General features: G+C 50.5%; 4 protein-coding genes and 1 long non-coding RNA gene across 14 annotated transcripts; 3 read left to right on the plus strand and 2 right to left on the minus strand.

Annotated features, from left to right (window-relative positions):
- Positions 1–879: 879 nt before the first annotated feature.
- AGRN (agrin) lies at positions 880–129,964 on the plus strand. 3 transcript variants are annotated; one of them, XM_056332233.1, is made up of 37 exons: positions 880–1,417; positions 9,575–9,836; positions 49,144–49,164; positions 62,841–62,888; positions 82,392–82,607; positions 83,819–84,043; positions 86,180–86,404; positions 86,553–86,759; positions 92,702–92,923; positions 95,229–95,423; positions 96,577–96,777; positions 98,263–98,408; positions 98,583–98,688; positions 99,048–99,161; positions 100,864–101,028; positions 102,463–102,606; positions 102,982–103,106; positions 103,503–103,608; positions 103,841–104,224; positions 104,379–104,513; positions 105,999–106,126; positions 109,528–109,642; positions 109,985–110,104; positions 110,417–110,773; positions 112,008–112,200; positions 112,864–113,079; positions 113,346–113,575; positions 114,037–114,171; positions 114,337–114,433; positions 114,865–115,029; positions 115,825–115,936; positions 118,292–118,408; positions 118,718–118,907; positions 119,687–119,774; positions 124,348–124,572; positions 125,242–125,345; positions 126,908–129,964. In XM_056332233.1, exons 1-37 carry the CDS (start codon positions 1,229–1,231, stop codon positions 127,063–127,065), a joined length of 6,186 nt encoding a protein of 2,061 aa, XP_056188208.1. In that variant the 5' UTR covers positions 880–1,228; the 3' UTR covers positions 127,066–129,964. The 3 variants fall into 3 exon arrangements, with proteins under 3 accessions (XP_056188208.1, XP_056188210.1, XP_056188211.1); XM_056332235.1 differs by lacking the exon at positions 49,144–49,164; XM_056332236.1 differs by lacking the exons at positions 880–1,417; positions 9,575–9,836; positions 49,144–49,164 and adding an exon at positions 59,319–61,056.
- Positions 129,965–134,452: 4,488 nt separating this feature from the next.
- On the plus strand, positions 134,453–192,447 carry LOC130146314 (tyrosine-protein phosphatase non-receptor type 11-like). The gene is made up of 16 exons (XM_056332347.1): positions 134,453–134,585; positions 169,481–169,603; positions 179,672–179,866; positions 182,694–182,886; positions 182,994–183,113; positions 183,427–183,540; positions 183,965–184,061; positions 184,641–184,720; positions 185,428–185,583; positions 186,582–186,713; positions 186,952–187,106; positions 187,507–187,574; positions 188,465–188,616; positions 188,826–188,926; positions 190,364–190,483; positions 191,019–192,447. Exons 1-15 carry the CDS (start codon positions 134,572–134,574, stop codon positions 190,446–190,448), a joined length of 1,785 nt encoding a protein of 594 aa, XP_056188322.1. The 5' UTR covers positions 134,453–134,571; the 3' UTR covers positions 190,449–190,483; positions 191,019–192,447.
- Positions 192,448–194,693: 2,246 nt separating this feature from the next.
- Positions 194,694–195,935, minus strand: RNF223 (ring finger protein 223). Its single transcript, XM_056333284.1, has 2 exons — positions 195,884–195,935; positions 194,694–195,541 (listed from the first exon to the last, which is right to left on the minus strand). The coding sequence occupies exons 1-2, from the start codon at positions 195,933–195,935 to the stop codon at positions 194,694–194,696; spliced, it is 900 nt and encodes a 299-aa protein (XP_056189259.1).
- A 3,503-nt stretch (positions 195,936–199,438) lies between these two features.
- On the minus strand, positions 199,439–200,912 carry LOC130146787 (uncharacterized). Its single transcript, XR_008821015.1, has 3 exons — positions 200,779–200,912; positions 199,966–200,042; positions 199,439–199,874 (listed from the first exon to the last, which is right to left on the minus strand). It is a non-coding gene; the product is annotated as an uncharacterized LOC130146787 (long non-coding RNA).
- A 10,735-nt stretch (positions 200,913–211,647) lies between these two features.
- C3H1orf159 (chromosome 3 C1orf159 homolog) lies at positions 211,648–240,576 on the plus strand. 8 transcript variants are annotated; one of them, XM_056332663.1, is made up of 13 exons: positions 211,648–211,803; positions 215,989–216,045; positions 217,571–218,237; positions 222,885–223,001; positions 227,226–227,381; positions 227,530–227,620; positions 229,123–229,198; positions 231,138–231,242; positions 232,115–232,180; positions 233,517–233,651; positions 235,716–235,741; positions 236,075–236,105; positions 237,826–240,576. In XM_056332663.1, the coding sequence occupies exons 6-13, from the start codon at positions 227,549–227,551 to the stop codon at positions 237,921–237,923; spliced, it is 609 nt and encodes a 202-aa protein (XP_056188638.1). In that variant the 5' UTR covers positions 211,648–211,803; positions 215,989–216,045; positions 217,571–218,237; positions 222,885–223,001; positions 227,226–227,381; positions 227,530–227,548; the 3' UTR covers positions 237,924–240,576. The 8 variants fall into 8 exon arrangements, with proteins under 8 accessions (XP_056188638.1, XP_056188642.1, XP_056188643.1 ...); XM_056332669.1 differs by lacking the exons at positions 211,648–211,803; positions 215,989–216,045; positions 217,571–218,237 and adding an exon at positions 221,531–221,642; XM_056332667.1 differs by lacking the exons at positions 211,648–211,803; positions 215,989–216,045; positions 227,226–227,381 and having other exon boundaries at positions 217,083–218,237.
- The last annotated feature ends 39,468 nt before the right edge of the window (positions 240,577–280,044 follow it).

A 280,044-nucleotide genomic window follows, 5' to 3' on the forward strand; every position in this document is an offset into this window, starting at 1 on the left:
ATGTCCTCTACTGGCATCGTGGCACCGGTGTGGTTCCACTTCACCCTGTGATCTGTAACTCACCTGCTTGGCCCTGGGTCACAAACATGACTTGTTTAGGGCCATCAAGTAAAACAGCCTTGTAAAATGCCTCTGGGGGATGGCTAATTTATGGAGAGGAGAAACAATATCCCTCCCCTGGTGCCACTTAACTTTTCATTTTATATTTGCAGTAATTGCACACGACATCTGGAAAAATTGACGTCCAGTCCCTGGAGAAAGCTGGGGCAAGAGGTCAGAGTGCTCCAGGGGAAGGCGCAGGCCATGCCCCGGGAGGGTGGCTTTGCCCTGGTTCGGGCAAGGCATGGGCAGCCCCCGTGCCATCTCCCCCTGGTAGCTGGGGGGACGGTGAGGGACCAGGCGCGGGTGCCTGGGGACAGAGGACTCGTGGGCTGCCCAGCCCTCAGTTTCCCCATCGGGAGAAGGGGGGCAGCGCTGGCAGCAGCCCCCCCGCGATGCCAAGGCTGAGCTGGGGGCGGCAGGGGGGGGAAGCGCGGGGGTCCGGACCCCTCCTGCAGCCGCACGACCCGGCCGCCCTGCGCACCCCCGCGGGTGCGGGCTGCGGAGCGGGGGACCCTGGGCTCCGGGGGCTCCGGGCCGCGGCCGGGGGCGGGCAGGGCGCCAGGTGCCGCGGGGGCGCGGGCGGCTGGCGGGGCCGGCAGCCGCTCGGCAGCGGCCCTACACCTTTAAAAGTCTCCTCACGTTGGCGCGCTGATTATCCATTAACCTGATGCGAGCTCCCTTTCCTGGGGGTGGCGTCCTCGGCAGCTCTGCAATAAGAGCCGGCAGCGGGGCTGGCTGCCTCCCTCCCTCCTTCCTCTACCCCCTCCCTCCTCTCCCCCCCTGCCCCCGCTCCCTCCTTATCAGCAATTCAGATTGCATGCAAATCTACGGGCTTTCTTACAGGGGCTAAGGCGGAGGACCGAGCGCTTCTCGCCGGCCGCCGCTTCGGGGAGAGCTATCTCCTCCTCCTCCTCCTCCTCCTCCTCCTCCTCTTGGGATTTTCTTCCTTCTCCCCTCCCCTGCTCTCCCCTCCCTCTTTCCCTCCCTCCCTCTCTTTCTTTCCTTCTTTTCACCTCCCCGAACAAAAGTAGTCCTTCTCTCCGCGCCAGCGCTGCCTGCGAGCGGGGGTCGCTTTGTCTGCCCGCGCCGTCGGGGTGCCCCGGGGCCGGGAGCGGCCGGGCGGGCCATGGGGGGGCGAGCGGCGGGCGGCCGGGCGCTGCTGGCGCTGCTGGCGCTGCTGGCGCTGGGCGGCGGCGGGGCGACGTGCCCCGAGCGGGAGCTGGAGCGGCGGGAGGAGGAGGCCAACGTGGTGCTGACGGGCACGGTGGAGGAGATCATGAACGTGGACCCCGTGCACCACACCTACTCCTGCAAGGTAAGGGGCGGGGGGGCGCCGGGGGGAAACTTTCGGCCCCGAGCGGGCGCCTCCCCGGCCGGGCGCATGTGGTTTTTATTGTATGTGCGCTGGAGCTTTGGTGTGTAATTATGTATTTTTAGACTGCGGAGTCTCTCCCCGCTGGAGCTCCCACAGCTGTGTCGAGGGGAATCTCTCAAGGTTGCTTTTTATGGGCATTTCCCTCCTTGCCGTGATGCGGGGCTGGCTCCCAACTTTCTCTCTGGCAGGGCTGAGGCTGACGGGGAAGGTGTTCAGGGCAGCTCCCCGTTTACTTTAGCAGCATCTTGAGTTCCTCTAGCTCTAGCTATTGTTTAACTACGAATCTAGCCTCTGGCTATGGGTTTTGGGGTTTTTTTCTCTCTCTCTCTTTTTTTTTTTTTAACCCCCCTCCCCCCCCAAGCTGAGAGAATGTAAAGTACTGAGCAACCTGAAACACCATCCGTCTGACTGTCAGAAAACGTGCTGTATGGCTTAACCCTTCCCGGGGCAGGAATCTCGCTTAGGAGGACATGCTGCCACATTGTCTTTTCCTCTTCTTCCCGTCCCCTTTTCTACCCATCCTTAAAAAGTGCTGCGGTTCCTGCCTGTGGTTAGTGCTAAGCAGGGCCCGGGGTGATGCGCAGCAGCGCGTTGGTGGGAGAGGTCTACCGGTGCAGAGGAAGGTTAACTTCATCCCACGACGCTGCCCTCTGTTTTGGAGCATCTCTCAGCCCAGTACAGTAGTCGAACAGCTTCTGCCTGTCCAGCTGGTGCCCACTGCTTCACGCTTGCTCCCACTGCTCTGCCCCTTTCGATACCACACAATCTGTACCCTTCTCTTGTAAATTAGATCACAGCCCCTCCAGGCTAGTGCAGAGACCGTATGTTTGCAAAGTGTCTGGCACATCCTGGGTGCTATGTAGAAAACTAATAAGCTGCTGCGAGCAGCCGGTGTCCTGCGGCAGCTTGGGGCACATATGGCTGTATGGATGTGGGCCACCTGATGCTGGGGCACAGGTGTCTGTGTAAGTAGGCAGGAGGTGGTCCAGTGAGGCTAGTGATGAGGCAGAAATGCTCATCTAGAAAAAAGGGTCTCTTTCCTCCCACTGCAGATGCCTGTTAAGGTGTCTGGCTAGCGTAAAATCCAGGCTTCATCTTGCTGCATTAGAGCAAGACTCTGGGCCAGGAAATCCGTGCTTCCTGTGATGGTAAACCTGCTTGCTCAGCAGCTTTGCCTTTGAAAGTGTGCCATCAAGTCCAAGTAAGAGCAGCTAAGGAGCAACATGTGGGGAGGAATGTGGTCTGCTGGGGGTGGCTTTATTTGAAACACAGTCTGCATCGCTCGGCTTGCGAAGAGAGTCTCTCGCCTGCCTTTCCCTCAGCCATCCCAAGCAATGCTGCGGAGAAGGCTTGTGTGACTTACTCCGGAGTTCAGTGTGGGATTTCGCGTCTGCCAATTACATGTGTCATAACAGCACCTGAAGTCCAGAACATGGTGCCAAGATACCTTTCCAGTCCCAGAGTCCTGTAAGAGAAAGTGAAAGGAGAAAAATGCACTCTCCTACCTTGGATGGAAGTGCCCATCCTGTCTCGCTGTGGCAGTGCCGCTGGCTCTCCCAGTCGTGCTGTGACATTAAGCAATTTTCTTGGAATGGTGGTTCTTCAGTCCCTTTACCTACACATCAGTCTTTTCTGTGTAGTTTTTAAGGGTATGTTCATGGTGCGTTTGCAGGAAAAAAAAAAAAAAAGCTTTGAAATGGGACTTGGGGTGTCTTAAGGACCTGAAAGCAGGTAAATATCTCCTAACTGTGATTTAGGAGGGTGTAACGCTAGTGACTTTGACTTGTAAATGTGTATTTTTGCAGCAGCTGTTGGCCTGTTTCACTCCAAGATCTCAAAGATTTGAAATTGCTGTGGATTCTGCTGATGCTGGGTTGCAGGGTTAGGCAGGCTTGCATATTGGTTTGGCTTGGTTTTTTTTTTTTTTACCAAGCACCTTAGATTCTGAAAGGGCAGCTAGGGCATTAAAGGTGACCGCTGGCTCCTGCTGCCCTGTGGAGCTGGAACAAGCCCAGGTGCAGAAAGGATCTTGCTGGTTACCTGGTGAGAACACTCAGTGTCCGCTTCCTCACTGTCATACTCTAAACCATTCCTTAGGCCCTGGGGTAACCTCCAAATACCACAGTTATCTCTTGTCAGGTTCTTCTTTATCTGAAGAGGAAAGGCAAGGGCCAAGTGTGCGGGAGGAGTGCCCTGGAGCCCACACCCAACACAGCGGGTGTTACTGGTGCTGGGTGGTCTGTGAGGGAGCAGGTATGTGAGTATCTGTGAGTGCTGCATTAGTGCATTGTTCTTCCTAGTTAAACTCTCAACCCTCCCTGCTGAAGCCTCTGATAGATGAAGCACATTACAACTGAGAAGAAACGTGAGGTTAATGTTGGATAAACACGCGTCAGTAGCTACCAGCCATTCGTTTGCTGCTAGAGGAGGTGAGTAGCAAGGAAGAACAGGCTGACAGAACTCCTGAAATTCACTCAGACTGGCTGATGTGCCGCTTCGCCGAGGGATTTGACGTGGGAGCTAGGCGCTGTGCTTGCTTCTAGCTGCAGCCCAGGGCTTGCTCTTCTTCCCAAGCTGGCGGTGCTGCTCTTCATCCTATTTACAGCCTGTGTGCTGGCATTGCCCCTTCCTACTTTTGAGTCCTCTGATGTACCTTATTCTGGTCTGACCTGACATTTATGAAGGGAGCTTCTATTTATAGGACAAATGCAGGTTCTATATGTGCTATAGGAAGTGTTGAAAAGGATGTGGATCCTGTTCCAGACAATAGGGCCCATATTTTGGGGGGTAACGGCGGCTACTGTTTTCCTGCCAGGGCTGGAGGTGGGTTTGGTGCTGTGCTAGCTCCTAGGGAAAGGGCATCTAGCTTCTGCCAGGGAAAGGCACAGAGAGTGGTGAGGGAGAGGGTCAGTGCATGGTCAGGAGGGAAGCGGTTGGCAGAGCTGCCTGTGAAGCTACAAGCAGAGCCTGAGCTTTGCTACCCAGAACTGCTGAGTTCTGGTGGTGACTCCTCTTACTTCTGCCCAGAGTGACAGCTGCCTTCTTGAGGAGACCGTGCTCGAACTTCTCATCTTTCTTTGCAAGACCAAGGCTGGTGTTTCTCGGAGCATCTTCCTGGCAGGAACTTGCTAGCACTGTAGGGGTGGTCCCGTTCCCTACTGTGGGATGGACCCCCATGGCGCAGTGGAAAATTCTTTTACTTTCTGGTTTTGGACTGCACTTAAAATATATCCTTGCAAGGATCTGCTTAAAGTTTTCACTGTTCTTACTCTGCCTCCCTGTAGCTGCCAGGAGTCTTGTAACAGTCTTAATCCAGTGTTTTATGTGCTCACTGGCAAGAGGGTGAGTGAATCTGCTGTAGGGAAGGGACCTCTTGGAACTAGATTCTAGCCCAATTTTTTCTCTCTCCCTCTTCTTCCCTAGTCCTTGATGTAGTCGGTGAGTCACCAGTGACAAAGTCCTAATTGTGTGTAATGATGAATGGGATGCCCTACAGGTAATTTCTTGGTCTTTGGTGTCTTCGTGTCCATTCATTATAGAGGATAAGGGTGGGGAGAGCACTGGTGGACTCTGATGTTGCTTGTGAATGCTGTGGCCTGGCTCTGAGGTGTATGACTACAACAGCCATGCTAATTAACTCCAATTACAATCTGCTTCAGAACAGGGGGTAGGCTTTAGCCTTTCTTCCCCTTTAGACCTAGCTGTGAAAGTGCCTGACCGCTACCTCTCAGCCCAAGCCTCGGGCTGTGCGCTCTGCCTGCCTGGAGTATTTTTTTCCTTTTGTCTCCTTTGTGTTCCTGGTGTTTTTTGCCCTGGCTGCTTGTGCACCTCACCTTGCAGCGAGCAGCCTGCCCTGCGGGCTGCAGGCTGCTGCTGAGGGAAGGGGAGGTGGGGCTGGTGGGGCTGCAGGAAGGTGTCTTAACTTGACTGTGGGGAGAAGCGCAACCACAGGGAGCTGTGCTGCTGCGAAACGCTGGAGAAACAGCTGGTCCCAGGTGGGGAGGCGGGCAAGGAGGCTTGCACTAATGCGGTGCTCCTTAGCACCCTGCCGCCTCTGCTCACCTGAGGTGTCGTGTCTGCACGTGGCCCCAGACTGGCTCTTTGAGGGGGGCTGCCTCGCACGGCACCACCTGCGGGCAGTGGAGCAGGTGTCCGAGTCCGTTCTGGGATTCCTGTAAGATCAGAGGGGAGGAAAGCTGCCTCTCACAGCTACCCTTCCTTGCCATCTGAAGCTCCCTCTGTTTGCCGGTTGGCTGCCAGCTCTCTCCAGAACAGAACTCCTGCTGACGGGGCTGTGTACAACTGAGCAGTCGGCTTTTCGAGCAGGCTTCTTTGCGCAAACGGCTTTGAAGGCGTTGCGTTCTCAGCCGCTCTTCTTACCCTCGCGCAGCAGCTTGGACTTGGGCTGTGTGGGGAGGGATGGGAGCCTGTGTATAAGTTATTGCTTGTCCTTTGGTTGCTGTGGCATTGCTTAGCACTGGCCCAAGGGGAGCTGACTCCCTTCGTGCTGGAAGACAAATGAGTGTGAGGGCACGTGGGTGCAATGTCTCTGGCTAACCTCTGTGTGTCTGGGAGCAGCTAAGGCATGTGCAGCTTCCAGAGAGGATCTGTCACAGTGGTGTTTAGTCCTGGGATGGTTTTTGATCTTGGGTATGCAGGAGAACAGGGCTCACCTCTCTAACATATGGGACCTGCTGGGCTGTGGGAGGAGCTGAGACCCGTCAGGTCCAGAGGCCTTCTGCAAGGCAGGCAAATATTACACCTTAAGGAGAAGGTGTGAGAAGTAGGAGGATACGAGAACAAAATACACTCCTAAACATTATTCTTAACCTTCAGTTGCACCTGTAGAGTACAAGCAACACTGAATTTGTTCCCTTTTTCAGCTCAACAGGTGAATCTCATGCTGAGCAGGGGGTGTCTCACCCCAGCCTGCTTGCTCCTGTGGCAGTGGGACGGCTCTATGCCCTTGCCCCAGCACCTGTCGCTGCCTGCTCCTGGTCATGGCAGGGACGGTGTGTGGGAGTTCTGCTCAAAATCATTGTGGACCTTGAAGCCTCTTGATCCGGACTGAGATAGCGCTGAGCTCACACCACTGAAATTCTGGAGTTAGGGCTTCAAAAAATTGCAAGATTGGTTAGAAGTCATGACTTGCATTCCCCCTAGCTCCCAATGTTTTTACCCTCTTATTTTGCACTTTGTGGTGTCAGATCTTTTGTGTGTGTGTGTGTCTTCTGTAGTCACTAAGCAATGGGATGGAGGTATTTGGCAAAGAATAAGAGTCTCTCTGTCTGAACAGTCTTGAGGAAGCCCAGAGGGGAATGTGATGGACTTGAAGGGCAGAAGCCAGTGAGCTGTAGTTGCAGATAACTATAAAAATGGATCATTCTCAAGGGGGATAGTATGTGCTCTGTGCTTTTCTCAACTGTAACAAGTCCCCCAACCCCTATGTCAAGCATAGAAGCTGTAGTGTGAACAACTGCCTGCGTCCCTGCCGCCCCTGGAGTCCCTCAAGGGCAGGAGAGACCCGTCTGCCCACCTTCCTGCGAGCATGCTTTCTCGGCCCCTGGTGTTCCCTTCGGAGTCACAGAGAGGGGATCAAGAGCCCCCTTATCTCTGAGCCACCACCTCCCTGACTGCTCTGGTCTTGGCGCGGTGTGCTGGAGTGCTCCTTGGGTGGTGAAGACGGCTGGAGAATGCAGGTGACTGTGCACTTGGGCTGCAGTAGGAGGGGATATGCTGGCAGAGCGTGATAAAGTGTGCCCTGAGCATGCCGGGCCCGGGATGCCTGTGGTCACAGTAATACCCATGCACTACAGCAGCCACTCTTGCTAGAGAAACGCCCTTGCTCCGAGCCAAAACCTCAGGCAGCTCTCTGATGAGCTGTTCCTGTTACATGCAACTCGACAACTCATCTCTGTGTCCTGTTTCCCCCTGCAGTAGAATTGCAGGAGCAGGAGGATTTCTGACCCATTGGAAGGGTCATGATGAGCATGGATGGGGACATGTCTCTGGTGTCCCGTGTGCACTAGAGCCATTTTAGGGCTGCTTCTTCTCTGCTGTGTGGGGGTTTGTTTGGGGTAGCTTGCTGGAGAGGGGCTGGCTTGCAGCTGTGTGTAGATCTTGCTGGTTTTAGGCAGGGGGATGAGCCAGCAAAGAGGTCCAAGGAGACTGCTCTAGCACTGCTGGCAGTGGGATGGAGAGAGTGGGGCTAACTCTTGTGACCAGGACTTGTTTTTCTTCCTGAAGTTTGGATAAGTAAAGGAAAATGGGCTCCTCCTGCCAAATCCTCCACGTTTTTTAGCAAATCCAGCCTGCTAAGGCAAAGGTTTTCTTTAGTCTTTGTAGTAACGTAAGTTACCTTTGACACTTCTACATGGAATATTATCTGCTCTGCCTTTTGTCTTCCCAAGGTACCAGTGGCTTTTCAGAGTCAGAAAATTCCCTTCTTCCATTCACCCAACCCGCCTGCCTTCTCCTGCCCCTGTTCTAAGGCTCCTGTTCAGAGCCTCCCCCACGGATGGACAGTGCTTGTTGTGCAGTCCTCCCCAGTTAGGACCTTCCAGCCACTTAATGTTCCCTTCAAGGTGTTTTTTTATTCAGATGTGTTTTCTTCTCCCTTGGTGCATTTCACCACTGAGATTTTTGTTGCGAGTCAGGATATCTCTGGGAGAGCTGTACCAGCTGGAGTGTCACCCTGAATGATGCTGCCTGGGAGTGGCAAGGGGGTTCCTCTGGCCAGGCTGACACTTGCATGCTGCCCTTGATAGGGCTTGAATTGTGTCCCTCACCCTGTGTCTGCAGATGATGGGGTCCCAGCTCGTCTATGTAGAAAGGGTCAGTGGTAGGCAAGCTGGATCTCGCTTCTGTCCCAGCATCTAGTCCAGAATCTCCTGCTATGAATTTGAATTCTTTATTAGTAATGGGCAGGACTGAGTCAGTTCTGAATATTTTTTTAATATAAATTACTTTCCTGGCTGAGTCTCTTCCAGCTTCCCCTGGCTAAGTGCGGTGTCGCTTGTTGGAGAGCAGCATTCCCAGCCGTAACCAGGTGGCAACTGGAATGGCTGTTGTGGGCATAAAGGTTAGAACAATATTGGAGGGAAGAAGTCGATTAGCTCATCCTCAGTCTCACTGGTTGCATACAGCAGAGGCTTCTCCTACTGCCGGGGAACTCTTGAGCAGCCTTCCTGGTCCGAGCTGAACTGCCTCGCTGAGGCTGCGGGATCTGCTCATCCCTTCTCCCACCCCTGCTCTGCTGTCCCGGGAGAGCCCCCACCTTGCTGGCCCTGCCGGGCTCCCCTGCACCATGCAGGAGGCTGGTCGCTGGGTCTCCGAGTAGCAGCCGTGCCTGCTGGTGGCTCTCCAGTGTCCGCTGAGAAGCGGCAGCTTATCTGGAGCTATTGTTCTTGCTCGAACAAAGGAAAGGGGCATTTCTGCCGCCGCCAGCCCCTTTGTGCCGGGGCTTGCTGGGTGTTTGCACTTGGGGTGGGGAAGGCGAGCCCTCCCCAGTCAGTGATGAGACGAAGGAGGTGGGCTGTTTTGGTTTGTGGGCCTCCAGGGAGGCTAGTCAAGGTGGCTGGCTGTAGGGTTTGGTGTGGGGCATCCCCACAGCAGCGACTGGGCCGGTGGCACGCTTGGTAGCAGCTCTGGGCACAGCTGAAGGCAAATCCTGGGTATCGGCACCGAGGGCAGTGTGTCCCAGTGCAAAGGGGAGAGGCATGCCCTGGGGGACAAGAGGTCTCTGTCCCTCGTTGGAGAACCTGCCTGGCCGAGGGGCCCCTTGTGACACGAGTCTTGTCCCCCTTTGCTCCCCACGAGGCTGTGTGGGGGCAGGGCCAGCAGTGCCAAGTGCCTGGGCTGGAGAGCTGGGTGCAGCTTTGGCAGAAAGAGTAGTTCATGCTTTTGCCTTGGTTGCCCACGCATTTTGTACTTTTAGAAGGGTGTCTAATGAAATTAGCTCTGCTGGAAGGCTTTGCCAGCCTGTGAACCCCTCCTGTGCATCTTGTGACAACATGATAAAATCTAGCCAGGCCAGAAAGTGCCAACTGTCTGTGGCTGTGAAGTGGTCTCACATGTTCTTTCTTCCTCTCCTTCAAGGTGAGAGTCTGGCGTTATCTGAAAGGCAAAGACATCGTCACTCACGAGATCCTCTTGGATGGTGGGAACAAAGTGGTTATCGGTGGCTTCGGGGACCCATTAATCTGTGACAATCAAGTCTCGACTGGGGACACGCGGATTTTCTTCGTCAACCCTGCCCCGCAGTACATGTGGCCAGCACACCGCAATGAGCTGATGCTGAACTCCAGCCTCATGCGGATAACGCTGCGCAACCTGGAGGAGGTGGAGCACTGCGTGGAAGGTGAGGCTGGAGTGTGGGTGCCTGGCTTTCCCTGGGGTGCTCTGGGCATGCAGATGCAGTAGCAGCCAAGCCCTGGCTCTGTTGGCCACCTTGTGCTCTTAGCTTGTAAATGATTGATTGGCAAACGATCTCGCTGGTGATGAGACTGATCAGTCCTGCTGCTACATGTGTCTAGGGCAGGGTCATACTGCTCTGTGGACTCACTTGTCATGAGGACAGTGCCTGGCGTTGACCTGGTTGTGAGAGGCAGTGGTTGCAACCAAGGTATAGCCAAGCAAAGTTGTTTTATATTATCTTTGCTCCAGGTTTGGTGCAGGTTCTCAGTCCTCTGTGCAATGAGTCCAGTGTGGTTGGGAGCATCCCCACTGCAAGTCCTGTCCTGCCACAAGTCTGTGGCAAGCACTTACCAGGGAATTTAGACTCCTCACACCAGAGTTAGATTTATTGTATCCCCCCCCTCCCATGGATTCAGAGCTAGTAAGTTAATGGGTTAATCCTGTGGTGAAGGCATGTCCCTTGTGGTGGTCACCCCTAGCTTCTTTGCTTGCCAAGTCAGCCTTGCGGAGTCCTGAGAAGCCAGCTGAGTTCTGCATGGGGGTAAAGCTTGCTTCTCCAGGGTATAACTAAGTCGGAACCAAGCTGAGCCCAAGCAGTTGGGTGATTTCTGGGGGTATGAGGCATGCTTCTGAATTGTTGTGGTGAAGCCCTGTATCCCTCGTACATTAACCTCTCTGGAACCTTTGTGTCTGCTCCCGAAAGAGCTCAGATGAGGTGAGTTGACTTGTAGCTGTCTGTGGGACAATGTGAGGAGTGCTGACGTGGCCATGGCAAAGAGGATGGCAGAGTTACTAGTGTGCTGTGGGTGTAACAACATAGCTGTTGGGAAGAGCTGAGGGGGAGACAGCCCATATGTGCTCTTTTTAATAGTGTCTTAGACCTCCAGGTGTGGAGATGTGCCTCCATGGAGAGCAGAGCTGGAGAGACTTGCTTCTACTTGTTGCCCCACCACCTTGAAAACGTTTCTGTAACAACCCATTCTTTGGCTTCTCTCTTCCCCACTTTATGCTTGTCCTGTGTTCCAGCAAGAGCTCGAAGCTCATGGGGGAATGTCGTGCCCCAAAAGCCCTTTGCTGGGATCTGAGTGTGTCCTGAGAGCAGATGAGTAAACAAGGGAAGGAATGCAGGAATTCTGTGCAGGCAACAAATAAACGTGCGGATCAGCTCCCTCCTCCCCTTGGATGTGCAGAGGGGAGGCCATAACCCCTTTTTCCAGCTGTGAATGCTGACAGAGGTGAATGACCGAGCTCTCTGTCTGGGAGGCTGGGAGAGAGCTAGTTCAGCAGAGCAGCTCACAAGAAGTGCCTGTCTCAAGTGGGTTTTGTAAGGCATTTTTTTTAGGAGGTTTTTTACCTGAATACATATGTATCTGTATATATCTCATATTGCACTTGGAATGTATCAGTCCTGCTCCTTCCTTGTACCTAGTGGAGAGGGAGGGGGGAGAAAGAATGTGTGTGTGGGTTTGTTTTTTTTTTTTTTTGTTAAACCTGAGCAAACATTAGGAAGAATTTTGACTTGATTTGCTGTGTTCTTTGGCATGCTGATTTTGCACGCAGTGGGTGTGAGCTGGGGTGGCTGAGCTGGGTGGCTCCCATTTGTGGGGAAGGATTTTGTCCCTTAAGGCCCCTGGGAGATGAGGGGAGGTCTAGTTTTCCTTCTAATACTGTAGATTCGATGTGGAATTGGGACCCTTTCATTCCTGCTTTTGCCTTTAGTGGGGGAAAATTCAAAACTGTTTGTGTCGGGGCTGGCTGCGCTGGAGCTGGGCTGGGACCTGTTGCAGCTGGGGACACATTCTAGCCGTGGACAGCTTTTTGCAGCAGGCTGGGGTGGTGATGGGACGGTCATTCCCAGCATTGCTATATCCTGCAGCAGTACTGGTGTCTTGGTCCCAGGAGGGGAGAGGTGCGAAGTGCCTGCGTGCACTGGGCTGTAGCTGGATGTGTCTGTCTATAAGCATGCCCTGTGATGTGGTATCATGGAAAGATTTGCTTGGTGTGGCTCCCATGCTGTTGTGCAAGGGAGTTGAAGGCACTAAAGCTGTGCATGTCTGAACTCTCCTTTACCAGGTACTTAACTTGCAGGTCCGTATAGCTATAGGTGGGTTTATCTTTCCTCCTTGCTGTGTTAACCTTTCCTGATGCATGCCAGGCAGCAGGTGATTCTTTCTGGGACTCCTCTCTTCTCTGAAGATTGTTTGCTGCACAGCTTGCTTCCTTTAGCGAAGCAGACCCCTCTTCCTGAAGGCTCACTGGGATGGGCTCACTGGGATGCTGTCAGCATGCGGAGTAGGGGCTGGAGCAGGGGCTGGGGAGGGCTGGAAAACAGCCCACAGGCAACTTGCCAGGTGCAGTGGACCTGATTTCTCCAAACTGGTGGAGACCCGTCCGGACTGCGTGTTGCTGAGAAATTACAAAACCAAGGCAACCTTGAGTTACCAGTGTCTCGAGGAGGTCAAAAGGTGTTGCTTGGGGGAGATGCAGTGATTCTTATTTTGGCATCCAGCTGGCTTGTCAGCTGTTTCCCTTGCCTTGATAAACCCACCTTGCTTGTCATATCCAGTGCACTTGCTTTTCTTCTTCCCACATCTCGGAAGCCTGGTTGTTATGTGAGTATCCTGTGTGCTGTGTGCTACCAGGTTTGCTGTAGATAGCATGGAACAAATTGACCGCCAAAACCTCGGTTTCCCTCGAGCCCTACCCAAAGCTCAGGCCTCTCCTGAGGTCTGTGAAAGTCCCTTTCAGCTCACCCAGGGCAGCTGCCTGCTGGCTTCTGGGAAGCCATGCAAACCCAGGCATGAGAACCTGCTTCTGCCACCCTGGGAACCATTGCTGAGCTCTGAGTCTGAGAATTTAGTTCCAGGACTTGTTACCCATCAGCTCCCCACAGGAGGGTTCAAAGCAAAGTTGCCCAGAACACTGCTCTTTGCTGCACTTAGAGTTTAAAAACAAACCTTTGAGTGCTTTTGCAGAAAGAATTGGAAGAATGGTGGCACCTGAGTGGAAAAACACTGACGTTTTGAGTATCTTCATCTCCTGTCACTCCAGCTTGGAAAAATCCTAGACATTAAAATCTTGTCTGTCTAAGAGGGAAGTTCAAACCAGGGCATCTCTGTGAAACAGCTCCGATTTAGAGTAAAAACTGTGTGTTTTGATTACACTTAATTGTGGTAAAAATGTTTTGACCAGCTGTAGTCAAAATGAAAGACTTCAGTTAAGCTCTGCAAACTGCCTTCTGCACTGAGGGTGTGTTTTGGTGCTGAAAGGCTGAGGAGCAGCTCTGGGGCTTGTGCGGGAGGCTGGGGCACAGGCTTGGACTGGGTCCCCGGGTGAAGAAGGACATTTGCTCTGGTGCCTCCGTGGCAGAATGCACAGAAGGGGAGCTGGCCCTGAGCAGCACGAGGTGCTGCACAGTGCTGGGGGTGGATTTCCTCTTGTTCTTCAAGACATCTGGATGCGGCTTTCTGGGGAAAGAATTAGCCTGATGAGCCACAGCCTTGCTGTATTTGTGCTGTGGATGCTGGTACTGCATGGGGAGGGCTGGAGTCGCTGTCCAGGTGTTAGAGCTTCCCCAGGCGCAGCACTGGCCGGCTCCGTGCTAAGGTGCAGTGCTTTCCTCCCCTTGCTCTCCCCTGACAGCACCATCAAGCGCGCTCTTCTGGAGTTCAGCACCGACTAATCCCTGAGAGATTGTTCCCCTGTTTGTGTCTCATGTTTCACTTTGATCGCAACTGTACTTGAAGAAAATAAAGATTTTTTTTGTGTGTGTGTATAGTGTGGGAGGGGCTGTGTGACTCCACACTGAGCTGTCTGGGTGGAAGGAAGTTCAGATTAAACCCTTGTTAGGGCCTTGGTTAATGAGAACCCAGAGCTCCTCTTAAATAGTGCCTTGCTTGTGGCACAATTTACATTAGCGCTGGGGCAATTGCCCCAGCCGAGACTGCTTGGCTAGCTTTGGAGATGTGTGTGGACTTTGAACCTTCGGGGGAGAAGCCATGTATGTTGGCTTCACAAGTATGGTGTGTGGTGAAACCTGTTGGCATTGGGTACAGTCAGTACACGCTGTTGCAACAGGTCCTGCTACCGGCTTGAGACCCTCATCCCAGAGCAGCGCATCCAGCACATGTTCAAGAAACTCTTGCTCTGTGCTTTAACTAATGCAGTGTCACCGCAGCTTTTCGTGTGACATGGTAAATAGGGCCTATGAACCATGTTAGGGGGGTGGTTAAGCCTTTTGGTAAGGATGGATGTGCCTGCATTAGGGGCAGAGCGCAGGCAATCTCTGCCTCCCCGATGGGAATCATCCCAGCAGTGAGAGCAAGGCTGAGGACTGACCCACTATGTGCACCTGTAGCAGCTGTCTCGAACCCTTTCTGGACTGGCTGCTGAGAGTGCTTGGGGCGAGTGCTGTGCTCGTGCTTCCACGGGGCTCCTCCGTAGCTCCCCTGCTGCCTGCTCCAGCCCTGCTGTGGGCCTGGGGCTGCTCCCTCTGGGTGGGCAGCGAGGTGGGGACGTGTTGTGCTGGGATGGTCACCTTTGGTGCTGTGTGTCACCCAGCCTAGCAGCTGGGGTGTGTGTGTGGGGGGCAACATGTTGTCTTGGGGTGCTGCTGTGAGGACAGCACAGAGGCCTTTGAAACTTTTCCATATAGATGCCTGTAATTAAGCTAGCTGCTCTGGCTTGTCTTCAACGTGCGGTGTGCTGCAGATGCTCCATATGTTTAAAAATGTCACTTAGCTCTTAGTGAAATTCTGATTCTAGCCAGTCCAGAACTCTCCTCTGACTTTTCATCTCTGGGGTGACCCTAATAATGACTCCTGTGGAAGAACTGCATCCACCCGGCAGCCTCGGTTCTCCCATGTCGTCTTGGGAGTGGGACTGCTTTGAAAGCATTTCCCTTTGAGTTCCACTGTCCATTCTGTTTTGTCTTCTGCCTGTTCACTTTTATTCTGTCCTCTTTCTTTTCAGGTCTCTGCCTCCATGGAACTGAGACGTTTTGTTCTTGTAAACCAGCCCATGCAAAATTTTCTTTTCAGACTCCTTACAGAGACTGCAAGGCATGCATAGTGGGCTCCTCTCAGCAAGGAAATTGCTGGCATGGGTTTGTGTTAGGTGATTTGGGCTGTGGTCACTTCCCATGCTCTGGTCTCTGCAGCCCTTTTCCACCCCTGCAACTATTTCTTTTTAATCCATCCCTGGCATTTCATTGTGCCTCAGAGCAGGCGAGGGAGGGGGCAGGAAGAGGGTTAGTGTGTGGGTTTCTTCTTAAAGAAGGTTTTTCTTTCCTTCCCTCCCCTTCTTGGATCTGTTTTGAATTGAAGATAATGGGAACAGCATCAACACCTCTGTCTCGGGAGGGTGAGAGAGTTAGCCAGCAGCTCTAAGATGTAGTAAACTGAGAGGAGAGAATCCACGGCTGAGCACTCCTGGGGACCCCTTCCCACCTCCCCATCCAGGCACTGGGGCAGCACAGCTGGCTGCTGGGGCTGGAGCAGTTCTCCTCACAGGGCTGCTATGTCAGGCGGGGCCGGGCACAGCAGGGGTGTGCCGATGGAGGAGGTGCTGGCACTTCGGGGCGATGGAGCCGGGTACCATGGGTGATGCTGCAGAAGCCCGCCTGCCCTGTCCGCAGCCCTGACCCTGCTGCGCTGGCTGGAGCAGTGTTTGCAGCAGGCGCTCCTGCGGCTAGCGTGGGGGGCCCTGTGCGTGGGCCAAGCCTAAGGGTCTGTTTCCTCCCTGCCTTGCATGGTAGTAATGCAAAACATCCCATGGGTTTATGGCAGTAGCTAAGAGAGTAGATTTGTTTAGCAAATTCCTATGGAATTTTAATCTGGTGTGGGAGGCTACTGGTCTGAGAAGGCTTCTTTGGCCCCACTTCCCACTCTGGCACATCCTGCTGCATTTCTCTATGGGATCGGCTAGGGCTTCTCGGTCAGCAGCACAGACGGTGTATCTCTTGGTGGTGCTGGCTGTGCAGTTATGACAAGTGCTGGGCCCCGGCCATGTGCTCTTGGTTCTGCTTTTCCTTTGTTTGCTCCACTAATAACTTGGAGGGGGACCATGGCTTGCCGTCTGCCGTGGTACGGAGGGGGAGCTGCTGCTGGGGGCTCTGGCAGTCTTTGCACGTCCTTCTGCCATGTGTTTTCCTCTTGAACTGCTGGATACTGATCAGCGCTGGTCTGGGGCTGGTATGTTACCTCTTGACTGGTGGGAATGTGCAAGGAAGCAGCATTCTCCCTGTTTCATCCTTTTTGTACAGACATGGGGTAGAAGGGTGGAAAAGGTAGTATGAGTTCCTGTTGGCCCTGGTCAGAAACATTTCCATGTCCCATGCTCAGTCCTTGCAGCCTCCTTTGGGTGCTTCCCGCTGCAGGATGTTTGTGCAGCACCAGCCGTGCTCAGGGGACTTGTCAAGAGCTGTGTTGCAGTGCTCCCAGGCAGGGGGTTGCTGCAGGGAGCTCCTCCGCAGGCATGTGAAACCTTTGGTGGTGGTGCTGGGGGTGGCAGAAGAGGAAATCCCGCTGCGGGGGTGACAGGGAGTGGGTGCCAGTGATGCTTCCTACTGGCAGGCATCACTGTTCCTGTTGACAAGGCTGGCTCTGAATCTCTCCCTCTGAGCATCTCCTAAACTGAATGCCTGCAGATCTCTGACTCTAGCATCTCCTTCATCCTCTTTGCATCTCCTGGCTTTGCAGAACTGTTTTGACCGGTTTATCAAGGAGTCCACACGTGGCAGGACTTGAGTGCAGCTTTTCTGTCCCCTTGCCTCTCTCTGACATCCCCCCACCCCATCCTGGAGCCATCATGTAAAACGGGGAGCTGCGTCCCTCCCTTCTTCCTCCAGCTGGGTGAGAGGTCAGGGGCCTGTTCTCTACACCTGGGCCCACACCGCTTTAGCTCACGTACGGAGGTCAGCACTGCTGGTGCCGCAGGCTGTGGCACCAGGCTTTGCAGGCAGCCTGTGCGGTGTGAACTGTTACATACTGGTTTTGGTCACAGTGTCACCAGGCCACAAATCTGTAACTTTAACAAGAGGTGTTGCTGTGCTGTAACTGCTTCTGTCCAAACCTTCCCTGTCACTTGCTTCCCCGTCTGCTCTGTATCTCTTTGCACAGCATCAAACATGGGAGGGAGCAGTCAGCCCTGTCACACTGTATGTGCTGGAAGTGTAAATTAAATGTACAGGTGTGGCTGCTTGCAGAGTGCAGCCAGACAGTCACATGTATGAATTTAGATTGTTTTAATGCTGTAACCAATTTGCAGCCACCTAGGACAGAGTGGCCCTGCCTTTCTGGCAGGGGCAGATCTCAACTCTGTTTCTCTGTGCTGCAAATCGCTGGCTCCTGTGGCCCGAGGTGGGCAGAGCTCTCCCTTTGGTGCAGCCAGGGTTTGTGCTGTTGGTTGTGGACTCTCTCCAGCCCAGGGCTGGGGCGTATGGGCACGCAGGTCAGCAGCAGGGATACGAGGGAAATGGCTTAGTACTCATCTGACTTCCAGATAAAGCCTGGGAGCTGGGCTCTGCTGGTGGGCAGGACAGAGCTGACCTGCCCCAGCCTTTGGGCTGTGCTGCGCCGTGGCGAGGCGATGGGCAGCACCGGACGGACCAGCCTTTGCCCGCGAGCCCAGGGGCATCTGCCTGTCAGAGCTGCCAGGCGTCTGCTGGAACTGCCGGCACCCGCCTGGGCTTGCTCTGTGCTAATTCTTACCCGAGAGTGGGGCTTGGGTCTGTTTATCTTATTAAACACTCCGCAAAGATCCTGCATTCCTTTGGGATGACTTCCAGGAGCAGGAGAGCTCTTTGATGTGCTGTGGCCAGGGTGGGGACGGAGCAGCCCTGTGCCCCTGGACAGGATGGATAGCCTCCTCTCCCCGATGGGCTGTGGGGGGGAGGTAAGCAGTGCTCTGCAGGCTGCTCCCTCCTTACAAAAGCCATTCTAGCCATGCCTTTTTCTTTTTTTTTTTTCCCCCTTTAAAAAACTGCTTCTCTTCCCACATTTTCAGCTCCTTGAAATCTTTTTCTTTGATTAGCAAAGGAAATGGGACTCTAGTGCTTTCAATAATTCATACTCAATTTGGCTAATTTCAGTCTGGCTGCAGCACAGACTACAAAGTAAGAATGTGTGAGGTTTCAAACCACTCTTTCTTATTTCCTTCTAATTTTTTACTCCCCTGGCTCTTCTGTGTCCAGCAGCCACATCAGTCTCCGTTAATCTTCCCACACTCGGCAGTGGCAAGTGGAACAGGGTGGCCGGTGGTGGAGCGGCACGGGCTGGGCTGTGTCCCTGGTGCTGCCTCAAGCCCCTGTGAATTGCTGGTCTTGCTCAGCTTGCCCTCGCCTACCTGGTATCTCATCCGCTTTCTCGTGTTGCTGGTTGCTTTATGAATGATCTCTAGCACCATCACAGCTGAGGCCTTGAGCTGACCAGTATCTCTGTGAGCTCTTGTGCCTTGGCCAGATCCCAGCGCTGTTAATTCCCCTTGCCTCCTTAGGTCCATATTGCGGCTTCACCCGACAGCCGCTTTCTCTGCTCAGTAAAATGTAGTCCCCGTTTGCCTCGCCTTGTGCTGACACACAGCTACTTTGTCCCATCCCAGAGGCAGTGTCAGGCAGCAGAGATCTTGTGGCTCACGCAGGAGCCTGCTGGTAAAATGTGTTTTGCAACAAAACCTGCTGTAGCCGGGTCTTTAAGCGGCTGGGGGAGCAGGAGCAGTGGCTGGCGTTTGCTGCAGAGGGGAGCCTGTGTATGTCATTCGTAGAGTAACTAGGCAGTGGATTTTCCTCCTCAAGTTGAGGCCACATGGATTTAGCTGGATTTCTTGGGTTTAGTGGATTTCTGCCCTGAAAGAGGACCAGCACATCTACTCACTGTTCATAAGCTAGAGATGCTCTTTCACAGCTGGGCTTTGCTTGTAGCCTGGTTCTGTAGTTTGCTTATTCCATTATCTTTTCTCAGGCTGTCTTTTTGGGAGAAGAAAAGCAGGTTAAAATGGCTCTGCAGCCCCTCTCCAGATTCAGGAGACAAACTATAACATCTTCCATGACAGGCTGCCTCTTCCTATCCTTTTTTTTTTTTTTTTTTCCCCTGAATAGCAGTGGATGTTGGAAGAGAACTGCACGCTCCCAGAGGATGTTGTGTCATCTTGATGGGCTGTAAGTGCATCTTCTGTCTAATATTAGACCACTGTGCTCTCTGTCTTGCAGGGATACTAATTAGCTTAAGTGAACTGGAGGACTGGCTGTGCCTTGGCATCTGTGATTTGTGGGTGATACTTGGTTAAAACACAGGGAACAGGGAAAGGCTGAGGGAGGTTTTGCTGATCTCTCTGCTCCCAAATGCACTGCCTCTCTTTGGGTATTTAGTCCTCACTTCCATGGTTCAGGTGAGTGGGGCTGGTCAGGCATGGAGACCAGCTTGCAACTCTCTTCAGACGTGCAGGGGTGCTTTGGGTTGGAATTGGCCTCATCTAAACTGCTGTCTCCTGGGGAGAGAGGGAAGTGCAGAGGCTCAGAATTTGTTGGAGAATGGTGTAAAGCAGTTATCTTTTCCTTAAAGGCTTTAAAGCAATTTGCCCATGTTAACAAGCCATTTAATTCCCTAAGTGCTGTCTGCATTTCTGCAGACTGAGACAGGTACAGTAAGTAAGCAGCAATACGGTCCAGTCCCAGTTTGCAGAGCAAGTCTGTGACCAAGCAGGGGATGGGACTCAGGAGTCCTAACTCGGTGGGCTGCTCATGGCTGCCAGCAGTAGAAGGGGAAAGCTCAGGATAACTGATTACCCACCTGCTAGGTTGTACCTAGGCTTGTTCTCTTCTCTGCAGTGTAAAATCCTAGCATCCTTGCTGGTCTGGAAGGGTAGGCAAATAGAAGAGGCACTGAAATTGCTCTTTAGCTGAGGAGAGCACAGCTGGAGCTAGCTCGTGTCTTCCTTCTAGCATAAATGCCACCAGTGAAATTTATCTATTCCTCTGAAATATAGCTGCAGGCTGGAAGGACACCTCCTGCTGCACAACCCAAAGGCCAGGAGGGATGATCAGAGTTGATTTGTAACAGCTTGCCCCTGGTGTGTGCGCTCCATGTGGTGTTGAACTCAACCCCCCATTCTGAGGCTAACTTCATGTTCTCAAAACTAGTCTTTAAACTTCTTCCCAGCCTGTTGTGTTGTGGCAATGTTTGGTGGAGGATTGTAGCCAAAGCCTTTCGCCTGGCTGGGCATGTGTTAGCTCCTACCCAAACAGAAACTGCCAGGTGCTTGGTGTCGGTATCCAAAGGGTTGAGTGAGTTGTGGTCTCCCAGCACTTGCAGTACTTCTGCAGTTTTGGGGTTCAGAAGAAAAAAGTCACTGGAGGGCGGAGGATGGAAAATCAACCAATACATTGCTTGCCAGCTCTGATTTGGCTGCCAAATTTTGATTGCCTTGGCTCTGAAGCTGTTCTCCTTGGCCAAGAAGCACCATGTCTCACTCTGTTTCTGGGAAAAAAAAAAAACCAACAGTGCTCTGGGGGCCTTGGGTCAGTTCAGGCCTTCAAATGCTTCTGTAAAATCAAGGAATATCTGCATTATAAAGGAAGCATCAGCCTCAAAGAAGTGGTGGTGAGGGTGTAAAAGTGATCTGGATGAATCTCTGACTGCACCGGGCGGGCTGGATCCTGGCTTCCCACCTCAGACAGGACAGCCCCAAGCAGACAGACCTTCCTGATCCCTGTGGCCTGGGAAGCAGCTGGCAGCGATGGGCACAGACACAAAAAAAGCCAGTTGACCAGCTGGAGCTGTAAGGTGTATTTTCAGCTCTGCATGCTCTCACCATACATGTTAACATAACATGGTGAGGTTCCTGCTTCCTGTGGAATGTAAAAATCATCCGAGATTGGGAAGAAAGTAGAAACTCGAAAAAGAGGTTAGAGCGTGTTCTGGGAGCTGTGCCTCCGTACGTGGGGCTCAGTTCATCCGTACTTGGGGGGGGGGGGGGCTGCTCTCTTGTCTTTTCAGCAGTGCTGGGACCCTCACCCCAGTGCCCACAGCGGTACCCACAGCGGTACCCACAGGGCTCTGCGGGTCCGAGGGCCAGGGCAGGCTGGGGCTCACCCGGCCTCATCCCCTGGGCAGTGTTTCCCATGGGTGCCAGCAGAGGCTGAGCAAGAAACCACCTGGGAAGGAGCAAAGTGACTGTGTGCTGTGTGAGGTGTGCATCTCGAACCCACGAGAGCCGAGGCAGTAGGTGGGCAGGGGTGGCTTTGGACCCTTTCCTTGGGTTTCAGTGCCCTGGAGGCCGTTTCCCTGTCCCTCCATGCAGCCAGCCCTGGCCAGTGGTGCTTCCCTGGGCTCGGCTGGGCACTGCCTGCCAGCAGTACCAGCCCTCCGCCTTGCACCTTTCTGCCGATAAACCTTAATCCATTCTTGTGCTAACGGGCAGCAGCTGGGCGGGCAGCCAGGGCAGCATTCCAGTCATAGCACAGCCAGGTAGGCTGGCAGGAGAAACCCTGCTCGTCGGGATCTGCTCGAGGTGTAGGAGGAGCAGCCTGCCTGCAGGAAAGGGCTGGTGTGGGGAGCGGGGTGATCCCAGCTGTGCTGGGGCGATGGCGCGGCACCGGTGGTGGCACTGACCACCCAGGGGTGCAGGCAGGGGTGGCATCCTTCCCCAGCACGAGTGGGGTGGTCTCTTGTTGCTGGTCATCTCCTGTCTGGGTCCCTGCGACATCAAGCGCTGCAGCCTTCTTTCTCTTGGCTGTCCTGGTAGAAGAGGACATGCATTGATTTTTAGATGCTAGTATGCGATTGCTGGGGAAAACCCAGCGGCCGGTGTTGTGCAGCAGACCAGAAAGGTCCTTGCTTTAAATTCAGAACTGATCCTGTAACTCGTGGATGGCTGCATTTGAAACAGACACCCAGCAGGAGAGGGGCTGGGGGGTGGGGTGCCTGTGTGTCACGGGGTGCTGCAGTCCAGTTACACACCAGGGCAAGCATCTGAGGAGTCTGCTCTTCCCTGGGGGCCTTCCCATTTATGTAATTGGGATCCTCTTCAGTGTTTTCAGTTGCATTTTTAACGTGGTGCAGGAGCTTTTTCTCTGCCACAGGAGGTGCAGGATCATACTGTGGCTCCACCTTGTCTACAGTGATATTTTGCCAGGGAATTCCATTTGGGCTCATCCTTTTTCTTCTACTTCTCATTCTGTTGGTACCTGAAACCTTTACAAATGAACAGATCTATCGGTGGTATGGGCTTGGAACAGAGTTCTGTTCCTCGATTATTATCCAAGCAAAATCTTTTGACTGGGCTGTGGGAGCCATTCCTGTTGGTTCAGGTTGGTGAGAGCTTGGCATGGGATAGTCTGTGGTTTCATTTGGGACAGTTGTGCTCTTGGGGAGTCAGCCTTTGAGAAAACAAGGGGGCTTTGTCTGTTTTATTTGTCAGTCTCCTGCTTACAGCCAGTTTCTCTCTCTGCTTTCCTTGTTACACTGGGCTGTCTGTTTATGTAGTGATAAAATCCCTGAGCAAATTGTTTTAACTGATGCTGTTTATCTAAGAGATAAACTAGGATCAGTAGAAGCTCCTGGCAGTTGCATGGGGAAACTGTCATGAGGAGCCACTTGAGCTCCTTCTAGGTGAGCAGTTCTGCTGCTTTCAGCGTGGTTGCCACCTTAACAAACTCGTCCCAGACTAAGCAGAGACCAAAACTTGCAAAAAGTCTCCTATTTCTTCCTGTGTTTGCCTTCTGGTTGGAATACCAGTGCAGCAGAGGCAGGCTGATTGGATGCAGGGCTTTGGGAGAGAGGTGTTTGCTCCCAGGCTGTGCTGGGGTGGACTCTGCCTGGGCTGGCACCTGGGGGATGCAGTGACCTCGTGCTGTGTCCCTCAGGTGGCCTGCTGCCCCATACCCCACCCTGCAGCCTGCTGCTCCCTCTCCCTTACCACAGCCCTGCTTCTCTGCAGAAAACAACCTGTTTCTTCATTTTTAATGGGTCATGAAAGCCTGGGGGCTGTCTTCAGTAGTGCCAAGTAAGCCATATCACAAAGGCCAGGTAGCTCTTACAGGGCATCTCTGCAGCAAGCAGAGCACCAGCTTGGTATTTGGAAGTCTTGGAGGATGTATATCTAAGTGGATTGGGTAAAAGGTAGATTTGGGTATGGGGAAGCTTCAGGCCCAGGATGTGTGCAGCTACAGCTCCTGCATCCTGAGTGTGTGGTGCTTAGGGACGTGGCTTAGTGGTGGGCTGGGCAGCGCAGGGCTAATGGTTGGACTTGACGATCTTGTAGGTCTTTTCCAACCTGAATGAGTCAGTGATTCTTTATGACCTGTGCGCACTTTAGGTGACCTGGTGTCCTGGAGCTGGCTGCTGGAGCTGCAGTTGTCTGGCAGCCTTCCTTTCCAGGGCCGACTGGTGTTCCTCAGATAAGTAGCCAGGTCACTTGTGGCTTTGTTTAATAGATGTGCTGAGGAGTGAGCTCTTCTGTGCAGGAAGCATTTCCTAACCTCAGCAGGTCTCCCAGCTCCCATGTGCCAGCTGCATTCCTGGGCAGTGAGGTTGCCTGCAAACAATGTTATGGAGATGCGGTGACAGGTGACAGGTCGTCACCCTGGTGAGAGAGAGCCCCCTTCTCCATGGGTTGCTCTTTGTCTCTGGCAGCTCTCTGGGGCGTGGTTCCCTTGCTGTTGGTTAAGTTTCCATCTTGAGTGCCAAACTTCTGGATCCCCACAAGCTTAGGATGGAGGAGGGAAATCATTGGTCACTTGGTACAGCTTCTTGCTGCTGTGGTTGGGGACACCAAGTGCATGGTGCCCTGTGCCTGCTGCTATGGGCCGGGAGGGGAGGGAGCCACTGGGCTGGAGTTGGGCCACCGCTCTGCTGTGTCACTGGCAGGCTTCAGGTGTGGTGGCTTTGGGCACAAGGGTGCATGGCAGGGAGAGGAAGGGTCCTAATAGAGGCTGCCCACTGCAGAGGGGCTTCCAGCCTTGTCTTTGAAGAGTAACGTACCCGACTCTTAAACACCATGCTTCTTTCTGGCTTTTGCGTGCTGCTGCTGGCGTGTCTCAGCAGGACCAAGCAGCCCACAGCTCTTCCCAGAGGGCTGCTGGGGCCTCTTGGCTTGGGACAGGCTTTCCCTTGGAAAGGAGGGTCCGTGTAAAGGGGCGCGATGCAGCTCCATGTATAAGAGGGGAATTTGCTGCTGTTAAAAGGTTGGAGGGGTGGAGGAGCTAGACAGCAGGCTCAAAGGGAAGGACACCCTTACACAGAGACAAGTTAAATTAAGGAATTTGTTGCCAATGTATGGTGTAAGAGCCAGAAATATTAAGGGGTTGAAAAAGGATTAGGCAAAATCATGATGGGTGGGTCAATCAGTTATTTGGCAATTGTGTAAGTTAAGCCCATTCTGACTGAGGAAGTCCCCGAAGAGCTGTTTTCCAGATCGGGGGATGGTACAGCGTATAGGCAAGCTCGCCCAGCTCTTGGCTCTGGCACTCTTCTGTTAAACATCTGCTGTCAGCAGCAGGATATGAACCAGAGGGATTGTTGGTCCTGCTGCAGTGGCCTCTCTCATTCTGCTTTCTCCTCCAGCATCATCACCATAAGGCTTGGAAGGAGAAGGTGAGCCGCAGTCTGGGAGCAGCGGCTGTCACATCCTGCCTGCTTGCTGTGCCCAGGCACAGGGAGGGGGATGCAAAGCCAGGCTCTGTATGGGAGCTGCCAGGGCTTCAGTCCCCACACTGCTCCCTCCTGGGGTGGCCTGCTGTGCCCCAGCCTGTGAGGAGCAGGGAGGCCCGCATGCCTGCCTGTGTGTGCATGCTTGGGCGCTTGCCGTTTGCAGGGCGGGCACGTGGCTTCCTCAGCGCAAGGCCGGGCAGGTGCTTGTGCTGCAAAAACTTGCCTAAGAAGCCTTGTCTCTCTCCAGTCCCCTCCTGACCTGCTTTCCCTTCAGCTGGGCCGCTGTTACCCTGCGTTCCTGGCCCAGCAGGTGATGTCATGTGGGCTACGGGAGCGCTCCATCCTCAGCCTGCCTCTTCCTGCTCTGCTCCACACAGCAGGTGGGGTGGCAGGCAGGGGGATGCAGCAGCAGCCCGGTGAGTGCTGTTCGAGCATGTGTCCCAGCTTGTGGTCGCAGTGCCCGGATGAGGGTGACAATGATGGCAGAACAGCCCTGCTGTGTGCCGTTCCCTGGGGGGACTGGGGCAAGATGAGGAGACGCGATTGAATCTCTTATTTCTCCCTCTGCAGCACGCAGAAAGGACAAATGTCTGTCATGCTGACTTGCCAGTGGTGAGCTGGAAGGATCAGAGTGCTCTGCACCCCAGCTGGAAGGATTGAGGACCTTTACACATGTAGGGAAGATACAGCTCCTTCTCCAGGCTTTTTCCCCTTTCCCTGCCCAAGACTGCTCTCCCTCACAGCACGCAGCGCGTGTGTGTGTGCTCTGTTTGCGTAACCTGTTCTGGCATGTGCCCTGGTCAGGTGGATTATGTGCTGGCAGAGGTCTGCCAGCCTGGAATGCCAGCTATGCCTCCCCTGAGCACCCCTGGATGCAGAGGCATACACCTCTTTTAACAGTGCCAGTGACTTTCCTGCAGTACTGGTGCTTCTTGGAGAGAATTTAGGCAATGCTAGAGTCTGTCAAAGGATGTAAAGGGGATGCCAGGCAGGCAGCACCTCAGATGGGCTGGGGAAGGTGCCCAGCTGAAGAGCAGCACTGGTGCAAAGCTGGGTCTGGTGGTTAGGGTGTGAGGCTGCTGGAAAGCAGCTGGGGTCCCTGCCTTACTGGGGGCTTCTTGTGTGAACTTGCTTAGATGCTGCAAGGCTGGGAGCTATTCCTCTCCTTCCACAGGAGGCTGTGGGGTGGGGAGCTGCAGTGAAGCTGGAGTTGGCGTGCCTGTGGAGCTCCAGCAAGGAAAGGTAGTGCTGCCCTGGAATGGCTGGGGAAACTTGGGGCCATCCCTGCTGCGGTGGAGGTGTGCTCTGCCCTCCTAGGCAGCTGCTGCTGGCTTAGCAGCTCATGCCTGATGAGTAGGAGCATGATGTCCAGCGTGCATGTGCTTCCCACAGAGTTCCCCTTCCCTCCCTCTTCAGTTGTTGTTCATGTAAAAAGGTCTTAATCTCTTTATGGAGAGAACTGCTGGTTATTTTCCACTGACACCCGGGCGGGACTGCACCAGGCACAGCGCTGCACTGTTCTCCGCAGGAAGTGGAGGGTGAAACTTCTAATCCTGTAGAAAAAGCAGTTTTCCATTTCAGGCAATAATGAACTAGTCTGCAAATGCATGTTCTTTCAGTCCTGCCCCAGAGCAGCGGGTTTCTGGCTTCTGCGTGGTACCAGGGGTGTAGCGGGCACGAGGGAGCTGATTCCTGTGATGTTCTCATAGGCAGCGCAGTTATTCTTAGAGGGCTGGGCAAATCCTACAATATTATCAGGGTTCCTGCAGCTCTGTTGCCAGGGTTTGTCAGTTATCCCTGGGGACTGAGGCATATATTTAGCTCTCAGAACAAGCCCTGTTTTGCTTGGTGGAATAGTATGGCTGGAGAGTTTCCTTGGAGGATGCTGAAGGATTACCCTGTGTCCCTAGAGGTACTTCTCATGAAAGCAGAATTCTGCTCTGCTTGGTCAGGTCTTCTGCTCACGGCTCTGCCTTGTTGGCTGGGGTTGTGCTCCACTGCTTCGACCAGATCTTTGGGGTTAGGTGGCCCAAGGGCTCACCTGTGCCTCTGGACTGTGCTGTCCCTCAAGGCAGAAGAACTGCAAGGTCCAAATCAGCCAGCTAGCTTAAGCTGACCTCAGGTGGTTGCTTGTTCCCAGGCTTCTCTAGGGGCCCCTGTTGGTGTGCAAAAGCTGAATTTGGGAGGTGGTTCATAAGGCGCTCGGCTTGGCCTGTGAGTGGAGAGCCGGGCTGAGAGGGGTGCCAGGGGTAGCGGTCCTGCTGCTTCTGGTAGTGCAGGTTTTTGTCTCTTCATAACACTCGCGAGAGCTGTTACTTTACCCCGGACAGGCGCTGCAAGGCTGAGCCCCCTGGTATGTCTTGCGTGGCCAGACACAATACGAGGGGACACAGGGCTTCTTGGAGCAGGACTGCGTAACGCTGGTGTCTAGGCTGAGCGCAGCCTTCTCTTGACAGGTGAACTAGAGCAGTGAATAGCAGATGTGGGGTGGAGGGATCTGCATGCTTCCTGGGCAACCCTTGATGTTCATGGTGATGTGCTGCACCAGCTGGTCCCTCTCTTGTGTCTCTGTTGAACAGAGCCCTGGGCTCACCACGGCAGGGCTGGCAGTGGTTTGCACAAAGCTCCTCCATCAAGCCTTGCCACATGACAGCCTTTCTTTCAGCTTTGTAAAAACTTCCATTTCTGCCAGTTTTGCGTGTTTAAATTATTGCGTAGATGTGGTGGCAGAGGGCTCTGGTTGCGGCTTAAATAGTAGAGGTGGCATTGCCAGACTGCAAATGAGGCTTGTGGCTCATTGTTCCTTTATTCCCTCCCTGCTCCCTGAAGCTGGGCTTTGCAGCAGCAAAGCCCCATGTGCTGGGCTCATCGGTGTCACTGTTGAGCTTTGGGGCTCCCCTCAGGGGAGGGGATGGTGAGAGGAAGTGGGGAGGGGGTGGTCATGGGCCTGCTGGAGCTGGGAAGAAAAGCAGCTTTGTGAGGCTGTCCTGCCCCGTCAACCTGTAAAATGCCTGGCTGCAGCGTGGTGTTCATGCAAGCACCTTCCTCTCTTCACTGTGCTGCCTGTGAGGGTGCCATGGTCTGGGCTGCTGGAAGATGGAGCCAGACTTGTTAAGCTTCTTGATGCTTTGGCTTACAAAGATCATGAAAGGTGGGGAAATGGCTACAGAAATATGATGGAAGCTTGCTTTCTGGGATGGCCTGCCTCAATTAAGGGTAGCAACTTGCACAGGGCATCTTACCTGTACACCCTGATACAGAGAACAGCCTGCTCCCTCTTCTGCTTAGAAGCTGCTTATGTACTTGAAAGCAGTGGATCACCTCAGGCCTCCGATGCTGTTCCTCTGGATTGAGCAGCCGTGGCTCTGTTGGTCTGTGCTAGTCATTGGTTCTGGTTTCCAGTAGAGATCCGCATTAGCAGTGGATTGCCATGGGTTTTCAGACTGTTTCCCCACCTGCTCGCTTGTGTCTGCCTGTCGCGCTGACCATGTGAACGATGAACTGAATAGTGTCCAGCTGCAGGTACCTGGGGAAGGCTCTTGCTCTCTGGGCAGGCTGAGGTAAGGCTGTGGGGAAGCTGCCTTGCCCAGAACTGGTACCTGCTGAGCATGTGCGCAGGGAGCAGTTTTGTCAGGATGGCTTCTCCCGGAGCCCTCATGCAGGTTTTGGGCAGTCTGTACCACCCAGCCTGTGCCCTGCTGGTGTGATGTCTGCAAAAGGCGGTGTGTGCTGGGAGTGGAAAACAGCCGCCCTTTGGTTATTCCATGGACCACAGGCAGTCTGCCTTCCATGGAAATGAAATTCTTTCCCACTTTATCTACCGGATATATCCTGTTGTGAAGTTTGTTTGGTGTTTTTATCTCCTGTAGTCCATCTTTGTTTTGGAGCCGCTCAGTGGAACATCAAAGGCTGGGTTTTCCCACCCACTTACTGGGGGAAGTACGCAGCTGGCTGAGCCTAGGGGCAGCGCTGCTTTGTGGTAGACCAAGAGCCTCCATCACGTGCTGAGGGATCTTGAGCAATAACCCAGGCCAGCCTTAGAAGGTACTGACAGAAAGTCCTGGGCAAGCCTTCAGACCTGGGGATGCGGGAGAGAAGTTTCTGCCTCCAGCAGTGGCCCTGCTAAATTAGGAAAAAGGATGTCTGAGCTTCGAGCTCATGTCAAAGGGATCTGATGCTTTCACAGGTTTGCAGAAGCCGTGCCCTTGGATTTCCCTGAGAAATTCTTGGCCCCCAGATCAAATCATACGTCCTGGTGGGGCAGAGGGGTGAGAGTTGCAGGTGCCTGGGCATCTCTCAGGATCTGAGGCCACTTTTACCTGCTTGCCTGAGGAATGATAGGAGCAGATTCCTCACACCTAGGGCCGGGGGGCTGGCACTGCCAAGCCTGGCAAGGGCCACTTGCCAGCATGGGGAGAAGCTGGAGCTGGCCTCGGCAGCTGTGCAACACTGGGCTGGAGAGCCTGTGTGTGGCAGTCCTGCTTCTAAGGTGCCAACTGGAATATGAGGGATGGTTGGTGAGACCTGAGAGTGTCTTACAGATCCAGGTTGGTCTGTCAGCCAGTCTCACCCTAAGCTGCAGGCGGCAGCTTTCCCATCGCTGGAGAGGAGACTGGATTCTAGGCTGAGCTGCTTGGAGCCGGGAGGCTCTGGGGTGGTGAATTGTGGCTGGCAGTGCAGGCAGGCTTGGATCCCTGCCTCTCCCACCTCACCTGCAGGGAGACATTCTTCTTGCATCTGCTCATCAAGCCCTGTGCTGGCTATGGTTCATCTGCCACCTTCTTGGTCTTTTTCCCAGGCAGAATTGAGATGTGCTCCCAATGGCAGCCCAGGCTCAGGTGATGCAGCTGCACTTGTGATGTCCTGCCTCAGTTTGCTTCCCTGCTGCAAGCTGGCTGCCCATGCCGGGCTGCTGCTGTGGGTAGGGATCAGTGGGGCTGCACCCCACTCCCAGGGGCTGTCAGCTGCAGTCCTCTGTCTGAGCTGGGGAGCAAACCACAAGGCTTTCTAGCTAGCTAATGCTGATACTGCTATTGTTATAGGCCTGCAACTCCAGTTAAAAACCAAACACCCTGCTACTAATGGCTTCCTCAGAAGCCTAGAAGGGTGCTCTGTCGGAGCCGGCTGTCTGATGTGGTGCAGGGTAAACATATACTTCCAATCTTGCACAGTGTGGTTTTTCTTTTCAGATGAACTTGATTTTTCTCTCCCCAAGTGTGCTGAATTCTCATCCCCTGGGAAAGGAGCCATCTTGCTTCCTCATCCTTCCCTGCAGGGTCCTACCACAAGTTCTGATCTTGCTGGGGCTTTGACAGCTCCCTGGTTTGCAGGGTGTTTCGCTCCCCGGCAGGGCAGTTCCAAGGCCAGCTCATGTTGCAGACTTTATTTGCTAACAAACCACAGGAGGGATTTCTGAGCTGCCTCCATGGGATGAAGGGCATAAGCGTATATCCTGAGCTAGCCTGTTACTTGCCTTTTGCTAGTCTCATTGTGAAGGGAGCTTGCCCTGGGCATGCTTGAAGAGGCAGTGCACTCCAGACAGGCACTGGTACCTGCTCTGCTTTCCCCAGGGTAACACCTTGTTTGCTCAGCAAAGCGGGGAGAGGAACAGCAGCTTGCTTGGTGCCTGGTTGTGCTGCGGTGCTTGCTGTAGGGAGCTGTGTCCGAGTGCTGGATGTGCAGATCTCAAGTGCTCTTTGGGGTAAAGTACTAGGAGTCTCTTTTCAGTGGGTTTTCGTAGCAGCATGGGCAAATTGGTATGGACAGAACACAACCCTTCCGTTTGCGGGGGAAAGCAAAGCTGACGGTAGATAGAAATAGCTTGGAAGTTTGTTAGCGGGTGAAACTTTGGTTGCCTGGGAGTATCTCTGCTTTGGATTCAAGCTGGGAGGGGGCATCTCTGCCAAATTCCTCCTAAATTCTGCCTTCGTCCCAAGCTTCCTACTGACACCAGCTGATCTACTTCATGCTCTTCTGGCTCATGAGAACCCTTGTCTGCTGATCTCAGAGCTGCTGGCTGGGACCCAGTTCCCAGGCACTGAAGCAGGAGGCAATCTAAAGAAACCCAGCCTGGAATTGTTTTTCTAGACTGGTAATTTCTCCCAGACAGCTCTCAGTTAGACTCTTAGCCAGCTGGACTTGCACTTTCTTTGCCCAAGGGAGTCTTTTCTAGACTCTGTGAAGGCCTTGTGGAAGTGCAGCCTGGCTCCCTTGAGGCTGCAAGTGATGCTTTCAGCAACATCCCGTCTTGCAGCTCTGCTTGTGACATCTGGATTTAAATGCCACAGAGCCAGAAGGGAGCTGGGCAGGACTGGTGGGAGAAGGTGGCTGGGACTTGAGGGTGTGTGGATGGTGGTGTGTAGCCTTCCAAAAGCTAGAAGCATCCTCTGCTCAGGGTACAGATCTGGGAGCAGCCTTGCTGGTGGGAGTACAGGGTGTGCAGTGTTGCCTTCTGCATTAAGTGTAGCTGCTCTGAACTCACCTTGACATCATGCTTACCCATGTGCTACTGTTGTGCAGAGTCTAGTGCAGGAACTACATACAGGTCATCCAGGTTTAGCCTGTCTTCCCCACACGCTCATTTCCCAGGGAGCTTTGCCTTTGTGCCTCAGGCTGGGCTTTTACAACCCCACCCGCAGGAGAGCGACCAGAAGAGTGGAGGAAACAAAAGGCAAGAGATGCCTCTGAAGGCAGGAGGCTGTGTTTATGCCCCTCTCCTACCCAGAGGGTTGGTGGCCGTGCCCAAGTTGGCAGAGGTCACCTTGGTGAGTGTGTGGCTCCCGCAGAGCCTGGCCCTGCTCTCTGGGAGCATCACCCTTGGCGGGGCTGGCTGGTGGGAGCGCTGGGCTCTCATGTGCCCAAGGGGAGCTGCCTGTTCCCTGTCTGCCAGCGTCTGTGTCTGCAGTGTTAGGCTGTCTCTGCAGAAAAAGAAGTGTGTGATAAGTGCTTTCTTCTTCCCCAGAGGGAGGATGTTGAATATCACACCCCCTCCACCCAGCCAAAGCGTGGGAACCCTTTGGTGAAGTGCTGCCCCTGGAAATCGGTCCCTGCGCGGGTTGGTGTCTTTCTGCCGGAGGATGAAGGGAAGTGGCAGTGTGGGCTGGAGCCCCTGCCCCGTGAACCTAGCCAGTGAGCCTCCAGCCTCTAGGGACCTTCTGGCCACGGCAGCTGTCACGATAAGAGAAAATACTGCTCTGGGACTTCTGTTTCCCTAGCAGAGTCCAGTGGCGGGCTGGCTCCTTCGCACATATTCTGTGCCTTTTGCTCCACTTTCCAGCAGAGGCTTTTCCTCCTGCACCGCAGAGGTCTGCACTCTGACACTGTGCATGCAGATTTGCAAGGACTAGGCTGCAGAGGACGGGCGCTTTGCGCGCTGCTGCGGGTTAGTCTGTTTGGCGGGCTCCTGGCTGTGGGGCGAGGCGGTGGCTCCTGTTGTGGGGAAGGGGAGTGCACCAAGGTGTTAACGGTGCTGGGGCTTTTGTGCAGGAGACCCCACTTGCCTCTCACAGCTCCAGGTGCAGGGGGAGGTTTGGGAGCTCCCTGCAGGAAGCACGCACTGCGGGAGGGGGAAGAATGCTGCAGCGGCTGTGGAGGGGCACCTGGGCTGTGCGCAGTGTTGGTGGGACCCACAGAGTTTCTGCCTGAATGGGAGGGGTGCACGGCTTGCCCTTGCTGCAGGGGGGCACCCTGCAGAGGGGCTTCAGACACATTCTGGCATGATCAGAGCTTTGCGCAGGAGCCGCTGTCTTGTCAGAGGGAGTTTCTCTTTCTCCCCCCGGCTGCCTGGCCCTGTGGCTTCTGCACCCCATTACATGGGGCGTAATGGGACCTAAGCAAGGTGGGACTACAGGGCTCTGCTCCCTGCTCTGCCAGACAGGCAGGTCTCTACGTGGCACATCGCTCGCAGAGTGGTTGTGGTTCAGACAAATGTATGGCCCAGAGTCCTTGGCAGAAGCAGCTTCACTGCACTCGGCCTGCATGCAGCTCAGGATGGCGCGTGCCTGCCTCTCCACGTGTCACGGTGCCTATAGCACGGGACGTGGGATGGCGTTACATCTGAGCGTATGGACGTGTACCCTTCTGACTCCAGCCTGTATGATCAGCAGCCCTGCAGCAGTTGGTGAGGATGGGAATCTGTGCTGCCCGTGTCTTGTAAGCATTACCGTCGCTGCCACGCTCCTCCTGAGCGACAGCCGGTCCTCCACCAGCATGGTGACGCAGCTGTGAGGATAGAGTTGAAAGGAGCTGGCGCTTGCTTGAAGCCTGCCTCGGATTAAAGGCTTTCCCTTCACAGTAGATCTTGCATGTCTTACATCTTAATGTGTTATGTTCTGTGCCCTGGAGCAGGGCTGGAAACCGGCCAGTGTAACGCTGACCTGTTAGAGGAGTCACGCTGTGAACGATGTGGGAGATCTGGGTGTTATGCGGGGTGCTGCTCCCAGCTGGGGTGGGAACCAGTTGGCCTCGCTATGTGGGAGTCTTGGTCAGTCACAACTCAGGCTGTGGAAGCTGCATGGTGAGGCTGTGGGGTCTGCGTGGCACTTAATACCCATAGGGTACAGATAATTGGCTCTGCCGGTTCATTTCGACCGCATCTTAACTTGCGTGTGTGTTTTGCGGGTTTGATGGTTGTTTCAAACTAATCCTGGTGGTAGGTCTGCATCTGCAGCTAATGGCAGTTTAACACCAGTTAACAGCCTTGTAGTTCAGACAGATGGTCTGACTACGCTATGGGGGTGTCAAAATACAGGAATAATTGTTTACAGGCAGAAAACTGCCTACGTGGCGATCAACACCCAAAATTTGTTGGAATTTGTTTAGAAGGAGCCCATGGCATCGATCAATAAAGGATGTGTACAGCGAGATGCCTCCCGCAGAGAAGGGGCTGTCAGAGCAGCTTAAGGATGGGAGATTTGTGGGGCTGGAGAGGGGAGAGCTGTCACCTGTGTCACAGGCAGGCAGTGGGACGTAGCCAGGCTGGTGGGCATTGTCCTCTGGCTGCCACGTACCATTCTCCTGGGAAACAAGTGCTTTGAGGGCAAGATGCTTTATGGTTGTAGCTTGCTCCTTCTGGCCTGCTGTGGACCACTGTCTCCAGGCACAGTGGAGTGTGGACCCCCCACTTCTGTGTACCGCGGGGATGGTTGCAGGCTAGGCTGCAGGTGAAGGGCAGAGAGGTGGCTGCAGGAGTGCAGTGTCTCCTGCCTTGCCTTGGCAGAGAGCAGCGGGGCACATTCCGCTGCCCTGACTTCAAAGGTTGTTGCTGCATATACAGAGCCCAGCAGCCTTGGCAACCCTTGCTGGCTGGAGCATTGGCAGCAGCTGTTTGCTGCTGTTCCCCAGCTCTGCTGGGCTCTTGCTGCCCTTTTGGCCTTGCTGCTTTGGGAGAGATGCGCACTCCCTTGCTACGGGAGCCAGGGTATGTGCTCTGGGTATGTGACTCCGCTTTCCTCTGGCCCGCTGATCCCAAACCCCTTCCAGGAGGCTTATGTTGGTGTCGTTTCTATCTGCTCTCTGGGTCTGTACAGTCCACCATGCTGATCTTAAGGGAATTTTAGAGCACCTCTAACCTGCATTTTGGTCTCGGCACCCTTTTGGAGGGGTATCTCCTCGTTCACCAAGGAGGGAAAGTGCAGGAGTGGCACTCTGTGTTAAAATGGAGTGAGATTGATGCAGTCCCAAGGGCATGCCCGCTGCTAGGACAGGACTCTGCTCCTGATCTAGAGCAGTTTTACGCCACACCACAGCCTGGAGGGACCAGCTGGGTGAATGGGTGGGCTGGCCCCTGGGGCTGAGCACCAGCCAGCTCCCTGGTGCAGCACAATGTTCAGGCTCCATGCTGGGGCGGTTGGAGCTGTAAGGAGAGAACAGCCAGGGCACCCTGGGGGTTGGCCCTTCAGTTAAACGTGGAGGGGCATCTCCTGGTGTCTTGATTCCTGGGCTGCTCACAGTCCCAGGTCTTGCCTTTCTCCAGAGGACAGTTAAGCCAGGTCTGCCCTGCTGCTGTGGCAAGGGCGAGCTGCCCATCTGCAGGCATCTTCTGAGCCAAGCAAAGTAGGGACATGCTGCGTTTTTATGGGAAGAGTGGACAAATAAGCGGTCAACTGAAAGAGATAGCAAGGGGACTTACCAGGGTTCGTAACTGCTTTATCAGGGCTGGGGCAGGATCAGCAAGTGCAGGCCCAAGTCCTCTTCCATGGTCACTTCGCACAGTTAATGCAAAAACTGCGTTTGTTCCTGTTGCTTTATGTGCCAGCACTGGGTGCGAGGGAGTGCTGTGTATGGACAGCAAGCCGCTCTCTTGAACCGGCAGCAAACCTTTCCAGTGCCTACCACTTACATCCTCAGGTCACCTCTGGTGAGCCCCTGTTGTCCCATGGCTTCTCCCCCCGTTTCAGCAGAGCAGTATCTCCAGGGGAGGGTGAGGGAGAGGGCTGGGTTGTCCCGAGTGCCGGTGGAGGTGTTGGGGCTTTTCTAGCCCTGGCTCTTGACCAGCTTTTTCTGAGCCATTCAGGTGACTTCAGCTGCAGAACCCTGTCCCTGCGCTGGGAGCGTCACTGCAGCCCAATCAGGAGATTAAAACCTGCCATAAGGAAATGAGGCTGGCGCAGTGTGGGCCAGCAGTAGTTTCTTGCTTTTGGCTGCTCCAGCTGACTGGGATTCATTGGCTCCTTCAGGTCTCCTGCACTTTGTCCACCTATCCCAGCCCTCAGAGGGGACTGCAGAATAAGTCTTAAGAGTTGTGTGTTCCCCCCTACGGAGCAGTTCAGGTGTATCCCTTGCAGCAGAGGAGGAAGGGGGTCTGACTGTGTTCTACAGAACAGGCATGGTGGGGAGGTTGGGGAGGAAGAGGTGGTAGTGGAGTTGCCAGCCAGCAGCCTTTGGAGGTCCTGCTAGCCTTTGCCATATAAGCTAGGAGGCGTTTGGTGCATGTGGTGACACAAGACAGATGGACCTGGGACCTCCAGGGCAGGAGAGTCTGCTTGCTTGCTCACCTCCTGTTTCTTTCTCCCCTGCCCACCCCCTACCGCCCGCCCCCCCGGCCTCTCTGCTGATATCCCATGTAATACCCTGGCTGCTGCACTGCAGAGTGCATGCCTTTGGCACAGAGAGGTCTGAGGCTTTGTGGAAATCTAGCGTGAGGGGAGCTGTGGGAAGAGATCAGCTTGGTTGCTGCTTTCTTCCTCCCCATCCTTGCTGTGTGTGCATCCTTTGAATACCCCTCTGTCTTGGCAGGGCTCCTGATAGATGCCTCTTGGCTGTTTTTTTGGCAGCTGGACCCTTTTCCCTTGAGGTGTGTCACCCATTTCACACTGCGCTAGCTGATGTTACCCAGCTGTGCTGGCCCTTACCACCCTGCCTCTTCCCTGCCACCAAGTACACAATTTGTGTGGCTTTTAGTGGGCATCTCCTTTATCTGGTTGGCTCAAGCACTGCTTGGGCATCTCCCCTGCCTGGGGAAAGGCAAGCGCTCTTCTGCTTAATCTGTCTGCTTTCCCCCGTGTTGGGTTAACTTTTGTTGTAGCACACAGAAGAGGTGTGGGTATGCTGCTGCCCCCAGGACTCAGGGTGCCTGATCCTGCAGGGGTCAGGCCTGCTCCCTGAGCTGCTTGTCAGCAGTGTGGCAGGAGCCAGGGGCGTCACTGTCCTCTGCGCCACTGATAGGGCTTATCTGCCTTCTGCCGGAGTCCCTGCAGGGGTTGTGGTTTCTCCCTTGCCTTTATCCGGGCTGTTCTTCGTGGGCCTTTGACCCACACCATTTCCGTGGCTCGGAGTCGGTGCAGGTGAGGGGTGATGCTGAGCAGGTCCACTGAGCAGCTGGTGGCTCCTGGGGGTGAGCAAGAGTGGGGTGGGGAAGCTGCAGTGCAGGGGGTGAGGGGGCAGAGCCGGAGCTGGCTGAGCACAGTGGCTGCTCCCTCGCCCCAGCTCGGGGCTGCCCTGCCCAGCGAGCAGCGGAGCAGAGCAGCTCTGCTTGGCCAGTCCGTGGGCAGTTTACTCTGGTCTGACCAACTGTTTTTTGCTCTCATTTTTTTGCATGTGCTGTCCTCTCCCATGTGGATTCTGGATTATTCATTACTAGGTAAGAACAGCATTTATCTCCTTTCTTGGACTGTAAGTGGGGCAGGGGAGGCTGGGACGCATTCGGTCCTGACACACAAGGACGCCTTGTGTGATGGGAACTTACGGCTTCAAGGGAGCAGAGTGTGTGCGTGGGAGGCTGATTACTTGGGTCAGCCAGTTCCTGGGCAGTCGCTAGCCCAGGCAGCAGTGAGCGTGCACGGCTGCCTGAAGAGCTGCTCTGCGGGAAGGGAGCTCTCCTGTGCGGGTGGCAGGGGTGAGCAGAGCACAAGGGGAAAGGGGACAGAAAAAGCTTGTCCTACTTGCCCACTGCCACAAAAGAAACCACCTCTGCCCCTTTCTCCTTGTTGTTAGAGGAGTGGGAATAAAACTTTCACTTTGCAGAAGTGGGATGGGCTGTGCCTCTGTATCAACTGCTCGATTAAGTGTCAGTGGCTGGGCAGGAATCATGAAGGTGGAGATAAGGATATCTGGAATGCTTTAAACTGGGGGCTTTTCTTCTGCATCTCTGTACGAGCAGTCAGAGTTGGTGGTGATGCTTTCCAAACCAGGAAGGGTGACAGGGCTGGCTTCTTTTGACGCTCCCACATTCACACTGGGACCCACACCAGATGTCCTTGTAGATGGATTGAACCTTTCTTCTCTGTTCAGTTTAAAATCTTCTTTTTAAAAAACAATAACAAAAAAATCTTGACCTTCTCTGCTTCCTGCTAGGACCATTAAAGCTCCGTGATCAGAGAAAAGACCCCAGCTTGTCTTCCTGGCCCTCCTGCAGGCAGATATGATGCAGAGCCTTTAGAGTTCTGCAGGAGAACATGTTAGGGGCAGGCAAGAGGAAATGCTGAGAGTTGCAACACTGAAGCAGAAGCGACCTAGTGCGGTTGGATGCTGTCAGGCTTTTGCTTTGGACCACCGACAACGTGTTGGCTTAGAGAAGTAGGGGGGAGGCAGTTTTTAATGAGGGTTATTTTGGTTTTTTCCTTGTTTTACCCCTAAGGCTTTGGAATGGGCAGCTACAAGCCCTTCACTGAACCACACTGCCAGCTTTGCTGGCCTCTATTACTGGCTGAAAACTTGTTTGCTTGGAGTGACTGGCTGCTACCTCTAATCCTGCTTCACCTGGCTGTGGGCTTTTGTGCCATGCTGTCTCCCAGCCTGTTTTCTTTTGTGCTAATGATGCCTTATAATAGCCCTGTTTGCTCTTTGCAGCTAGAAACTGTTCTGCATCCTGGCATCTGTCTCTTGATTTTGCTGTACCCTTTAGTACATAACGTACCTGGAAAGGACTTTAAATCTCTCGTGCTTTACCACTTGTGGTCCAGAAAAATCTCATGGTAGTGGGAGATATCCTGCTGGTGCTCTCCTCCTAGCTGCTTGTGTGCTGGACCTGGCCTGTCTTGATGGGTCAGGAAGGAAATGTCCTGGGAACCAGAGCACTGCATCCTTGCCTTGTGTTCTGTCTTTTCCCTGGTCTCCTGAGCATGAACTCATGCTGTAGTCCTTGGTCTTGGCACTAACTGCTGGGCATGATGGCTGTAGCTTGATCCTTGTTACATCCTGTTGGAAGAGGGTATGCATGAGCCCTGCTGTGAGAAGGGAGCCCTGAGAGTGAAGGCAGCCTCTGCCCTGGCTCCCCTTGCAGCTGGAAGGGCAGTGGTTTTCCCTCCAATCATAGAATCATTTAGGTTGAAAAAGACCTTTTGAGATCTTCAGGTCCAGGTTAACCCAGCACTGCCAAGTCCATCACTAAACCACATCTACACATTTGTTAAACACCTCCAGGGATGGTGATTCCACCACCTCCCTGGGCAGCCTGTTCCGATGCTTGGAAGGTTTACTTAGGAATGAGCGTGTGGAGAAGTGAGCACTCGGTGCTAGTATTGCTGCTGGGAGCCTTTTGGAGCATATATCTTCTGAAGTGCCAGCTTCTCCATTTACCAAGAAGAGAAAAGGGTCAGCTTGTGCTTGAAAGTGTGAGGTTAATGGTCAGTGCAAGTACCACATTCTCGCTCCGTGATAATTTCCCTTCTGGAAACAAAACCCATATGAGTTTGACTTCGGTAAAGATCAGTAGGATTTATAGAGGCTGTTCAAAATCTTCAGGGTCAGTTGGTCAAGTGGGGTAAATTGGGAAAGCTTCGCTGAAGGTTATAACACTTAATTGGTAACAGTGCCGCCAGTCTGGTGCTGTGATTTAGTAGGAAACCCGACCCTCTCGGTGCAGCCCCGGCTGCCGAGGGTGCCGCAGAGCAGCACTCACAGGGAAGCCTGGTGGGGTTTGATAGCCTCGGCACCGTTTTAAGAGCACTAACACCAGCTCGAGCCTTCAATTTTTTATTTTTCTTTCTCCTGGTCTCTGCTGTTTTCCTTGTGTGCATTAAGTTATATGATGGCCCAACCGAGGGCTGCCATTCCTGCATTGCAGCTGCTCCAGGGAAACACATTTTGGCCTTTTAAAGACAACTTGGAGCCTTGCAATTTAAAAATACATATTTCTAAAAACATTGCCATTTGTCTTGGGTTTCCTGGGCTAGGGCTGCTCTCTTCATGGGAAACCTAATTGGATGTGGCAGTTCGCTGTTAGGAAGGAGCTGGGCAGCTGCCTGCTGAGGCTAGCAGTGGGAGCAGGACAAGCTCTCCGCTGCTGCTCCAGGAATGGGATGCTTGCTGGGTTTGGGACCCCTTTGCAGTGCCCTGCGAATCCCCCTCTCTCCCAGGGCTGTGCCAGGCTATGCTTCCCTGCTGCTCCGGGGACCGCCTTTGCTCGGGTGCTCCCGCAGTGCTGCAGTCACATTTTCCCCCCTCCACCAGAGCCACTGCTTCCCACAGGGCAGCATGCTGAGAAGGACCATGGCCACCAGCACCGGGCATCCTGGAAGGGACCATGATGGTAGTGCTGCCCTTGCACAAGTGTCTGCTTACTGCCCTTTGCTAGAGGCTGGCTTACGCTAGAGGGTTTCTTCGGATCCCTGCTGCTGAGAGATGCAAGACTTCATTCATCTATGAAGGGCCGTGCCCACCAGTGAATATGTGATGCTGGGAAGGGAAGACGGCACCTAGCTAGTGCAAGGAAGGGGTGAAGGGGGCTGCCTCGCTGGCTCAGTGCAGGAGCCCGTTCTCGTGCTGTGCTCCTGCTGTGGCAGGAGGAGTGGTGGGGAAATGGTGCAGCTTAAATGGGTTGAAGGAGGTAGGGTAAATGCAGGATTTGTGCTGGAATCGGGTGGGAGTGGGATTAGTAAACTGATGATGGGGAGCAGTGACGTATGTTATTTCAGGGTCTCCATTAAACAATTAAGAGGGAATTTTCTTTAGCCGGAGAGAATGAAGTTAAATGCTGTGAATGGAGGCAGCTGCTTGTGTTGTCTGCCCTACATGGGACTCGGCAATGACAATTCTCCAAAGGGAAGGAGAATAAATTTTAATGAAATCTTGAAAGACTTTAAATTTTCATGTTAACGTCAATTATTCAGGACAGTCAAAAAGCAATTTTAAAGCTTCATAAAAAGAAAGAAGAAGAGGCCAGTTTGATTTTTTTTTCCTCCATTTTTTTTAAAACATTTTATTTTAGATTAATTGATTTGCATTTTGTTCCACAGCATTGAAACACGGACATTTTAAAGACACTGGTGTTGGTTATTGCATCTGACAGCAGTGCTGGGAGGAAGGATATCAAGAAATGACTTATGTACTGCCGGGGGCATGGTAGAGGTGGCAAAAGGCTGTGTTGTCAAGGACAGGGGCAGTATCCATACTGGGTAGCTAATGGGGTTGCAGGCTGGCTGCTGCACTTGCTGCTCAGCCCAGAAAATTCCCTGCGTGGGAAGGCCCTGTGTGCTTTTAGCCTCACCAGTTTGGTGTGATGCCTCTGTCGGCAGCAGGCAGGACGGCTGGTCTTGAGGCTGGACCCGTGTCCCTGGCTGGAGGCAGGGGATGCAGCCCTGGCCTGAGGAAGGCATTCCTGCTTTCTGACCTGGACAGGCAGCCAGCCGTAGCTTGTACTGAGTGTGGTGCCTGCCCGTGGTGTGGTCTCTGCTGACCCTGGGCTCTTCCACAAAGGGCAGCAGCCAAGGTGGGTGTCACCTCTTGTGCTGAGCTTCCCACCCTGCTGCACTTGAAGTGGCTGTGATGGCGAAGAGGACAAGCGTGTGATTTCATCGCCTCCTGGCCAGCTACACACAGGGTGCAAAAGCAGTGGAGCAGTGTTCAGGCTTTGGGGTGGGTCTGGTCTGCCGCTGCCCAGGCTTGACTGCCACTAGGACATCCGTGGCCCCTGCAGCATGGGACCCTCTGCCTCGCCAGGGACTTCTAGAGGGAGCAAAGGGCACCTCCTGTCATCTTGCCTGCAGCACAGGCGTCCAGTGCCATGCTGCGGAGGAGGAGACAGATCCCCTGGGACTGCGCGCTCAGGCTTGGCAGCAGCGAGCATGAAGAAACGACTGGCAAAACACAAGGCTGCCTGCCTGTGCCCGCTCCCTGCTGCGGGGTGGGGGGAGCTCCGCTGCAGCCAAGATCACTGTTGTTCATGCTCAGATGGACCCTGCTGACATGCAGCGTGGTCTTGGTGGGGATGGTGCCCATGTTCTACCATGGACCTGCCTCCTGCTTCGAGTGGCCCCAGTATTCGGAGCGTCCTCGGTTCCCACTGATTTCAGCAGCCTGATGTGCTGCAGCTTCAGCTCAGCTCTTGTCGGGGGGATGCTGTGCATCTGCTTGTGCCCGGGAGCCTTGCTTGCTGCCGGTTGTACAGCTTGCTTGAACAAGGCGCTCTCTTCTATTGCGGTTCTGTGGTCTTTCTCACTCCCCTCTCGCTAAGCCCAGGGCATCTGTCTGCGTTTCTGTTTCGGATCCCCAGCAGGCTGATGGCTTTGCCTCCCTTTGAGGGTGCCCCACTGGTGCAGAGGGGCTCCATAGCACAAACACGTCTTTTATTCCCTGCTGCTGAGAGCTGCCAGGCCTGGCTCTCTTCCCAGAAAGCAGCGCTAGTTTAGAACATAAGCAGCTATTGTCTTAGCCCTGGAGACTGCGATCTGAGCTCTGCTGGTGTTGGGGAGGGGGAGTGAAGAGGGGATACAGCATGCTAAAGGGACTTGAGAAAGGAGCCCAAGGAATACAGGAGATTTGCAGGCTCTTAATTATGCTCATCTCACCAAAAATAATGCGGGTGCCTGCTCCTCCTTTGACATTCGAATCGCTCTTCCACCCTGTCCCTGGGGGCTGCTGTTACAGTTAATGTCTAGCAAAGACTGGGTCCTTTGTCTTGCGCAGGCTGGAGAAGGAAATGGGGGGAAGAGTGGTCCTACAGCGAGGGTCTCCTCCTGGGAGCATGCCCCAGCTGGGACTGGGGTCCCTGGCACTACCCCAGTTGTAGGGGCTGGCACTTGGGACAGCGAGGTGGCTTGGGGCATGGACTCACCCAGCTCTAGTAAGGCGACAAAGTGCCGCACTGCTGGTGAGCGTAGTGTGGTGGGTGGCAGGTGACACCCTCTCCTGTTCCGCTTCCTATCCTAGTAGCTCCTGCCCCTCCCTGAGGGATGCCTGTGGGGGGATTCCGGTGCTGCTTCCCAGGGTTTTCTGTCTGGGGATAAGATGCCAGGGTCCCTGCAGCAGGGGCTGGCGCCAGCTCAGCAACCCCAGGAGGGGACGAGAGCGGCTGTGGAGGACAGCCATGCGGTACGGCCCAGCCGGGTGTGCTGGCTGCTTAACCACCGCGTCCCTCTGCATTTCTGAGGTGTGATCGAAGCTGGTGTGGTGTGCGGGAAGGCAGGACCATGAAGACAGTCTGCTATGAATCTGAGATTCTGCCTGCATTTGTATTTGAAGAAGTTTAAATTCAGCGCAAGAATAAAGGGATGATGTAGGTGGTAAGTTGTCATCTATTGTGGGGAACTTGTGCAGCAGGGAGAAAACAATGGTTCTCGGTGCCACAGGGACTCAGAGGAGCCAAGGGCTGAGCTGAGGGGGTCTCTGGTCTCGTCCCGTCCCCGAGGCGGCTCGTGGCTCTCCTGCCTTGCTTTGGGTCTCCCTTTTCTGGGGAACAGAAACAGCTCTGCACTTCTGTGCACAGGCCTGATTGACCTGTTCTTATTTTGTGTCTTTGGCTTTGATTTGTTCAGGGTTCAGCCCTGTAATCCAAGGAAAATAGCTCTGCAGGTAAAATTACACATGGGGATAGTTGGGTAAGGGAAGCCCTGAGTCCCTGCCAGATCCTCTAATCAGCCTTGAGTTACAGGGAAGGAGACAAGTTCTTGGAGTGTCTTGTGCTTGTTTTCCCCCTTATGAAGGCAGGGAGGGTGCAAGAGAGCTAATCACAAGGCTATTTCATGAATCATTTGGCCGTGATGAGCCACGCTCAAGAAAGAGGGTTTGAGATGCTGAGTTTTTTTAGCTTAATCTGCTGGAGTGGTGATCCTCTGCCGCTCGGCAGGCTGATGCCTGCAGCCAGCCCAGTCTTGAGTAAACTTTTCCCTGGCTTCAATAAAAATGTTAGTGTAGTAGAGACTCTGCCCTGTGGGTTTTTTTCCTTCCCGCCCCCACCAGTGCATCCTGGTACCCAACCCACGGCAGCTTCTTAAAAGTGTGTTTGGTGGTGGCACAGAGGGGAAACCTCAAATCCTTGCAAAGCAATTACTGCTAATGAGACACTTCCTACACATCTGGTTCCAATTCTGGCTGTGTTTTGAGGACTGTTCTTCGGAGCTTGGTAATGGAGGAAGGTGGGAAAATCCCTGCTGCCTCTTCTGCCTTCTGCAGCACCCTCCTCCCAAGGTGGCAGTTGGACTGCTCGTTAACTCCCATCTCGCTTGCCAAACCTAAACAATTAACACACAAAAACTGCACCTCTCTGGGGAGGCTGAATTTCAGTAGCAGCAATTATTAGATGCTGATCGCATGCCAATTGATTGATATGTTTTTGAGAGCGAGTGTAATGTGTTTAATTAGTGTGTAATTGACAAGAGCAGGGATGCTTGGATGCCCCAGACTTAAGAAAATTTTAGAATCAAGTGCTGACTGCAAAGAAAATGGAGAAATTTTCTTTTTTAGTGTGCGATTGCTTGGGTTTCGTTGCTTTGTGTGCAGATTGAATGTTTAAAGGGATTGAAATTCTCTCTGGCTGTTCTTTCTCCAGCCCCTTGTCTCGGTCACCGGGTGTGGGAGGCATGGCAGAGGTGCCCGCTGCTGCAGGGCTGAGCTGCCGCCCGCCCGGCTGCCCGCTGCGGCTGGAGGCAGGTGCCAGAGTGCCCCCAGCTTTTGGTGGGACCTTGGCATCCAGGTCCCAAGCTCTTCCAGAGATCCCGCTTTGGCTTTAGGTGAATTCAGTAAGCCCAGACCGTAGGGCTTCATCTGCAGTTTCTGACATTCAGATCAGGTCTTTGTTTGAATGCAGATTTGCGTGGGTCCTGGGCCCCTCCGGCTGCTGGTTTTGGCAGCAAGTGCCTTGTTATCTCACTACAGAGCGTGGCCTTGGAGCAGGATGCAGAGAAACAGTAGGGAGGGTCATGGAGAGAGGGATTTCAGGAAGTCTGTGTTGCTTTTGTGCACTGAGCAGCGGGAAGGTGGCGTGGGAACCCTTGGCTTGTTTCCTTGGGAATGAGACAGTCCAACCTGGATCTCACTGGCAGGCTTATCGGGGACGTTAGTGTGAGAGCAAAGAAAACACCAGTGTTGGATTCCTGGGATCCATCAGGGATCCCTCCTGGCCTCTCGGAGCCTGCCCTTCTGGCTCTGCAGGCAGTCCAGGGAGGCTGTGGAATGTCCTCTGGAGACAATCAAAACCTACCTGGATGTGACTCTCTGCAGCCTGGTGTAGGAGAGCCTGCTTTAGCAGAGGGTTGGATGAGATGATCTCCAGAGGTCCCTTCCAACCCTGACCGTGCTGTGATTCTGTAAATATCCAGCACCTGTGCCCATCCCAGTGGGCAGGCAGGAAGATTTGCAGAGGAGACCTCCCACCCTCCTGCGAACCCGGGGCTGAGCCTGTGTTTAGTTAGCAGTGTCTTTCTGCAAGGCCAGCTCCCAGGGCTGCCTCTTCAGGTTGGGACCTCCAGGCAGGGCTTGCCCAAAGGACAGCTTGCCTCGGTGAGTTCTCCTGACCCGAGCGGCAGGGAAACGGTTTTGGGGTGTGCGTTGGTCTGGGTGGCTGGAGAGATAGTTCTGGCCTTGTGACAGCTGTGTTGGGTGACTTGTCCGAGTCGTGTTTTCTCAGAAGTATGGCTTTTTACGACAGAGTGGCTCGGCCCCTGGCAGCAGTAAGCCAACAGGCACGTCCTGGGTGCTCTGGAGGGGTAGGTCCCCTTTGCTGCAGCCAGGGCTGCGCTGGCCTGCGCCCCCCGGGCATGGCACGAACACCTGCTGCTCTGCGCTGCTTCTCCGCAAAGCTCGGCCGTGCTCCCCGCTCCCAGCGCGGTTCTGTCCAGGGAGGCTTTTCTGCAGTCAAGTGCCTGACCTTGGAACAGAGCCTCCCACTCTCCTTTCTTTTTTTATTTTTTTTTTTATTTAACGTATAGTAAAATAAACTTATTTTCCCCTTCTTGATGTTAGCAGCTGCTTGACTGAGCCACAGCATGCTGAAGGGAAAATCAAAGCCCAGTGAAATATGCTGGAGTTGAAAGGCAGGTCAGGCTCTGGGGTTAACTCATCTCAATTGCACTTTTGTTCTAAAAATGAGAGGGAGAGCGTGTGCACGCTGACGGACTGGCGCGATCTCCCAAGCCTGAGGAAGAGGGGCCCGGAGCCGCGGGGTGGAAGCGCTGCAGGTCAGCATGTGTGGGAAGGGGCTGGGGTGGCTGGGACTCGGTCCAGAGGTGCCGGCGCTGGTGCAGGGCTGTGTGGGTGGGAGGCTGCTGCTGAGCGGAGCGGCCCGGGCTGCCTCCGTGAGTCACAGGCGGCTTCTGGCTCCACGGGGTCAAGTGTTCAGTCTTGCTGTGGCCACGCCAGCCTGAGAGAGTGTGTTTCGAGTCCCTTAACCCTTCTGGGATTCTGTTTCCCACCGGTAGACTAGAGCTAGCATCACTCACAGGGAAAACCAACACTTTTTTTCCACCCAGCCCTCATCCCATGTGCTCCTCCCTGTTCTGCAGCCCTGGCAGCCAGGTGGGATTTGGGCCTGGAGCAGCACTGGTGTCGTCTCTTCTAGTGCTACAAAGCTGCAATTGCCATTTCCTGAGGGCTGCGGCACTGCAGTTGGCAGCTCCGTGTGGGGTTTGGCCAGGCATCTTCATCTTCTCTTTGTCACCTTCTGGTTTTCCCTGACTCTGAAAAGCAGCTGCTGTTACAAACCCGGTGAACATCAGGTTTTGGTATCTGCATATGAAAGCTTCAGTTGGTATTGAACAGGCAGGCAGTGACACTCCATTATCCCGCACAGAGCCCCAGCTGGACCCCCACACCCCAGCTGAACCTACCTGCAGGGGTACCTTAAAGAAAAGGTGCTGCTTTGGGAATGCCGTGCTTTGGCATGTGGAAAGTGAGCTATTCTGACTTCTGTGTGTGCTGCATACCTCTGCCACAGTTTCTCACTCTGTGGCCTTGGGCATGTTACTTGTCCCATGCATGTTAGATGATGCTTGAATTCCTTGCCAGGATGCGGTGGTGTGACATGGTGCCCTGCCAGGGGGTTTCCTGGGATGCCAGGGCTGCAGTGCTTGTGCCAGCAGCTGAGGGACCTGCCTGCTGCAGGGCTGTTGGGTGAGAAGTGCTGTGTGCACGGTAAATGACGTGCGACAGCTGCTGGCATTTTGCCACCGTGCCTGAGGTGAACAGGCTGAGCTGGGTGAGCTGCCTTTACACCCACGCCGCAAGGGCAGGGAACCTCAGGCTGCCCTGTCTTAATGGGAGTGTCCCCCCAAATCCACAACACCTAAAACTGCCTGCATTCTGTTCCCCGCAGTGACTGCCTGTCTCCCACTCAGGCATTTGCATCCTTTCCCTTGGCGAGGGGCAGAGGTACAGTCAAATCCCCTGAAAACCCCGGTGGGCTTTTGTAGGAAAGCTTTGTAGAAAGCCCAGCCAAGCGTGCTTGTCCCCAGGGCTTCTGTATCTGAATGCCTCAACAAAAGCCCCTGACACCTTCCTGTACCCTGGCAAAATCAAGTCTGTTCTGCTGTCCCAAATGCATTGCTGCTGTTCTTGTGCTGCCTTTTCACCTTGACAAGAGGGCTCTGCAGAGGGGCTGCCTTGGCCAGAAAGGGCTCTGCCGCTTCCCCTGGGGTAGCGGAGTAAGAGGAGGGGGGGGCCCATTCCCTCCAGCAATCCCTGCTGTCCAGGGTCCCAGAAGAGCCACCTCTGCTGTCAGCTCACAGAAGGATGTGACTGTGGGGCGGCACAATCCACATCACTTCAATTCAGAGGCATTGGAGAGAAGAAAAGAAGGGAGCACCGCATTCCTGCAGCCAGACACTGATATTTCATCTGCACCAGGGCTGGCCATGGAGTCTTGGCTTTCATTTCTTTCTTCCTCTTTTTACAAATAAAAATCCCCAAGTAGCTGTGCTGTTCTGGGATATATTTAAGCTGGTTTTCTCCTTTTCCTTTCTTCTCTGCATCTCCCAACAGGTTATAGCTGAGAGGGCTCCTGGTTGCCAATGGAGAAGGCTGCACGTCACTTCCTTGGCATGGGGCCGTCTGCAGCCCTCAATGCTCACTTTGTTTTTCCCCTAATAGTCTCAGTGAGCTGTCAGGACTCTTCACAGTGTCACATTACCCATGTCCCACAGTCCATTGTGGGAGCTGCTGCTAACGTGGCATGCAGAGCACGTGGGAGGCCTCAGCCCGGGTGCTGGGGCAGTGGGTGAGGCTCTCTGTTCCAGCTGCTTCCTTGTCTTCCTCCTGCTCAGTTTCCTCTGCTGTGTGGCCCAGCACGCTCCCTTTCCCTGAGAAGTCGCCCACTTCCATCCCCTGCATCCCACCCATCTGGCCGTGCTTCCCCTGGGGCTCCACACCTGTCCTCTTCCAGCAGCCTCTGAGCCTCCGGCCTGAGAAGGGCACACAAGCAGCACCACTTGCTCCAAACTCCACCCTGCTCTTAAATATCTGGTAGCTGTTGTGTGGGCCTGGGAGGGGGCAGAGTGGGCTGGGTGGAGTAGAAAAGAGGGGTTAAGGGTTGCATTTCACACTAGGAGATACCCATGTCCTGGTGGGACAAGGACCTGGATGTGAGGACAGCTCCTAGTGCCGTAGGTGCCTAGAATGAATGTTGCAACGGTTACAGGACTTCAGTACTGCCGTAGATCACTTGGCAGACAAATAAGCCATGCTCAATAACAACTATTGAAACGCTCAGCTGTTTGACTGTTAACCTTTTCTTTCATCATGTGAGTTGGGAACCTCCTTTCATCTTGTGCTCTGGTTCCCTAGACTTCAAAAGTAATTCTGGCCCAGGTGATGCATTTGGATAGGAGGTATCAAGCTGTGATGGTAAAGGATGTGCCCCTTTGAGTTGGATGGGAAACATCGGATCCCTGGGAGCCTGCATTGGGAACTTGGCATGGCTGTGGATAGCTCAGCTCCGGAACGTTTCCAAATTGTGCACTTTGTTTCAGAAAATCATGTATTGGCAAGGCAACCCGTGAAGTTTAACAGTTAATGCATGTTGGCTCCCGAGCCTTTGGCTGCACTTGTTAGTTTCTCCAGGACCTCCTTTAGCCATCCTTGTAAGGCAGGAGTGCAGCCTTCTCTGTGGATCAGATCAACCGTGCTATCTAATCCAGCGTGCTTGTGCTGTGTGGCTGATAGTCAGCGGTTAGTGCTGAGGTGTTCCTGATGGGTTTTTTTATTGTCATTTGCATGTATTTAGTGTTACAGTTCTGGGGCTCTCTGTTTCTCCCTTCTTTTGCTGTGCGTGATTTTAGGCTGTTGCAGTGTGCAGTATCATCAGTAACATCAGGATCCTGCTGTTTTCTGGCTCTCTGCAGATCTGGGAGCCCATTGTCCCATGAACACGGATTTAAATCAATGGGTTTAGAAGTCGGAGATGGAAATAAACTCAGAGGGGACAAGCGATGCTCCTGAAATGAGGGTTTCTACTGGAAGAATCGGGGTTTTACTGGGGAAACAGCGTGTTCCTGTGTTGCAAACAAAGGTGGCAGTGCCGGTCGTACTGCCCCCTCAGCACCCAGCCCCGGGCTGTGTGTGGGTCTCTGGAGGCACAGTTGGGGTGGCTGGGCCACCTCTCGGGGCCTGCCACATGTGGCAAAAATGCCCACATCTGCTACCTGTGAGCTGTTGTTTTTCTCCTGCTTCCTCTGTATGCGATGTAGGAACGCTGGGCCAGGGATAGGGAATTCCTCCCCAGGATACAGGTGCCAGCCACCTGGCCACCATGGGGTGTTTTGGGAGCTAGTGCCTGTCTGATGCTGCCTCGAAAGGGATGGAAGAGACAGCTGGAAGCTGCCCCAGGTGGTATCAATAGCAGAGCGCTGGAGGAGGGGGGTTGGGGGAGGGTAGGAAAGCTTGGGTTAGCTGCCTTGTTTTCTTGTTTCTAACTGTTTTGTTCTCTCCTTTTTCTCCCTGCCCCTCCCCTGCTTTCTAAAGAACATAGGAAGCTTCTTGCTGGTAAGTGGTGGTGTGTCATGCAAAAAATTACCATTTTTTCCATCCACCATCAGACTCGCTGACTAGTCCATGTCATTCTTCCATCCACCCAGGATGTGCTGGAGCAATAGAAACCTTCTGGAGGTGGGTACAGGCACACCCATCCACGTGGCCTTCTGGCTGCAGAGTGTGCGCTCACCTCAAAGGAAGCTATTGCTTTTAGATCACAGTTTGAAGAACTGCTTTCCCCTCTGCCTCCATGTTGCTCAGCCTGACATTGTTGCCTGGACTCAATTGGATTGCCACTGTCCTTGCACAAAGCAAGAGACAGCTGCTGTAGCACCAAGCCTCTGGAGTGCTGTGGGTGCGAAACTGTGATCTAAGGACACTTTTCACCTAGTGCTTGCCTCATTTCCAACTCCATCCTCAGCCTCTCACCTTCAGCTTCCTGGGGAGGGTGGGGGGAGAGCGCTGCCCCAGCTCACACTGGAGGTAAAAGGGATGGGCTTGCCTGTTGACCTGGCCTGGGGGTTTTGTGGCACCTGCTGCACCTGCTGCAATTAATGAAGAAGGGCAGAGCATTGCTGCCAGCAGGGTGAGAGCAGGGGCTATGTGCGCCCCCCATTCTGGCTCAGCTGTGAAGCTGCAGGTGTGGGCAAACGTGCCACAGACAATTCTTCTGGGTGTCTTTCTAGCAAAAGCAAGTGAAGTGTGGGTATGGGTCAAAGCCCATAAGGTGTTCTGTCCCTCCTGTCCCTGCTCCTCTGGTTCCCTCGCCTCACCTGCCCTGCACCGTGTCAGCAGCAGCCCCAGCTGTCATCCACAGGGACAGTCGTTTTAAACAGTGAATCCCAGTCATTAAAACAAACCATGTGTGTGCCCTGGCTGATGAGAGCAGCCCTTAGCGGGTGAGGGAAGGGCATGCAGTGTACATGGCTGCAGGCTGGCTGGGTGCCCACTTCCCTGTGATCCCTGGTGCTGGGAATCCTGGCATCCCGGGAGCCTCATGGCCAGCTCTTTTGTTTGGTGGCTGTGGATACAGAGCGTATGTAAGAAAGGTGTTTGGCATGTGGTTGGGACTGGCAGTTCATCTCATACCCTCTCCCTGTATGCACGAACCTCTGTGCACATCAGTTGGTTGCACGGGTGGCTCAGGCTGGAGGACAGCCTCCCAGTGCTGCTGCTGCCCCTCTCCAGCGTGCCCGAGCAGCTGCCCTGCTGTGGCGCGAGGTCCCAGGTCCTTGTTTGCCATGGACAGGCTTGGGTGTAGAGGCATCAAAACGCTTCTCTGCGCCAGCTTTGACTTCGGGGTGCTCTTCTGCCCACACTGTGCTCATCTTGAGACTTTCAGGTTCACTGCTGACCCATGTAGGTAGCTGTGTAAGCAGCTGGCTTTTTGGGGTGGGATGGGACAGAGCCTTGGCAGCTCAGCTAGCCTTGCTCTGGGCATTGTGGCTGGCTGCCTCAAATCCCTCCGAACCGAGGAAAAGGGAGTTACACCAGGCCTGGACCAGCTGAGGCTGGTGAGCTGTTTAAAACTATTGCTGCCGTATTTCCTCCCTGTTTTGTGCCCCTCATGATGTATAATATATGGGCCACACTGTGCAGATCGGGAGGGGTAGGCTGAGGGTTTGCTTGGAAATGTGCCCTTCCTGCAAAGGTGCTGGAGAGGGAACAGAGGGACGTAAAAGTTTTATTGAAAGCTGCCTGCTCCTGGCCTGGATCCTGGGCCTCTCTGGGTCCAGGAGCAAGGAGGGAAGCTATCCGAGCCGACAGCATCCCCTGCCGGATGATGCTTCCTGTGCCTCTCGGCCCTGGGATGCATTAACCGCGCTTTTCCCGGTGGGAGAGTGTTCTGCTCTTCCTCTGCGTGCGGGCGCTGCTGCCAGCAGCCCCACCGACTGGATGCTGGATGCTTGTTCCCTGCTTGCAACGCTGGCACAAAAATTTTACTTTCAGCTGCGCCTGTTTGACGGCGCAGTGGCTGGATGCCGCCTGCTTCTGGCTCTCCAGACAGCAGGTGAGCAGGAGAAAAAGGGTCTGTGTTCCTGGGGCTGCCCACTCCCCGTTGCTGTGTCTCCATCCAGCACACCTCTGTGTGCTGGATGCATCTCATACACGCCACGTGCCTGTGAGCAAGCTGCGAGCAGGACCGCAGTTGATCAGAGGAGAGGGTGTCCTTTTCTTTCTGCTCCTTCGTAGGCTCTTGCTGCTCCTGCCTTCCCAGTCCACCTGGAGCAGTTGCCCACTTCCCCTGAGGGCCTGTGCAAGCACACATTTTTGCTGGGTGTTTCCTTTCTAGTGATGTGCTTGAGCTCTCGTCACCTTGCTGCGTAGCTCAGGAGGCATCGCTCTCCCCCAGGAACCAGGCTGCGCAGGGCCTGTCCAAGCAGCACCGCAGCAGAGCTGGGCGATGGGCCGCCTGTCTCCCTCTGCAGGAGGGGACGATGCGGCCGCCTCTCGCTCTGCGGTAAGTCTGGCTCTGTGCGTTCCCAGGAGGTCTGTCTTGCACTGCTCCGTGGCTCTTGTGGTTTGTCTGCTTTCTGGGAAGTGGTTAACAAAGCTCTGCTGCACCAGACAGCTTGGACCGGGGCCCGGGGTTGATGCTTTTTTCTGCAGTGGGTGCCGGACGCAGCCACGACCGGGCGCCTGCCTCGGAGCTGCTCGCAGGGAGCCCCGCACGCTGCCTCCACGGCAGGCGCTGGTGCTGACTGGCACCGAGCTGCATCACCCAGCGGTGCGGGTGCAATATCTAGCCTTTGCAGGCTTTCTTGTGTCCGGGCTGACTTGTGGGAGAGGTGCGGTGAGAACATTTGGCTGGTGTAACTCAGCTCCAGGCCCAGGGTCGGAGCAGGGTGAGGCCTCCGGCTGAACTGGGGGCAAACCCGCTGCTCCTGGCTGGGAGGAGGTGGCAGAGAGGTGCTGGGTGCCCTGTGGCATGGTGTTCAGCTTCTGCTCTCTAGAGCAGCTCTGGGTGAAGACTGACAGGCCCTTTCCTCAATATTGCTGCCAGCACTCCCTCTGCCTGCAGCACATTGTACAGCTGGCACGGTACAGGCATGCTGCTGCTGTCAGCGTGGATCACCTTTGCTCAGGGTCTGTGCTGGCCATTCCTGCATCACCCCACCACCGCTGCTCGTTGAGTGTTGTTCTGGGTGGGTAGGAATTGAGGTGTTTTAGTGAGGTGCTTCTGCTTTGGCGCTCTCTGCATGCCTGGTTCTCACTAGCATCATGTTGTGCTCTGCTGATGTGGTTGTAGGATTCTGAGGTTACTGGCAGTACCCTAACTCCTGCCAATGCTGCTCTTTTGAGCAGACCTGGTATGAGACATACCCCACCCCTGTTGCTAAAGAATGTCATTCATAGTCTGGAAGCACTCTGGTGGCAGCTGCTTTCTCAGTGGGAAGGTATCCAGCGTGCCAGGGATACGTGCTAATTTTATCTTGCTGTGTGTTTGCTCCAGAAATGTGCTGTAGGTTTGTTTCATCATTTGTTTTCTACTGTTTTATCCTATTTGCACCCCCCACGTTATCATATCCTTGAGGAACTCTGCAACACCAGCTGATCCTCACGCCCCCTTGCAGATGAACAAGTTTACATCAGCTTGCAAAGCAGCTGGTGTATGTTTGGAAGAGGGTTGGCAGAAGTGACATCTCGCAGCTCAGCCAACTCGATCAGCACGCGGAGAGGATGAAGGGTTGGGTGGTTTGCTCTAGCCACTCCAGTAGTTAGGCAAGGCTCTTCCTCTGGCGGAGGGAGTTGATGCTGTCTCGGGGAGGCAGTAGCCACAGGACAACGTAAGTCCAGGGCAGACTGAAGTGGCTGAACGGTCTGTTTGTCCCCCAGCAAGGGAGAGGCTTGCCTTCCTCGTCAATCTCGCGCTGCTGTAGCATCATCCCCGCCGTGCCGGTGCTGCCGGCAGCCGCTGGGCTCCCCTGGCAGCGCGGCGGGGCTGGCGAGGGCGGCAGGTGGCGGTGTGAGACCGCCGGAGGAGCCGGGCTGGCTGCACCCAGCCTCTGCGGCCGCGGGCTCGGAGCGGTAGTGCTGCACCCCCCGAGCGTCCGGAGACCGCAGGGGGACAGACTCGAGGGGGCCCTTGTCCCAGCATCGCCCTGGCTCGGCTGTTCTCGGTGTCGCCCCTGAAGGGCAGTCCCGCGGCGGGCAGCAGTGCGGGCAGCGCGGCTGCAGGGAGCCACCGGGGAGGGAGGCGGTGGCTGCTGAAGGCGTGAAATCCCTGGCTGGGTGCCTTGGTCTGGAAAGTCCTCTGGGGCTGGGGGTTCAAGCCCGGCTGCCCCATTTGGAGCCTGCAAGTTGGGCTCTCGGGGGGTGGGGAGTCAGGGCCAGGAGCACGGGGGCCTGCAGCAGCCCAGCAGCTCGAGTCAGCAGTCACCTGGGGCGGCAGTTTGTGAAGGCAGAGGGTGACAGGGCTGGGCAAAGGGTGCTTGGGCTCCTGTGGCTCAGCACTGAGATGCGTTACCTCCCTCCTCTGGGTTGCTTTTGCTTTGCTGTGTGTGTGCTTTTGGGGAGCAGCTGTGTACTTTTAGATCTGGACACCAAGTTCTGCATGCAAACCTTGGGGGGGGTTAATTTTTTTTAAGGAGGGAAGGCAGAAACATCGTAAACCCCAGTCACCATCACATATGGGTGGCTAGGTGGAAGAGGTGTGGGGGTTGTGCAGTGCGTGTGTGGGGACATCTGTTAACAGGGGGGGGCTGTATTTGCAGCATGTGCACAGGCTGTGGTGTGCACACCACCTGCTTGGAGAAGGGTCAGCAGTTCTGGGAGAGGGTGATCTGTATTCCCTGGGGCATACACATGTGGCCCATTCCATGCTCAGGCATCCCCAAGCACATCTGGAAGACAGCTGCATGGTCCAGTGTTGCATGGTAGGAGGGGTCTGTTTCAGGACAAAGTCATTAAGTGGGGAAGCCCTGCTTTTCAGAAGAGGCAGCCAGGCACCCCTTGTCTGGCAGCGCCTGGCACAGCTGTTTATTAGCGATGGTGTGAATTAACGCCCCTTTCCACTCCCAGCACATGCACCAACCTAGCCATGAGGCTGGCCACCCCAGCCCCATATCCCACGCTCGCTCCCCCGTCTCCCGTTGATAGGGTTTAAAAGCTCCTTATTTCCAAGTGCTGCTCAGCAGGAGTCAAGCTGGGTCCTGCCAAGTGTTAAATGAAATAATTAAAATCCCCACTTTCTCCCCCTCCTGCTCCTTTCTCCCTAATGCTGGTAATTAGCCTGTAAAACTGCAGGAGGGAATGAGGAAGGGAGAATGTGCAAATGCCTTCTGCAGGCTTCCTCCTCCTCCTCCTCCTCCCCCTCCCCCTCCTCCTCCTCCTTGCCCTCCCCAGAGGAAGCACAAAATGGCTCTCTAGGCATTGGGTGCTGTCAGATAAATCCCAATTAGCTCCCTGCCAAACAGGATTAGCAAGAAGGGAACCAGGTGGGGAATCAGCCTGGCAACAGCAGGAGCTGGGGGGGCTTCTGCAAGGTCTCTAGCTCAGTGAGGAGGGAGAGATTGACAGCTGTCAGTCAGTTCCCAACGTAGCACTGATTTTTGATGTTGCAGGCTGGTATCTGGTATCTGGTAGGCAGAAATGGGGAGGTGAAAGAAATGAAACTGGTGGTTCCTGCTGGTGTTATCTCTTCCCAAGTAATGGGTGGCTTGAGGGCGCAGAGTCCCATGAGGTGCCCGTGAGTCCCCCGTCGGAGGGCAGCGTAGAGATGCAGGGCAGCGTGCATGGGTCATGGGTCGTGCTGCTCCCAGTGCTGATGTGCCATACGCATCTCCTGCCAGCTCAGAAGCAAGAGGGTGAAACTACCGTCCTGCCACACTAAGCACAGCCAGCTGCACCCAGCCCAGCCCCTTCTGCCCGTTTGCTGCATTTTGGCAGCAGCTACGACATCATCCTCACTGTGAAAGCCCAGAAATAAACCCATTGATGGCACCAGGCTTTAAACTGGCTGGTGACCACATGGAGGCCTTAATGCACTGAACACTTTCATTTAGAAAACTGGGCAGGGAGGAATATGGATGAGCTCAAAGATAATGTTTTCTTGCCTCTAGTAGAGGAATAGCAGCTGTGTCTGAGGGTGTTAAATTAGCTGGCTGTCCCCTGTCCTGGCAGATGTGGTGACTTTCTGCCTCTTGCTCCCTGCTGGGGCTGGCCCTCCTCTGAACACCTGCAGCCCTAGCCAGGCAGCTCCCAGTCCCCAGGAAGAGGAAGGGGAGAAAGTCAGCACAGGTGTGCAGCATTGCTCGGAGTGGGGATGGTGGGCTGCTCTGGGGCCTCAGCGTGGCTGAGGGATGGGTCCCCTCTGCCCAGGGCTGGCCAGGCTGGGCTGTCCCAGTGCGGACTGAGCCGGACGTAGAGGTACCGGGGGACCAAGCTGTCCCGATGCCTCAGGTGCCTCTGGCTCATGCACAGCTACCCCTTTCCACTTCACCTGGAGCTGGTGGTGTGCATTTGGTGCTGCTGGGCTCGCTGGCTAGCCCTTCTGAGCTGCTCACTTCTGAGCCAAAGGTGGGTTTTATGTTCTCTTCGCCTTGTTAGGTCTTGCTGTGTTTTCCTGCCTGGTCCTTCATGCACTGGTGTCAGAAGTGTAGAGGGAAGGGCTGTGTGGTGGGCACGGTCAGCAGAGGGAGTGGTGGTGGTGGAGACCGGCTGTCCCTTCATGCTGTGGCTGGCACAAAAGGATGCGGGCATTTGTGAAATGCCGCAGCCGTACAGGGGTGTCTGCCTGCAGCCAGCTCTGGGAACAGGGTGAGGGGACAATAACAGACAAAAACCAATGACCTGCAAGTCGAACAAGACAAGTGTGATGTCTCCCCAGTGCAACTGGTTCTTCTGATTATAAAGTCTCATCGGAAAGACTTTGCAGGGCTGAAAAGGTGCAAGTGTTTGTCTTTTCCAAGAGAGTGATGCGCTGATCTGCCCATGCTGGAGTTTGAACATGCCTCTTCCAGGACACAAAGGCTGTTTAGATCTGAGGCAGTGCTGCCCCTAAAAGTGGCCCCCAAATGGCTGGAGGGGACAGAGTCCTTGCAGACCTGGGAAGAAAGGGAGGACTGTGCAGTGGCTGATTTGCATGTGAAAACACGCTTGCATCGCTTGCAGGAGGATGCAAATGTCCTCGCTTCCCTCTGGGGATTTTTTCTTTCTTTATTCGAAGCCAAGCCTCTGGCCTTAGCCTGCATGTGCTGGAATTGCCAGGGGAGCATGGCTCTGAAGTCCTACCTGGGGGTAGTTCTTCTGGTATGTTGTTGTAGTATGTTCAGGAGCAAGCCAGGAGGTGAGAAGGATGCTTCTGGGCCAGTGTCAGTGTGACAGTGCTCTGGTGAAGGCATTGGACAGGAGTTTGGCACCTGTGTCCCAGGGCAGAGCGGAAAGATGCAGGACCAGGCAGAGCAGAAGGACCAGGCCAAGCTGGTCACATGGTGACCAGGCAGAGGAGAGGGCCAGGGCACTCTGCTTTCTTTTTGGGAAGGTCTTGGCTTCTTGTGTGATGCTCTAGAAACTCCCAGGGGGCTGTAGTAGCTGGGGAGGATGCTAGGAACAGGGCAGTAGTGGCAGGAACTTGAGCTTACCCTTTGAGAGGAAAATACTGGGTTGGAGGGGTGGGGGCTCTGTGTTCGGTGAGGTTAGAGGTCTGTATCCAGTTGCTGAGGTGCTCCAACCTGCTCAGCCAGCCCTCGTGCTTCATCCCTGGTGAAGGGAGGGGTGTTGTGCTATGTCCCAGGAGGCAGCCCCATGGCTCCTCAGCCAGCACCAGAGGCCCTTTCCCACCTGGTTCACCAGTGCTCTCCCTGGCAGAGGGCTTTGCTTGTGAGTGGGCTCCCGAGATGTGTTCCTGGCAGGGGTCTGCTGGGGAGAGAGGGTTTGGCAGAGTGTTTCCCACTGAACCCTTGTAGTACTTGGGCTTTTTGCAGCCCCTGCTTGTGTTGGGACTGCCTTACTCCTTGGACATGAGGCCATCGGGCACCCTGTTCATGTGGGCTCTCCTCCTGTCAGGGTGGTTAGGATGCAGCCCATGCCTCACAGCAAGCTGGGTTCATGTTCTGCAAGTCCCTGGGAGGAGAGGGAGTGATGCAGGTTTAAAGAGGAGCAATGTCTGGGACGTGACTTGGATTTCTTTCCTCCTTTCTCCATTTTTCTTCTTCCCTGTACTGCTCTTGGCAAGTTGCATCTGCGGTGTTGGGACACCCAGGATGCTCCCAGCCCACGTCTCCAGCAGAGGAGCAGCGTGGCTTTGTGGTGCAGCTGTAGGGCAGCTTGTGCCAATCCCACAAGGAGACGCGGCAACCTGCTGACTCGTGGTGCCTGAGATGCCCTGCTAAAGGACCACCCAGTCTCCTCTGCATCTCCTCGCTGGAGCGGAGAGTGGGTGGATTCAGCTTTAGTGTTTGTGTCCCAGGGGCTCCAGGCGAATTGCCAAGGTGAGGGAGGGAGGGGCAGCACAGCTAGAGCAGGTCGGGACTGGGAGGGGTACATGCTGCCAGCAAGGGTTATTCTCCCATCTCAAGTTGTTGTTGTCTTTGGGAGGAGTGGGTTGTGCGAAGGCTGCTTGTCCATCCAGCTGGGCACCTCCCTGGGGGAGAGAGGAGGAGGAGACCCCCTGCAGCCAGTGTCACTGGCAGGCCAGTTGTACCAGCCTCGCATGGAGGCACAGCACCCTGCTGGTGGTGGGAGAGAAGGGGAGAGGAGAGGGGGGCCGAGCAGCCAGGCGAGGTGGTGGTGGCCGCTGGCAGTGGCTGGGAGGAAGCTGTGCTTCCCTTCCTGGCTGCAGCAGCTGCCTGGTCGGTGCCGAGCAGGGGGAGACAGGAGGAACTTAAAGCGAGCTTCTCTGCAATGAGCTTCCCAGTTTTGATCACAGCCGGGTTACCCACTGCCACGTCTCCACAGTGCTCATCTTGCCCTACAAGCACAGAACGAGTGCACAGTACTCATCTTGCCCTATGAGCATGGGATGGGTGTTTGAGGACTCCTTCCTTGCTTTGCATGATGCAGCAGGGTACAAACAGTCCCTCCGCCGTGCCTGGGGGACCGGGAGGGCCTCCTGTCCCATGGCTTGGATGGTAAACCAGACTCTGAAACTGCAGAACTGTGTATAATCAGCTCAGACTTTGTGTTCAGGTGGCTCTGTAACTGGAGGGCCTTCCTCTTGCAGGGTTTTGTTCGTAGTCTCCAGAGTTGCTTTATTCCTCTGTGGTGAGGAAGAGCTCAGCCAGTTTGCTAAGGATGATGGTGCCTTAGAAACGAGGTGGCAAGTCATGGTGCTCTGGATGCGTGGTACTGCGGGCAGGGGAACGGCTTGCTGGGAGCCGTGTGTTTTGCCAGGGGTGCTGTCTCACTAGAGACAGGTCTTCAGCCTGGAGAGGGGCTGTGGGGAGCAGGTGTGGAGTGGGGTCCCAGGGAGCCTTGGGTGCCAGGTATCGCTGCCTTTGGGAGTGCTTGGGCTGTAGCTGCTGCCCTGCCCTGCCATTCGCTCTTGCCCCGTTGCTGGACCTTCACTCAAGAAATCTGGCTTTTGGCCCTGACCTCCCTTTGGCTTTCAGCCCAGATCTCCTCTTGGCAGCTTTCCTGTCCTTGATGGCAGCATCCCACCTCAGGGAAGCAGCGACTCAAGGCTTCTGGCTTCCTGGGGGTAGGGGTACGCAGGTAGGCAAGGAAGGGAGCAGCACAGCTTGATGGTGCACGCGTGTCGCAGCACTTCACCCCTCCGTGCTCCCTGCCCCCCATCCAGCTGGTGTGCCAGCACCGGCCCGCAGCGGGTCCCGACTCAGCGGGGTCCCTGCGGTTGCAGCCCCCGTCCGGCTCCCCCGGTGTTTTGGGGTGGGGCTGCCCCCGGTCCGTGGGGTGTGCTGGGCTGTGCCTCCCACCCTCTGGAACAAATATCCTAGAAAACGGCAAGAAGGGGCTGCTCCTGCCCCTCTGCGTGGCTCTGCTGGCCCAGGGGGTCTCGGCCCCCGCGGGAAGCCCCTGGAAGGAGAGGGGGGGTTAATGCTGGGGAGCGCGTGCGGACTTTCCCCGCCTTTCAGCATCTCGAGTGGGCGAATGGGGCAGGCGGGGCGGGGAAGCGGCGGGGCGATGAGCTTCCCCCCCCCCGGGGGTGGGGTGGGGGGTGCCCGGAGCCGCCCCCCCCCGCCCTGCCTGCGCAGAGGTCCCGGGGGAGCCGGGGCAGCGCGACCCCGCCGCCTCCTGCTCTTTGTCTGCGCCGCGCCCGTTCGCCTTCGCCTCCCCTTTGTTGGCCGGCGGGGCAGGGGCTCGCCCCCCCCAGCCCCCCCCCGCTTCCCGGAGCCGAGGGGGCGGGCGGGAGCCCCGCTGCCGGCGCAGGGCGGGGGGCTGCCGGGCCCCGCGGGGCAGAGGAGCGGGCGGGGAAACTTCAGGGCGTGGGGTGGGCGCTCGGCGGCCGCGCCGGCTCCTCTCCCATCCGTGCTCCGTTGTCTCGGCGTGGGGCCGCGGGTGCTGGCACGGGGGTTCCGAGCTGCCTCGCTGGCTGCGCCCACCCACTCGCCCACCCACCCACCCACCCAGGCAAGGGTGGCCGCCGCTCCCGTCGCTATCCGAGCGTCTGTGCCGCCTCTCCATGCCGGGCTCCGCCGGGAGCTGGAACCTCTCCGGGAAGGACTGGCATGTCCCAGCGGCGTGAGGGGAGCTGCCCTGCTGCGGCGGCCGCCGTGGCGGTGACGGGGCCGGTGCCCGTGCTGGGTAGCGTTGCTCTTTGCCGGCGAGACAGCGGCTCGCCGAGCGGGGGAAGCCGGGCTGCGGCTCCTTGCTCATGGGAGGGCTGGGAGGGTGCTGGGGAGCTGGCGCCTGGCTGGGCTGAGCGGCGGCAGCGGCGGGGGAGCGCTGGGCACCGGCTGCCCCGGAGGAGAGCGGAGCGGAGCAGGGATGGATGCGCAGCGGCGGTGAAAGGAGCCTTGGCGTGGAAGAGGGAACGGCAGCCCTCAGCCGGGGCGGGGGCCGACTGAGCAGCGCTGGGCTGCTCCCGGTGCCGAGGACCTGTCCCGGAGGGGTCAGCAGCCGGTGGGCGTGGGAGTGCCTGCCCCGGAGCAGCCGCCGGAGGAGACGCCAGGACCGCCGAGGAAGCTCAGTGTTGCTGGAGCGCGGTGGTACGGAGCCTGAGCGGGGAGCTGAGCGGCTGCCGGGGTGCTGAGACCTCCCCTCCCGTCCCCGCCAAGAGGGCACGGGGGTTGCCGAGGCTGCGAGCCTGGGAGGGGTCCCATGCCCGCACCCCCTGACACCGTCTCTGTCCCAGCCCTGCACTCGGGAGCCAGCCGGTGTTGGTGCTGCGGCAGCGCCCACCGTGCCCACGCCGGTAGCAGCTTGTCCCAGTGCCGCTGGGCTTGGCCACGGAACTTGAGCGTGTAGCACTTTTGCCTGGGGTTGTTGAAGTTGCTTTCTGTGGGCTGCTGTGGATTGACACCTCCTGTGCTGGAATAGGGATTATTGCGCACCAGACTGTGCGTGTGTCCCCCTGGGGTGGGCTTGGACCAGACCCCTAGGCTGTGCCTCTGAGATGGCAGATGTGGGGACAAACTCTTGCTCCTGAAGGTGCCCCCGGCCTGCCCTGCCCTCCTGCAAGCAGAGGATGGGAACTTCTGGAAAAACTTAAGTCTTGCAGCTGCCAAAGACGACCAGGGAGGGAAGGAAGAGGGACCCATGTGAGCCTTGTGGCTACTCTGCCTTGGATGGGTCGGTGGCGGGTTGAGCTTTGGCCCGCAGCGTGACAGCTGAGCATGACGGCTTGCCAGTACCCCATGGCTCCGGGGGCCTTGGAGCGGGACCGTATGTACCAGCACAAGGTCTCCTTGGTGGTGCGGTATTTCATGATCCCATGCAACATCTGCCTCATCCTCCTGGCCACCTCGACGCTGGGATTTGCTGTGCTGCTCTTCCTCAACAACTGTAGGTGTCCCTGGGCGCGTGGGAGGAGCAGGGGAGGGAGAGGCAAGGGTTAGGTCAGCTGGCATAACGGGGCTCTGGCTGGGGACAGCCCTCCCGATGCTGCCAGCCGCCGGCTGGGCTTCGCCCTGCACCCGGGCCCTCATTGCTTGACCGCTGCCGCCTGGGGAGAAGCTGGGGAGGCAACAGCCTGTTCTGCAGCTCTGCCCCCACTTTTCCCTGAGGTGATGTTGGTCCAGAGCTGCAGAGTGAAGCTGCGAAGGCGGGCGTGCATGGGCCAGCCCCAGCTCCCCACCATGCATGATGCACTTGTGCTCTCAGCCACACCAGCACCCTCTGTGTCCCACGTTGCGTTCCCCACCTCCCAAAATACTGTGTGTCCTGATCTGCTGCTTGAGGTCTGAGGGTGAGTGATGCTTCTGAGGGGATGCAGTGCATCTGTTTGCAAGGTGGGGATCTCAGCAGGGCTGTGTGGGAGGTGAGGGGCAAACGATGGGCTCCTGTGAGTCCTGCCCTGGCCAGGGGCTGCTTCTGCTGCCTTGTTACAAGCAAACTGCTGAACTGTGGGACCCTGTCACTGTATGGGATGGGTGGGAGGTGTGTCTCCTAGGCTGCTGCAGGATCTTTGCTCTTTATATGCTCTCTTACTCTGAAGAATCAGCAGAGGGTTGGAGCAAGACAGAGGAGTTTTCCCTGTGGTTAGGCTGTTGGTTTGATCCCTGGTGTGGCTGAGTAGATCGCACACTTGGGTGTGGGTACATCCATGTATTGCCAGCTACTGTAGAGGAAGACTCCATTGTGCAGCAGTGTCTTTGACCTCCTTGATGCTGGGAAGTGCTGAACACCTGCTGTGAGAAAAACCTTTAGAGGGCAGGCAAATCCTCCAGCCTAGCTTTAGGATGCACTGTTTCCCTTGGAGTGTGTGTGGTTAGACAAAAAGCTGTGTAAAACTGTAAAACACACAAATGCATTTGAAAATCACTGGTGGGAGCAGGGCCCAGGCGATGGTAGGGGGAGAGCCTGGCCTGTAGGAAGTGATGTGCTCTTTGCTACAGCCTGGCTTTGTGACCCTGGGCACATTGCTTAATAGAGAGCAGAGCCCAGTTTGACACTGGCTTTGGGATGTTTCCCACTCAGAATGGCAGGGTCTATGGAGCCTGTGTAGAGCTCATCCCCCTGCTTTACCAGAAGTTACCCAAATGTAGAGGGCTGGATGGTGGTGAGGTTGTGCCACCTTGCTCTGGGACCTGCGGTCGTGTCCCTGGGAGCTTTCCCCTTCTGCTGCCCCAGGTTCCCCCTTTCTCCCACCTTTGCCTTCTCGCCTTGGAGACTGCAGCGTTCCCGGCTGCTGTCCTGCTCAACCCAAATGACTTGGTGGGTCCGTGCCTGGGTGGGCGCGTGTGTGAGAGGTGATAGGCAGCACGATTTGCATCGCAGCCCTGGTGAAATGGCACACGACGGGCTGAGGCAGGCCCCAGCCCTGCCAGGCAGAAGAGGGCTGCTGCCAGATCCGTAAGCCAGAGATGCTCCATTGATACAAGTAGGAGAGCTGGGGCTCGTGGCTCCTGTTCCTGCTGCTTCCTTCTTGCTGCAGGACCTCCCTGGAATTCCCTGGGAGTTGGTGCCTGCTTGTGCAGGGTATGTGTGCCAAAGGGATGAAGTGCTGGCCAAAATGCTGCTGGGGAGCTGTGGATAGAGGTGTAGAGGGAGGAGGGGTGGGGGGGCAGAGGCACAAGAGTGTGCAAAAGGGAACTGCTGATAGCCCTGTGTTTTCTGTTTCTTTGCAGACAAGCCCAATAGTTATTTTACTCAGACGCCACCGACGCCACGAGATGGTAAGTACACCGTGACTTGCTGGAGCTCGGTTTCTGTGCTCAGGATGCACTTAAGAGCAAATCACTTGAGCCTCTCGTGCTTCCGCAGCTGGTGGTGGAGCGGTGCCTCCTGACCCAGTGATCTATTTTGCAGCTGACTGGCGGCTCTCTGTGCCCGGAGCAGCACTGCATCGTGCCCTTGCCCCTGCCTGGGGGATGCAGGAGCATGGCCCTCTGGGGTGAGGAGCCAGGGCAGAGCAACTGTCCCTCTTTGCTCCCTGGGAGGCACAGCAGCCCCTTCTCTGCAGAGGGTTGCCTTGACGGCTGCAGGGAAGGGCTGGAAAAGGAGATGGGATCTTCCATGTGCTCCAGCAGTTTGCAGAGCTTTGCTGGTTCATCTGTTGAGGCTGTGGAAGGGAGGGACTGGAGAAAGGGATCTTAAAAGCAGAAGTGTTGAATCTGGTGGCTATTCTGTGTTTGTCCCTGAAGGGTCTTCTTGGATGTTGGCAAAAGGAGGAGGGAAGCAGAAGGAGGTGCAGAGGGGCGTGCTGCTCTGCAAGCACAGAGGAAAAAAAAGAAAAGAACAATAGCATGTGGCTTATGGTATGTGGCAGAGTTGCCGCTGAGGGAAAGACGGTGAGAAACAGTGTTCTGCCTCCCTTGGTCCCTCCAAGGGTGGGTTTTTTTTGTGTAGTGTCGGAGCAAGCCAGGGGAAGAGAGTTTAGGAGCTGACTAGTTTCAGCTTGTGGGGCCTGGAGCTTGAGGCTGTGTCATGCTGTGGTCTGGGCAGCCCACCACCACCCACACTGCCCTGAGAGCAGGCATAGCCAGGCAGGGAGGGATGTGGACACGGTGTCTCCCTGGGACTCTCTGCTGCCTTAGCAAGTCTTACTCTTGCTGGGAAAGGAGTGGAGTGGGTTGTACTGGCTCACAGCAGCAGGAGGTTAAATGGGCACAAAGCAGGAAGGAATCTATCCAGCACAGGTACATGGGACATGGGCTGAGCAGCTTAGGGAGAGGTGATTTTTGAGGCGAGCAGAGGTTGCTGAGATGATATTGGCTGTTTATTAAATTACTGCTTCTGCTGTGGAGCCAAAGTTGAATCATCACAGCCCATCCAGCCTTGAATCAGTCAGCCACTAACACTGTATAAATGCTACTGAAAAATCTGTTGGGCTTGTGCTCCAGCTGGCAAAAGATTTCAGCTTTATCAGCATCAAGAGCAAACTGGAAGCTGGTGTTCAGTTGGACATCAGGTATGTCCACTGCCCTGGCCAGAAAGGTTATGGGCATGTAAGTTGTGGGGGGGCTGTAATGCAGCCCTCCTTCCCTTCCCATTCTTGCTTGGGTCCCACAGGTTTCTGCTTCTGAGCTCTCCTAACAATTCCCTCCCAACCTCCAAATGTTCACCTTGCCAGTCATGAGGTGGTATGGTGCTTTCCTTGTCCTCTTCCAGAATCCTTCGTCCTTCCCTGGCAGAGCAGGTAGGACAGCACCTGAGTTTCCTATGGACTTGCATTTTCCCTGGACTTGTGGCATGCACCTATGGATTGACTCACCTATGGATTCCCTGGTGTCTGATGAGCAGTGTACTCACCAGCACCTCACACTTTTCTCTAGGCTTACTAAAACCTTCTGGTTTCACAGACCTGTAGAAACTTTGGGTTTTGAGGCCATGCTGTGAACAGTCAACAACTTCAAAAGCTGTTAGGTGCAGGCAGGCATGCATTTGCTCAGATAATGTCATAGAATCATAGAATGGTTTAAGTTGGAAGTGGTCTTAAAGATCATCTAGTTCCAACCCCCTGCCATGGGCAGGGACACCTTCCACCAGCCCTGGTGGCTCCCGGCCCCGTCCAGCCTGGCCTTGAGCCCTGCCAGGGATGGGGCACCCCCAGCTGCTCTGGGCAGCCTCTGCCAGTGCTTCACCACACCACCCTCATAGCGAAGAATTTCTTCCTAATATCCAATCTAAATCTGTCATCATAGGAGCTTTATTTTCTCTGAAAATCAGGCTTAAAATGCCCTGTTTTCTGCTGGCAGGGTGTGCAGTCACCTTCCCCAGCCTCCCTAGTTTCATGTGCACAGATAGGAACCCAGCAGAAAACAGCAGCCAATTAATAATATGTTTGTTTCTTTCTTTCATTCCTTCTCTGATGGGGGTGGGGAAGGAGGCGGGGGAGAAACGGATGCTAGATAAAATGTGATTAATCTATAATTGGACCAGAGAAAGCATCTAAAGCAAAAATAAAAACGAACGTAGGTGTAACTCCTAGCTTACGGCTCCAAAATATTAGCAGCCCAGCCCATCCAGATGACATACTCCAAAAGATCTCTGGTCCCCACAGGAGATGGAAAACTACCACCCTTGGTGGAATGCCAAATGAGGCGCCTCCTTTTGCAAGTCTAATACAGTGCAAATGCCTCAGGTCATCTCTGGGAAGTGTTCCTGGGCAGAGGGGAGCAGGGGGCATGGGGAAGAGGTCCCCTCTGGCGTAAGGGTGTTGGTCCCTGCTGCTGCTGTGCTGGAGAGACGGGCAGTGTTCATTGCCTGGGCTGGCTTGGAGACGTGGCTCTGGTCCTGTGTATAAATCCACTGACTTAGACGGGGCTATGCTGCGCTTGTGCTTGTAAACTGCTGGGATTTGGCTGGGGTTTGCTGAGCGAGGGCCATGGCTCCCCTGTCCTAGGCTTGCTGTCAGGGTGGCTTTGGTGGGACGAGGTGTTGGACGAGTCAGAATGTGTCTGACTGTCCTGGCTGGGGAGCCGCTGAACCCTTCTCCCTTCCCCTAACCAGCTGCATCGGAGAGGGATGGGCAGAGGAGGGTCTGTGCCTTGCCACGTTCCCCTCCGCAGGCGGTACCTGGTGGCATGACAGAAGTGGCAGGCGAGCACTCGGTGGGTCTCGGCAGGCAGTGAGTGCTCTGGGGTGTGTCCCAGTACGAGCCTGTGACAGTGCCAGCACCGAGCACAGCAGGGCCCCTTGATTGCTTCTTCTCCATCTGGGCTCCTTAAGGATTGTCGCCTCTTTATCTTCTGGGCTAGATCCTCATCTTCAGCAAGTCCACGTAGCTTTGCGGTGAGCAGTGGGTTGCCACCAGCTGGCAGCCTGTGCCGTGAGCCAACAGATCTCTGCCCACCGGTACCAGCTGGGGATCTGCATCATGGTGTTTCTAGCTGGAAATGCTGCTGCTGGAAGGTTTGCTGCGGTCCTGTCCCCTTCCAAACAACAGGGCCAAAGCTGGACAGAAATAATCGTCTGCCCTGGCAACGTCAGACCCCGGTTTTCATATAAAGGAATTGGCTTCCCGCACCTTGGGCATCTCTTCTGCAAAGACCCTGCATATGCAAAAGGTGCTGGAGCCATGACCACTCCTCTGGTGCTCGGCGGTGCTGGAGGTGAGGGATTTGCCAGGCAGCAGGGAGACGGCTCTAATTAGCACTGTGTGTGCTGTTTATCTCTTCCTTTCCTCCCAATACCAATTTGCACCCTAGAAAACTCTTCAGCCACACATTGATTTATAGAGTGGTCTCTGCTTCGTTTTGAAGCAAGGCCGTTAATGCTGTTAACTCAGTGCTTTCTCTCAAATCTCCCATGCTGCTGGCATTCCCGCAGCTGGGCAGCAGGTTGTTAAGCTCTATAGAGTCTTAAGGCCTGGCTCACTTAAATGCAGTGCTCCACGAAGGCTGTTGCCTTTTCCCCAGCTGAGGACTGGCCCGGGGCATCCAAGCTGGCTAATTCTTCTTTCTTGGTAGGCAGGAGCTGGGGAGTGTCTGTGTGGGGAGCTGGAAAGGGGGTGGATGTTGGCTCAGCTGCGGCCCCCCAGGGCAGGAGTGCTCTGGAGGAGGGGATGGCAGGTGTGATGCAGGGGGCAGGCAGGGTGGGCTGTGCTTTCCTGCATCCCCTGAGGGCAAATAAATGGTGGGGGAGGATTTGGAGGGTACCTCCTCCCCTCTCCTTGTTCTTGCCGCATCTGTGATGAGAGGTTTGATTTCTGTTTGTTTCTAGCATCCCTTGGTGGAGCTGTGTGTGCGGGAGGCAAGATTGCTTTTGTTGTTTGCTCTGCAGAGGGCAGGGAGAACAATAAGCCCTCAGAGAGCCCTGAAGCCAGGCTGGCCGAGAGCTGGGCTGCCTGCTCAGGTGGATCAATAGGATGAGGCACCCAGCTCCCTGCTGTCCCTCTCTTCCTGCCGCCCTCCTCCCCTGGGTGCTCCGAAGTGGCGTGGAAAGCCCCTTTGGCTGGGGTGCCTGGGAGCAAGGTCCAGGTGGAGCACGGTGGCACAGCAGACAGCTCTGGAGCTGAGAGCAGCAAGAGGGACACAAAGCTGTGTGGAGCTTGTGTGGGAGGAGAGCAGGGCTCTGCCTTCCTGGTGGCGGTGCTGGCTCTGGCCATGCCTGCGCGCACGCTCTGCTCCCGTTCCTGGTGCGGGCAAGCCCCCCCAGTGTGATCAGCAGCAAGGGGCAGATAGCGTAGCAGTGCAGGGTAAGCGGCAGCCGTGTCCTCTGCCGGTGCTGCTCTCCCTGCCGTGCTAGGGAGAAAGAAGCCCTCTTGGAGCCACACAGGCTCGGGCAGCCTCTTTGGCCTCTCTTGCTATCACCAGCTCTGTGGTCTGGCACATTGGGGTTCCTTCCTGGATCAAGCACAGGAGTGCACCCTAATCTCAGAGCTACATCTTGCTTCAGCATGGCTTGAGCATTGAGCGAGCATCCCTCATGGACAGGGAGAGTTGTGGTAGCTCGCCAGGGTGGTGGGAGCCAGGCCTTTCGCTGTTACCCGTGTGTTAATGGCACCAACCAGCTGTGGGTCCTGTCTGCAGGGTTTGGAAGCATCCGAGAAGGCTGAGAGGGCTGGACACCCGTTTCATTTTGGCAAGTGTGGATAGAGTGATGCTGGCCCAACCTGTCACACAGGCCAAGGGAGCAGCTCTAAACGGTTATTTGTGGATGCATAAAATCAGCAGTGACACATGAGGACATCTGAGAAAATGAATACTGGAAAAATGCTTTCTTGTGCCTGGCAGCCCCATAAATACAGGGTTTGCAGAACAGGTCCAGGCATGGGGTTAAGCAAAGAAAATGCTGGTGCAGGTGGCTTTTCAAGTCTGCACAGGAAATCGGTTAGTGGATTATTCCTACAGTGCTCTCGTTCCTGGGCATTGTCTTTCACCTGGCTGCTGGATGCCCTCTCTTTGGCACCCTGTTACAGCTTTGCCTCATCAGGTCTAGCTCCCTTTCCCCTCCAGCGGCTCCCTCTTCAACTAGTGTCCCCTCTGCCATGGAGAGACAGCCGCCGGCAGCACTGTGAGGACCAGTTCCCAGCATCCCTGCTGGTGGCTGTATCTGCCTTCATGGGCTGTGAACAGTGCCATGTGTTATGGAGCATCTGATCCATGCCGGGGGCATGTTAGGAAATGCTCCTCGCCTGTAGGTAGAATCACAGAATCATTTAGGTTGGAAAAGACCTTTAGGATCATCGAGTCCAACCGTGAACCCAGGACTGCTAAAGATGACTTGATGAGTTTGGGCAGAGCGTTACCATGGCTGTGCTGAGGCAGCAGGAGAAACCTGGAGGGTGCGTGTGTCTTGCCACCCTGCAAAAGTGACCATTCTGCTAGGGACAGCCAACTGGTGTTGGGAACTGGAGTTTCGCGACGTCCCTGCTCTTTTCCAGCGCTGTGTCTGCATGTGCTGGCAGCTGAGGAGGTGATGCCTGGGCATGGGGAGGGCAGTGCGTGGGGAGAGGCTTTAGCTGGCTGCGCAGGGCAGTGGTGCTTGTGGGCACAGAGCGCTGCAGCCACGTATCAGAGGTCCTGGTCTTGCTCCTCCTGTTTGATACTTCATCAGGAAAAGATGCTCCTTCCTTTTATTCGATTTTTAATTAGCATCCCATAATTCTGGTGAGCAGCTTCCTCTGGCCAGTAACCTATTGGCACAGATGTAGGGAGGGGGAAATAATTGTGGTGCTTACCTCCGGTCGCCTGCTTTGCCTAGTTCTGCATGCTGCCCGCAGCCTACCTGCAGCCCTGAAGGTAAATCCTGCGGTGCGGCGGTGAGAAGGCTGGGGCTGGTTCGTGCCTCAGGAGATGTCCATGCTGTCCGTAACCTCCTCCCACTGCCAAATTCATGCTGAGCCCTTCCTTCTCCAGTCTCTGTTGGAGAAAATACTGGGAGGCAGCCCTGGGCTTTTCGTTTCTCAAAGGAGCCAGGTTGCTTTCTGGGCAGCTCTGCGCCTGCTCAGGGGGACGGGGAGGGGACACCTAGCCACCCTGGGAAGAAAGCCATACAAATATAACTTAAAATAAAGCACAAGCTCTTCGATTTTGTTCCTTTTGTGCGTGGCAGTACTGGAACACCCTGCTGGCTTTGGCTGCTAATCCCAGCCTATTTCTCTTTTGACACAGGCCAATATAAGACTTGGATGCTGCAAAATGAATTCATAGCACAGTCTTCGTGGCTGGGCTGAATCTCACTAGAACAGGAAGGTGCTGCAGATCTGTCTTTTTTTGTCTGCCCATAGATGCATTTTGCAGCCCCCAGTCTTTTCTGACCACCCCACGCTCTCTTCTTTTCACACCCGTGCTTTTCCCGTCCCCAGCCCTCTCCTACGCATGCGGTTTGAAATGCTGGGAGCTGAGTTGCAGCAGCCAGAGCAGGGAAAATGATCCGCTCCAGCAGTATTCCATCTCGCTACAGCCTTGGGCTGTGGTGTCCACCCATGTCAGCTCCCCACCTGGCAAACGCTGTCAAACAGTGGGGCTGATGTTAAGCCTTGCTGGTGCTCCTCTGGGTCAAGAAGTGGAACAAGTGTGTGTGGGGAAGGGGTGCCCCTCTGTTTGGGGCACGGGCTGCCCCAGGGCCGTGGCAGCTCGGTGCAGATGCTCCGGTAGCAGGAGCAGTGGGCAGTTGTTTCTGCACCTCTGGCTGTGTCAGCTGAGGCTGGTGTGGCTGAGTGAGAAGGGACTTGGAGTGTTGGAGCGTGGCGGGCGGGGAGTCTTGTCACACATCACGGAACAGAAAAAAATCACTCTCTCTGTGCAAGGTGAAATTTTTGTACCAGGCTTCTCAGCAGCTGCTCACTTTTAATTACACAGTGCCTATTCCTCCTCTAAGACTTCGTTGCAGCGCAGACTGAAGTGCTGACCTCCTGCACTGCCGCTATGGCACTTGCACCCACTGCCTTGGGCGTGGGGGTGTCCCAGGGTGCTCTTCTGTTTGCTCCAGGATCTTGAGCAATTCATGCTCTCCGTCCCCTGCCTGGCCCAGGGGTCCCACAGTGAAGCCACCGTGGTTACATCTTTGGCTTCCCCTTCCTTTTTTCTTGCTCATGGTCACACCCTATGGCAGTGAGGCAGCGGCTGGGGAGCCAGGACTGGGCTCTGCTTGTGCAGCTTCACCCCCATGCCATCGCCCCAGGGCCCAGCCCGGCTTTCTTGCCCGCTGCTGCAGTGGGAGTGGCTGTTATCCTGCCTGGGTTTTGCACCCTGAGCATCACAGCAAAGTGTGCTTCAGCCGAACCAGCTCAGGCTGCTTCGGGGTTGCTCTGGAGAGAGGAGAGATGCTAAACATAGCTCTTCAAAAGCTGAGTGGTAGATAAGGTAGCAGCAATTATTAGACACCACTTTTGATCTCTTGAGAGCATTTTCTTCTCCATTTACAGTGAGGTTTGAGCGTTCTCTTGGGGATCAATTTATGCACTTTCATGATATGTGGCTTAAGTGTTAGAGGAAGAGTAGATGGGAGATCTGCTAGGGTGTTCCCGTTTTGACCTGTGTTGGGTCCTTGCTAAGGTTGCAGACCCCCAAGCTTGCCTCGCTCTCCCCACTTCCCTGCCTCACATCTCCCAGGACTATCCTTCCAGCGTATAGTCTCAGAGCATTGTGACAAAGAAACAGAGTTTTGTCTTGCTTTGTCTTCTCTTCCCCTTGGTCGTGTCACGCTGAAGTCAGTGTGTGATACCTTTCAGAGAGAGCTAGTGCATCACTACCAGCTCCTGAGTTAACCCACTGCAAATACTGCCTGGTGCTGTGCTGTGGCAGAGGATTTCTGGCCAAGTGAAGGTGTTTTTTGTAAGAACGTGCCCTGAGGTCACAGTGACACAAACAGTCTTGCTGTTTCAGTGGCAGGTGTTTGCTGAGGACTGGAGTGGCTGTAGCTGTGCAGCCACACGCGCTGCAGGTATGCTGGGTAGTGCTCGGCCAAGGCAGGCGTCCCAAGCATCTTCTGCTAGAAGTGGGGATCCAGCTCCTCCGGGATGAGGCTGTGGGGCCGGGGCAGTACGGGAGTCTGTCTGTGCTGCATGAACAGGTGCTCTGCCTGCCAGGGTGACCAAGGCCGAGTGCCTCCTCTCCTGGATGTGGCACTTGGTGCAGAGCTGCTGCCAAAGGTGGCGGGGTGGGCAGCCCTCTGCCCTGCAGCAAAGGGGCAGCCTGGGGTGGGCTCGTGTGTGGTGGGATACAGCGTGCAGCTGAGGGGAGGCCAGGTCAGTCCAGACCCTGTGGCTTAGGGATGCAGTCGCTGCGCTGAATGCTTCCTATGAAGCGCAGAGGGAGAGCGATGGACAGCAGGAGGTGTGGAGCTGGCTGAGACCCCCATGGCAGGAGCAAGCTCCTGGCAAAGCGCTCGAGCGGAGCTTGCAGAGTGCCGGGCAGCCTGGGGCCTGGGAAAGGCGGTGAAGGGCGCTGTGCGGGCGCTGCCAGCCCTGCAGCTGAGGGCGGCCTTTGGACCTGCTGCGGCTGGGGAGGAGCCGTCTTTCCTTCCAGGCATCCAGAGGCTGCTGCAGCCCTCCTTGCCTTGCTGAGCTAATCTGCCTGATTTGTAAACATTCTGTTTTGCACAGCCTGGCCTCTGCAGGCAGGTGGGAGCAGGTTAAAACAATCCAATTTTTGCCTTTCCCTTGCCTCCCTCCTTCTTGTGGGCTACAGAGGGGCTGCCATCCCACCTGGGTGCGCTCTGTGTGTGTGTTGAGCTTTGGGTGTTCTGCTGCGGCGTGGCTCCTCGGGGCAGATTCCTGCTCTTGGCAGCTTGCTCTGTGGTGAGGCTGGGGGGGGTCTGTGTGCACTGGGGTGTGCAGGCAGGGCAGGGGGAGCCTGCTGCTGAGGCTGGCTCCTTCCTCGCATCCCTTGTGGAGCACGTTTCCAAACCGCTCCTCTCTCTGATGGAGGCTGATGAATTCTTCCAGTGATTAGGAGCCGTGACAGTCTGCTCAGAGCTGCTCTCACAGGGGGTTTGTGACAGATTAATGAGTCTTTTAAGATGATGTTTGATTTGCAAGAGTGACTTTGATGTTTTAGACCCAAGAACAAGATGCTTTCAACACCTCCCTGCTCCACCCTGCCCAGCGCACCCCGGGTACTGCCTTCGCCTTGCTCACTGCCATCTCTCTGCCTCCAGCATGTGATTTTGCTTTTAGATCTTCCAAATGATCAACTTTTTTTCCTTGCTGCCCACCCCTCCTGAACCCCAGTTATAGATGGTGTACTCGGCTCTCCTCCTGCTCCTCCTTTGTCCACAGTGACCAGTGCTGCCCAAATTGCTGGTGTCAGCCCTGCGAGGTGCCAGGCTGCCTTTCCTGGGGGCACAGGGGCTGCAGTGCTGACTGCTCTGCCACTGCTGCTCGCACGTTAGATTTCATTTTTTTATTTCTATTTATTTATTTATTTATTTATTATTTCACTTTTAAAAAGTGAAGAGTTTTTTTCAGGCAGCTGGGCTGTATAAAAGGTTGTGGCTGGTGATGGCCATGTTTCTGGGCTTCCCCTCGCTGTCTCCCCAAGGGACACGGTGGCATGGATTGTGTTTGGGGGTGCTGAACTACCACACCGTGGTCTCACGAGAAGATGCCTGGTTTCCCAGAGATCTCTGTCACACATAGAGCTGTGCAAGAAAGATCCTTGGAGAGCTGAGAGCACCACAGAGGCTTCCAAACTGGGTAGTGGATGCCTACTATTCTCTCAGCTTCTTAAGGACCTTCCATCCTTAGAACGTGTTGGCTTGAAAACTTTTAAAGTGGTTTGGGGGCTTTTTCTGGAGAAGTTCTTGTGGCTTTGTGGACCACAGATTTGCAGCTGCAGTGTAGCTGACCTCCGCAGCTAAACTGTGGAAATACAGATGTGCCCAATCCTGACGAGCGAGGAGGGGTGCTGCCTTCCCCATCCCCTTTGGTCCTGGAGGGCTGTACGCGGAGGTGCTGGCAGTGCCTTTAGCCCCTGGCCTGCTGCTGCTTGGTGAGGCTGACTGCAGCTTTCCAGACCCACGCTGGTGCCGTTGCGTGAAGTCCCACGTTGTTGGCAGGGATGGGGTGTGAAGTGGGTGATGATGGGCAGAACTGGGGCTCGAGGACTTGGTGCTGGTGTGTCCCTGCAGCTGCCCTGGCTGCGCTGGGGGGTAGGGGCTCTAAGCAAAAGTGCCCGGGTTAAGCGGTGTGGTGTTATTGACACACGGTTTGTGCTCCTTTCCCAGGAGAGCCAGTGCCCATCTCAGCGTGGCCTGGGGGTGCCGGGTGGCCTTTAGCCAGGGCTGTGGGGTGGGCACCCTGGCTCTGCTGCCGGTGCCTGCCTGCGGCTCTCCTGGCCCTGCAGCCGAGGCCTCCGAGCAGGGCAGGCGGCTCCTGCTCCCTCACCGAGCCAGCCCTGGCTGATGCAATTAATATTGATGGCAGGGAGGGTGGGCCTGGGAAGAGGAGTAAATGTGCACAGGCGAGAGTCTGGGCTGGAGCGCCAGCCTCACCGATCTCCATGGCAACGGGCATCTCGCGCTCATGCAGAATTAATGCTGGCCTTCGCCATCCTGACACGCACACCGCGCCGTCCCTGGGGCCTCGCGTTTCCCTCTGCTCTTTTGGCACAGGGAAGCCCCCAAAGCGGCTCTGCCCTGCTCATGGTGCACCAGCGCTGTCCTGGCGTAGAGCAGGCCTGCTCAGGCTGTCCTGGTGGATCCCTGCCCCTTCTCCGGCAGGGGGGCTCAGCCTCGGCACCCGGGATTTACTGTGCAGGCACCCTCACCCCGTGCTGTCAGGCGTGCCGGCTGCGGCTCTGCTTGTGCTGCTTGTCTCATGGCAGAGGAGCTGTGGATGGCAGCTCCCCCAGTAGCCCACTGGGCTCCAAGGGTGCTGTCTGGTGCTTCAAGTGGCTTCTTGCTGGCTCCACGAGGGTGGCTTTGCCTCTCTAGTGTAGGTATTTAACAAGAATTGGGACAGGACAAGTCACTAGTGACACACACCCACACACACCCAGGGGCTGAGTGGGGAACGGTGGTAGGTGGGACGCAGAGGTGCACATCAGCTCAGTGCCCATCAGTGTGTGCGTTAGGGGTTAAATGATGTATTGGAGCATCACAGGTTGTTCCCTCAGCTGCCCAGCCTAGCCAGGTCAGGGCTGCTCTCCACTCTGTATTCCCCAGTCCAGTCTACTTTAAACAGCTTTTGCAGGGGAGCACCCACCACTTCCCAGAGAGTGTTTTTAATCCAGTAGCATTAGATTAAAAGGCAGCCACCTTGCACGTTTGGCACGGACATCCTCATTCTTCAGTTTCAGGCTCTTCCTGCAAACAAGAACGCCCAGTGCCAGCGGTTCAGCTCCCAGCAGGTCCCCAGAGGCACCGGTTGCCCTGACCTTCCTGGGTGTTCTGCAGGGAAGTGTCTCGTCTCCTGTCTGCAGCCCTTGCTGCAGGGACTCATGGCTGTGTCTGTCCGGAGCACACTGCGTGGCTTCGTGCGTTGTTAGCCTTTCCTCTCTCCTACCCCTTCCCTGTCACTGGAGACACTTTAAGCCATGAAACCAGGTACACCCATCCCCCCTCTCATCTCCCACCCACGAGCTGTTAATCGAGTTTCTGGCTGTGCTTTTCTGATTGTTTTTCTCGGCCCGTTTGGAGAAGGGATGGACTCCCCTGGGATCTGGAGCGGGTCCAGGCTGGCAGACGCACGTTCTGCCTCCAGCAGGCAGGCTTGGCTGGGGAGGGGGGAGCTGCCAGGAATCGCCTGCGCGTTTTCCCGGCGTCCCCCTCTTCTGTGGGTGCTCAGGCCCCCCAACCCCTCCTCCTCCTCCTCCTCCTCCTTCTTCTCCCTTGGCAATATTCTTGCTGAGGAGGAAGCTTCGGTCCTGGCGGGGAGGAGCCGTGAGCCCACCCCAGCCCCTCTGGGTGCTGCTCTCGGTGGCCGGGGCGCGTGGGCAGGCAGGCGACGCTGCAGAGGGCCTGGCAGGGTGCAATAAGCAGTCGACAAGCTGCTCCAGTAGCATTTTTTTCTTTTCTGTACAGTGGAAAAGAGCAATTTTGACATTACATTTATGATTATTGTTATTAAGCTGGAGAAACATTTTCACGTGAATGTTTGGGGCTTATTAGGTAGAGCTCTTCACCTCAAGATCTCAAAGCACTTGACGAAGCCAGCTTGTTATTAATCCCTACTACTTATATTGAGCTACTTAGCTACTGACACTGGGGGTTTGGTGATTATTGTTATCTGTATTTTTTGTAAACGGGAGAACCAAGGTGCAGAACTGGGTGGGGGGGCTGAAGCTGGAAGCTCTGAAGCTGGAAGCAGAAGCTGGTCCCCATCCTCCCTGCCTGCAGCTGGCTGCTCTTTCCCTGCTGCTTGTCCTCACTGCTCTGGTCCAGGAGGCTCGGAAGAAGGCCGGTATGGATTGAGAAGCTGGCCTAAGAGCGCTACGTGGAGCACTTGGTGCAAATGGTGGCATGGCCACAACTGGCAGCTGAGAGAGAAGAGGAGGGTGCTGGCTCCAGGCTGGGGTGTGCAACTTGAAGCCTTGGCTGCTGCTGTTTTTAGGGTGCAGGGGACTGAAGGAGTGTACAGGGCAAGGCGCTGAGGGTGTGCGTGGGTATGGAGACAAGGGGTTGCTGAGGCACAGGGCAAGCCTTCTGCATACGTGTATTGTTACGGGTGCTCACTTGGTGGAATAGTCTCGCCAGCTCCTGCCTGGGAGCGCTCTGGGACAGGCCAGTACATGTGTGTGTGCTGTGCAGCATCTTCATTTTTCCCATTCTCTTGGGCCCAGCTGAAGTGGAGCCTTAACTTCAACAGCAGTCTTCTCCCAGTCTTCTCCCAAGCTGCCTGCAGCCTTGCACCAACTCCTGCAGCTCTCTGCAGAGCAGAGCCACATGCAGCTCATAGCCATTCTCGTGGTGGCTCTGGCCCTCCCTGCTGGGCACAGTGGAGCTGCCCTATTCTCAGCTGTCCTTACAGCCGTTTTGGGCATCTGTGGGCGCTGTTGGATGTGAGGAGGTGGAGCTGGTGCCATCTGCCCTGGCAGCTACTCGTGGAGTACCAGCCACCTGTGCCTGCACAGCCTGCCCAAGAAGATGCTGAGCTGAACCTTGGCAGGGGCTTCCCTGGTAATGAAGCATCCCACTCCCTCCCTGGTGCTAATTAGGGGGCTGCCTGAGAAAGTGTCATGGATGGGATGGGAGGTTTGGATCTGAACCGGTGTCGTTACACCTGGTGCAATGGGTAGTCGTTCTTTCTGCAGGAGCAGCTTGGTTCTGATGAATGCCAGCAGCTCTTGGCCCGGACCGCAGTGAGAAGGACTCTGCAACCCTGACTCTTGCTCTTCCCACCCCAATTTCAGCTGCCAGCATGGATAGGCTTCCAGAAGCTCCTCTCAGCTTGTTATCTCTCTCCTTTCCCTTTTTCTTCACTCGTGGTTTATTGGTACCTGCCTTTCCATGTGTTGGTCTGGAGAAGCACCGGCAGGCTGGGGAAGGTGTTTCCATAGGTGACTGTCACTTGGTGGCTGTGCGTGGCTGGTGCCCCTGCCCTGCTGCCTTTTGGGAAGAGCCATCCCTCCTTGCCCCCCAGTATTTTCTGCAAACACCCCACACTGTGAGCCCCCCCACCCCACCCCAGGCCAGCCACATCTGCCCTGTAGGCAGTTGTGTGGTTTAAGGGGCACCACAGTGGCACCCAGGTTCACTCCACCATCTGCCCATCTCTGGAGGGGCAGGAGGCAGCTGGCAGGCAGGCAGAGGCCACCCCTGCTCCAGCTGTTGTGGGATGGGAGCTGCCCAGCACGGTCCTGTTGCCTGTTGGAGAATGCAACTGCATGTTCTCCAGGCTGAGGCACTGCTCTGACCTTCTTCCCCTCTGGGCTGTTCAGAGGAGAGGCCAGAGCACTTTGCTGTGCCCCTCACCTTCCCCAATTAGCCAGAGGCCAGGAAACCCTCATTAGCATCCCTTTGTGCTCTTTACCTTGAACCAGGCAGTCACTGCAGGAGTGATTCGGTCAGAGCATGGTGTACCTGAGCTGGAGCCGAGGCTCTGAACCCAGTCAGGTCTTTCCCCTATCCCTGATCTCTTCTAAAAGCCTTTCTTGCTTTTGCAGGCTCGGTCTGGGGCTGCTGAGACGGCTGTGTCCGCCCATGGAGTCGTGCTGACTCAGTTGTGGCGGGAAGCACAGTGCCATGAATTATTTGTAGCAACACCTTTTGCTTTTCTCCTCCTCTACAGGAGGTGCACATTTTTATTATTATTGTTGTTGTTATTGTTATTTATTATCCTGGTTTTGCTCCAGTGCTGCTAAGAGACACGGAGAGGCTTGGCTGGTATTCAGCATGGTTACAATAAGCCCAAGCCCTCCCTTTTGTTCTGTACAGCTTGCTCGAGTGTTGTATGGATACCTCACTTTAGCTGTTTCTCTCCCTCGTCTTCGGTGGCTCAGGAGGTTTGGGAAAGGTCAGCTCCTAGCTATAGCTTTTTTCTGCTCCAGATAAGTGCTGCTCTCATTGTTTGCCAAATGCCTTGCTGTGCCTCATCTCTGCAGCACTAGGATGATTTAACCAGAGCCGTGGTTTGCTTTAGATATAGTCTGCTCTCTGACCTTGCTGCACAGCCTTGCCATGTACTTTGTAGGCAGTTTTGGAGCACAGTCTTGAACAGGCTCTGAGAGATCCCATCTCCCCTCTGCAAGCGGGGAACAGCACAAAAGGCTGCAGCCCCCACCATCTCGAGCAGGGGCTCCATCTGTTGCAAGCTCATGCTGACTCTGGTTTGCCGCTGCCTTCCAGCGTCCACCCTGCAGAGATGCCTGTCCTAGCTGGCTCAGAAGCCTCCCGCTGCAGCGTTGCTGTGGATAAGGCAGGTTTCGGGCTTGATTTTGACAGAACGCTGCCCTGGTATGTCTGTTGAGTGATGCAGAAGGCACACTGGTAGGAAGATGTGTGGTCGCTGTGCTGGTGATGTTGTGCAGGTGTCACTGGAGGGGCAGCAGGCAGGCAGAGCCCTGGTCCCTTCATGCGCCCCTGGTCTCTGGGGCTTGTTCCAGGCAGGTGGGCAGCCAGATCATTGCCTGGCTGTGCTGGCGAGCACCAGCTCTGCGCTCCTGGCTGCCCCATCTCATCTCAAGCTTCATGCTTGTCTCATCTCTTTGTTGTATCGTGGCCTGATGCCCAGCAGAGCAGGGCCCGGCCCCTGGGCACCTGAAGTAGCAGCAGTGCTGGGAACAGTGGTCTGCAGCCCCTCACTTGTGGGGTGCTTTGGATAGCACGGTCTTCACCAGTGCTGTCAGGAATCAAATTTAAGAGGTCTTTGTACTTCTGTATGCTTTATGTGCTGCATGGAGTTTGTTCAGGCTGTCACATAGAAGTGTTAGGACAGGAGTGCCTCACTTATTGCTGCCTTCTGTCCACACCCAGCAAAGCAGCTCTGCATGGGGATTGGGATGTGGAGGGCTAGTCAGTGCCAAGTACCCTGGAACTGGGCTGGTTGGCTCTTCTTTTTGCTTCTAACTTCCCAGATTTTATTCCGTCTGCGTCAGTGATGGTTACCCTTCTTCAGTCCTCCCAGGTAAAATTAGAGAAAGACAGAGAGAGATGTTGGGGAAGAAGGAAGCTCCCTTTGAATTTCATCTTTTGCAGAGCTTGCTGGGTTGCATCATCTTAGCAGGCATAATAAACATGTTTCATCTCCTGGGTCTGGCAGGGGAATTAAGGCATTTTATTTTATTCTTGTTGGTGTTCTGAGCTTGCATCATTGAACTGCATCCCAGCATTGGATGGGTGAGTTTTCAAAATCATCTGCTGTGAACAAATAGGCTTCTTCCCCAGCAGCAGCAGCAGCGATGATTAGAAGTGAAAAAAACTTAACCAATCTGCTTGTCACAATTTGTTTCTGGTTTGAAGCATTTTTCATTCTTGCTTTGTCTGCTTCTCGGCCCGATCAACAAAACTCAGCGAAGCTGGGTCCTCATCCGCAGGAAGGACCAAAACCTGGTGTTTGGGGGTTGCACCCCGCCATACCATTGCTCTCCATCCTGCCCGTGCGTCCGCAGGGCAGCCGGGCCATCCCTTTGAGTCGGAACGAGCTCTGAGGCACTGTGGTGTGCAGGCTTCTCTCCCAGGGATGGAGCTTGTTGGAAGGGAGTGGGAAGGTGTCTGTCAAACAGCGATGCTGTAAAAGCTCACTTTTACAACATTCAGTTGATGTGGAACAGGAGGGAAATAAATACCCTTTGTGTCATCTCTTTTGCTTGCATATTGGGCTATTGTGTCCCTAATGTGTTTATGAAATACAGTTCTGGGGGTAAGGATAGACGGAAACTTCAGTTCTGATAAAATATCAGTTTTCTTTATGTGGTTCAACCCAAGTAACTTTATAATACGTTGTGGCCTTTTTGTCATGGCTTTTATCACTTCAGATTAAGAGATTCTTAAGTATATGTGGGCAAAAAAATTACAGGGAGAATCACTTCAGAGGTGCCAAGACCCAGTTTGGCTCCAAATCTGAATGAACAATTAAAAAAGTTTCTTTGAAGAAATGTCAAAACCATGAACAACGTGATAATTCCTCCAGAAGAGCCGTCCAGTGCTGAGAGCGTTTTCCTGTCGGGTCTGCAGGCTGGGTGCTGGGTGCCCAGGAGGAGGAGCGGGTGGCAGGGCACCAAAGGCAAAAGTGCCGCTGCTGCCTGAGCTGGGTGGGAGGGAAAATGCACCCAAAAATAGCACCAAGGGTCTTAGGACAGGCTTTTTGATGTGCGTGGTGCTGCCCTGAGTTGGGTCCCACTGGAAGCTTTCTCAGTTTGGGTGGAACCAGACTTGGGCTGACCGTTCACTTCAGAAGCTTCTGCCTGGGATGTGTGAGGCTCCATTGCCTTGGATGGGTGAGGCTCCTTTCCCGTACTCGGGGCAAAGGACAAGAACAGAAGACCTCAAAAAAGGAGAGCGCTGTCCCTGTCATCTGCTTGGGAACCCGGGACATGCTTCCTACCTTGGTTTCCCTATCTACGGGTGTGCTGCTGGACCTGGGCTGGCGTGTCCTGAAGGCAAGTGCCTTCAGATGGGTGCCTCTCCCCCCTCGCCTTCAAGCAGGCACCTGATGGAACTCCACTCCACGCTGCCTCTGCATCCTGCAACTGCTGCATGCACCAGCTGCCTGCCCTCGGCTCCCCTCCCCTCGCCTTCCCTCTGTAGGTCTGATCTCTAAGGCAGCTCCACTTCTGCCTCCCCTGCAACTGGCAGCTGATTATGCACTACACAGTTACACTTCAGCTCCACAGACCTGCGCCTCAGGGTGGGGGATGAATCCCCACTTGTCCTGCATTTCACATTCCTCACTCGCACACCTCCCCTGCACCCTCTAATCTCAGAGCTCAACACACTTATCTGCATTTTTAGGGGGAGGAGGAAAGAGAGAGGAAGAGCAGCAATGGAAAGAGCAGGAGAAACTATCCTGAACGCTTCATAAAAATGACGAATTGCTTTTAGATATTGGGCGGGAGAGAAACAGAGTTCTTTTTTATTTGATGATATTAGTCTCTTAGTGCGCGTCCTTGCTGTGCATATGAGCTCAAAATCTCAAGGCAGTCAAAGGCAAACGCCTGGGAATTGAAGTGTAAATGAGCCACTGTCGAGCATTTTATTTTGCTTTTATGATTTCTCTTTCATTATGTAGGTCAGTCTCCACTTCCAACGTATGCTGTGTGCGTAGGAGAGCGCGGGGCAGTCAGGTGTGCTGGGGGGTGGCAGGGGTGCCGCTGCACGTGGGCGCAGTGGCGGTGCGGTGGGTGCCGGTGCAGGGACCGCACTTGGCGCAGCAGCTGTGCATGCAGGGCAGTGCAGCGTGCGTGCGGTATGTGCCTGACCACCTGCGCATAAGTACCTGCCCAGTGGCACCAGTTGGGAGTGGAGGGCTGTGCCCATGGCTTTAACCACTGGGCAGAAAGCTCTGGCATCTCTTGCTGTCGCTGTCTCACCTGCAGACAGTGAGTCCAGAGACACCTGTCTTCTCCCTTCCTCCCTCCAACTGAAGAATTACACTTCCTACCGCATTAGCAATTCAGATGCTGAACTGGTCTGTGCTGGCTGTTCTGATTAGTGGATGTGATAAAGAGATTTGTGCATCTCCTTCAGAGAGACACAGCCACGTGATTTGGCTGCTTTGCATAAACGGCAATGAATAAAGCAGCGTCTTGTGTGGGACAATCTGTCCCACACTGGGACAGGTGATGACGTTTTCTTCCCTATTCCTTGACTTCCCTTTCTCTTGCTGGTTAGCAGAAAACATGTGTTGTGAAGGACTCACAAGGGCTTGAGCAGAAGAGCCTTGGACAGAGCAAGTGCTTTCTGGAGCCCTGGGGATGCTCCTCCATGTCTGTAGTGGAGGGTGGAGGGGTTGGAGGCACCTCCCTGGCCATGAGCTGCACTTGGTCCTCCTGCTGTGGTGCAGAGCTGGTGACAGACCTTTCTTTCTCCAGTTCATGCTGGCAATAAGCGGAACGGGCAGCCTGGAGTGAGAAGAGGCACAAAGGAGGCAAGAGGGCTGGCCATGGGTTTGTTAGCTCCTTTTGGACCATGCTGTAGCCCAGCCTCTTTCCTCCCTGTCCTCGCGTGGGATGAGGGTGCCTAGCACTTATCCTGCCTCACCTGGCTGCTCTCAAAGGGCAGCATTGCTCAAGTCACTCATCCACATGGGATGGGAGCGTGGTGCCTGAGGGCAGAGGGTGCTGCTTTCCAGGACAGCCTCCCTTCAGAGGAAGCTTGCTCTGGGTCACAGGCTTTACCAACCCCACTGTTCATGTTGTCCTTCCCCATGGCCTCCGTGCTGTCTGCTCCGCACAGTAGAGGCACAATGGAGCAGGCGCTGAGGTTGCTGGTGCCTTTGCTTCATACCCATGCGCTGGGCACAGGTGGGAGATGGGGGCTCAGGGCACAGCAGCCCTGACAGGGCAGACCCTTCTTGTCGGGCACAGCTCAAATACTGTAGGGGGACCCAACTTAACTGCCTGGTTCCTGGCAGGCAGCGAGAGGCAGCGTGCTGATACGATGACATCCTTGCCGTAAGCCAGGAAAGGACCTTGCTGTGCCTAGAGCATCCTCCTCTCGCTGGCACTATCCTTGCAGTCCTGGACACCCAGAGGGCTGCAGCCCCTCTCTGAGCCTGAGTGGTGTGAGCAGCTCTGCTGGGGAGAGGGGGGAGGCCTGGGTGGTTGCCTGTACCCTGGTGCTGGTCTGCACCCCTCCTGTTTGCAGAGGAGCAGCCATGGCTCACCTGTCTCTCCATGTGTGTGTGCCCACAGCGTGTCGAGGGATGCTGTGTGGGTTCGGGGCGGTGTGCGAGAGGAGCCCCACTGACCCCTCCCAGGCCTCCTGCATCTGCAAAAAGACAGCTTGCCCTGTTGTGGTGGCTCCTGTCTGCGGCTCTGACTATTCCACCTACAGCAACGAGTGTGAGCTGGAGAAGGCTCAGTGCAACCAACAGAGGCGGATCAAAGTCATCAGCAAGGGACCGTGTGGTGAGTGCAAGGGCAGGCTTCCCTGCTTTCAGGAGGCAACTGTGTGAGACCAGGGAGACTTGTCCTGAGCTCGTGTCATCACTGTGGTGCTGGTGTCGTCCTGTGGGATGGGGACAGGTCTGATAGGAAGGGACACTGAGAGCATCACCAGCTCTGCCTGTGGGATGGGGACAGGTCTGATGGGAAGGGACACTGAGAGCGTCACCAGCTCTGCCTTGCTCATCAGCGGAGTTTAATAAGCAGGGAGACCAGTGATCAAAGGCCATTCAAGAGGTGTGTGGCAGCCCAGTGGGGAACAGTCCTCTGCCTCGGGCAGCTCTGCCTACTGCCCCATGCTGCTTTCCCGGGGTGGGTCACGTCTGCCACAGCTAGAACTTGGAGTTGGATGGACCAGGCATATGCACAGGCCGGGTGGGCTGATGAAAGCCCTTCCCCAGCCTGACATTCACCAGCTGTGAGCACGGAGCTGTGTAAATGAGACCCCAGTCTCCTCATCTCAGAGTAAATTAATTTGACCTTTCTCTCATGTGGTGCTCTGGCTTGCGATAAATCTGCACCCAGCACTCCTGCTGGGGCTCTTGTCAGAGAGGAGAGAGTGCCGAGTGATTTATTTAAAATAATAATCATTAAAAAGTGACGAATAAAGCGGGGGGGGAAGGCAAAAAAAGCTGGCAAATAAGTTTTGGCCCTTCCCTGTCAGTGAGGAAATTGCTCCTTGAGCTCTTCCTCTAATTATGGTTTGCAGGAGATGCCTTAAGGACCCTTGTTTTGCTTGTTTGCTGAAGCAAGAGGCTCTCGGAGAGCATGTGCAGGGAAGGGAGCTCACAGCAGTGAGGCTGAGAGGTTTGGAAAGGAGGGGCTCTGCCTGAAGTGCCAGGTGGGGCGTGAGCTCCCTTCCTCCCGTGCTGTGGGTTTGGGGCTGATCCTACAGCCTCATGATCCTGCCTGCCTCCACGGACATTGGGGTGGATGAGCTCGCTGCTCAGGACCAGGTACGTGGCACTGGCTCCAGCATCTGCTAAAGCTGATGGAAGGTCATCCATCACCATTGTGTACGTTCCTGGGCACCTGGAGGGACTGGGGCTGTCTAGGTAGATATTGTGGTGTGTCAGGCTTACTTGTCCTGTGAGAGAGGCGAGCGGGAGAGGGCAGCCCAGGGGCATGGCTTGCTGTGCTCACACCTCTGCTGTGCCCCCTTCTCTCTCCTGCAGGCTCCAAGGACCCCTGCACAGAAGTGACCTGCAGCTTTGGCAGCACATGCGTCCGCTCCACTGATGGCCAGTCGGCCAAGTGCGTCTGCCCGTCGTCCTGCAGCGGCATGCCCGAGAGCACAGTGTGTGGCAGCGACGGCAAAGACTACCGCAGCGAGTGCGACCTCAACAAGCATGCCTGCGACAAGCAGGAGAATGTTTTCAAGAAGTTCGATGGCGCTTGTGGTGAGTCCCCTGTCTCACTGAGGGTATTGCTTTTTAAAAACGTTTCCCTCTGCATCAGGAGCATTGAGGGCAAACGAGTGGGAAATGGCAAGGACTGGGGAGAAAAGCTTGCCCGCACGCCTGCTATCATCAGCTCAAAAATGTGGGCTGGGCAGAAGAAGGTCAGCCTGTGGGTGGTGGCTTCTGAAACTCGGACTAAGCCAGTGCTTTCCCTGTAGCATTTGGCTGTGGGTGTTTCTGCTTGGGACCTACTGACCTAGAGAGGAGTTGCAACATCTGTGCCACCTCCTTTCCCTCCTGCTGCTTCCCCTGGCTGGAGTCCCCCGGCTGCTGCTTTTGGCAAGAAGCCTGCTGCTAGCTGGCGTCCCGGGGCTTGCGGGCAGGCAGCTCCTTCTAATTAAAGGAGCCCGCCAGGCACAGATCCCAGGGTGCAAACACAGTCCTGCCACTCTGAGGATGGCTTCCTCTTTGGCTAATGGTGGCTGTGGATACTGGTAATTAAAAGCAACTGTATTCATTAGGAAAACTGTGAGATCAGCCAGGACACGTGCCAGACCAGTGTTTGTCCCCAGGGGAAGGAGTGTGGGAGTGTGTTTGGGCAGGCTGCAAACCTGGAAGAGCTTTTAATTGTGCTTTTAGTGCTCAAGTCCAAGTAGGGCGAGATGGGTGCAAGTGGGAGGTGCAAAAGAGGTGATGGACCCTGATGCTGAGTGCCTCAGGTTTCTAGGGCAGAGAATAGGCTTTAAGCCTCACTGCTTCTTTGAGGTTCTCCTGATTTTAGCTGGGCATCAGCAGAAACTCAGGCAGTCTGGGTTGAGTGGCTGGGCTACAGAACCCCAAAATACTTGAAGGTATTTGGGCTCTAGGGCGTACGCCCTAAGGCTTGAGGATGTACTGCAGGGTAGGAGAGAGGGTGGGAAATGATCGTTACAGGCAGAGCACATCTCAAATATCCTCATCATGCAGTCCCTGAGGTATGTCTGTGCATCTGCCTCATCCCCAAGCCTCGTGCTGCAGTCCCCGTTTCCTCAACTGTGCCGCATCCCTGCCCCACTACAGCAGCCTTATTTACGCACAGCTCCCTGAGCCCACGCGAGACATTCTTGTGATTTTGTTGGCATTTGTAGAGGCCTCCAAGGAGGTAACACATCCCTGCCTGTCTGCTGGTGTGACTGCAGGGCAGCAGTGGGCATGGGCAGCTCTTGCCCGAGGGGGAATGAGAGATGGATTGGGTAGGTCCTGCAGGAGCTCTTTCATCTGCTTCGTTTCCATGAGTACTGTGTGTGCTGAAGTGGGCAAAGCAAAAGACTTCAGCTGTGATCCTGTCCTACGCCAGCCTTCTCCAAGGGATGTGAGGGTGGTGGAAAGGGATTTTCCTCACCTGCTTGCAAGAGACTGGAAATGGGATACCTGTTTCCTCCCCTCACCAGCCTGGGACTGTGGTCAATGCAGGGATTTCATACTAGTAGGATTAAAGGGTGTAAACACTGGGTCATGTTTATGCAATTGTAGACAATGAATCAGCACTCTCCAGGTACGGGCTTGGCAAGGAGGAGAAAAAACTAGGGGAGAGTAGGGATTAGAGAACAGTCAGCACCTGTTTTGCCCATGCCTTTGATATGCTAATGTGCGCTCAGCTCATCAGAGAGGATGATCTGGATAAACCCAGATTAGAGCAGTGGGAAAAGGCAGCATGCGGCCCTGGCTGCCTTCAGGGCTCTTCCAGCACTTCGGGAAGACTGGAAGGGAGAGTGGGAGGAGTGGGATGGGAGTACCAGGCATCCTGCAGTGCCCAGTGAGCTTGGACTCGGTAGGTTCACCCGGGTTGGGGGAGAAAGCCCTGTCCCCTTGGCAGAGGCGATGTAGGCAGCTCAGGAGGGGGAAAAAAGGCAGAGCTCTTCCCATCCAGCAATCACTTTGGAAAGGGCATGTGTGCAGCTCAGTAAAGAATGAGTCCCTAGGTATGCAGAGCCCTACAGATGTCCAGTCTCGAGGAAGAGGTAGGCACACGCTCAGTGCCAGTGGGGAGGGTCTGGAGGCTCCCAGGGCCAGCAGGTGGGAGGAGGGCAGGCTGGGAACCACTGCACTGGGCAAGATGTGAGTGTACCTAACCATCTGCTCTACCTCTGTGCGCAGACCCTTGTAAAGGCATCCTTAACGACATGAATCGTGTTTGCCGGGTGAACCCCCGCACCCGAAGGGCGGACCTGCTCTCCCGCCCTGAGAACTGTCCCCCAAAGAGGGAGCTCGTCTGTGGTGACGATGGGGTGACTTATGACAACGAGTGCATGATGGGGCGCTCAGGGGCCATCCGGGGACTGGAGATCCAGAAGGTGCGTTCAGGGCAGTGCCAGCATCAGGGTAAGTACCTCTCTGCTTCCTGGGGAGCAGGAGCATTCGGGTTGCTGACCTTCCCTGCTGCTCCATGCCATGTTCTTGGCAACGCGAGTATACCCCCTTCCCCTGTCCCCGGGGTGGGTGCAAGCGGTGCTGTCCTCTCTCCTCCCAGACAAGTGCAAGGGCGAGTGCAAGTTCAATGCTGTCTGCCTGAACCGCCGCGGCACCACGCGCTGCTCCTGTGACCGCATCACCTGCGATGGTGCCTACCGGCCTGTCTGCGCCCAGGACAGCCGGACCTACAGCAACGACTGTGAGCGCCGGAAAGCTGAGTGCCACCAGAAGGCTGCCATCCCAGTAAAGCACAGTGGACCCTGTGGTAAGCACTGGTGCCACCGGGCTGGTTGCCCGCAGGAACACTGGTACCCCCGCACCTCTCACTTCCCAGCCCCAGCAGCCACTTTAAGCCCAGCCTGCATCAGTCCCTTCTGTGCAGGCTGTGGTGCTCGCGTTGATGCTGGAAAGCTGCAGGTAAGTTGTGAGCAGGGGCTCACCGTCTGAGCAAGCCACAGGCTCTCTTCAGTCTTGCGGCTGACAAGCCCTGGAGATTGGTTCCTCCCTGTTCTTTTTCCTTCCAGCAGTCAGCAGCCCTCGTGTGTGTGTGTGTGTGTGTGTGCGCGCGCGCGCGCGTGTGTGTGTTCCTCCTTGGTCTTGTCTCTGTCTGATGTGCTCAGTAACACGGGGAAGAATCATTTGTGTTTGAACAGTACCAAACTGTCTGTGATGTCCAGCTGGTTTCTCTCATTCACCGCCATGACCAGGTGCACATTCGCCACCACGCAGTTCCTGCACAGCCCACGCCATTCATGCCTCCTCCCAGGGTAGTGCCAGCCCCCAGCTCCTTCCATGCTCCCCCTCCATGCCTGCCCGCTTCTCTCAGCTCCAGGTACACTCCGTAAGGAACTCCTCCCAGCGCGCCCGCTCTCTGGAGGTCTCGCCATGTCTTTGTCTCATCTCTGGGAGAAGCTTTTGACCGGGGTGTATGTGATAGGATGGGGCTTTGGGTCCCTAGGATGTTGGGAACGTCCAGTTTAAAAATTACTGCACAGAAACTGAAGGAGGTGAAACACGCTCACTGGATTGATTTGTATAGTTGGAAGGACTGTTCATTTCAGCTCGAATTGGTTTTACTAGATCTAGAACTGTGTCCTATTATTTTAAGCTGATGTTTTATAAGGTATCACTGTATCAAACCTTTTGAAGTACTTGAAAATTAGGCCCCATGTTGCAGGTCTGTTTTGTTGGCTTTGTGCTCCTGCAGTAGGTTTTTAATGCTGCCAGGCCCAGCTGCTTGAAAACTCCTTGTCAGGCTCCCAAAATCACACTCATTATAATCACAACTGTTGTTTTTAATCATCGGTTTCATTGTGTTTCTGCTGGTTGAATGATGAGGAGTCAGTTCCCCAAGTTCTTCCTACAGGGAGGGCAAGAGGCACCTTCGAGTCCCCCGTCCGCCCGGGCTGCGGGGAGCCGGTGCCGGATGGCAAGCCGGAGCCTTGCCGGGAGGGCCTGCACGCCGCCAGGCCTGGCTCTGGTGCTGCCCTGCGCGCCACTGTGGAGCTGTGCTGGCGTCTGACCGGCCTCGGGGGCTGCTGCTGGCCCGGCGGGCTGCCCTGGGGCAGGGGCCCGGGGCAAAGCGAGGGGCCTGTGGCCGGGCCCTGAGGCAGCTCTGGGACCGAGGGGCCAGGAGGTGGTTGTTTGCAGCTGGGTGGCCGGGCCCTGGGTTCTCTGCAAACCTTCCCCTCTGCCTCCTCTAGTCAGGTGCTTGCTAAGGCTTCCCGAATTTCTGGGGTGAGCAGCGAACTCGTGCGGCTAGTTACCCTGCTGTCAGACATGCACCAGCTCCACCATGATCAGTGGAGTGAGGCCAGTGGACAGCAGGATATGGTCCCTGTGCATCTGCCATTCCTCTCTCCATCTTCCTCTCTTTTATTTTAGCTTCCCTCCAACTTCTCTTCCCCCAGGCGAGGACTGCAGATGCACATGTCTGCTTTCAGGGCCTGCCTCCTTGTGGGGTAGGAGCAAACTAAGCTCGCAGTCTGGGGGAAGTAAATCAAAGCTGGGGCTCGGTCTGCCAAAGCCTCAGATTTAAAAGTTCATGTGACAGCACCAGGCAGCCCTGCAGCAAACCACCACGAGGCGTGGACAAGCCTTTGGCCACCCATCAGCTTAGGAAAGCATCTCCTCCCTGAGCTCGGTGCTGCCCTTTGGAAATGAAGCACGTCCTCCTCTGTGTCACCAATTCAGACTCAGTGCGAGGTGGGAAACAGATTTAGAAACGGGGATGGGGTGGTGATGTTGCTTGCCAGACTGCGTGTCAAGACAGGTCTTCTCAGCATGAGCACTGCTGGTGGTGCTGCCTTCTCTCCTGGCTGGCTGCCTGGCCGAGGCTTCCTCGGTTGCAGGGTGCAGTTCACCGGCACCGGCTGGGGCAGGACCGTGGTGGCAGTGGGTGAGGGCAGGGGCCGAGGGAGCTACCGGCTCTGCTGCATCCAGCACCTGGGGCCAGGAGCTGTTCATCCATGCCTCCATGCTGTGGGGATGCAGGAGATGCACGCAGCTGGGGAAAGGAAGGGAACGAAAGACAGGCTGTTAGTGTGGTCGCAGTGTTTTAATGTTTCACAGGTACCTGTCTAATGAACTCTGAGCTCTGCTGCTGTCTTTTCCAGTAGCAAGGCAAAGGAGACAAAGCCAAACAAAACAGTCCAGGCCGTGTTTTTGGTCCTTCTCTACTTTGACACCATGATGGTGCGGCTGAGAAAGAAGGGATGGGATGAGACCAATGTGGACAGGAGGTGGAGGGAAGGTGTCTAGTTGCATCTGTCTTTTCCTCCCTGCCTCTCTCTGCTCTCTCCCCTCCCACTCTCTTTCTCCCTCCGCTCTCTCTCTCTCTCTCTTTCCTTTTTCGTCTGTGTCTTGTGTTTTACAGTGTTGCCTGTTTGGAGGAAGGAATTGTGTCCTCGCAGCACCCTTCTGCTCCCTACCCGGACATCTCTGCTAGGAGGTCGGCTTTCTCCCCTTCTCCGTAGCCAGTGACAGTCCTGGCCTCTTCTCACTGCTCCCCACCTCTCTAGTTTTGCTTGAGAGCCCCTGGGATGGAGAGATTGCCCTGGGTTTGCTCCCATCCCTCGCCCCAAACACTTCCTGCTGGAATGGAAATGCCTTGCAGTGCAGTGGGGGTCTTGTCTGATGCTTGCTGTGGCTTGACCCTTCGAGGCAAATGAGAGTGGGAGCAGAGGTGGGTGCTGTGAGCCCCCTACTCCTTAGCAAGCCCCTCTTCATCTGATACGTCAGTCTGGACTGCTCCTGATTGATCTTACCTCTCCTTTTGCCCCCAACTAACCCCCCTTTCTTCCCCACCTCCTCCTTCCCAGAGACTTTTGCCTGCCTGGGACTGTGATGCTTGTCCCTTTGCTCTCTGTAGTGTGTGTCACGCTTGTCTGTGCCGGTCCGGTGGGCAGGGGCTCTGCAGGGATTGCAGCTCCCCTCCCCAGTGCCCAGCAAAGTGCCCCGTGTCTTTTGCAAGCACTGAGGAGCTGTCTGTGCTCAGATGTGGTTTTTCCCTAGGAATACTCCCGTGTCCCTGCGGAGCTGGTTCCGGAGCCCACTGGGTGTCATGGGCACAGGTCTATGGGGCGTGATGAGTTATAAAGCAGCTTCAGGCCTCTTCTCCATAGCCATCCACAGGCGGGGCTTGCAGGAGAGCTCAGTGTCCCCTGGTCCCAGGGCTTGGTTAGGTTTCTGCAAAGCGCGGCAGCAGGTGAGGGATTGTGCCCTTGAATCAGAGCACAGAACGAGCATTTTGCTTGCTCTGTGCCTTGGTTTCCCTGCCTACAAGATGGAGAAGGGCCAGGAATCAAAGCAGGTCTTGATTATAGCACAGCCTAAGGTCCTCGCTCGGTAGGTCCTCATTATATCCACCCACATGAAAACTGGTGCCAAAATCCCCATTGACGTCTGCAGGTGCCCAAGGCTGCATGCAAAATTTCACAGGCTGGGATTCAGGCTGTGAAGGAACTTCATGTGCTGCATCTCTGCAGGTTTGCCTGCTTGAGAAAGGCAAGGAATGTCAGGGTAGTGTTCTCCATCACGCCTGGCACCTCCCTGCACTCTCACTTACTACTCCCTTGCTCCCCAAGACAGGAATGTGAATTCAGATTTTACATGAGCGAATGTAATTGCCTCAAGCCTAGCTCAGTGCATCCTTACTGCCTAATTGTGGCCAGCAGAGGTGTTTCTCCATGCAAGCGTAGGTCTCTGTGTGTTTAGGGGACACAGTTATGGTACAGGTGTTCTTTTAAAAAGGTGAAACAGAAGCGGGAGATGTGAGCAGCATCACAGGGCTGAGCACAGCAGGGAGTGGTTCCTGGTCCTTGGGAGCTGCTCTCAAACTTCAGCTGCAGGGAAGTTGGGAATACAGTTGAAGAGGCTGGGTTGAAGTAGTGGCCGTGTCCCTGAACTTGTCCCCCTCTTCCCTGTTCCTTTGCAGACCCTGTGCTCTTAAGTTTTGACTTGGTAGGTGTTTAGAGCCAAATCCGAAATCCAGGCTTGCCTGTGTCCGTGCTATGGGCCATTTCCTTGCTGGTTGGCAGCATGCAGCCAGATTCCTGAGGGCTCAAGCCTTGCTCTTGCTCTGCAGATATGCCGCCTTAGTCAGAGCAGGGGAGGAAAACCAGACCTGTTGCCCCGTGCCCTGTGCCATGCCAGCAGGCTCTGGAGGGCTTTATCTTTCCCACCGCACCCCGGCTTCGTGCCTGCCTCGCTGTTTGGTGTTGGTGGGGGGCTGCGCTGTTTGCCTGTTGCTTCCATCTCGTCTTGCTCACATTGTCTGTTCCCCCCATCCGTTTTGTCATGTGTCCTTGTCAGTGTTCAGTGCGGATTAAATCTGTGTCCTTTCCTTGCCCCAGGTCCTCAGGGCTTTTGTCTTGAGGCACAAGAAGGGGTTGCTGGGCAGTGCTGGGTCTCTCCCCAGCAGCTCAGCCGGTCCTGTCTTTTAGCTGCCTGGCTTGGCTTCTGGATGGTGGGGGGTGTTCCTGGAGAGGCATGCCTGCCTTCAGCGAGCAGGCTGGGAGCCGGCTGGAATTGCAGGACTTTCCCTGCGAGCAGTTGCAGAGCTGTACTAGGGAGCCGAACGCAGCCTCTTCTCTTGGCTGTCACCGCCAGGCTTGGCTGCTCACCTCGTCACTGCCAGGCATCTTGCAGGGAAGGTGCCGCCTGCTCGGCTGACTTTGATTAAGCAGCTCCAGATTGTGAGCAGAGGGGACTGCTGCCTCTCAGCCTGCAGCCCATGCTGTGGGGCATTGCCTGTCCCCAAGCAAGGGCACCAGGTCTCTTCATCCTGCCGCACAGCAAGCTCCCTGGCCTTTCCAACACCAGCTTGCAAGAGGAGGGGAAGGGAGCCGAGCTGCTGAGGGGAGGGACAGGCTGTGTGGTGAAGCCAACCGCAGGTGTCCTCTCCAGCCAGGTCTTCCTGGGCATGGCCTCAGCGGGTATCAGGATGAGCTGTTCAGGGGACAGAATGATTCTGAGGATGTGGGCCTCAGTGATAGGAGCTATCCCTGTGTGAGCTGTTTGGCTACTGAGGGTTCGGCAGCCGGTGCCAGGTCCTTGTGATGATGTCGCGAGTGTCCTGGACGCATCAAGGCCTGTGTGGAGGAAGGCTGACTTTCTGCTCCCTCCTGCCCTGTCCTCTGCCACAGAGCTGGTCATTCCGATCTGGCTTCACAGGCAGGCTCACGTCACCACTGCTGCCTGGGAAAAGAAGTGCTGACTCCCCTCCTGGCAACAAGGGACCTCAGTCTGTGTTGCCCTCCCTCAGCACATGATGCTTGTTCTTGTTGCTGGCTGTGAGCTGCTGGGGAGACCCAGGCATTGGGGTTTGGTGCAGAAACCCACAGGGCTGATCTTACCTCAGGCCAGCCCCTCGGGGCGGAATGTAGCTGGGATGAAGATGGGGCAGGGGAGATGAGGCAGGGTTCCTCTTCGAGGTGTGCAGGGAGAAGATCTTGTGCCTGCTTCCCATCCCTAACCTCTGCCAAGCATGGGGAAGATGCTGAGCCAGGCATGTCGGGACGGCATGGAGGGTGCAGGGGCTGGGCAGTTGCCGAGGCCAGGAGCTCTGTGCATTTGCCACAGCTTGGGGGAGGCAGGCGTGGACCTGAGGCTGGGGATGCTGGCATGCCTTGCTGTGCACAGTGCCCTGTGGGAGCTGAGGAAGCAGCAGATTCAGACCGGTGCCTTTCCCTCCTGTCCCCTCTGCAGACCTGGGCACTCCCAGCCCGTGCCTGAGTGTGGAGTGCACCTTTGGGGCCACGTGTGTGGTGAAGAACCAGGAGGCTGTGTGCGAGTGTCAGCAGGTGTGCCAGGGCCGCTACGACCCCGTGTGCGGCACCGACAACCGCACCTATGGCAACCCGTGCGAGCTTGACTCCATGGCCTGTGTCCTCAAGAGAGACATCAAAGTGAAACACAAGGGGCCTTGTGGTAAGAGCCGATCTCGGGGGGGTTCCTCGTTCTCGTGCTGTTGGCCTCAGCCTGTGTTTGCTTGGTGGGAGCAGACGATACCTGAAACATGAGTGTGGCCCTGGCCGTGGGGAGAGACGCCTTTGGGTTGTATTTGTGCTTTGACTGCTGCCATGGATCGGGAGGGCAGGAGGGAGCCTGCTGGGCTCATGCGATGCCTGTTTAGTGTGTCAGGAAAGCCAGTGGCTCCTCATGCGGGGTGTGCAGCGGCTGCTGCCTGGGGAGCTCCTTTTCCCACTGTCTGGTGGGTCAGAACCAAAGCAGGCTCAGTGGGAGGATGTGAGGAGGGAATCCGGGAAGGAGCCTGACCACTGCCTTCCCACCGAGGGACGCAAGGCAGCGGAGAAAGCCTTACGTTAAGGCAGGTGTGAGTTGCCTCTCTGTGCAAGCCAGCCCTGGCACTGCTGCCTGCACTGTCCCCTGACCCAGCAGACCTTACCCTGTAAGCTGCCCTGGTGAGGAGGTGGCTAGGTCGGAGGCGCAGGATGAAGTAAGCTCCCCCATGGAGCAGGCTTCATCCTCTTCCCTAGCGAGAGCCCGACTCGGACCCACACGCAGCAGTTCCATCTGCAAGCGTTCTCTTTGTGCCAGCACAACTTTGCCAGTCAGAAAGTGTTTGCACACAGGCACAGCCTGGGCTAGCTGGGTTCTCCCAGGACAAAATCTGCCGGGATATTCAGGTAGGGAAACTCATGGCGGTTTTGTCAAAATACAGTCTTTCTGCCCCTAACCTTCAGGCTGGGTGTCAGGAGCTGTTGCCTGTCTCTCCAGCTAAGGCTGGTGTGTGTGGCATAGCAGTGCCCCTGCCAAAGCTAGGCTTGATACCTTACAATCACCATCCCTGGAAGTGTTTAAAAAATGTGTAGATGTGGTACTCGGGGATGTGGTTTAGTGGTGGGCTGGGCAGTGCTGGGTTAACGACTAGGCTTGGTGGTCTTAAAGGTCTTTTCCAACCTAAATGCTTCTATGATTTCCCCACTGAGCTGCCACTGTGCAGTCCTGCTTGCAGTCCTACATGCTCATGAGCTAGTCCTACATGCTCATGAGCTGTAAGGGCTTTGAGACAGCAGAGAAAAGGATGACCCTTCCTTCAGAGGAGGAAGATGCCATCCAACCTGAGCTCTCTGCTGCAGCGTAGCAGAGGGCCTAGTGGGATTCAGGTCAGAAGAAAATGCCTGTACCAACTCCACGCAGTTACAGGAGAAAGGATGCAAATACCTCAGCTATTGGGCACATGCACTTGAGTGCCCTGTAGGAAAGAAGTGTCCTTGTCTGCACGCAGGCTGCCTCGAGCAGCCCCTCCCGACCTGCAGAGGCCAGCCATGGCTGCAAGCTTTGTGCTGTAGATAGAAACCTCCTGGCCAACAGTCTGCACAAGCCAAGCAGGGGGTTGTTGCTTCTTCCCTCCCCCATGTGAAGGCAGCAGCTGCTGTGTGAAAGGAAAATAAGAAAAACTGTCTTTGAGCCAATTCCTCATGAACTGGATGGCAGGGAGGGAAGAGGGGTGTTTGAAGGAGAAAATGAAGCCGTGAATCACTAAATACCCAGGAGTCAGGAGATGTGCTGGCTGGAGTCTGGTCTCTCCTGCAGTGAGTGATAGCTCCTTTGCAAGTGAGTTATTACCAAGATAAATGTCTTCTCTGACCCGATCCTGCACGCGTGTGCTCTGTGTGTGTTTGCAGCAGGCAGGCTGAGGGTCCCGTTGGGGGAGGCAGCAGGACGCTGTGAATTGGTGCTATGTTATACGTGTGTCCGGCACTGCTGGCACGCTGATAAACCAAGAGAAGACAGTATCCCCCTTCCTGGCCAGCTGCCTCCTCCCGCCCTGCTGACTGGCCATGTGTGCATCCTGCCGCCTCTCTGCCCTAGGGACTGGCCACTTGCTGCCGGGGATGCTGCGCTCCTCCTCCCAAGGCTGGAGCTCATTTATCACTCCTCGTAATTGCACTCAGCCCCATGCGCTCTCCCGCCTCCTATTTAGCTATGACGGCTCACAGCCCCGGTGACATTTCACCATAGTTACTCCTGGCCCTGTCGGCTTTTATGAGTAGTTACTGCCTTTCTGCCTCCCAGCCTGACTCTAACCTCCTCCTGCAGCCCTCTCTCGGCTCCTTCCTTTGCTCTGTGCCCTGGGGCTCCAGCTCTGAGGCTGGAGGAGGAGGTTGCAGTGGGGTTTTATTTCTGCTCTAGCACTTCATTAGCCAGTGACACCTGCCTGACCTGACCTGTTGTTTTAACCTAACAGTTTTGTTCTTCGTCTGCACAGACCGTTGCGGCAAGTGCCAGTTTGGGGCCATCTGCGAGGCAGAGACGGGACGGTGCGTGTGCCCCACAGAGTGCGTTCCCTCCTCGCAGCCCGTGTGCGGGACAGATGGCAACACGTACGGTAGCGAGTGTGAGCTCCACGTCCGGGCGTGCACGCAGCAGACGAACATTTTGGTGGCTGCCCAAGGAGACTGCAGTGAGTCTGGCAAGGTCCCCTTCTTCCCTCGTCTCACTCCTGCTAGTGGCATTTCAGAGAGCAGATGCTCGGCCCCACTGGCTGCCCAGGCCCCGCCGAGGTGCCCTGGCCACTGCTGTCCAAGGCTTACTGGTCATTTGTAGCACTTGCAGCCCATGGGTTTGCCAGCCTTAGGAGGCACGAGAGAAGCCCCAGGGTCAGGAGGTGTGGAGGCTTTCTCTAGCACTCCTCCTGGTGCCTTTATTCGTTGTGGACAGGACTTGCCAGGAGGATATTGGCTCCAGATACCCAAATGCAGCCTGGGCCTGCGTGGTCACTCAGACACCCTGCCTGAGGCTTTTCACCTTGTCTGGCATGGTCTTCCCTTTCAGCTTCATGTGAATTGGGCATCTTGAGTATCTCAAGCAGCTTCTTTTTAGCCCCAGCTGTTTTAGTTTCCTCAGCTATGCCTTGTAGGTAGTATCTACCCTCTTTGTTACTTGTCTGAGCCAAGCAAAGAAATTGGGCTACAGGCATGTTAGTAGCTACCACCAGAACTAGAAGCATCAAAGGTCTATTTGATCATGCATTTCATCTCCATAGCTTTTCCTTCCCTCCGTCCCTTGGGGTCAATTCCTCTTTGCTCCTGTGTTTTTCTCCCCACTCATCAGCCCAGGGAGCTGTCTGTGCTAATTTCTTAATGTATTAAAAGCCCTACCTAGGTTCTTCATTAGGACAAATGGTACTTCAGTAAAAGCAATGCTTTGAGCCTCATAAAACCTGTCCAGCTGGGTCTGGTGTTCCAGGGCTGAACATGGATATCCATGCTAAATTTAGGAGAGAAGAGTGACTGAGTGTGACAGATGACTCTCAGTGCTCTGGGGGCGCTGTGAGCAGGAGGAGGCTGAAATCGGGATATACCATGAGAGTAAATGGGATTGGACACACCATCTGTGGGTGCTGATGGGGATCAGAAGTGCTCAGGACTGGCACCTGTCTGTTGCAGACTCTTTGCACGGTTTAAATAAGCAATACCAAAGCACTCTGGGGAAGGAGGACTTCTGTCCTTGCCTCTGATGGCATGGCACTACCGGTCCACAGCTCTGTGACGCTGGGCAGCTGGCCACAAAGGTCCCTACAATGTCTCACTGTGGTTCCTCCCTCTTGCCCACAGAGTCCTGCGGCAGCACAGTGTGCTCCTTTGGCAGCAAGTGCGTGGGTGGGCAGTGCGTGTGCCCACGCTGCGAGAGGCAGCCCTTCGCCCCGGTGTGTGGGAGCGATGGTCTCACCTACGACAACCAGTGTGAACTGCAGGTGGCCTCCTGCCAGCAGAAGAAGAGCATCGAGGTTGCTAGGATGGGGCCATGTGAGGATGGTAGGTTGCCACTGTTTCTCCAGCTGTGCAGGTGTGAAAGGTGGGGGAAAGAGTGACGGAAAGGCTGCACACAGTGGGCTCTCCCCTCGCTGCTCTGCTGTGCCTGACTGCCACGTGAGCCTTGCTCCAGCACAGTGCCCTGTGACACCCCAAACATCCCCAGCACAGCAGGTCTCGTGCCTCTCCTTCCCTCCTGGCTGGCCGGCCACTGCCACCCAGCACCCGGGCTGCCGCCTCCCTTTCCCCTTCGTCTTTCTGTATTCGGCAGTAATGAGAGATGACTTCAGCTCATCGGCTGGGTGAGGAGTTTATCACTGCTTTAATTTCACACTTCAGTGGGCCTTGGCTGGGGGAAACAGGGCTGTTCCCGGGGCAGGGAGCCTGGCTGCTGCTTTGCTCCCCTCTGCCCCAGGGGCTGCTCGGGGGCCTGGCCTGTGGCCACTATTGACTCGGTACCAAGCGCCAGGGAAGGTCGTGGCGTTGGCTGTACCTTGCTCAGTCAAGCTAAGAACTAAGAAGCTGCTGAGTTTTCCCACTGTAGGGGAAAAACTGTGGGTTAACGCTGGCTGAATCCGAGTACAGGAGGCACACAAACCTTGGTGCTCGGATGTGCTGACCCGGTGAGCTGAGATCCTCTGGCTCATTGCACACATAGTCTGGCTGGAAAGGACTTCAGTGCTGTGGCAGAGCTTAGGGAGAAGAGAAGACATAACATGGTGTTTGATCACAGCCCTCCTTGGGGCATTTCAGGTTGATGTCCCTCTGGGAAAAGATCTTAAATAATTCTCTGTGTAATGCCAAATCCCAGCCTTTGATCACTCAAGAAAAAGGGCCAGGTTTTCCTTCCCCCCCCCCCCCCCCCCCTTTCCCCTTTAAAAAGCCTTTGAAATCAGCAACATCTCTTGCTGCTGGATTGCTGAGCATCTTGTGGAGAGGCAGCCAGGCTAGGGATAGAGTTTATATATTGTTAAGAATATCTGCCTAACTGAACTTCAGGCTAAACCCAAACTCCATCCCTTCCTCTGCTCTGGTTTCCATATTTCTGTTAGCAGCATCAATCTCCCTGCTGCGCTATGTGTTTGGGAGGGCAGAAGAAGAAAGAATTGGATCAAAGGATGGAATTAAACTGTCGCTAAGTCAAGTGGCAGCCCTTCCTCCTGCTCATGGCTGATCTCCAGGTAGCCTACAGGGTACTGGTAGCCGCAGGATCCTTGCTTTTGCGCCTGCTGCAGAGAAGATCACCTCAGGGCACCTGCTAGAGCATCCCTTTGCAGCTGTCATTATGCAGGCTTTGTACAAGCTTGTGACAGTGATGGGAGAATCTGCTTTCTCCAAGGGAGAGGGATCTTCTCTGAGGTCCGGGCATAAGCATCCTAATACGTGTGGGCCCAGGATGGAGGGGGCTTTGGCCCCATCCCCTCTGCTTGCTGCTAACTCTGCCCTGCTGTGTGAGCCCTTTCTCACCATGGTCCTCCTTTGCTACAGAGTGTGGCTCAGGGGGCTCGGGCTCTGGTGACGGCACTGAGTGTGAACAGGACCGGTGCCGACAGTACGGGGGCTGGTGGGACGAGGATGCAGAGGATGACCGCTGTGTGTGTGACTTCACCTGCCTGGCAGTGCCGCGCAACCCGGTAAGCATGCTGAGCGGTTCTGGGCTGCCTGCCTGCGGTCCTCGCTCCTCTCCTCTCTTCTCCCTCGTGGCCTTCCCGCATGCTTCCTGGGCAGGAGAGGGCATCCCATGGATAGGGAACCTGCCTTCCTGTGCCAGGGACTGCCCTGAGCGGCTTCCCTCCCTGTTCTGGCAGGTGTGTGGCTCTGATGGTGTGACCTACACCAACGAGTGTGAACTGAAGAAGACACGGTGTGAAAAACGCCAGGATCTCTATGTCACTAGCCAAGGAGCCTGCCGTGGTGAGTTCCCCGAAGGCAGCCAGCCCCCCAGGCTGACAGAAGCTGTGTGCACTGGTCCCCAGCCTGGTGCCCAGCAATACCACATGCCCTTTCCCTGGGGCTACGCAAGGAAGTGCTTACCAAGGACACAGCAGTGTCTGTGTTGATTTGCTGATCCCTGCTGCATCATTCCTGTATTGTGCCCTGTGCTTCCCCTGGCCAAGGGTAGGACCTCACCTCATCACCTGTTCCCGGCATGTCTGCAAGGACCACCTGGTTTTGCAGGAATGCTGCTAGCTGCTCAATCAGACATTGGCAGGACTTCCCTGCGGCAGCCTGTGTGCCAGGGATAACCTGTACCTCTCTGCCTTCCTCTGCAGCCCTTGCCACAACCCCGCCACCTCTCCTGGTTGTGCACTGCAGCCAGACCATCTACGGGTGCTGCCCAGACAACATGACCTTGGCACTTGGAGTGGGTGCAGCTGGATGCCCAAGTAAGTGAATTTTGTGTTCCCACCTGGCGGGGGGCAAGAAGGACCTTCAAGGGTGCTTGGAAGGCAGGAGAGATCAGGTGGAGGGGGTACTTGGGATCCCATCCCAGGGGAAACAAAGGAAAGTGGACCCTCCCCATTTTGTAGCTAACTAGTGACCTCCCAGGCTCAAAAAGCCTCCGTTTATCCCAGCTCCAGGCTCACAGCATGCACATATGGAGATGTGCATGCATGCTTCACCTTCTATGTCGACTAGTGATGCTCTTGTCCTTTCAAAAGCCCTGAGTCAACTTTCAGGTCTAAGTCCTTCTGAAATGCATTAGGGCAGGATGGGGCTCAGAATTTGGTGCTGAGTCTATGCTGGATGCCCCAGAAGGTGCCCCTAGGGCTGTACCATGCCCTCTGTGCCTTCAGATCATTGCTAGAGGTTTTTCACTGGCCTGAATGGTAAAAAATACTGCTTGGATCCTTGCACTACAAGGTGGAACAGAGCTTTCAGGTTCACCTAGGGACCTTCTGCAGGCCACCCCAGGGCCAGTGACTAGTGGGTGACTGCACTGTGCAGGAAGCTGAGCTGGCAAATGTTTCATTAATATTTATTAAATAATCATCGGAGCCAGCACTTTAGCAGAAGGTGCATTTTGAAAGGCATTAGCAAACTCTTAACAGCTGAGGCTGTGACCGCCTGTTAGGGAAACACATTACCCCGTGGAGACACGACTCATGCCGTGCTTGGGCCTGGCTAATGCCTGCTTGATGAGGATGTAGTGCTGTTTAATGTGCTGTATAATTTAAAAAGCAGCATAATTCAGAGAATGTCCAGACATCTCCTGGCAGGGGGTGCATGGGGCTAGCTGGAGGCTGAGGTGGGTGCGGGAAGAGCAGAGGTGGGGTGGGGTGAGGTGCGCTGGGTGAGAGGGGCTAGCAGAGCTGGGAGGAGCTGGTCAGGGGAGGCTAGGGAGGGCATGAGCACTTGGCTATCAGCATCACCCTGCCAGTGGTGGTTGGTAGCGATGTTCCTCTGTGTCTCTGATGGGAGTCTTCTCCTCTGCCCTCCAATCCATGGACACAGCTTTGCAATTGACTGGGATTCAGTATCCCACCAGTTTCTGTCCCACCTGTGGCCCTGTGTTGGCAGCAAGCGTACATCAGGAGGTAATTACCACTTAACCAGCAGCCTGAAGCCCCTAGGGCAGATTTATCCATTGCTGCCTGTTCTGGACATGCCATTTCCCTGCCGCTGGCAGTCTGGGGATGTGCTCATGCACCCTACTTGCTGCTCCCAAGGTCTCCCTTTCTATCCAGCTGTGCCCTGTGTCCCTTTTCTGCTGCTCCCTCTGGATAAAGGGAGCATCTCTCTGTCTATCTTTGGATCATTTCCCTCCATCAGGTTCCTAATTAATGAATTAATAATAAACTTCTAATAGCTTCCTTCCTCTTTGATGTTAATGAGAGAGGAATTCTTGATAACAGCAAAGCAAGTGGTCTGATCTCTGAAGGTTTAGTTCCCCCTTGCAGCTGGGGCAGAGGAGAAGAATTGAGAGCAGCTGGTGAAACCTCCTGTCTGGCGCGAGACCACGTTCCTGCCCTGGCTGAGCAGCTTGGTTGGCTCAGCAGTCGGTGCCTCCAGCATGATGCAGCCCCTCAGCATCCCCCCTGCTCCCTGGCCAGGACTCAGCCTCATGCACTCTCCCTCTGCCCGCAGGCACCTGCCAGTGCAACACCTACGGCTCCTACGGCGGAGCCTGTGACCCCGCGACTGGGCAGTGCTCCTGCAAGCCAGGCGTGGGGGGCCTGAAGTGCGACCGCTGCGAGCCCGGCTTCTGGAATTTCCGCGGCATCGTCACTGACAGCAAGAGCGGCTGCACGCGTGAGTGCAGGCAGGGCTGGCCCATCACTCCCCATCCCATGCAGCTCTGCTGGCATGGCTCCCTGCCCTGCTCGGTGGGGCTCAAGGCACGGCGAGTACTGTGCTGTTTAAAACGATGGGCCGAACGCTGGTCCTGTTGCAAGTCACCTGCCGCGGCTGCTTTTGCAGAGCTTGATGACTCGCTCCGTGCAGGAGAGACAGCGCGGCCCAAAGCACTGCAGGGATGCTGTGCTCCCCCTTGGTGCAGCTTGCCTAGGGGATGAAGTCTCCTTCCATGGGCCCGCTCCCTGGTCAGATGTTCCGTAGGGCTGCTGGAGCCCAGCGTGGATGGGCCCCGCTGTCCCTGCGTGAGGCTGGACAGTTGTGAGGGGATGGGTCTGAAGTGGAAGGAACGAGGCAGTGGTTTTGCACGTTGCTGCTGACCCCCGCCAGGGATAGCCATGTGAAAACAGCTGTAAACTAAGAGAAAAAAAGCCCTCTTGATTTCAAATTGCATTGGACACCCACCCAAGAAATCCGGTGCAAACTAGGCAGAGGCCAGAACAGCCAGGGGGAAGAGGAGTTATTGGGAGGGGGTTGCAAACAATAGAGAATATGATTGTACCCATCTCTCGCCAAAGTCACAGACAGCTATTTGCTGAGTGGTAGGTATGTCTCGGGCTCCCACCTGGCCTAAGCCCCTGGCCAAAGGACTGAGGCTGAGTGCCCTGCTCGGTGGGAGCAAGCTGGAGACACCACTGTGCCGCTGAAGGGGAGGAAGGATGCTTTGTGCTTTGAAGAGGGGACAGGCAGGCAGCCTCCTGGGTTCCTTGCACAGCTCCAGGAATGAGTGCTTGTCCAAACGCTGGCATGTCAGGATTTCAGTAGGTCAGAGCCAGAAAGCTTAAAGTGGAAATAGGATGTCAGCTTTGTAACAGCAAAGGCATCGCACTGCTGAAATGTCTTCCCAATTTTGTACTTAATTCACCTGTAGTCTTTAAATAAGAGCGGGGTCTCGCTGTCAAACCAGAATCACAAATGTCAGTAGGCAACATCCTCTGACCTCAAACTAGACAGACACCAGTGGCCGCTACCCTCCTACTCCTCTATACTCCCTCTCCTTTATCCTTCCCCAGAGAGAGGAAAAGGACCCCTGGGGTGGGTGAACGTTCCTACTGGAGCCACATAGATCTTTAGTGCTGATGGGAATGCGACTCTGGGGGGTGGATGTGGGATCACAAGCTGCAGGACCATGATCAGAGGGTAGCGGGTGCAGGAGGCAGGTTCCTGCAGCCAGTCTGGGGTCAGGAGGTAGCGAGCAGCAGTGAGCATTATGGTCGTCCCCTGAACCCTTCTCCTTGCTCTTGTCTTGGATTGCTGTGGGACCTGAGTGACTCTGCTGCTGGCTCCACAAATCCACCCGCAAAACAATGTCTTTTTCCTCGCCTTGCCCAGCCTGTAACTGCGACCCGGTGGGTTCAGTGCGTGATGACTGTGAGCAGATGACTGGACTGTGCTCCTGCAAGACGGGTATCACTGGCATGAAGTGCAACCAGTGCCCCAATGGCAGCAAGCTGGGCATGACTGGCTGTGAGAAAGGTGAGGGAGCCATGTACCAGAGGGATTGTGTGGGGCACCGGGAAGTGGGTGCTTGGGTGCTGTGGCAGGGCAACACATAGGCTTGTGAAAGAAAAGCATCCCTCCCACCCTGCGTGCTTGTGCTTTGGGGGAAAGGGGCCCTGGCCTCTGTTCCTGGCTGGGTTCCTATTAGCTGAACGCACTCAGGGCACGGGGGACTGTTTCTCTGTCTGATGAAAGTCTGTCTTGTCCACTGGTCTGGATGGCTCTGGCGAGTGCCAGGGAGAGCCAGGACCCACTGGGAGGAGAGAGGGATCTTGATTCAGCATAGCCCGTTTCTGCGTGATTGGTATGTGCGTTGTTGGTCATCTCTTTCCGCTTCTCTCCCTACCCCAGACCCATCAGCCCCAAAATCCTGCGAGGAAATGAGCTGTGAGTTTGGGGCCTCGTGCGTGGAAGTCAACGGCTTTGCCCACTGTGAGTGCCCATCCCCGCTCTGCTCGGAGGCCAACATGACCAAGGTTTGTGGGAGAGGCAGCCGTGGGGGCTGAGTGGCCTGTGTGGGGACGTGTGGCTAGCTCAGTTGTGTTGGGCTGGCGGAGGCAGCGTGGGAGTCTGATGTCTCTTCCCCCACCCCCAAGAAGCAGGTGTGCACGTTCGATCGCAGTCTTCAGCACGTGGGGAGGGGTGACATGTGAGTCGTAGATGTCTCCCAGCAGAGCTGGATGCTCTGTGCCCCATCTGGCACCTCTGAGCCGCTCTGCTTCTTGGTCTTGGGTCTCTCTGTGCAGACCATCGCCTCTGCCTCAGGGGGACCCCTGCAAAGCCCCTGCTTCCAGCATTTAGAGACCGCTTTCTTTTGCCCAGCACCTGGAGGAGGACAGAGGCGCAGCTCACATTTCCCTTCTGCTTCCCAGGTGTGTGGCTCAGATGGTGTCACTTATGGGGACCAGTGCCAGCTGAAGACCATTGCTTGCCGGCAGGGACAGGTCATCACAGTGAAGCATGTGGGGCAGTGCCACGGTGAGTGTTTGCTGCTGTCAGTGCTGGGGCAGTGCCAGCTCTCTGGCCTGATGCTGGACCTGACGCTGGCTGCTTCCCTCTGCAGTTCCTCACTGTGCCGTGACTTCATGGCACAGCAGATGTGCTGCCCAGGGCAGGTGCCTGAGGGTTTGCAGCATGCTTCCAAGTGTCACGGCCAGCTTTTCCCAGACCTGCCCCCTCCTTACCTGCCCTGTCCTGCTGCTCCTTTCAGAGTCCATCACTCACACAAGCCACACGTCACCACCCACACCGCTGCCCACACTGCCCTTGGACAAGTTAATCCTTCCTCCGCCACTGCGGCTCACCACCCGGGCTCCAGAGCCCACCGAGGTGGCTGCCAGCTCCCTGCTGTTGGAAGCCAGGCCTACTGAAAGAGGTCACCCTACAACAAGGCGCATCACGACTGCCAGACCAGCCACTACACCATGGGTGACCCACGGGGTGTATAAGACCACTGTCCGCCCTCTCTCCACCGCACCAGTGGTCCTGGCCACCACCCAGCCTGCCTACGTTGAATCAGGCAGTGCAGAAGGCAGTGGAGACCAAGAGATGGGCATCAGCGGAGACCAGGAGTCTAGTGGGGCAGGCTCTGCTGGTGAGTGTGAGCTTCATCGGCTCAGCAGGTCGGTCGCGGGCTAAACCGTAGCCTGTCTCTCACGATGAAATGAAGCTGTCTCTCAGCCTTGTTCTCTGACACAGAGGTGAGGTCTTACCTCCTGCTGGCAAACGCTCCTCTTAATGCCCTGCAGGGGAAGAGGAGGTGGAGGAAAGCCAGGTAACTTCCACCCCAGCCATTGAGAGGGCGACATGTTACAACACCCCACTGGGATGCTGCTCTGATGGCAAGACTGCGGCTGCTGATGCGGAAGGCAGCAACTGTCCGGGTGAGTTTGTCCTCGGGGCTGAGCTCTGGGCTCCCTTTCGGCGGTCAGGGGTCAGGCTGAGCTCTTGCAGGGTGCAGGAGGGGGAGGGATGCCACTGAAAGATGCCCACCAGGAGAGCAGCACGGTGCTGTGCTTGCCCAGCTGGCAGCGAGCACGGTTCCTGTGTGCAGGCAGGGGGCTGCTGTGTCCCTGAGGGGACGTTCGAGGGGATGTGCTGAGCCGTGGGAGCTGGCAGACGTGCCCACCTGCCACAGCGCCCAGCAGCCAGCCCTAGTGCTTGGGTGGGTGGGTGCTGCTGTTCATGTGGGGAGCCAGGGCACTCTGCAGTTTTCTTCGTTTAGGTGACCATTTTCTTCATTGACTGCTACAGCCTTAAAAATTTGACCAGTGTTTTGCCCAGGCCTCTGCAGAGCTCACGACTGGCACTAGGGGGAATGAGGGAATTTCTTGGATTCCCATTTTATCTGTGCTGATGGCTGTGAAGGAAACTGGGCTGACCAGGACCCGTTTGGTGCCAGGGTAGGCGAGGAGAGCAGCAGTAGCCCCTGTGTCCCTGCTGGGCTTCCTGTGAAGTCTGAGCTTCTGGGCTCGCGCTGTGGTTGCTAGGGGTGCACAGTGCTCTCATGACCTAGGCAGGATCTGTCTTGCCTACTCGCAGTCCCTTCCACACCATGTTGAGTCCATATTGAGGAAACACTGAGCCACCTGTGCTCAGTCATGTATGTTGTACATGCATCCTTGTTACCCTAAGAATTGTTGCTCTGGAGCCGTCTCCCAGCTGTTTCCTCACTGCTCACTGAGGTCCTTTTTAACTGCTCCTGTTCCTTGGGGTTTCCAGCAGACTTCCCCTTTTCCTCTGGACACCTCCTTCCCCTTTTAACCCACGGAAGGACAGCTGCTGGGAACCTCCAGCATGGTTACCCACAGCGGGGATCTTTCTATAGCTGCCTCTGCACCCCACAGCTCCCCTAGAAGGAGCCACACTGTGGGTTCCTGTTGCAGTTTCGGTTTGGTTTTGCAAGGCTGGCCACAGCCTGTTAGCTGGCAGGGTCTCTGCTTCCCTTTCCCAGCACAGGTCTTCTCCTTGTCCAGAGTTCACATGTCACCCTCCTCTGCCCTCTTCTGCATGCCCGTGTCTGATCCTGCCGTATTGACTATGTGCTGCTCTGGCTAACGTCTTTCTCTTGTTACTCAGCCAGTGCAGGGGGGCTGCTATCCGGGCCGGAGCTCAGAGGAAACCGTATGGTAAAAGCTGCCATCTCCAGCCTGGTCTTTGCCATCTGCTCCAGCACCCTCTGATACTAATCCTCCATGGCGCTCTCCCAGACCCATCCAGACTAACCCCAACACTGGCACTACCCGCACACTGCCATCACCCTTTCCCCCCAGGGACTCGAACGCTCCTTGCGGCTGTCAGCCACACGCCTGTCCCCTGCCCACAAGCCGACTAAAGGCGTTTTGTCTTGTTTACCCTCCCTCCCATAGCTACCAAAGTCTTCCAAGGAGTCCTCATCTTGGAGGAGGTGGAAGGCCAGGAGCTGTTCTACACACCGGAGATGGCTGACCCCAAGTCAGAGCTCTTTGGGGAGACGGCCAGGAGCATTGAGAGCGCGGTGAGTTCTTTGCATTGACCTAGGGTCTGGCTAGGGTTTTTCTGGCCTCAGCAAAAGAAGAGAGGACCCTGCCCACCCCTGCCTGTGCTGTGGTGGGCAGACAGCTAAACCCCAAATATTCACCTCCAGAAGCAACTGGCTGAAGCGAGCAGGCTTTCTCTGAGCTGCTGCTCATCAGCAGGCTTGTCTGTTCCAGTGGCCGGGTTCCTACGGGAAGCCAGCCTGTGGCATGCTCACTGTGGCTGCTCAGGTGTTAACATGCATGCATGCACACAGCTCAGCCTCCTGAGCCTCTGCTTGACCCCAGCTTGTAGAAAATGAGGTGAAATGGGGATGTAACAAGGCAGGTATCACTCAGACTCCCCCACACAGCGGGCAATACAGCTGCATGAACCAGTGCTTCTCTTCCACTCCTGCTGCTCAGCAGGAGAGACAGGCAGCAAATCAACAGCTGTCAAGCCCGCTCTGGGGAAGGAGCCCTTCTCCCCATCCGCCTGCCCAGGCCCCTCTTCTGCCCCCCAGCTGCACTGCACATTGCAAGGCATTGCCCAGGCCGCATTCCCCGGACTGGGGAACACTTCTAGCACCCAGCCTGGCCTCCTCACTACAGCAGCAATGCCATATTCTGCTGGAAAAATCAGGCCAGGATTAGCACCCCTTACTTCCATCGCCAACGCCTTTGCCGCTGATGGAAGAGGGAAATCACAGGAATTTTCTTCCTCTGTGCTCACCCACTTCAACTAAGGGTAAGTTGCAGCGTGCTGCCAGGACATCTGCCTGCAGCAGAGCCAGGCAGCGGAGCTCCTGCTGCATCTTGGCTGTGTTTGGGCCCTGGTACTGCCACAAGAGCTGTGGTCAGTACCTGTGTCCTCGTCACCCTGAAATGGGAATCCCTGCCCACGGCAGCCCCCTGGGAGAGTGCCTGTATTCCTCCTGCCACACCTGCCCTGCACTCCCGGCTCCCCTGCGGGTGGGCACTCAGGGGGGCAAGGGGAGATGTGGTGGAGGGCAGATGGCTGCAGGGAGGACTGTACTTACGCGGGGATCTCATTGGTCAGGTGGCTTGAAAACAAAGAAACAAGGACACTGAGAAGAGACAGACAGACAGAGACTGACAAACAACAGCTCAACAGAGGTGCCCTCCCAGGCAGGGTGCTAGGGCAGCAGGGGGTCGGAGGGTGCAAGATGCAGATTGATGGAGCCTGATCCAACACCCTGTCTCAGTGCCACGGAGCTGGGAATTAGCCCCGGGGGCTGCAGGAGCACATTGCTGAGGAAGGGTACCAAGCCAGACCGCAGTGGACCGAGAGTCTTCTGTTGGAGAAATACCCAGTCCAGGGGCTGAGGACCTCAGTCCACAGCTGTGTAGCAAGCCCTGCTCACCTGCCTGCTGCACTTCATTCCAGCCACACTGCCAAAGAGGGGACTGAGCGCTGCCTGCTTGCTGAGCGCTGCTCCCCGGGTGCGCAGTCTGTAGTACCCTGTGCCAACGCCACCCTCCGCAGCTGCAGATGCTCTGTCGTCCCAACCAGGGGAACCACCGTGGGTTTCCTCCTGCTTTGCCTTCTCACTCGCAATAGCTTCTGGGGAGGCAGTGGCCTGTCATAGCTGTCTGTCAAATCGGAGCACAGAGACCTATCTGCAAAACGTGTTGAGTACCTTGGAGGAGCATTGCATCATGTTGGGTCTGGTGGTTTTTTTTGAGATGGGCTTAACCTACAAAAGCTGGAAGTGAACATGGGTTATTGTCAGGGCCAATGCCTTTGTGGGGTGGGCACTTAAAAGAGTGTAAGGAAATGATGCACCAGTTCTAAAAGGTGCCCTCTGTGAATTTGTCCGATCGCTTTTTAATCTACATGTGTTATTAGCCTCTGCCACATGCTGTGTCTCAGTGGGTTCCATCCTTTGTTATGTTTTGGACCAAAAGTTATCCTTTCTCAGCTTGATCTTGGCGATGGAGCTGTTTAGATGAGAAGTTCTGCCTTAACACCCTGGATTTCCCAAAGTGTCCGTACCTCCATGAAGAGCCCTTAGGCAAAAATGTATCCAAAACCCCTTTGCCCCCCCAGTTCAGCTACACAACTTGGGAAGCTGCTTGTGTAAACTCAAGTCTCCCACCTTTAGGAAGAACTCCCCTGCATTGCCAGCTCCTGGAGCAGGCGGACTTTGCGTGGCGATGTGTGTACATATGGGTATGCCAAGGAAGCACTGGATGGGGTAGCAACATTCTACTGTAGCCTGCAGTGTGGCACAGCAAATACAAAGCATCTTTGCAAGGAGATTAACATATTCAGAGCTGGTTCCAAGCTGCACTTAGAAGTTGGCAAGCCCTTGGTACAGTCATATAAGCAGATGTGTGACTGGCATATGGACCATATGGTTCATGCAGTTCTGTATCACAATAGCAATATTTCCCAATACAACAGTGACTTCTATCCGAGGATACAAACACGCACACGAAAGCTTCATTCACACGTTCGTGCATTCTCCCCTCCCCAGCAAGGCAAGAGACGCTGCTGGCTTCTGTCTTCCCAGGCTGGGGGAAGTGAAGGCATGGCACAGGCACATGGCTGGGCTGAGGGTTCCTGCCCCAGCCCCGTGCTGCAGAGACCTGTTGTCCCCGTGCAACGTGCCTGCAAATGCCCATGGATGCGATATGCTCCTTTACCCCTCTGAGATCACTGTGCCCGAATTTATAGGAGGAGGCTATACCGTGAGACCATTAGTCAGTTAATTACTTTCTTTTCTGCCTTTGCCGTGAAGCCGAGGGAGGGAAGCGGTGGCCTCTAGCTGTGACAGCTGCTGGTCCGATGTGAGTCTGGAGAGGTAGCTAGCAGGAGTGTTACAGCCCCGACTTTCTGTAAGCCTTGGGCTGTCACTGTCTCCTTTGTGTGACTTCAGACAAATCCTGCAATGTCTGAGAGCCAAGTTTTAAAAGGCAGTCAGGTACTTAAAGATGCAGAATGGTGCTTTATGGGATTTTCCAAAGTGCCTAAGCAGGTTTACAGAGCTTTAGAAGAGATCACTAAGACTTAGATGCCACACAGTAAAAAATCCCTATATGAACTGCAAGGTGTCTCTGGTCTGGCTCTGTTCCATTCTTTTTCACAGCTATGGTGGGGATAGCTCGCCTTCCCCACACTATTTCGGGATCCTGTTCTTACCTTTTGACTGCGGGCCATAAAGAATAGGGACCGCCTGAAATGATTGCCCTGCACAACGGTGCCCTGTTCTCTGTGTGGTCAGTGGGATGTCTTGCAAAGGTTTGGATGCAAACCCCTGTGGGTTGAAACCAAGGAGACTCGGTGAGACTCAAGATCTTTTACTGAAAGGACAGATGTTCTAGGATCTCCCCATTAACTGGTTTGTTTATCTTTTCTCCTTCACCTCCGACCAACTAGCTGGATGAGCTTTTCCGCAATTCTGACGTTAAGAAGGATTTCAAGAGTATCCGTGTCCGAGACCTGGGGCAGAGCAGCGCTGTCCGTGTCATTGTGGAGTCCCACTTTGACCCAGGTAGGAGCCTTCCCGGTGCTGATGCACTGTGGCGTGTGCCTGAGGAGAGGGCAGGTGCTCCCAGTGGGGCTGCCGGCCTGAGAAACACATGTGCTGTGAGGAGCATGAAAGAACCTTATTAAAATTTGCTGGGGCTATGTCTTCTGTCCAGCAAAATCAACAGATGCTGTGAGAAGAGCTGGGGGGAGGTGCACCCTGAGCTGGTGCCTGGAGGGCTGGGAGCATTTTCCTAGGGAAAGGGATGACTCAGATATAACGTAGGGAGGTCGTGAGAGGGAAACTTCTAGGTGAGCCTGCATCTTCACCCTTGCCTTTCTCCTTTCTCCTCCTGGCTACCATCAGCCACTTCCTACACAGCAGCTGACGTCCAAGGGGCGCTGCTGAAGCAGATCAAAGCTTCCAAGAAGAAGACCATCCTGGTGAAGAAGCCCCAGCAGGAGCACGTCAAATTCATGGACTTCGGTGAGCCCCCTCTGTCTGCGGTCAGTCCCCCTCTCTTGGTTTAGGCTTTCAAACGGGCAGGCTGGCTCCTCTGGTCTTGCCAGGGCCTTTCATCTGTAGCAGTAACCCATCAAATGCTTCCCCAGACGGTGCTGCCCGGAGCCAGGGCCCGGAGGTTAGTCCATGTACCTGGACTTGTTCTCAGCTCAGCCCAGGGGAGCGATCCGTCTGAGCCTCTGGCTGCCATCTCGCCCCAAAAGCCCAAGCAACTTTCCCAGCCCGCAGGGAGGGTTGCACAGCGCGAGCCTCCACCTGCCCTTTGCTGTGTTCCAGACTGGATCCCCAGGCTCTTCACCACCACTGTGACCACAACCACGGCCACCACCATGGCACCTGCCACCACCCGGCGATACACCACGGCCGCTGCTGCCACCACAGTCCACGTCCTGCGCCCAGATGCCGCGGGCCGACCCAGCAGCAAGACGGCAGGAGCTGCAAGCACCAAGAGACCCACCTCCACCCTCCCGGCCACCACCCGGTGGAAGCCCACGCGCCAGCCCCCTGCCACGAAGAAACCCATGCGGCCCTGCGACTCTCACCCCTGCCTGCACGGTGGCACCTGCGAGGATGACGGGAAGGAATTCACCTGCAGCTGCCCAGCCGGCAAAGGGGGAGCCGTCTGTGAGAAACGTACGTGCCTCTGACCCCTGTCTGTCAGTAGTCCAGCAAACTGCATTGACTGCATGGTGATGGAGAGACACGGGGGCAGGTGTGAACCCAGCCCCATCACCAGCACTGGCACTGCACGTGCACCGGGCAGGAGGCACCACAGGGGCCAGTTTAACCGGCTCCCTTAGCTCTGCCATGAACAGGTTGTACATGCACCATGCATTGTAAGAGGCGAGCACGGCAAGGCTGCAGGGTAAGAAGGTGCTGGGAGCAGTTTCTTCTTGGCTCCACTTCTGCTGTACTAGTGCCCTGAAGCATGGAAATTGTGAGCTGCTGCTTTTTTATCTTGGCTCACGGCATTGTCACTCGCAGCTTCTACAGCTAGTAACTGCTGGCTGGCGTAACTGAGAGACAGGTACTAACTGTCCTCTTGAACACCAGGAGATGTGCGCCGATAATTCAGGCTCTATTTCCCGGTGCTCAGAGCTTCTTAGCAAACAGCTGCAGGCTGGCAGCACGCTTAACCAGAGCTGCTGTTATTTACTGTGAGCTCCCACTGGTAGTCTGGTGTCACGCCAGGGGCTCTGGGCATTGTGAGTCCTTATTCCTGAAAAGCTTTTCCCTAAAGCTTGAGCTGGAGTGCTCAAAGCTGCTACTATATGTAGGTGTCCAGCCTTATTAATTTTAATAGGGCTTGGCCTTCCAGATCCCTTGGAAAATCTCAGCTACAATAAATAAAAGCCTGGAGTGATGAATGTAAGTCTGTCATGTGGGATTCTGGACGGGACAGGTAAAAATTATCCAGGGAGCTGGGAAGTTGAGTTACAGGGAACTGTGTGCGCAGCGGAGCTCAGCTGACGGCACAGGGGATGTGCTAGCTGGGCATGGAAAGGACCGACAGCTCTGGTCCTTACCTGGGAGGAGCTGGCGGGGACAGCACCCTGAAGCCAAGTGCTTGGGAAGCGGTACCACAGATCTCTAAAGCCTGGGAGCAATCTCTGGGGGGCATGCCACCATGGGAGGAGTTGGTTGCTACCATTATGAGTGTCTAGGAGGTGGTGACAGGGGATGGTTGCACAGGAGCATTGACCCAGAGAGGAGAGCAAGCTTCTTTCTGTCATTTCACAAAAGCTCTCTTTGTATGAGTAGGAAAATGTTCATGGGCTCATGTCTGGCCTTTATCTGCTCTCTGTCCTTCTATTTCCTCCTCTACTTCATCCCCTCTTCCTATCTCTACCCTCCCTGGCTCTTGCAGCTATCAGGTACTTCATCCCCAGCTTTGGTGGCAAGTCCTACCTGGCCTTCAAGATGATGAAGGCGTACCACACCGTGCGCATCGCCATGGAGTTCAGGACTGTGGAGCTTGGCGGGCTGCTGCTCTACAACGGGCAGAACCGCGGCAAAGACTTCATTTCCCTGGCGCTGGTTGGCAGCTATGTGGAGCTCAGGTGGGTGTGCTTCCCCTCAGCCCTGCAGGATGTGAAAGAAGCAGAGGAGCCGTTCTTGCCAGAATGGTCCTTGCAGAACACCAGGAGGGTGCTGGGCTCAAACTTGGAGGATAAGAAACAGTAGCATCAAGTGAACAAGAACAGGAGGAGCATTTTTTCCAATGCAATAGGAATACTAAGGGCACTCATTCTCCTTGACACTTTTCAAGGAAGTTAATTTGCTTATTTCAGTCTGAAAGCTAAAAGGTGTGGGAGGTTGATTTTTTTGAGGAAGTGAGAAGTCTTTTTTTTGGCGCTGTTTTTGTACTGGAAAAAGAAATGCAGAGGAAAAAAGAAATGCAGAGGAAAAAAGAAAGGGAAAACGGCCCCAGAAATGTGAACTGAAATGAATTTTCCAGTTCCACAAGCCAAAGGTGCAGATTTGGAGTAAGGCGAGGTGGAGGGCAGATCTCTGGAGGCTGCAAAGCCCAGAGGAGCTCTCAGGCGGTCAGTTGTGATGCTCAGCGGGGGATGGTGCATGCAGCCTGATCCAGAGCTGGGGAGGGAGGGGGGCTCCTGAGTGCTCCCAGCTCCTCCCTGGGATGCAGCAGCCCCTGTGCCATGGCACAGATGCCACCTTTGTGCAGGTGGCAGAAGACACAGGCCTCCCCTCTTCTGCTCCAGGTTTAACACTGGCTCCGGCACGGGCGTCATCACCAGCAAAGTCCGTGTTGAGCCTGGCAAGTGGCACCAGTTAGTGGTGAACCGCAACCGCCGCAGCGGCATGCTGTCTGTCGATGGGGAGCCCCACGTCAGCGGGGAGAGCCCGACGGGCACTGACGGGCTCAACCTTGACACGGACCTGTTCATCGGGGGAGCGCCGGAGGACCAAATGGCTGTGTGAGTGAGGGCACTGGGTGCTGCCCTGGGTGTCACAGCATCCACTGCTGCTGCGGGCAGAGCATCTGTGGTGGCTGCAGCTCCCTGCCTGCCAGCAGGCTTCAGGCAGTGGCTGGAGGGTTGTTGTAGAGTGGGGCTTCTCTGGGCCGGGGGGGCCTCTGAATGCCCTGCTGGGAAGCGCAGCCTGACCCAGATGCTTGGAGGGCCTCTGCATTTTTGTCCTCGGGGGACAAAACCCCCACCCACTTTGTCCTCTGTCCTTGCAGGGTGGCAGATCGTACCACAGCTACAGCTGGCCTGAAGGGCTGCATCCGTCTCCTGGACGTGAACAACCAGATGTACGACCTGCGGGAGAAAGGCAGTGATGTGCTGTATGGCAGCGGGGTGGGCGAGTGTGGCAACGACCCCTGTCACCCCAACCCCTGTCACCATGGTGGCATCTGTCATGTCAAGGAGGCAGAGATGTTCCACTGCGAGTGTCTCTACACCTACACTGGTACGGGGAAGGGGCTGCAGAGCGAGCATTGCTGGGGCTCCTGATCCCGCTGCCTGGCCCTGAAGGTTCTCACAGCCCCTGGGGCTCGTGTTATGAGCTACAGCGGGGAGGGATGTGGTGTGGAGTGTCAGCAGCGCATTAGAGGAGGAAGAATAGGATGAAGCTGCATCCAGTCAAGTCAATACATTGAGAACGTAGACCTGTTCGTATGCACATAAGGCAAGGGCCAGGATCTGTTCTCATGCGCAAAAAAGTTTCCTCTTGCATTTTAGGGGCATAGTCTGGCAAGGGTATCATCTGCCGTTTCTGGGGTCCGCTGAGGGGGGCTTCTTGAGTCATGGGAACCCAACTGATTCTGGCAGGGCATTGGGAGACATCAGAGACATTTGTCTCCGGCCAAATCGTGCCTGATGGCTGTTGGTTTGGGATGCTGAGCTGACAGACTGCCTTTTCTGCTGCAGGCCCGACGTGTGCCGATGAGAGGAATCCCTGTGACCCTACGCCCTGCCACGTCTCTGCCACCTGTCTGGTGCTGCCAGAGGGAGGTGCCTTGTGCACCTGTCCCATGGGCCGGGAAGGAGACTTCTGCGAGCTAGGTGGGACGGGAGCTGGCAGAGGAGTGGGTCTGGGGAAGGGGGTGGAACTGAAGGTGCTGATTTCCCCAGCCTGGGTGGCCAGGAGGCCTTGCCCACTGTGCCTCTGGGGCACTGGCTGAAGCTGCTCTGCCTCCTCTTCCTCACCATTCCCTCATTTGTGCCCAGTGACAGAGCAGGACCACACCATGCCCTTCCTCCCGGAGTTCAATGGCTTCTCCTACCTGGAGCTGAATGGGCTGCAGACCTTCGTTCCTGACCTGCAGTAAGTGCCAGGGAATGGGAGAGGGGCAGGCGAGTGCATCGTCTGCGTGGCTGGTTCGGGGGAGAGAGCTCAGGCTCTGAGCCTCGCCTGTCACACGCTGGCTCTCCCCAGGGGTCTTCCCTTTTGCCTGCTGGAGCTCTTTTCCAGAGGAGCTGGCATCGCCAGAATGCCTGCAGCCAGGCTGAGCCAGCACTGCGCCCCATGTGCTTGGCATTACAACAGGCGGGGTAAATGGGCACCACAAAGCACCATCTCGAATGTGGCAGACGTGCCTCTTGCCTGGCAAGGATGCCTTACAGGGGCGGCATCTCTCTGCCGTACCTGTAGTCCCAGGCAGGCAGAAGTGTTCCAAGGGCTTGGCACATGGGGCCAAGGGAAGAGAGCGCATGGGCAGCTGGATTGGAGAGTATCCATAATCCTTCTCTCCTCAGGGACAAAATGTCCATGGAAGTTGTTTTCCTGGCCAAGAACCCCAGTGGCATGATCTTCTACAATGGCCAGAAGACAGATGGCAAAGGGGACTTTGTCTCTCTGGGCTTACACGATGGCTACCTGGAGTACAGATACGACCTGGGCAAAGGGGCAGCTGTGCTCAGGTAGGATGGGCTGCAGGCTGTAGAGCTGCTCATCATGGGGACGTGGCAGCGGAGGCCTGAGGGACAGCCTTAGGTGTCCAGCACTGGCTTTGAGCTCCCCTCCCAGAAAATCATAGAGTCGGGTTGGATTGGTTGAGTAGGTTAGAAAAGACCTTTAAAAGCTTCAAGTCCAACCATTAACCCAGCACTGCCAAGCCCACCGCTGAACCATGTCCTCAAGCACTGCATCTCTGCATTTTTTAAACACCTCCAGGGATGTTGATGCCACCACCTCCCTGGGCAGCCTGTTCCAATGCTTGGCCACCCTTTCAGTGAAGAAATTTTTCCTAATGTCCAATCTAAATCTCCCCTGGCATAGCTTGAGGCCATTTCATCTTGTCCTGTCAATTGTTACCTGGTAGAAGAGACTGACCCCAGCTTGCTACAGCCGCCTTTCAGGTAGCTGTAGGGAGCAATGAGGGGTCCCTGAGTCTCCTCCAGACTAGACACCCCCAGTTCGTAAGGAACCCTGGGGGGCAGGGGGGGAGCAGACTTCATACTGGCCTTGGCTGTTTGCAGTAATGGTTTTTGGTCAGCTGTCCCTCTGTGGGACAGAGCAAAGCTGGGCCTGTCCCTGGCTTGTGCCTCTTTCCCAGGCTAATGCCGGGCTGGCTGTGAGCAGGGGCAGCCCAAGCTGGCTGGGCTGCGGTGGCCTGGGCAGCCCAAGGTGGTCAGGGGAGGTTTACAGTGCTGTGTTTGCAGGTGGTGGTGGCAGAGCTCTCACCCGTGTGTCTTCTCCTCCCTTCTTATCACCAGGAGCAAAGAGCAGGTTCCCCTCAACACCTGGATAAGTGTCCTGTTGGAGAGGAATGGGCGCAAAGGAGTAATGAGGATCAACAATGGCGAGAGGGTGATGGGAGAGTCACCGGTAAGCTGATGGGGCCAGGAGGGAGAGCCCTCTGGGCTTCCAGCCTTGCTCCTGTCATGTGTGACATGAGCTGAGAAGTTCCCAGGCTCAAGGGCACCCTGTGGTGCATGTCTTCAAGGGCAGAGGAGGAGAGGGCAAGACCTGAGGAGAAAAGGATGCTGCGGGGCAGAGCTTGCCCGCCTCTCTTAGCCGCTCTGCAGCCTGGTACCGGTGCTGTAGGACCGCAGCTGCGCGCTTCTCCCAGCTCTTCCCCCTCCTTGCCCCTTGCCACGCAGAGCTGCAGCACCTTCGCCAGTGACACGCATGCCCTGACTCCTGGGGGCCTTGGTTTCAGGAATGTGTTCGATGGAGCCCCCCCTCACACACGTGCACACGCCCCTTGGCCTTTGTTTGCAGGTCCTCGACTGTCCTTGTCGGGGTCAGTACCCAAGGCCCCCTGGCAGCCCGGGCTGCCGCCGTGTTGGCCCGTGGGGGTATCAGCCCGTGCCCTTGATGCTGGGCGCAGAGCTCAGCGGGAGGAGGTCACGGGGCGGTAGAAGCCCCGTTGCACTGTTGCTGCGGAACCCGTCAGTGCCTTCTCTCCTCTGTTTCCCAGCTGGCAGCCTACCTCTCTGACTTCTCCCTGTGCCCTGTCCCCTCTGCACTTCTGTCTCTGCACGAACAGCAGTTCCCTGGGTGTCATGGCAGGGCCGCTGGCCTTCCTTTCATCCACCTTTCCAGCAGGGAAACTGGTAATGCAGAAAAAGCCCCATCTGCTGCTGAACTCTTCCCTGAGATCCACATCATTCCTGCAAAAGAAGGGATTTCTTCCTCCCTTCACTCTCAGTGTCTCAAGCTTCTCTCCGGGCGAAGGCTACCCCGGCTGGCAGCGGCCCCTCCTGTTGCCTTCTCCAGCTCCCCTTCCCCTTCCCTGGATACCCCAGGCACTGGCTGCTGCAGTGGTCTTGCAGCCCCGCATGTTACGATGTTACCCACTGATCTTCCTTTTTTCTCTCTCTCTTTCTCTCTCTCCCTTTGATTTTCATTCGTATTTTTCCCTCCCCTGCTGTCTGGATCCCAGAAATCCCGTAAGGTAAAGATAAGTATGACCCACTGCACCTCCATCTCATTTGCCATTGGCACGTTGTTCTTTTTCGTTTTCCATTCAGATCTCAGTGTCTCACCCACTCCCCTTCCCATCTGACCAAGCAGCTGTAGGATCTCTGTAGATTAGAGACACTTGTATCCTCTCCCATCATTAATTTCCAGCCAGTTACAGCATTTCAATTAATCTGGTCATGTTTCTTGTGTTAACTCCACAAAGCATTAGCTAGTGATTCATATAACTGCATCTTTGCCTCGCTGCTGTGCCTCGGGCTCCATCCCAGGTGCTCGGGAAGGGACATCGCTTCTGTTGTGTGCCAAGTGAACCATGTGGCTGAAGACTCACCTGGACTTTCTGTGCTGTGCAGTTGGGGCTGCAGGGTGACAGCAAGGAGGGAGCCTTTCTCCTCCAAACACACAGCCACGTGAGATGCAGGAGAACCTCCTCTAGCCATGTGCTGTAGGGGACCTGTAGCAGCCGGATGAATCCAAGCTAAATCCCTCCGGTATGCGTTTGGGTTTAAGCATTAGCCCTGGTGAGAGGGAAGCAATATTTGTTTACTTGGTTTTGGGAGCCACGCAGAACTGGAGGCCTCCACACCTGAGAGCATCTCCCCAAAATTAAATTCTCAGAAAATCTTTTCCTTGCGTGCCTGTTGGCAGGCAAGACCTTGCAGCTTGGCATGAGGAGGTTCACTGGAGGCCCGTTTCTCCCAGCACCCTTTAGACAGCCTGTTTGGTGCCAGATCCATGGAGCTCATCGCCTCCCTGTGCTCGGCACCGGCTCGTGCCGGCAGTGCCGTGGCTGGTGACCAGCCGTAGGTCCCGGTGGCAGGGCAGGGAAGGGCTGCAGGGCGTGCGGGACAGCTGGACTGGGGCAGTCCAGGGAACGGAGGAGGTGCAGATGTGGTCCCAAGCGGGATGCAGAGCCTAGCCTGCCTCTCCCTGCCTGGCCCACCTCCTGCCTGCCTGCCCTCGGGCAGGGCTGTCCTGCCCAGCCCCTGCAGAGGTGCCTGCAGCAGCCTTGCTGCAGGACACAGTCCGTGCCTTGAGGGAAGAAGGCAGTGAGCGGGGGAGCGCGGGGGGCAGGTGGCTGTTGCTTTCTTTCCCACCAGCCCGGCTTCTGGCTGTGCACGGGTGCCTGCTCCGCCTGCAGTGCTGCCCTGCTTGCAGCATCCTTTAGTCCCCGCGGAGCTGGGCCAAGTGCCCTGCTTGCAGCTTAGGGATAGCCTGGTGTCTTCTCCATGTCACCTTCTCCCCTGTCCTCCCCAGGTGCCTCACACCTTCCTGAACCTGAAGGAGCCGTTTTATGTTGGGGGAGCCCCTGATTTCAGCAAGCTAGCTCGAGCAGCCGCCATCTCCACCAGCTTCGATGGAGCTGTGCAGAGGGTAAGGCCTGACTGGGTGGCCCAGGGCAGGTGTCTGGCTGGGAGACGTGCCACCTGCATTGGCACCGCTAAAGGAGAGCAAGGACGAGCCTGGGTGGGCTGCCCCAGCCTGTGGGCCCATGTGCATGGGGGTACACCCAGTTGAAAAGGGGCAGAAGGGGAGATGGGCATGCATTACAGGAACACATGGGTCTGGCTTCCCATCTCCTCCTCCCCCCGAGGATATTGGCCTCTGTCCCCCCGCCAGCCCCGTGGAGAGGTGGGGCGGTGAACCCTGACCCTTGGGCTTCTTCTTGCTTATATCTGCCAGATCTCCATCAAGGGAGTGCCTGTGCTGAAGGAGCAGAACATCCGCAGCGCCATTGAGATCTCCCCCTTCCGAGGCCACCCCTGTACCCAGAAACCCAATCCTTGCCAGAACGGAGGCACTTGCAGCCCCCGGCTAGAGAGCTATGAGTGTGCCTGCCAGAGGGGCTTCTCTGGAGCTCACTGTGAGAAAGGTGAGGCTGCCAGGGTGGGGCTGGACGTGGACCCTCATCCACTAGCCAGACACGGCACTGAAACTGCTGGATGATTAGCTGGTGGCAGCAGGACAGCACACGGCTTGGGCCGAGCCTGGGGTCTTGTCCTTGTTGTGGCTGCTGGGAGGAACCCAGGGGAGACAAGCGGTGGCATTTGCAGGTTGGTGCTGTGGTGCAGCTGTGAAGTCGGGGCTATGCCGTTTCTCAGAAATGCAGGCGTTACACTGTATGCAGCAGGGCAAATGCTGCTGCCCACAGGTAGATCACCCAGCCCTGTCACCTCCTCCCGTCAGTGCACTGCGATCCTGTCTCATGTTGCTGTGCTCGGGGGGAGCAGCCTGGGGCAGGGAAATGTGGTTTGGTGCTGTAGCAGATTCACCTGGAGGGCCAGCGCAGCGCCTAGCTGTCTCCAGATCAGGGTTTCTTTCCTACGACCTCCCTGAGTTTAGCACCTGGGCCAGCACCAAGCCCCCCGGTTCCTCCCCAGCTTCAGCCAGGAAGCCAACAAGGCTGCAGATTCCATGGCAGCTGGCTGCAAAACAGGGAGATTGTCTGGACTCATGGGCTCTAAAGCCACAGTAAAGCTTTCCAGGGGCTTGCTCAGAGTGCCACAGTGCTGATGCGCTCCAAGGGATGGCAGGTTTGTGCATGCCTTCGTCCTGTTAGGATTGCGCAGTGTAAAGGGGGATTTTCCTAGTCTCTGAGGATGGACAGGCCATGCTACGTTGCCTGACAGCTCTTCTTTTTCCCACCTCCAGTGATCATTGAGAAGGCTGCTGGAGATGCAGAGGCCATTGCTTTTGATGGTAGGACATACATGGAGTACCACAATGCCGTGACGAAGAGGTAACTTGGCTGCTGAGCTGAACCAAGGACAAGAGAAGGAGTTAGGGCTGTTGGCAGGAGGAGGAGCTAGGGCTGAAGTCCGAGTGCAGCACTCAGAGGGGAGCAAGGCAAACTGGGGCTGTGAGCCATCACTTCCAGCCCTCACCCCTGAAGGAGCCTTGCTGGCAGAGGGCTTTCCCCACAATGGCAGTGCCTGGCCAGCTTCAGGTCTGGCTGTTCTCGTTCTGCAGCGTGTGTGCCACGTTCTGCGTTAGCAGAGTCTGGTTTGGAAGTGGGATGAAGCTGGCTGAGTGCAGCCCATGAAGGTGGTTAATGTGGCCCATGCCCTGCTCCTGGTCGTTGCCATTCTTTGCCCGCGTGCTCAGGAGCAGGTTGTGGGCTGGGTGAGCTGTGCTGAGGGGAGAGGTGTTCTGCCTGCCAGGTCCTTTGTCTCCCTGGCTGCACAGCAAGGGATGGGCTGTCGCTGCTGCAGGGACTGCCGAGCCTTCTCCAGCATCTGCTCGACCCTGACCCCAGGGGCTAGGAGTACGTGTTTAGGTGCTGTGGTTTCTGTGGCTGTACTGGTCCCTGGGGCTTCTCTCTCCAGGTGAGCAGGGCTTGCTACACAGCTGTGGACTGAGGTCCTCAGCCCCTGGACTGGGTATTTCTCCAACAGGAGACTCTCGGTCCACTGCGGTCTGGCTTGGTACCCTTCCTCAGCAATGTGCTCCTGCAGCCCCCGGGGCTAATTCCCAGCTCCGTGGCACTGAGACAGGGTGTTGGATCAGGCTCCATCAATCTGCATCTTGCACCCTCCGACCCCCTGCTGCCCTAGCACCCTGCCTGGGAGGGCACCTCTGTTGAGCTGTTGTTTGTCAGTCTCTGTCTGTCTGTCTCTTCTCAGTGTCCTTGTTTCTTTGTTTTCAAGCCACCTGACCAATGAGATCCCCGCGTAAGTACAGTCCTCCCTGCAGCCATCTGCCCTCCACCACATCTCCCCTTGCCCCCCTGAGTGCCCACCCGCAGGGGAGCCGGGAGCACAGGGCAGGTGTGGCAGGAGGAATACAGGCACTCTCCCAGGGGGCTGCCGTGGGCAGGGATTCCCGTTTCAGGGTGACGAGGACACAGGTACTGACCACAGCTCTTGTGGCAGTACCAGGGCCCAAACACAGCCAAGATGCAGCAGGAGCTCCGCTGCCTGGCTCTGCTGCAGGCAGATGTCCTGGCAGCACGCTGCAACTTACCCTTAGTTGAAGTGGGTGAGCACAGAGGAAGAAAATTCCTGTGATTTCCCTCTTCCATCAGCGGCAAAGGCGTTGGCGATGGAAGTAAGGGGTGCTAATCCTGGCCTGATTTTTCCAGCAGAATATGGCATTGCTGCTGTAGTGAGGAGGCCAGGCTGGGTGCTAGAAGTGTTCCCCAGTCCGGGGAATGCGGCCTGGGCAATGCCTTGCAATGTGCAGTGCAGCTGGGGGGCAGAAGAGGGGCCTGGGCAGGCGGATGGGGAGAAGGGCTCCTTCCCCAGAGCGGGCTTGACAGCTGTTGATTTGCTGCCTGTCTCTCCTGCTGTAGCAGCAGGAGTGGAAGAGAAGCACTGGTTCATGCAGCTGTATTGCCCGCTGTGTGGGGGAGTCTGATACCTGCCTTGTTACATCCCCATTTCACCTCATTTTCTACAAGCTGGGGTCAAGCAGAGGCTCAGGAGGCTGAGCTGTGTGCATGCATGCATGTTAACACCTGAGGAGCCACAGAACCCATCTCCTGCATGTTCATGACGGTTTGGGAGGTGCTGTGGTGTTTTGGAAAGGGCTTTTTAGGAGCCAAGTATCCTCCTGAGCTAGACAGTGCCCTATAGCCACGAGGGGCATGTAGCGGCCTGCACGACTACTCTGCCACGTGGCAGAGTGCCCAGCTGTCCCTCTGCGCAGACATGAGCCACATCCCTGCAGATGAGCAGAAACCTGCTACCTTTGTGTCCTGCCTCTCCCAGTGCTCTGCAAAGGGAAGGTCACCGTTCCCAGCCTTGTTCCGGCCCAAGCCAGCCTATTTTGGCTGTGCATGCCCCATCCTGCAAGAGAGCTTAGCACTTCTCCCCAGATCCCTCTGCTGGGACTTGGCCGCAGCACTCAGTGGCCCTGCCAGGACCAAAGGACCCATTGGGCTGCCCATAAAAAGTAGTTTCTTCTGCCTCCAGGCAGACACCAGGGTGTGCCTTGGGCAGGACTAACGTCCCAATTGCTTCTCTGGGTTCTGCTGGCCATGACATGCCCATACTTTTTTTTTTTTTTTTTCCTGTGAACATACATTTTTATATATACGTCTTGTTGGAGCTGATTGTAATGCCAGCCTGTAGCCCCTAACACCCCCAGGCAGTGCCAGCAGGACAGCTGGAGTCCTGGGTTTCCCCTTCTCCATGCACGTCCCACTGCCCAAGTGCCCCAAGGCTGACTCAGAGGCCTTGTGTGACCCTATCTAACTCGGTGGGGGCCTGCTCTGTGGCGTCCCCAAGAACCAGCCTGAGACCTGCCTGAAGATCTGCCCAGGAAGGGGTCCTGGTGCAGGGCCATGGACCAAAAGCTCCGTTCCCCCAGCAGCGCTTCCCTCTGTCCTGCCAGTAGGGCAGCAGGGGTGACTGGCAGGAGCACTGATCGCCCTGACCCGGGGGGAGCATTGCAGAGACCCTGCCCGGTGGGACAGGGCTGCATTCTCGTTGGCATTATTATGCTCAGCCTGGCTAAGCAACAACTTGGAAACTTGTCTCACTGGCTTGAGGAAACGCAGCCCCAGGGACGGTGGCTGAGGCTTCCTGCTCGTGCTGGGTGGTTTTCTCAGCTTGAGCGTCGTGTAGGGTGAAGAGCTGTTGCAGTTGAGCGGGGCTGTTCCCTGTCTGTGAGCGGGGTGGGAGGGAAGGGTCTCCTCTGCTGTCCTGCGCTTATCGCATGCTCCCCTTTCTTCCTGCATCTAAGTCCCGAAGCGCTGGACTATCCTGTGGAGCCCAGGTGAGTCTGTGCCAGGCTTTCAGCTCGTGTGTCTCGTGCTCTGCTGTTGCTGCATCAGCATGTCTCTGTCCCCGTGCGTGTTCTGTGTGTCCATACCCTTGGCTTTTTATTTATAAGGGATACAGCTCTGCAGGTGATGGGAGTAAACATGAAGGAAGCCCTGTCTCTCCAAGCATAGGAACAGCAGCTCCTGTGTGGCTGCAGCTCTGCCCCTTGCTCCTGGGGACTAGACAGCAAATAGCTGCAAGTGAGGGGAGAGGCCAAGCTGCCTTGACAATACAGCAGGCTGCATGCAGAGCCCTTGTCCAGCCCTTTGGGCACAGTGTCCCTTGGGAATAAAAAGCTGTCTGTGTTGCCCGTGTTGTCTGGTCTGTGTGTGCACATGTGTCAGCAGTGTGTCTCAGAGCATCCCAGGAGAGTGGATGGTGACTCCATATGGCAACTTCACCTGTCACCAGGAGCCTTTTGCCTGTTCCAAAAGGGACTGAGCAAAGATGGGGATGCCAATGTGGGAGAAACCCTGTCCTCCCTTCATTCCTCCCTTGGGAAAAGACACTGCATCTAGGAGTAAGAAGGCTTTGCTGCCTCTGTGGACAGTCTCCAACCCCTTCAAACCACAGGGTGCTCATCGTCTCACAGTCCCCAGCCTTGGGTTCCCGTGTGGCTTTTGTCAAGCAGAGGCAGCGGTAGAGCACGTACCTCTGAGGCTGGTGGCTGTGTGGTGATGGCGTGGGGAGCGGTGGTCCCCAGGCGCCCCAGCTCTGCTTGCACCTTGGATGCCTGCCAGCAGGATAGTGAAATGGTGCTTGACCCCAGCACAGCTGCTGGCCGCAGCCCTCCCCATGTGGCCAACAGAGCCCCCTTTGTTCTGACCTCTCTCAAATCAGAGGCAGCTCTGTGGGGAAAACCCTTCTGCTGGCCAGACTGGGGCCAGCCTGGTGCTGTTGACCAACCCACATAACCCTGCTCTTCCTTCAGCATCTGCATATGAGGAGGCAAAACCAAGACTTGCGTATCGCAGCTTGCAGGGGTTGATGTACATGAACTTTATGCTTAGGGAGGGCAAAAGCAAGGGGCAATAGCCCCAGACTGTGTCTTTAAAGGTTCAAGCTGGATGTAGGGGGAAACACTTCATGCCCAGGAGAACGGTGCAGCCCCCTCTCAGGTCAGCAGGAGGATGAAGGAGCTCCAGTCCCCGTGTTCCCAAGCTCAGCTGGGCAGAGCCACAGCTGCCCTTGTCTAGCAGTGGTGCTGCTCTGAGCAGGAGCTGGGTTAGAGACCTCCAGAGGGCCATTGCTTTGATCCTGTGGCATGGTTTAGAGCGTTCCATCTGCTCCCCCTGCCATGCGCCAGGCCGCCTGAGCAGGCTTGGGATGTTGCAAAGGCCGCGACCCCTCAAGTGCAGCAGGTAGGGACTGAGACCCCGTGCATAGCCCGATGCCAAAGGTTGATTGAAGGTTACCCTCAGCAGGTGAGCTAGTTGACTGGGAACAGCAGAGAAGGCTGCTCTGAGGAGCTGCCTGCCTGCCTGTTGCTTTTGTAGCCATGTCTTTAACTCCGCTCTGTCTTCTTCCCTGCTCCCATCTGCCCTGCAGCGAGAAGGCCCTGCAATCCAACCACTTCGAACTAAGCATCAAAACAGAAGCCACTCAGGGGCTGATCCTGTGGAGCGGGAAGGGGCTGGAGCGATCAGACTACATCGCCCTCGCCATAGTGGATGGCTTTGTACAGATGACCTACGACCTCGGCTCCAAGCCTGTCATCCTACGATCCACGGTCCCAGTCAACACCAACCAGTGGATTCACATCAAAGCGTACAGGTGTGAAGGCTGGCAGGAGGGGGGAGCAGGGCCGTGGCAGGCTGCTGTGGGATGGGCAAGCTGGGAACTAGGGAGCCTGAGTCATGGCTGTGGCTCCGTGCCCTGTGATCCCCGAGGGTCACTCCTCTTCTTGGATAATAATAGAGGAGAGGCATGTGGGCAGTGCTGCGCTGGAGGGGTGCGTGTTGTGGCACGCCTGGAAATGTCAAAGGGGCAGGCTCAAGGAGGTACGAAAGGTTCATGCCTTTTATTTTAGCTGGCTGAGGGTTTGACATTCTGTTCATGTTGAGCCTGAGCCGTCTCTTTTATTTTTATTGGTGGTGGGAGTGGTGAGCGGGTCATGCGGCTGGCATGCCGGGGATTTCTGCTGGTGGCTCTGGAGGGTGCGAGGGGAAGCTGTGGCTGCTGGCAGGGCCGGCAGCGGGGCGGTGGGATGCGCGGGGGATGCCGGAGGGGAGTGCTCGCCACTGCTGCGCGGTGCTCCAAGGACCGAGGACCGTGCTGTGCTACGTGGCCCGAGGGAGAGCTCTGCTCCCTGCTCTGCTCCAGGCGGAGTAGGGCTGACGGTGCCCAGCGTTTGGCTTTAGTGTAAAGCAGAGGGCAGCTCTGGGCTTTCCCTCTAAGGTTGCTAATCATCTTCTGTTTCTTCCTCCCTCCCTCCGGGAGCAGGGTACAGAGAGAAGGTTCCCTTCAAGTCGGCAACGAAGCCCCCATTGCTGGCTCCTCTCCACTTGGTGCAACACAGCTAGATACAGATGGGGCCCTGTGGCTGGGTGAGTCGGTGTGCAAAGGGTGAACCTCCCCTGCGCCCCTTGCTGAGGGGCTCGGAGCTGGAGCTGGGATGCTGATGCTCCCTCACTTGTGTCAATGCAACACCTTTGCCTCCCAAGTGGCTTTAACAGGTTTGACGTTAAAAGTCCCTTACTTGTTCTCTGCCTGCTAGGGCAGGATGCTAGCGGCAGATGAGGGACAAAGGGTTGGATTTACCAAATGCCAGCCCTTTCCATGTCACCGTGTCCCCTGAGGGGAGCACCCTCTCCCTCTTCAGCCTGGGAGTGCTCCCGCCTGCCCAGTTCCCACACATGTGGAAGCCTCTGTCAGCTCACGAGCCTCCCAAATGCTACTTGCTTGGGTAACTTGGGTTCCCAAGGGTGAAATGGCTGAATGGGGAGAAGGGTACTTCTGTCTGGAAATACGGAAATACCCAGGCTTTGAATGTTGCTTATTTGCGTAACAGAATAAGCAGGCATGCCAGAGCGTGCCCCTGTCTGCAGCAGTCAGTTCCATTTGTGTTGACATAAGTATTTTGATCCTGCAAACAGAGTTTGGCCCATTGCATCGATCTCGTACTGCCTGTGGCGGATCTGCCAGCACAGACAGAGGTTAGATTTGTCCCGTAACAGCTTAAATAGGCAAGAAATCCACCCACAAGCGCAGGATAATTGTGCTTTAACTACAACCAGTACGAATCTGAGCTAAGTGGATGGTAAAGTCCGTTTTGGAGCCCAAAGGGATGAAGGAAGGATGCCCAGTGATCGGGGATGCTGCAGGTCCTGGGCTTTGCTCATCCCTTGAGGAACTTGCATGGCTCAGCTCTCCATCTGTAAGTTTAGGACTGGGCTTCTCCTCAGGCAGGTGCCGTGGCAGTCCTAGTGTTCCTGATTGCAAGGGGCCGCAAGGACCACAGAAATCCATGGCAGAAATGTTCATTTGGGGATTTCGATCACCTGTAATGAAGAAACAGTAAATTAGATTGTATTTACACTTTTCAGAAGCATCTGTTCTTATCTTCCCAGTCGAAGCCTGTAGTTTCAGGTCTAAGCTGACTTCAGAGGAGTTCATATTCAAAAACGTAGCCTTACCTCTGAGAAGGCAGTGTCCCAGGTGCCTAGAAATCAACCTAGAAGTTACGTGGAAAGCAAAATTTTTCCATGAGAAAATTGCTTGGCTTTCCCACTGGCTTTTCCAAAGGTTGTGTTTGCAATCAGCCCTTTGTAATTTCAGGGCCTGGAATGAGCCATAGCTGACATTTCAGTAACTGAAACAAAATGCAGTTTGAATTTGGGACCAACCTCCAAGGAAATGAAGTATTTTAAGTTCAGCTGGTATTTTAGAATTCAAGTTACTGTTTTAATGGGAAACCTGTATGTATTGGTTGGAAGTGGCATTTCCCTGACTCGAGTGGAAATAAGTACTAGCCAGTAAAGAGGTTTTTCCGCTGCTGTGGTAAAGGTATTCCCGGCAGCACCTGCATGCACGACGCTGCCTGGGGCAGGCTGCTGGCACAGCCATGTCCCCTGTCCTCCCCCCTGACCTTCTGCGCTGTCTCTTGCAGGGGGAATGGAGAAGCTGAGCGTGGCTCACAAGCTGCCCAAGGCCTACAGCACTGGCTTTATTGGCTGCATAAGGGACGTGATTGTCGACCGCCAAGAACTGCATCTGGTGGAGGACGCTTTAAACAACCCCACAATATTACACTGCTCAGCCAAATAGACCCCCAGAGACCCTTCCTTCTCCTTCCCTCCCTCCTGCCTATTGCTGTAATTATTTTCTATTTTTGTAAACTTATTGCTTTTTATATTTTGGGGGGAGGGGGGAAAGGGAGGGGAGGAAACACCTTTTCTTTTGGGTTATTTGTTCGGTTGCAGTCTATCCAGGTCAGTCAGACTCTAATCAAACAGCAGCAACAAAGAACAAACCTTGAACCAAGTCTCCAAGAAGTGACAGAAGAACATCCCCGTTGCACCTGCATTGTAAATCTTATTCATACTTGAAGCTTCTTTTCAGGTTATTTTTCCCCCTCCTTACTTGTGTTTTTGGGTTGTTGTTCACACCCGCGGGGGAAAGGATGCTGGTGCTGGCGAGACATGTGGCCTTCGTGGATTTGCTGCCTTCCCATCTCAGGCCTGGCCTCGGAAGTCCCCTCTGCCATGCTGGCTGAGTGGGGAAGCGGCCATCAGAGAAGTGGGAATTGCCACCCTGCTTTGGGGCCTGGCTCTGCCAAGCCTTCTCCTGGCCCCGTGTTCACCCCATCTCCCTCCTCTCGCCCCTTCCTCTCACTATAATTTATGTGTGTAAGGATCTCAAGTGCTTTTCTCCTTTATGCTCTGTTAAAATCAGGGATGCCGTGCACTGGAAGAGAGACCAAGGTCTGCTCTGAGCAGGCAGAAAAGCATTGCTCTTTGGTTGTCTTATGACTGTTTGCTGGACTGAGAGGTGCTGTGGGGGAAATGTTGATTTCTCTGTTGGCTCTCCTCCTCCTCCTCCTCTTGGACATGTGCAGAAGCAGCTGTGAAACCTCATTTCCACGCTTTGTGTTTATCCAGACATGTCCTAACCACCTGCTTGCCCTGGCTGCTCTTCCCAAGAGCTTCTGTGTACCGAGCATTGCCTTCCCGTGCACCAGCGAGAACTTGCAGCACGTCTTCAGGAGCTGGAAGTGCTCTCCCTCTTCCAGCGCTGTCAAATGGGCTGCGAGGGCAGGGGGACTGGGTCCCTTTTCACTTTAAAAAAGATCTGTTGGGTGTGTCCTTCCGTGACCCATGTCCATTTCCCAGCCTCCGGGCATGACGTGCCCTTTGTCTGCCATGAGGATGCTTGCAGCTGGCCAGCACGTGAATCTCTGTAGAGCCGGTAGAGCATCTCCCGTGAAGAACAATGGGAGTTTTACCTTTGACTTCAAGTTTTTTGCAATGCAGGGTCTTCCACACCATGATCAAAGCTCCTCTGGATACTGCCAGCCCAGCAGCAATAGCTTCAATGGAAATGGGAATGGGGCATGAGTCAGCTGTTGAGGCAGTAGTGACTGGCAGGAGGATTTTAAAGTGTTTTCTTCCTCCTGAAAGCAAATACTGTGGTGCCAGTTACAAAGCCAGTATGTGTGTCTCTGAATGAATGTATGTGTGTTTGCGAGTGTCTGTTAACCAGCACACATTTGCATGCAAACACTGAATCTCCTGTAAACAGGAGAAGAGCAAACGGATTGCAGCTGTGAAAGAAATTACCTACTCCATTCAGGTTCCTTCTCCGTGGGAAGAATTTACTGATGCTGCGTAGCATCTATGTCCCTTTCCACCACTGGGACACAGCCGTGTCCCTTTCCCACCCTGGGATGGCAGCTGGCAGTGCTCTCTGTAAAACCAGCTTTATGGAGCATACAGAATTCATCTGAAGGATCCTGCCAGGTATCAAGTGTTAATTAACATCTAGGGTGCCATCATTTTGCAGTTTTACCTTAAATTTCTAGCACACCTCATAGTGTACCTTTACAAAGCAGCGCACCCTTTAGAAATGTTGTTTCTTGGCACTAATTTGAACCACGAAGAGTCAAATTACTTTTCTCAGGGTGAGCTCTGAACACAGATGGTTTAACGAAGGGGAAGAACACAGTATAAAACCACTTGGGTTTCTTTTTTCTTTCTTCTTTTTTTTTTTTTTTAATTAAAAATAATAATATGCCTAATCTATTGACATTCCTCTAAAAATCCAGTGGTTAAATATTTCACAGGGGCCTGTGCCTCTGTGGGATGGAGACTCCGCTCTGTGTGTGTGTGTGTGTGTGTGTGTGTGTGTGTGTAGCTCTGTGTGTGGCAATACCACATTTTAAGTGGCTACTGTATATAAATCGTGGTTGCTGGTGGGGGGTAACGTGACTGTGTTGTGAAAGGGATGGACTGCTGTATTTTGATCATGAGTTGTAGATGGACAGGGGCTAACTAGGACCGCAGGATGGGGTGGGATGGGAGGGAAGTGTGAGACCCTCGATCTGTGTTTTGAGAACGCAAGTTCTAGCTGGGCAATGCAACCGCGTTGGCTGAGACTGAGGGCTGGATGTGCCAACTCCAGAGGGGGAGGGGCATGCGCAGAGGAAGCTGCTAATTTTCTAGAATGCCACTGAAATGAAGCCTGGGTCACTGCAAAAAGGAAAAAGAAAAAAACAACTAAACAAAAACAAAAACAAAAACTCTGTCTGCTTTTGCTGGGGCTTGGAAATGCCTTAAAACGGGACCTTGCGTCCTCGTCAAGCATCTTGAACCAAGGTCAGTTTCAGCGGTGCTCCCTAGGGGCTGTGCACTTAACTTTGGCTTTATTTTTAATAGCATTTATAACATGTATGTACAAGGAAAAAAAAAAAACAAAACATTGAGGTTTCTGTTTTTTTCTCTGGTGTTTTTTGTTTGGTTTGGTTTTTTTTTTTTGCTTTTTTTTAAAAAAAAAGATGTCCATGTGGCTTCATTTATAGGGTAAATTAATGACCATTGTGAACTGCTGTATGAATTCTGAAGGGCAATGCACAGTAGAGGAGCAGCATGATATAACCATTACTAACTTGTGTCTTTCGTCAATCACCATGAAATAAAGTTTGAAAACTATTAAATATGTTTTTAAGGGGCCTGTTGCTTTTTTATTCTTTTTGTACTGTGTGCCTCATGTTTGCTCACTGATGTATATCCGTCTCCTGGGCAGATACTGTGTGAAGTCAAATCTGCATCTCCCTTTCTGTTTCCCTTGGAACCACCGTGGCTCATGCAGGTACCTGCTGAACCTCCTAAATGCAGCCTCTTCGTGAGCGCCAACCTGAGCTCTAGCCACCCAGTGTTTGGAGGAGAAAGACTCCTGTGTGTCTTCACTTCCCCTCCTTTGTGGCCCTCTGATTGCACCCTGGTTTCACTTTTTCCAGCATCCACCGGCTTGTTCTTTGCTGTGCATGCTTTTATTGCCTCTCCTTAGGGAGTGTTTTCAGAAGAGGCTTTGTATCCTGTTGGCATCACACCATGTCTGTAGAGGAATGAAGGTAGTGGGTTGGTTAGCATTGATAACATGCAGCTGTGGCCTTGCCTCAGTGGCAGTGAGTTGATTAACATGGATGATATGCAGCTGTAGCTCATTCCCGCTAAGTGGTTAAATAGCCTTGAGGAGGGGGGGGTGGCCTGGCCTGGCCTGGCCTCACCTCTGGAGGAAGGAGAAACAGCACAGACAGTAGAACCTGACCACCGGTAAAGCCTTGTTGCGGTCTAATAGTTTGATTATGCTGCAACATGTGTCAACAAGACTGAAGTGATGTTTCTGTGGCCCGCTTCTCACTGATGGCAACGGTTTCCATGGGCTTTACCCTCAAAGCCAGGAGCTATGGAAAGTCAGTTGCAAGCATGCAAGCAGGATGGTGGTTTCAGGTGTACCAGCATCTAAGTTCCTGAACAGGTCTTCTTAGTGGTGCCTTTCCACCTGGCCAGAACCCGAGATCTCTGCAGCTTCATCTTTCTGCAAGAAAAGGAGGTAGGAGATGGAGAATTTTGTTTACTCAGGAGCTCATGTTCATCCAAGTGGCATGAAGTAAAAAAAAGTCTGTGGGTTTCCTGCTGCCTGGGAGACGGCTAATTTAGCAAATGGAGGCATCTTCATATCCAGCAATGATGCACACTTATTGGTGTCTGCATCAGCTCAGTAGGAACTGGCGTTTCAATGGACAATGAGATGCTGAAGACTCACAATGCGAAACAATGAGGCCAGTGTTTGAACAGCCACGGGGGTTGCAGAGCTTGCAACTGGGGCCATGCTTTGCTCAAGATCAGCCTCCTGGTGCAGCATCTTCTTGACAATGACCTTATTATGCCACAACAGGCGCAGACTTGTGAAGTCAGTACCTCTTTCACAGGCATTTTGCCAGCTTGCTGCAAAGCAGTAGGAGAAAAAGCTATCGTCTTGGGCAGAAGGAAATGCTGAGCTCTGGCAGCTGGATGGGGTGGTTTTACTACAGGCTAGAAAAACCCATTGTGAGAGGAAAGAGGAAGAAGGACAGGAGCCACGCTGGGGGCACACTTGGGCACGCAGCAGACAGGACTCAGGGGAATGGCCTGGCCACGCTTCCTGGCAGCCTGTGCTCAGAGAGCAGCCTGCGCAGTACCCTCAGGAACACACCGTGCATGCATCAAGCCCAACTGCACTTGCTGGGAGCAAAGGCAAGCAGGCAATATCCTCCAGGAGGAGAGAGCAGTTGGGGTTGGACAGTCTTGCCCATCCTCAGCTTGCTTTGGCACCCCCAGCCTCTGAGAGCAGCTCACCCTGACTGCCAGTTGTGAGCCTCTCTGTGCCAAGGAGCTTCAGTCTGGGGCTGAGAGCAGCTTTCTCCATTCTTGAACCACTGAGCTGAGGCTTCGGCAGGGTGGTGGGGCAGCTGATGGGGGGACTGGACGGAAGCAAAACCAGTGGTGCTAGGCTGCCTGAGCTGCAGCCTCCCAGGTGGATGTAACATGAGGGTCTGGCCCCACAGGGACCTGGGGGAATGGGACTAGCTCTAGTTTGCAACATCTGGTCAAAGTACACCTGAGGAACCCCCTTCTGTCAGGCTGGAATCCAAGTCGCTTCTGCATTTGCAGCACCAGGTGTTGGAAAGCTATGTGATGTGGCTGCATCCTGGTACCCAGCTATCCCTTACCAGCCTGCAGATGAAAGAGCAAGTGTGTGAATTGGTGCCTATATCAATGAATGGTTCAGGAGAAAATAAGTGACTTTGAGTAGTACTGGGCGCTCCTCTGGATGACTGATGCAGCTGAAATGGGATCTTTATAGCTGCCCCCGCTGCAGACATTAAAGGCACCTGGGAGCGCTGTTCCCAGAACCTGACATCAGAGACACTCCCTGAAGTCTGGTGTCTTAACCCAGAGAGGAGCCTGGACACAGGTTCCTCATGAGCTTTCTCTTCTATCTCCTGTCCCGTGTGACTGCTTCCCCTCTCCAGCAATCCCCACATTTTGGTGGCATATCAGCCCTGTTCTCACAGAGGGCCTTCTGCCCTGTCCCCTGGGAATTCTCCAGCCCAGGCACACGCTCTATAATTGCAAGACAAACATTATGCCTCCCCAGGAGTGTTCTCACTTTTTTTTGCTCTTAGCCATGCTGCTAGTATTGTCCTGGCTATTAGCACGTGACGTTGCCAGTCACCCTCCCACCCCTGTAGATATTCCCAGAACATATAGATTAGAGCTAAAAATATGCTCTCCTCTGCCTGCACCAGGAAATGCCTCAGGGCTGGGGCAGGAATATCAGGCTCTAGAGCTCCTGAGCAGGGTGCTGAAACCCACTTTCTCCTGCTCTCCGGCCCAGCTATAGCGGGCACACAGGAGCCTGGCTGCTGCCCCAGCCCTGGCACACCATGGAGCAGGTGCCTCCAGCAACCACCTGGCAGCCAGAAAGATCTGTCCTTGTTGGGGGAAGTGCAGCAGGGTAACCCCCAGCCAGCACTAAAGGCTCTCCCGCCCAGCCACCAGCTGAGACTGAGCAGGTTAGAGAGCAAATGGGGTCACACAGACATCTAGCACCTCCGCCATGGTCATGGTGTGTTTCTGTTGCAACGGGTCCCCTGAGGGACTGGCACCAGCCCAACACCAACAAAATGCGATGTTCCAGCTGCAGAGAGCTCCTAGGCCAGAGTCTGGATTTCTCTGCTGGGTATTTCCATGAGATCAAAGCATTCCAAGGGACTGAAGACAGGAAAGCCATGATCTTGCAGGATAGGGCCATTTTCACCAGTTATCTGCATCCCGGTTGCATAGTCTAGGAACCAGAAGCGGGGAGATCTGTTCCAGGGGTTTCCTTTTGGTCTGTTTTTAACCAAGAAGCTGAACAGGAGTCCCTTCCTGACCATGTGCATTGGTTGCCCTGAGAAAGGGTCTTGTTCCCCCGGCTGTATGAGATGGGACACACAGAAGTCACAGTTTGGTGTCTCACAATGAAGTCTCAGTGCTATCACAGAAGGTCCCAGTAACTGGGAGCCTCGAAGGCAGGGGAAACGAGGAAGGAGAGGACAGGGGTCGTTGTTATCAGGGTTGCTATTTGGCCTCTGTGGTCCTTGTTGCCCCGTGAGCAATCCGATGGCATGCAGGAAAGCTATGCAACCCGCCAGTCCTCCTTGCTGAGAAATGAGCTGGCTCCGTCTGCCAGCTCTCTGGGTATTCCCCGAATAGACATGGAATTCGCTGAGTCTTATTATAGTTATAAACCTGCTATTTTTGCCACTATGGGTAGACTGCGGGGGGGCTCACTAGCTGTATCGCGGCTTTTTCTCTCTCTTGGACAGCTGGCTTTGTTTTCTCACCCAGCATTCATGAAAGGTGCCAGATTCAGGGCATTTTTGGGGGGTTAATTTCTGTCTTTTATGCAAAGCAACATGTATTTGACAGGAGTTTGTTAAAGGCCTCTGAATTTACACTTCAGATGGCAAAATGTGCTCTATTTGTATTGAGCATATAGTGTGCCTATAGCACTCCTGACCCCATCCCACCCCAGTGGAGGATTTGGGTGCCGCCATCCCTGTCTCGCCATGGGTGTTGGGATGAGAGCAGGGAACCCGCTCCGGGAACGTTGTGCCCTCCTGACTCCAGACGGCCCCTGAGCCGGGGGTGTTCAGGGGTAACAGCAAACGTGGCCGAGCCTCGCCAGAGCCATGCCGTGTCCGGCCGCTGGCTTCCTTCCCTTGGCGGCACGGCTCCCAGGTCTTCGGGAGCTCGCCACCAAATTCTAGCCCTTCAACAGCGTTTGGGTACCGAGCGCCGCCCGAAGATGCTGCCGGCGTGACATCGCACGCGCTGTCGGGACTGGGGGCCCGTGGGAGCGGGGATGCGCCAGGCACGGAGAGCATCCTCGCCAGCCGGGGGGCAGCGGGGCGCTGGCCCAGCGCGGGGGCAGCTCCGGGGGGAGCGCAGGCGGCGCGGTGCCTGCCCGGGGCCCGGCGCGGTGCCCGCCCGCCTTGTGTCACCGACCCGGCGGCCCGGGGCTCCCTCTTCCCCGGTGCCGCCGCGGCCGGGCGGGGGGCGCTGGCCCCGGAGCGGGGACGGGGCAGGAGGCGGGGCCCGGGGCCCGGGGGCGGGGCGGAGGGCGGGGATTCCGCCGCGTCACAGGGAGGGGTTTCCCCGCCGGCCCGTGGCCCAGGCGCCCCGCCGGGCGCGGCGGCGCGGGCAGTCGGTGCGGGGCCGGGGCCGCTGCGCGGAGCTCGGCGGAGCCATGACCTCCCGCAGGTAAGGGCTGAGCGCCGGGCCCCGCCGCCGGCTCGGACCTGCCCCCGCGGCGGCGGGACCCGGCTGCGGGCGGGCGGGCGGCGGGGTGCCGGGCTGCGGGCGGGCGCGGGCCGCGGCGCGGTAGCTGTGAGATCCCTGCCCCGGAGCCTCTGCCCCGGAGCCCTGCCCCAGGCCCGCCGGCTCTTCGGGCTGCCCCTGCCGCCTGTGCAGAATTGCGCTGCGTGCCTGCGGGAGAAGCCTGCTACCTTAAGGCATCATGTGTTGGCTGGCTCTGAAATCCGTGCTAGAGATGCTGAAGAGGGAATGTCAAAACGGGGCCAAGCTTTACAACTTGTTTGAAATCTCCTTGTGGGCTGTGAGCTGAGAAAAAGATACTCTGGTGCATCTGGTGCGGTGTGGGTGCCTCCCCCAGCTTCTCCCAAAGAAGCTGTTTCAGAGCTTCAGTCTCTATGTCTCGGTGGTGGCAGGAGCCTGTCTGACTTACGGGTGTCACCCTGTTCCTTCTCTGCCACAGCTTCAAAAGTGGGCACCAGCCGTCCCGGTGGATGGTCCGTTTCTGTGCCTGTTTGCCAGCCAGCTCAGGGCACCGGCTGTGCCCAGCTCCCCATGCTGCAGTGCTGGGGGGTTCTTAATACTTGGTTTGGAGGTTCTTGATTCTTGTCTGGCCTTTCACGGAGGCAGCCTTCAGGTGACCTGAAAAAGCGGTTGTTGCTCTTAGAAGGCAAGCGTGTTTCGAAAAACCCGGAGGAGGGTGGTGGCTGGGGAGCAGCCGTACAGCTGACCAGTCACTTCAAGCTGAGAAATGGGATCGGTTACAGGACAGGCAGTGCTTGTTTGGTTTTGGTACGGGACCGAACACGGGCAGGTCATGAGTGGGGTTTCCGCAGCCATCTCTTGGACACCTAATAACTCCCTGTTCTCCTCACACACGTTCCTGCAACACCAGGATTCAGGGGCTTGGTTGTTTTATGGTTTATTGGGTCGCTTTTTGCAGTCCAGCAGCGGCTGTCTGTCCCGTACAAGTGCTGAGACGTCTTTTGTGAATGTCTGGTTCAAAGCGTACAGGAGCATTTAGGAAGAGGCAGTGCTCATCTGGGCGGTGCCACATTAAGTTACGAAACATGCTTGCTGATGGGTGATGGAGTAAAAAGCAGAGGGCTGGGACTGTGGGCCCCTGGATTTCATTCTCTGCTCTGGTAGTGCTCTCTGTGCTCACAGGGAAGTCAATATTTGTCTACACTGCCTATACCTTGCTGGCTCCACCCTGTTGGGCAGTTACCTAGGGCAGCAGACTGCTAGAGACAGCAAAATGGTTGTAATGCTGCTGCCAGTTCAGCCCTTGCAGGAGTCCTGAGAAACCTGGCTCGCTAGCAGTCCTGCTGCTGTGAAGGGGTCAGAGCCGTGTGGGCTGGCTTTTGTGCTGGGGGTTGATTGCTACCTGCATCTCTTGCCCCGTGCCTGTGCACTGGAGTGCTGGTTTTGCTGCTCCTGGTTCTGTAACGCTGTTCAGATCCTTTTCCCCCATGCTTGGCTCAGTCCCAGCCTTGTTCTCTTGGCTAGCAATGTGTAGGGCGCCTGCCAGTTTTGTATGGCATCTTTCTTGTTGGCTTGAACCCTGGCTGATGCTGTTCTCCCGCTGGCTCAAAGCACAGCCTGGTTCTGACCAGGTGGATCTGTTGAGATCAGGACCTGTGCTGGTGGAGTGTTGAGAGGCTCAAGCGGTCCCTCACAAGGGACGGTCACTGCAAGGCCCAACTGAAGTGCTAAAATAGTAGGTCCTTTGCATGCTGTTGGCATTGTACCTGCAGCCTTTCTTGCAGGTCGTTCAGGCTCGCATGGGAACCCTTGGAATTAAAGGCGCTTTGGCATTAATGGGGTTACGGGCAGACTTACAAAGGCTGGTGGTGTGGAGCTGCTGAAAGCCAGTGTACAGTTGGCCTGTTGTGCTGAAAGAGGGTGCTGCGAAGCAGGGGGATCTGCGAGGAAGCAATTTCTCAGTAGCTCTATCCCAACTGAGGTGCTGGTTCCTCTCGTCAAGGGCCACTTCTGTGGCTACATGTTTGCCTTGCGTCAGCGGGCTGCTGTGGGGCTGACACCAGCCGCAAGTCCTGGGAGCTGGTTTGGATACAAGTGTGATTGTGGACTGGGACTCGGGTTTGGAGCCTACCTGACCTGCTACCTGTGTGCGTATTCTTTTCAAGGAAGGCATGCAAAAGGCAAAATAAACCTCTGTCTGGGTGTCTGACTTGCTTGGTAAGCTTTCCTAGTGACCGTGCCAAGGGGAGAGGTGTCAAGGACTGGCAGATGCTGGTCACACTGCTTATGGTCTTCCGAGGGGACAGCCTGGAAAGCAGCGGCCATGTGTCAGTGTGGGGTCTGTGCACATGTGTGACATGAGGGAGAATCAAGCCCTGATGCAGAAATAAAACAAGTTTGTTGCCATCAGGCTAAACCACAAAGCTGTTGCAAATACTGAGCTCCAGGCTGCTGCTATGGCCTTACTGCCTCATTTCCTAAAAACACTTGTTGAAAGAATTGACTGTTTCTTTCCCTCTCCCCGCTTTACTGGCATGTGACCTCTCAGCTGCAGGAAGGGTTTGGAGGTCAGGGGCGGACCACCCCCAGCTCGAACAGAGAAATCCTGGCTCTTCTGCAACAGCGAGAGCCTGGGAGTCTGGGTTACTGCTGCCCCTCCCCTGCTTTGGTGCGTACGTCCGCTCGGGTGCGATGAGCGGCCTTTTGCTGTCATGTAGAGATCTTGGTGGATAAACCTCACTTCCCCATTGCTGATCTGCGGCTTGCAGATCCCAAATGCCTCGTTTCTTTTTCTAGAAAGGAGTTGCACTGTGTCTGGAGCACTTGGTAGGTGGCAGCTGGCTTGTGCATTGCCCTGGTCTGCAGGGCAGGCTTCTTTACAGCCATGTTTCCTGGGATGCGATGGCTGGGAGGAAGGGAAAGTCTGGAGGAAATGAGTAAATGCCAGCTTCCAGAGCCTGATTGTCTCTCCAAAGGTTGCCCTGGTTCTGCAGGACTGAGTGCTACGGTCACAGAATTGGTGCCTGTGTGCGATAGGTTATGGAGGCTCTTCTCCTCATCGCTCTTTGTACTGTGGTTCTGGTGCTTCAAGTGCTGCTACTGCTGGTGAAGCAGGTCCTGGTGTGGAGCCTTTTATTGGTTCAGAAAGCAGGTAGCCCAACTTTTGTGATGTCCTTCACATGGCTACCAGGGCAAATTGAGAACCACCGAGAGAAATCCTTCCTGGCACCTTCTCTGGTGGAGTTGTGGCTGGATGGTTCCATGGAGCATTTGAGTCTGTATGAGTGCAAAAGTGAGCATTTAATTTTCTCACCCCAGAAAGCTGGTATCAGAACTTTTGTCATGTCCCTCACATGGTTACCAGGGCAGGGTGAGAACCACAAAGATAATTCCTTCCTGGCTGCTCCTCCATGGGAGCAATGGCTGGACATTCGGAATGTGGCTTTGGGTTCCATATGAGTAAAAAAGTGATTAGTCAATTTTCTCATCTCAGGAAGCAGGTACCCTAAGTTTAGTGATGTCCTTGACGTGGCTACTAGGGTGGGGGTGAGAAACACAAAGAAAATTCGTTCCTGGCTCCTTCTCCGGGGGAGCAGTGCCTGGATATTTCCAACGTGCGTTTCGGCTCTGTAGCAGTGTGAAAATGTGAGAACCATGAGAAAACATAGTTACTCTTTTATTGGTTCAGAAAGTGGGTAGCCCAACTTCTGTGATGCCCTTCCGATAGCAGTTACTCTCCTTGCCTGTGCATGTATGAGAGGAGCCTTCCTTCTTGGCTCCGAGGCCATGGTAGCGGTGACAGTGCTGTCTCCTCCAGGGCCACAACGTGCCTGTGTGCATTAGCCAGCTGCTGTGGGTGTGTAAAACCCCTTCGGCCCGGGTCTCCCTGCCCGTGCTCACAGCCGGCTGGAGGGATGCTGCCGCGCAGCGCCCGGAGCCCGGCTGGTTTGCACAGCTCCTGTCCTGGAGACTCTGAGGAGGGGTGGCAGGGTGAGGCTGCCCCGGGAGGGGAACGCTGAGACTGAAGGGACCAAGTCTCCAGTTCTCAGGGCAGTGGACAAGCTGGATCGCAGTGCTGGGGGGAGCGGCGCGCTGGGTGAAATGCTTCCATTGCTGTAGTAGGCTTGACAAAGAGTTGCTGAGTGGTATCTCATATCCAGAGCTGCATACGCTTGTTTGACAACTTTTTTCCTGCATTCTGATGAACCTTTTAAAAACCTAGTTTACTGCTAAGCTGAATTACTTTATCTGTGCTGATTTTATGGTGTGTTGTGGGTGGTTCCCTTGGAAGTCTCAGATCACTTGTAATGACGAGTGGAAGCAGGGCTGCTGCAGCGTGGCTGGTCAGTTGGGACTGGCCAAAGTCCTGCATGTGCTTTCTCCAGGATGGTTTACCGTCCTTGTGCAGGCCACACTGCTGTGCATCTGAGGCACCAAATGCATCCAGCTGTATCCTGAAACCTTGCTTGCTGTCCAACCTTGAGCATTTGCTGCAGGGACAGGAAATACAATGCCAGTCCCCTGACCAGCGGACTTTTTTGTGTGGCCCCAGCTTTCTTGCTCCCTTTACCAGTGAGAAAACACATGCTTCCTGCACTGAATCCAAATGTAAATATTAACCTTGAGTATTTGCAATAGCTGCTTACTTTGGCAACCTGGGTAGTGGTGGGGAGGTGGTAATTTCTGGTTCAGGAAGCAAAACCAGGTCAGTGTTTTGGCATCGTGGATATTCATCAACAAACACATCATGGGCAGAGCTTAGGGTAATGGTGGCTAGAACCAGGATGATTGCGGATCTCGCTGGCAGCAGCATGCTCAAGCCCAGGGCTGCTGCGTCTCTGAAGTGCCGGCCCAGAGTTGTAAGCTCAGAAATGTCCTCTGGCAGATTTTTGTGAGCTGTTCATTTCCACCTCTTCAGGCAGTACCTCATCACTTGGCTCTGGAGCCAGCTTGTGCTCAGCTCCAGCACAAAAAGGGTCAGTCAGCCTGGGTGGCTGGAGACAGGTCACAGCAGCAGCTTGAATTCATGCCCTGGCTTCCTTTGCGGTGGCTCGCTCAGATAAGCAGGCTTCACAAGACCTTCCCAGCAAGGCAGCTGATGCCTTTTGCTTCCCTTCTTTGCTGTGGCTGCACGCGAATCTCGGCTCAGATTTTCCCTGGTTTTCTCTCTCTGGCCAGACTGTATGAAGATGTCTTTGGACACAGGCACTATTAGTACAGGAAAATCAAAGCTTAAAGGCTTTTGTGCAGGGTTCTTGCAAATGTGTGCTGAGACTGCCCGTACGTACTCTGCCTGGACAGGTGGGGAGGTGAGAGATGAGAAATGCAGTGCAAGGAGCAGACGTGCTTTTGCACGAGGCTTTGCTGTGGTAAATGAGGATGAGAACATTGGCAGCAACTTAAATTACACTTCAACTCCAAGCACCCAGCCTCCTGTTTATTTCCAGATAGGGTGAGTTCCTTACTGGAGGTCATGAAATGCATAAATACACTGTTCTCTCCCCTTTTCCAGTGAGGGAATAAGAACGGTTAATGCCCTAGCTCAAAGAGAAAACTAGCCTTGCCTGGGAGAGGGTTTTGGATCTGAGTGATTTTTCCAGTATCCTCTGGTTTTCCCCAAGGCAGAGTGAGCTGCTGTTGTTATGGTCCCAAGACAAATGAAGCGCTCTGGGCCCTGGAACGCATTTCTCGGATGCATCTGTATGTATTTCTTTTGCGGGCTGCCAAGGAGAATTCCTCGCTGTCTGCAGCGGCAGGGAAAGGCAAAGCGCACCGAAGAGGAAGCCAGTCTTCCAGCTGGTACTGCCAAAGCTGGATCAAGGGCGAGTTTCCTTTGTGGCTGGGTGGTACTGGAGCTGCTCGCTGCTGCTTCCAGCAGGCTTTAAATTAATTGGGTTTCTAGGAGACGATTCTTCTCGGGAGCCTCAGAGGCACCTGAATGAATGAATCGGAGCTTTGTGGTCCAGCGGAGCTCTGCCAGCGGAGCAGCCGTAGCCAGCTGGACTCGCCCAGGTGTCCAGGTGCAGGTCTCGCTCGGCATGGAGCTGCGTGACCACTGCAAGCCAGCCCATAGGCATGGGGGAAGCTGCTCCCAGTGCCCACAGTGCCTGAGCTGCCCCTGCAACGAGAGCCTTCTCCCCCAAGGATGGCTCAGCTGGCCAAGGCACATGGTGGGGACCCAGCAGAAGCGTGCCTGTGGCTCTGTGGCCAGAGCTGCTGCTCCTCAGAAAGCGGGACGGAGCTCAGTGCCATGAGCATGGCCACAGAAAACCTGGCTGGTGTCAGTCCCAGAGCCTGACTGGAGACACTTCTTGGTGTGCAAAAGGGCAAGCATTGGTCTTTCCCTCTGCTCAGCAAGGCAAACCCTGCTCTCATGCAGCTTTTCCCAGCAACTGGCCTTTCACTACGTGCTGGATCTCTCCCTGATGCCATCTAAGGCAGCTGGAGGGAACGTTTGTATCCTGTAATGGGGGCTTTGTCTTGTTGCTCAATTTGAAAAGGACTGGCCTAGCCAACGGGCTCCTTTATCCCTAGTGCTGATCACCCTCGTCACTCCCTGAGCAAACCAGCACCCTGGTCCCACTTAGGGAGGGTTCTGCAAGTGAGGAACCTGGAGCTGAGAGTTCTTCTGTTCCCAGCTGGCTGACCGATTTAGTACCTGCCATCTCATCACCTGTCTCCATAGTGTCTCTGTGGTGTTCACCCTCCCTCCCTTGCAGTGTAGATGCCCTTTGATTCCCAAATGGCTCATTAAAAACTTACTTCCCCAATGCTGATACTTGGGTTTCTATCCTGCCCTGAGGGATGAACAAAGCTAACACCTATTTCCAAGCTAGAAATGGGCCCACACCCTCTGGGCTGAGTGGAGGGGAGGAGAACTCCTAAGGCTGCAGTTCTTTAAGCAGAGATTAATCCTTTTTCTGCAGTAGGAATGGGTTTATTCTGTTGCTTTTTCACTGCCTTGACCCAAAGCAGTGGTTTGGGCAGGGCTGCACTTGCTACCTTCTGATGTGAGTGGTGGGGAGGGATGGAAAGTGGCTTCTGCAGTCCAATTGCATGTTCCAGGAAATGTGCGTAGGATGGAGCCTAATCAGATTACGGGGCTGGTCTGTTTGCAGGCTTCCTGCATGAGTCTGAAGGGAAGAAGGAAATTCTTTGCATTAAACCAAGCTGGAAATCAGGAACTGTGTGCTTCCTGTATACGCGGTTTTTTCTGCAAATAGTTCATCATGCTGCTGGTATCAATAATGCTCTCCAAAGACCCCTGCCTGCTTGCAGTGGATGAGGGACATACCTGGAAGAGACGAACACTGCAGCATCTCCTCCTGAACTTTCATTGTCACAGGTTTCCCAGGCAGGTCACATGCGGAAAGGATGTTGCCATGATCCAGCAGCATAAAAGCATCTGTCAGGTGGCCTGGGAGTGTGTGACTGAGTATCAGGCTCTGGGGCCTTGGGAGGAGCAGGGGGCTGTACCTTGCAGCCCCCTTTGGCTCTGCGTTGGAGATTGTCTGGGACTTGACACAGAACTTTTCATGTGGACAAGAGAAACAGATCATCCTCTGCTGCATTTTCTTTGAAATGCCCTTGTGATTGTTAATGATGGGATGGTCTCAGTCTCTCCATACTGCAGCCCCAGCCTTTCTGCTCTGCTCTGTCTGTCTGGCCCCTCGTTCTGCCCAGAAGAGGCTGTGAGACCTCCATGGACCCCTGTCTGGGAGACAGATGAGCTCTGTTCTGTCCCCATCACCAGGAGCAGTGAGCGGGCTCCTTAAGTGCCTTGAGGAGGAGGTCACCCAGTCCAGCCGTGGCTGCTGGCTCCCGTGCTGTGGCTGCTGGCAGGAGCATGTGCATGCCCAGGGTGAATCACAGCAGCATTCCCTACAGCCCACTTTGCCAGGGTTAAGGGCTGGGGAAGCCTCTCACAGCAGGGGTGATCAAGTTTATCTTCCTTGTTGCAGCTTCTTGGTGTGGAAAGAAGCACTGGGGGAGGAGAGGGTGAGCTGAGTTTTCTAGCTGGGCTGGTGTTCACTGCAGCGGTCCTGATTACATTATCAGGTGAAGAGCCTGTCTCTGAGCAAGTATCTACTCGAGGTTTCCTGTGCACAAAGCTGGTGGGGGAGGTTCCCAGCCTGTGCTTGCTGTGGCTGGTATCTCTTGATCTCCCCAAGGAAAATGCCAGCACAGGCATGGGACTGCTTGCTGACCTGGGAGAAAAGGCACCAAAGGCAGGGAAAGGCACATGCCAAATGCAGGCAGTCTCCATGTGCACCTCCACGTGGTCCCTCTCATGCACAGACATGGGGTTGCTGTGCAGGTTTCCAGTGTCTTGGGCAGCAGTCTCCACTGCCATGCTGAGGCAGGATGAGTTCTCGGTTTCATCCTACAGTCCAGGCGATCCTCATGCCTCTGCGTCACCTTTCATGTTAGCTGGAAGATGTCTGTGCTGTTGATGCACAAGGGCTTTTTGTGCAATCCCATCCTTTCCTTTTCCTATCCAGCTGAGGAAGGACCTGCCTGAGACCTTAGGATAATAAGGTCTGGAAATTCCTCCTATTCCCAAAGTACCGTCATTTATCTGGACAGTTTACTGTGACTCTATTTAGCTGCCTGCTAATCTCCTGTGGGTGCGACAAAAGGGGTTTTTTCACTTTAAATTGCATTGCAATAGCCTGCACCAGAACAGCTAGATAAGAAGGCTTCTCCTTGTGAGCAGATGCAGAACAAGAAGTCTACTGCTCTATGCTGGGGTGGAGGAGCTGTGTGAGAGTGGAGAACCAGCTGCCTGGAGTTGGCAGGAGGAGAGAGGCTGTCTTTCATCTGGTCAGGCCAGGGAGCCCTTCTCCATACCTGGCCATGCTCTCCCCTGTTCCACTGGGCTGCTGCTTCCAGCGCTGGGCTGCTTCCTAGCTCTGTCCCTGGGGTGCTGAAACTGAGAATAAGGCTGCAAACTGCAGTTCACGTCTGTGGTGCCTAAGTGAATGTGGCTTCCCCTACCCCCCCACCCCCCAAATGCTACGTTTTGCAAGTTCCATGTTTGGTCAGACTGAACGTACCAGTTAGCTTTCAAGGGAACTGTCTCTCCCCAGCCCTGGACCCAGCCGAGGGGAGCTGACTGAGGGCAGCCTGCACAGCACCCCAAGGAGACAGTTCCCTTTCCCTCCCATGGCCCTGTGCTCCATCCAGGGTGGCACAGCCGTGCCAACCAGGGTCTTTGGTCCCCCTTCCCACCCTGCACAGAAAACCCTGTTTCCTTCTTCCTCGCTTTCTGGGGTGCAGCTCACCTCTGTCAGAGCGTGAGCTGGTAAGAGCAGCAGAGTTGAGCAGTTTGGACTCTCTGGCTTGACATGGTGATGCATTTGAGGAGAGGGGCACTGAGGGTGCCAAGAGGATGACAAAAAAATGGTAAAAGACCTGCCTTAAAAATACGAATCGGACACAGGCAGGGGATTGGAACGTGCAGCTTCCCCGCTGCTCCAACGAGCTTTTGAAGTATTTGTAAAAGCTGCATGATTCCAGTCTGGGAAACTGAGGGCAGACCTGCTCTCAGTGACAGGGCGGTAAGCAGTCAGCAGTACCACCAGCCGTTGTGCCGGGGCTCTCTGCTAGATGCTACCTCCAGGGTAAGGGTGGGATTGCTCGCAGGCTAGGGCTTTGCTGCAGCTTGCCATTGCCCTCCACCGCCTGCCACGCTGGGCACATGTGGCAGGGGGAAGCTGACGGCTTCAGCAGCCTTGGGAGTTGGGGTACCTGCGGGTACTTGACACAGGCAGAGGAGAGCCCATCCCTCAGGACATGTTATTTGGCCTTGGGGATTTCAAGAGGGTGGGAAGGTGACAAAGATTTAATTTCAAAACAACAAAAAGTCCCCTTTCACACCCTTGAGCAGCATCCCTACCATGTAAGGTAGTTGCCAGGGCTATATTTGCCTTTGGCTTGGTTTTTTTTGGGGGTAGGTTTTTTGTTTGTTTGTTTGTTTCCCCCCTTCCTCCCACCCTCCTGGAATATTTCCATCAGTCTCCTCTCTAAGAAGTTAAGAAGTCCTGCCACTGATTAAATTCTAAATATATCTGTGGTATTTTTTTTACTCTCCAATTCTTCAAGATGTATCTAGTTAAAAAATAGCCTTGGCGACTCTTCAAAGGGGACGTGGGCCTGCTATGGGTTATATTTTTGTCTTGTCACCCTGCCCGGGTCCAAAATAAACCTCCTCATTTTTAATTAGCTCGTCAGGTTATATAATCCTGAAAGCTGAGGATTTCTGCACTCAGCAGGAATGCACGTGATGCCATGGGCTCAGGCAGACCATGGCAGGCAAAGGTGGTGTGTCAGGGTAGGGGCAACACAGCAGGAATCTCCTCTCCTCCTGCTGGTCCTGGAGCCAAGTGGGAGGGAGCCTGGGGAAGCCAAGATGCTGTAGCATAAGGCTTTGCTCTTCCTTGCTTCCTTATTGCCTTGTTTATTTTGTTGTGGTACTTGGAGAGACATCTGCTGAGTGAGGAAGGGCCTGGTTCATGGTGAAAGCTCCTGGGCTGTCTGTGCTGCCTTGGGGGCTGCTCTTGGTTTTCCTCTGCGCCTGGGAGGATGGATCAGGGGTTTTCTGCCCTTGGCATCATCCTAACGATAAGTCGGTTTACTTCTGGCTGGGTGGAGCCCACTTGTTTTCCCATAGCCCGGGTCTGAATGCTTAAGCGTTATCCAACTCTCGTCATCCCACGTGAAAGGTGGGAGCCAAATGATTCCCTCTCTCTGCTGCTGTCAGGTGCAGCGCCTCTGGCCCGACTGCTGCTGCTTTGCTTGCTCTCAAAACATTCCTGTGGAGTGCCAGCCTGAGGACTGCTGCTGTAGAAAGTGGCCATCCTTGGGGTTTGCATGGGCAAGCCTAACTGATTCTCCAGGTTCTTATACTCAAAACGACCCTGGTCATCCGATGTGGGGGCGATCTCCTTGCATGAGCGTGCAGCGGCCATCTGCTCATTCCAGGTGCTTCCCTGCACTCACCAAGGTGGCTCATCCCAAGCTTCTCTTCAACCTCTCCCAACGGATACCCCAGAAGATGAGCAGGCCATGCCAAGGGAGCAGCGCCTGTTTGCTCTGCGCAGCTTTAAAAACTGTCTAACCACCAGATGGAGCAAAGGAACTTAAAAGAGCCAGGCTGGCACTTCGGCAGGGGGCTGCCCTTGGGCACTGAGGTGTAACCACTGCCCTGGGGGCAGCTGCTGTGCCTCTGCCTTGCCAGGCTTTGTGTTGACTTCCTTCTCTCTAGCCTTTCCCTAGGAGACAGGGCTCAGGATCATCCTGGAGGCTGTCTTGGCAAGCTGGGTGTGTTGACTTCTTTCTTTCCCTAGAAGGCAGGGCTCAGGGTTGTCCTGGGGGCTGTCTTGGCAAGAGGGCAGGTAGGTGCAGCTGCGTGTGCATCGCAAGCCTGTTACTTGCCCTTTGGTCATGACCTGCCATACAGACTGCAGATCCCACTCCCTGGCATGTCTTTAGTCAGGGCTTATTCCAATCTGTGCAAGGGAAGGATGTGCTGCAATAGCAATGCCCCTTTGCTCTCTGAGTTGCACCGACCCACCGCCTGCTGTCATCTGTGTCTCAGAACAGAGTTTCAGTCCTGCTCTGGGGAAGGCTGGAACGCGGGGGTGTAAGTATTTGTTGCTGCTGTAGCTTTAAAGCAGTGGAAACTTTCAGTGTTGTCATCATGATGGTCAAAGCTAAGAGGAACTGGTGTACTTCAACAAGTGCAATTTAGCGAGGAGGGCATGGTTTTGAAGTGTTTGACTGGGTTGAAACTGGCCAGTTTTGGTGTCCCTCCTGACCTCTGGGAGAAGAGGGATACAATGCATCTCTGGGATCTGAACAGACTTCTCCAAACCTTAACCCCCTAGCTTGGTGTTGAGCGGAGCTGGGCATAAGCCACAGAAATAAGGGTCATCAGACTGATGTAAATGAAAATGGGCTGGTGTTTCCCATGGCTGTGTTTAGATGAGTGCCTCAGAGCAGCCAGCTGCTGGTCGTGGGACAGGTAGTAGTGCAGGCTGTCTGCATATGGTCCCTCCTGTGTGATAAGCCATCCTACGAACCATCAGCTCCTGCAGCTGGGGTGGTGGCATCAGCCGGGGCAGCCTTCCCACCTTTTGTCACCTTGCACTTCATGCACAGATGTTGGGGCAGCGACTCTGTCTAATGTAAAGGCAGACAGCCATTTCTTGTCTCCTCTTTGGCTTATACAAATATTTATCCCAGAAGAAGGCTCTTGCCTCAGCCGCTGCAGGTTTACTTGGGTCAGGGCACGGGGTTCTGGCCAGCGTGTTGGGGGAGGAGGGAACACTGAACAGGCTTCTGCACAAAGGGATGGCTAAAGAGCAGCGAGGAGCGTGATGCTGTCAGGCAGAGACTACATGAGAAAGCTGAGATGTAGTCTGAACTCTGTGAAGAACCCTCACTGTGACAATGAAGCACCTTAACAAAGCATACAGGAGAGGGCTTGAGGAAGAGAGCGCAGGACCTCATGCAAACTGCTGCCCTAGCTCTAGCAGTCTGGTTTCAAACGATAAATGTCCTGTGGGTTATATTTAAACACAGCATCCTGAAGGCTCAATTAGAGATTTTTGACCAGTGCTGAGTAGGTGGGAAGACTTGAAATCAGTGAGTCCGGGTGATGCTGAAGAAAGCGGAGGTGTCTCCTTGCTCAGCATTCTCCCCCAGCCCTGCGATGGGTGCCCTCCGTGGCTGCTTCCCGCGTGCTGCTGGCGGGTCGGCTCCTTCATCCCGGGAGCAGCGAAGAGTGCGATGTGGGAGCTGCCGGGAGCAGGGGCTGCGCAGCCCTTCGCAGCAGTAGCTTGCAGCAGGCGTGGGCGATACACGTCTTCCACACGCAGGCTTTGCTGCCGTCTGCACCCTTCACAAAGGAAGGGAATGGAAGTCTGGCCTCTGTATACGGGACTGACGGGGTTTGGGCACTGCTACGGTTTCACGAGACGCAAGTTTTAGTCCCATGTTAGTTTGCTTCTAGCACTGAGCTCCGAGGCCTCAGCAACAGAAGAGCTCTGTGGGCAGTCTGTCTAAACATGGTAGGACACATGTATTGTGGAGAGGGAAGACTCGGCTCCACAGGAGGCCAGCACAATGTAACCTGCTTTCCCCCCCCCCCCCCCCCCCCCCCCCTCCTTTTTGCTGTATCATTGCAGCTGTTATCTCTGGCATCTCTTGTGTCTGACCATTGGTGGGTAGTGCTGTCTGCCTACACGAGCAGAGGAAAATCACGAGTGTTAAGTAGGAAACTGGTGTATATTTTAAAGCACAGGTTTGCTCGGAAGTTCTGGCAGTAAACAAAGAAAAGTCCTCTTCTAGTTGTGAAACTGTTGATGCCTTTGATAGCTAGATGCAGATCCTTGGCAGAACGTGGCTTGTTTTCCAGTGTTGCTTTCAGCCTTGGAATGACGACAGAGAGCTAGGATGCATTTTTATTCCTTGGATATTTTGTTGTGTGTCATCAGAAGAGTTTGCCTGTTGGCTGTTCGGGTAATCGCAGCAGAAGATCTGTCTTCTGCTGGTAATCTAGGGATAAGAAGAGAGCTCAAGTGCCAGTTCCAAGCAATGCCCTTCCCAGAGACAGCAAAGTGTTTTGAGGCTGTACTACTGTGTAGAATCCTCCTTTTCCTACTAGCGCAGCATTGGCTTCTATGAGAAGAGATGCAGAAATATCCCTGAAAAAGGGGCCTCCTGGGTCTGTAAGTACTGTGCAGGGCTGGCCATGAGCCATGGCTTAGAGTTGCTTTTCCAGGACTTGCATATTATGGAACACAACATTGCTGGGCTTAGGGAGTGACCCAGAGAAATGGAGAAAGGATGAAAAAGCAGATCCAGGAGCCAGTGCAGCCTCGTGCAGAATGGCCATGCTAAGCCTCCCTGGCACTTTAAAGGCTGTCTAGGGTCCATGGGAGCTTAAAAGCCTTCACCAGCATAGGAACCAAGGGCAGGCAGCTTGCACGGGAGCAGCGGTTGGTGTTTTTTACTCTTTGACACCTCTGCAGTGTGTGCTGCCTGTGTTCACTCCAAGATGCAGTAAAGGTTGTTTCCAAATGCTGAAACCTCACCAAATCCAGGGAAAACTATGGCAGGAACATTGCTCGTTTGGGGTGCTGTTTGGTGGCTGCTGTACAGGGTGGCATCTGTTCAGGATGGTGGCATTGTCAGGGAAGCTACAATGCTCGCATGAGAAAGTAGGGATGACAGGTTCTGGCTGAGCAGATGTCTTATGGCAGTTAACCTAGGAAACATCGAAACTCTGCCTCTAGTCTGGACGCCTCCCTTTTGCCCATCATAGCTGGCGCAGCAGGAGCTGCAGAGGGGGTACTGAACTGCGCTGAGTAAAGGGAAGGTGCAGTGCTAGTGCTGCCCTGCCACTGACGCTTTGCATGTCCTGCAGCAAAGCATTTCAGCCTCAGCACCTCACTGCCCCAACTGCAGCGTTCCAAGGTCCCCATGTGAAGTGTTGTTCTGAGGGCTGTCCCCACCACCTGCATCTGGCACCTGGGGAAGCTTGGCACTACCAGAGGGCTGCCTGGATTTTCTGCGCTAGCCGGAATTACACCCCTGAGTTGCTCTCAGTCTCCCTCTGGGGTTGTTAGTTTTTCCTCCTGATTTGGAAGTAAGCATCCTTCTTGAGGTTAAGAGCTGCTCTTCCTACTCTAGCAGGATGGGAAGTCCAGCTCTTGTTCTAGGAGCCACTTGGGTGGGGGCAAACCCTAAAACCAGACTGAGCTCCGTTCTGTTCACCTCCTGCTCCCCCCGCCCCCGAGACCAGCCGGGCTCTGCGGGGCAGTCCCCAGTCCCACCCAGCATTTCCGAGCTCGCTGCACCGAGACAGGGCTTCCAGCGTGCTCAGCTTTGCTCTGCGGTTGAGTCTGTTGGTGATCTCTAATCCCCTCTGTGCCTCAGCTGCTCCGCTGGCACATTAAAGGCTAGCCGCAGAGCAACCATAATTGTGCTAAGTGTCTGTGGGATAATGGACTAAATACTCAGGATGGCAGAGGCAGCCGCATTCCCAGCTATTTAATACCTTGACTGATGTATATTTAGTTGTTTGCCAGCCCACAGGAGGACAGCTTTCTGAGCCCTTGTTTCTCCTGCTCTATGAAGCTGGTGACAGAAGGGTGTTAAAGAATGAGGTAGGAGTGAGCTATTTGGCCAGTCATGCGGTTGCAGGGCCGTAATGATCCCAGGATTGCTAGGACTGGGTGTTGTGGTCTTCCTCCCTAGCTTGCCGAGGCAAGAGCGGGAGATCGGTGGGTTTGGGCTCCATTTGGAAGAGTGGAGTTGTCCTCTGTCACTGCCGCCTTTAGTTTCTGGCAGGACTGAGAACACAAGTTTTTTCTGCCCAGGCGTGGCCTGAGGAAAGGTCTGTGTGCCTGAAAGCTTGTCTATATTTTCCAATTATATCATCTGATCTAATAAAAGATGTTATTTCTCCCTCTAAGCCTTGCTATCTCCACGTTAAGCCCTGGACCTGGACCTGTTGAGATGCTTGGGCTGTCTAACTTGAGGCACCTGTGCTAAGTGGTAATGGGTGCCCTGTCTGGGCAGAGGGAACTGGGTTCTGCTCTGCATCACCCTCAGGAAGTGACTGTTTCTCTCCGCGCCTGAACAAAGGGACTGGACTCTTAACATGGGTGCCTTACAGCTATGTGGTCTACACGCTCCCGTCAACCGTCCAGAAAAAGCGACCTCAGAAGGGCTGTGTAGAAACATTTCTGAGCTTGAGGTACAGCTGTCTTAACGTGCTGCTTAACGTGGCGAGCAGGGCAGCGTGTTTCCCCCAGGAGCGGAGAGATAAGGTGCCCAAGGGTTATGTATGAACCCTGCTTGGGGGGCAGAGGAGGTGAGTCAGAGCCAAATGAAGGGATTGCTTTTGAAGCCGAAATTAGGAGACCCCAAAAAGCAAGCAGGGATGCAAAGATGTTTTGGGGCATCTGAGTAGCTTGAAGATTTTTCCCAAAAGGAGTGTGGCAGTCCTGTTCCCGGCAGGAGCAGAGCCCGGACCCGGGAGCTGGTGCTTTCCCCTCCCAGCTGTGCTGAAGGTGATGACGGCTGTTTCAGCAAAGTCACTCAGCACTGAAGGTCTGGAGCAGAACTCTGTCTTGCTGCCTTGCATGGAGGGGGATGATTCCATAGGAAGTGCTGTTTAGATACAGGAGCTCCATGGAACAGAGCTTTGCCCATTAGCCATTCTTTGTTCTTTCTCTTTCTTCAGCTTTGGCTGCCCATAAACTGACAGATGTCGTCACGTACCATGTGTGTGTGGTGGTTACCCTCCCCAGTCCCCTTCTCAGCACTCAATTCACAGTTGCTGGCTTTGTACTGATAAGAGAATGAGATGACTTCCTTTTCTTCTCTCCACCCCTACTCCCTTCCAGAATAAGCTGGGCTGTTTTTTGGTAAATAACTAGCTGTCGCTTCTTCACTTGAAACTTTCCAGGCTCCACCACCTTGGCCAACCCTCCTGAAGGATGCTGGAGGCTGGAACGTTCCTGTCGGGCAGCAAACTGCCTTCTGCATCCTAGAGCAAGCTCTTCCCACCTCCCATATCCTACGAATCTTACTGCCTTTTGAGCTGTCGTGTGGTTTCTGTGGACTAACGACTCTCTCTGCCTACTCTGCCGGGTCAGGAGCCTTGACCAGTTATGGTGAGGTAGGATATCTGTTCGGTGTACGTCCAGCTTCTATTTTTAACAAAGCTGATATTTCTGAGTGGGAATGAAGCACAGGGGAGAAGGCACGGAGATCATCTGTGTCGTTTAAATTGCACAGAAAGGTTCCACTGGTGCTATAGGAGGTTGTGAGCTAGTAACAGTCAGAGGGCACCTACAAAGGTGTGGGTGCTTTTAGGGAGGGAATGGTGATTAACAGTGCTTGCTAGCCACAGACTAGCAAATTCTTTGCAGAAATACAAAATTTGCCAGTGGAAACTACCCTTCAGGTGCCTCTGCAGCACATGGGCGATGGCAACTTTCTCCTTGTGCTGGCATCAGCACTGGGAAATGGTGTGTTAGCAGTTTCATTTATATGATTACTGTAGAGGCTTTTGGTGCTGACTGCGGTCTGGGAGAGGTACCCCTGCTGCGAGCAGTTTGTCGTTTTGTGATGTTATTAGATTTTTATCTTGTATTACCTTTTTAGCAACGCTATGTTAATAGTTACTCGCTTATCTCTTCATTTGCCTTGCCGTGTCTCTAGCTGAGCACACTTTCATGCACCGACAGCTAGCTTGCCTGTGTGGGAGCGTTGTAATTTCAAGGTGCTAGTCACCTCTAGCTGAATTTTGCAAATACCTACGAACTGCATGAAATGGCATTTAGTCAGAAGAGCAGTTTGTAAGGTAGTGAAGATTCTACGGGGCACGTACTGGAAAAGCAGCCAGATGTGAAGGGGTCTGCTTGGAGTAGGGAAGGGAGTGTGAAATGATCCCTTTGCCAGGCCGGGGGGGGGACAGCCAGCGAGCATGTGTGCAAGGAAAGCAATCCTGTCTGCTGGAAGTGCAGGGAATGGGTCCAGGGCAGGAACTGGCTGTGGCTGAAGCAGTGTTTGAGGTTGTTAAATGCAATGGGATCATTGTGCAAGTGGCTATGGCTTTTTGCCACGGAGTGTAATGAGGAGCATGCCTTGGGTTTTCCTTCCTTCCCTCCTTCCGTCCTTCCATGGGCGTGCAGAGGGTGTGGGCTGGTCTGCAGCACTCTGCAGGGATTCAGATGATTAAAGCTGCTACAGCTTGTTGGTCGTTTACATTCCTTTGTATCTCAAGAGCATCCCAAGGCTTTTGCACTAACCTTACTGCAAGGCTGTTCTCTCACGTGTTGCATAAGTGAGGGGTTTCTCCCTTTCTGGTCTCTTCTTTGGGTGTGTTCTGCTTCACTGGACCATAGCAAAGCAGCTAAACAAATACTTTTCTGCTCCACGAGGAAGCTTGTCAGTTAAATGACAGCTGGCTACTTTCGGTGCTGGCCGGTGATACATATTTTTAATGATCCAACTGTCTGGCAGGTGGGCCAGACAGTTAAAAACAAGTTTGCTTTATGAGAACAAAACCATTTGTAATATTCAGGCCAGTAAACTTCCATGAACGGAGGGAGTTCAAAAGAGATTTGTGCTACTATTAGACCTTTGAGGCCTCAGGCTGAGGTTAAGGTGTAGCTTGGTGTTGATGGTGGGCCTGTCAGTGGAATACCCTTGGAGTAGAAAAGGCTGATGCAAATATAAGTTCATTTTGGAGAATTAAATGAGAAAATTTGAAAGCTGCAGCTGAAAATAATAATCTCACACACCTTTGGGGCTGATGCGTTCAAAACAGCTTGAAGGACTTGGCTACACCTTGTTTTAATTAAGAGAACATGGGTGTAAATCCTCTGGGCAACTTGGAAGAGCCCCAGCTGCCAGTTTCCTGCTAGTGCAGGTGAGTATAGCTGGGTGTGGAAATGCACGTTGGCCTGATAAAACCAGGTCTGCCTCTCCCATTCTGTGGAAACCGAGAACTGTCAGGCAAAATTTTGGTCTTTTTTTTTTTTTTTTTTCTTTTTTTTTTTTTCCCCCAGCAGTTTCAGGCTCCTGCTGCGGCTTTCTGCCCTCTGCCTCCACATGCTAAACCGTGTGCTGAGCTGGCAGCTGCCCCCCTGCCCCCCGCCACGCCGAGGGCTGGCGGTGCAGGGTGGAGGGGTCCCAAAGCCCGGGGCAGATGGCAGGGCAGGGTGAGGACCCGTGGACCACAGGTGGGGGCAAGCCTCAAAGCTGAGTGCACTGTTGAGGACCCAGCATGCTGAATGTTGATGTTATTTCCAGAATAAGCAAATATTTGGAATTTGAATGGGGAAATTAATGCGGTAAGGGATTTTTATGCTTGCTTTGAAAAAAAACCCGCAACTGTCTGAGTGAGAGCCTCTGCTCTTGGGGTATTAGGCTGTAAACTCACAGCAAGGTCGGTGGCATTTACTTGTACCAGCTGGGTACTGGAAGAGGTTTTGCTCCTGAAGGCACCCGTTGGATGTGCAATTGCTCCTAAATGGGTGCAGGCAGCATGGAGGCTGGGGTAGCAGTGGGAAAGTCATTTGGGGAGCGTTAACAAGCCAAACGGTTCCTGGCGTGCTGCTTACGCCCTGCTGACCTCCCAGAGCAGCCTTGTGCTGAGCTGCCGAGCGGCCATAGCTCCTGGCTGGAGGATCTGTAAAGGCATCTGGTGTCTGAAGTCCTCTGCTGCCCATGGGAATACGCACCATTTCCCAGGGTAGCACTGATGCCCTTTCCAGCCTCTTGTGGTCTTTCCTCAAAGTCCCGTTGGTTCTTCTCTGCAGATGACAAAGAAAGGTGCTAATCCGTCATCTTCCCTCCCCAGCGACTTCACACCTGGATTTCTACCAGCTAGAAATTTTAGTGATAGGTTGAAAACCAAATCCTTCACTGGTGTGAATGGTTTGAGGGGAGAGATGGCAGGTTTAGGATTTGTCCTTTATCAAAGACAACCCTCTGAGGAAAGGCAGATGGATGGCTTAGCCTGCAGTCTCTGCCCCAAGCTTTTAGTGCACTTGTCATAGAATTTGAGTTAAAGTTTACACAATGCCCCTCTGCTCGAATCATGTGGGTATCCTATAACTGACAGGCATTCTTGGCAGCACAGAGGGGCTGTGTTTGTGTGCGCAGTTTATTTCCTGAGCAGCCAAACCGACCTTTGAGGTGGCCATGGGTTAAAATCAAATGCATGATGAGTGGAAATACTACGTCCCATTTCAGTGCTCGAGAATGGGAAACTTCACTGACAGATTTACACACAAAGGCAGGTGTTAACATGCCAGGTTTGCTGTATGCCAGCGTGCTGGGATTCTTTGCTGTGTTATGAATTTTGTGTAGCCCTTTTGGGGAAGCACAGGGTGTATGGTTTAATGCCATATTGCAATGTGGTGGTAGGGCAGTCCGTTCTGACCTAGCACCCTGAGGTAGAATAGGGGCTTGGTTTCTCCTACTCTCTTGAGTCAAATGTCCGTGGGAGACCCCCTGTGCTGCTTTCTGATATCTGCCTTCAGGTGCAACTGGAGAGACTGTGCTACGCGGGCCAAAAGGAAAAGTTTGCAAGATGCTGCATTGTCCACTTCCAAACATGAACAAGGGAAGCTACTGAGGTGCAGAAAGTAGTCTTTCTGGAAAAAAAAAAAAAAAAGCTACCTTGCAGTGTTGGTGGCCCATGCTAGGAGGGCTCTGCTATGCCCAGAGAAACTGAGCGTAGGGGAGACCTTTTCACAGGGCATGCTCTTCTCTTGGCTATTGCCTAGAACTAGCTGCATCTACAGTAGCAGCTTTGAGACTTGGCTGGAGCTGCTCTATAAATGGCCCATTTTCTTTGTCTGTTATGGCTCATATGCCACTATTTCTACAGCCTTCCTTCTGATTTGACTCTGTCCTCAGAGTGTTCTGGCATGGGTCTGTTGATAACACATGTAAACTGATGGGGATAAGCCCTTGTGGGCTAGATAACTGTGTGATGCTCTAAAGAAGGAACTCTTGCATCCGAGCAAGAGCGTGTAACATCTTATTTTGGAAGTGAAAATGTAAATTTGCACTTGTGGTGGGAGGCCAAGCTCTCTAACTAAACTCCTCCTTCCTTCCTGACTTCAGTTCTTAGTTTGAAGCATCTCATCCTGTGGCTAGAGAGGACCAGCTGAAGCCTGATCTTTCACAGTGTCGTTCCGCAGCTATGGTTAGGCATGCTGCATATGGTAGCCACAGGCTTTGCACTGATCCACAGCAGAGCAGATCAGTTAGACTTTTCTCTGATGCATGGTAAACGTCCCCTGTACCACCCCTGTGGCCTAATGCTGGCTTTACACCCTTTGGACAGACTCTCCTGGCTGCACAAGTTGGCCGAAGAGAAACCGGGAGCTGCTGGTTCTGCAGCTGCAGCCAGCCTGGCAGAAAGCAAGCACGCAGGGTGCTGGGACGTTGTTGTAGGAAGCATTTTGAGCAAGGGGAGAGCTTGAGCAACAGATGTGCTGAGTGTTCACAAGCTGTTGCTCTAAGGACCGGAGCTGCTAGACTAAGTGTTTGCAAAACAGTGGACCATGAGTGATGGGAGACCTTCAGGATGACACAGGCATAATCCCTCCCGTTTCTTGTATGTGCACCTCATCTGCTGCAGGCTCCCAGAGGGTACCAGAGCTGGGCTTGGTGGGAGTGAAATGGGCAGCAGCTGCTCACTGAGATGAGTGAGGAGGAGACAGCAATATGGCAGGCAGGTGACAGTCTCTTTCACACACTTTATGTGCGCCTGTGCGAGCATGTAATGCAATTCCGCTTCACGCTGCTGTTGAAAGCCAGGTCACGCACTCGTGCTCTAGTGCCTTACTGTTTGTTTGAGTCCTCCAGGGCATGCTGTCCTTTTTGTCTGCAAATGGTGTATTGTTGTGTCCTGGATCTTAATTTTGTCCCCAGCTTCCTTCTTCCTTTCCTTGTCACTGCAGAGCCTTTATCTGGGGAGCGCAAGACACGATGCTGAAGGAGGTTTTCCGTATCGGCAGCGCGGGATGGGCTGTGAGGAAGCCCCTGCGATAGGCAGAGCCATGGAATGCTCTGGCTTAACGTGTGTGCGGGGTGAGATCAGACTCTCTGCAGCCACTTCGGCTTGGGTATAGCCTAGACTCACCTTGGCTGCTGGAAGGATCGCTGAGACTAGTAGCTGTGAAATCGGCATCTCCCGTGAGCTGTTCGCCCCTTTAGACCTGCAGATCTTCCTCCATCTTTCCTGAAGCCAGGGTGAGCCATGCCTCTCAAACTAGAGCTGAAAGATCCACATAGAAGTGTCGCTGGAACAGGTGTGTGACTAAATCAGTGTCAGAAATGGGGCAGCTTGTGTGCCAGAGGCCCTGGCTGAGCTGTCAGCAGGCAGTCATCCTGGCTTTCCTGCGAGTAGCTGAGGCGGATGCAGAAGAGATGTGCTGATGGGCTGTTCTGCCTGCAGCGGCCAAGCTGCCGCATCCGTGCCCACGGCTGTTGTGCTGGCTGGGGCAGAGAGCCTCTGCAGACCCTGAGAGTCCGTAGGGGGGTACTGGGCTGAAGTGCTTTGTGTCACAGCCTCCTGCCTGACAAGTGCTTGCTTGGGTCAAAAGGAAAACAGGACTGTGGCAGGCCTTTATCCCTCTTCCCCCCCCTCCCCGCCCCCTCCTTTTAGCAAGGCTGTCACACTGGGTATCTAGTGAGAAGGGTATGAATATGACCTTTTGTCTGTAAAGTTCACCCAGGCTTCTTGACACAGACAGTGAAACCCATGTGCCGGTGCACTGTGAAGTACTTGCCACAAAGGGAAGGTCTGCATTTGCAGTTCTGGCTTTTCTTGTGGAAATTGCTATTTTTGAGCCGATGACCTGATTAATAGTCATGGGTTTCCCCAGAGAGGTAACAGGTGACTGTGTGATTGCATTTTTGACTCTTCACATCTTAGATCTTAGCCTTTTTAGAGAAGTGAGCTTGTACTCACAGACTCTTCTTTTCCCCCGTGCTCGTGCTCTGGGCTGCGCAGGGCAGAGGTGCTTTCAGCGAGCGGGCAGTCGGCGATGGAGCCCAGGCTGAGGGAGCCGTGGGGAGCACAGGGGTCACTGCCAGATGCCACTGGCAGTCACTAGTCAGCCTGCAAGCTTCGGGTCCTTCTCAGGCTTTTGTCCTTCCAGGCGGATCAACCTTAATGGAAATCAGGCCCAGCTTGGAGGCTGCATTTAATAGGAGTGTGAAGTGCCAGTCCTAGTCCTGATCTCGCTGGGTAAACTTCAGCAAGCCACACTACTTCTGGCCTCTCCCACGCTGCTCTTCTCAGACTTTGCATCATGAGATGCTGTTGCAGGGCTGGCCCTCTGAGAGCTTTCTGTAGTACCTGTCACAGTGGGGCTTTGCTCCCCATCCTGACTGTGCTGTAAAGCGAGTTAAGATGTGGAAGTGCCTTAACGTGCTTGAATGAAGGGCTTCTGTGGCTGCACTTGTCACTGTAGGCTTTAAACCTGAAGGCAGCTCAGAGGACTTGGTTACACCTTTATTGGTCCAGGCTGTGTCTAAGGGAGCATTGCTCCTGGACACAGCTGGAGCAGTGCTGGCATGGACGGCGTAGCTGCTACATCTCTGGGGGTAAATGGCCGGTCACTGGCTCCAGAGGTGGAGGGGGGCATACTGGGCTGTGTGCTTTGGTTTGTGTTGGTGAGTTATGAGAAAAGAGTGGGGTCTGTTTCTGAAGTGGAAAGAGCATCGGTCAAAATGCTAATTTTAACAGTTTCACACTAAAACAGTGAAGCAGTGTGAACTCTTGCAGCCTTTGCAAAGCAGAGAATCTGGGACCACAGAGAGATGCCAGGTCCCCCAGATGATGTTTGCCTGTGCATCCATCCCAGGCAGAGGGACTGATGCGTAGCCTTAACTGGCTGCTATTTATGTGACGGGAGTTTTTTGTGGTATTTGTTCTTGGAGTGATTTCTCTGTTCTGATGTCAGCCGTATTTAACAAGCTATCTAGTTTCTTAGGCAAAATCATTGCTTTAGACACTGAATCAACTTGAAACCGTTTGCTAAGAGACTGTGACAGATCATGAATGTACCGCGGCTTTCAGGAGGTGGGGGAGATGGTGGGGGTGGCTCAGAAGGTAAATGAATGGGACAGCACGTGAAAAGAGGAAGATGTGCCAATGGCAAGCATGGACTAGAATAATTTAGATGCAGGGACTGAATCATAGGGAGTAGATGAGTGCAGAGTCTTGCATGTGTCAGGGAGATAGGACAGATGTGAATTTATATTAATTAACAATTAATGCCAGCTGAGGTTCCAGAGCCAGTAAATGGAAATTGTCTGCACCAGCTCCCTGCCAGGAGGGTGTTGCCTGCTCCTGTTTTCGTAAGGCCTGCAGCAAAGAGCTCCTGGAGTGCTTTTACTGCTGTTTCTGAGTTTTGTATGTGTACTCTCCTCTTCCTGTTTGAGCAAAAGCCACCCCCTCCCCCAGGGTGGCAGCTGCGGGTCTGTCCAGCCACCTTCCTCCAGGGACAGGACTGAAGCTGCAGTGAAATGACAAAGTCATAAAACCGATCTCACCTGTGTAGTCAGAGGCCACTGCTAATCCCTTGCTAAAACCAGTTGCTTTGACTGAAACCAGTCTGCCCAGTGCACTGCCTTGAAAGTGACATTTATGGAAAAGTGAAGAGCTGTACATGAAACCATTTCTGGCTGTGCTATTTGAGTTTCAAACTGAAACGTGGGTGGTGAATTAAAACCCCTCTCTGAATGTGATGTAAAGAGGCGTTAGGTGGGCTGCGGCTCTGCCTTGCCTTTCAGGAAGGCCAGCACCTGATGGGCAGAGATGTCGGTTTGAGGTTTCCGTTGCTGCAGCCCAGGCTGTTTGATGCCCACTCTGTGCCAGCACAAGCGACACATTCCACACAAGAGCGGTGGGCTGGGGGTGGTCTCAGAAGGGACTGGCCCAGAGACCACTGAATGGAACGGGAAAGTTGCCTTTGCTTTGAGCTCTGATGCGCTAGCAGGCTTCAAAAGCTGCTGAGAAGGCAGTGGCTTGCTGGGAAGGGAGCGTGGCTCTCCAGAGAGCTGGCGGGAGGGCTTCCCCCAGGGGTTTGGGTGGGCAGTGAACGGCCAGGGGCTCTGAGCAGCCCCTGCAGCAGTTCCAGCGGTGGAGTGAGGCATGGTGCCTGGGCGGTGCTGGTCACCCTTCACGGCTGTGTTGCTAGCTGTTAGAAACAGCACCAGGGGCTTCACTGGGGCTTGCCAGTGGGCTAGCAGCCTGGGCTCTGGTATGCAGGACCAGGGCACCTGGTTTCATGTCTGTGGCTCTCATGCTGCTTTGGTGAGACCCTCTTTGACCTGAGCCTGGCAGAAGAGTTCTGCAGCGCCCTGGCCACGTGTAATGCGCAGTTAGGCTGATCGGCACCCCAAAGCTGCCCGTGCCCACCATCGCCTCGCTGAGCATGTACCTGCTGGGGTACTTTGTCTCAGCTCTTCTCCCCGATATGGTGCTCTGCTTGTGTTTTCTCTGGGGAAGTCCCTCTGTGCACACATGTTCACTAACCATAAGCCTTGAAAATTGAACAGGGAAAAAAAAAAAACAAACTAAGCAAAACCCTGGCTCTTTTCACAGATGTTAATGGAAACCTGGCCTTGCTGAAGGAGGTGGGGCTGGTGGGAAACGTGTGTGCATCCTCAGCCTAGGCTGGCCACTGCACACAAAAGGAGTTCTAGCATCTGCTCTTCCTTGTGGTATCAAATCCAGTGGGGCACATCAGCAGCTTAAAAGAGGAGTCTACAAAACCCTGCGAATAGCCAGAGTTTGCCTGCAGAAACTACTGATCTGCCCCTCCTGAAGTGAGAGCCTGACTTCTGCTGTGCAGCAAAGAAAGGTCTCCAGTCTCTTCCAACCCTGCACACCTTTTCATCCTTGCTACTTAATGCTGCTCTCTTCTCGACAGGTCAGTTGGGAAGTTGGTTACTCATGTCAAAAGCATGGCAGGGTTTTACCCTGCTTACCTGCTCTTGTACTGTGAGAGCCTGTGTTCCTTTTATTGAAGGGTTTGTCAAGAACCAGGTGACTTCAGTGATGCCACATGAAGTACAGGTTGACCCAAGCTTCTGTGCCTGTCTGTCCCAGATTTATCAATGGAGTTTTTGGGTGTCCAGCCCTGTCGGCAGAGGGGTATGGAGTGGCTTGGAGGCCTCTGCCCGGCCTGTGGGGTGATCAGGGAGGCTGGGGAAGGCTGGAGCATCATCTTCTTTCTAAGGCAATTTGAGAACTGGCTGGAAACTCCAAATCTGCTTGTTGGGAGCAATCTCGCCAACCTCTGTGCAGGTTCAGGGCCTCAGTAACCAGTCCATCTGCTACTTGCTGTTGCTTGTGCTGTTCCTTAAGCGTTGGAGTAAATGGCAGTGGAGAGAGGCCAGACCTTCTGCATGAACACCTTGTTTGCTTTGAGTTGGCTGTTTGTGCTGGTGGTGAGAATTTGGTTTGTGCAAAAGTTGGGCGCTTTAAATGAGCCAGAGGACGTTAGACAACTAGATTCTACTGGAATTTGGTGAAAATAAGACATGTGCCTTCTCAGGGAAAGTCGTTAACTATTCTCACCGTAGTGTGAGATCCATTAGGAAAACGCTGTGTAAAATATTTGGGGAAGCAAGCCGGTTTCCATAGAAGTGACTGTTGCACCCCAGAGAATGCAATGCAGACTCCTGTACCTGCTGTGGAAACGGGTATGCTGACTTAGAAATGTAGTAAGGATTTTTTGTTAGTTTGTTTTGAAGTTATTTACGAAAGTCTTGGGGGATATTAGATGACGTGCACTGGCATGGTTAGCTGTTGTGATGCTAATTGCTTCTGGAAAATGAAAATATTTACCTGTAGGTAGAACTGCATAGATGTGCAGGGTATATTTATTTAATACACTCCCTTGAGGCTGTGCTTGGTATAATGAGTCTTCTGATGGGATTTGAATTGAACCAGACTAGAACCAACAAAGGAGGCGGCTGCAGCTCCGTCAGGTTTGAGAAGTGCTTTATATGCAGCCATGTCTGTGTAGAGCAGCTTTCAATGAAGGTGTGAATGCTAATAATCCAGCATGGAAATATCTTCAAACCAACAGCAGCCTTGCTGAACAGTAAATGCACAGTATGCTAAATTAAGCCTTAATGTCACAGGACAAGTATGACCTCTCCCTCAGCTAACATGGAATTGCTTATTTCCATCTTTTTAGGAAAATCTGTCATTGCCCCCCCCACCCCACCCCCCCGATGGCCTGGGAAGTGCCATGCCATGCTATGCAAGCACTTTGCTGTGGATTTTTGCTGACAGCCAATGTTTTAGCATCTTTGCTTAGTGTGTCAGCATCACCATGTGGTGCACTGTTGCTGGTCCTGGTGCAAATGAAGCACCTTTCTCGGAGTTGCCACTTGTATCCAGCAAGTATCAGAACAGTACTGAGCAGAGCAAACCTTAAGCCCTGGTGAATCCAGAGAAAAGCTTGGATAGGGTGACCCTGAGTGTCTTCTAATGAGGAGAATACAGCCGTGCTTTTACTGTTTTCTATGTCAAACCCTACACTCCAAATCTAACCACATTGTTCGATGCTTGAAGTTAGCACTACTGACACTCTGGATGCTTTCTGTTTTACATGGGGTCCTGAGTGGTTTCTAGGAGGTTTACTCTTCCTTTTGCAGCCTGAGGGGTTTATAAGCTGAAGAGCTGCTGGCAGCATGTGGTCTGCTGCTGGTTTCTCACAGTACAGGCTTCCTTGTCAGCTTCACCCCAGGCAGTCTGTGAGGAGCACCCCGCTCACACAAGCAAGTTCCCGCTGCCCTTTGGATCGCTGCGATGCTGTAGCTGCTGCCGATCCCAAACCGTATCTGCAGAAAACTCCAAACATTCAAGTGAGGGATGCCTTTTTCATTCCTCTTGGAAACCACTGAGCGTGACGCATAGCAGTCTCTTCAGCAGATAGCACTCTTGACAAGTGGGTCTAAATATTAGTTGGCTCTGGGTCTCCTCCCATAACCGGGGTGGCCAAGTGGCCAGGCAGCTGGGAGGCCAGAGCAACCTGGCTGAGAGCGTGGCCATGGTATTCCCTGGCCACAGGCTGCCTGCAGAGAGCAAACTGTGCTGTGGCGCCTTGCTGTTCCCAGAGGCAGCAGGGGCGCAGTCCCAGTATAAGTCTGCCTCCCTTTTGAGGCTCCTCTGTTCTCCAAGCCAGGACCCTGATGCATGGGTGCTCCTCCTCCTCCGTAGCAGAGGTCTCTCGCAGGGACAGGACAGCAGTGTTCGTGCCACCCAGAAGCTTGTGGCACATAGGGACCTGGTTTAGTGGTGGACTTGGTAGTGTTGGGTTTATGGTTGACTTCAATGATCTCAAAGGTCTTTTCCAACCTAAATGATTTGATGATTCTATTCTATGATTCTGTTGGTTCCATTCTATGGATTTGATAGCCTTACAGAGAGGGAATTGCTTCTGTGGCTGTCTCGGCCTCGCTTCTGCTTCAGCTATGCTGTGGGAGCTCAGCTGGTGTGTGTCCTTCGCTGTTCAGCGCTGAAAGGAGTGTTTCTGCTGTGTGCAAGCACAAGAACAAACTGATGGATCTTTATATTCTCTTTAAATGGGTAAGCGTCTGGGTCCTTTAAGCAGCTCCGAAGACTTCTTCCCATTTGGTGAATAGGAAACTGAAGTCTTGCAAACGCTGCATTGCCCCAATTTACGCCTGCTGTCACAGGTCAGCCTCATTTCTCTGCTGGAAGAAGCTTCAGTTGTTTATTTGCCTGGTGGCTTCCAAGGGCAGGGTTCACATCCTGCCCTTCCTTCACTGCGGTGGGAGGCAAGGGGGCTCTGGCTGGGGAACCTGGGGGTCCCTGTGCCCTGTATCGACAGCCTCTGCTGTGAGCGCTGACCCTTGCTCCTGGCTAGTGCTGGGAGGCTGCAGCATAGCAGAAGGGAAGTCTGGTGGTGGTTGGTCCCCTCCTCTGTGTTTTCCAGTTTCTTGAACCACCTCAGCTTGCTGGGTTGGAGTTTGTGTTGAACCAAACAGTGCTAACCACACACGAAGTGCGTAGGCGTTGTCTCTTGAGCCACATTTGCTTTGATCCTCTCTAAGCTTAAAAAAAAAAAAAAATTACCCTTAAAAATGCTCCAAATTCTCTTGCTAGCGTTGGACTAAATCAGCTTTTAGATGCGGGCAGTACGGGAGCTGCAGTAGCTGTGTGCCTGGGGGTGGCTTCTCCGGGGTGCCCAGGAATAAGTGCGGTGAAGCCCTGGGCACACGCGGTTTCCAACCCTGTGGCAGCTGCTTTCAGGTCTTTGGGGGTGGCTCTGGCTTTCGTTTGGGCAGTGTCCTGGGGTAACCATCCTGGGTCTGCTGGTCTGTGAGTCTCAGCAGCCAGTGTGTTCCTTGGCAGCTTTCTCTTCTGCATGAGATGCGCTTTGTGCCTTCCATGAGCTGTATGAGAGGAGGGAAAAAGGAAAAGTGCTGATCTGGAGTAAGGTGCTTCCATCTCCTTTGGGGCCTCACTTAGGAACTTCATTGTTTACCCATAGGTTAGCCCTGTAAGCATTAGCTGGGACCTGTATCCCTCTGTTATACCTCAGACAGTCATTTTCAAGAGTTCATCTGCTGGTGGGTCTGGGTGCTGGCACCCTGCTTCCCCAATGCCGCATTCAGCGGCCTCTGAATCATTTCAGAAGTATCGTTTCAGGTATGATGCTTTTTATCCATGGGACGTTTGCTGGAGCTGCTTAGAACACTGGCATTCCAGCCAGGCTTTTAATAATGCCTTGTTTTATAGATTTCTGAGGGTGTAACGGTGTTGCTCAACTATTTGTTCTGTTTTATCCCAAGACAGGGGCACAAGGATGCATTCCAGCAGAAGAAAGCATTCCTGCTCATGTTACAGAGGAAATGAGTAATACTGTATGGAAACGATGACTCTTTCGTAATTAAAGAGAAATTGTTTGATAACTTTTAACACGGAGAAAGGTTTGCTTTTCCAGAGCTTCTGTTGGAATGTTGCTCCCACCCAGGGACCTGCTTGAAGCCAGAGGTCCCTGTATCTGATTTCCCTGGGCCTGGGGGGCTGTGTCACCACCGTTGCTATCTTCGTACCCACAGGGTCTCAGGAAGGGCCTGTAGCCATTGCATCGGTCAGAGCACAGGCGAGGGACAGCTGGCCTAAGGTTTGCCCTTTTGTGTAAGTGGGTAAATCTCAGCCGCCGAAGCTGATCTGCCTCTGTCAGCCCCGCACCCAGATCTGCCCATGCTGGCTGGGGCGCTCGAGCGGTCCATCCATCAGCACGCACGAGGCTTTCGGGCGGTGGGAGCTGCTGGACGCGGGCCAGCTGCAGGCTGCCGGAGCTGGCGAAGAGCTGGTGCTGCTGGAGGAGTTCAGAGCTGGGGCTGGTGTTCTGAGGGGCTCCCCGCAAGGAAGGTGGTGTTGAGGGCATGCCACGTCAGCGACTGCCACCCCCGTGGCACCCTCAGCCATGCTGGGTTTCTCACGGCAGGCTTTCTGGTGGCCTCATGGCTGCTGGACCTTTCTGCTTCTGAACATGCAGAAGCATGAACATTCTCTGGTGCACTGGCCAGCCTGGCCCCAGCCCGACACAGAGCCCCCTCCCGCTCTGCAGGGTTCCTCCCGGCAGCCCCAACGCTGTCTTTCTGTTAGCCTGTGCTGGGGATAACACTACATGCAAGTCCCTCCCTTTTCTCTCTTTATTTTAATAAATTTCTTTCTGTAGCTTTGGTTCCTGAAAGGCACTTATGGGTGGCTTTTTTAATTTAAGTTTGATTTTAGCTGGATTGAACGATGGAAGGGAAATGCATTTCCCTTCAGGGAAAAGGAGTATTGCCCAAAGTAGACTGTATGTTTGATTGTAGCGGTAGAGTTGAAGAGTTGCTAGATCCCCGCTCTTACTTGAAGCAGTTCTTTAGGATTGACTCAGTTCTGCAATAACACTAAAAATCGAGCGGTGACTTGAATGACCTACTGCACAATAATGCAGTTTGCTGACATCAAAACAGTGACGGTATAGTAACAATGCACGTTTTCTCCCCCGCTGTGCTGGAGATCTAGGTTGGGTCTGCTGGGGATCTAGTTTGGGTTCTCTTCCTTTGCTTTCTTTCTCAAAACATTGCAGATCTTCCTGTAAACAATCTGTGAGTCCAGAAGATGTGACCCAAAGCCCAGGGCTCCCCTGTGAGTGAGTGGTGCTTGCTCCTCTGATGCACGGCTGCAGCTTGCAGGCGGTGGGGCTGTCGAAGGCTCTTTGCACATTTTAGTGTTGCCATTTAGTGAGAGATGTGTGGGCTGGTGCTTTCTTCTCGTCTGCTCTGTTGTGGGTTGGTTTTGCTTACCAACAAATGTACTCCAGTAAAAACCATCGTGAAAAACAGCTCTAAAGATGCCTTCTGCACGTACGGCTTGCTGCAGGCCAGGGGAAAAACAAGCTGTATTGATAAAAGCACCTTGGGCTCTGCGGTGGCCGTGGCACTTGTGCCTTCACCCACAGGATGAAAAAGCAGAGAGCTTTAGAGAAGGCTCTTGGTGTACACGAGTAGGATGGGGCAACCCCCACGAACCAAAGATCCTTAAGTTCAGTTTTGGCTGGTTTTGCTGTTGTTTTTTATTCCACTGTTACAGGAACAGGGAGCGAGCTGGGATGTGGGAGTAGGTGTGCCAGAATCGCCTGCGAGTGGGAGGGGTGGGGGCTGAGTTATTTGGACCTCTCTGAGTTGCCCGAGGGGTTGAGGATGTGCGCTGCAACAAACCTCCTGGATTTTGCAAATTCTTATGTAGTCCAGGCAGAAAAGCCTCTGGGGAGCAAGTGCTCAGTTTTGGGACCAGAATTCCCAAATGGAGACTACCTTGAATTTGAGAATACCCTGCGACAGGCCTGTAGCGTCTTCCCTGGCTCAAGAAGGCGGACTGTGTGCAGTAGTGCCAAGCAATACGCTCCCGTCCACATGCAGCCCTCCGAAGATGAGCTGTGCGAGGAGGTTTGCTTTGTTCTGGAAATCCATGGGAGAGGTGCCTATGCTTGAAGAGGGCTTTGCCTCTTTTTTTTCATTCTTATCTTTTTTTCAATGCTGAATTGGGAAATAACCTTTCCTCACTCTTCTGTTCATGGGGGCTGCAAAGGTTTTCTCCTCAGCTCATTGTTTGTGCTTCTTCCAAGCTAAATAACAATCTGTCCGTGTATGCATGTATGAATTGGTTCCTGTCCAAGCAGTGGGAGTCATTAAGGGAAAGGGCGTTTAGCATTTAGTTTTCTGTTTAGTGACACAGAGACAACATCAAAGTCGACAGAGCCCCAGATTCGCCCCCAGTGTACTCCTTCCCTGTCTTGTTTTACAGTGCTCTCCTACTGCTGAGTGTTTGCAGAGTAAGTGGCCTCTGCTATTCCCTCTCAGTATTTCACCGAGAAAAAGGATGCTGAAAAGGGGCTGATGCAAACTGATTTTGTAGCTGTGGTCAACAGCTGTTGCGGTGGAAAAGGAAGAGGGTTGTGGTCCTCCCTTCCAAAGCACTCATTCTTCCACTTGGAGGGATGTTGGACATAAGGTCCTTTTGTTTCTGTTGCCACCTTGCTTGTGGGAGCAGAGTGTCTCAGATGCTGGAAGATTTACAGCCCCAGCACCTCTGCCCTCTCCCTGACGCTGACAGCCTACACAAAGTTCTCAGCATCACACAGGTCTGGCTCTGGCTGAGGTACCACATCCCAGGACAGCAAGTATTTATGGGGGAGCCTTGAGTGACAGGGGGATGAGGGGAGGTGTCAGGGCAGCCTTTGAGGGGTGCACACCCCTGGGCAGGTGCTGCTGTTACACTGAGATACTCAGAACTGCTGTGTGCTCGCAGCCAGGGGTACGTGCCTGCAGGAGCTCTCATCCCACTTCTACCAGAGATGTTTCCTTAGGTATTTCCTACTGCATTCTGGCTAGCAATATTGTGCTGGTTTTATTGCCATTAGGCATTCAGTGGAAACGTTATGTGTGGCCTTTGGCAGCTTTGTGTTGTCCCTGAGCTCCATTAAGCTCCATTAGAGGCATTCATTGCTGTGCCAGTAGCAGTTTTGCGGCACGGTTAAGTGCTGGCCCAGCAGACAGTGGATTTATGAAAGCGTGTCACTCTTGGGATGTCAGGAATATAAGGCTTGGAAATGCTGGGATTCCTGTTTACCATCTGTTTCCATGGCCCTTCCCTAACAGACCTCTCCTCCTCCAGAATTCAAGGATCTTTAATCAAAACTGTTTAGCTTGCGGTGGGAGGGAGGAAATCCCAAATTGTGGAGGAGATGGTGACATTTCTTGACCTTTTCTATGTGTATTTTGGGGACAAACACATTCTAATGAGTGTGCCTGTGCTTATGGTTGTAGGTTTAGTCTTTGGGTGTATTTCCTAACACAGGCACTCAGCGAGATGCTGGGTTACACATTTCTCTGCAGAAATCGAGATAAACTCGCAAACCCTTTGTGGGGGACAGTGTGTTGGCTAGTCTGATCCACAGTCAGCTGTATACAAGAAATTAGCTTACTAAATGTTTCCAGATATGCTCCTCTTGAGAACCCACATTTCACTTTGCTGGTAAAACTAAGCGTTGCAGTTCTGGGCCGTTTGGTTCAGAGCGGTGCAGCAGTTGTGTCTGCCTATGCAGGAACTCTTAAAACATCGCCCTTTTACTCTGAAGGGAGTTTTGAGTGTGCAGCTTCTTTTCTTGCAGTTGGTGCTGGCCAGAAACCCTCAGTAAGCTAGCTTTGTTGTCATACAGTGTTAGTTGTGGCTCATGTCCTCCTCTTTGCTCACAAAAAATATTACAGCAGTCCCATGCAGAAATGTCTCCTGGCACGATCTAAAACTGAGCAATACTTTCAGAATGGAGTGACTCTGTTTGGGGTGCTCTTTGTGTGACTTGTGAGATTACTCAAAATAGCCTGGCATTTAGAAAGTGGATTTTCAGCAGCTTCTGAAAGATCGAACCGTAAAGCTGGTGCCACATGGGGAATCATTGGTCTAGTATGCATATTTAGTAGGCATTAAAGCCTGGGGAAACACAGTGTCTTGCAGTTCCATCAAGAAAACTTGGTCAAGACTGATAGCATCAGAAATGAGGTCAGTAGGGTGACACTTAAAATACAAGGATTGTGCTAAAGTAGCTCACGATATGATGAAACGTTTTTCCCCTTAGGGTGAGCTGTCTGCCTGTCCCTTTTCGATGATGCCCTGCTGCCCGTGAGCACCGACCGCGCTGTTGCTTTCCAGCAGCGTTCCCTTTGCTGCTGCTCCCCTGGCTGTGCGCTGGTCCCCTGCAGAGAACTTTGCTTTTGACCCAGCAGTTGTGCAGCTGGGGTCGTTTTCCTCTCTGCTCTTGGGAAAGGTGGCTGCAGCACCACAGCTTGGGCTATGACTAATTATGAGTTTAAAAGCGGCTGCTTCACCTGAAGTTGAAGAGTCAAAGCTGTCTTAGCTGAGGCTGGAGCAGACTTGTTATCTTTGGTGGGCAGGGCAGAGAGGGAGACCTGGGAACATGCTCTTGCCCTTGCGTTTGCACCAGTGCTTGAGAAATCCTTTGGCAGTACACGGGCTTGTTGCTGCTGCAGCGTATTGCAGACCAGAGCGCGCCTTTCCTTCCCGCACAGAGCATCAAAGCAAAGCCGCCTGCTCTCCAGCTCTGAGCATCCCCTCTTCCTAACAAACTTGAAATGGGAGAGATCAAAGTCCTGAGGCTTGTGTTCTCCCTGAGGAGAACAAGAGCTTTAGGGCCCTTGATATTAGAGCTTTTTCTGGTTTTTTCTTTTTTCCTGTTGTGACACATGCCAGGAAACCCTTCAGGCATTTCTATTAAGCACCCTCAGGGACGCAGGTCTTTTCTTGGGCCCAGTTCATCTGGCAGCTCCAAGGGCATGAGCCTGGCAGGGTGGGAAGCATCTGGCCAGGATCAGACCTGGACCCAGAAAAGTCAAAGCTGTTTTCTCAGCCAGTGGTTTCCTCCTGAGAGGGAATCTCCTGCCCGTGCCACAGAAAGCGTGTGGGGCTCTTGCTCTTGCCTGATCTGAGGGACAGGAGGACAAAGTCCTTTGGGAAGAGACCTCTCTTGAGAAATGTCTGAGAAGACTTTCTCCACGGTGACATCTGAAGGGAAGGGTTTTCTGAGTGGAAGCTGAGCCCCGTGAGGTGGTGGGGAGGAGGGTGGGCAGGACTGGGGCTCTGGACCTGCCTTGCAGGTAGGAAAGTGGGGTCTGCCCCCGGGCAGCAGGGAAGGCAGGCAGGGCAAGCCCAGGCTAACTGCCATTTCAAATGTCATGTTTGCACTTTGCAGGTGGTTTCATCCCAACATCAGCGGAATTGAGGCAGAGAAGCTGCTCCTGACCAGAGGTGTCCATGGCAGCTTTCTGGCTCGACCCAGTAAGAGCAACCCAGGAGATTTCACTCTCTCTGTCAGGTAAGCCGACAGCAGCCGGCGGGTTGTGGAGGAGGAAGGGGCTGTCTCAAGCTGTCCAGCACACCCTGCTCTGACTGATGGATGGGCAAGGGGAGAGATGACCCCTCTGTGGTACCACCCAAAGTAAACTCCCCCCCCATCGCTGCAGGAGCTGTGCCAAAAGGCACACACCGCTTCCCACCCCCCTACTCTGGGTTTGTTCATCCCTGTGGGTTGCACGTGCCCCTGCCCAGCCAGGGCTGGCTCTGTGCTTGTGGCGTGTTTTTCCAGAGCCACTGTTGCCAGAGGAGGGAAGGTAACAACAAGCCTGCTTATTTTCTGGGGGAGTATGTTCAAGCCCAGCAGGAATTTATGTGGAGTGGCTGAGGGAACTGGGGGTGTTCAGTGCAGAGAGGAGGGGGCTCGGGGGGACCTTCTCACTCTCCGCAACTGCCTGACAAGAGGGTGTAGTGAGGTGGGGCTGGTCTCTCCTCCCAGATAGCAAGTGGTAGGACAAGAGGAAACGGCCTCAAATTGCACCGGGGCAGGTTTAGATTGGGGATTAGGAAAAAATTCTTCACTGAAAGGGTGGTCAAGCATTGGAACAGGCTGCCCAGGGAGGCGGTGGCATCAACGTCCCTGGAGGTGTTTAAAAACATGTGGATGCAGTGCTTGAGGACATGGTTCAGCGGTGGGCTTGGCAGTGCTGGGTTAACGGTTGGACTTGATGATCTTGAAGGTCTTTTCCAGTCCAGATGGTTCTGTGATTCTATTATCTCAGTCCAGTTTTAAAGGAACTTAATATAGTTGCTTTTGGGAGAGACTTGTGTTCTGTGTCTATCAGGGATCCCAGGCACGCCTCCGTAAGAGGCTGAGCTCACTGACCAGCCTCACAGTGCCCATGTTACCAGACAGTCATGTGCATCACCTGTAAAGTGCTCTTGTGTTCTTTGGGGCCAAAGCAACTGCAGAAAGGAAGGCTGCGGTTTTGCCAACGGTCTTTGTGACTGTAGCCCCGTACAATGCAGTGGAGCAGAGGCACTGGGTAGAACTTTTTGAAGATGAATGAAAGGGAGGAGGCAAAGAGTAACATTGACCCAGTGAGTCCCTGAAATAAAAGAAGCAAGTTGTGGGCTCAAGGTGGCATCCAGCTGGTGCCTTGCAGAGAAGTAGCTCAGCAAAGGTTTCTCCAGGCACTTGCAACGCAGACTTCTTTTCTTGTGGTGGCTTCTGTTTAACTTAAACAGCCCTCATCTTGTTTAGGAAACTCCAGTGAGTTTATAAATCCTTTGACCAACACTATGTTTAGAGAAACTTTGTGCAAACAACAGAATTGACAGAGCATTTCCACCTGTCAGGGCAGTGACATCCAGCAGGACGTGAGGAGTACCAGCAGAGTCTGAGCCTCGGTCCCTCCATGTGCACCTCTGCCCCGCAGCTGGCAGCGTGGCAATGCCTGCCTGGCTCCGCTGAGACATCACCCTCTCTCCTTGTTGCCTTAACTGCTCAGATGAAAGGCTTCTTGGTCTTATTTCTTCCCCCCTTGCAATTGTCCGCAGACTTGAACAGCACTCCTCTCTGCCCTCTCTGCCAGGTGCAGTCATTTCTTTGCTTGGCAAGAGGGAGGGTTTGCAGCTGCCTTATTTTTTCAAATGCTTCCTTTTGTGTTGGGGAATGCATCCCAGCAGTCTGGCCCTTTGCCTCTAGGGTGGCTTTGACCAACCACAGCTTCTTCTGCTACGGCGCAACACAGCAGAAGGGAAGAAGTCCAGCTTTTCTCGTGCATAGGCTGGGTAGGGAGCGTTTGGATCTGACTTCGCTAGCTCCCCAGTAATCTCACAATCAGGAGTGGCTATGAGGTAATGAGAGAGGCAGGAAGTGCTTCTAATTAAAATGGAAAATAAACCCAGCCACAGAAAGCTGCCTTGAGCAAGCTATGACAGCAAGGGAATACGTGTAAAACGGGGGGTTATCTTCATGTGAGCTTCGCGTCTCTTTTTGTGTCATTTTGTGAGTCAGAGAGGTGTCTGATTGTAAAGTGAAGTACTGACAGCACCTGCTTAGCCAGGCGGTGTGCAAGCAGATGCAGGTTATGGCTGTGCAACAGTGTCCTGATGTGGAAAGATACCCAGCAAGCAGCATAATTACCCCGAAATAGCAAGGTAAATGGCTTTGCCAAGAGGGCGAGTTCCCACACCTGCATTACTGCACTCGTGCCTTGTGCTGTGGAGTCAGTCCACAAGTCTGCATGGTTTTCTTCCCTGAGCTCTGTCCCTGTGCCTCAGCCAAAGGCCATGTGTGTTTCTGCTGTTGTGGTTTGTCGTCTTCCACCTCTGCTGATCCGCTGCCTCCCCTTTTCCAGCTGTGGCACGTGTTGAGACGGATAAAATCTTGGCCTCCCGTGGGACAGCTATGGGGCTGCCCATGGAGTATCAGAGCAGTTCTATTATTGCTACTATTTCTTCACCCCTTTCTGCTTTCTCTGTGACAGAAAGCAGAGAGGAGGGAGGAAAGGGGAGCATCAGCTTATTGGAGGGGGGTTGGACCAATTCCTACTGCAGGGAGACCTTTGTGTTGCTGTAAATATTTAATAACAGTATTAGTTTGGCCATAAGATAGAGCCCAATTAATGCCCTAATGCATGAACAGTGCCTTGCCGTAATGAGAGGCAAGTTAAGAGCAGAGCAATACAGCATGCCTTAATATTGAATATTGAACAGCATCACCACAACCCACTGACAGATTGTACCTCAGTGGAAAGTCTGACCAGCTCTCACAGTTCTGAGTAAACCAATACTGTGACACATACCATGTTTCCAGGAAAGCACATTAAATAAGACACACAAGCTTAGAGGCAATGTGTTGAGCTTTGGGGCATCACAAATCAAAGATAAGGAAAGAATTCTTTCGCTGACTACTTCTACCTGCAAGTCCTTGCTCTTTCCTGGCTCATCCCATCTCTATTCCATGTTTTGAGGCAGGGGTTGCCCTGTAGTCTCAGGTACAGAAAACTTGCTTGGACATAGTCCCTGGTTAGGTAGACCAGTTTTGCTCATACTTCATCTGAGCGATACGCTTTTTGCCCACTGCTGATGGCTCCAAAACACGTGCTTAAATGTTCTTGGGAATTAGAGCTGCAACACCCAACAAAGTATAGAATGAGTAGCTTTATGCGCTGTGAGAGCTGAAAACTTGGGTGGCCGTCTTCCCGCTATGGTTTTCCTCTTTCCCTGTTACATTACACACACACAAATAACAAATGTGTTATTCTCACCTAGAATTGTATCCTGACAGAGTTTTTTGTTTGGGTTTCTTTTGTTTGTTTTTTTGTTGTTGTTTGCGTGGGGTTTTTTATCTTGGAACTGGACACATCGATACATGTTTTTGCTTCCTGAGAAATAAAGGTTTTCAAAGGAAACAATATTGGTATCTTTTAAAAAACTACCTAAAATAGAGGTGTCAGTAGGAGAGCGTACCTTTAGGAAAACAATTCCTCTTTCTTTCAACCCCTCTTCAGCTTCTTCAAGGGTTTTTGAAAGCCAGTGAGGGGAAATGCAGCTCGTTTTAATTACAGAGAGGATGTGGGCTGAAAGGAAAGCAGGCGATGGCGTTTTGGCTGACCAGACCACACACCAAGTGACCATGTGCTGGTGTGTATCCAGATATGTGTCCCTGAAGAGAGGCTAGGAAATAATTCTGCAGAATTATGAGAAGATTTCCATGAAACTCTGTGGCTGCTTTCCCTCTCTTTCTTTCTTTACCTCTGTGTTACTCTTTTAGCCTTTGCCATTGCCAACTAGTCTTCACAGGGCTTTGTTTTCAGCTCTTAAGAGAAAGAGGCAAGCCACATGGAGGGGACGTGATACAGTTAATTAACGGGTGATGTTTGTCCTAGTCTGAAAATTATAGAAGAAAATTCTTCAAAAAATCCTCAGCTCAGAGTCCAAACTACTGGCAGCTTGTAATCGGCCAGACGTGGCTCCCTTCGTCAGCCCTTCCTCTTAAACATGCTCCTTCCTGGGATGTCTCCGAAGAGAAGCTCAAGCAGTTGTTCCACCCCAGGGATCGGACCCACTGGCCGCGGTCCGGTGCCCAGAGGGCTGTGTTCCTGAGAGGTCTCTGGTGTGCTGGTGCTACGTCAGTACTGGGTACTGAATTGGAATTTATTGGCTCATCTTCTTCTTTGGGTGCTTTGGCAAATACATGGAGCACATCAACAGGGAGGAAAGTGGTCTGGCAACTTCAGCAGAACTGTAATGATGATGGAGAGTCATTTTGAGTAAGGCTGTAGTAATATCCGCTGCGTCTGTACGTGAGCTGTCCTGTTTCGTTCCATGCAGTTGCTGCAGCGCTGCTCTCCGGAGGTATTTCACTGTTGCTTCAACCCAGACAGTAAGAGATCTGTATCAGTGGGTCACTTAATGTGGGTGATACTCCTTGTTGCAGGGATTGCTCCTGCAGGCTGGGAGTGCCAGTCTTTGCCCAAGGCAATGGCAGCACTCTGGCACTTCATGCTTTCTTCAGAGTGGCACGCAAAACCTGCGCTGAATGGGGCTGTTTGGAGGGATGTCACAGCTTCTGCGCCTGGCAGGGGCTGGAGGCTGGAGCTGGGCTTGCCGGGCAGCTGTGGAAGCTGTTCTGTGTGGTGGGAGCAGAGCTAGTTGGGGGGTTTTTGGAGGATGCAAGTAGAGTTTATTTGCATGTCGCAGTTCTGGTGAAGGGCTGTTAGAAAAGCTTCCTTGCCTTGATTGTGTGCTATGTCACAGCTTGCTTCCTAGAAGGACCTGGTACTGGGTTTGCTTTTGATACCGAGTCTCCCAATTTTTAATTGTGATTCTAAACAAAATAGACCTCCCTTTGAAAGTGAGAGCTGTTGGGGAAGAAATACGGGCGGCCACACAGACAGTGCCCCGTGTTTCCAGCCTTCAGTGCTTGCTGGGATCTGCCAGAGCATGCTTTCAGAAGACCAAGTGTTTAGAATTGCTTCTGAAGAAAGTGAACAGCTTCTTACAGATTTGGCCAGGTCTGGGTAAATAGTCTGAACAAAGGGAAGAAGCATGTTGAAAGTTTGCCGAAGTGGTGCTTGGCCTGTGGCCACAACAGTAATGCAGATGCCAAGACAGTTAAGAACAGTCTGTCAGAGACCCTGTTAATTTGGAAATTGGGTCACGTTTTATGGGAACAGATCTTATCCTCATTCATGGGATACAGTACAAAGTGTTTCTGGGTAACAAACTCTTGTTAGAGCCATAGTCTTCCAGAGCTGTTTCCCTGTTAACGCTTCCACTGAGCGTTCCTATATGTAACTGGACTTTTTTTTTTTTTTCAAAAGGCATGTACAAATACACTCTGGGTACAGGTTAAGACATGCAATCAAGGAGGATTTTGCCCTATAGAATATGTGCTCCACAAGAAGGACAAAATCAGTACTAGGGGGGGGTCTTAGGTGGGTTGAGTCGCTGCCTGTGGACGGGAAGAAAGTTGGATGTGGAGAAGAAAAGGCTTAAAGAAGCTTTTCTCTGAAGTAGTTGTCCTTGTGTCTCATCATCATAGCACCTGCCAGCCCTATTAAAGCCCTGTTAATCCTGGCCTACCTCTCAGAAACATTCAGTGAGAGATAAGCCTGGTTCTGCTTCTTCCAAGGTAGTCCAGCCAGCTAAGGGAAGCATTGTCCACGGTACAGCTAGGAAACAAACGGTGGGCTGGAGTCACTGTGCAAGCCTTTGAGGAGGTGCTGAACATCACATTGTCAAATTGTGGCTTAGTGCTTTTACCACAAGATCCCTCTTCCCTTAAGAAAGCATGTTTTCCTCTGACAATGGACTTTTGTCCTGGAGTGGCTCAAATTTATTTGGAAGCAAATCATTCAGTTGGAGGTGTAATACAAGCAGGTGGATGCCTTTGGCTGACTTGTGCATGTGTGCTGCTATTTGCAAGTTTCGCGGGGCAGAGGAGTATGTTGAGGGCCTCCTTTTGATGGCAGATGGTTGGCAAATGGTCTTTGCTTCACATCCCTTCCTAGGGCAAAAGGCTGGGTCTCTTTGGAGCAGGAAGCACCTTCAGGAATGCAAAAAGCATAAATGCCCTATAGGGAAATGGTTCGCTGGGCAGTTGGATGTCCTTGGTCCCTGTGCAGCTTCTGGAGCTTCTCACACCTTAAGTGAGCAGGCAGTCAGCTGAATTGCATCTTCCTAGGAATCAGCTGTGAAGAACTCAAAACGCATACCTCCTGTCTAGAGTTCACTTGGCTGTGTCTGAGCTGCATTGCATGCGAGTGTCAGTCGGGTTGTATTAGCGGATAGTGAGTTTTCTCTGAGAGCCCAAGCTCTCATTTAATTGAAAGCAAACATTCAGCAAAGTTTCTAAACCCTGTGGGAGAGTCATCTTGGTTTTTCTGTGGAGAGTCTTCGGGGGTTTTTTAGGTTGCTTTTTGCAGCTTGTCAGAGGGTTCATATGTGCACACTGTGAAGCCCTAGGCTTTCTCTGACACAGGCAGGAAAAGCACATGACAAAATACTTTTGGGGGTGCAACAGGCAAAGGTATTTCTGACATTTAAAGTGTTTCTTTTGCTTTCAATGACAAAAAAGGGTCTGTTTGGTTTTTTTCCTCTTCTTATTGACTGTGCTCTGTTGTGAAGAAGAGCAGGCTGAATCTGCACTGGTTGTCACTGCAGTATGGACACAGATTCACAAGTGGGAATATTCTGGATCAAGAAACCCTCCTAGATAACTAGCTAAGGAGTTGTGCTGATAGCGTAAAGAAGCTTAGCTTGGAATGGAGGCGACTCTGAAGCTGCCAAAAAAGCTGACATCTGCTATTAAACAGCGCTGCATCCTGTATGAGAGCTGTGTGTTATTCAGAAGTAGCTATGCCCTCCAGCACAGGGCAGCTGAGTACTTTGGGCATCTCCTTTGTACTTTATTTCACCAGCCAGCGTGTCGAGGACATGGTTTCAATGGATGCTGCTACTCTGCTGTCCAGTTCTGCTGCCCGGTTTGGAGCTGCAGAGATGACGCAAGCATTAAGAGAAGAAAATGGGAAGGAAATGGGGATCGATCAATGCCCTTTGTGTTTAGCATGGCCTTGAGGGCTCATGGGATAAATGACGCTGATTATCTCTCTGCTTTTCATCCCTGAAGTGCTTAAAGGCCTGGGGGGTGGAGAGTGGGTCTGTGAACTGAGCCTTTGTAGGTCTGTAATGGGGTGGGGATGTGGGGATGGAGCTGTGGAAAGAAGGGAGCTTTTGAGCCTCAGGCCAAATGGCAAAACCACAGTTTTGTCTGCTGCCTTCTGTGAGGCACAAAGGCTCTTCTCGTCCAGCTGCTGGCGTGAATGGCAGAAGCGCTTCACGTGCCAGCTCCTCTGGGAGAAGAGGCATTGTCATCAGAGTGCTGGCCGGGATCTGAATTTCACAGCCAGGTTTCATTTCCATCTCGTGAGTTCTGTTCATACCCTGGATGCAAATATTGCCAAACTTTTGAAGTCTTTGCCCGTAGGACAGCTGGAGTTGGCATGGCGGGCCGGCTCAGAGCTATACGTGCCAGAGTAACCACATGTCTCTAAACACCCAGGAGTGCTGCTCCTGGGCATCGCTTTCCTATGTTACAGACGGTTGGGTTCTGCCTCCAAGACCTTGTTGTCAAGGTCTAGTGTGACTCTTCAGGATCCAGATGCAGATTTTCACATCTCAGACCTGTTTGTCAGTCTCTTGCTGATTTTCTTCTGCTGTTAATGTGGGATGATGGTAATACTGCGGATCCTGCCTCTGGCTGTTCACACTCAGTTGGTTGTTGTCGCTGAATTGACACCAACTGGAAACCACCTCAGTGCCAGACAAAGCATCCAAGAAGGGCTGTGTGAGCACGAACTGGAACTGTTGGTTCTACGTTGACAGTCCTCTTTAGCAACTGGGATGGAGTAAGTGGGAATACGGCCGTCTGTCAGGGCAGCGTTCTAGGGAGAACCACATGACGTAGTGACTGTAGCTTGAATGTGGCTAAGAGGGTTGCTATCTAATCATAAATCATGCCTCTAATAAAGGCTGATCTGGAGGAAGGGCTCAGTGGCTGTGCTAACACACTGCTGTTAATGTTTCTGTGGGCTCTGCAAGTTTTAGCACGCAGATTTCATCGCCAGGTTCCAGCTTGGCCTTGTCTCGTTGCTGTGCTGCTGCTGTGTACTCTAGCATGGCTCTTGGACAGTCAGCATTTAATCTGCTTGTGCACGTGTCGAGCCCCTCACATGACTGTTAAAGATGTGGAAATAGCAAAATCCGTGGCAGTAGTTACATAAAGGTAGCCACACCTCAGGGCAACACAAGTGGTAGTTGGTGGTAGTGGTGGTAGTGGTAGTGACCATCCCGTCACGGTGGTCACCGTGTGTGACAGTGTGTCACCGTGTATGAGTGCCCTTCGCCAGTCACCCCACAGTCCTGCAGATACACAGCCCCAGGCTCATGAAATTTGATGTCGTCTGCTGTTAGGCCTTTTTGGGAGAGTGAGTTATTGCAAAGTCAGCAGGGTCCTCCCAGGTGGACTTCCATGAGACCTTGCAGTTGCCAGTGTAGTACTCGAGGACGTACCAGGGAGGTCATTTCTCACCTTGCCTGAGGAGCCAAGTCTTGCATGTGTGAGGCTGGCTGGAAAAGCAGCTGGATCCCCTCTGCTGGAGATCTTGGTCACCTTGGTGCTGCTCCAAGCACTTGTCTAGACTAGAGGAATTTGCACAAAGATATCAAAATAAAATGACACTGCTGTAAACCTGTGCAGACTTAGAATGATACCGGGAATCTTAGGGAGCGACAAGCATGGTGAAATGAGGCTAGCACACACCCTGGTGTGCACATCTCTCTGACATAGCTGGGCTGTGCCAGAATCCCCTAAGGCAGGTGGAGCCTTTTGCCATTGCTTGTATTTGAGAGCCAGATCTTAACCTGTCCCTGAAATCAAGAGGTGGAGTCCAGACTCAGGCAGACGGTACCTACGGCCCAGGAAAGCTAAACAGGAGATGGTGGTGTGGAGCTAGGGCCAGATATCCAGTACCATCCAGATACCTGGACTGTCATTACATTGCTGTGGGGCTGTACCCTGCTGCAGAAAGGTAGCAGAGATACAGGCGAGACCACTGCTGAGAGCCCCAGAGCTCCTGCCATGGTCCAGCTCTTCCTTCCATTTAACCTTGTGCAGCGACCACTGCAGCTTTTCAAATTCCCCACTCCACAAAATGGCTTTTCTGTCTGACCTGGTGCACCACCTTGAGTCTCCTGCATCTTGCTGTCACGGTTGCTTTGGCAACAAATTGAGAGAGGCTGGGAGCCACTCAGCAGGGTAAAGAATGAGAAATTTGCCCAGATTTACGAATCTCTCTCTGACCCAGCTCGTCCATCAAGCATCGGGCTTCCAGCCACGTCTCCCCGGCTCAGGGGGGCTGCTGCTAAGTGCATTTAAAATGCAATTAACCTGCCTCTCAGAGGTTAGTGTGGCCCTCTGAGGAAGGAGGCAGGGCTTTGCCAGTTGAGGAGGCTCTTGGAACAAGCTGATAAAGGCACCCAGCCATATTCCCTTGAGCCTGGAGGGCACCACTGGAGAGGGGAAAGTATTAACCCTTTCAGTACAGTTTATAGGGTTTGCAAATATTAGGCAATATATTGGTTTGAGTGATTTTTTTTTTTTTTTTGCCCCTGCTTTTTTAAAACTAATTAGATGATAGCGAGTACCCTTGTGCATAGGAAATTGTTTACTGTAAACCAGAGTGAGGTCAGGGACTCATCCAGCTGAGAGGGTAAGTAGTGTAGGATAAACGAAGGGATGGCAGAGGAGGAATTATTCATCTCCTGTGCAGTGGGTGAGGTTTCCTGGGAGCAGAGTGGGAGCTCAAGGCAGTTCTTGGCTCAGTAACCTTGGCCAAGGAGCATCCATCCCTTCCCCTGCTGTAGAAGGGTGGCCAGCATGAGCGGCATCTGAGCGAGCGGGGAGCGTGTGGTGCAGTGTGAAGAGGTGGGTGGTGGTCAGGAGGCAGCTGGACTCTGAAGGCCGGTGCTGGGTTTCCATTCCCTCATGCTCACAGTCTTGTTTGCCTTCCTTCCTCAGAAGAAACGATGAGGTGACGCACATTAAGATCCAGAACACAGGGGATTACTATGACCTGTATGGAGGTGAGAAGTTTGCCACTCTTGCAGAGCTGGTACAGTACTACACCGAGCAGCAGGGGCTGCTGCGGGAGAAGAACAGCAATGTCATCGAGCTGAAGTACCCTCTCAACTGCCAGGACCCCACCTCAGAGAGGTAAGCCAGGCTCTCCAACAGCCTCTCCCAGTGGCGGTGCTGCTGTCTTCCCAGATGGCTCAGGCTGGACAGCTGCGCCTGGCCTGGGTTTGGAAAGGGGCCCGAAACAGAGTGTGCCTGGGTGTGATTTAGCTGTCGCGACCCAAAAGCTGCCCACCTCTGGGATGGTGGTTCCTTAGTGGCTCTGCGTGCAGACATGACCAGAAAAGATGGCTAGGCCCAGAAGCTGATACTTGCTCAGTGTCAGCATGTAGCAATAAGCTTTTTCTAGCTTTTAGGCAACAGGGAACATAAAATGGTAGAATCATAGAGTGGTTTGGGTTGGAAGGGACCTTTAAAGGTCATCTAGTCCAGCCCCCCTGTAATGAGCTGGGACATCTTCAACTAGATCAGATTGCTCAGAGCATCCAACATGAGCAGCATGAGTCCATCTGCAAAGGGTCCTGCAGGTATGTCCTAGGAGACACATAGCTTTGGTTTTAAAAGAAACAAAACACTTGCAAGTGACTTGTCTGCCTTCAGGACGGTGAGTGGAAAGGTGCTGTGAGAAGCCTTCCCCCAGCCCGCCTCCGTCTGTAACCGCTGCTTGTCCTCGCAGCAGCGCGCGGCTGCCTTGCAGGGGTGGGAATGGCTGGCTCGCTTCAAGAAGCTGCTTGCCTTGGGCTACTTCAGGATGTTTCCACCAGCCCATTAGTGACCTTCTTTCCTCCTCTTTGTCTGTGACACTCCAGTGACCCCTTTTTTTCCTTTTCCTCCCCCTCAGTTTCCCCAGTGTCATATGCAGCAGCTGACGCGGGGGGTTGGAAAGGGGAATGCCTAGTCAGGCAGCCGGTGATGCCAGAGCAGGCTCCTAACCACTCTAACTTTAGCAGCCAGGGTAAGGTGAAGCTGTGACTGGTCTCGGTTCCTGAAACAGGGCAGAGGTGCTCCCCTCGCGCTGTCATGTGAGCCGGCGGGCCGTGGCGCTGGGAAGTCCCTCCAGCTCATGTGCTCCCTTTGTTGCCAGGGTGGTTTCTTTACTCGTCCCAGATCACAGGGTGAAAAGCAGCCGGGCAGCTGCTCATGTTAGCAGAAGCTCAGGAAAAGTGGAAACCCCCTTCAGCTGGGTTTCCCCCTCTTTTCCTGCCAAGGAAAGTCTGGCTTGGCAAGGAAGCTCGGTAAAGATTTCTGCTCCAGACCACACATCTGGTGGCATCAGGCAGAAGGAAGGGTCCAAGTCCTCTAAATACACGAACTGACGATGGTGTCAGAATATAGTGGGATGTGTCAGGGTAGCAGTTTCCAAGACCTGGGGCTGAATAGCAGCAGTGTTGTAAGCAGGCACTGAGGTACTTGGCCCGAGGTTCTGCCCTCTGCAGCAGCAGGACTGCTGCGGCCCCATGATCCTAATGCCTTCTTCAGCCAGGGGGAAGGAGTCTGGCCCTTTAGGGGTCTTCCCAGCCAGGCCTGACATGGCTGCCATTACAGCGTGCTCAGTCAGGACTCGAAAGGCTTGGCATTGCAGACTGCCATTCTATAAACTCCGTCCCCTGGGACAAAGTTGCTGAGACGTGACGTGATGCCATTGCATCGCCCCTGGAAGGTTATTTTTGAGCCTCTCTGAACTCCTGGCAGCGTGGCTGCAGGCCCGGAGCCAGCGCCTTCCCAGTGGAACCCGTGGCATCTGCCCAGAGCCCTTGATGGCGTGTGGGGATTGAAGGCTCAGAGGCAAAAAGCAGCTCTGCTTCACTCCAGACAGCCACCTGTGCCTACGGAAGGCTGCGGCCAAGCACTGGCCCGTGAGGCGTGCCGGCCTGGGGAGCTGCCATGCACGCCGCGGGGGAGCTGCCTCGCCAGAGCATGGAGCTCGCACGGCGCTGCCGTGGTTGCTGCGGAGGGCATGGCCAGGGACGGGCAGATTATCCTGTGCTTGACCCCGAGGCATCGTGGCACGGCTGCTACAGGCTTCTGGCCGAGCCAGTTCAAAGGTAGCCTGCGTTTCACTGGGCTGCGGTGTAAGCGTGTCAGCAGACCAAGAGAAAGGATTATGAGAGATTAGGTAGAGAAACAGGGGCACATGCATGCGAGATGTACACGGATGGAGAGGTGGAGTAACTCGTGCCCACACAGTGAGGCTTGGGAAGGGCTGAGCACAAACCTCCGCACCTTGTAATTGCCACTGGTTGCAGATGCGGCCGCAGGGAAGGCTGGAGGGAGAGAAGCCTCGTAGGCACAGTGGGGAACCCGGTTTTGCCACTCCAGGCGGGCGTGCAGGGCACTTCTGTTCTCCCTTAGCCAGACCTGAGCTGAGTTAGTGACTTGGCCAGGAGGATCCTTCTGAAAGTCATTCCCAAACTGTGTCAAAGCATCTTGTTCCTGGTCAGTTTGCCCATGTTGCTGTCTGATACCGCAGCCTGCTGACTCCAAGCATTCTTTTTCTTCCATATTAAAAAATAAAGAAGAATGTAGCCACCTTCAAGTAAGAACTGCCAGATTTGTGTTTCTTACAGCTTCGTCAGAGCCCTATCCCTAGGTGACAGTGCTTGTCATATGTCACACGGCAGTTTAATATACCGATGCCATGTCACATTTGGCTGGAGGATTGAGCAAAGTCCTGATGCTTCCAGCCTCAGGCTATGGTACTGGTGTGACATTGTGTAGCGTTGGAGGAAAGTCACTGGGGCCTGTTGCCAAAGTAAGCCAGTGCCATGCCAGTGGGTTGAGCAGATTGGGAGCCTAGAAGTGGGTTTCCCATGAGCGCCGTCCCCAGCAGCAAGTGTAGCCCATGTCTAAAAGCAATGCTGTGTATGTTTCTGAGCTGACCTTGCTCTCTGTTGCTGCTCCCTAGGTGGTACCATGGGCACCTCACTGGCAAGGAGGCAGAGAAGCTTCTGACAGAGAAGGGGAAGCCAGGTAGCTTTCTGGTGCGGGAGAGCCAGAGCAAACCAGGAGACTTTGTATTGTCGGTGCTGACAAATGAGGATAAGATGGAGACAGGAGATCGGAAACCACACGTGACCCATGTGATGATCCACTACCAGGTGGGAAACGTGCTGTCCCTGCTCACCTGCGATAGGCGCTGGGTGGGTGACCCAGCTGGGAGCTGTGCATTCGAGTCTCCCTGTGGTATTGCCATTCTGTCCCGCAGCCGGACGGGAAGTACGACGTGGGGGGAGGAGAGAGGTTTGACACGCTCACTGACCTGGTGGAGCACTATAAGAAAAACCCCATGGTGGAGAAATCTGGAGCTGTGGTTCATCTGAAGCAGGTAATAGCTGCTCTAGCACATATTTGTTGGTTCTGGGCTTGCCCAGACAGCTGGGGGAGTGCAAAGGTCTGCCCCTGCTCTTTGGGAACTCCCTGCTCCCAGAACATCCCGCTGGCTATTTGTCACACTCATCCAGGCTCATGCTTGCCAGAGAGGTCCCTGGCCCTGCACTCAGGGTCTCAGGAAAGGACCCAGCTCCTACCAAGACCCTCAGGGATTTGGGAACTGTTTGGTTGTGTTTTTTTCAAGGGGACAGTTACCTGTCTTTCTGTTATTGAAAGTGATTTCTGTTCTGTCTTCATCTGTCTTTCAGCCATTCAATGCCACGCGCATCAATGCAGCTAACATTGAAAACAGAGTGAAGGAGCTGAACAAAATGGCAGATCACAGTGAGAAGGCCAAGCAAGGGTTCTGGGAAGAGTTTGAGGTACAGGATGCTTCTGTGCTTTGTCCCACTTGTGCCTGCAGGTGCAGAATATTTTATTTGCGTGGGAGTATCATGGTTTTCCAGCACTGAGGACCTCTTCTCAACACTGTTTCTCCTTTCCCTGTTTTCCGTGTTGGAGTTACTTCCTGGTCCTTTTTTTCATTGCTTTTTCTCATGTCCAAGGCAGTTTCTCCTTCCCCATCCTAGAACTGCCTGCATTTTGTTCCCTGCAGGGATTTGTGCCTTCTCCACTTCTTAACTCTCTCATCAAGCTGCTTCTTGGCTCCCCTTCCCTTCCTGTCAGCATTCCCTTTGCTCTTCTCCGCATTAGGAAGCCAAGCAGCTAGTGGAAATAGCCCTTCCCTTGCTTCTGACTCCCCTTGTCTGCCCAGAATAGTTTGTTCTTTTGTATTCTGCTCCACAGATGCTGCAGCAGCAAGAGTGCAAGCTCCTTTACCCCAGGAAGGAGGGACAGCGACCAGAGAACAAGGCTAAGAATCGCTACAAGAACATCCTTCCCTGTAAGGACGAACTGAATAGCGGTTTCGTTTTTTTTTTCACGACGGTTTCTGCATCCTTCTCTGGGGCTGGGTAACCCTGCAGAGCTTTCTGATCCTAGCTGAATCAGAAAGAGCTGTATCCTGTCCTAGTGGAGCGGTCCAGTTAGCTCACGGTGTTCGTCATCCCCTTTCTAACCTCGTCCTTCCCTTTTGCGTGGAAAACAGCACAAAGAGAGGAGAGCAATTTAGCAGTGAGTCTAAATATGCTTCAGAGCCCAAGTGTAGTTCAAAAATCCTATAGAGCAAGCTAGAGCCTCCAAAGGAAATACAGGAAAACTTGAGCTCAGGTTAGCCTGCAACACTGCGTATTTGCTGATGTCCACCAAGTTACTGTGAGCCAGGTGGTGTGGAGTACTGCCGAGTGTCACCAGGAGAGCATTTTATGCCCTCTTCTGCAGTAGTTGCCCATGTGACTTCATAGTAAGAGCCTTACGGGAGCCCTCGCTGGAAGCCACTGTGACCACTCTGCAGCAAAGCCCACCCGTGCTCCTGTGTGTGTGATGTGTTCCTGTGTTCATTCCGGACTCTCTTCTCCTTCAGTTGATACCACACGGGTGGCACTCCGAGATGTAGATGAGAGCGTGCCTGGGTCAGACTACATCAATGCCAACTACATCAAGGTACTTGGGAGAGGGAAGACACCATGTGGGGGCTGTCTTCAGCCCCTTGCTGTGTTTCTGGTGGGTAAGTGCCGTAATGGTGTCAGTCTTAAGGGAGTGGACTGTCAGGACCAGTATTTTTCACTGGGTCCAGGCCAAACGCTGGATTTTTCTTATTGTATCCCAAGGGATCTCATCATTCTACAATGTCCTGTTTGTCCCTGGCTGAGAGTTTATCTTAATCCACTCCTTTCCTTACCTGTTAAGGAGGTCCTAGAGGATCGACCAAGACTCTTATGTCATTGAACATTGTCTCTAAGGTCAAATTATAATTGTCATCTGTAAGCTAATTGCTGCTTGAAGCTGTATTTCCAGCAGTGCTGCTCTGGCACTTAAGCACCAGCCTTTGGGCAACCTTCAGGTGGCTTCACTGCAGCCACATCCACCTGCACCTTGTGCAGCTGCCTGCTGGCAAGGGGCTGTGGCACAGGAATGTGCGGTACAGCAGCGTAAAGGTCCCTGGAGGCAGGCAGAGCACTTTTCTGGCGACTCTGTTGAAGCTGGTGATGAGAGGGGTTCATGTCTGCAGGTCTGCTGAGGAAAATCAGCTAGCTCAGAAATCCTGCATGGCAAGGTGGGCAGATTTTGCTGCTGAAGGTGCACTAAAGCAATTCTCAATTCCTCACTCCAGCATTGCTGGCTTTTTGCCCTTCTTCTTTGGTCCTCAGAGCATCCCTGAAGATGGAAGGAACTCTGAGCACTGCAAGATCTATATAGCCACCCAGGGCTGCCTGCAGACAACTGTGAATGACTTCTGGGCCATGGTGTATCAAGAGAACAGTCACGTCATTGTCATGACAACTAAGGAGGTGGAGCGGGGCAGGGTGAGCACTCGTAGGGTGCTGTCCCCAAGCCTGAAAGTTACCTGCTGCTAGTACTATAGTGTTCGGTTAAGTTGTCTCTGGCGGGCTTTCGTTTCATTTCTCCTCTGTCTTGTAATGTTGCTTTAGCTCTTCATGAAAGAAACATACCGCTTTGCTCTGTGCAGCCTCCCCAGCCCTGTAAATATTAATGGGGTGCCCCTTGCATGACTTGCTTCAAGGCTCTAGGGAATTGCAGGTGACAGAGAGAGAGAAAGCATCGTGCCTGTTACAGCAAGCTGGAAAGTGGGGGGGGAGGGGGGGTGTTGCAAGCTGTGTGAGGAACAAAAGTAATTCTACAGCCTATCTGTGTACCACCTGTGTGCATTTCACTAGGAGTGGGTTGGTGGGGGCCAAAGAATACAGTGAAATTCCATACAGAGCCATTTATCAGAACAGCCGTCCCTAGAAAAGAGAGGAGCTAACTGTGATTGGCACTAGCTGCTCTGCTTAGGAATGAGGTGGGGGCTGTGCTTGCAACAGCCTTGTGCAGCCATGAGATAAAGGTAGCGCTACTCGCATACCTTCTTTTGCATTGGCAAAGTCACTATAGCAAAGGGGGGGTGGGCTGGAGGACAGGAGGGGTATAGGAAGACCGTGTAGGCCCTTAGGATGGAAACTGGCCTCAGGAATTAGGCGATGACCAGACCAACAGCTCCGTTGGTGCAGTGTGTCAGGACTATGCCTTTGGCACAGCGATGCCTGCCTGAGGCAGGGGCTAGGCGAGGAGGAAGATCACTCTGGGGAGGGAGATCCCCCTAGGCATCGCGTCCTTCCTATAGGAACAGCCCTTTGGGGTACAGCCCCGGTTCAAAGGAAACGCTCTGTGTGTGGCCGCTTTAAATGTCTGCACTGGGGTCACACACCCTTTGAGTGCAGCAGCACCCCTGCGCCAGGTGCTGAGGGTTCATCCTCCAGCTCCCCGGTCTCCACTAACCAGCAGCTCTCTGGTGTTGCTGCAGAACAAATGCTTCCGCTACTGGCCGGACAAGGGTTGCACCAAGGAGTACGGGTGCATCTGTGTGCGGAACGTGAGCGAGCGGGAAGCCCAGGGCTACTACCTTCGGGAGCTGGAGATCGTGCGGACCGACAAGGTGAGTCCTCTGCAGCTGTCTGACTGTGTGCTGGGAACGTGCCGGGGCTGGAACCCCCGGGGAGGGAGCTGTGGCGTTTCAGTTTGGCCGTTTTATCATTATTTTTTCACTTAATGGTCCCACTGCTGAATTTCTGGGCCATTTTTTGCCCCAGGTTTGAGAAATAAGAAATGAAGGAGAAGCCTCCTGGTAGGAGGAGGGGGTTTCTGACTAGGTGGTGGGTCTCTGCTCCCTGCAGGATGAGTGCCCGAGACTGGTGAAGCACTATCAGTATTTTAGCTGGCCAGACCATGGGGTGCCCAATGAACCAGGAGGGGTTTTGAGCTTTCTGGACCAAGTGAATCGGGCACAGCGAAGCATTCCAGACACGGGGCCGATCATAGTGCACTGCAGGTACGAACCAGTGGGCTGTCAGCACAGGGGCACTGCAGTGGGGATGGGTAATCGAAATGTGTCGTGCTTTTTTTTTTTTTTTTTTTTTTGTTACACCTGCAGCTGGGTCATCACGTTAGCTGATGGTAGGCAATTGGGATAGAAGTATACACGTGGGAAAATACAGCCCTCCTCCAGAGCCTTGCTGGTGATAGAGCAGGCCTGATCTGGAGTTGGTAGCTCTGGTGCAGCCTGCTCAACTCTGATCTCGTAATGGTTGGCATTTGGCTGGGCTCATCTCATAGCAGCCATGCCAAACCTGCCCAGGATGGACCAGGCGTGTGTGGGAGCTGAGATGACTAACTCTGGGGAACGTTTCTTCCTGCAGTGACTTTTTTTTTTTTTTCTTTTCTCTTTCCAGTGCTGGAATAGGACGCACAGGCACCATCATAGTGATAGATATTCTGGTGGATATTATTCACCGGCAAGGTATGTCTCCTGGTCTGTCTCATGGGTTTCACCATTTGCCTTGCTCTGACCAGTTACGGGATAACCCTGCTCTTGTGCAAGCAGTGGGTACGTGATCTCTGATCAGTGGGTTTGACTTGTCTGGGCAACAGTGGGCTTAACCTGAACGCAGGGTGAGAAGGGCTTTTGCACTGTGCCCAGTTCCCTGTTTCTCTGCGGGCTAAGAAACGGAGCTGTAACGTAATGAAATGTGAACCCTCTCCAAATGGGCATGCACGTGGGCAGCCCTCTAGCAAGGGAGGTGCTTTCAGCAACACAGCACCGGAGAGTCTTCTCCTTGGTATCAGTGGGGCCAGGATTTCAAGGTCTCCTGGACAGCCCTCTTTTATTGAGAGCAGGGTGGGGGCACACAGCTTCCATAAGGGTGTGACTCCATTAGCCCTTTTAGAAAAAAGTCCCCCAGGCTCTTCTGTGTAGAAGGGCTGTCACCCTTCCCTGAAATTGTAGAGCTGTTGTGGAACTCTCTGTAATATCTCTGGGTCTGGCCTGGGAGCCTTGAGGCAGGTGGACCCTCTTCAGCAGCGGTTGTATCTATTTCATAAACCGTGCAAGGGGGTATGTCTGGATCTGCAGGAAGTTGCTGCAGCAAAGACCTAATTCCCCTTCACTCCCCTTGCTCCAAGCAAGTCAGTCCTGCCTCAGCCATGCATACTTCAAGGTGCTCTGGCAGGGATAAAAGTGAAAAGGGGGGGGGGGGGGGGGGGGGGGAAGTGTCCTAGGCATAGAGATGCACCAAATCCTTTCACAGTATTCTGGGACTTCGCTGACACTGTGTGCAGCGAGATACTGAAAGCTTTCAAAGTTCAATCTAATTCCCATTCCCTAAGCCTCACCTTGTCGCTCTTGGGCAGGTTTGGACTGCGATATCGACATCCCCAAAACTATCCAGATGGTACGCAGGCAGCGTTCGGGCATGGTGCAGACGGAGGCACAGTACAAGTTTGTTTACATGGCTGTTCAGCAGTACATTGAGGCTGAGCAGAAGAGGTTGGAAGAAGAACAGGTGAGTCCTCTTGGGCTTGGTTGGAAAAGCAAGGGCAGAAGTTGGCCCACACCAAGCACCGCTTCCACTCCCACCATCTGCCTGGGGCTGCAATGCTGCCCTGAACACGTGGAAATAAATCCACACCCACTGGTCCCCTGCTGGCATACAGCACCTTTCTTCTATATCTGCGTTGAGTGGGATTTTATTGTCTTTGCTTTCTCTTCCAGAGGAATAAAAGGAAAGAGCGCGATTACTTGAATATCGGCTACTCTCCTATGGAAAAAGGCAGAGCCAAAGGGCAGCCCCCTTCACCACGGACCCAGGCTGTGTAAGCTGAGCGTCTCTCCCAGGGCTAAGAACTCTTGCAGCAGTAGACAGAACAGCTTGAGCAAAGGCCCCAGTATTTATCTGTTGCCAGCCTGCCTCTCCCATACCTGAAACCTGGCCAGTTGCTGGGTATCGTACGGGAAAGGCTAAGCATGGAGGGGTGACCCCACCGCCCCATCATCAGGGCTGGTGGCAGCGCACCTTGCCTGTGTGCCACGCTTCTGGAAAGGAGAGGAGGAAATCGAGCCCGATATCCTTGCCTTGGGAGAATCAGGTAGCGAGTGAAACTGTGCTACTGCCACTGAGGGACTTTCATAGCAAAATCTGAAGTAAGACGGGAAGAGAGCAGAGCAGAGGGAGGTGGATTCACACCCATGTGGAGAGGGAGCATGTGCTAAGTAAGGAGCATGAGTGCCTTACAGAAGCAGAGATAAAACACCTCACACTGTTCTTCCCTCTTGCCCCAAGTAATGGGATACCAGTGAGTGATAAGAGAGGTTATAAGTTGAAGGTGAGTGGGTAGGGGTGTGTGTCACACGTAATAACAAGAGATTTTGGGCACCTTGAAATTGCATATTTGGTTTTGAACTAGGCAGGAGCAGAGGAGCGGGTGTTAGAGTGGAGGCAGAAATGCTGTTGCTAGACTCACGCAGAATGAAAAATGCGACTGAAACGAGGAGAGCAAAAGGAGATGTCACACGTTCTTCTCTGGGCATTTGGTCACCGCTGGAGTGCTGGTGGCTCCTGCATACTGCACCCAGTGTGTTAGTAACTGCAAAGACCTTGTTCTCATGCAGCGCTAAAGGCAACTCTGGATCCTTCGCTGGTGTTGTGAACCTTCCTGTGGGGTCTGGCCAGCTGAGATCTTCCCCGCTGGGCTCTAGGAATGTTTGTGCCGTGTTTAAAATGCCCAACTTTGAAACTGCAACTCAGAATAAATGATGGGGGCAAGGACTGAGCCGAGCATGGAGAGCTCTGCTGGGCTGGTACGGTCGGCTCCAGAGAGCCCCCGGGAGTTCACCCTTGGGTGCCAAACCTGCTTGAGGGGTACTTGGCTCTGGCCTTTGGTGCCGTCCTCTCCTCCCATTACACTTTAGAAAATCCAGAGAAATTGGATATGTAGAGAAGGTAGGAGTAGGGAACACCGGGAACTGTATCCGCTATCCTGCAAGAACTTTGCATCCTTGAAAGGCTGACGTGGGGGAAGGTCCAAGGCTCCATCCCCAAGCTGTATTTGAACCTAGGAGGGGTGGCCTGGCCAGGGGGAGAGAAAACAGGGCTTGAGAACAGTGGGTGCCCCGATGTCATCCTATCTACAAGGCTGGGAGGGAAAAAGGGAGCTTGGCTGTGCCATTACCCGCTTCCCACTGGCCACCTGCTTCTGGGAAAAGATCCAGAGCCGTGAGGCTGTTAATAACAAGGCTTTGTTTATTGACAGGGTTGACGATGAGTCAGCTTCCGTCTACGAGAACCTTAACATCAAAAGCCCAAAGGTTTCAGGGATGAGTAATACAGGGCGATAAAGGAGCTGGAGGTGAGCTGTATGGAGGCTGTACAGGTAGGAATGCTTCCCTTGATTAACTGAGAGCGTCACCGTAGTCTGTTTACATTGCATTTGACCTACCTCCTCTTCAGCTCAGCTTATGCAGACCTCCGTGGCTCTGCCTGCATCAGGGAAGGCAGCTATGCTTTGATGAAAGCTGATGGAGCCTGAAGACGTTGTACTTAGGGACATGTTTAGTGGTGGACTTGGCAGTCCCAGGTTAACGGTTGGACTCGATGGTCTTAAAGGTCTTTTCCGACCTAAATGTTTGCGTGATTCTACAATGTGGCTGTGGCAGAGAACAGGGGGGAATGGCAAAACGGGACCTGAACAGGGAAACACATTTATAATGTTACCAGGGTGGGGGGAGATCTGTTTTTTTGGACTGTTACGTTAGGAGGCTGTCAGACTCGGAGAACAAGACTGTATGCAAACAAATAGGAAAGACTTCACACGCTGGGAGTGTCTCAGCTCTGTAGCCTTATCAATGCACTTTTCTCCCAGTTATAAACCCTGCCACCCTTCTTCCTTCTTGTTTTTTGGAATGCAGGATTTACAGTGTTTACGTCCACCCTTCCCAAGTTCTGCAGTTGCAGACAATTTTTTTTGCCCATCTTGCCTTCCCCAAGCACCTTGGATTCAGCGAGGAAGAAGCTGACTGTAAGAAGCAAGCAGAGTCTGCGCCTAAGAACGTGCCTTGACCTAACTTATTCGTGAGAAGGATCTTCTCCCATTCTCCCCTGTATCAGTAGGTTGATATTTATGTGGAAGTGCCTCTGGACATTCATTAGGGCATCAAAGCTCAGTTTAATTTTTTTTTTTTTAATTTAAGATTCTTATTTTTTACATACAAATTGTTAAAAGGAATGGAAACAACTATTTGCTTAGGAGCTTTTCCAGGGTTGCCCACTTAGGGTGTTAGTAAAATGTTAGTACACTTCAATGTTTTCATTAGGTCAATCATTTCTAAGTGTTTTTAGACTAAATCCTGGAGTAACTTTGCTGCCTGTGAGTGTGAGAAATAGAGAGCACTGCCTGGACCCAGGTATTTGCACCTCTGTTCGTTCTCTTCTCACACTTCCTTTTGGCTGTACTGGTTCTAGATTTCTATGCAACCCTGCCAAAGCACACCGAGCAAGCCCTGCTGCTGTAGTACAGCAGACGCGTGTGTGTGCCTGGGAGTGCTAGCCGCTCTGCACGCGGGTTTCATAGCAGAACTGAGAGACAGAGGTGGGCATCTCCATCCTGGCTGTGTGGGTCTCAGCGCTGAGCTAAGTGAAATCTCACCTAACTGATGGGTGCTGAAGGGCAGGAAAGCAGCTGTGGCTGTGCGCTGTGCTTTTAGCCACCCCTAGTGAGTAACAGCCTCGAATACTAACGGAGCTGAACTTTTTGAGCTGGGCCCCTCTAAGCTTGATGCAGCTCTTGCATTACCTTGCTGCATGACCTCTTTTCTTTCTCCCTTGCAACTATATGGCAAGTGTTGTGTCTGCTGAGTAAGGGTGTTGTAGGAGTGTTTGTGACTTGACCAGCGCTATGAAGATGAGCGTGTCACTGAGTGGAGTATTCCAGTTCTGGTCATAAGTCTTGACTTGTGACTGCCAGTGCTTCCTGCTGTTCCAGCCCTAAGGCCTGCAAATAGTCCTGCCAAAGAACCCCTTCCTGCAGGATCCACGTGTCTGGAAGTGTGCTCTGAGGGGAGCCTTGGGTCTGAGGGCCAGTGCCTGAACCTCCAGAGCATACGTGGGGCTGATGCTGGGGTCCTCCTAGGTCCCTGGCACAAGGTGGGCTCGCTGCATGGTGGGGGTGTTAGTGCCTGGAGCGCCGGCTCCGAGTGTTGAGCAGAAGGGGTTGAACAAGAGCACAATGATGTACCTTGGCTGTATTTCCTGGCTGGTCTTCCTGGTCCCATGTCCCAGGGACAGGAGAACTGTTTATTTTTATTGCACTTTTAATAAATATTGAATATTCTCAAGGCAGGTGGTTTTGTTTTGGTGTTGTTTTTTTTTTCCTGAAGTAGTTTACTTTTTGGGAAAGTGACTTGACAGTTGATGCGGACAATGGGGCAGCCCCAGTGTGTCCCATCGCCAAACGCTGCTGCTCAGGGCCCCATTTTCACTTGCTTTGGCTCTTCCTTTTGGTTATGCGTGAGCGAGAGGTTCAGCTGCCTTCCAGCTAAACCTTCAGCCTGTGTTCCCAAGCCCACAGTGAGAAGGGGAGGTGCAAAGGGACAGCCCCCCCAAGGATGCTGTGGCAGACAATTGGGAGCAGTTGGAACTGTGGGAACATCTCTGTGGCCCAGTTGCCACCGTAACAATAGATTTTATAGGCTGAAGATGTTATTTCCCGCTCCCCTGCCCTTAGGTCCCATCAGTGGGAGCTGAGTGGTAACGAAGATGTGATGACAAAGCACTTCATCTGCACTAGTGTCTGTTTGCTGGGCTTAGCCCCAAACGCACCTCGGGTAAAATGGAAGTCCCTTCTCTGCCTTAAGTCTTGGTGAGTCGCTTTTTCCAAGAGCACGTTTAAATTGGTCCTGTGAAGATATCCCTTCAGTGGCAAGCACAGTGGAATGGACAGGGTGATACAAGTGAGAATCCCTGTGAAGCCCAGTGACTTTGGCAGAAGTTGTTAAGAGTGCCTGGAGTAGTTTCTGCAGACACATGGCTGGCGCAGATAATACCAGCCTGCAGCTGAACAACAAAGGTGTTGCAGATACAGCGCACAGCGGCTTTCCACGGGAGTTTTGCATAGCAACAGACTGGAGTTACTTCTGCCATTGCTTCAGCCTTTTCTATTTCAAATTAGATTTCCTGAAAACGGAGACTGGAAGCAACTTTCATCCAGCTGGGAAGAAGCAAAAGATGAGCAGTCTTTGCAGCTTCTCATTTTTCAGGTCAGGTCAAATCAGGTAGACACAGAGGGAAGTTGCATCTGGGGCAGCACCACCTAGATGGTAGTAAGTGTGGATTTACAGGATAAAGCTGCCCATGTGTGCAGCATTGTACAACGCTGGGACAGCTGATGTACGACCCAGAGTACAGACATGCCACCTGCTGTGTAGCTACCATGATTTGGGAATGCAGCTGGACTCGGGGCTGCTAAGCGAACACCTCCAGCTGCAGGTAGGAAGGGAAATGTGGAGTAATTGCTACAAACTGACACCTTGCATTGTATAAAACCATAATTTAATACATACACATATGGTACTTACATAGAATGCCATCTTACATCCATGTGTTTGAATAGAAAACATTTAATTGTAAGCCACTGTCATCATGAAGACTTTTGTTAATCACTGTCAGAAGATCACTGGATCAAATAAAAATATAAGTGTAAGAACTGGCCTGTGTCTTAATACTGACACGTTAAGATTAGGAGGGTAAAGCTCTCAAAAGATGGAACATCTATCGTTGTGGTAACAGTTTGTCTGTGAGTATGAATTAAGTTCACTGATGGTGTCACTCGAGGGGCGGGGTGGTACCACTGTGTCAGTGTCCTAACAGTGCTCACCCCCTGCCTTCAAAATCGCTTTCCAGGTAGGGATGAGTGATTTTTTTTTAAAGCGTCATCTTAGGGAAAAAATGGGTAGAAAGGCTGCTTTGTTCCGTTCAAAAGCTCACCAGAATAGCAGCACAGCCGGGAAGGGGGTAGCGGTGACAGACCCGGGTGTGTCAGCAGGAGGCAGCATTTGCACCACCAGCACTGAATAATGCCCTGGAAAATGTCCCAGGCATGCGGAATAAGGATAATTTTCATCTGCTTATACGACTCTGACATGTCTTTACCCTCCAGTTCCCAGCTCCTCTTAGGAATAATCAGGTAGATCCTTCAGTTTGCAAAAATAGCCCTTTAATTCCCTGAGGGAGTTAGAGGAATTGCACCCAGTGTCACCTGGGGTCCATCCAAGGCAGCACACGGTGGGTGCCGGTGCCACTCGTGGCAAACCTCCGAGGAACCTGCCTGTTGCTTGGAAGGCTCCGTTTCTATGGAGAGCTTGGCAGCAGGATGCTGAGGCAGCTCCTTGGAGCATTCCTGGGCTGGAGACGGCTTGGCAGGCAAGTGTTTCGGCAGAACTCCTGGAGGAGGATGCGTGTGTTCAAGCGCAGGCACAGGGGGAGTGTGGGGAGTGGGCCACAGGGTCTGCCAGCAAACAAGGAACATGCCTGGGGCATTGGTCCTGCCGGCCGCGCGTGCTGCAGGGAGGGAGCTGGCAGCCTCGCTGCTACTGGAAGGGGGGTTGTGTCACTGGTGGTGCCACTGTGGTGTGTTTAGGGGGAAGATACTCTGGCCTGCTCATTGCAACAGTCCTTGTGAAGCAGCGGAGGTTCCCTGTCTTCAGGGCACACTGGACTGGCCACAGAATGATGCAGAACAGGATGATGATCAACGCGGAGAGGAGGACGATGCGTTTCCAGTCATCGCACATGTCACAGCGGGACAGCCTCCCAGCTAACCCTGCCGGGGGGGCCTCCGGGCTTTCTGGCTTGCTCATGGCAACGTCAATGGAGATACACGAGTCTGGATTCTCAGGGTCGTCAGAAGACTGACGGCAGCAGAGCTTGGTCCCTTCCATCCAGAGCACCTTCTCCTGCTGGAGTTCGGGAGGCAGCGTGGCGAGGAGCTCCCTGCTGGTCTCCAGTGCTGGGGCACCTTCCTGAGGGATGCTGGTCAGCTGCCTGCAGAAGGGGCAGGGGAGCTGGTCCTCTGGCTGGTTTGGGGGCAGCCCCGTGCTCAGGCGGGCCACGCACTCCAGGCAGAACACGTGGGAGCACTGGAGCAGCTTGGGCGTCTTGAAGGTATTGTCGTAGGTGTTGAAGCAAATGGAACACTCAACAGGGGAGGTTGGCTTCGGAGATGTTGGGTTTGGAGACCCCGGCTTGTCAGTTGGGGACCTTGCCTTCCTCTTGCCATCTCCTGGGGAGGTGACAACGATGGGGCTGATGGGGATGGGGATTTCACTTGGAGATGTGGGGACTGGGCTGGTGGGGGAGTCTGGTGTGCTGGAGTGCCACAGCTGCGTGAAGCACGACATGACGGAGCCCGAGGAAATGAACAGAGCCCTGGGAGACTCTAGAAGAGAAGAAAACCACAGCCTTCATTTCAAACAATTTGAACACACCCATCACCAGGCCTGTGTGTAACCCCTTAAAAGGAACAAAGAGCAAGTTCGTGACTTCCACGGCATCCTGAGCCTGGAAGAGATCCCTGCTAGAGACGAGAATGACACAGGTAGCCTGTTTGAAGCTGCGTACCGAAGGTGAAGTTAAACATCCTGCAAAGAAGCAAGCAACCAGCAGAGATCCACCATCCAGCCAAAGCCTTTTCACCAGAACCCCCATGGGCTTATAGATGGGTGCAGTCTTTCCCCATACATGCCTCCCTCTGGGCAGAAAAAACACAACAAAAACCTACCCCGGCTGGTGCTCGCCGAAACCTGAGCAGGGAGGAGAGCAGAAGACTCCATGAGGTCAAGCAGGGACCTCGCTATGGCAGTCTCCCAGTGTCTGGGAGGCACTCAGATATTATGGTGGCAGCATGAGCAAGGCCTAAGAGACAGATAACGCTGTTCAGTTGTGGAGGTGATGAGGGGGAGGTTAATCTTTCTTGATGTGCTCTGACAGAGCTTTGTGCCTTGAATCATGGTTCATGCCTGGCAGGCAGGCGAGGCACCACCCGGTGATGCTGCCTGGTTTAGTCTGTCCACAGCGGGGTCTGAACTCCCCCCCCATATCAAAGGAGAACCCAAGGGAGGTGAGGAAACACCTTATCTTGCAAAGTTTATTTCATCCTTGACTCCAAGCAGCACAAGAAGCATTTCTGTCTTGTCACTGTGACACAGCAAGAAAAGCAACATTGAAGGAAATGGCCTTGGCGCCAGAGCAAGGGGAATTCTTTGCTGTTTCCTTGTTGCTCTGGTTTCCCTAGGGAAACACAGTTCCTCCCTGTCCTCGGCCCTGGAGCAGTGCCAGCACGGCCCAAGCCTTGCTGTGTGCTGCCATGTGCTCTCTGCTTTGTTGTGGTGTGCAGGCAGGAGCCTCGAGCTGAGCGGCTGATACGCCACTTCTAGCAAACTGGTTTACAATGCGCTCCAGTCTTTTCAGCAACCGAAGCGTTGCCCTGAACTCAAGTTATCCCTAGGCTAGACATGCAGCTTCGCATACATGCAGATATTCAGATATATACAACTTTTCAGCTATCAAGCACTTTTACCTGAAAGCAACTGTTCAGCTGGAGGAAATTCCCAGCGATGGCCCTGATGCTGTGTGCCTGGGGAACATTTTTGTAGCCTGTGTCACTGAACTAGCTAGGCTTGATTCTTTGTGTTGGGAGATTTACCGATGACAAGCCAGAAAGGTTCAGATTGCTGCTGTAATTATAGGTCTCCCATCACTCCAGCAGTGGCTCACCAGCATGACTAGAGACTCCACGTCTCAGCACAGAAAGCTAATTTGAGGTATCAGAAAGACTGCGTATTCCTCACATTGCACCAAAAAAGTCTCCATTATTTAAGAGTGAAGTATTCCCCCCTCTGCCATCACAGCTAGCATTGCCGGAGCTGGAACCAACTTTAAGAACCTTCCTTCTTTTTCTTCCCTTATTCTAAATGAAGAAAATTTTGTGAAGCCTCTCCTCAAGTTAAATTTTCAGTCACAGGCTATCTGCACATTTCAACAAGTTGTGATGGGTTTTTAATTTTTTTTAAAATTTTTTTCTGGCTACAGATCACCGTGCATGTTTTAGCACAATCTGGCAGATGCTGATGAATTACAAATCCAGAGCCCAAGCTGGCACAGAGGTGAGGGAAAACCCCAGTTGTTTTGAGTTAGGTTGGTTTTTTTTTTACTAAATCTGTTTTGCAGAACTGCATTCCCTACGCCCAGTTCTTTGCAGTCCCTCAAGCTTCAAGTGTTTGTCAGAGATGATGAGCAGCAAAACCAGTGGCAACCTGGTAACCTCAGAAAGAGAGAGCCTTTGCTTGCGCAAACTGTAATTTCGTAACCTGTGGGAAAAAGCTGTTCTGTTGGGGTTTTTGCTAGTTTGTAACGTGACAGCTACAGCAACAGCAGTGTTGTGATAGTAAACTGGAGGAAGTTTACTCACAACGGTTGCTTTTAAATGAAGATAGAAGCTTTTGCCCATGTTTTGCCTTTGCTACAGATGATCGTGACACTATAGATGCTTCTTAGTTTTAATAACTTTTGAGTCTACTTACTTTTATCAATATTTTGGTGTTACGAGGCACCTTGGTCAGACATGACACAGGTAGTTGACTTAAACTGGGAAGATAAACTGGGAAGATACAAGGAGCAGGGCACAGAGTCATGGGAAAGACAGTTTAAACTCACGCTGCGCCGCACTGGACAGGTCAGCCTCTGCCCGCTGCTTGGGTCTTTTGGTGTGTTGCCGTAATGCTGATGCTCAGAAAGAAAAAATGGGTTTGGGCAGCAGCTAACGCAGGGACCAAGGTTTCTCTTGCACTCCTGCTGTACTACGAAATGAGAGCCGGCCACTAAAGCTGGAAAGCCCCAATGAAGACACGCAGTCTGGAATCTCAATAGAATTAGTTAGGGTCTGGGGGGGTTTATTTCTTTGTTTTTCTATTGGCCTTTTTTTTTTTTTTCTGCGCTACATGATCACATGATTTATTTATTTTTTTTAATATAAGACAATATCTTCAATTGTTCAGACCTGCACGGTCACACTGCATCCCCTCAGACCCTGCAGCTGTTTACCTCACTTTCCCAGCTCTTTACCTGGGCTTTCCAGAAACTTTGGGAACATCAGTAAATAACAAAACCATTCAGGAGAGACTTGTAAACTCAGATTTAAAACTAAGTACTTAAGTACTTTTCACTTCTCAACAAGTCCTAGAAAACCTACTTCCACACCATAAAACCAGACAAACGAGAGTACGCAGTTAAGATAGTGGCCAAAACTGTTCTGTAGCATGATTCCCTAATGGTATCTTTAACTCAGAGAGACTGAATACCCAGCAAGTTAAGAGGTGTACAGCAGATTAAAGTCTATAAATACCTGTTCAAGTGCTGTTTAGGAGGAGAAAAGCATGTTCTGGGCTCTTGATTTCTACCCCTGAAGAGTCTTCTCTCCAGAGGATTGTCTTAGGCTCAGGGTCTTTTGTATTTATAAGCTGCCTCCTGGTATTCGAGCTCCCCGGTAGCTTCCCGACTCGCTTCCAAGCACACAGAAGGTCTGGCAATACAAGTAACCTCTAACAGCTCCCGGTGTGCAAGTGGCCCTGCTGCTGTAATTCAAGTGTCTTTTATACCCTCCTGTCTGGAGGTGACTTACCTGCTCCACCTGCCCTTCCCCATCACCACTGAATCACTGCCTGGGCTGCGCGCTCCCGCTCCGGCCGGTTTGTGACAAACAGCAGGCAGGAATGCTCCTGATAAGGGGCAGCGCTGCGGGACACCCGGAGCCTGCCCGAGGGAAGCGATGTAAGAAATGCTTGTTCCTTCATCTTCGCTGGACTGGGGAAGGCCACCTGCTTTCTGACCAATTCTCACAGTTCTTCGATGACCTTTGAGAGTTTTTTTAATCGCCCTTCATAATCTGGTCCGGCTGGGTCAGATGTACTGGCCATGTTTTCATGGGGCAGCAAATCTTCTGGAAGAAAATTTCAGGGCACCTAAAAAGACAGATTCTCTTGTTTCTTCCTGAAGGGCAAATAATTTGAAAGTGCCTTAGATTAACAGCAGAAACAAGATTCTGACAGTCAAATTTCTTGCGACTGGTTGAGAAAAAAAACCCTGTTGCAACAGAAAAATCTGGTATAAGTTTGAAAGCCTGAAAGCAGTGCAAAAAAAGCAAAAAAGACTTTTCAAAACAAAGTTAACCAAACCACTCTATATGATCGTATGTCTGCTTCAAGCTCCTATACAATTGTTTAAAATAATACTGTATGGCTTGTCACAGAGAAGGAATTTCATTCTTTGCAGCTTTCTGTAATAATTGCCATAGAGAAATATTATTTGACCTGCAAACCTTTTGTGGCTCAAAGGACATCAGTCCATGATCCGGAAAAAAGAAGCAACAAATTTACACTCACACGCAGATAAGGAAATAAGTGTGTTTACGTGGTGGTGCGGGAAGTAACAGGCAAACATTCAAGGTTTAGTCTCGTTCTTTTTTTATTGCAAGTACTGCTTTTCTTTGTTCGGTTCCTCAAAGAAACAACAACATGGTCTGTGGATTTTTTTCTGGGTGGTGTCAGGAAGGCCTTTCCTAAAAAGTGGTTGAGAAACTTCACTCTAAAAACATATGGAACTGTATCCATCTTTTGGGACAGAGAAGTGTCTAAATCCCATAGACTTCAGTGGCAGTCAGATGCTTTGGCTTCCATGTTCTTCTAGTTCAGCTCACACTGCTCAGTTCTAGTGAGCTGAAATCCAAAAGGAGGCTGTTAAGAATAAAAGAAGCATGTGGAAATTGCCAACATTTTAAATCAGTTTTAGGATTAAAAGTAGGGTTACCTGATCCTTCCACAGTTAGAAGGATCTGGGCTAGAGCATTGCTCCTCCAGTGGACTCATGATGAGCTCCATGGGTGACTAGAAGACAAATGCCTCAGTGGAGAAAGCAGGTCAAGACTAAAACTTTCCCAGCTCTGCATCTCGATGGTAGAGCTCCTTCAGCGGAGCATGCGTGTACCACAGGGACAGCAACCCACGCACTGGGCTGAGTGGGGTACCAGCCCACTGTGCTCCCCCAACTATTTATGTCGCTGTTTGGGGTGAGTGAGGCCAGGAGCAAACCCTGTCTACAGCTGACAAAGCAGGATGTCTGATGAATGGATGTAAATCAGATTTTTAAAAGTCTTGCTCGCTTAGTCACTTGCATAAGCACTTTGGTGAACTGGGCTCAAAATTAACAGCCTTTCAGTAACTTGCTGGGGTACGTTACATTCGGTAACACACTGAGGAACAAAAGTCCTTGGCTTGGGTCTTGCTGAGACCCTTTTCCTGGTAGTCAGCGGAGCAATGCTGACTCTGTGGTCATGCTCTGAAGGACAGAGGCGCATCTGAAGCCCTTTACCCACCGCTAAGGCCAGGATTGCTGCCTGCAGCGAGCAGGCTGCGGCGCTGCGGGGTGTCAGCCTCTGCGAGGTGCCACCAGCCTCAACGTGACTGCTGCAGGGAACGGGATGAGCCCAGCCCAGAAGCTGAGCACCTGGGGCAAACTGGGCTGCCCCACACACGCCAGCACCCCACACATGCCAGCAGCCCACACACGCCAGCACCCCACACACGCCACACGCTCCTCCCCCTGCGGGGATACACTGCGTACCCAAGGACCCAGCCTGCGGAGACCCAGCGCCCTGCTGGGATGACGAGCAGGGCTTGGCTTCCAAAAGTGAGTGGGAGGCTTGCAGTTATTTTTATCTTCTGCTCAGAGGAATAGACTGAGCATGTCGGAGGCTGCAGCTGGTCGTGGGTGGATCCCAGAGGGCTGGGAGCAATCACTTGTGGGAGCACATGCTTCATGTTTGTGCTTAAAGGAACAGTGGTGCTAAATGGAAGCAGTTACTTTATTAATACTGTTACTTCCTTGAACTTGTGTTACGCATGCACACCTCGGGTGCTTCTCAGAGGTATTCTCTGTGTGCAGAAACTACTTGTTCTAAACTGATTTTTGCTAAACCACGCAGGAATGAAGATGATGTGACTGGAACACCGGGATGAGATGTAGGATATATATTTCTCTGGTATAAGCACTGTGACCTTGAGCAAAATAATTTCCATTAATGACTTCTGTGGCTCATTTCCTATATAAATAATTAATTAGGTGAATGAAATAGAAGTTCAGAAAAGGAATTTTAAGTCTTTGGTTTTTTGGTCATAGTCTTTGTCTGGATTGTGTGTTTAGATGGGAACCTGGGAGGGGTGGGTGTTGCCTGGTACATAGGGCTGGTCACAGTGGCTCCAGCCAGCGACCTGATGTAGGATCCCACCTGTATCGAAGCTTTCAGTTGTCAGACCCTCCCACCATCACCTCACCATATTTTACCAGCATCAGTAACCGTTGCCATCTCATCCGGGACTGTGGGTGAAGTGGTGAGGTCTTCTAAAGGGTATGTATTCTTTTCAGGAGGATTATTTCTAACAGCAACTACCAACTGGTTGAGGACATGACCATTTAAAAACTTGCAAGCCAGGCTCCTTATTGTGAAGCGAAGCAAAGTATATCGCGAAGTAATAAAAACAGACTGCTGGTGATAGCTTTAGGCTCTTTCGTCAGCTTGTCTTTACCTCTACTGCCCAAGTATATAAGTCTTTTCATTCTCACTGTAATTAATCTCAGTAGATAAGCTAAAGCCACCAAATAAAGATGGGTGGAAAGAAAAAATCAAAATCGGAAATGACCAAGCAAAGAGCAACAAACTTTTTCTGATTTCTTTTTCCCTTCACCCAAGGCTAGTGAGTTTCTCGTTATTAGGTACCACTTAGAACATCTAGTGGTGATACCTTTTTGTTCATGTTTTGGATATTGTTTACTGCTCTGCTTTGTTGAGCTATATCCTAAAGCTATTTATAAAGCCTGGAGGGGATTTAGAAGGCCTTTTGTGCTGGAGAAACCCAAGGGAGACGTTGCTACAGAAGAACACAAGTGTCAAGAGCCAAACTGCTTTAGAGTCAGCCCTTGCAGGACAAAACTCCAGTGCAGGTAGTGTTACTCCTGCCTACAAAAGACGTGTCTAGTAGGTTCATGGAGCTGCGCCTTACTTTCAAGGGAAAAATACAGCTATGGCTTAGGACAGATGTGCTGGTTTTAACTGGGTGAGAACAAGCCTGTCTAAGCCAAACACGCTTGTGCAACAGGGAACAGAAGTCTCTGCAGGGTTAAACGCTTACAGCAGGAGGATACAACTTAGACTATGTTTTCTGTTAGCTGACACATTCATGTGCCTGCTCCCAAACTACTGAAAACCAGTGAAAATATACAGCACACACCCCCCCACACCCAGCGCCTGTGACTGGTGGCACAGGTCCCGCTCAGTAGCTGAGCTCTCCACCTTGCGCTGTTGCCTGCTCATCGGGTGCAGAAGAAGTGGTGAGACCCACTGCTGCCTGAGTTTTCCTGGCAAACAATTCTTTGGCCTCCAGCTAGTAGCACTTATTGGTTCTACAGCGTTCCTCAGAGTCAGGAGGCCTGATGCTCTATACAATTAATGCTCCAGGGTGGTAAACAGCACCATTAAGTGATGTTTCCCTAACTCGTGGAGCTCTCTTATTTGTCTGGCTTCACGTGCAGCTGGCTGCCTAACCAGGGAAGGCTTATCATTGGGGCAGTGTTGCAGTTTGCACCTACAGCTAGACTGGGCTATTTAAATTCCAAAGTACGCATTATGTACTGTCAGGAAAGAGCCTTGGTGAGTCATCAGATAAGCTAGACGGGAACTCACCGTGGGATACTTTTAATGTAATTATATTTTATCCTTCTCTAGCTGTTTCTATCAGACAATCTCAAGACACTTCACAGACATAGTGAACTGAGCCTTCCAGTAACTGTCGAGGATATTATCTCATTTTACAGCTGGGGAGGTTTTGTGGCACATGGGAAGCCCAGTCAACACTGAGAAATGCTGTTGTGACCTCTGTGCAAGTGGCAATGCCTGGACAAGCCGTGCCCCTTGCAGCGGCCGAGTCACTTGCCAGAGCAGAGGGATAAGACTTTAAACAGGTGGTGGAGTGGGAAACACCGTCAGAGTTGTGCATTACCAACAAATGTCCACTAAGGTAGCTTAATATAGATTTTGAGAAAAAATGCTTCTATTATATAAAGCCACTGGCTGTGCCCCTCCGGTGACTCCTGTCCTCTTAAGTGATGCCCACCTTTACTGACTAGTAAACCGTGTTTCTGGAATCGTGTGCCTCTGTAGTTTAATTTCATTCAAACACTGGGTCTACCTGGCACCTAACTGCACTGTTCTTCGCTTCCTGTAGTCACCAGGGAGCACCACGATTAGATAATCATTACAAGGTACAGGTGCAACATAGCAATTTTGCTGATACTATATAACTCGTGACTATTACTGTTCAGTGGCTCGAGGCTGTGTGAGTCAGCCACTCACGGGTAGAGTCTCAAATAGCAAGAATAGCATCCATTCCCCAGACATAAGGTCAGGTCGTTTTTTCTAGTCCATTGTTTCTGAAGGAGTAAGTGAGTTGGAGCAATGGCCAAACCATGGTCTACAAATCATTGGTGATCCATGATATCATGCCCAGGAGACTGTTGGCTTTCCAAATGTCCATGCTGCTTCTACAGTGGCTGTAGAGGAGTTGTAGAGGACTGTATGAAAAATTTATTTGTAAAAAGGTTGTAATGATTGTTAAAAACATAAAAAAAGAAAAAAAAAAGGGGAAGTGTAGTGGAATGAAGCTGGGTTAATTAGCATTGATAATATACAACTGTGGGTTGGCTTCAGGGGCGGTGGGTTGGCCGATGTAGATAAGGTGCAGGTGTGGCTGGTTAAGTTAAGTGGTTGAGAGCCAATGAAGGGGGAGCAGCCGAGGAAGAAGCAGAGAGAAGAGAGTGGGTCCTGGATGAGGTGAGACAAGGAGAAGGCAGCAGAGGGACTTTATGAAGAGTGTGCTGGATGAGGTGGTAAAAGACCTTGTTGCAGCTTGATAGTTTGGAGAGTGCTGTGACAAGTGGCTTGCAAGGAAAGTTTGACATCAACAATCATGAACAGTGGCTCAAAGGAAGAGAAAATCAAACCAGAATTAAGGTCCTTGGAAGTATTCCGTGAGTGTGGCAGTTCTTTCAGTCAAGGTAACACCCACAATGTGACCTGTAAAAGGAATGGTCCTTGTTAAAGGGTCGATAGATGTTCCCAAGAACCGCAGTGCCAGCTCCTTCGCTGCTGTATGTGGCCCACGTGCAGCTGGAGCTGAGGTGTACTGCATGCGTGGTGCGTGGGAACCAAAGTAATTACTCGCCCAAAACACAAGGGGGATGCTCTTCCCGTGGGCCAGTAAGGCAGCTGTTGTTGTTGCCAGCCCTAGAATAAGTTTTCCAGGGGCAGCTGCAGTCATAGCATGTTGCTGATGAGGGAGACTATCAGCAGGACTAGAGGAGATGGCAATAGAAGCAAGGTGAAGGGCAACGTTAACATGCTCTCACCAACACATTGATAATTGCTCTGATGATTGTCCCGCAGAGGTCATGTTCCGGCAGTGTTACTCATTTCCCGGCCCGGTGTGGTGACATGATGAACTTGGGAAATGGCCTGTGATGTCAGAGCTGAGGAGTGAATGTCTGCAGGCACATCTTGCTTCTCCTCTCCAGTGACTTCTCCTTCTGTCACAAGGCACCTGGCCTCTGCTGGCAACAGTCTCCCCTTCCACGAGTGAACAGGGTTCAGCTCAACTTGTGTCCGTACAGCATCCTAGCAGCAGAATAGATGCCTCAGCCCACAGTGTGGGTTGTTTGCACTCATCAGAGCACATCCAGGCAGGAAGGGGGTGTTGGGATGCTAATGCACCTGACCAGGGACGTTTTCTGACACCAGACCTGAATTCCAGCCCATGGCTCCCCATCAGATCACTACAAAAAAGATCTGGTGGTGATGAGGGAGAGGGTTCTCTGTGACATCTGTGGTAAATGCTCATACCCCGAGAGCTCTCTACTAATCCTAATCTTTTCAGGTTATAAATAGTATGTTCTGAGTTGATCCCTTTTGCTTTCTTCACCCAGCAGGAGTCCACCAACTTGAGAAGGATCAGATGATTGACACACGTTCTTAGCACTCTCGCAGGACAAGCGTGACCCTAAGTTCTCTTTTTCATATTCTCCCTACCCTCAAGGATGACTCAGCAGTCTTCCTTCTCTTATCCCCACAGATATAACCCCCACAGTACCTATGTATGACTGAGAAATCAATAAAGACACTTTTCCATGAAGCTCAGCAAAGCAAACAGACTGGTGGAGGTGGTACCTCTGTAACTTCCAGCTGCGGGAAGGTCACCACCACACCTTGGTCCCAGCAGCACTGTAGTGCTCCCGCACTGAGCAAGCACAGGACTCCACCTACTGTCTCCTTCCCTTTCCCATCCCAGAAGCCTAATTATCCTTGAGCCGTATCATAGTCCTAAAACTCTGCAGTGGGCAAATGCTTCTTACCTTCCTGCCCCACCCCGCACCCCCTGCCCCTTCCTCTAAAGCCCTTAGGGAGAAATCGGTCCTTCTTTGCCCTCTACCTACGCAACATAGAAATGATGGATGTGATGGTTAAACTTAGGGCATGGCATTGTAGCTGTGCTTTTTAAACTCTGATCATTTTATATCCCTGCTTCATATATGATGTCTATATTTGCTTTGCATTCCTTGAGTTTCAGAAGTATTGATAGAGAAGTATTGAACTCCTCCAGACAGTGGTTGAATGTTTTTGCAAGTGTGATACTTCAGTTATGGCCAGTGCATAATAAGTCTAGTTCTTGTAATTATATCTGCAGTTGGATATTCATTTGTGTTACTAACATACACAGTTAATCATTCAACTGCTTAAGGGAGTACAGGATAATATCCCTGATGTGAGACTGGCTAGAAATACAGTAAGAAAAATATCTTCGTGAGTTGTTCATGCTGAAGAGACCAATTTATACTTCAGTCTTAAAGAATGTGGCAGGACAAGAATGCAAAACATACCCTCATACGGATTTGTAAATACATTAGTAGATGCAGACATGTAAACTGAGTTCCAGCAAGATAAAGCAAAGTGAAAAGCAGTCAGTATTGGTGCAAGGGTAAAATGTCCTTCTAGTGCATCAGATAATTTATCACCATTACCCTTATATGGAGATATAAAAAGAACAAAAGGATGTTCTTTGTGTCTTCATAAAATTTTAATTTATAACTTCATCCCTGGGTCTGGTTCTGTCCCCAAACACTTTCAGACATGCAGATCTGAGCTGGAGAGACACTCTTATACTCGGCGTTCCAGCAAGAGACATCATTTCAGTTAATGATTCAAAGGGAAAGAGCAATCTTGAGTGATGTCCTTTTAATATATTTCTACTGTTTTCCATATACATATTTATTATGCCATTTTAGCAAAGTAGGACACTGAAGGCCTTCGCAGCTCTCGCCTCGAGCTCCAAGTCACTTGGTGTTCACTCTAGGGACCCGCAGAGTCACAAAAGCTGCCATATCGTAAGTTTGCGACTAGAGAGAACAAAACTAGGGGATAACTCACCAGATCCTCAGCGGATACAAGCGGGTTTTACACTGGGCCACTCTGGAGTTCCCCAGTGTGCTCACAGTCACTGAGGATCCAAGGTCCAGAGGAATAAGCAGCCTGGCACTCAAGCAGCCTTGGCGTCTCCCGGGGCAGCTCTCCTGCCTTCAGTGCACGTAGGCACGCATGTGTACAGTTGCACAGGTAAATGCTGCTCTCATTCTGTTTACATCATCCTGCCATGGTCTTTACACACTGCATGCTCTAAATGATATGCCCTGTATCCTTTGTGCAGCACTTTGCACAGCACAGAGCACTGGCGCCTTTCAGTTCCAGTGTAACAACAATATTCCAGCGCAATTACTGGGCAGGAACTCTGTCCAGCCACGGGCTGTCTGTCCCAGCATGGCAGAAGGAAGAACTTGGAAGAGGGCTGTGGGATTTGGCCCTCTGCAAATAATGAAAGGCAGAATCCTTTATGCATGTGATAAAACACAGAGGAACATTACAATATTTGTATTCACAGTGCAATCCATTTTCCATCTGTTAATACAGATACTAAATCTAGTTTACATATAAAATACAAATGTTTGTGGGTTGGTTTACGCTCACTTCCTTCAAGCCTAACCTTATGCTAAACAACAACTACTTACAGTGAGTTCAGTGGGAAATGAGGATGCTCAGCAGCTCCCAGGAACAGACCTTTGGCTCTCAAAAATTCAGCATTGTGCCTTGCCACTCATCCTGAGTAAAAAACTCCAACAGAAGAAGGAAATCTTTTGAAGCTGAAATATAATTGCTGCATATTCTCCATAGAAATCCTCCATCTAGTTAGCAGGATGAAAGACTAAGTTCTAGATTGTGGATCTGAGGTAGCAGCCCCCCCAAGACCTGATTCTAAATTCAGTTTTCAAGGATGTCATATGGATTTACATGCCTCAAGATGCTACATGACCTGCATGCCTTAGAGTTTCCTCCTATCACTACTCCATCTCCGCGAAATACATTAGTGAAGATATTTAGGCTCTCTGGCTTAGCTGTGGACCTTTTGTGAAAGAAAAATATCTGAACAGATATAGTGATTGAACTTATGGCAGGAAAGGACTGGCCTCCAGCCTTCCCATAATTGCAAATTTGTGTTGCAGGCTGCCCATCCCTTTGTCTGGACCTTCGCCCAGGTACAGTATCACCCAAGCAACATCCCCCTGAAAGGTCAACAGCTGGATTTAGTTAGTCCTCAAGTAAATAGTCCTCACTGATCAGAACATCAAGTGAGAGAAGAGCTCCTCTGCAGGGACTTTGATGTATTTTTAACGTACCTAATGCAGACAGTCAGTATTTTAGCAAGGGATATGATATGTACAGCTAAACTGTGTACCGATTTGCTTTTCCAAAGTGCAATCTTAAATGTTTGTACGATCAACATGGAATAAATAATTAAGTTTCTCTAATCCTTCTTGCCATTCTTGCTAATGATCAATATGATATGATTTTTTTGAAGAGTATTAAGCTTCTCTGGGTCCCCTGAGTGCCTTTCTTTTCCACATCTTGTGCCTCCTGACCTGTGAACAGCCTGTTAGGCTTAAAAAAAATATTGGTTACGATGCAGGTGTCAGGAGGTGACAGGTCTCTGTGTTATAAAAGGGCCTTTGATCAAAACTGACATCAGGGAAACAGAGATGAGGAAAAAACCTAGGAAGATCTCAGTGAACCATGACAGTGGTGACAAAAATGGAGAAGAAAACAAATAAAGACATGCCTACTGCTTCGCAGATTTGTGAGATGCACTACAATTCATTGGTTCTGTGTGTCTTCAGATCTGTGGTATAACAAATGTCTCAGTCCTCCATGTCATGTGTAACACTTGAAAGTGTGGCTCCAGTGCTAAAGGGGTTGGTTCATGCCTCCAGGACTCGTCCTGTGATGGACACACTGGCCAGACTGAATGACTGCTTTATGAGCACTGTTCAGTCCATTGGGTACCTCTTCACATAGGTAAGGAGACACAAAATTTTAAAAAGCTCTAGAACCTGTTGCTGTTCTTTCTCTTCCTTGTCCTGAAAATGATTGGGATAACATTAGATGGCAACTTTTTGAGTTGCAACTTCGATTAAACCTCATATTTCAAATGATCACCCAAATGCAAACTGCTATATCAATGACTGTTCCTATTAACTTCATGGCACTCTCTTTACAGAAGGAAAGTTAAATACTCACAGGTCTGGCATCTCTGAAGGGCTTGGGAATCTTGGGGCTTCAGTTTCTCAAACATAAGGAAGATTTGTCTTTCCATTTCTTGCTTTTTTGCTATTTTCTAAAAGCAAGAATTCTACAACAAAATACATTGTAACAAGTTTTAGCTATATACTTTTCATTTTGTGCATCATTCATACTTACTTTAAATGTTCTTGAAATAGTTCGAATGACAAACAGCTGCCTGTCTTACCCACCAATACCTACTCCTTTCATGTTTCAAGTGCAGTGCAATCACAGTGCTGAGTTGATGGGAGAATTATAGTCCTGGAAACAGTCTGTAATATCATGAAAATAGTATCTTGTTGCCTGATCAGTGGGATAGATGGTGCTGCACCACTTACAAATGGTGTCACTTCAGAAAAAGATAGATGAAGCATTTATAGAAGACAGGCCATCTCCATGGTCTTTCTTTAAAACAGGGAACATCCTACTTAGTCTTATTATTAGCAACAAGAGGAGCGCGCAGCAGTTTTTATTTTTGTAACTGTGGTGAGCTATAAGACCCACAGAAAGCCTTGGCTTGTCCCTGCAGTATTTACAGTGAAAGAGAAAAGAGAAGCTGTGCAATGCATAAGCTGTGAGCTCAAACACGACGGGATCCAAGCATCTTGTGTGTAGGACATTCCTTTTTGTATGGAGAACTTTATCAGAGATTTTGATCTCATGCTCACCACCCCAAAGCACCCACCCCCAGGAAACAAAAATACAACTCTCTTCATTCTGCTTTTTTGTTTATGACAAGACGTGGCTGGCTGTAAGAGAGCTTTTTAAACCTACGCTGTTGACTGTGTGCTGAGGCAGTTTTAAACTACTACAGCCCTAAAGATGTCATTCTGAGCGCGGTAGCCTCCAGCAAGCAGCAGATCACAAGTGCGATATTCTAGTATAGTACAGTATGGATTTTACAGCTGTAAGTGGGTGTCTGGAAAACTGCTCATTCCTCTGCTCATGTCCCGTGTCCGCAAGGATGTCCATTACGTGCTGGCTTTCCAGCTCTGGATAGACACACACTGCCTCATCTCTCCCGTGCCCCCAGGTGATGGGGAAGGAGAAGCAGGCTGGTTTAGGGATCTGGGTTCCCAGCACTCCTGATGGCTGTATTGGTGCACCGTGTAGGACAGGAACAGGCAGCTGGCAGAACCTCTACCTGGTACCAGTGCCCACCAGACCCCGTGGAGCCCCTGTGGAGCTATGGCCTTGGGCACCAAAGAGCTTGTCAGAGCCATGATTAGAACATATCTTCCCCATCACTCATCCCATCCTCAGATCTTCAGACAAAATGCTAAAAGTTACACTAGGGTGAGCATTCAGTTTTATTCTCTGAAGGGTTAAACATGCATTTCCATGAACCGGCAGATGAATGCCTTAATTTTTTATTGCATTATACTGATTGACATATTCATGTTTATGCTTTTCCCTGGGTCTAGTTATTTACTTTTCCTTGTAGAATCTTTATCAACATTCAGTTACTCATACAACATTTTGTTTATTTTACTTATTCGTATTTACTGTGGACAAAGTAGTAATTAAATACTGCTGCATGTGGAGATGACATGCTTCTGGACCCAGAAAACTGGAGATATGGAATGAGAGATTTAATAGCTGTTAAACAAAAAAGAAGGGGGGAAAAGAGAGAAATCATTTTATCTTTTGCTTAATATAAGGCAAGCATAAAGTTAAAAATATTCCAGGTGAGAGATCTGATTTGCAAGCTCCCGCAGGTGTGCCCATTGAGTAGGTGTTAATTTGGGAGGACTGGAGGAGTATAGATAGGCAAGCCCAATGCTAGGGAGGATTTTTTTCTTCTTGGCGGGGGGGGGGCGGCGGTTCTCTTTCATGAGCTGAAGAGAGGATAGCGCTAATCAAGTGTTGGAAGATTAATTTGAAGAAAGTGAGTTGTAATTACAATTCTGATGTCCATTAATGTCTTCTCTGACAGGCTGTGAGCTATAGGATGGAAGCTGGTGGTGAATTCTATTTTATGGAAGCTATGTCACTCAGCAGTCTTATGGAAGATAGCATAAGGTTGTCACCAGTGACTCTTCAAAGAGAATTTCCTTTCTAGTATGTGTATTGGGTAGCTAAACTTAGTGAACAGGTTATTTTCTATAAGCCTCTCTTGCCATAAGCTGAACTGATTTAAATCAAAATATGTTTTAAAGCTAGCAATGGATTTTTCCTGTTATTCAAGAGGACAGCTGAAAGCTGAATTTGTGCCAGTCTGGGAATGCAAAAGTGAGGTTTTGTAGGAGGCAATAGCTTTTTCTAGACAAATTCTGTTAAGCTTTCAGCTGTGAGAATAGCTGAGACAAAATTGCCCTGAGCTTTAATGGAGAGATCCAGAGATATGAATCTGAGGCTGGGTGTCATGTGCTGCTATTCTCAGAAACTATGGGAATTACTTACTTTCATAAAAGCAATAAAAAAAGTTGCCAGACTCCTTCTTTCTGCAGCTACACTCATGCCTTTTGAAGTATGTTGTGAATTTCCTGGGTATGAGAAAGGTATTTACAAAGCATCAACGGCTTGCTCAGGAATGGAAAACGTAAGCCCCCAGGGGCAGCTCAATAAATGGCAGAAACCTCATAACCTGTAAGTGGGAGAGCCATCAAATTGCCCAGTTTCAGTGGCTGAGACAGAAGCCTCCTGGCAGGAAATCCTGTTGCGCAAATCTGTTTCCTTGTTGCTTCCTGTCCTGTAATTTTTTTCAGAAACAGTCCATCTCTGAATGCTCCGCAGGACTGAGGGAACTGAGGTTTTACTGTTTCTTGATTTATTCTTTGCTTGACTATTCTCTCACGTCCTTTTAAGAAATCCTAAAGCTAACCTTGTTCTCTCCAGGATGCTCTAGTCCTCTTTCTGCTCACCCTGGAAAATGTGTAAGTATTGAATTGTGAACTGATTTTTCTGTGACTCAGCAACCGAGTCTTCCATGAACAGAGCACAGATGTGAAAGAGGTGCTGATAAAGGAGGAATGCCTTGAATTGTGACCATGAAAAAGGCAGCGAAAAAATGCAGGAGTTTGCATCAGTACAGATAAGGAAGTTCTTCAGGAGAGTAGAGCAGATTTTCTTCACAGCTTTTGAAGTTGTGCCTCTCCGATAACTGCTCAGATGTGCCTGGGATGCTCAAGACTCCTTTCTGTGGTGCAAAAGGAAAAATGAGTTGCTTCTGTATATGTGACCATATACCTTACATATTGAAAGGACTGTGATCTTTCCTGTTTTTACATCTGCACCCACACATATAGACACATATGCAAGGATATATATATATATAAAACAATATATATTTTATATGTATAAAAAATAAGTTGCTATCTACTGTATCATTGCTCTAAGTAAATGCTGGGGAGATAAAAAGACCCATGGCAGAGGTGTATCTGTCTTATTTAATAGTTATATTCTCCAATAGCCCAAATGTCCTTATAGCCCAAACTTCCTGCGGAGCAGTGACTTTGGTAGCGCACTCTGTGCAATGATTGTATTTAACAACGCTTTTGCATGCTTTAGATTCAAATGCAAGTTGTGAATGCCATGTTGTGACTGCATTGTAGAACGGCATGGAGCTACAGAGTTTGTATTAAAAAACAAAACAACAACAACAAAAAAAGCAGATGCCCAGTTTATCCTGTTACGTGGCAAGTGGAAGTTGGCTGGACCACATGGAGGGAGACAAATAGATGCAGTGTTCCTCTACCAGACTCAGACTACTAAAAAAGAGGCCCTTAGGGCTGTAGAGCTACTTTTCTTGTGGAAACTTTCTTGCATGGCTAGGCTTCTAAACCGAGCAAGGCATTTTGGAAAGGTCATGAGACAAGAGTAATCTCCCTAGCTTTCTATAGCCTCTGTTCCAAAGGCTCATCCGTAGTCTTGTATTGATAATAGCTAGTGAAATTTTAAATGCAGGTCTTCCCTTTTAAGACCATAGTTTATTTTTTAAAACAGTGCTACTCCATATAGCAGTTCTCCAGTAAATTAATCAGCCACCAAGAAAAGAAAACAAACAAACAAACAAAAAAAACCCAAAACCAACAAACCAACCACCACCAGAAACTCAAAAAATCCAGGGGATGCAGAATTCATGACACTATTTTTAAAACCAGTAGCAGTTCTTCTGATTGCTCCTGCCCTCGACTTGGTAAGATCCACTGCTGCTCAACTTGCCCAGGTACTTCTCATTCATTCATATATTCCAGTTAATTTTATAGCACGTGATGCGTGCCAGGACATATTACATTCTGCGACACCTGTGCAATACACTGATCTCTTCAGACTGCTAAAATATATACTTTCACTGACATTGATTTTTGTGCTTATCAAGCCACATGAAAAATTCTAGCAAAGCAGAATACAATTTACTTTTTAATAAAACTTAAATGGAAGTCAATATATCACTGAAAATCTCTTTTCAATGTGATAGTAATTAAAGCTGTATATTACTGACAGTATTACAACTTTAATACACTTTCACGTATATTTATATAGCTTGTATTTAATCTTTGTACTGGCAACAAAAGCCTCAAGACTGGCTTTTCTCCCTCCCTCCCCTTCCCCCTGTGAGAAAGGTATTGATAATTTTTGCAAAGCCATGGAAATCTAACCAGATTTAAACCTTACTAGCTGTAATTCATATAATTATCGTATTTGATAAATTTACCTTCAATTAAACATGCAGAAAAAAATGTTTCATTAAGAATGATGAATATTTATGTTTTTCCACCTCCTACCTTTGCCTGCTTTACAAATATTTGCATATGAGGACACTGGGGTTTTTTATAACAAAGAATGAACACCAACAGAGAGGAAAAAACCCCAAATCTATAATATTGCTTGTACAATTTGCAGAGTACAACTTCTTGTACTAGAAAAGCTTAACTAACAGACATCATAAATAGCCATGAATTGCTTCCATGTCCACACAGAAATAGTTTAAGTGGAAAACTAGATGCTTCTCATGTCCCAAATCAGCAGATAGTTTGAGTTGTAGGGGGAATTTGTTTAAATACAGTGGAATCTACTGATTTTTCAATCAGTATTATATTAATCTATACAAATTGCTTAGTTCTGTAGACTATTTTTGTACCTGGATAATTATTTTCAATACTTTTTTTCCAGGTAAACACGGTCTTTAATATTTAGAATGGGACAATTTGCTTTGGAAGCTATGGTCCTCTGGTTACATATAGGTGTTTAGACTGATTAAACTACATAATATTTATGGTCTTAGATTTCTAAGCAGAAATTATAGTTCCTTACCAAAGAAAATACAAAAGTGCTTACCAACTTTTAGGAGGTTTTATGCATTTACAAGCTGCAGTTGTCATTTATACAGTGTCAAATTTGTGTAACAGCATTTATAAGGTCAAGGAGCACATAGGGTCATTGTATCGCAATGTGGGAGAAGGCTTTTTATAAAATTACTAGAAATACATGCTAACATCTCAGGTTCTATCATAAATGTAGACAAAGCTAAGAAATAATGGTCCAGGTCATGGTGTAATGACATTCAGGTTCCTCCCAGCCTGGTTCTTGTTGGCAGGGTCATACGCTGGGCAGTACTTCACAGCGTGATAGCTGCGCTCGGCCAGAATGGGGCTCACGGTGTGGAACAGCATCACCGGTGTGAGACAGCAGCTCTTGGGTCCTACTAGCATGCTGCAGGTATAGGGCAAAGGCAAGATAAAGGTGATGAGCAATTTCCAGCATGTCTAACTTCCAGATGAAGCCTAAAAGGTTTTTAATTTGCATGCCACAACTCTGTTGTCAACCTGCAACTGTTGCCTAATGACAAAACACCTGATGCAAATGAGTAGTTCACTTAGAAATGCCAAATTTAAATATACATGGGCTCCAAAGCAGTAGGATAGATCTAGAATTGAGGAGGTTGCTAGTGCTCATATATGTGCAAAATAGCAACAGATTAAAGGGGGGGAAAAAATAAACCACACAAAACAGCAAGCCATAATAATGACAGCCCCTTGCAGAATAAACTTGCTGTGCCTGTGGTTCCTAATCTGTGGTTTGCAGACATCTGAGAATATGTAGGTTACTTTTAAGGGATTTATATATCGGTATTTAGCTAAGAAAAACAAAGGCATTTCCTCCTGTACAGGAATTTTTCATAACACCTCTGTTAAAAATTAAAAAAAAAAATTAAAAAATAGAAAATCAGAAAAGGTTGAAGAACACTGTACAAAACAAGTTTTCAAGCTTCTGTTCTTTAATTGTACACTACAATTAGTAGTATAATGTTACAGGCAAAGCCATTTGGCTATCTGATAAGCATTACGCTTACAATAACTCCTAGCTTTCCACTGGTGTCGGTAAAACCACAAGCACAGCAGTAGATTACCAGTGAGAGTGTAGCAATACATTTTTTACAGTAAACACAGTTATAGAGCATCGGTTTCCATACTTTGATCAGAAAGAAGGTTTACCATCAGTGGGGACAATATTGTATGCTCCTGACCTTCATGGTTTGAAGTTTTGTTTTGGTTTTGGGTTTGTTGTTTGTTGAACAGGAACAACTTCAGTTTCGATGCAATATTCTTATTAATACTTCAGATTTTCTTGAACTGCTTTTTGTTCTTACTTGCTTTTATCTTCAGTTCTTTCTAGCTGTATTTCTCAGGATAAAACTTGAAATTCAGCTGGTATATATTAAACACAGACTCACAAAATATTTTAAATGGAATGGTACTTCTATGTTTGCACTGTGAAATTAACAGGCAGGAAGGTAATACAGGGTGGTTCTAGCTTGGGGGGAAAAAAAAGAACTTGAATTCTTCTGTCATAAATTATAGGAACCTTGGACATAAGAATAATTTCTTGTTGGTTTTGAATGCCTTTTGCTCATTATCAGACTACATGTAGCCCGTAACTTGCTTATCTTATACCCTGCGTAACCCGGACAGCTATTATGCCCATCTGTTGTTTTGTTTTCAACTCTGGGAACATCTCCTGTATGCACCATGTCTGTGACTGCTTTTCATTTGTCTTCTACTCTTAAACATTCAGGATTTACCATAAAAAGCAGTTGTGATTTCATTTTTCGTTTCTAGGGCACTGCTTTAAGGGAAAAGGCTGTTTAAAAGAAACTTCTAAATAAAATATAGCTGGTAAGTCGAGTGATGTGCGTGTTCATCGTGGTAGTATTAAAAATTGCAGCTTAATAATAATAATAGTAGAGCAAGTTACCTTGACGGTGCTATGTTAGTCTCAAATTGTCTGTGAAAACTGGTCTGGAATTGCCCCCTTCCCCAAAAAAGTGAGCAAATGAAAGAAGTAAAGAGTGTATTGGGAGCAGGAAATCTCAAGTAAAGGGCTTCTGCTTGACAGGAGCATCATACATGGCAGTAGATAGACCCGTATGCTTTAGCTCAAACAGCTAACATTTGAAATATCTTTTGGCTTGGCTGAAAGGTGTTTATCAAAGTAGTCTTTAATTCCCATAAATCAAACAATGAGAAATCAGGGAATCCTCTTCATATTTCTCAGTTGACAGTTACGTAAGCTCAAAATTACGATTGTTAAACTGCCCCAGTCTATGTGATCACACTGTAAGGTAGTTCTGCTGAATGGTTGCTCTGTGTGTCAGGAATATTTCAAGGTATTTCCCCAGTTAACAGAAACATTGCCAGTGGATTAGTAGACCATAAAATTATGCCAATGCTAGCAGTCATTCTCTTGACAAGGCAACTAATGTTTTGACTAATCTGTTATGTAGGATGTAGGTCATATCTGCTCAAGAGCAATAACTTTCTGCTTGGCTGCCTCGCTGTGTGTCAGCCAGGTACTCTTCCAGGAAAAGTACAGGATGAGCAAGTGTATTTGTGAAAGGGAGTATCATATACCATCTGGTATGTGGTGTTTGAGCCCTATTACAAATAACTTTATATGCTTCTTAAAAAAAAAAAAAAAGCTTTCAAGCTTTTCCTTAATATTAATGCAAATCTACCAACAGACTTTTATCATTTAAAGCTGATTTGAAAGAGAAAAGTCTTAAGCCTTCCTAATCCTGCTTTGATCAAAAGCAGACCTTTGAAACTGTCAATATGAAATCAGCAGCGCTTGCTCAGTGACAAGAAATCCTGGATATTTGAGGTGATGCAATTTGGGGACACTGTCAGGGCAAGCAGCCTAACAGGTAGAGTTTCAGAGTAGAAGATTAAAGATCACAACTAATTTGGGGCAGGTTGAATGCGAGCAAGTACATGTAAGAACTGATGCTTTAATTTACTAGAAGTATAGTAGGTCAGATCTGGGAAAACTTGTCAGCATTTGGTACAGATGGTGTTATGCTCCACATAAGTCAATATTCTAAGCTTTTTCCTTAAGGATGTGGTATTCACTGGAAAATGTCATTGGTCAAAGAGATAAGGAATAAAGCAGGCTCAGAGGCATCCAGCTTTCTACCCCATTCCCCAAATCTATCAAAGCGTCCTTTCAGACAGCGGTATCAGAAAGCAGTTGGTCATTGTCTGTGCTGTGGATGAAAGGAATCAGGCTACCTGCTAGCGTGCCTTTAGCAACTTTACAGAACATCTTTCCTAACAGCAGCTGTTGCATAGAACAGAAATCTCTCTGAAGAAAATCACCGCCTGAATAACTGTGTACTGTATTTTTTTTTTTGTTTTGTTTCAGAGCTGCTATGTAACATGCAAAGTGAGAGTGGTTTTGCTTTGTCTCTTAGGGGAAATCTTGGTAACTGCCTCAACCAATTGTTAAAAGCCACAAATCAGGAAGTCAAAATGATAGAACACTTCAGTGACAGTTGCACGCAGAAAGAGACAACTCAGGAAGCCGAGTACAGAAATCTAACTAATATAATTGCTGCAAAAGCAAGGCTAGACTTAAACATGCAGGATGCTGAGGTACCTCCTAAACACAGCAGAAGCAGTGTGGTTTCCTCCCAGCTATATCAGTTTCTGGAGATGCCTACGTATTACACAGATATACTGGAAATACCCTACAGAGAAAATGGATAATATGATCTAAGAGAGTGGGGTTTTTTGTTTCTCACAGCCTGACAACAGAGTTGATAATTAGATCTCTCCCTTAAGTAACATGCAATCATAGTTGTTTTGTTTATTTTGAAGCAATTTGTAATTTTCTGTCTACTAAAATAATGTTAAGTTTGACACCTTTTCTGCCAGGCACTCAAAACATATGCAACAGTTAAAACCGCTGCAAAGTTAAGTCTGCCAACATCACTTTGAAGAGATGTCTGGACATGTTGTGTGAGCGAACCTTAATAAACAGAGCTGAATGGAAAAACTCAACATGGAATTATTTTAAAAGCACTATTGAGGTATAGTAGACACATTTTGAAAAGATTTTATTAATCATGTATCTGATTGTAGTGAATTGTCATAGTAGCTTGTATTTTTCCACACAATGGAACTTTCCATAATCTCCCACTTTCCCCCCACCCTCAGACTGGAAAGGTCATAGCAAAAAGCTATTTGAACCGTACGGCCCATTGATTTACTCACTCTTTTGTTCTGGTAAAATATGTGGTTCATGAGCAGTAACCTAGTTTTGAAGGGCTGTACTTTAGTTTTAGTACTGCAGTGGCAATAACTATGGGACCAGCCAGAAAGACAGATATTTAGTGTATTCATTTGTTTTGCCAGCATCTACAATTCTTTTCCAGCAATTTTATTTTACAGCAGTGCCCTGAATTATGAGGGGGAAAAAAAACCAAAACCACCTCAAAAAACCAAAACCTCCAAAAAACCTGGTTATATCCGCCCATGTGGCAGAACTTTTTTCTGCCTTATAAATTAAGATGGATGTTGACCCTAAATTCAAAACTCACCATTTCTACCTTTCCTTCCTCCACCCATAAACTTGAAAGTAGCATATCTTTTCCTGCACAGACATGTTTAGAGAAAGAAATATACTGAGTTTTATAGTGTAACTGGTTATGGAAAAATGTAATAAGTTTAGGTGTCAACTACTAAACTATTTATAGGATTTAAATCACAGCCTCTTACATGCACTGTATCTGTTAGGCAAGAAAAATTCCAATCACACTGTCACACTACGTATTCAGCCAAGTGTCCTATTTTGTGAAATGCCAATAGAAAGCTGGGGTGGGAATGGATCACAAAAAACTTAAAAAGCTGCAGAACAAATTTCAAGTGACACATTTACAAAGTAATGCCAACTACAATACACAGCTAAGAAAAGAAGGCAAGAAATGTTTTTCCTGGCTATGAAGTCATTGAAAAGTTGTATAGCTAGTGAACAGAATAAAAGGCAGAAGGCTTAATCTTTGAAGAGGTAAGGATGAATTTGATACTGAGATGAAGTAGTGCTTTTAAGTCAAAATACTTTGTCATAGCATAATTTTGTGTGTATGTTTGCATCCAGTAAACTTACTGAATCCAAAGGTATGTGAGAATTGTTTAAAATGTTCTGCTAATGGATGAATTGTGCATCTCAAGGTTCTCTAGCCGTAATTGAAACATGCAGTTTCAGCACTTTTGCTACTCTGTATATTTATCAGAAGCTGCATTTGCTGTATGATTGCCTGCTAGACACAGAGCACAAAGCAAACAAGTCTGTCCACCCACTTTCATCTCTAGCAAAGTGTGCTGAATTCTAGCATACCCACACTTTGTGGGAGAAACTCTAAGACTGCTGTATCAAAAGTTCATTGAAGGCTTTTTCCTGCCGACTTCTTCAGTCTTGAGAATAAGTAGTGCACTTAAGTCTTTCTTTGAGATTCTAGGGTCTGCTCTGAAACATTGCACCTACTTTGGGGTAAAAAAAAATCACAATACATTGCAGTTCTAAGGTATCCAGATTAGGGAATTTGTAGAGAGCTGTGTTTAGTTTTCTTCTGCACAGTTATATAAATATTCAGTTATTACACTCAAGTAGTTATTTTCTTTGTTACTGGAAAAATATTTTTGTATGTGGTCCAAGAGAGAGCAACTTTCAAAGAATTTAAATATGTCAAAATATTTTCTTTTTTTAAAAAAGCATTCTATAGAGTTTATACCTTTCCCCAAATGATGTTTGACATTGTCGTAATCGTCGTATTTTAAACTTGTGGCAAAATGTACTGCCATCTCAAACTTGGCAGAGATTTTATTTCTCCTCTTCAAGAGCTATGTAACTCCTGTCGCACCGAAGGTGTAGATTTCAGATCAGAAGTGCAGCTTTTATCGTGGCTCCCATTTCAAGTCCTAGTTTTGCTAAGAGATCCTGCCCTTTCTGCCACATTTCAGCAGTGGCTGTTAACCTGCTGCTACCGGGGTGCGGGGTGTGCAGCCCCGTGGCGGTGTCACCAGTTGGACACGAGCATTGCGCTGCATTTCTCAAGGCTTCATTTCTGTCTCTGGAAGCCTGCTGCTTGTCAGGAGGCCCCTGTCAGGTGGTACCAAAGGGACTGTGTAAGAAGTAAAGGCCTGGGGGGATTTCAGACGCGCCATAGCCTCCTTGTGTCCCCTATCCTGATGCCTTTTTAATGAAATATTTAATCCTTTTGTTACCGAAATCTCGGAATGAAGAACTTATCGACACCAATGTGATGTAGATAAGCAGACGCTTCTTTATTGATGGCCGGGTGCGTGAGTGAGTCCTCTCACGATCAACGCACACCAAGTTTCAAAATCATACACCATATATAGACCTTATTCATGCATATTCATTAAGTATTCATGCATAATCATAGTATTTCCCAAAAATCATTAACATACTCTCCTCCCATAGCTGATTCTGCGCAGTAAAGGTTAGAAAGGTCCAGAAATGGGTCTGGGGTACGATTTGGGTAAGTGGTATATGAGTCGGTGGTCGCGATCTCCACCTGCCAAATTACCTTTTACTGAAGTTCACGGTTTCTTGGCAGGTAACTACAAGTTGTTCCAGTCAACTCTCCCCAGTTCCCACTAATTCTATATTCTGACATTTCAATACACTTACTACATACGGAAGACTAGTCAACTACAAAGAAATCCTCTCCCCAGTTTACCTGTAAATACTGTATCTAATTATCTTCAATCATCTTGAATCTTAAGTCTATTATCAAAGTTCTAATCATTCCTACTAGGTGGTTCTGACCTATTCTTTTGGCCTTGCTACAGGGCTGTACAGAGGATTTCATAGCAGCTTTTGCTGTGCAACTACAAGTTGCATTAAAATATATTTCTTATTCCAAATGATTTTATAAAATCAAATAAAGTCAATTAATTCTAACTTATCAGCAGATCTGTAACACTTTGATCGTGATACCACCCACTTGGCGGAAGACTCGAGGGACGGGTGAAAAGGCCTTAGCCCCCTGCCTGACTGCCTGCGCTTCGCCGTCCCTCCTGGGGCGTCTCCGTCGCCCAGCAACGCCTAAAATGGCGGCGGCCGCGCTAGGCACGCTGGGAGTGGCAGTGCCGGCCCCCGCCCGCCGTCGGCCTGGCTGCGGGCGCGGGACTCCCTTTCCCAGGCGGCACCGCGCGGGGGAGAGGCGCCGAGGGCGGGCGGGGGGAGGGGGGTTACCTGCGGGGAGGCGGGCACAGGTAGGGCGCTGCGCGAGGCCTGCTGGGAATTGTAGTTCTGAGCGAACGGCCCCGCTCGGAGAACCTGCGCGTCGGCCAGCAGCGGGAACTACAGCTCCCAGGGCGCCGTGGGAAGGAGCGGGCAGGGCGCCGCCTGAGGGCGGGGGGTACGAAAGGGAACCTGCCGCCGGTGCTGCCGGAGGTTGCTTCCTCAGGTAAGGAGGCGGTGGAGGCTGGTGGTCAGGCAGGCCCGGGCGGCGGCGGCGTGCAGGGAGGCGGGAGGGAAGGAGGGCAGCGAGTCCCCGGGCGGGTGGCGAGCCTCCGGGCGTTGCCCCATTGTTCGGGGCGTGGGAGGCGCCGCCGGGCAGGTGAGGCGAGGCGGGGAGGGCGGTGCGGCCGCAGGCGGTAGCGGGCCCCGCCAGTGCCGCCGGGAGGGCAGCGCTGTGCTGGCCGCGGCCCAGGGCCTCCCTCCGCTCCGGTGTCCTGGCGGGCTGGGGCCGGCCCCCGGCGGCGGCGTCCTGGGGGTGGGCAGCGCCGGTTGGAAGGACTTTAGCGAGCGGTGCGGCGGGGTGGGCGCATCCCCGGGGTGAAAGCCCCCCCCGGGCTCGCGGTGGGCCGGGCGGCGGGCGAGGGGGCGGCGGCGGCCGTGGCCGTGTAGGGAGAAGCGGGGGAGAGTCGCCCCGCGCTCTTCTGTGCCCGGGTTTGCTGAAGGCTCCTGCCTTCCTGAGACGGTTTGCGTTGGAGTGTGGTATTTTCGAGAGGCGTTTGGAAACCAATCGTCTCGTTCCCATGGCCCAGTAAAACTTTGGATACTTTTTTCCTAGTTAACTCGGTTTACTACCCTTTTTTTGGCAATGTGAGACTTTTTAGGGTTGTGGGTGTTCCATGGCTTTTTGTTGTTCGTTGGGTTTTTCTTTTCCTGGGGAAACTTTGAGCAAATACGTACCCCTGTACGCACATTTTTGTTGCACTGTTTGGTGAAACCCCCAGACCCTAAACAGGCCATGCATATGTTCAGGTTCCGAAGCATCTTTCCCTGTAGTGTAGGCTACACTACTGGCAACCAAATCACACTAGTATTCATTTCTGCTCACAGTTTTTCAAGGCTGCAACGGCTGTTGCAACAGCAGAATGTGTTACTGCCAAGTTTTTGTTGACTGAGCGACAGTAAATTCAGTTAGTGTGAATTAGTGTGTGCTCTAGGCACATTCCAGGTATGTAACTGCTTTTAAAGCAAAGCCTAGCTTAAAGTAGATACCTTAATTGTCTTGAGCAGGAGGTGTGTTTTTTTAATTGTTGGTTGCTGGCCTATTACATAATCATTTTGATGTAAGGGTGGGGATCGCAGTTCTCTTCATGGGTGTATGTTAAGAAAGCTGGAAAAACAAGTCCTCCTTCAGCCTTGTTTATAAAAGATTGTCCTAAGCACAACCCATATCTGCTCTTCTACCATGCAGGTTTATTGTGAAACAGTTGCAGTGTTAATGAGAAATCAGCAGTAAACCGCATACCACAAGCGTTCTGTGTGAGCTGAGGAAGATGCAGTGTTCTAGTGCATACCTCTGAAGGAGCTGGTAAGTGAGAGTTCAGGCCTTTACAAATCTGTCGCTTGTGAGACTACATTTTGACTTTTCTGGTATCACTGTTTTATCATGACTGATTTGAGGTCACATAAAAATTAAAAAGCCTTTGGTAGCAGAATGAGTGTGGTATAGTTTCAGACTCTGATCTGCCAAGTGGATTATAAAACTACCTGAAATTTAGGCAATGTTTCTTTTTACTGTCATCTTTTTCCATGTACCTGAAAAAATTACCTTGCTCAAACAATGCTCCAGAATACTTCAGGCAAGAAAGATACTGAAAATGTGGACATAATGATGAATTAAAGAATGCTTGCTTCCAGGAGTGGGAGGCAAGTCTTCTAGTGCTTAGTGTTCATGAATTGTTTGCATTCTTTTTTAAAAGCAACAAGAGGAAGAATTCCCTTAGTGAATCTTGATGTGTTTGTCTTACATGTATTGTGGCACTTGAGATCCAAGTTGACAGTGATTTGAGATTTGTTTCAAATGTAGAACTCTGGTGTGAAATACTTGTTTTAATTAAAATGTCTGTGTTCTCAGAACTCTTCTGGCATCTCAGGCATAATACTTTTTACTCTAGGCTCCAGTTTGTGCATGACATTATCTTTTTTCCATAATCCAAAGAGAAAATGCTGCCAAACATGAGACTCATTCTGTAGGCTTGTAAATTGTTTTGCTGTGGGTGTCCAGTCTTGATCAAATTCACGTACTTAATTTAAAAAAACCTTCAGCTACCTCATTCAGAGAGGCATGGTTAGTATTTGTGTATACTGAATGTCCTAGAGGCTGTAGGACTCTTTTCCTTTCTAAAGTTAAAATTATGGTGTAAAATATTGTTTGTGTTGGCAATAGAATGGTTGATTGACTTGTGGCAGCAAAGCAGTACAATGAGTTGTGTTACTTCTGTGGTTTTGTATGGGGAGGCCAATTAACAGTACAAATCCCTACTTGATGTTGCTGTCTTGGATGTTATGCACTTGAGTTGTTTTCTGATTTACTAGTCACAAGCTCTTTCCAACCTTGTTGAGGTGTGGCACAACCAGACTCTAGGAAACACTATCTATAATATATCTATATCTCTATAATAAATTGTATCTATTTTTCATATTACTGCATAGAAAGATTATAGATGCTTAAGTCTGATGTCTTTTGTGGGCATTACCCTAAAAAAAGATACCTAGTGTTACATTCATGACTTGAATTTCTGCATTATTCAGACAGAAGTTATTTATATATTATGCTAATAAGCATCAAATTTTTACTGGCTGATAAGAGAATCCAGTAGGATGTGAAGAAGTGGTTTTGGGACCTGGAGTAAAATGTAAATTGAGTAAACATAAAATAAATCCCATTTGTTTGGAAGCTTTAAAGCAGCTTGTTCATCTCTTGCTTTCCTTTTACTGTAGTTAAAACCGGTTCAAACAAAAACCAACCAAATGACAGCAAATACATATACATATATATATATAAAAGGCTTAGGTATTGTCTCTCTCTCAGAGAAATAAAAAATATTGGCTGATGATTTGAGAGCAAATAGATCTGGTGTCCTGTTTCTGTTGGAACAGCTGCAGGGCAGATGTTCTAGTTTGTTACAATCACTAGTGGCTGTGAACAAGTATCTGCCCATAAATGCAACAGTATTGTTGATTAGTATCTTGATTTATTTCAGGACTGGAAATACAACTGTTGTGACATTGCTTGGAGGGGGGAATTACAGATCTAATATTATAACAACCCTTTAGGGAAAAACAGAAGGCAGTACACTGAAGGCAGGGGGTGGGTGAGTGTATTTCCTGCTAAATTATTCCGTTCTCCTTTAATGCAACAACAACCAATACTGAATTTATGCTGTATAGCACAAAGAGGAAGATCTGGCACTTAAAGTGGCTAGTTTCACAAATGTTTTCTTGTTTAATATGACTTGTTCCTGAAAATAAGTATTTTTCTAGCTAACGAGAATATACTTGTTTAAGCAAATTCTTTCTTCATCTGCCTTTTTTTCGTATTTACAGCTATTATAATAATCGGGTATTGACAAAAATCTGTACGTAGCATCCAAATCAATGAAGAATTTATCAGCAACTGTCTTTACCAACTCTGGTTTCCCCAGAGGAAAACTTTCTCAGCCAAGAAGCAATATCTCATTTCTGAAGACAGATCGTAGAAAGCTTATAGATATTAAGGACAACTCTGCATATGTATTTGTTTAAAATGCATCCATCCATCTGCACATCGTGAGGATTGGTTTAACATTAAACTCTGCTGGACTGCCTTGAAAAATCCTAGATTTGTGATACTCAATTTTTACTGCAATAGAAAGGTATAAAAAGAAAAAAATATTGGTTTTACAAGGTTAAACATGCATATTAAAGTTACACCAAATGTGATCTAAACCAAAATTATTCATAGCATTTATATAAGTTCTTTTATACTGTCATACACAAGTGGAAAGCTCTGTCAACCTACACAGGTGCAACACCTACATCAGCAAGGGTTTCTTGAGTCCTAAGTAGATTCTATCCTGCTCAGATGTGCTCAAGAAGAAACTTGCTATCAAAGCCCTAAGCTAGGTGCTCTTGCCTTCTGGGGGTATGTACTGCACTCTAGAAAGTTTGTCTCCTTTTATCTTCTGAGATGACTTCACCTTTCTGTTAAAACAGGTGTTTGCATTTGAGGTACCTTGTCACCTCAGGTGTTGTTGACAAATAACATTAAAGCTTTTTGGTCAGCAATTTATAAGCTCAGCTGTAGATCAGAAATGTATCTTTCCATCTTTGTGTAGAATTCCCAAAGCTAAATTTTCCCTGCTGCTTTTGGCAGTGCCATCACTTTCCAGCTGTTCTGTGAACTGCCATAATACATCTTAATTTTTGCTCCAGGGTGTGGTGTCGGTACGATTTCTGAAGCTAACTAGCACCGAGTATCTCATTCTGGAGGACCTCTGTGTGTACAAAGGCTCATCGCTGCTGACATTCCTTGGTTCCTATAATCTACATTGCCAGCAGCAAGGCTGATCAGGCAGTGGCTCATCCTTTGTCAGCTGGCATTGCACACGTTGTGCACTTACTGACTGTCTGCTTTTCATTTTAGTATAGGTGTCTTTTTATTTATATGTATGTAAATGTGAACTGATGAAATGATGGGTGCTGCAGCTTGACAATGACAGACTTGACATCCATTGTTATGCTTAAATTGGAATGTATTACCACAGTGCAAGCTTTTCCTGCTCTGCCCCAGTCCTCACTAACTGCGGAAATTAGTTGTAGCAGTAAGATGAGTTTGGTTTTCAGGATTTTCAGTCCTTGATCTGGGACTTCAGCTGACAGCAGGGGATAATAGCAAGTTTTCCCACCAAGCTGAACTAATCTTATTTTGAAGTTGAGGCAACAGACTATGTGTAAATGATTTAAAAACCTGAACGGAAATTAATCACAGGAACTGCTCAATGATTTTGTTCTTCAGAAAAACAACTTGCCAAGGGTCATGATACATATTTTGCAGTAATTGAAAACTCATCCACGGGATTTTTATTTAACAAAAATAGTAATGAATTTCAGTTTGTGAAATGAGTCACTAAGGAGTTTTCTCCTACAGTTGAACGCTTTCTGTCAGGCGCTTTCCTCTTACTGTGCTCTGGTTAGAGGGCCTTGCCTGCCCCAATGTTTTATTTATAGTATGAAAGACTCTGTTTTCCTAAAGCTACCAGGCTGCACATACAATAGTTTTGAGAACTGGATGTGGCTTCCAACATTATATTGACTAGAAAATAGGCAGATATTATAATATTGACATAGGGAATATCTGAAAAATGCAGATCAAGCATGACATAGTGCCTTTTAGTTTATCCAAACAATTTAATGTAAGAAATGTGGGCTTGCTTTAGGTTACGTGTGGAGCTGCATGGCAAAGGTGGAGGGGAAGAGAAAAAGGCTTGTAGCAGACTGTCAACAATATTCTGTTCCACGTTGACAAGGTCTGTTCTTGGGCAATTGAGAAATACTACTTATTAACAGACAGACTTCATTAATGTTTCATGACTGTGCTGTCATGGGAGAAATTAATTGCAGTATTGCCTTTTCGAAGCGGCATGTGTTCTCTGTCCCGATACAAATCCATTGGAGTTCAATGCTGCAGCCAGAGGAGCCTGTAGCTGTGGGGAGGCTTATCAGTGGTGGTGCCAGGCTGTAACTGTTCTATTGCAATCACATTGATTTTTAGATCCTGGGTGTGGAATAGTCTCTGCATGGCCCAGTTCGGAGCAAACTGATAAGGCTCCTTGTTTCTTAGCAACCACAGTCTGCCATAGCCAGAAACCTGCCCCTCTGCAGCTGGAGGGAAAATTCTGATTGTCTCAAATTTGTATCTTGAAGCAAGGTAAGTCATTCCTCCCTAGCATATTTGATTTAAAGGCCTTTGCATTCAAATAAAAGGAATGTGTTGGCAAAAGTTCCTTGACAAAGGGAAAGTATAACTTCTCTGTCATTAATAAGACATTCTAATTTCTTTCCCTGTTCTTATTTAGATCTGCATCTTTCCTGGGCATGGAGGTGCCATATGTCCTTCTCTTAACTAGACTTATAGCAGAAGTTGCGAGCAAATCTACTGAAAGTTCGGTAGGTACTTCATCATGTTTTTTGTCATGCTAGGTGCTATGAAAACAGAAGAATCGGATTATTTTCCTCTCACATTGCAGTTTATGGAAGGCTTTCTAATTCAACAGGAAAGACCTATACTGCTAGCAGTCATTAACTGAAACTTTTACAGTGAGTCAATTTGCTATGATAGCTGATTGCCTATTAAAGCATTGAATTCTTCCTAGTCGTGTGCTTGTAGGCTAGCAGGGATGCAACTGATAATGCCTCACACCATGTAGAAAAAGCACCTTGATGATAAAAAAACACTTTTCAAGTTGCTTGGCAGTTTAACTACAAGCAATCTGAAATATGGATACCCAAATGTTAACTTCTCAAATGACTGAGAAGCTCTGAAGCAAACACTGCTTGCAGTCGTAGAAGAATGTCAGACTAAAATTCTGCTTGCAGGAGAGTTTGGCCAACAAAACTTTCTAAGAAACTGGTCTTAAGCATGCTATCTATAGATCTAGTTCTTTACTGTAGTCTGCCTCCTCATGATGCACTAACAGTGTGAAGTCACCCTACTAATTTCAGTTTTGACAGTCCCAACCATTTCTTCTGATAGCTTTGAGCTTTCCCACCCCTGGATTTGATGGGGTTTGCTGATAAGCAGAATACTGGCTGTTATGTGTTAGGTATATTTAAGTTCCTTCGATGGCTGAATATAGATCAGGTCTTGTTACTTTTGACCAAGAATCCTTCATCCCTTTTTAAGACTGTTTTCACTTGCTGTGTTTTTTAGGGTAATGTACCTGCAAAACTGTAAAAGGTGTGGGAAGTCTGTGGCTTATTTTTCTTGTACGGATCCAGAGAGTGGATATATGCCCAGGTCTATATGGGATTTTACTAATATCTATCAAAAGAACCACAGGGTTTTCAACAACCATTTCTCTCTAAGCTTATGTCACAGCTTGTTGTAATTTGTAAATAATTTTGAAACTGGCTTTATATAAACAAAAAATAAAAATAAACTATGTGCCTTCTGGATATGTGAGGTTATTCTTCTATATTAAATGTTGAAGGAAAAAGCTTTTGTAGTTCTGCTGGATTGCTCTGCCCAATATAGATGTTATCACTTGCAATATGGGCATTTAGTGAAAACTGGTTTTTTCCAGTTATTTTGCCAATAGTATTTCTAAGGAAACCTGTCAGGGCATTTGTGTCATGCTGTGGGAAGGATAACTCGCCCTCTGAATTACACTTCCTAAATTCTTCAGTGAAGGACATTTCTAAAGCAGTTTTTTGAGGCTTTGTCTCATGTCAACAGCCAAGTGTGCGTTTGTTCTCAAAGTGTTCATTTGGGTGGCTGCTGCCAGGTCAAAATCAGCTTGATAGTGCATTGAGCTTGTTCTTTCCTTGTAAGGTTGCTTAATGCACGTTTTAAGTGCAGTTACTGCTTATTCCTCTATGTTCTCTATAGATTTTTGTTGTTGAAGCATTTTAGTAAACTTACCTGTGTGAAATGTAATTACTTTTCTTAGGTTTCAGAAACAGAATGCTGTGTAGATATGTTGGATTCAAACAGTTCCTGTCCAGTAACCAACCAGTGCAGTCCAGGTATAGTGTGTCATTGCTTAATAAAATTCCAGATTGTTTTTGACAGTTAACACCAAAATACAGCACCTGATTAATTGACGAGTGAAAAAAAATTATTAGTGCATCTACCTATAGAAGTCTTTCTTCCTCTGTATAAAGAAGGTAATGTTTCTTATGATGTGAAATGTTGTTTTTGCATGTTAAGGAGAATAGACAGCTAGTAGTAAGGTTATTCTTTATCTTTTATTTAGTGTGAAGTTGGATTATGTAAGAGCTATTGTAAATGCTTAAAAGCCCATACAATGAGCATTAAAAAAAAGCAAAAATGCTGTAATGTGTATCTAAGGGAACTTTAAGAATAATTTCAATATTGTCTTGTTAGCACAGAATGCCTCATTCTTCCTTGTGCCATATATGTAGAGTTGTTTTCTTCTAAATTGAGTTAAAAACTTGTGTCACTCTCCCAGCAGTAGCAAAAGGGTACTTCTTTTTTTTAATGCCGTTTTATTTAAAATCTGAGAGTAAAGGCGGGAAAATGTCTTCAGAGCCCATAGTAACAGGAGAGTTCATGACTTTTTAAAAATTGGGGTCCACTTCTGGGTTCAGTCACTTCTTTGTGCTGGTTGTTAAAGCATTTTAAGCATATCTATTTTTACTGGTTTGTTAGCTTCTCTTAACTGTTGCCTCATTTATTGCATTCATTTCTGCTTCTAAATGATCTTAGATACGGTATAAACAATTGTCTCTAAGTTATGGGATTGTGTTCTTTTAAATCTTATTGTAAATTGATAATCTACCTATCTTTGGTGTCCGATGAGTGCTTTGATGCTTCCTTCCTATTACTGTAGAAAGTCTTTGCCCTTACATCGAGTCTGTTTGGTTTTAGATTAGATGTCAGAAGTAATTTATTACTGTGGGCATCAAACATACTGCTTCTCTCTTAAGGAAAACATAGCAGCAGAGCTGTTTTAAAATCAGCACCTTACTAATGGTTTGCTTTATGGGATAATTGATACCAGTTCAGTGCAGGGCTCTATAGAACTGGATTTTAGCCAGCCCAGTATTTTTTCTGTTAAGTGTAGACTGTAATATGATCTAATAGGAATCTTCATGTCTCAAGTCAAACCACCACAGCTTTATTGTATAAAATGAAGTTGTTACTGAAGATGTGCCCTAAAATATTTTTTTCTTAACAAAGACATAGCAGCATGTGCATTTAAACATAAATTGAGATTTGAACATCAAAGACATAGGCCAAGATTAAAGTTTAATCAGTTTCCAGCTTGCATGGTAGGGTGACTGATATAAAACACTCGCCATCTGTCACAGTATAGTTTAAACAGGCTTGGGTTCTTCTTAAAGTGAAACAAATAGTACAATACTTGACAGGACTGAGGCACAGGAAAAAGACTGTATTATGGCAGTATTCATATTTTTAGCTTGCTGCACTTCAAGTGATTGAATATAGAGATGCCAGCATCTTTTTTCATCCAAGTATACTCTTTCTGGTTCTTAGCATCTTTGTCCCTGCCTACTTCTGTTTTCAGTGCTATATATTAAAATGGCATTACATTTTGTTTCAATGGTGTATGACCTCTGAAAATAAACATAAAGTTCTCCTGCTTTTCTAGTATTGTTTGGAATAGTTACAGGTTGTTACGCTTCCTGTTTTTCTCAAAACTAAAACATGTGAAGCAGTGAATGGAGCTGTGCTGAAATTGCCCTCTGGGAGTCCTTTGCTTGTAACTCCTTTTTGGCCCTCAAAAAGGTTATATCTTTTCTGGAGTAAACACTTTGAAATGAAACCTTTTAACTTGTGTAATATAATAGGAAGCAGGTGATGCTTGTAACCAGTAGACCAAAGGGAGGGAATTTCTGTTACCCCTGCCTCTTTTTGAAGACTAGGAAATATCTCCAGTGTCGCTTTTGTTGTTTTCAAACTTCAGTACATCTTATGCAGGTTGTTACAGGCGATGGAATGAAGATGGTAGTAGCAGCTGCATTAAATGCAAAAATGAAACCCTTCCTGTTTCGTCTGCTTCCAATCTAACTGAATGCAGAAATAGTGAGTCATTTACCATTCCTTTATTTTGATGGGTGTTTTTTGGCACTGAGATCTCTTCATGCATGCATGGTGCAGTAAAGACTGTTCAAGAAGGCATCAAATATTGTAGATTCCCCCCCACCTCCAGTAAAACTTCAACTTTTTCCAAAGTCCTGATGTAACTTTGAGCTTTTGAACATGCAACAAAACTTAAGGAAAATTTGCAGAAACTTTGCAGAGTGCTGTGGAACTATTCCAGTACCTAATCTGCAAAGACAAATGCAACATTAACAGCCACCCCACCCCACCCCCACCCCCGAAAAAAAATCATTCTGCCCAGTGTAATTTTTTAAAATAAAGTCCTAAACATCAAAATGATTAAACTTACAAGGTGGGACCTGTATCAAATATACATTGAATACTGAATTTTGTGGCTGCTTTAATTTCTGCTGTGAGAAAAAGGTATTTGCTGTGGGCATTTGCTAGGGACTTCTCCAGAGCACAAAATAGCTCAGACTGTACTTGAGTTCTTTGAAAAATCTATATTAAGAAGGCTAGATTAATTTTGTATGTGTTCTTTGTTTGGAAGGTGAGAACCGTTCAATTCCTTCCTAAATATTTTTAATGAAAGAGATAAGAAACTTTATCTAAGTTTCTGGGAAATGCACTAGCGAATGATTTTTTTTTGGACAAATTGTGATGATGCTTGTCTGCTTCCTTTTTTTTTTGAAATTCTCAGAAGTGATGTAAAGAATGGATTTTTCATGGGAGATATCGGGATTCTTATACAACGTCAAACAATTACTGAGAAGTGTAATAGCTTTTTACCAAGATTTTCAATAAATCTGTAGGTTTTGTCGGATTTTACTTTAAAAAATTCTTTTTGATTACAGCTGGTATCAGAGGAATGAATTTCCAAATGAATATAAGCACCGTAACTCCTTTCATACAGAACATAGGTGAGTAAATGGAAATAGTTACTGAGTGCAGGCTTTGTGATTGTTCACTGCATACCAGCCACTTCATGTCATGGCATTTGAAACAAGTTGTAAAATAATGTTTTTCTGTACCATATGTTTAATTCTAAATGCAGTAGCCATTTCTACTTTTTCTTGCTTCTTGTCAAAAAGAGTCTTTTATAAGTCTCAGAGTTGAATTTTGAGGTAACACTATTTTACTAAATGGTTCTTTCATCTTGTCTTAGTGATCTTCAAGTGATCTTCTGGTACGGGTTGAGCTGGTGATTTATGAAACCCCATAACTTGAGTCTTGAACCTCATGCTGCAAGAGCTTTCATTTTAGTAGTGAGGCAATATGTTACACGTTGGTTACATCTTGGTTAGCCTTTCTGTAGGTTGATTTTTATCACTGCTGGCCAGTCATTTCTGCTTAGTCTCCTAACAATACTTGTTCGACACTGGTAAGAATAATACAAATTGAGAATATTTAGATGGCAGCATTGCACACTTTAGGAAGAGATAGGATACCGCATGAAGTGATTTAGTGTTACAGGGTGAGTGCTTACCATCAGCACTCTTAAAAAGGAATGCTAAACAGCCATGTCAAACTTGGGTGCTGCTGAGCCCTTTCTAACATTTGCCATGTGTGTATACTTGAAGTATCTGGTGCTCTTCAGAGTGTGGACTTCTCAAACAGAGCTTATCAGATAGATCTGTTGTCTTAGTTTGTCTGCAAGATCATAAACGACTTTTGTTTCTTAAAATACTTCCTCTTTGGGATCATAATTCCAAATAAATAAAATAGCAGAATAAATTTACAGGGCATTTTCTGAGGGAAAGCAGAATCGAGGGGAGGGAGGGCACCGTTTGCTAATGTCTGCCTCCCTGAGACGGTTTCCATATCAGTCACTTGTGGAAAACATAATACTGGGTGTACTGTACCACTGGTATGTCGTCTGTTGGCTAGTCCTGTCTTTAGGAGACTTTAAGGAATAAAAGAATGTTAACACTGAGTGCCTCCCAGCACTGGTTTTGAAAGTTATGTAAAAGAAACAGAATGATGGATGAAAAAATTGTGACTGTCTTCAGGAAAGTAGAGACTAAGGCTTTCCTGACATTTGTCAGGTGGGGTTGGGGGAGTTGCTCATTTAATGAAATGAGTATTGAAAGATACATTTGCAAATGTTTCAGTGAGGTCTACATGTATATTTAAAAAAAATCACTGGGGTTTTTTTTCCTTTGTTTTACCCTTCTGTTAGAAGAAATTTCTAGTCAATAATAGTCTTTTCCCTCCCCTCTCTTTTTTTTCCCCTTTTTTTTTTTATTTCCTGTACAGGGGGCCCAGAAGTGGCAGCCTCTCTCATCTTAGGGACTTTTTTCATCAGTTTATTCCTGATTCTATCTGTTGCTTCTTTCTTCTACCTCAAACGTGCCAATAAACTTCCTAATGTTTTCTACAGAAGAAACAAAGGTAAAATACCTCTAATTGTCTATTTAATCTCTGAAGTTTTGGCCCTTGCTCTGTTTCTTAATTTAAAACCTTTTAAATTTCTTCATGTCTGTTCCAACTTAATGTAGCTCCTGCTATGTCTTTTGATCATCCAAAGCAATGCAAAGTAATGACAAATTTTCTCCTGCTAGGAGTATCATGTTTTCATGGCAATGCAGAGTATGTGTGTGGTCAGTCTAAGTGTGCTTAGGTGGGTGCATATCACACAGTATCTCTCACTAACCCAGCTATTGCTTTTTGTAGCTTTCAAAGATTTACCAGACTACAATGCTTGATATTAGATGTCACTGAATATTAGATAGCTGATTTCAAAAAGGAGGAAGAAAAAAGTCAGGCGGTGCTTTTGCACAGAGGGCATTTTTATAGAACTTAATAACACTTGTTGATTTCAGTACACAAAATGCCAGACATTTCTAAAGCTTTACAAATAGCAGTTGTTTATTCTTTGTTTCAAGAGAAGGGAACTATAATACTAAAGGGCAGTCTACTTACCTCAGTTATATCAGCAGCAGGAGAAAGGGAATGGAATTTGAGGTTCCTCATTATTGCACTACTCATTCATGTGTTTGCCCTTTAAATGCAGGATTTATGTGGGCTTGGAAGAGTTAACTGCCTTTTTTTAAAAAAAAAGAAAAGCTGAGGTGTTCACTTATAATGAAATCTTTTCTTTATTTCTGCCATTCATGTTACTGAGAAATGAAGCCATGTAACTGAAATGCAGTGATCTGACTTTATGCCAAAGTGATTCCAGAAAAGCTAGGGAGAGAATACCTGGGATGTGCTTAGCCTTAGCGCACCAAGACTTTACGTAGCTGGCTTTTTCAGATGCTTCAGTTTCTGTGAAGTTGTTCTGTGTGTCTAGGTGAAGTCTCCATTTCACCCAGTGTTTTGCATGAAGCTGAGGCTCATCTATGGCTCTGTCTCACCCCTTCTGTGCAGTCCCTTTGAATGATTCCCATGACAACCTCCATCACAACATTTGCTGTGTTAGAGCTCCTTCTGTTGAAAGCAAGCTGGTTACGGGTTGGGTCTGCTGAACAAATAGACCTTTTATTTTCATTCATGTCTTACAGGACCAAGCTCAAGTTAGACTACCACAATAGAAATAAGCTTAAAAAGAAAAAGGAGTGGGTGGAGCACTACAAATCCATTGTTTGGCTAAGAATGTTGTATCTAGTCAGTAGTAACTTGATGGAACATCACATTTCCAGTCTCTGGGGTATAATTTCATGTGAAAGTATACAACAGTAGCTGCCTGAAGTCTAAAATGATCAGTGCCACAGGAACTGTTTGTTTCCTAATCACAACTGCCATATTGAAACCTCTAGGTTGCTTTTGCACGTGTCTTTAAGTAGATTTAGTTAGTACAGGATTCTCCTTCAGTTTCTAAGTGGGTCAAGAGCTGTTGTCCTATGACATTTCTAAGGTGGCAGAGCACCAGGCCTCTGTTGAGGCTTCAGTGATACTGGCCTGACTTCCCCATTTTGTACTGGTAGCTCACTCTGGTCCAGCAGGCTGAAGTGTTGATGTCCCCCCTTTGAAGGAGAAGCATTAGAAAAAATTATCTGGCTTTTTATCATGTTAGCTTTCATTCTGTCTGGATGATGATTATCATGTGGCCAATAAAGGCAGCAACTTCTTGTATAAAACGGTTGCATCTTTCACTGCTCAATTGTTATATGTTTGTACTGCCTTTTTCTGGTAGTTGGCTCAAAGTGCCATTTTTCCTATTGAAACCTCTTCATATTAGAGAGATACTGCTGTGGCTACCTTCTCTGAAAGCAAAATAAGTCGTTCTTGGAGACCTTTGCAACCATTTATCTCTAATCTTGAAAAGAGTCCTACAGACAATGTATTCTACTAATGGGATTTCTGAATGTTCTGATCTATTTTGGTAGTCTTTGTGACAAAGATCTATTTTTTAACAATAGAACTATTCTGTTGCATGCATGTGTTTTTAGAAAACTAGCAGTTCTACCCTTCTAGATAAATGATGGTTAGTCTCTCTCTTTCTCTCTCTTTTAGCATCTGTTCTCCAGCCTAGTGAAACAGTAAGTAAATTCTGTCCTTCCAATAGGAACAAGCAACCATAAAACAAAGTAAGCAATAACTCAAAAGTTTTACCAGTTCATTAGGGAGCTACTTAGTCTGATGTATGAGAGGCTGAAATCATAAAAAAGATGTTTTGGGTTTTTCTGTCCAAACTGGAAAAAAAGGTGAAAGATGAATATCTGACCGTATGGATTCTAGTTACTTTCTCCAGGAAAGACTATGTACACAGTAAATATCATCGGATCCCTAGAATAATGTTCCTGTGTTTTTTAATGAAAGACTGTGAGGACAAAAGGTGCTTTTTTTGACATGATCATTCTTCTGTTATGCAGGCATCCATGATACCTCCCCCAGCTTCTTCAGGTGAGGAACTGTTCTCTGGGGCATGCTGCTATAAATATTTTACCTGTTGGCTTCCCTTTTATGCAGCTCATTATTGAAAAGCAGGCAATGACTATCTCAAAGTGGATATGCAAAGAACACACAGAAAGTCAAAACAATCACCTGTAAAGCCTGGTATAAACTGTGGAATCTGAGGGGACAGAAATTCAGTGAAATCTGTCTAGTAGACCTTTTTGATAGGATTTATTGTTTTAATTAATGTAGGCATACAGTATTGATGGAGTACTTTATGTTAAAATAGATCTTTGACAGCTCCTAAAATGGATCTCTGACTTCCCTGCCCTAACAGACAGAGCCTTACAACTAGATGCAGTATTTTTTCATAAGTGCTCAAAAATAAATTATTCAGCCTGGGATCTATTTTCAGGACTGGAATCTTCTTGATGATGCCATGTTGACTCATTTTCAGGCTTGCTGATTTGAAGATTATTAGCTTCTTCAAACAAATAACACAGACTGTTTGCAATATACAGTTGTGTGTGTATGTGAGGTGTGGAGTTTTTGTAGGTTGTCTCTTTAATTCATGTGAAACTCTGGCAGAAATTTATTTCTTGGGGAAGATTTCAACTAATTGGCATGTCTCAGTTTTCCTCCCCAGTTTTTCGTAATTTCTACATATAAGTATTACTGAGAAGTTTGTGCTCTAGTCCACTGTTTCAGACCAGATCTGGGTAATCTAAGAGCAAAAACTTTTTTTTGGTGGGCCTCTAAATTTGTGCTACTTCTAGGAAATAGTACGTGCTGCTCTTATTAATGAGCCAGTGGGAGCCTGATAAAGCATGAAATATCTAAATGTGACTCTCCCAAAATACGTATTTAAAAGGGCATTGGATTGCACCTAATCAAATCGAGGCATTCTTTTAAGTGTCTCTGACCATGTAACAAAGTTCAAAAAGAAGTAGGTAGGGAAGGTTATGTTTTGCAAACGACAGAAAATTTTACATACATGAAATTTAATTTAGAGTGGCTAGGAAACTGGATTTATTTGGCCAGGGTAATACAGTAAAATATCTTGTCTCTATGCTTGATCTGTGTACTTTCAAGACAATGACAGAACCTGGTGACTCAAAAGTGAGACGGACCACACCTTGTAAAAAAAACCTTGAGAAATAATGGCCACCTAAGCTCAGCAAATTTTCTGGTCTCACTTCTTATGCATGCATAGGCCTTTTTAATCAAGATGCTATAATTAAAATTTGATTTTTATTAATGCAGTCTTTAACTTTTAAACATTTTGTAGATGTGTTCCAAAATTGGTCTGGGTCTGGCTGTTAAACTGACAGCCAGTGCTGCTTGTGAAAAGTCATAGTTTCCTTACCTTAATTCATACTTCTGTTTAAAAAGAAAGTACAAGTTGAGGGGGCTTTTGTTAGGGCTTAAAAAGTGCTATAAATGCTCACAAATAACGGAAATGCCAGTTTGTAATGAGCACCTTTACTTAGTAGGCCATTAGAAGCTTGTTTAAAAAAGTTTATTTGTGGATTTTTGCTATATCAGCTCATTGTAGGGGTTTTTGTGGTTTGTTTTGGGTTTTTGGTTGGTTGGTTTTGTGGGTTTTTTTAAGGTCCAGAATGACTTTGGTCAGTCAGGAATTATTGGATGGCATGTGGTATTATGAATTAATGATAAAGGCATGTCTATACAGCAGGTGCTAATGATGTTTCTGTGCCCACCATTTCAGTTCGGAAGCCACGATATGTCAGACGAGAACGGTCACTAGTGACGTCTGCATCTGCTGCTATGATCTCTTCTTCCGAAACCAGGGTCAGCAATGTTTAGCCTTCATTCTTGACTGAGGAATTTATAAGTGTACACAGTGTCGAAGAAACTTTTTCTGAATCCACTGAAGTGCCAGGAAAACATCGCAAGCAGCTGACCTAAATGGAAGCCAAATTACCGTATCAAAGGGTTTGTGCCAAGTGTTAACAGAGAAGTGAACTAATGCAAAGATACTGATGGCAGGCTACATCCAGTTTGGTGAACTGCTTTGGTGATCTTGAAATGCACTATTCCAGCTCTGTGGTTTCATTTGTCTCCTACAGATGCTGTGTTTTAAGTCTTTAAAGAATCTGCCTTTCTTTGGTACACTTTTAGTTTTGGCAAGTTCTTCCTGTGTTGTGATGTGTTCTGTGTCCCCAGAGCTGAATGTCTCAGTGCTGCAGGCCAACACAAAATACTGCGATTACTCAAGGATGTGGACTTGTTTGAAGGACCCACTTGTAAATGCTAACACTAAGTGCCACTGCTTTAATGTTGTAGGACAGTATAACGATACTTAACACGCAGTATCCTTTTGAAGCAAAAAACGATGCCTCCTGAAGCATCCTCTTCAGCCTATGACATAGCTGACCCTGGGTTTTAACTGTGAATGTAGACCCACTATCCAGATACTGTTGTTCTTGGTGCTTTTGAAGGCCATGGTCGGTATGGGTCCAATCCCGAGGGTGGGAATTTGTTGGGAAGCTTTTCCAATTGGCTTCAACTCTGTCCTTGGATAAAGAGCCATTTGCTATGGCTTTGTAACTGATAGGCTGCTATGTCTGTCCTGCAAAGGCTGTCTCTGATAGCTTCCTTCCTTTAACACAGTAGTTAAAGGGAAACCAAAATTCCTGCAGGGTAGCTGTGCATCCATTAAACATCTCGGTGAGTACTGAGACAAACTGGAGAGGTCAAGTGAATTTCTGCCAATGCAATAAGGGGTTTCTTTGGTCAAGCCCTTTGTTAACGTGCCTGACATCTGCAGGCCAGCACCTTATGACAGAGCTCAACAAGTATTTCCTTGTTGAAAGTGCCAGCCTAAATACCCCTGCTCTCAGATGCTTGTTCTGGCCCATCTTATGCCAGCTGTGTGGCTGAGTAGTCACTTGATCAGGAAATTAAAGTAGCTGTAAAATAACTTCTTGGCTAGGTTATCCTTCCCTAATTTATTTCCTGGTATGGTTGACTCTGTTGCCATGTGAACACATATATTGGCATCATGGACACAGTGGTATGGGCATAAGAGTGGGTGACTGGGAAATAAGTGAAAAACCTGAGGTTGCTAAATTGGTTGAAGTGTCACTGTCACCGTATGTGAAATTATAACTATGCAGCTTGTGCATTCCCACCTACCTGTGTTGCTGTTGCCTGTTTTGGTTTAGCTGGCACTCCATTATGGGTCTGTGCTCCTAAAATAAATTACTTGGAAGCTCTTCATCAGCATCCATTGGCATGAACATAAACTGGAACAGTCAGTTCTCTTTTTCAGGAAAATGTGAACATAACTGTCTTGAGTTGACATGACATCCATATGGAGAGTCCAAACCTTGTGACCCAGATTCCCTTTCTCTGTGGTTAAAAGCTTATTCAAAGCAAAAAGATGAGATCTGGAATGGGAGGAGATATATTTATCTGTTGAATAGACCTGTTTCTATGTAAGTTTCAGTGCAGTTATATTTTATAGCTCCCCTTGACAAGGTAATGCGATCTCTTGTAGCATCCAAACAAGTTAGGGCAAAGATTGGGGGTAAAGAACAAACCATGGAGAGACTCCTGTGCCAAAAAAAAAAAAAGGCAAGCTTGAATTGCAGTATGGAGAAATTTAAGATTGTCTATCACAATGATAAATTAGTTTTTGTCCAATAGAAGAGAAGGTTAAGACAGCAGACAAAGCCATTTTGAGACCCTTCAGCTTTCAACATAAAATGTGCTTTATAATTCAGATGTTCCAAGTTCAGTAGGTGGCAGTTTTGTTTCTGTCATTTTTGATGTCTTGTTATCTTTGTGCTGCTGCGATTTTCCACAGGTAGAAATTATGTCTGGAGATCATAGGTTTTTCCTGAACTTAGTTGCTGAATATTTTCCTAACTGCGAAGGAAAAGGAGTAACTATGCAAATAATGCCAAGAAACTGCAACTTTGAAAGCAGGGAGTTTCTGCTTGCAAACCTGTTGATGATAGTGCATTCTTGTATATTGCTTAGTTGCTAATATATTCTTTCTATACATAAATTATTGAAGGATCATTCACGTCATTGTACTGTCTGAACCCTATCTCATCCTGTCTTGTAACTTAGCTTAATGTCAAGCATCCAATGCTTTAACTTCTCTGCAGTCAAGTTTTTCTCGATGATAACATCTCTTCCCTTTCCCATACTCTTTCCCCCAGCCCAGCAAACTCTTTTAAATGCAGCAAATATTTTTACTTTTTGTGTGTGTGTGTTTCAGGAACTGTTCAGCTTTTGTTGTTGCTGTCTGACACAGTGGACTCCTGGTCTAAACAGTTTCTCATTTGTTTGCACTGTCAAATTAAATATATAATGTGGTGTTTTGGTTTCCATCCCCCTTTAAAATAATAATACATACCTATATATATTTTAAAAAATTTGCTTTAATGAACCCTGATATTTAATGTATTTGTATATTTTTAAATTGTGCCAAAATAAACATTTGAGCTTTTTTAATGACTGTGGAGGTCATTCATGTGTTTCCTCTTCAAGTACAGAAAGAAGGTAGGAAAATTAACACCCAAAGTAGATCATTCTTCCAGCTCATATGGCATATTGCCTCCACAAGAACTGAAGGTGATTTTTTTCTAAAAAAAAAAAAAAAGGGCTGCTGAATGATCTACAGTAGGATAGCCAGGCTCTTCTGTAGACTGTATCTTCACATCTTGTTACCTTAACCATATGGCAAAACCCACCCATAATGATTTTGCCTGTAGTGGCATGGAAGTAACTCTTTGGCAGAGAATGTAGCTTTATAAGCAAATGACACCGTTTTTATATTGGCATATGTTGGCTTAAATTCAAAGGAGATAGCAGGAGTTGCAAGAAAACTAAAAAAAGGATGTTGTTAAGCAGTGCCAAATGTACCAGAAGCTGAGATAATCGGGATGATTTCTTATCAGCTGAAGTGAAGGATTTTGGTCTTGGGTTTGAGGGAGAGTTTGGATATCTGATCTCTGATTAAGTTTAAAAAGTGTGTTCTTTCCCTTCTCTTCCTGGGAATTTGGTACTTTTGTTACAAACGTATCTTGTGTTTGTAACTCCATTTGCCAAAACAATCCATAATACCCAGAGGTGAGCCAAGGGAAATGGGATGCTGAGCCGTATGGTCTGAAATACTAGTAGTTGAATTCAGCAGTGCCCTTTTCCCTCGCAAAACTAGCTGAAGTAGCCTGATGTAGGAGAAATATGCTACTTTTAGTGAAGTATGCTGATGAGTAAGAATAAGCCAAATGCTTTGATGCCCACTGTGCATGCACTGTGGAAAGTCTAATAAACTTTGTTGTCAAAGCCAAGGTGACAGTGTCGCATACAAAGAGAAATTGACCTGGAAAATTATTCCACTGGGACAGGAAGACTTAAAAGTGGATTTGTCAGTTAAATGGACTCTGACCACCATGCACACCAAAATATTACAGGCTTCAGGAAGAAGGAGTACTAAGTGTCCTTCTCATTAGTCACCTGACTGAATTCAGTAGGTAAAATTGGCAGTAAGTGAACTGGGGCGAGCTGTAAGGGGATGTACAGCAACAGGGAGCAATTTGAGACTGTATTTTGCACACCTGAGAGGAGCTGTCTCCCTTATCCATATGACACCATCTGAAGGTGAGTGCATTGTAGATGAAAGACTGTGACAATCATTTCTTAAATTTGTAAGTCTAAACCATTGTGTTTCACTAAAATCTGTTAACTACTTATAGGTCCTCCAGAAGGCTGGTGTCATATGCATAAAGAATGAAACAGAAAAGATACAGCATACAGACACTAAAGTATTTTACCCTCTGAAACTGCGTGGTTTGCTAGATGAAGTCATAAAGCTTTGTGCAAACATAATGACTTATGTTCAACCTGCCTTCCCCTAGGAGTTAATCAAAGTTCACAGAAACTGTGTTCTGAAGTTGTCTCTTGTTGTGGTTTTTATTTCTTTATTCTTTTTTTTCTTTTTTTTTTTTTACACGCTTCTCTCCCCTGCCTCCATCAAAAGATTCTTGGGAATATTGCTTGGAAATACACCTGGGATTACAGGCACAAATCTGTAACTCCCTGACAGTAAGCTCTGCCGGCTGAAAACTGTTAAAACTATAGCAGAAATTGAAGGGAACTAGAAAAAAGCCAGGGGGCAGCTTGGGTGCTAATTAGGAAAAAGGAACAATTTTGCTCTTGTCCCTCTGCAGTTACACAGGACGCGATCGAAGTTGTGTGGGCAAAGAGAATGGAAGAGTACCTAAGTTAATACAAAAGCTTGAGGCTCTCTCACCTACTTGAGATTTGTAGGTAACTGGGTGGAGAGATTCAGCAGTGTGTGACTGCATGGAAATGTCTGCTACAAATGGCTGAGCTTGGCAGAGAAGTGTAGCTCTGCTGCGCCAAGCTAGTGCCTGTGATGGTGTAAGAGTAACTTTGATTAAGAAAACAAAAGTTGTACCTGCTTGCACTTGGAATTAATTCGGTTGCCATTTTAAGTTGTTGGAAAGAATGCAATTAAGATACTGTCGATATCTGAAGTGTGCTTGTGTTGCTCTTGCTACCAACACTGAGATTTGTTGAAATGGCTAAAGGCTGCTTTGCATTTTTGTCATTTATTTTTAAAGCTCCCTGCTGAAGAAAAAAACCTGAAATGATACAGTGTTTATCATTTTAATAGCCTTGACATGGTTTTATTGCTAACTGATTAGAAGCAACAGTATTCAGATAATTGCACTTCCTGTTTCAGAGCCTGGTGATATACGTCCCTTAGTAAGTGCTAAAAGTGTTTTTAAATGATAGTTTCAATAAGATGTGATGCAGCTCTGAGGTGTTCGCTCCAAATGATTCAGTCTTTACCATTGAGGTTGCTGTATTCTGTAACAGGACTAATACAGAAGGGGTTAGGTTTTAGATGTGTCATACTGATTTTGTAATGAGTGTTGTTTATAAAGAAGTCATCTGTTTTGTTGCAATTCTACATCTATCAAATTGTAATGTTCTCTTCTGCTTCGCAATCCCAGTCCCCACAGGAATGCTCAACTTCCTAAAATGCTCAGGCTGTTCCACAGTGCTGTGGTATAGTCCATCAGCTCATCAAATTACCATAACTTGATGCCAGTGCCTCTAAAACTCCAGTTATTTTCTGATGGAGATTACGCCACTTTAAATACCAATGCGTAACTGTTCTTTCCTACAGCATGATCTTTTCTTACAAACGTAAACCTCATTTTGCTGCTTTCTGTTATTTCCATTGTGTTCACGCTGCAGGTCGCCAAGATACAACCTACAGAGGACAGGAGGTGGCACCAACATTTGTAGGTGCTCCTTATTACGTGAAGAATTATTAGATGTGTAGTGAAATCTGAAACTTTCAATGGGGGTAAGGAAAAGGGAGACCTGCAGAAAGAGTTCATTTTAAATATATATATTACACACACACAAGGAAGCTAATTTTAAATGCTGCTCAAACTATTTTTGGCAGAACTTAAGACAGCTACAGAAATGTTTTTAGCAGTAATTGTGCTGAAGATAACAATTTAGGAATAAGTCAACTATGGGGAGGCATCTTTTTTTGTATGCAACTTTATACATTACATATTAGCTGCTAGTTTATAGTGTACTGAGAAATGAGCCATTAAGCAGTAAGGTTTAGGACCTTACTTGACTGAGGACACTTGTGATTAGATGTTACAATGAGGAAAAAAAATGTTTTTCATCAGCATCTGCTGCCATTTCACACTGAGCCCAACTCAGTGACTGCAAGTTTCTCAGCCTGACTGCTGTGGAATGGGTTTGGCAGTCCACTTCCCAGCACACAAAATTCTAGACAAGACAAAAATGGCAGTCAGTCATATTTCAATGGCGTTGGCTGGACCACGACCTTTAAAATCAGAAGCAAACCACAAATCAGTCTTGGTAGTGCAGAAATTATGGATGAGACACAAGATTCTTCAGGTCTTGGGACCCTTATCACTACAGAATTATTTTTAGCATGACCTTATCTGATAAGGGCAAGTTTACATAGGTGCAAACAGTCCTTCAGTAGCTTTGTTGCTGCCCCGGTTATAAGCAGGATTTGAACAAATTCTCCTCCAAACCCCCCGCAGCCCTGATAGTGTGGGAGTGCACCCAGGCTAACGCATCCGTCCGAGAGCCACGGGCTCTAAGGAGCTCTGTGGGTAAACAGTTCCTGAATCAGTGCTGGCTTCTGTCCTGCTGCCTCAGAGAGCGGGCAGGCACCAATACACAGTTTTACATATCTGTCCTCGAGCGTGCAGTCCTGAGCCTCCATATCATACTTCACATGCCTATGAGATAAAACCCTCGGGAACCTTCTTCCTCACTCAGTAGAAGTCAAAGAGGCAGTAGGTGTGATCGGTTTCATGTTGTGCTTTGAATCCAAGCAGCTGAGAAAAAGCACGCTCTACAGCACTCTGCTCCCTCGCCGAGCCTTCAGCATCCGCGCTGACCTAGCTTTCTCTATTGCCTGTGCTGACAGACTACATAGACGAATGTGATAACAGCTTTCTGTTATGGAACAGTTGATGCAAGTTGTGATAATCCATTTGTATATATGTGCCAACAACTGGATGAAGTAAACCATACCTTCTTTCTTAAAGGAATAGGTTGCACCTGCAATTCCAGGGTCAAATACCTGACAAAATGCTCTTGCCCCAGTGAAGGTGAAGGATAACTTGAACTGGATGCTTATTTGATGAGAGTTTACAGTCTGTACCTTAACTAAAGAGCCAGTTAAAGCAGGAGAGGAGGAGATTTTACTTAGGCCAGATAGTTATGTTGCTATCGCTGGAGTGATATAGACAATTATCTAGATGGAATATGGTGTTGCACACTGCAATTTGGTATGAAATTAAACCTCATATCTTGGCTTTGATCATGCCCTGATTTCTTGGTGCGGTTTGTATTCCTTAAGCACGGTGGCTGGTGTCACAGATGAAGTACTGATTTTTCTGAGGTTTTAAAGTATTACTTACGTGATACTAATTTCATCAGACTCTTCTGAGTTTTGTAGTCAGGGTGGCATGGGGCATAGTGTTTTGCATTTTGTTTTTATGGGTTTGGTATTTTGGGGCTTGGGAGGTTTTTTTGTTTTGTTACATTCTGGATCATAGTCTTTTGGATCCCCAAGCAAGATGAACCAGAAATACAGCTCTTGCTCTTCTGTTGAGTTTGCACAGGCTAATCTGAGACTTGAAGAGTCTGGAGTGTCCTATCTGCAGATTTCCACAACGTGGGTACAGAAGTAGAGCTTCCCAAACTGTGGACAACCCCACTTATCAGTAGGAAGCTGAGCGGAGGAGGCTCTGGGATGCTGCGTGTCTGTCCTGTACTCGCCTGAGCGCCGGCCCTCCCAGTGCTCGGTGTCGCGCTGCCGGTTTGGCGCGTGTGGCTTCTTCAGGCAGCGCAGCGGAGCTTGAGCAGGCTCCCAGGTGGTGTTTGGTGCTGGATGTGAAGGCTGCTCCTTGCCTCTGAGGTGGTAAAGATGGCCCCAGTACAGCCCCTGCAGCCCGCCGCCGAGCAAGCGGCTCTTGAGAACGCTGGGATTGGCGCTGGAACTGGCCTTCCAACACCCGCGCAGAGCTGCGGTCCTGAGGATGTGAGGGCTGGGGCTGAAGGGGCTCGTGGCCCCGTTTCTGCGGCGCACGGAGGGGAGCTGGGGGCTGGTGCCTCCTGCAGCGGATCCCTCTGGTCATTGCCAGGGTCCAGGCAGGCGCAGCCCCCCGGCACACGGGCTGGGGGTGCGGAGCGCGGAGCGGGTCAGGCAGAACTGCTGGGGGTACTTGGCATGTGCCTTCGCGCTGCTCCAGGTGCTGGGGCGGGCCGGGGGGCTGTGCTGCAGCCTGGCCGTAGCCATGCAGGGGTGGCTGGGGAGCGGTGGGGGGTATCTTGGGAGGCTGCGAATAGCACGCAGAGATTGTGGTAAACGGCAGCCCCAGGCGTGCGGGCAGCTCTGGTTTGTGGGTGCTTCAGTCCCCTGTAGCTTTGCTCTGCGTCTGTCTGGGTGTTTTTAATGGCTTGTCCCCCCGGAGTCAAAGCTGCCTGCTGGTTTCTGCAGCTGTACAGCCGATCCGAGATCCATCCGGACAGGAATGTTAGGTTGTGTATTTGCACTGTCCTCTCCCCCACCCAATAAAAGAAACAGCAGCAGAATTCAAACCCCCATTTTTCTTCCTTTTAGTTGTGCTTTCCGTACTCTCTTGTGTCGGTACTCGCGCTTTGTAGGGTGGGGGGGTGTGAAGAGAGAGCAGGGGAAGCACAGTCGGTGAACACTCCTTTCTAACGTGTTGCTTGTGGGTGGCATCAGGAAAATTACTGCTGGGTGATGTCAGTCTTCATCCAAAGGCTTCGTTTGGACTTTCTTTCGGGTTTGGATCAGTCTCCAGCTGACTGGTGCCTCTCTGTGGGCCTGGCTTTTACTCCTGGGCAAAACTGCTCGGGGCTTTTTTCCAACCCCAGGAAAGCACATCTTGCTGACTCTTAACCCTTTTCAAATTTATTTACTTTCGCAATCCTGAATCTGAAAGGGTTGCTATTTTGCAGTTAGACTTCCTTTATGCTTTACATAATAAGAAAGACAGGTTTTATCAAAATAAAATGTTTTCTTAAGAAACCCCCTGGGAAGTTCAGTCAGCCCAGTGATGATGATTGTTTTTATGTTCCTGGTAGAAAGCTGACTCACGGAAAGTAATGGTGTAATTCTTTGTCTAGGTTTAACATTGTCAGTCTTGAAGATGGGAAGTGAAATGTGAAAAAAGACTAAGAAGACATAATGGAGAAATACTTCCTGTTGTAACCATGATCAGGAGAGCTTAATTGTGATTTTCATTGCCTAATCTCACTTTGGTAAGGCAGAAAATAGCTGAATCCCCTAGCATCAGTTGTTGAATCCGTCAGTCCTTCAGGTGTCAATATTCTAGCTCTTCAAACTAGGTGAATGGGAGGTGGTTAGTTAAAGGCGGTTGATTTAATGCTAGTTACAAAATAAGGAAGAAAAGAAATCCCTGCCACCTGATTTGGGTGCCCTGGATTTAGCCTGCAGCCGGGCAGCGCTGTTCTCGCGCAGCTGAAGGGCTCTGTTATATTCTCTTCTGACTTGGGTGCTTAGTCGGCACTGTTGGAATCTTTACCTTGCCTTTCTCCTTCTCCGGAGTTTGTGATGAGGGTGCTGTGGGTGGTTCTGCCTGCCCTGCCATGAGTTGTAAATATGATATAGGAAGGAGCAGGGTGCGTCTTCTTGTTCCTACAGGTCACTGACAGTGCTGCATGGGGTGCATTACTAGCCCACGTCTGGGCTGGGCCAGTGCAGCGTTCCTGTTTGATACGAACGCGGAGAATCTCAGACAGGGGCCAGATTCACACACCATGAAAAAGGGGACTCTGAATAACTTGCTGGCTCCTGACTTAGTGGTCTCAGCCATGGTCAAAGATCAGGTAGGCTACCAAGTGAGGATGCATTTTATCACCTGTAAGGCACAAATTTTTGTGCTAGCAAAGCAGTTGGCTCTGTTCATATTGTTGCTGCTCTGCACTTCCATTCTTTATGGGCTGTCAATCATTCTGGCAGCTTTTAGGAGCTGTAAGTGAGCATCCATTGTTAATTATTTTTTCATCAATTTCCAAGGAGGATGGCAAAGATACTAAGTTAATTGTGTGGTAGATTAGGGTGTGCTCTGAACCACACAGAGTGTTTCACTGCTGAAAACCTTTGGAACATTAGCTTTTATCCTCCTTTTTATAAAAAAAATAAAAAAAGGAAGAAATTCACCTTCAATACAATTTAAAGGAAGCATTGTTTAAAAAAAAATAGCTACCAAGAGGAAACCAAGAAATTCCAAATGGTGTTGCTCCAGTCTACCAAGTGTACTATTATAGTTCTGCTTTCATAATTTGGAAAATGTTTTAATTATCTCTTGAGAGGCATCATCTTAAATCTGCCCTCAACAATACTCACAGCCTCAAGTTGCACCAGGGGAGATTTAGGTTGGACATCAGGAAAACCTTCTTTACCAAAAGGGTGGTTAAGCACTGGAACAGGCTGCCCAGGGAGGTGGTGGGATCACTGTCCCTGGGGGTGTTTATGATACGCATAATTTGGTGCTTGGGGACATGGTTTAGTGGTGGGCTTGGCAGTGCTGGTTGGACCTGGTGATCCTAAAGGTCTTTTTTAACTTAAATGATACCATGATTTTTTTTTTTTGGTGTGTGTGTGTGTATCAGTTTTTTATCATTTTAACAGCCCATTGAAGCATGGGGCAGATGTTCAGGCTGAGCAAGAAACACGGGCATAGAGAACTACATCAGGCTTTCTGTATTTGTAATAGATATCATTGATGCAAGTTTGCAGCAGCTTTCATGAGCTGATGAATTTGAGGAGTGTTTACATGCCTGTTGATATGAATATTGTCTTGAAACTATTGTTTGTGTTGCAGTTTGTGCCTTCAGGTGAGGATTGGGAAATTAGCCTGCAGGCTTCACCCCTGTTCTCTCTTTATCTCTTCCATTGTGCTTCAGTATTAGAGTTATGTTATGCTCAGAACAACATCCCGAACGAATGAGAGTGTATTGCCTTTCTGTATGGATTCAGGGTGAGCAGAGGGATAATTCTGCGACTGCAATGCAAGAATCCTTCCTTTAGGCTTTCCTCATTGACCTTCAACAAGTTACGTGAGAACAAAAAGGCAGCATTATTTTCAGACTTAGTGGAGAGCATATTGAGGACTGGCAAGTGCTCAGGCTCTATGTAAGTGTGTGATGTGATATCTAGACTTTCTAGCTATATGGTGTTAGGAGTGCAATGCAAATAGAGAACTTAAGCACCACTTGAAAACTCAGGGAGTGAGTAGTAAATGGGAACAGCTTCAGACATTCTCACCTAAGAGTGTCATCTCGCAGTAGCTCTGCCTGTGAGCCCGTGTCCCTGCCCTCCTCGACATATCCAAGTCCTGCTATAACTGCAAAGGAATGCTGAAGTACTGGGGAAGAAAGGGTGAACAAGAAGATCTGTTAACAAAACCAGCTCATCCTGAAGCTTGCTAAATCCAGTGCCAGGCCAACAATAGAAGTCAGGGAAGTGGGGGAGGAAAACAGTAGTTAAAGTATTGCTCCACAGGGAGCCAAGCCACAAAGTAAACGCTTGAGGGAGGCAGGTTTTTCTTGGGGAGTTGTAGTTGCTCCATGGAGAACTGCTATACTCTGTGACAGAGGTTCCTATTGGGAGAATGGACTCTGGTGGTGATCTGAAAAATGGGCAGGAGATCTGGAGAGTGGTAGCTATCAGACATCAGGCTCCGAAGACCCATGAGTTGCAGGTTTAAACCAGGACTGAACATGTAACTATTTTGAGAGGCAAAGCAGATTTTTACTCTCCCATATACTCAGCCTGATTGCTTTGTCTTTCTCTGTCTGAAGGGCAAAAGCCATACCACTCGCATAACTGATGCTCCAGCCCAAATTCTGAGTAGATCTCATGTGAGTAGGTCCATGGTGAGGGGACTGGGTGACCTAGCTGAAAGGTTTTGACGTGCTAGTTATATTATTGTATGCATTCAACTCTCTATGGACTTTGGAAATGAGGAGGATTGTTGAAACTTCTTTATAATATTGCTCTTTGTGTAGATTACTTTGTGCATTTGAAGTATTTCCTGTGTTCCTCTGGCTCATTCAAAGTTAGAACAAAGCTGTTTGTTGTTCTTGCTGTTTAAAACGACCGTTATTATAAATTGAGTACAACTATATCAGCAACATTTAGAAGCTTCTCTCTTACATCACAGCAAACAAGTGCTAATTAGTTTTTAAGGCTTACTATAACACAGCCAGGCTGCTAACAGCATCTCCAGATTCATCAGATGGGATCCAACTTCAGACACAAGGGTAGGGGATTAGGTGCAGGCTCAGTCTTAGGACAGGTGTGGTTTGATGTTTTTGGAGTATAGCATGTATAAAGAGGATTTCTCTAGCTCTCCCTTGGATTTATGTAACCGAGCAAAGATTTGGCCTTTAACAGCAGAAATGCCCTTGTGAGTGTATTGATTTTACTGAGGCCAGACGGGCTCAAGGAGAGAAGAGGACTTGTCCTTTATATCTGTTTTTCTGGGCAAAGATTCTAGCTATTGGTATGTGGTTGATAATCTGCTACCTCTGCTAATCTTCCAAGTATTGGCAAGGAAGACTGAAGAGTCTGAGAAGCTCTGAGGCTGGTACCATATCTGCACATAATAAATCTGGAATACCCAATCTCACCATGGAAAATAATGAAATTGGATGATGCTTATTGCCCAGCGACAACCTGGGCTTCTCGCATGCATCTTCCTGAAATAAATGCATGCGAGGAAAGACCATTGCAGTGATGAATTTGTGGTCTTGCAGCCCTAACGATACTGACAGCAGGATCTTTTCTGAAAATGTGTGGGTTTAGGTGGACTTTTTATGTGGGGAGTCTTAAACCCTGTTCTTCTACACCAGAACCTGGTCTGTTGTCTTTGGTTTACTGAATTGCATGTGGGCAAATTGTGCTGTTTACCAGCTTTCTGTGTTACACGGACCCTCTAGCCTGCCACCAGGTTTATGACCAGCTGGTGCATGCACATCCCAAAGGCCAGGTATACCGAGACTGATGCTGCTTTTCCTCTTTGCTACTAGCAAGGAACTCTTAAATCTGCTGTGCATTGCCACCCTACCCTACCCCTTTCTTGTACAATGCGGTTCCCACTGCCCCAGGCTCTATCTCGAAGGCCTGTCTGATTGTTCTTGCTTTTACCAGCATTCCAGTAAATATTGTTTGAAGACAAGGTATATATTACTGATGTGTCATTTTACAGCACACCGCACAGCTCTTTATTGCTGGGTGACACAAAGTCCAGGACCACGACCTTTGGAAAGCTCTCACTCTCCCCTAAGGAATTTCACAAGTAAATCACTGACTTGTCTTGCTTTAAACAGTGGGGAACAAGTGCCCTGTCTAGTTTTTTTTTTTAATATATATATATATATATATATAGCATTCTATCCAGTGAAGTATCGGGTATTCTGATGGTGACTGTCACTTGGTCTGTGTGTCCCAAAAGTTTTAGATTCTGTTTAGAGTCTTGATACTGGAGGCTTCCATTTCCTTCAGGACTGACTTTGTGTGTTTGTCAAACTGTTTTAAGTTTGATTTATGAAAATCATGATTCCTGCCAGCTACAAGATCCCCTTTCTGCCTTATGTACATTCTCTGCGATATCTGTGCTTTGCTGAAAATGCACCTTCTAAAGACAAGGTAAATGAGAATTTTGCATCTCCAAAACAGAACTTATTTTCAAGAGCCATCATGCAGGAGCAAATTGAAAAAAATTAACTGGATGCTTGCTGGAAGGGAAGCTTCTGCCCCTTCTGGAGGCAAGACTGTTCTCTGGAGTCAGAATATCTAACTAGGTATAGCTCAAAGCAAATGCTAGTCCTAATCATGAGTGCTCTCTCTTGACTTGTTTCTAAGAATTCTCCTCTTGTTGAAAGAGCTAAATCAGTCTGAAAACAAGTTTTACAGCTAAATCCCAGGGAAGAGATGGCTGGAGATACCTGTTCTTGTTTACATTTGAACACTTTGTAACTGCGTCAGTTCTTGAATGAATTGTCTTTAACAATGATGGCTCAAAGAGATAAGTGCTTTCTTTATAACCCCTGACTTACAGGAGTAAACAAAAAGCTGGTTATGACCAGTATGGAAACAGGACCTGTCCTGTTGCAGCAAAATCGCATTCCAGCCAGACCTGCAGTTCTTGGGGCTAAGAACAATTTGCCTAAAAGGGCAGTTGGGTAGGCACAGGGGGGTATGTGTTCGTTTGTTCATGCCCATCTGAGGAGCAAGGGTTCTGGTAAGCTGCTAGTGCTAATGGTGTTTACTTTAACTAAAAGGAAAGGATCTTTCATTGTATTCATGTTACATGAATACTACAGGAGGGCTGTGATGCTGAGTGCGTAAAAGCTGTGATGTGTGCAAGAAACCGATTCTAGTGATTGTGGTTTACACCACTTAGGATTTTTATTTGCGTATGGATCTTTGGTATCTCTTTAAAGCAAAAGCTGTAGGCAGATACCGATAACCAGTTCTGCCTCTAAATGTGTCTTGTAGTACGAACCTGTGTTTCTGTGGAAGGCAGGTGGTGGCCCGTGCCAGCAGGGTGCCGGGTACTGAGGACTTCATGCAGCATGTTTTTTCCTTAGGGTCCCGGTGCCCTTCATCAGGCTGTGGAAGAAAGCTAACTTCCATTTCCAGAGCAAGAGACTTTTTGTCCATGCAAGCCCTCTGGCTTAGACCCCAGCCATTTTGATTTCCAGTGTCTGTTTCGCAGAAGATGGCTTGTGTGCTAACGCACTTTGCTGAGCACTCGGTCCTGTCCTCCTCCAGAGTGCAGTAGGGTTAGGAGGGCTCCGGAGGGATACTGCCACTAGCTAGGTGCTGTTTCCTCCTAGAGCTCGTGCATCCTGCACCCCTGCAGCGGGAGATGGGGTGTATTATAGAGAAGCGGTTGCTCTTTATTTGATGTTTGCATGGCTGATGCTCCACCCCTTCACCATTGTTCTACCAGCACTTACCAGGGCTTCATTCAGCGCTGGTTCTGTGCCCCAGCCCGGTGTTGGAGGACTCTGCTTTTCCTGAGAGGTTCAGAGTCCTGTGGTTGTATCTGTATTCAGGAAGAAAGGCAAGCCTGTTCAGTTGGACAAAGCTGGCATTGTGCTACATGCTCAAATAGAGGCTTGTCAAAGGCTTCATGCTCTAAACATCTCCTGGGCAGCGCTTGCTCCAAAACCCCAGGCAGCTGAGCAGAGTGAGTGCCACTTAGGTGAGGATTCTTTGTCTCCAGGGAAAGGAGGCGGCAGCCTCTAATCAGAGTTTAATGCGCTCTGCTACCTGATGGAGTTGGTATCTAGTGTTTCTAAAGAGTGCTGTAAGCACTCGGGCAGAGAGGAGGGGGTGGCAGGAAGCCGTGGCACAGAAGCAGCAAAGGCAATGCAGGAATGCTGCCCCTGCTCCCAGCTGATAGAGGCTCCCGACAGAAACAGGCAGGAGCCTATTCATGCGCGAAGTTGTAAAAGATTTTCTCTACTCCTCTGAGCTTCCTGCCTGCGTGATTGCGCAAACTATCTTCATTTAAACTATCTCTTTGGTAAACTTCTGGGGATGTAGAGCTGCCTTGTAATTGGCATAGACCAGCTGTCAGAGGTTTTTCCTTTCAGAGAACAGCAAGCCAGCTTCACCAATAGTGCAAACTGTACGGCCTTAATAAGTCTTGCCTACCACACTTTGGAGGATCAAATCAAATTGTCACTTTCCTTCTATGCTTATTTGTGCATGTTTGCACCGTGATGGTTGTTGGATGTGCAAAACTTTTTAGAAGCTTCTTCTGAAAGCTCAGGTTTCCATGTTTCTAAAAGGTTGTTTTTCTTCTTTTCAACCAGTAGTAACTCTGTTCTGGTCAGCTGCACCGAAAACTTCTAATATTATTTTGAGGGGGATTTGAAAGAGTTTAGCATAATTCTGATGGCTGGGAAAGTTTTCATGCCAGGGTTAGTTCAGAAGGCTTTGGGGTGTCTGTCACCACCACTGAGTAAAACGGAGGTGCTACGCATCATGTTCTGGACCACCCTTCCTTAAAAAGCTCCTTGTCAAAACTTTGACCAGCTCGGAAGGGAGGACCCGTTCTGAGCAGCGGATTCGCGGGATGGTCAGTGGTATGTGAGTGACACCTTGTGGTACACGCACGATCTCAAAACCTACGCTTCATCTGCCACACCAGGAGAGATGCTGAAGCAGCCCCCAGCTCTGCGATGAAGTGTGCGCGCACCAGCCTGATGTGTCTGTCACCAAATTTCATTGCCTGTCTGCTCCCTTGAAGCCAAAGTAGAAGCAGCTGGTGGAGTTTTGCCAGTGCAGCGGTTGTTAAAACAAGAGATTCGTGTCTGTGGCTTTGGAATATGCGGGACGCCACTCCAGAGCGGATTCTTTGCACGTTGTAGCACCTCGCAGCAGTGGAATGGCAAGACAGAAAAGAAAGTATGAAACGTGAAAAAGAATCCAGTCTTTCTGAGTAGTGGTCTCCAGATTACATTTTTATAGTAGATCAGGAATCCCTTCAGCACAACTATTTGACATTTGAATTGGCTTTTGAATAATTTTTGATATGTACACCATGGAGATAAAATAATGGTGGTTGCTTTACTTTTCATTACAGATTATTTTGTCATTCTACAATACAATTTCAGTAAGAAAATTTATTTCTGATTAAGTGAGAGCGGTAAATAGAATCTTACTATCTGTCATGATGGTAGGTGAAGGGCTCTCTGTTGAATGAGGAGAGAAAAAGCCCTAATGTTGCATTTAATTTTAGTTTGCAACCTGTCAAAAATCTTCTACTTCATGAGGAATTCTCAATTGGAAAATATAACAAAGGGAACAAGTGGAGAGATAATATTTGAAAATCTAATTCAAAGCATATGCTGCCCTCAGATAACAGAGCAAGAGCTAATCTGGTTCTACAGGTAAATATCCTTGCAGGAGATTCAGAGCTGAACAGTGATTAAGATGAACGGAGCGTGTAATTTCATGAATTATCCAGATTCCCACTTCACATTCAGCAGGGAGAGTACTTAATCTAATTCCAAAAGGGAGACAAATGTCTGAACTGCTCTCTGATGGAACCTTCATTATCTCCAGTGTAGATTTTTAGAACAAATTTTAATTCTCAGAAACACTGTTGGCTTGAAGGCTTCTACATTTCAGGCAGAGCCCCGAAAGCATGGTTGATAGCAGTGTAAGCATAGCCCAGGTGAATGTGGGGTTTGGTTTAGTTTTTAGTCTGTGTTCTCCTGTGATGTGAATATCTACTGCACTGTGACTAAAGGTCAGTTAACACAGTGAATATAAGTTACTGAAGAATTGCTAGAACTGAATTTTTATTCAGCGGAGAATAGAAATGTAAGCAAATCAGTCTGTGATGCAAAAAGCATCAAATTTAAACTGCAAGAAAATAAGCACATTTGGAAGAAAAAAAAATCTTTCCTGAGTGAGCTTTTCTGTGGAAAACAGGATTATTTTTTTTTTCTAACCAAAAGGTGAGTAGATTTGGATCTAAGCAGTATGAATTCTGTATTGTCCTGACACTGCACCTCTGCAGAGGGATGTGTGCAATGGGGTGATGATGGCAATGGGAACTTGTTAATTGAGATGTTACTGTACTTCTTCTGCCTGGTTATTGGGACAGCCTAGGCAACCTAGAGCATGGATGTTCCATCCGAAGGGATCCAGTGCTCTCAAGTACAGGACAGCTGTCAGCGTTGCAGATCCCAGGTGCTGACAAGCACGCGGAGTTGCCTGCTGCTCGCTGCCCAGATTAGATGGCTGCTGCCTACTCAGCACCAAAAGCACCAAAACGAAGCAGAAACCTTCCAGTAAAGGTTTAGGATCCGGTCCGTGTGTGTGTGATATGAACCGAGCACTCCGGTCCCACATGCTGCGGTCCCTGGACACCCAAAACTGGTGGAACTGGAAGGGGTGCCCTTTTCCTCTGTGGGGGTGGTTTCAGGCTGGGGGAGGCTTTGCGACATTCTGACCTGGGAGACTTGGCCACGATACTCTTGACACGCTGGTAGCTGGCTGTAGGGAATGGCCTGTGTTACTGCTCGGCTGCCCCAGCAGCACTCTGCTATTGCCTTCTTATTATGACCCTCTTCCTTCAAGAACATAACCCTCCTGTAAAAGCATCATCTGTGGTGAGAGGCAGCCTGCTGAGCTATTGGTGCTCTGAACTTAGAAGAAATTACACAAGCCTTTGGTAAAAGGTTAGCCAAGCACTTGCTATTCACGAGCTGACTACCGTGAAGGAAAAAACCATAAAATCAGTCATCTACATATTGTAGCTCTTCCCTCATGCTGCTGTCTTTAGAATTAGTTCTCTGTTACAGGGGCTGTGATAATTGCACTTTTATAAGGGAGTAAATGTTTAATATCACTGTTTAATAGTGCATGTTAGGCTGATAAAACCCACTTTAAGAGCCTGAGTGCCCCTGCTGCTGCTTCACTTCTGTTTACCACCGATGAACACGGAGGGGATTGTGCAGCAGCTTGGCCAGTGGATTTTGCCATGGTGTCTCCATGGATTTACTGGATGTGCCACAGGGCACATTGAGGATGGGAGAACCTGGCTGGGAAAGCCGCTTCAAGCTTTATCTGTGGACCCTTACCCTGACGGTGAATCCATGCTGATGCTTTCCTGTTTGTGTAGTACCTTATTGGTGGGAATTTTGCAGAATATGAAATAGCTACTATATGTGGACTCTCACAATGAATAATTAAATGATTAAGTGAAGGTGGAAGTATAAGGACACCCCTCTACTGCATGTACATTTATGCACAGCAGGGCCAATACTTGTTGGTCTGCCTTAAAACAAGAAATCTGTTGCGGAGCTGGTCTTGTCCCGAATTTGGCAGCTAATTAATCTTTCTTAGAAAGTGAGTGCAGCTGCACCTTGAAAGCCGAAACACAGAGCAAAGTCTTACAGAGCTGCTCCACAGTTGACAGGACTGTGTCTTGGGGACAGTTTGGCAGAGCGTGGTGGTTTGATACTTGGAGGATTCAGTAACACAGAAAACACTTCAGGTAGCAGCCTGAGGGTAAAAGCTTGGGGAAGGCATCTCGCTGAATCTGTGCCCAAGCAGAATCTATTACAGCTGGGCTTTTTTTTTTTTTTTCCCCTGACGGAGCTGGGGAACCCCTCTGGAGCACAAGGGCACCTCAGGGGCTGCTCACCCCGGGAGCAGGGACCTCGGTAGGCTGTGGCAGCGAGGGTGCAGCTGCTGGCTGCTGCACTGCACCGGGGTGGGCACTGCCAACCTCTTCAGACTGAAGGGTAGTGAGTACAAGTGCCTTTTCACAATCAACTTGATATTGTTTTATTCTTCTCCCACCCCCCAGCCCCGTCTTTGGGAAGACAGTCTCTTGGGCAGCAGACCCCATCTATCTTAAGACTGGAGGAAGAGGATTGTGAACTTTTCAAAAGTGTTTTCCAGTCGTCGTACCAAAATACACTTTATAGGTGTGCTGCCCTGTTGCGGTTGCAATGCTGGGACTGGTATGCTGTATTTACAATAGCATGTCAGCACTTACTGGGCAGGGAAGCCTTTGGTAACTTGTTATAAAGCAATGTTGCTCCTCTGAATTCTGTTTCCACTTTCAGGAACTATCAAAACTGATTTAGGGAAGAAATGGAGTTACAACCTTAACTAGCTGGGGGACTTTCTCCTAAAGTATTTTTCATTTTAGTCCTATGTAACGTATAAAGTTGCTCAGAAAAAAAAAAGGAAAATACAGCACCATTCATTTCAAAGCTATAAAACATGCTTCCACAAATCTCATTTCACATCTGTTTCCTTAACCCCACGGACACCATTCTTTAACTCTTTAAGTAATTCTCGTGCTGAAGAGGATAGCAGTTAGAGTTGAATGATAATGAAAAAGCTGATGTGGAAGCAGGGGATCCCTAGAAGTCAGACTAATGAACAGGTGAGGTGATTAACATCTCTCCCCAAGTAAACTCCAGTGATCTGTCAGGAGGCTGTAATAATGTAGGGCTTGTAGTTCAGAGAGTGGTTCAATTAGGCAGTATACAGTACAATTAACTGCCTGCAATTAGAATGAGCGCCTTAATTACTATGTTTACATTTTGTAACCTCTCAGCTCTGATCAGACAAAGCCTTCTCTGCATATAAAGCTGGGCATAAACATTTTGCTTTTCACTCCTGTTTCCCTACCATATGCTAATTTAAAGATCTAAGATTGAGTTTTGGCAAATGATTATCTAGCTCAAATAACATAATGTAAAGCAACAAAAGCAGCAAAGTTCTGACAGTTGTTTTGGTCTGCCTTTTGCCTTTATACTTAATAGATATGGATGTTTGCTAATCACTTCACATTCATAACTATTTCTCCCAATTGCAAGCATACATAAAATGGATTTTAAAGCCTCTTAAAAGATATTTTGCCTGCAGTTGCTTTTCCCTAAGCACTTTGGTTGAACAGGGATCTTTGCCTACTGTTGCAGGCAGCAGAATATTTTCTTCCCCCCCTATCACAAGTGGCTGCCATCTAAGGCTTGTTTCTAAGGTGTTTCAGAAGTTAACAACACAATATTCTCAACTCCTTTGTGGTGTCAGATTTGACTTTTGAAAATCCAGAACTTCCATGCTATGTAAGTTTGGCTAATTGGCTTGATCTACAACTTCAAGACCAGTTTCCAGGTATGGCCATCCAAACATGTGTCATCTAATGTGAGATGCTGAGATATTTATACATCCACTGAATGGACCAGAGAGCCCTATGTTGCTATATTGTAAAATGAATTGCTAACTTGCGTCAGCAAGTATTAATAACATCAAAGCTGCAGAGGCTGTCCCTGGCCAGGTGTTTAGCGACTGTGCCATCTTCTACCAGAACAACCAGGAAGCAAAACATCCTGCAAAATTTGTGGAAGAGCAGGGAGTGAAAAATGGGCCTCCAGGCAGGTATTCCCTCTTCTCATTTATGGAGCACCACCATTCTCCTCTTGGTCCGAGAACTGCACCATCATGGATGGTTTTGGCCACAGAAGTGCCTTTCACTTAAACAAGTTCACCTATGCATTTTTTCTTTCAAAAAGTAATATCTTTAAAAGTGACCGTGATAAGAGAAGGCATTCTTCCTGCCCTTTGTAAGCCTATGAAGTTAAGGGGTTTGTTGGGCATGTACTGGGAAGAAAGGGAAAGTTAGCCTTTGGCCACCAGTCCATGTGAATATGCTGAAACACTAAGCTAACGTACCAGGTTCATTTATGTTCGTTTATCTTCATAAGAAGAACAAAGCTTAATCTTTTGGCTTTTGTATCTACTCAGCCCATCTCACTTACAAGGAAAGGGGATTCTTTGCTACTTCTAGTTATTTGTTTGCTATCTTCAGCTCTTTCACATGAACTAACTGCTTTTGGAAAGCAACAGTTGTTTAAACTTGCATGATTTAGTTCCACTTTGTGTTGACAAGGACCCCTGTGCAAGTCTTTCCTGGTTCGCTCTACCACTGTGTGTTACATGGTAGAATATGCTCAAAAAATGTTTTAGTGCCGTGAGTGTTGCCACTGCGAGAAGCGGGAAGTCAATAACTACAAATCACTAAGTGTTATTGTCTGTGCTTTGCCCTGGAGAACAGATGTGCAAACAAGTGGTTCAGACCCAGTGGGGGAAAGGCAGGCGCTGAGCCCAGCTCTCCTCCTGTCCGCCTGGTGTCAATGGCACTGCCAGCTGGCACGCACCGGCACATCGCCTAGAGATGGTCTTTTGTTTGTTCAAAGCTTCTGCTCCAATATCAAAGCACTAAAAGCTCAAGGATATTTATGTCTAGGCTTATTTGAAGGCCTGTTTCGGCTGTGGTTCTTTTAAAATATATTTTTAAATGTTGTTTCTCTGTGTTCTTTATTGTAAAAACTCCGCTGGCAGCAGTGGTCTCTGTTGCAGTTGTTTTATCCTCAGCTGATAAACAGGAGTATGTGAGAGGCTGATAGGCAGCATGTACAGCAGAAGTTCTGTGATATCTCAAGATTTTGGGAAAGTGAGGAAGAGCAGCGTGTGTAAAATGTGTCTCATGGTCAGTGTATTAGGAAACAAAAGCTGGTACTGTTCCCATTGAAGCGGAACTGGTGATGTCGTGTGTCACCTGCCATACTGCACCTAGCTTCATACTTCTTGCATGTATCTTGTCATATTACCAAGCTTCCACCAAAAGCAAGACAAAAAACAGTTTCACTAAGACCCATTATCTTACTCAGTTGCTTGAACCTCATCCTCCTGCCAGCTCTGCTCACTGCTGGGGTCTGTACTGAGGCCCAGAAATTCTAAATCTGAGGGGAATGTAATGGTCAGCTGCTCTGGTCTCTTTTGATAACAGCCCCTAACCCTGGGATATGTCTTCTTGGAAGACACCTAGCCTTTATTCTAAAGATTTCACGTGGGGAAATCACCTATGTTCTTAGGTAAATGGCTCCCATCCTTTAATTTTCCTTGTGATGCAGTGCTTTTTACATTTGCAGACCACTTCCAAATTAAAGCAAGATGAAGAATGATCTGTTTATTGATGTCTTTTGTGTCCCACCCCAGTGCCCTTGGCAATAGGACCTACCGCCAGGCAAATATTTACTTTACAAATTGGGTTAAACAGGATGGAGAGACTCAAGTATTTTGTGCTCTAATTGGAGTAAATTATCAGATTATGTGAGTAAATCTATGTGGGAGTGATGATTTATCTGTTTGCCTTATCTTAATGCATGCTCAGAAATAGGAAGGCAATAAGGGTGGTTTGTGAAGGGAGAGAAAAGGCTGAAGAGGCAGAAGTCAGAGGACAGAGGGATGAAAGTGAAGCAGCTTATAAGTGAATATCCCAAACCTCGAGGATTTAACTCAGTATTCTGCTGGTGTTAGAGGCTGCTCAGAGGCTGAAGGCTTGCATACTTCAGGGTAGGTAGAGTCGAATGCTTTAGGTCAGTGTTGCCCCCGCAGCGTACAAGACTCTGTATTCTGAAATAGCTGATATTCTCTCTTTGTATCACGCCCTTTTTAAGGGTATTTCAGATTTGGCAAGTTGAATGACATAGTCAAAGAATTCTGAAAATACAGCTCCTCTACTGTAATAGCATCACGGACAGCAGAAAATGCTTTATCTTACTTATGCTCTTCTTTTCTTTGGTGACGTTATCTATTTTAAAGGTATTCTTATTTCACTGACTATTAATGAGCCTTGAGAGGGAATGCAGAAATAGAAACTTGGTAGAGACATGTTTGCATATGCAAGTTGATTCCATGAGCTGTGTTTTATTATTCGACTCGCTAGTAGTGGACTAGTGAGCTCTGCGGTAGCACATATTCTTGCTGCTTTGCTAGTAATAGGCATTTTTTTAAAATGTTGGGCAAACACATTGTGAGTGTGAGACTATGCAATAGAATTAGAAGAACAAGTGTATTCTTATTACTTTCCTTATTGGATAAATATCTATTACTGCAGCAGATGTCTGGTTTTTATCCTTACAGTTGCACGGTAGCAGTCTTTTGGGCTTCAAATGTGAGAGGCTTCATGCTGGATGTATGCCTAACTGTGACTCAAACTGCTGATGGAGAGAAGGAATGGAGTTAGACAAGGTGGAACAACAAGTGCTATAACTAATCAGTGACACGACTACGTGCAGGACTGATTAGTGTCCGTATTTGCTCTTTTCCTAGTGAAAGCTGGCAGATGAAGGAAGTCCTTGTGAGCATTTCTGAAGTACCTTTATTCAAGTAAAGTAAACCACTACAGCACTTTTACATTTTATGTGGGCTGTATAACTTCAGTGTCAGCTTGCCTTGGTTTCCCTAAATACCCTAAGTAGTATATGAGCCATTTATCCTTGGGCAGATACAGAGGTTCCCTCTTCAGGTACTTTTCTTGCTGGACAGGTATTTACATGCATAGCTGTCAATAACTCTGGGGGTTAAATAGACATATACAACAATGCCCATTTATTCTGTAAGAAATATAGCACCCTGACTGAAAAAGAATGGTCTCTGCAGCATGCAGAGCATGAGTTTGGTTCACTTTATTTTAATTGGGTCTCCCAGGGAAATGCATGAGAGTCGTGAGCTGTTTTTTCTCTTCCTTGCTCCTCCCTCCCCCCATCAATCTTGGGGAACTTTTTTGCAGTTAATTGCTAATATTTTTGTTATGTATGTGGAATATCACAAGGCTGCTGGCATAAGCTGACATAGGGCCACTGCTGTATTTAATTTCACTGAATGCTTACAATGATTCCTTATGTAGTTCTAGGCGGAACTAGGGTAAGTGTAGTGGTGCCACTTTGCAATGCAGTGGTGCCTTGCTTGGAAAGCTACAAGCTTTTCATAGTTTGCAACATGGCAAAGTATCTTTGGCATACCTTGGTGGCTGCAGGCTCTGTGGATTTCAGGTCTGTCTTTGGTGAGACTCAGGAATCGGAAGTTGTAATGCACCCAGAATTGTCAGTACCTCTGCTAGTGAACCTAACATGCAGCTGAAGAGGGAAAAAGCCACAGCAGGCTAGCAATTAAAATGGACATGGCTATAAAAGGAGGTCACCAATCTGCTGAAGCGGACAGAAGCGCGTTGGATGTATCTTTCCGAGGAGCTGGCTGTTCTCCCCCTAGTACGGGGACAGAGCTCGGGATTCGCTGATCAGGACCTTCCCTACCAGAGACCGCTGCTCACGGTTCTGCCGCTACCTTAAACACGCGGGCTTTCTGCTGTGCAAAGGCTTGTGTGTCCCCCTCCTCCTGCTGCACCTCGGCTCAGTGTCCCCCCGCAGCCCGGCGCTCCCTCCCCGCCCCCCCGCGCCGGGGCAGCCGCAGTCCCGAGCGGGGCGAGCCCGCGGGGCGGCGGCCGCTGGGGGGCGCCAGAGCGCCAGGCGGGGCCGGGCGGGGGGGCAGCCCCGTGTCCCGGGGGTGCCCCGGTCCCTGTGCCCGACTGTGTCTTCAGCGTCAGGAAACTTGGTGGTGGGTGGCGAACACAAACAGGTAGCAATTTAGAAAAAACAAACAAAAAAAAATCGTCTTAGCAATTCAAACGAAGCCATTCTCCTTCTGCAAGGGTGGGGTTTCTCCAAAGAGGTTAATTTTTTGGCTTACGCACCCACCTGGGCTGCAGCCAAGAGTCCCTTCTCTTGGTGGTGTCACACCCGCCCCTCGGTGTTGTTCGGCCCCATCTGCGTCCCCGACGGCGGTGACCCCAGCACTAGCCCCAGCACTGACCCCAGCACTAGCCACTCGCCATCTGCTGCTGGCCTTTGGCTGGGGCCTCAGTCCGGCTGCCACCTCCTCCAAAGGCAACAGGACACTAAACGCAGGCAGCAATGGTGCCGTTTCTGTACTGTGTTTGTGTGCTCCTGAAAAAATACAAGTGCTACTTAAGGGCACTCCTGTAGGAGAAAAAATAAAACTTAGGCTCTGATTAAACTTTGAACTAGAAATAGATATGGATGGGAGGAGCATGGTGAGCTTTTCATCCTCATGGGAGCTTTTGAATATTTCAGGATCATAAAACAAGTGGACTTTTTGAACACAGAAGTTTTGTTGTAACCAAACTTTTCATATAACCAGCAGGTTAATCCTCCCCTCTCAACACACACCTCCTCCTGCAAGCTGTTCATTTGCACTGGTTGCCTCTTTGCTAATAAGCTTTGAAAAGCAAGTTCGTTAATGTGCTGACTGCCAGACTGTGCTTTAATGAGCCTTTCTCAATGCCTCCTATCTTATCTTGAGCTTGATAAGTACAAAACGTTCCTGTGACATTGCTATAAATCACATTTTATTGATGCATCTCAATATGAAATGCCTACTGCAGTTTGATGGTGTCTGTTTGCCTTGGAAGGGATAGTGTTGTACAAATACAGGTCTGAGGTTTTCTTGTGACATGGGGATTGCTGGGGAAAGATATTTTTTTTTCTTTTGAGGTACATATGAGGCTTTTGCCTGCATTTGAAAAACGAGGACGTTGCCAGTTGCCTTCCACATCAATCGGTTCTTGAATTGTGCAAGGTTATTATTGTTAATTCTGAGCACTAATTTTACCTGAAATTAGGGTTGGGGTTTTTTCCCCTTCCCCTTCCCCTTCCCCTTCCCCTTCCCCTTCCCCTTCCCCTTCCCCTTCCCCTTCCCCTTCCCCTTCCCCTTCCCCTTCCCCTTCCCCTTCCCCTTCCCCTTCCCCTTCCCCTTCCCCTTCCCCTTCCCCTTCCCCTTCCCCTTCCCCTTCCCTCAGAACTAGATGCAAATACTGGGTTGTCTTTGCTGCATACAACAGGTAGGCTGCCTGTGATTCAGTCTGCCGAAGACCTGACCTGATGGTTAAATTAGGTACTTCTGCTCTGCTGTATTGGCACATGAATGCACATAAGATGGAGTAATTGAGAAGGCACGTGTAATAAATAAACTATCTGGTGCAAGCTGTACAAACATAGTGGTGATATGAATTATGCTCAACATGAGGAATCTACAGACAAAGGTAATCCATGCTGGACCTGTTTGTTTCCCACAGCGATCTTGGGCAGCTTTGACTGCTCTAATGGCTTACTGCATCAGTGTGCAGGAGAACATGGTGGCTGAGTATCATTGGGAGCCAAACCAGTTTGGCTGCACCTTCTACTCTGCTCCGGATAGAAAGGTGGAAAATTACTTTTACAAATGTTACTTAGCTGCTTTTTCCAGAGTGAAGATTCCCTACCTGCTGGTGCTGCACAAAGTAGCCCTGCTCTGGGACATACGTATCAGGAAAGTTAAGCTCCTGTAATTAATCCTGTAAGCATGATTTTAAATACCTCCATGCCTTCTGTATCCAGAAAAGAAACACAAGTTGTTTGTCCTTCATCACCTGTGTGGGTGGGGAAGTGAGCTGTGGCTTTGAACTCGCTGTGATGGATGTTGCTTAGTGATAGTTTCCAATTGCTATGGGCAGCATCTGTTTAAGAAACACCTGTGTGCGTGTTACTGAGTTGTCCAGAGATGGGCGTGATTAGGTTTACATTCAGCAGCGTCAGTCACGGATGTTTTGCAGGTTTTTTGTTTCAGTGCTTTCAGCTAATGTACATTGTTATTCATGCTGCTGTTTGTCTACCTGAAAAACAGGCCAGCCGGTCCTTCAGCCCTTCCCCATCGGCCCTTTTTTTTGAGTTGATGCAAATTTTAATGGCTATCAGGAAGTTGAATTTGGGGAAGTTTATTGTTTTCAGATTTCAACGGTAAATCTCTGCAGTTTTCATTGAGCCTAACTGTGCACATTTGTCTGTACTTGCATATGAGAGTGTCTCTGTGAAGTCACACTTCAATAATAATACAAAATAACTTTTAAAGTGTATGAAAACTGTCTGTAGGCTCAAATGTTGATGCTTCTGCTAGTGCTGTAGTTGAGATGGAAATTGCTTATTTCTCTAAACTCTTTATTTGTGCTTTCATCAAATCCTACTTCTATGTGTTATTTATCTGTAACTGTGGTGCTGAGTGCTTTGAAAATAATGGTTCCAATCTTTTCCTGGGCTGGATGGAGTCTTCGGAAGCATTTGAGACTCACATTATGCCACCTCTTGCCTTTACTGTAAGCCATTTTTTTGCTCATTAGACAGACTAAGTCCGTACCCGAGTTTAGAAGCAAGCTCGTTCCCCCGCTTCGGCAAACACAAGAGCTGTAAGTCGCATTGTTATCTGCCACGTGTCTGATGATCCATGTGTTCTGAACAATTCCCTTTCCATCATCCACCTGGAAGGTTCCACATTTTTTTTTATCCAGGTTCTTGCTTTTATGCTTTTGACACAGTTAAACAACGCAACCCATCAGTTCTGTATTATAACTACATGCATACCTGTTTATACATCCTAGACAAGTGTTTGCTCAACTGTGTTGTGCAATAAATGTGTGTGACAGTAGGTATACAGAAACATTCTTTTGAGTTAAGAGCACTGACAATTTGTTTTAAGAGGATGCTTCCCTCTTCTCTGAAATATATCTGGCTGTGCTATATTTCCAGCTCACTAATGAGGACAGACACTTCAACTTCCCGAATTACACATTCTCTATGTTAACTACAGAAAGCAAGATGGGAACAAACCAGGATATTTTGTTTGCTTCTTCCTGACCAGCTCCAAGGCTTTATTCAACTGATTTTTCTGGTCTAACAACATGTAATCAACAGAGAATAGCAGTTTTAAATGTCTCTTTTAATGAAGCTTTAATTGCGCAGGTGCTCAGCAACTATATTACTAACTCCAGAGCTTTCAGTGTGGAAAAGGGCAGCTGCTGTACGGAAGAAAAGCGATCAAACCTGGGTATAACAATGACGTACGCAATAATAACATGGTGCCTTGTGAAAGCGCTGAGATATTTGCAATGGGGCTCAGTTGGCATTGCCAGGTTTGTGGTTTAGTACGTCTGCATGTACTTCTGCCTGCAGGAAAGGAGGCGGTTTCTGCATGGGGCTTTGTTGTGAGAATAGATGTTTCTTACCAGACGGACGGCAGAATGTACTTGAGGCCAAAAATCGGGGTGATGGGACAGATTGGTAAAGCCTTGACCGAAGTGTGCTGTTCTGTCCTGCTCTCTGTGGGCCTTGGGTTGGGTTGTGACTGTTTGCTGAGGACTTCACCACCCTGGAAAGAGAAAGACATCACTTGGAAACATCACCTACGAGTGGAATGAGCATGGGCCTAGGATTCAGGGGCTTCTTGGTTTTGTCTTACTGAATGGTGCAGTTCGCTATAACTCACAATTTCCTGGCCCATGTTGCCAGATGGAAGAGCTCTTGAATAATTCACATTACACAAAGGTATTTGAACATCAGTCCGTTTGAAAATCTGATCTTTTAAATGTCTGGGTACAGTTCAAGAGATGAGGTTTATTCCCAGCTCACCCACTTGTTTGATATGTAACTTCTTTGCAGGGCTGAGGTGACTTGTTCCTTTGTTTCTTGGCCTAGATTTTTGCATATTTGTTTTGTGCCTTAAGGTAGACTGCCCTAGTTGGTGTTGGTAGTGTGCCTAGCACGGCGGGGCCTGAATTTCAGCTGGCCCTCTACAGAGATGACATAATACAAATAATACAGTTGATTAGAATTGCTAACTACTGTTGGTTTAGCAGTTCTGATCGGATTAGGTTTTACTAGCCACAAATATCTAAAAAAAAGAAAAGAAAAAAAAAGAAAAAAAAAATGAACCAAGAAATGACCTAATGTACAGTTCCTGAAAGATGCAGTCTCTCAGCTTTGCGTTACCTCTTCAGTTTTCCCAGAAAAGTTCATCATCTTTGTGCTAACCTCTTCCCCTTGTTCCCTTCACCCCAGGGCAGCAGCTGGAAGGGATGTTGCCTGTGTTTCCCCCCCTTCACAATTAGAGTTCTCTTCCCATTAAATAAATAAATAAAACCTAATCAAGCAGACAGAGTGTACGAGACCCTGTTTTTCCTCCCAGAGCTGAAGTTAAAAATTATTCAATGTAAAATTCCTGGCCTGTGAAACAGAGGCTCTGTACTGTACCAGGCAAAGATTTTCACCAGCATTCTCTTGCTTAGCCAAGGCTGAGATAACAGACACTGTAAAGCACTTGGTGGAATAAATCTACGGTTCCGAGATTCCATCGGGGTGTTCATCTTCCACCTTGTTTTTCCTTTGCTTAATAAGGTATTGCGTGAACTTAGAGTTGATATTTGACTTGACTTTTTTGCTTAATATGAACAACGCCAAATGAGGCTACATGTTGTTGTTTTGGTGTTGTTTTTTTCTTCACATTTAAATGACAGGAACGACTGGAGAGAACAAGTAAGTGGTTAGACTTTACCTTCTTTTAATTAAGAATTTTCTTGAGGGACAGTTTTAATTGTGCTCTGCAATATTTTGATGCGGTTTTGAAAGTGGTTTAGGAACAAAAGGGTAAAAATTACTGAATTTTGAGACACTCAAGTCAAATGAAATAAGGCTGAAGGGTAACAGTTCTCTGGTGTAAGGTGACTTCTTGAGACAGTGATTAGTAGCAAGCTGCTGACCTGTGTATTAAAAAGAGCTACCTGCAAATTGTTTCCTGGCTTTCCGATAATTTCTGAAAACACTCAGCCACTGATACAGTTGCTTGAGAGGCAGGAGGGAAATCACCATTGAAAGAAAAAGACAAAACATTTACTTTCTAACTTCTTTTTTAAACAACAGAGCTCTGTAGTGATTTATATTGTTTGTAACCATATCTTGGGTATCTACGTGGGGATGTGAACTTCCATTGTTGGCTTATTACTGTAATCATCAGTCACCTGTGAGAGCCATTTCCGATTCAGAGGGATCCTGGATTTCTTGTACAAGTGTTAGCAGCAGCGTCAGGAGATTTACATTGCTGTCTAGGTTTTTTTGGAAGTAGGATGCAGCGAATCTTTCAGCAAAGGAGTCCGAATACAAAATCTGTGCTCTTTCTGATAAGTGGATAGCTAAAAAAAAAATGTGGCTGGGTAGAGGGGGACAGTTCTTAACCAGATGTAACATGCATGCAAAGGTTAAGCTGTAGGAGTATTTCCAGCTTACTGTCTGAAAATGAGTGAGGTACTAGCAACTAGGTGCTATTTTATGGGGAACTTTATATGTCTGTGAATGCCCAACATCGACAGGGAAGGGAAATTATTTTTACTAAAAAAAAAAAAAAAGATACTGAAACCCTAGCAAAACTAGCTACTGTAAATTGCAAATTCAGGTTAATACTGTAGCAGAATGCAGGACACAGATGTGAGTTTGGGCTTGAAATACAATCATCGAGAAGAACATAGCAACAATAATTTGCAGCCCCTGCTGACATGGTGACAAGAGTTCAGGGCAACTTGAAAACACAAATTAAGCCCTAAGGTCACTTCAGCTTGCCCTTGAGAACACTATAGGAATATTTATTTCAGTGGGAAATTTTCAGAAGACTGAGTGTCTGTCCTTTCCTTTTGGGAATCTGTGCATACCTGTAAAAATTTTCTGGGCTTTATTAGTTCCAGTGATAAGCACCCTTCTTATTAGTGCCTTTTCTCTACAGTCTGGCAGGGAAAGTTGTGCACAACAGCTTCGTGCTATTCCACATCGGGTACAGATACCATGGAGGCAAATCCCAATGTCAAAGGAGCCAGGATTTTTTAAGGAAGTGTTTGCTTCTGGCTGATGCTTGCATGCGATTATTTTGAAAATGACAACATATAAAAATGATGTGCTGGACTTGCAGGACCTCCTTTATTTCCATTCTTTCTTTCCTATGTGCTCTTCTGCTTGTGGGTCTCTTTGTGTTATTTCTAGGCAGGCGGTGCCACAACCTGCCCTGAGGTGTCCTGACCTTTCTTTTTAGTGCTGTGGCCTTCAGTTGAACTGAGGTGGTAATGGAGTAACATCAGTGATTCTGTCATTGGGGAGCTTTGCTTGAATATACTGGGCCAGATCCCAGGGCTTATCCCAGGGGATAAATTAACTTCACTTTGGACTACTGAAGTTTTCAACTCTTTAGATAAAATCACCCCCCTGGACTCAGTAATATAGATATATGCTATATGTAATAAAAATTATAAAAAAGCCCTGTAGATCCAAAGACCACAAAGGGCAACAGAAAAGCTCTGACCCACTTCCCTGGAATTTGGATCAGGAGTTTGATGAAGATCTGCTATCTCTTTTCCAACAGAAAAATGTTTTGTTTTGGTTTTGTTTTGGCTCAAATGAAAAGGAAAATTATTGCTAATGATTTATATGACAGTGAGAGGTAAAATGAGTCAGGTTTCTTGGAAAAATAGTGGTGGCTTCCTCCCTTGGTTAACAATCCAGGAGAGTGTAATGATAACACCAAAAGGAGCTCTTTCTAAGTTTAAAGGCAACAGAAATGGTTCTTGGGCCCGTGAAGACCAGCATCTGGGATCACAGCACAGGCAGCAAACCTGGAGTCAAGGGCAGGACCTTCTGATCCTCAGCTACTAGCTGGAGTAAAATCTGTAGGTCAGAAGTGACTCCTGGTGCAACCACCACCAGCTATTGCCGTTGGCACGCCGAGGAGCCACGGGGGAGACCTGATGTCCTATAAAACATCTTAAACTATGTCTTGCGCTGCGGTGGCAGGGTATAGAAACAGGTTGTTGCTGCTTGTCCTTCAGGGGTTAAAGAAACTGCGTGAGGAAGCTGTCTTAAAAACCCAGTCTTCTGTGTGTCAGACATCCCTCCAGGTGTCCTCTGGGGTGTAGCTGGTGTCTGTGCAGGAGGCTCACCGAGATCCTTCCTCCCCAGCAAAACTGACACCTTTCTGCTTGGAACGTTTGCAACCTATAAAGTTTTTCACCTTTTGGTATTTATTATTAAACTTTGGCTGCAGGGCTGCTTCTTAGTGCAGAGGTTTGCCTCTTTGTACCTAAAGCAGGTTGAATATTTGTAACAACTTCTTGGCCAATGCAAATCGGTGTAGTTATGTGATGTGCACTCAGCTGAGCAGTTCATGGGCCTGAGCTCTGGAGAGATTTAGAAACCTGAGAACGCTCTTGTCCTTCTGTGCACAAATGTCAATTTGTGTATTGCATAGACCCTCTGCTTTTAATTACCTCTTGGAGCTACCCATTAAAACCTCAACCAGAAGTTTCTGCCTTCCCATGGAAAAACATTACTGTGCATTCCCTCTTATGCCTAGGTCATATTTTAATCCCTTCTTTCAGGAAACATCCCCCAGCAGGAAGAACCAAGTCTTTGAAACACATGAATCACAGTTGCAAAGAGCATTTGGGGTATTTTAAGCTGATGATGGTCTCTTCCAAGGAACAGGAGTGGCACATGCCCTATGAAAAGAAAAAAAAGATTAGAATATATGTAGTGAGAGATAACAGTGTGAAACTTGCCATAAAATTAATCATAAAACAAAGTAACTAGAAATCAAATTGGAAGTGGGTGCCCAGACAGAGAAGCTTTAGAAGTTCCACTATGAAACAGTTTTACCAACTCAGAAATGCCTATTTTGTGAAGTATTGCAACAGCACAGAAAATAACTCCAACCTGCACCCAAGTAATTAAAACCAAAATATTCTTTGGTTTTACAAGCTCAAGTAATATAATGAAGAAAAACGTGTAAGGACATTTTTGCTTCTCAGATGTAGTTAGATATTATAGGATGGAGTTCTCCATTACTCACAAAATGCACATCCTTCCCTGTCCATGAGCACCTGTCTGTCAACGTGCTACTTTTGGGTCTGTCATCGTGTCAGATCTACTCAGGTGAGTATGTTACATACATGTTACCTGTTTCTTCAGAATCTCATCAGCCTGTCAGAGTAATTTCCAACTCAGAAGGCTAGCAAAAAAGGGTTCATCTTTTCATAAAGATGCTCCGTTCTTGAGAGTTAAGAAGCATTGCAAACGACAAGAATGGTAGAAGTTGTAGTACTAAGGGGCAACCTGGAGCTTATGTAGAGGCTTCCCATTGATGTAAGACCTGGAATACAGCAATATTTAAATAACAGGTACAGTGTACATTTTCTCTGTTTCACAAACCGGGCGGTATGAAACTAAGTGTGCACGTAGGAATGTGTCTGGAAGGAACAGATTGCATGGGCTGCCAGTTGGCCATAACCTCCTTTTTTCCAGGAAGCGTAGGTGGCATCAGGGGGTTGAAGTCCTCCATTTTGTATCTGTTGATCTGGACTTCAAGCAGCCGGAGTGTGGTGCTGTATTAATGGAACTGTTCATTACAGTAAGTCACTCCTGGTTTTCAAGTTATGTAGGTGGAGGGATGCTTTGATTTCATGCTGGTCATGTAAATCTGGGCCTGCTGGAGGAGAAGCAGAATTAGGGAGAAGGGATTGACAATGGTAACCACCGATCTGAACCTCTGGTGATTCATGCCAGGGATGTGCAATTCAGAGCATTAGCTCACATGGTTTCTTCTTCCTGATTGTATAGATCTGCACTCTCAGTCTGAGGTTACTGGATTCAGGTCGCTCTTGCGTTATCCTGGTGGGACTAGCCCTTTTGATAGATTGCGGTGACTCACGCGAACCTTACAGTGTTTGCATGTAGGTAACTGGGCAAATAAATGTTCTAAAGGCATCTTTCCCCTACCTTAGTGCCTGTTTCCAGACTTGGACCTAGTAGCAGGACTGAGTTAGTCAAAGATTGCATCATATAATTAATCCTTCTCTATCTTCTACCTTTGGGACTGCTTTTTAATGCAGCCTTTGCTGAAAGGACAGAAACCTCGTTAATGAAAATACACCATAGGTTTGTTTCAAGGTCTAATGGTGTTGAATAGCCCCCAAACAATTGCTTTGCCTCCTGTCAGGGTGCTTTGAACCAGATATGCTTGTTCTGCATGTTAGTAAGGAACATAAATTCAGGAAAACAAGATAGTTGATGCACTTTACTGATTCCCTGCAGCCCATGATGGAGGTAGGGGTTCTCTCTGAAATGTCTGTTCTGATCAGCATACAGAGAATCAGGCTTGGCTTAAGTCTCTGGGTAGAGTGTGTAAATTTTTATTTTTATAGCTGAAACAGGGGGAAAAAAGCATTTTCCATTTCTTCTTGTTTCTGCTTAGTCCCCCTATGGGGAGAGGTGCTATAGGCTTTGGGGAAAGAACCCGGTGTGGGAGGCTGTATCCTTCACTTTGATCAGCTTCTGCAGCTCTCTGCCCAGCTGCCAGGCGGTTAAACACTGATGGTGAGAACTGGCCCAGCGGTCCTGGGCATTTTCAAGCTTTCAAACTTTTTGTTCTTTTGCTCCAGTGTCTTTATTTTCCAACTTCAATTTTCAACAGATTTCAACACCAAATCGATTTGTCTGAAACAAAAGGGTTTTGGCTTTTAAGAAAATAGGCCTTTAACCTTCTGAAGGTGCTGAACATTTGCTGAACTTAGTAGCAGAATAAAGTATGTGCTGCAGAACTCCCAGGAAGGCAACAAAGCTGAACAAACTCCCAGAGGTTTCCCCTGTGGAGTTCTCCACTGAGCTGTTCCCTGGAGAAGAAGAGGAGGGAGGAGGGAGTGGCTGACAGGATGGTGGGTTTTTTGGTCTGATTTCATGGTGTGTGTTTGCAGTGCTAATAGGAATTTCTACCCTGATTCTCACTTAAACAAACAGTTATATCGGGGAGCTGAGAACCCTAGACTATGTTAACTGTTAGGTGGAGTGCTCGTGTTCAGAATAGAGATCAAGAGCCCGTGTGCAACCTATCTGTTATGAAGATGTGGGCAGGATATATAAAGAAGTACATGAGGGAAATTTATTCAGGCTTTCAAGAATCCTTAGCTAAAAAACTTCCTGGAATGAGAACAGAAGTATCTACTCGGTCCCTCCCGATTAAATGATATTTCAGTGGACCTGAAGTTTACTGCCAATTGTACGTAGAAGTAAAGCGAATGAAGGTTTCATGGTGTTCCTTATCTTTTTCTCCAATCTCTACTACCAGGATACACACTTGAAATCTTTCCCCTTGTGGAGTTTCAGGCAATTCTTAGTTTTCTTTAAAGATTAGCAATGAAGACAGCATAGTGTTTAACCTTCTTGCCCTGATTAGGATGGAATGTTAATTAATACTTATTCACTACTTAATGTCAAGTGCTGTTGAATGTGCAAAAGAGCAATGCAGCTCAAAAATTATTATAATGAGGTTCATCAGATGGAACCTTTGATTTTACTACCGTTATAATTCCCTAGATTTCTGTTAATATTCTAACTCATTAGATACATACTTGATTTTTCCAAGCAATTGCTTTGCTTTGAATATATGTGCTAATGATCTTTCTTAGCAGTTTAAGCTTTCGGATGAGTTAATGGTGTCACACTTACTCATTCACTGGCCACCTACTTCAGCTCTTGTAGCGCTGTTCACACAAAGGATGCTGTAGTCAGTATCAAGTTGAACGTTTGGATCAATTAGCTAAGAAATGTAACTGCTGGTTTTCCACTTCGCTACAGGTCTGCCAGTGTATCACCATCATGGTTAGCATTACTTCTGTGGTCCTTAACTCTCACCTGCAGATACAGCTGTCTGCCTCGGTTCTTGCATTAAACATATCTGCTCAGCTTTTTCCGCTGTGTCTTAATTGGGCTCTGTGGAAGGACTGTGTTCCTAGACTAAAGCGGTTCTGCTTTCTTCTGCTGAACTTCAAGCACCTCTCTGAACCTGCAGTATATACCTTACTCATGTTTATTGTGTGCTAGTCCTTGGTCTCTCCTTGGCTGACATAGTCATCTTGGCAAAAGGCTGACTGCCTCTGCATGGGAAAGTAGGTTTAGAATTGCAGTATAGAAATGAGACAACAAATCCCACATATCCCATGTAAAGGGCCAAACCTTTGGTGATAGTGGTTTGGGAAAGGCAGCGAGACGTTTCAATGTGAACCTCCAATAAAGCAACACTGGCCCTTGGTCCCTTGTTATTTATCCAGTACAGCAAACCCTATACCATTAGGACAGTAAATCCAGTCAGTGGAGAGATGACCAGTGGATATCATTGGTAATTGTAGGATAAACACATCAATAAGGATGAAATAGCAAAGCGAGGGTTTAATGTGCTGTAGGTCAATTATTTTTTTTTCCAGTTCAACCCAAACTGCCAGTGGATCCGGTTCCAAAGCTTGGTTAAGTTCCTGCACAACCCCTGATTAAACAGGAAAAACCTGTGAATTGTTGGCTTTGAATCCTGGTCTGAGGACAGGGTGCACTTGAGTAACATGCATGCTTCAGTGTTTCATTTAAATTTCTAAAGCTTCAGAGGAAAGGGGAAAAATCTAGGTCTTTAAATAAGAGGGGGGAAAGATCTAATCTGTTTACACCCTGCATTCCTTACATTCCTTTGATAGTTTGCTACTGTAAAAGCCTTCAGTCCCACCTACAGCATGAGTTTAATGGAGCTACAGAAAAGCTAAATCCTTTTGTAGAGGCAGATACGACATGCTGTATCTAGATGTCCTGTCTTATTTAGACACCAGTGCATCTAAATTGTGTTTGTGATTATTTAGTGCTCTGAGCAATCTTGATTTTCCTTCAGAGGAGGAGATGGGCATGTACCCACCTTAATTCAAAAAGGCTCCTTTCCCTGGTGAGAACTTAAAAGTGTCCTGGTGTGGGAATGCCCTTTTTGGAATATGAAGCTCAGGTTTTTGGGGTTTGATTATTTTTTTTTCCTCCTGTTTGAACGTGATGACTCAAACTTGGTGCAAATCCAAGGCAAAAAAAAAAAAAAAAAGGTGCAGGCACCTACAGCTGGTTAACTCCTGAGTTGCTGAGATCATGAAGTAGTCTGAAACTGCTTCCCACAGTGTGGGCTGCACCACTCTCGCTTCCCAGCCCTTCTCAGGTACTGTAGTCTGGGCACTCTCCTGCCTAAGACACTGAAGGACCAGATGGGAGCTGAAGCTTTCTTCTCTTCTGCTGCTTTGGTTATTAAATGGTCCCCTTCACTGCAGTTTATCATAGTGGTGGGGTTAACAGCACCTGGCTTACTGAAGTTTACTTTCCCATGTGCACTTTACTTTTGTAGAACGGAGCCAGATGTTTGGTTATTTTTGTTCACGTAACACTGTTGTGTCAGGCCACTGGAATCAACCGGCAGTGGTATGCCAGTAGGACTTGGATCAGAACCCATGAAATGTGAGCCTGGAGTGATTATTTTTGCCATGTTTAAACCGTGATAAACTTGTAAAGATTGAAGCAGAATATTTGGAAATTGTTTTGGTGCGGGGGGAAGGGGCAGCTGAACCTACGTCTGGTCTGTAGCCGGGACTTACAGCCTGAGCACAGCTCCAAAGACTTGGATCAAGAAGCCACTAGAGCCTTTGGGGAGGGGGAGAAAGGGATTTAAAGACTGGGCTCTAGCTGTTGCTAATGAACTTTTAAAATACATGATCTCCACTTGCAGTGAATTTCACTTCTGCTCCACTTGAAGCATAGCCAAAAGATAGGTGTACAAAAAAACCCACCAAGCCACTAAAGTCCCTACCACCCTACCTAACAGCACCTCTTTCATAAGACTAGCCTGGATACTAAACACTTGGCTGTTGTGTGTATGTAACCGCTTTGGAAGGAATTGCTGCTACAACTGAGTAAACAGCACCTGGAATGCTCAGAAACAGTACAGTACATCTGAGTAAGGCAAACCTCACTGAAGGGCTTGAGTGAAGGGAACGCTCTATGCTTTGGTCCAGTTTGGGTAGCAATGTTGTATTTAACCTGGCGGTGTGGATGCTGATGCACTGAGCTTCAGTTCTGCAGAAGGTGGAATTAGCTTCTTCACCTATTGGAACAAAGGCTTTTCTTCAGGTGGTTGGAGGGGAAGGGAACCCAAAAACCTTAGCAGCAGTGCCATAAATGCAAAGGTAAACATCTCCAGGGGGTGTAATATAGCCACAGCTTTTAAGTTCTACAATATTAAATTCCTTGCTTTAAAGATCAATAGTACATTTTGTCTATCTTTATACTCACAGGTGCAAAGAGATTAACTTTTACTTTCAATGAAAGGACATAAATCTCACACATTCTACTTGTCTTCCTGTGAATATCTTTCTCTAGCTTTGCTTTGAGAAGTCACTGAAGAAATCAGTGGCTCTAATAATTAACATTGGAAATAAGGGTACACTTTGCATAACTAAACATTAATATCCTGTCAGGTGTCTCTGAAACAAAGGCAGTATGTGGAAGAAATGGGAGCAGAGTATCAACAGCTCCCATCGGAACTAATCTAAGTTCAGTGATCAGCATTTCATAACCAAAAAGTGATTTGAATAGCGTAGCCTTGAATCACAGCTTCCTTCTATGATTTACGGTAGGTCTGATTTTATTTGCAAATGAAGGCAATAGCACAGCAATATTTGTTTTAATATTAAAATATTTTCTGGAAAATACTCTGAATATAATGGAACAAATCCTCAAGGTGTTTAAAAAAAATCCATTGAAATCAAACAAAAAGAAAAACCCTCCTGAATTCTGCACAGCTCAATCTTCTTTTATCATTTGTGGGTCACGCTCATTTCTTCCTGCTACCTGCCTTTGCCTTTCCCTGTTCCTCCCGCTGTCCCCCTTAAAAAATGAAAAGTACACAGTCTTGCATGGTTTGAGATAGAGACACTTGTTCCTTTTGCACAAATCCTTGCTGGAATTCCAGCCAGGCCCCGGAGTTTTTTTCAGTCCTACCAGAACAGGGGAAGGACCGCTGAGCTGTGACCTGTTGCAACAGCTTCTTATTTTCTGCTTCAGAAAGAAACTGTGTATTGCTTTGAACTATTAATATAAGCTGAAGAATCTGCCTCTGCCTCCATAAAAATAAGTTTTCCCTCTCAACAGTCAGAATTAGGAAAAGACCTCGTTACTTTGAAGGGCTGCAGAGTTCTGCACAATTAAGGATGCGGAACTGATGTGCTAAGTCCTGCTTGCTGGGGTGTGTTGAGATGCAGCAGATGGAAGACCATCAGCCCTTCCCCGGGGGTCAGCATTCCCACCTGGGCTGGAAAGTGGGAGGGTAGGGGTGGTCACAGCAACAGAGCTGCTTTTGGAAGCTCTTGAGCAACCTGTATTGCGGTTGGGTCAGGACTTACCAGGCTAGCTAGGAAAAGAAGTATTTAAAACAAACAAACCAACCAACCTTTGCAGCACCACTAGTTCAAGAAGTGCTTAGGAAGAGTCTTATCTCCTGAGCTGAGCGCAGTGACGCGGTGCAGCCCTGCTGATGGAGAGCCGTGCTGCTTTATACCAGACACGAGCCTTTGGCTGCAGGCAGAGCAGGGAATTCATGTGCTTGCAGCTGGCAGGTGAGGGGGCTCTGGCAGTGATGCAGATTTGTTTTTCCTGTTCCGCATTTATACCCTAAGCTTTGGTTTTACTTGGTTTGCGTGTTTGTGCTGCAGCATTGGACCCATTCAAGTGCCTTCGGCTTTGGCAGGGCTTTGGTGCAGGGCCCCCCATTAGGGGAGCCGCCATGAAGTGCTGGTGAGAGGTCTGGGGCTCGGGGGGCTGGTGGGTGCTGCGCAGCCCAGGGCTGCTGCGTTTCTCCAGCTCAGCCGTGCCTGGCACATCACGCTCAGCCCCGCCAATATGAGGGGAGAGCACCATGCCTGGCGTTAGGGGCACAGCAAGGGCTGCGGAGATAAGCTGCAAGTTAATGAGTTACAGAGGCACTAAGAGGTGACGTAACCAGCTACAGGAAGCTTACGCTAGCTAAATGAATTACTTCAGAAATTTATTTATTAGTCAACCTGAGTAAAAAGATGCTTCCCAGAACGCTTCATACTCTCAAACCTCTCCAATTCCCTGTAGGGTGGTTTTTTTGTATTTTTTCTTTTTTCTTTTTGCTGTGATCTACAATTTTTCACAGGTGATTCACAACATTGTCACCTGATACCTCCTCCTCTGGCTGAGGGTTGGCTGTTAACCACCCATCCCACCTATCTGCCAGTCTAAGATTAGGCTTGTGCATTTTCCACCCTCTGTATAATGCTGTTATAGAGGATGCAAGAATAAATAGATGTGGCAGACAATTTACCAGCACAGTATTAGATGCCTCACCAGTTGCAGGCCTGGACTGGGCAAGGGCAATTTTCATTAGCCTGCTTCGATGTGGAAATGGTGTAGAAAAAAGCATCCTCCATCACTAGCACAGCCAGGCTTCCTGGTACCATGGCTGAACACAGGGCATGTTCCTCCTGTGTCTCCTATATATCCTGTGCACATTTGCATGGCCAGTAGATGCAAGTTTTTTATACTCCCTACTTCTCACTGACTGCAAAAATGTATAAGCAGGACTAGAGCAGCAAACTGCCATGGCATCAAGGCCTGCTGGGCATTCCCCTTTCTGTAATGTGCTGCTTCCACTGTGTGACAACATCTGATCTGATACAGTGATGTAAAAAAAGAAAAAAAAGAATTATTTCCAGTATGAGCACTTGGACTTGTCTAAAGGCTTGTTCCGCACAGCAAATTGGATAATGTACAAAAAACCCCAGTCCTCAAATACAAACTTTTTTTACAGCATTCTTCTTGTTTCATCATTTGCATCCCTTGGCTTCCATTTGTAATTTGTTTTCCTGCTTCTGTTTCCCCAAAGGAACCTCATCTCAAAGGAATGAAATGTTTTGAGCCAGTGCCTGGAGGCCCTGTGTTAATTTGTTTTATGGCCCTTTTCTCCAAGCTCATCCCTCCTATTTTTTGCAAGCAGAAATTCCTTTTTCATCTAGAGTAACTGTTTGAATCAGCAACTTGAAAACATCACCATCAATCAAATTCATGTTCAGTCTAATTTTCAAGCGTCCAAGTGATTTAGTGAGTTCTATTTGTAGAAGTGATCAAAGCCCATATGCCAGATTTGAAGGCATTTCAGAGTTTACATCCATTGATTTGCAGGGGAGTTCAGTTCCTAAACACATGCCGTAATGATTTCATGCTTAAGGGCTGACATCCTCTAAGGTATGTAGCTTTCCAGCACCTACTGAAATCATGGATGCTATGAAAAGATGATCTCAGTGTTCCAAGATGCATTTTTCAATATTATGGACTAAATTCAGTAACTGAGACTTTTTTAAGGTCCCGAGATCTACAGTTAAAATACATAAATGTTAGTGCAGGCAGGAATTTCACATCTCTTTCTCTGCCTTCCATCTCTTCTACCTGGTCACTGCCCCCACAGCTTTCCTTGCTTAGGAAGGATTCAGATCTTGGGGTACATGGAGGAATACTATCCTGTAAGCTCTTATTTCAGACACTGACTTGGATGGCTTTGTCTTTTCTGCTTGACTGACACATGTGGACTCCAGCAATCCAAGTCAACCTCTGGCCTCAAATACTTCCAAAAAACATGCTGCATAAAATTATTACATTTGTCTAGGATCTCCTTACAAAACAGCATTATGTGACTTATTGATAATAATTTTTTGTGCTGTGTGAGCATCCTGCAATAGTTGTTGTACTTCTCCTTGGTCGCTGCCTGGCTTGGGCTCAGCATGCAGCTCCGCTCAGGTGCTGTTCAGCTGCTTCTCAGTATTACCCAAGGCTTGGGAAAGGTAGTCTTGGACATGTGGGCTTTTTGTAAGTGGCTCTGGTGGCTGGGTACCCAACCTCAATTCAAACCACCTTCTTAATGCTAGGCCAAAGCCCCTCGTACAGGCAAAGTAGGCAAGTGCCTGCCATGGGCTGCAAGGGGTAGCAGTGGAGCGGTGGGTCCTACTCGCCTACGCCAGCTCTGCCACAGCCCTGGAGAGTTAGACTGGCAGCAGCTGCTCCAGAGCCATCAAGGCGTCAAATGCTCCAGGAGGAAGAAGGGAGGGAGTGGGTGTAGGAGGAGGCTGACTTCCTAGGAGTGGAGACTTCCCATCAACTCCCCTTGCCTGGGAGTGGGAGAGCAGCAGCCGCTTCTCCAGTTCCAGCTGCT

This window comes from Falco biarmicus, chromosome 3 (assembly GCF_023638135.1).
Source record: "Falco biarmicus isolate bFalBia1 chromosome 3, bFalBia1.pri, whole genome shotgun sequence".
NCBI classification, from domain to species: domain Eukaryota; kingdom Metazoa; phylum Chordata; class Aves; order Falconiformes; family Falconidae; genus Falco; species Falco biarmicus.

Coding starts and splice junctions, on each gene's coding strand:
- LOC130146314 (XM_056332347.1), top strand. Junction 169,604..179,671: donor GATTTCACTCTCTCTGTCAG/GTAAGCCGACAG, acceptor TTCCTTCCTCAG/AAGAAACGATGAGGTGACGC. Junction 188,927..190,363: donor TCACCACGGACCCAGGCTGT/GTAAGCTGAGCG, acceptor GTTTATTGACAG/GGTTGACGATGAGTCAGCTT.
- C3H1orf159 (XM_056332663.1), top strand. CDS start 227,549: ATGGAGGTGCCATATGTCCTTCTCTTAACTAGACTTATAGCAGAAGTT. Junction 233,652..235,715: donor TTTCTACAGAAGAAACAAAG/GTAAAATACCTC, acceptor TCTCTCTTTTAG/CATCTGTTCTCCAGCCTAGT. Junction 236,106..237,825: donor ACCTCCCCCAGCTTCTTCAG/GTGAGGAACTGT, acceptor CCACCATTTCAG/TTCGGAAGCCACGATATGTC.
- AGRN (XM_056332233.1), top strand. CDS start 1,229: ATGGGGGGGCGAGCGGCGGGCGGCCGGGCGCTGCTGGCGCTGCTGGCG. Junction 110,774..112,007: donor GGGAGCCGTCTGTGAGAAAC/GTACGTGCCTCT, acceptor TGGCTCTTGCAG/CTATCAGGTACTTCATCCCC. Junction 125,346..126,907: donor AGATGGGGCCCTGTGGCTGG/GTGAGTCGGTGT, acceptor TGTCTCTTGCAG/GGGGAATGGAGAAGCTGAGC.
- RNF223 (XM_056333284.1), bottom strand. CDS start 195,935: ATGGAGTCTTCTGCTCTCCTCCCTGCTCAGGTTTCGGCGAGCACCAGC. Junction 195,542..195,883: donor TTCGGCGAGCACCAGCCGGG/GTAGGTTTTTGT, acceptor CTTCTCTTCTAG/AGTCTCCCAGGGCTCTGTTC.